Here is a 288,358-nt window from a genome sequence, read left to right on the forward strand (position 1 = left end):
TTGCAGAAGCTCTGTATGTTGCATCATCTGTAGCTCCTTCAACTCCTCAGTTGAGAGTTCCTCCTCATGTTCCTCAATGAGCTTGTTTACGTCACCCTAATCTACCTCCAGACCCATCAACTTTCCGAGGGACACAATCTCCTCCAATGCTTCTACCTCAGTCTTGGTCTCTGGTTCAAATCCTTCGAAGTCCCTGTCTGCAACAACATCAGGCCATAACTTTTTCCATGCCGAGTTCGAGGTTCTTCTTGTAACCTCTTGCCATGCCAAGTCAATAATGCATAAACATATCATGATGTTGTAATGATCTTTCCAAAACTCTTGAAGGGTTAGAATTGTATTCTCAGTCACCTCAAAGCAGTGGTGGAACAAGTGCTTTGTGTAAAGCTTTTTAAAGTTGAAAATGACCTGCTGATCCATAGGTTGCAAGATTGAAGTTGTGTTGGGTGGGAGGTAGAGGACTTTCACAAATTTGAACTAATTGAGAATGTCATTTCAAGACCAGGTGGGTGGGCTGAAACCTTATCAAGGATTAGTAATGCTTTCATTGGGAGTTTATTTTCTTGAAGATATTTCTTCACTGCAGGAACAAAGACGAGATTTACCCATTCCATAAGAAACTGCCATGTAACCCATGCCATAACATTGATGTGCCACATAACCTGCAGTTTTTCTTTAAGAGTCTTGTGAGTCTTAAAGGCTCAAGGATTTTCGTAATGATACACTAGCAGTGGCTTTACTTTATAGTCATTGCTAACATTTGCACACAATGCAAGGGTCAGACGGTCCTTCATGGGTTTATGGCCTAGCAGCTTCTTTGCCTCTGCAGTGATGAAAGTTCTCCAGGGAATTTTTTTCCAAAACAATCCTATTTTGTCACAGTTGAACACTTTTTGGGGGATGTAGCCTTCCTTTGTGATAAATGCAGCAAAACATGTGATGTACTCCTGAGCTACCTTAACGTCAGCACTCGCAGCTTCACTTCTGAATATTAATTTTATAATCTGCCACATTGCCAAATTTATTTATCAGGTCTAGTAGTTCTGACTGAGACTTTAGGGTTTTCTATGTACAGTATCATGTCATCAGCAAATAATTATAGTTTTACTTTTTCTTTTCCAATTTGGATGCCTTTTATCTCTTCTTCTTGTCTGATTGCTGTGGCTAGGATTTCCAGAACTATGTTGAATAAGAGTGGTGAAAGGGGGCACCCCTTTCTTGTTCCAGATCTTACAGTGATTGCTTTTAATTTTTGCCCTTGACTACGATGTTGGCTGTGGGTTTGTCATAAATGGCTTTAATCATGTAGAGGTATGTTGCCTGTATTCCCACTTTGCTGAGAGTTTTGATCATAAATGGGTGCTGGATTTTATCAAATACTTTTTCTGCATCTATTAATATTATCATGTGATTTTTATCCTGTCTTTCGTTTATGTGATGAGTCACATTTATTGATTAGCAAATATTGTACCAGCCTTGCCTCCCCAGAATAAATCCCACTTGATCATAATGTAATATTTTTCTCATGTATTGCTTGATCTGGTTTGCTAATATTTTGTTGAGAATTTTAGTATCTACGTTCATCAGGGATATTGCCTATAGTTTTCTTTCTTTGTAGTGTCTTTATCTTATTTTGGAATGAGGATTATGCTTGCTTCATAAAAGGAGCTAGGAAGTCTTCCCTTCTCTTAAATTTTTTGAAATAGCTTGAGGATAGGTGTTAGTTCTTCTTTGAATATTTGTTAAAAGTCACCTGTGAAGCCATCTGGTCCAGGACTTTTGTTTGCTGGGAGATTTTTGATAACTCTTTCAATTTCATTTGTTGTAATCAGTCTGTTTAGGTTTTCTGAATCTTCCAGGGTAAGTTTTGGAAGATTATGTTTTTTCTAGGAATTTGTCCATCTTGCCTAGGTTATCCAATTTTTTGGTATACAAATCTTCATAGTATATTCTTACAGTCCTTTGTATTTCTGCGGTGTCAGTTATTCTCCACTTTCATTTCTAATTTTACTTATTTGAGTCCTCTCTCTTTTCTACTTGATGAGTCTGATTATACGTTCATGAATCTTGTTTACCTTTTCAAAGAACCAGCTCTTGGTTTCATTGATCTTCTGTATTGTTTTTTTAGCCTCTATGTCATTTATTTCCACTCTGAACTTTATTATTTCATTCCTTCTACTTCCTCTGGCTTTATTTGTTGTTCTTTTTCTAGTTCTTTTAGATGCAGGGTTAAGTTTTTATTTGAGCTTTTTCTAGTTTCTAAAGGTATGCCTGTAATGCTATGAACTTCCCTCTCAGGACTGCTTGTGCTGTGTTCCATAAATTTTGAGTTGTTATATGTTCATTTTCATTTGTTTAAAGGAAATTTTTTATTTCTCTGCTATCTCATTGTTTAACTCATTTATTATTTAATAGCATGTTATTTGGCCTCCAAGTGTTTGACTGACTGTTTTTCAGTTTTTCTATTGTAGTTGATTTCTAGTTTCATGTAAGTGATCAGAGAAGGTGCTTGATATGATTTCAATCTTCTTAAATTTATTGAGACTCGTTTAGTTTCCTATCATTTTTTTACATGTGGTATATCTTACAGAATGTACCATGAGCACTTGAAAAGCATGTATATTCTGCTTTTTGGGGTGAAAGGTTCTGAAGATATCTATTAAATCCCGTTGATCTAGTGCATAATTTAAGGCAACAGTTTCTTTTTTAATATTCTGTCTGGAGGATCTATCCACTAATGTTAGTGGGGTATTAAAACCCCTTACTATTATAGTATTGCTGTTGATCTCACCCTTTATGTTCATGAAAATCTGCTTTATATATTCAGGTGCTCCTATGTTAAGTGCATAGATATTTACAATGATTATATCCTCCTGTTGAATTGTTCCCTTTATCATTATGTAGTGACCTTCATTATCTCTTACTATATAGCCTTTGTTTTAAAGTCAATTTTGTCAGATATAAGTATTGCTACCCAAGCTTTTTTTTAACTAATGGTTTTTATTTTTAAAGACTTTATTTATTCATTTTAGAGAGGAGAGAGAGAGAGAAGGGAGGAGCAGAAAGCTTCAACTCCCATATGTGCCTTGACCAGGCAAGCCCAGGGTTTTGAACTGGCAACCTCTGCATTCCAGGTCAATGTTTTATCCACTGTGCCACCACAGGTCAGGCCAAGCTTTTTTTTTTTTCATTTCTATTTGCATGAAATACTTTTTTTCCATCCCTTCACTTTTAGTCTATGTGTGTCTTTTGTTCTGAGTTGGGTCTCTTGTAGACAGTATATGTATAAGTCCTTTTCTCTTATCCATGCAGCTACAGTATGTCTTTGTATCAGAGTATTTAATCCACTTACATTTAATATTATTGATATGCAGTTGTTTATTGCCATTTTATTCTTTAAATCTACAATCCTTTTATCGATTTTTTTTCCTTCACTCTTTTTATAGCAGGCCCTATAACATTTCTTGCAGTACTGATTTGGTTGTAATGAATTCCTTGAGTTTTGTTTTTGTTTGGGGGGGAGCTTGTCCTGGAAGCTTTTTATTTCTCCTTCAATTTTAAATGATAGCATTGCTGAATAAAGAAGTCTTGGTTTTAGGTTCTTGCTTTGCATATCTCTGAATATTTTTTGCCAATCCCTTCTGGCTTCAAGTATTTCTGTTGAGAAGTTGAATGTCATCCTTATGGGGGCTCCTCTGTAGGTAATTAACTGCTTTTCTCTTGCAGCTTTTAGTATTCTCTTTTTGTCTCTTAACTTTGGCACTTTAATTATGATGTGTCTTGGTGTAGGCCTTGGGTTTCTCTTTAATGAGACAATCTGTGCTTCTTGAATTTGTGTGACATTTTTCTTTATTAATTTTGAAAAGTTTTCATCTATGAATTCTTCAAACAGGTTTTCTACTCCTTGTTCGTTCTTTTCTTTTTCAGGAACCCCTATGATACATATGTTGTATCTCTTCATGTTGTCACAGAGCTCTCTTAGAGTTTCCTCAGATTTTTTGAACCTCTTTTCTTTTTCCTTCTATGCTTCTGTGCTTTCTTTTTTCTTGTCCTCTAAATCGTTGATTCGATCCTCTGCTTCATCCAGCCTGCTGTTAATTCCTTCTAGTATAGTCTTCATTTCTGATATTGTATTTGTCATTTCTGATTGGTTCTTTTTTATGATTTCAATGACTTTTTTGATGCTTTCTATCTCCTTATTTAGGTGCTCATTATGTCCACCCATTGTTGCTCTAAGATCCTTGAGCATCCTAAAAATCATTATTTTAAACTCTGTATCTGGTAGTTTAGTTACTTTCATCTCATTCAGTTCTTCTTCTGAGGATTTCTCTTGTTGATTCTTTTAGGTTGCATTTCTCTGAATATTTTGTCTGTGTATTAGGTAGCACTGTCTGACTTTGAAATTTTTGTGTGATCTTTATGAAGAAGATAGGCTCAATAGTATTATCCTCTAGGCCACTTGTTTTTCTTGTTCTAGGAATGCTTCTTCAGAGTACTATTTTCTTTCATGTTGTATGTTGTATGTAAGTATTAGATGCAGTTGGTCCTTTCATGGGTTTGGTTATCCTTTCAGGTTGGCTGGCTCTAAGGGTCAACCTTTATCATGTGTATTACACTCTGTGCAATGTCTGTTCTTCTGGACATATTTATTCTCCACAATGTCTTGTGCCTGTTAGACTCCACCTTTGGATATGTTGCTTGTGTAGGTAGTTGAGTCTAGGTTTGGTGCTGACTGCCACCCACTACCAGTAGTGTTGGCTCTAGTTCATCTTGGGTTGGTGTCAGCTGTTGTTTGTAACCCGCTGTGGGCTACCAGTCTGCAGCTATTGTGCTTTTTGCTGTTTGTGTCTGCATTTTCTGTGTCTGTGTACTATGGGAGGGGCCAAACTTTGTATAAGGATCATTCCTCCTGCTTAGAGATGACATCAGCTCAGTAAAAGCTCCAAGCTCCGTAAGATTTGTCTCTACTTTTCAGCTGCTCCTCTTCCTCTAGCAGCTGCCTGGTTTTCCCACAGAGTCTTTCATAGTAAGACTGTAGTGTGGGCTCAGACTGACCTCACCCAACCAACCCCTCTACAGGTTGTACACTTGGTGGGTTAGAGCAGCTGAGGTTGTGAATACAACATTTTTGGGAGCTCCTACTTCCGGGGTCTCTTTGTGAGGAGCTCAGGACAAGGAATGAAGCCTCTACTCCAGAGTTTGATCTCTTAGCCACTGCTGGATACTAAAATTTTATTTCTCCCCAACAAGATGAGCAGCAGGTTCAGACCGAGTGTGGCTGGCAGCCCCCTCTGCAGAAGTTCTTTCGGCTGGTGAGACCCTGGTCTCAGGGAGGAAGACTGAGTGAGTCCTCTCCTGGGGATTACTGTGCCCCTCCTGAAGGCGGCTAAGACCCTCGACCAGATCCAACAAGAGATTCACAGGGACACACACGTTAAATGTTCACTCTCCAAGCTTCTCTCTCTTCTCTCTGTGGAATCTAGCCTAGCAGGACAGAATATCCAGCGCCCCGGCTGGCTGACTGTGAAGCTCTCCTATATCCAATGCATATGAGCCATTGTGCTGGTGCTGATCACAGCAAGTGGAACTCGCCTCAGCTGGGCCAGGTGTGCCGAGCTTTTCCTTAGGATACCACTCTAGCAAGGGTTTTTAGGTCCTGAACTGATGTACTCTGCAGCTGGCCCCTGGATGTGCCAGCCCTGGGCCTCCCTGGCAGGAACCCTACACAGCCCAGTGGGAAACACTGCCCGTGACTGGCCCTCAGCAACCTTCTTGGAGCTACAAGCAATCCAGAGTTTGTGGCTGCCTCTGCTGGGCCCAGGTGCACATGGAAATACCAAGCTGCACTCTTAGACTGGCTTTTACCCACACTGGGCCTGGGGAAAGGTCCGTTCTAATGGCCAAGTTTCCCTTGAGTCCTGCTTTCTGCAACCTCTGTCTGCTGGCTGTTTGTTGAGCTCAGCCACTGAAAAAAACCTCTGCTGAAGTCTAAAGCCTGCAGCAATTCAGGGATTAGGAAGGGTGATGGGTGTGTCTCTGCCCCTCAACCCCAGGTGTCAGTCTATCTAGACTTTTTTCACAGACCCCAGGGTGTGGCCCCAGGAGTCTGGTGGGTGTGGCCTCTGAGACCCAGAAGTGTGGTCTGCCTGCACTTTGGACAGTTTCTACTGACTCTCCTGTGATGTGGAAGCATCAGTCATAGACTCGGGTGATTGTGGGGGAAGCTCCAGTCTCAACATGATGTGCCCCCTGCTTCCTGGCCTCTCAGAACGACCCATCGCCATGACGGTTAAGAGAGACTCCCAAGGGTGGAGCAGCTGCTTTTCCCCAGGCTGATGCCACTCAGAGGGGATGCTCTGCCCAAGAAAGATGGCGACTGCAGTACTGAAGAATGATTCAGCACAGGGGTTCCGGTGACCGTCCCCCACAGTGTCTTTCCCTGGGCCTCCAACTTTACATTCTCCTCCCACAACTCCAGTCCTTTTAGCTCTCCACCACCAAAGTCCCAGGTAAGTGGCTGTAAATGAGGTTTTCTGTGCAGGCTCTTTAAGATGGAGTCTGTGTCCAAGAGGTGTGTGTGTCTCTCTCTCACAGACAGAAACCCGGCTCTTTTCACAGGTAAAAGCTGTCTGGGCACCTCTTCTAGGTTCTGGGGCTCTAGACTGGGGCTCTGGGCCTGGGGCTGAGCACCCACACCTCTCAGGGCAACCCACCCTGTGGTGAGAGTCCCTCTGGACCCTCAGCTGCCACTCAGTCCTAAGAGTGGAGCAGCCATTTCTGCATCTCCACCCTTCCTACCAGTCATGGTGTGGCTTCTTCTGTGATCCTTGGTTATAGACTTCTCTTAGTTTAGTCCAGAGTTAGTTTTCTAAGATGATTGTTCTTAAATTAAGTTGTAATCCAATTTGGTCCTGGGATGTGGCAATTAGAAAGTCCGCCTACTCATCGCCATCTTTGTTCTGATCCATTCTTTTCGATTAGCTAATCTGCTGCTGATTCTACCAATATATTTTTCATTTTAGTTATTGTATTCTTCACGTCTGCTTGGTACTTTATTATACTTTCTAATTCTTTATTGAGTTCTTCGTAAGTTCCTCTAGTCCACTCAAGTTTTACAGGCATTTACTTAGGTTTATTTTTTTCTGGAGGTTTTTCTTGTTCCTTCATTTGAGAGATATTCCTTTGTCTTTTTCTTTTTATTTCTATATTTATTTGTATGGATTAAACAAAATACTATCTCTCCTAGTCTTAAAACAGTGGCCATATGTAGACACATCTTCTGTGTGTAGACTGTGTGTGCCAGGTGGTTTTAGCAGGCTGTAGGAGCCAAGCAAGTAATTGAGGCATCTGGGGCACTGGCCTTCCAACCTGGACTGGCTCTTGGTGCAGAGGCCAGTTGCATGTAGTAATGCCCCATTGATCCTGCTTGCTCTCTTTGTTCGGGCTGATGTGAGCTCAAATGTGTATCTAAGAACATGTTGCAGAGACATTGCAGGTTGGCCAGAGCCTCTGGATAGAGCCCCTTCCCACCTTATGAAGGTCAAAGAGCACATAAATAATGGCACTCGTGACACCTCTGACCCCAGTGACGTGTTGAAGTCTCTGGAGACCTCTCATAACTTCCAGTCTTTCCTCTCCCATCTATCTTGTTTGTTGTACAGAAAGTGGTTTGTGTAGAAGTGACTTATTGGTAGACTTTATGTGCCAGGTAGTTTAGGGAAGCTGGTTGGAGCCAGGTAGGCACTTAAGGTGCCTTGGTCACTAGCTTGCTGGGCCAAGAGCATTTGGTAATGCCCCATTGCTCCTGCTTGCTCCCCTTGTTCCAAGGCAAAAGACTCTGGGCAGTGTGGCTGGGAAAGTGCTGTGGTGATCTTCCAGGCAGACCAAAGTGCCGGAATAGAGCTCACAGCCACCTTACAGAAGTGGTAGGGAATGTAAATGATGGCACTCAACCCTCTTCCAGTGGGGAGTTCCTGCAGCTCCCAGAGGGCTCTAGCCTTCTCTATTATGTCTCTTTCTCTTGTTTGTTGTTCAGAAGCTGTTCATTCAGCTCTCAATTGCCTCACAGGAGTAATTGGTCTCTATATACATGTATATTTGAGTTTGCTCATCCTCCTGCACTGCCACCATCTTGGACCCCTGCCCAAGAATAATTATCTGTGTTTGTACATACTTATTTATTTTATAAAACTATAAAACTATGCATGGAAAAGATACATGCCAACTTTAGAACTGATTTTGCCTCTAGGTTGGGAAGAAGGAACTGCATAAGGAAGGAAGTTCAAAAGGACATAGAAGATGTTTTTTGTTAATATTGAATCAAATATAGCAAAATGTCAGCATTTGTTAAAACAATCTCTTCTCTATTTTTACTATATCTTTGAAACATTTTACAATTTGGAAAAGTTAAGAAACTCCAAATCCTGAGTCCTATAAACATCTCTGGTGCAGTTTTATTCTTGGACACTACAATTCCTGGGATGCCTTTCCTTCCTCCCCAGCAGCAGTCTCTCATCCACACCAGCCTGGGCCCACCGTCCCGTCCCTCCGCCCCCTTCTCCCCCTGCAGTGCCATAAGCACTCGTCTCGTCCTTTGCTGGTGAGACATGGCCTCAGCATTGTTCCTTACCTTCTCTCCCAGATGGATTGGAGGATGGGGGGGTCAGGATAGGAGCTTCAAAATAAGTGAAAATAAACACACAGAAGGAATGAGGAAAACCATGATGTCCTGTTTGCTAATTTTATTTTCTTCCATTTCATAAAGGTAACATAGAATCTCTCTGGTGACAGTAGCTAAAGGAATCAGTTGTTGAAACACATTCCTTTAAAACTAAGACACCATCATATAGAATATTCTCTAATTCACTATATTAGGAGAACATATACCCAATTCATAGCATTTAAATTATACAACTTTATTAAGTAGGATTTGGGGAAGTCAGTAACAATCACAAATCAAAGTGGTTGAAAACCAAATAAGAAAAAATTTGGCCCTGGCTGGTTGGCTCAGCGGTAGAGCGTCGGCCTGGCGTGCGGGGGACCCGGGTTCGATTCCCGGCCAGGGCACATAGGAGAAGTGCCCATTTGCTTCTCCACCCCCCCCTCCTTCCTCTCTGTCTCTCCCTTCCCCTCCCGCAGCCAAGGCTCCATTGGAGCAGAGATGGCCCGGGCGCTGGGGATGGCTCCTTGGCCTCTGCCCCAGGCGCTAGAGTGGCTCTGGTCGCTGCAGAGCAACGCCCCGGAGGGGCAGAGCATCGCCCCCTGGTGGGCAGAGCGTCGCCCCTGGTGGGCGTGCTGGGTGGATCCCGGTCGGGCGCATGCGGGAGTCTGTCTGACTGTCTCTCCCCGTTTCCAGCTTCAGAAAAATACAAAAAAGAAAAAAGAAAAAAAAAAAGAAAAAATTTAATTTACCTATTTGAGAATCCAGAATCAGTGGATTCTAGGCAAAGTGCAATCAATAATTAGCTTCCTTTCTTCACCATTCTCTTAGCACTCTCTACTCTTTCCTGTGCATGAGCTTTCTCCTCAGGAGGACTTCTCTAGTGATAATTAATATGACTGCAATTAACAGACAAATCTTTCTTAGCACTTTGAACATGAAAGAGAAGAAAACCTTGCCCCTACCCATAATATAAAAGTTTTTCCTTAAGAGCTTCAAAGAGCTTTATTAGGTTATATTGACACCATTGGACATAGGCTGCCATGTGCTGACTGGCATAAGATTCACTTGCTGAACCAATTACTGATGAGCAGGATGAGAATGAATGCTCAGGCAGGCTTCACATCTAGGCTTTAGAATTGAAAACAGTTTCTCCTCAATCTCTTAGTGTGGAAGAGGGGTATGTTCTAAAGCATAAAAAAGGAGGGGGTTCTTGTAGAAGGAGGGAGGGAAAAATGAATTTTGGGTAGCCAGTCAATGTGTTCGTTATTGATTGGAAGGGCTAGATGATGAAAAAAATAAATAAAAAGAATACTCTAAAGACTTATCCTTGCTGGCCTGTCAGAAACCCATTCTTACCAAACTAGATTCTTGCAGAGGGAAAACAAAGATTTGTATAAGGTCTTTCTGAAGTGCTATATTAAGCTCATGCAGCCTGGCCCATACTCAACAATGGTTCTTAGAATCAAAGGCCAAATTCATACCCTTTGTGCTTCTATAACACTGCATTGCTGATTAGCATATGAATGTTGCCATGGTAATTATGATGTTGTATATTGTATGCTGTCATTTTAGAACAGGATCTAGAAAAATGAAGGTTCTGGGATAAGAAAACAAAGGCTTCTTGGTAATAAGACCAAATGGAATTAACATTTGGGCACCAAAACTATAAGAAACCATTACAAATTGAGAAGACCTGTATTTTAAAGGGGCATTATTAAACTTCACCAAAATGAGACTATACTTTATTTATAGTTTGTCCTTCCAAAGGGTTCTGTGGTAGGCTTTGACCATGAAACTCATATAAAATAGGGCAATTAAAAATAATTAGAAAAGAGAAGGAGGGAAAGATTAAGCTACATAGTAGAGAGTAAGTGAGAGAGAAAGCACAGTGGAAACTTTAGGTCTGAACAGGTGGTGGCACAGTGGATTGAGCATCGACCTGAACACTGGGACCCAGGTTTGAAACCCGCAGGTTGCTGACTTGAGCACAGGCTCACCAGTTTGGGAGCGGGGTTGCTGGCTTGAGCTGGGATTATAGACCTGACTCCATGGTTGCTGACTTGAAGCCCAAGGTCGCTGGCTTGAGCATACAGTCATGGGCTCAGCTGGAGCCCCCACTATGGTCAAGGCACATACGAGAAAGCAATCAATGAACAGCTAAGGTGTCACAACTATGAGTTGATGCTTCTCATTTCTCTCTCTTCCTGTCTGTCCCTGTCTATCCCTCTCTCTCTCTCTTGTTAAAAAAAAAAAGAAACTTGAGGACAGAGCCTCCATTTTTCTTAACTTATAGACTGTAAGAAAATCTGCTAAATTCTGGTATAGTTTCTTGGCCTCAATCTTACTAAATTTCTCTCAGTGGTGTCTGTTCTGCTATATAGACAACGTATTTAGTGTTTTTACACTAACATTTTGTTCCCAAGATGTAAAATTCTTTTTAGTAAATACAGTATTTATCATCTGTCTGAGAATATTGGTTGTACTTCTGAAGTCTAATTTCCTTGGTATATATTATTTTCTTTGTTGAGTTTTGTGCTTTTGACTCCTAGTTGTGGCTTCCCTCCATTGTTGGGTGTTATTTGCTTTTATATTCATTTTAAGATTAAAATTTCCTTGTTGTTACCCTGCTGTATTTATTTTACAACTTGCTTGTAGGAGAAGCAGGACAGGATTCTGAGTTTAGGAGATATTTTAGCTTTTGTATATTAAGTATAAAGGAGATAGTGGGACAACTTTTGGGTAGGCAGTGTTAGTACCTAATAATGATCTGGGTCCCTTTTCTCTGGGTGTTACTAACTTGAAGATTTTGCCCCGTGTCTCCAATTTAAATACCTTTACAGTCTGCTCTGGAAAAGTTATCTCTTTTGTTCTCTGCCTAACCCACTGAGTGAGAGGTTATATGCAGAAGTCAAAACTATAGTTATTGTCAATCACCTTAAAATCCCATGTAGTGCGGGTATCAAATTTTGCTTGTTTGGTGCACCCTTGCAGCTCTTCTTACTTTTCAACAATAATCTCCATCATATACTCTAATTGTGGACTCATTTTTCAACCAAACACTGCCTCTCTTCTTTCAAGAATCATCATAATTGCTGGTCCATAGTGCACACTATTTCTTATGTTCTAGTGGGATTATAGATTTAGTAAATATCTTTGAAATTATTTTCCGGATTTGAGGCAATAAGAGGAAGCTGAAGCAGGTACTCATTCTGCCATTTTGAAATCAAAGTCTTTATTCTCAATTTTTTTCACTGTGACATAAGAACAAATGCAGAATTAAATAGTTTTGGAAATTTTGTTTTGCAAACATACTATTTTTATGAGAATCAGAGAAATGTCCCTTTCCCCCTCCATTTCTACTTTCATCATCTGTGATTCATCACAACGAGACTTATGGTAGGCTAGGTAATGTTAAAGAACAGAGCTTGAAAGTATGTAACACAGCTAGAATCTCTTTAGATGGTAGATGGGCTTTTCAGGGATGATGTGGTCCCCTCCCCAGACTGATGGCAAAAGTTGTCACAGCCCATGGATCTAGACTCTTAGAGGATTTGCTTTTATTCCTTTGGGGCATCAAGACCACTGAACTTTGGAACTAGGGAGGCTATAAAGAACCTTACAACAACTCAGCAAAACATATCTTATCCTTTTCAGCATGTTAGGAAACTGAGACTCAGTGAGGTTAAATCATTCAAACTGTAATTACAGAGCTACTTACAGAGTCAAATGTTGACCCTGCTGGCCCAAGCTCTTTCTTGCTAAGTCAAGCGGCCTTTATTCAACATTGTACTTATTGCAGCATATTTTACATTGGCTTCAGCTCAGCGTGATGATACTCCCTTCTCTAACTTCTGCTGTATTGACTCTCTAATTCCCCCCCCCCAAAAGAGATCTGTTCATCGTATGAAGTTGCACCATATGAAATTGCTCTTTTATAGTCTAAAAAATGGTCCAATATTGACAATTTGATATAGCTCAATCTAATATATTGTCTAATTGTGTAATACTGTAGAGAAATTTAAATTTTATTTATTAAATTTATTGGTGTAAAATTAGTTAATGACATTATATAAATGTCAGGTGCACCGTATGTCTGTGTACTTTATTATGCACTCACCACCACAGTCACTCTCCTTCTGTAATATTTTCTTTGGCTCCTTTTACTCTCTTCATCCTCTCCCTACCCTTCTTCCCCTCTGATAGCCATGATTCTGTCTGTATTTATAAATTTGGGGTTTTGTTTATTGCTTCTTTGTTATTCCTCATGTGAGTGAAAGCATATGGTTCTTATCATTTTTCATCTGACTTATTCAATTTAGCATGATACGCTAAGGTTCAACCATGTTGTCACAAATAGCAGTGTTTCATCTCTTTGCGACTGAGTAGTATTCCATTTGTGTGTGTACCAAGTCTTCTTTACCAATTATCTGTCTAAGGACACCTGGGTTGTAAATAATGCTACAACGAACATAAGGGTACATATATCTTTACCATAAAATGTTTTAAAATTTTCTGGGTAATACCCAGAAGAGGGATTGCTGGTAGCTCTATTCTTCATATTTTGAGGAACCTCCACACTGTTCTCCTTAGTGGTTATGCCAATTTACCTTGCAGGATACAAAAGTTTCCTTTTCTCCATATCTTCTCCAAAACTTACTTCTTGTCTTATTGATAATAGCCATTCTAACCATTATGAGGTAGCATCTCATTGTGGTCTTTTTTTGCTTTTCTTTTACAGCTAATGATGTTGAGTATTTTTTCATAAATCTCTTGGCCATCTATATGTATGTCTTTCTTGGCAAAGTATCTATGCAGGTCCTCTGCTCATTTTTTAACAGGATCGTGTGTATTTTTGTTGAGTTCTTTATATATTTTAGGTATTAGCCCCTTATCAGAGCTATATTTTGCAAATATTCTCCCCTTAAGCTGTCTTTTTGTTTTGAGTTTTTGTTGTCGTCCAGATGCATTTTGGTTTGATATAGTCCCATTCATTTATTTTTGTTTGTGTTTCTCTTGCCTGTGGTCAAGTTCACAAAGATCCCACTGAGACAAAGGTCCATAAGTTTAGAGTCTATGTTTTCTTCTATGTATCTTACTGTTTCTGGCCTTTAAAATTTTTTTTCTCTATTTATTGATTTGAGAGACACAGAGAGAGAAACATCAATTTGTTGTTTCACTTATTTATGTATTCATTGGTTGATTGTTGTATGTGCACAAACCTGCAAGCTTGGCATATTTGTTCGATGCTCCAATCAACTGAGTTATCCAGCCAGGGCCGTTTCTAGTCTTATATCCAAGTCTTTAAACATTTTTGAGTTAATATTTGTATATAGTGTAAGATAGCAGTCTAGTTTTATATTTCACATGTACTTTCCAGTTTTACCGCCCCTAGTTATTGAAGAAGCTTCTCTTTATCATATGTTCTTGGCTCCTTTTGTTGAAAATTAGTTGTTGATGTATATGTGGGGTTTTTTCTGGGCTCTCAATTGTTTCATTGGTCTGTGTGTCTGTTTTTCTGCTAATAACATACTGTTATGATTAATGTATATAGCTTGGTAGTACAGTTTGAAGTCAAGGCATGTGATATACCGTCAGCTTTGTTCTTATTTCTCAAGATTGCTTTGGCTATTCAGGGTATTGTGATTTGGTGCAAATTTGAGGATTTTTCTGTTCTATTTCTGTGAGAAATCCATTGGTATTTTGATAGGAATTGCATGAACTCTATATATTGCTTTAAATAATATGATCATTTTAATAATCTTAATTCTTCTAACCCATGAACACAGAATATCTTTCTATTGCTTTATTTCTTCTTCAGTTTCTTACACCAATGTCTTGAAGTTTTCAGGGCACAGGTCTTTCACCTCTTTTGTTAAGTTTATTCCTAGGGGTTTTATTCTGTTTGTTGCAATTGTAAGTATATTTTGTTATTAGTATATAGGAATGCAACAGATCTTTGTATATTGATTTTGTATCCTCCAACATGGTTGTATTTGTTGATTCTAACTGTGTGTGTGTGTGTGTGTGTGTGTGAGAGAGAGAGAGAGAGAGAGAGAGAGAGAGCTCTAAGATTTTCTATATATAAAATCATGTCATCTGCAAATAGTGACAGTTTTACTTCTCCATTCCTAATTTAGATGCCTTTCATTTCTTTCTCTTGACTAATTGTCTGGCTAGGGATTCCAGGACCAGTGGCAAAAGTGGGCATCCTAGTCTTGTTTCTCATCTTAGAGGAAAAGTGTTAGGCTTTTTAGCATTGATTATGATTTAAGTCAAGGGTTTGTCATATATGGTTTTTATTATGCTGAAGTTCTTTCCTTCTATACCCATTCTATTGAGGTTTTTTAAAAAAATCATAAATGAATGTTATATCAAATGCTTTTTCTGCATCTATTGATGCAATATGATTTTTATCTTTTATTTTGTTAATGAGATGCATCACATTGATTGATTTGAGGATGTTGAAACATCTGCTCATCCCTGGAATGAACCACACCTGATTGTGATGTATGATCTTATTTCTAAATTGTTGTATTTGATTTGCTAGTAATTTGTTTAGGAATTTTGCATCTATGTTCATCAAAGATATTGGTCTGTAATTACCTTTTTTTGAGTGTTGCCTTTGACCAGTTTTGTTATCAGGGTAATGATGGCTTCATAAAATGAGTTAGGAACTATTCCTTCTTTCCCAACATTCTGGAAGAGTTTGAGAAAATATGGTATTAAATCTTCAAATGTTTGGTAGAATTCACCAGTGAATCCATCTGGTCCTGGACTTTGTGTGTGTGAGTGTGTGTGTGTATGTGTGTGTGTTTGTGAATGTGTGTGTGTGCGTGTGTGTGTGTGTGTGAGGCCTTTGATTAGTAGTTTGATTTCCTTATTCATGAATGCTCTATTTGGGTTTTTCCACTTCATGATTCAGATGAGGAAGGCTGTTATACTTCTAAGAATTTGTCCATTACTTCTAGGTGTATAGCCATTCATAAATTCCTTGTATAATCCTATGTATTTCTGTGGTATCTGTTGTAACTTTTCCTCTTACATTTCTTATTTATTTGAGTAGATACCTTTCCCACTAGTGAGTCTAGCCAGAGGTGTGTCAATTTTATCTTTTCAAAGAACAAGCTTTGTTTCTTTTTTTTCTATTGTCTTTTTTTCTTTCTGTATCAATTGTTTCCATTCTGATTTTTAATCATTTCCTTTCTTTTACTGACTTTGGGCTTTGTTTGTTCTTCTAATTCTTTAAAGTGCAAAATTAGATAACTTAGAATTTTTCTTGTTTCTTGAGGTAGGCCTGTAAAAATATAAAATTACTTCTTAATACCTCTATACTGTATCTCAAAAGTTTTAAGAATGTTGTTTTTTTTTTTTTTAAAAAAAGAATGTTGTGTTTTTAGAGTTATTTGTTCCTTTCATTTGATCTCTTATTTTAAAAACTTGTTCTTAAAATTTTTATTGTTTTTATTGTGATTTTGGTTAATAAAATTATATAGGTTTCAAGTATATAATTCTATAATTCATCATCTGTGTATTGTATTGTATGTTCACCACCCAAAGTCAAGTCTTCTTCTCTCAACATTTATCCCTCCATACCCTCTTTTCCCTCCCTCTACCCTCCTTTCCCTCTGGAAATTAACATGCTGTTGTCTGTGTCTATGAATTTTTTTATTAATCCCTTCACTTTTTTTACACAGCACCCCAAACACTGCCCCTGAGAGCTGCCAGTCTATTCTCTATCTGTGAGTCTGTTTATTTTATTTATTTTGTTCATCAGAGTCCTCATATGAGTGAAATCAGGTGGCATTCTTCTTTCTCTGATTGGCTTATTTCACTTAGGAAATACTCTCCAGGTCCATCTATACTACTGCAAAAGGTAAAATTTCCTTCTTTTTTATGGCCAAGTAGTATTCCATTGTGTAAATGTACCATAGATTTTTTTTATCCACTCATCTACTGAGGGGCACTTGGGCTGCTACCAAATCTCGGCTTTTGTAAATGAGCTGCACCAAACATAGGGGTTCATATGTGCTTTCAAATTTGTTTTTCAGGTTTTTTTTTTTTTTTTTTTTTTTGGATATTCTCCCAGGAATGGAATTGCTGGGCCATAAGGCAGTTTCATTTTTAATTTTTTGAGGAAAATCATACTGTTTTCCATAGTGGCTGCACCAATATACATTCCCATCAACAGGGCATGAGAGTTCCCTTTTCTTGTTTATTTGTTTGTTTGTTTGCTGATATGTTGATGACAACCATTCTGACAGATGAGAGGTGATCTCATTTTGGTTTTAATTTGCATTTCTCTGATTAGTGACATTGAGCATCTTTTCATATGTCTATAGGACATCTGTGTGTCCTCTTTAGAGAAGTGTTTATTCGTGTCCTTTGCCTTTTTTTAAGTTGGATTGTTTGTTCTTTTGGTGGTGTTTTATAAGTTCTTTATAAAGTTTGGATATTCACCCCTTATCAGATGTATCAGCAAATATCTTCTCTAATTCAGTGGGTTATATTCATTTTGTTGATGGTTTTTATTGTTGCAAAAACATTTTAGTTTGATGCTGTCCCATTCTATTTTTTCTTTTATTTTCCTTGCCCAAGGAGATATATCAGAAAAACAGTATTGCTATGAGGAATGTTTGAGATTTTACTGCCTATGTTTTCCTTAAGATTTTTATGGTTTTAAGTATTACATTTTAGTCTTTAATGCATTTTCAATATATTATTTTGTATGGTGTACTAAAGTAGTCTAGTGGGGTTTTTTCTTGGGGGGGGGGATGCACCAGCTGTCCAATTTTCCCAACAACATTTATTGAATAGACTGTCTCTAACCCATTGTATGTTCTTGCCTCCTAGTCAAATATTAATTGCCCATAAAGGTGTGGGTTTATTTCTGGTCTTTTTATTTTCTTCCATTGATCTATATGTCTGTTTTTATGCCAGTACCATGCTATTTTGATTATTATGGCCTTGTAGTAGAGCCTGATAATCAGGTATCATAATTCCTCCAATTTTTTTTTTTTCAAGAAGGCTGTGGCTATTCAGGGTCTTTTGTGGTCACTGAAAGTCTCTGATGGTACTTAAGTTTTATGAGGTGGGTTCTCAAATTATCACCAGGTAGGGGTGAGTGGTATTCACCACATTGATATAGGTTCAAACTTAATACCAATGCTGGGTCTGAGACCTCTCAACAAACGTCCCAGAGTATACCAAGTCTAGTTTCCCCCATTGGGTGCCCACAGACCTTTGTTGTGGGGTGGGGTCTCAGAGTCATCAGGGTACTCGTCAAAGATTTTCAAGCCAAATTGACCAAGATTTGGCCATGTGAAAGGAACACTCTACACTAATTGAGTTTGTGAGGGAAACATGGCCTCTGTCACAGTGCAGCACAACTCAGTCTGTCCTAGATTCTGCTGGGAACCTGAGTTCATCAGGATGAGACCACTGGGAGTTTGAAGGGTAGGGTGTTCTTTAGCCCCTTGGGTGGCACTAGTGATCTCCTATATGGGAGAGGGCACATCTGGTCAGGTTCACAGGAAAGTGGGGGGAATGCCCCAAAGCCATACAACTCAATCACTGACACCCCCATTTCCTCCCAGACCTTTACACCCTGGCCCAGGCACATGACTCCTCAACAGGGGAGGAGCTCTGTAAAAAGGAGCAACAAGTTGTCCAGAGGCTGTTGCATTTCCCCAAGCAGATGCTATTAGGAAGTCAGTGCTCCACCCAAGAAAGATGGCATCTGTGGTATGAGATAATGTCTCAGCACAGGGATCCTGGCAGCTGTCCCTTCAGCTCTTCTCCAGAGTGACAAACTCCAGTTTCTTCTCACTCAACTCTAGTCTACTCTACCCTCCCTCACCAAAGCCCAGTATGAGTGGCTGCAAGTGAGATTTTGTGTGTTAGCCTTTTAAGAGGGCACCTGTGTCTCTGGTAGGCTTTCCTCTCCCTGCTAAATAATATCCCGAGATTTTCATAGTCAGATGTTATGTGGGCACCTCCTCCTGGCTCTGGTGCTCTGTGCTGGGGATCCCAGCATGTGCTTGAGACTGCAGGCTCTTCACGGGGAATATCTGCAGCTGAGCTATCCCTCTGGGATTTAAGCCACTGCCTATGGGAGTAAGGCCAGCCCTTTCTGTGTTTATGCCTGTGTCTCCACCCTTCCAACCGGTCTCAATGTGGCTTCTTTAAATCCTTGGTTATAAGATTTTCATTCAGCTAGTCTTCAGTTGTTCAATCAGGTTGATTGTTCTATATTTTAGTTGTAACTCCAGTTTGACCCTGGGAGGTTAGTGTAGCATCCAAATACTCTGCCACCATCTTGGATCATTTCTTGATCTCTTATTCTTTTACCCAGTAGTTGTTCAATAGCATGTTGTTTAATTTCCATACATTTGTGGGTTATTTTATTTTTAGCTTTCTTCCTGTAGTTAATTTACAGTTTCATATCATAGTGGTTGGAAAATGTTTTGTATAATTTCAATTTTATTGAAGTTATGGAGGCTAGTTTTGTGCCCTGACATATGGTCTATCCTTGAGAATGTTCAGTATGCACTTGAAGACTGTATTATGTTGTTTTAGGATGAAAAGCTCTATAAATATCAATTGTCATTTGGTCTAATGTGTATTTAACACCAATATTTCCTTATTTTCTTACTGTCTGGATGAAATATCCATTGTTGTGAGTAGGGTATTCAGGTTCTCCCAGATTGGATGCATATATATTGTGTAATGTATTCTTGAGGAACTGTCCCCTCTATCATTATAAAATGTGTCTTTGTCTTCTATTTTTTATCTTAATCTATTTTGTCTCTTATACATACTGCTGTGTGTGCTTCTCAGTGGATGCCATTTGCTTGGGATATCATCCACCCCTTCTTTCTGAGCCCAAAATTGGAGCTGAGATGCATCTCCTGCAGGAAACATATGATTAGTTAGAGGTTTTTAATCCTTCCCACAACTATGTGCATTTTGATTGGTGAGTTAAATCCATTTACATTTATGGTGATTACTGATATATAAGGAATTACTATAGCATTTTATCTTTTGTTTTCTGTATGCTTTGTATTTCTATTGTTTCTTTCCCTTGTGATTCTATTCTAGTTTGGCTGTTTTCTATTATTTTTTCTCCATTGTTTTCTTTATGTTTTGAGTCTCGGCTCTGGATATTTGTGTGTGTGTGTGTGGTTACCATTTGGTTTGTGTAAAATATGTCATACATACAATAGTCCTTTTCTAATGATTGTCTCTTTTTTTGAAGATTTTTAAAATTTTTATTCAATTTATTGGGGTGACATTGGTTAATAAGATCATATAGGTTTCAAGTGTACATTTTTATGATACATGATTTTTATATTGCTTTGTGTGCCCACCACACAAAGTCAAATCATTTCACATTACCATATATTTGGCTCCCTTTACCCCCCACTACCCGTTTCTCTCTGGTAATCACGTTACTGTTGTCTGTGTCTATAAGTTTCAGTTTTACATCCAACGTATGAGTGAAAATCTGTGGTTCTTAGCTTTTTCTGATTGACTTATTTCACTTAGCTTAATATTCTCAAGGTCCCTCCATATTGTTGCAAATAGCAGTATCTCATCATTTCTTATGGCTGAGTAGTATTCTGTAGTATATATGTACCACACCTTATTTATCCAGTCCTCTATTGAAGGGCACTTTGTTTGTCTCCATGTCTTGGCCAACATGAATAACACTGCAGTAAACATAGGGGTGTGTATATCTTTGCAAATAAATGTTTTTGAGTTTGGGGGGTAGATACCCAGAAGAGAGATTGCTGGATCATATAGTAACTTTGTTTTATATTTAAGAAAATAAGTCATCTGTATTACCATCATCATCATACAGGAACATTATGATATTTAGTGATTATCGGAAATCTCATTTAGAAAAAAAAAAAAATCTGAAGAAAAAAATACTGTGAGATTAAATAATTTATTACCAGTGCTAGGATGAACACATATACTTGATACTCAATTTTATGTGGAACTTTAAAAAAATAGTTTTAATACAGTATCAAAATTTACACAAGTATTCTGTCAAAAGACCAGTGTTCCTTGTATTATCTTCTGCAGGCACAAAAACTTATTTTAAATGTCTTCAGAGTGTAGGAATACAACAATTTAAGAATGAAAGTTTTTCTAACAAGAGAGATGTAAATATAGCAAGCAATTTTCTTTTAGAGTAGTTATATTTTAAAAATATAAAAAAATAGGCTTAAATGGTAACCCAATTACAGTAATTTGAGAGACTCTTCTATAGTAAAGTAACTTAAAATTTTTTCTGAAAGCAGAGGACTGGTTTTTCATCACCATAACATTTTTAAAAACTATAATAAACTTCCTTCACCAATAATAATTAATAAACTGTGTGATGAGCTCGTTTCAAAACAAATTTGCTATGAATCAAATATGAATAATTGAGAAGAAATCTGAATACAGGGAATTGTTGCATTCCTAAGTGTATTATCTTAAACTACAGTAAAAACTTAGCATTCTGTCACAGGCCTCTTGCACATTCATACAGGAAACTATCGTTGCATTTGAATAAACACAAAATACCTATCATAGCATTTCCAATACACACAGTCTAATATTATATATACCAAAATAAGAGATAAACTAAGCAAAGCTAGCACACCTCTTTTTCAAACCTCAAGCAATCTGAACAAAGCTTTTAGCTCAATAATGATGGGCATGCGCCAGTTTCATAAAACATCAGAGAGCTGCTGTGGACAAAGAAAGCTATTCATAAATGCAGTGCAATATTTTAAAGTTTACATGAAGTTTGTTAAATATAACAGCATGTCTAGAAACTAAATTGTAGAAATTGACATCTCACAGCTGAGAACACAGAAAAAGTATGTTTGCTTGTTCTTTAATTGAAGTTGTTAATATTAACATTAATGGCTATACTGAATGAACACAGAGGTTGGCATGTCCCCAAGATGTGTCTTCGTCAAGATGAAAAGAAAAGATATTTTGATCATTTGAAATAAACAGTATTCTATGATGAGCACTCTATAAAAATCTTGCTACAAGCTGATAAGGAGAATTTATATGGTATTTTAGCACCTCAAAAGTCGTAACAAAATCCAGAAACCTAATCTTACTTTGCTTCTAAATTATGCATTAGGAACTAGTATTTTGTTCACTAAAATATAAGAAAGAGGTGCTCAACTATCCAATTTGGGAAGCTGGAAGACACCTCTTCTTATCTTCAATACAACATGGTAGAAAACTCCCACCATTAAATGCAATGAGTCAACTCTATCAAAATCACCAAGCTACTGCACTCCTCCAACCATGTGTGTTTCCCAACTATAACCTTAGATCTAAGGAGTCAAAAACGTTTTATTTCTACTGAAAATATTGGTACCAAAATGGTGATTTTTAAAGTTACTTTTTTTGAAATTGACTACTGTAGACATCAAAGCGAGAGACATAAAATACAGCTTTAGTTATACTAAAGGATTTTAGAGGGAAAATATGTGCAATGTACAGTCACTCCACGTTACTCCATGAGTTCAGGTTTGTGGAAATCCACTCTTCTTTTATTCCGTTATCTTTTTCTGGCAGTGGTGATCTCAGGTTTGAAAGAGTGTGCTCACATTGGTCCTTTGTACTGGTTTCCAGACAAATGCTGCCTAATTCCAGGACACGAACCTGCAGCATCTCCAAGTTTCCTCCACACAACCTTAAAAAAAAAAAGGCATCTTAGTTGTCCTGTTCCACAAAGATGTGTATTTTTTAAGGGGAATCTATGAGAGAGGCAAAGAGAAATGTGAGGACAAGAGACAAAATATCCACATGAATGAGCTCAAACACAAACAAAATAAAATGTGGTGCAAGCTTTTAAGTCACAGAACTACTGGGTTGATGGGGCCACTAGCCTTTGTTAGAAACCAGGGTCAGAATTAAAGGGTGATGTGTCACCTTCCTCTAGTTACATGAGTGGTGCTCAACTCTTGCTGCGCACTATGCACTTGGAGAACTCTGAACCAGTGACTGCCACCTCGGAGACTGACTGCACTGGTAGAGGTGAGGTGCAGGCATCTGTATTTTTTTAAAAGCTCCCAATGTGACTCTAATGCTTGGCCTGAATTAAGAACTCCTAAGCAAAATCATTCTGGTTCCTATATTAAACTTTTTAATCCACTAAGGAAAATGAAGAAGCCTTGATCCTGAGCTATTTAAATCCTGAGCTAATAGATTTAGGGCCACTAGTAAATTTCTCCACTTTTTCCTGCAGAGTTGGGGCTTCAGTCATAAATCTTAGCTACCAAACAGTGTGATCGCTCAGCTCATCAAAACAAAGCATCCAAATGCTGGGAAAAGGTAAGAATAAATTCAAGAATCCCTGAACCAGATACAATGTTAAAAAACTGGGCCGTTTTAGAGAGACAATGGTAAAGATAAGATTACAAATAATATAACTATAAAGTAAAACTAATGAATTCACCAAAATATACCAATATATAAATATTAACATTATTGAAAAACACAAGTACACCCCCACATATGATATAATAACAGTCATAACTCTCCTAAAAGCATATGCCACTATAAAGATTATGTTCGATTAATTCCACAAAATTTTTACATGGCTATATCGAATACAAAACCAGTTGGTTTCTTAATTATTCATGACCTGTGTTTCTTCTTTCATTTAAATAGAGTAGATCCTCCAGAGAAACACAAGAATACAGAGTTCTGTTTACTTTCATTTGCAAGCCAATACAATTATTGGTCTCTGTTTTAGCAGACATTATGTGGCAGTAATGTCCTGTCATATTTGGAAAGATGGTCCTTTGTAATTATGGTCCTCAACTATTTGGAAAGGAATGTCATAGCAATGGATGGCTCAAGCTGTACACAAGGGAATTAGGAGAGTCTCATTTCTTAATAAATTGACTGTAAAAACGTACAAACGAATCTGGAAGACAAGGTAGCATCCCTTTCTAGCCCTTAAATTGTAAGTATAATTATACCTACCCAGCATGCTTTAAATTTCTGGATTAGAAGCAGAGGACAAACTCAAGACCTCAAAGAATCTTAGACACACAGCATTAGATGGTTACAACTCAAAATGCAACCTCTCTTCAGGTACTCAAGTGTAGACTGCACTAGCCTATGTGGAGAAAAGAAACACAGAGCAGGCAGAACTGAAATAAGCGAGAAGGCCAAGGTGGTCAGAGAGCAGTGACCTGTTCACTAAGACAGCGGAACTGAACTGGCTGTTGTCTGAGACTGCGGCCTAGATGACCAAGTACTTCAGCTGTTGTCAGGGAATTTATAAGAGTCAGAGAAATCTAAGAGAGAAACATTAATCGAAAAAGATAGTTACTGTTTCTTAGGGGGCAATATATTTATTTATTTCTGTGGCAGACACAGTTTGAGAAGAGAATAAAGCATTTTATGCTTACTAATCACCATGATATGCTGCGAACAACAGTCTTTCATTGTATGGATGTCAACAACTCATCTTCAGGAAGGCAGCTGGAAACGGGAGGCACAACTTCTGGTAAGGTCTAGCTGAGTCTGATAACTGATCTAATGTTCAGAGAAAGCCCTCTGAACATTTCTGTGACATTATTATAAAAGCACATGGTTCCTCTAATAGATTTCATAATCTTAGCTAATTTTCAAAATTATTTGCTTTGTGTTCTCAATGTTCATATAATTGTTAATGGTGATGCAAATATTGTAAATCAAAACTTTTTTGCTCTTTTAAGTAGTTCCCAAATATGTAAGTGTTAATTGTTAGATTTGGGCTGGCTTGTATTTTTTCCCCAAATTATGGGCATCAAAGACAAAAATGGAAAAGGAAAAAGACTTCTAGAGAATGTTCAAAGGAGGGCAAGCTTTGACTTCAAGGAAATATCTTTGTAGGGAGAAACAACAATACTAGTGCACATGGCCTTTGGAAGCATTTTTGAAAATATAGGCGAGCAAAAAAGATCAATACAAACTAATCAAGATGCAATCCATTAGTAGATCGCTCCTCTGATTAAGAAACAAATTTTCTAATGTCTAAAAATCTTTCATCTAAAATTGTAAAAAGAGGCAAGGAAAGAAACAATGCTGGCATTCTTTACAGAATTTCTGGCACTCAACACAATGGAGATGTGAGTTACATTGCTTGTCATTCTTGAGGAAAGAAATAGAAGTCCCCAGATTTACCACTCTTGGGGAAGGGGAGAGAGCTAGTTCTCAGACAGTGTCCTCCTGTTAATTTACCTGTTCATGAGAGAACAATTTGAGTAATTAACAAATTTTGGATCTTAATTTATTCAAACATACAATGTGAGTGTGGGGTTCTCACCCCTTCGTTCCTATCCACATTGTCCAGGGGCTGGGGTGAAACCCAGATATCTGCATTGTGAAGGAGCTCTACATGCTACTCTGGAGAACACTGGGGGATGGCCTCTGTGCTCCCTCTGGTTCTACAGTCCTAATCTCCATACTGTCTCATTCCATAGTCAATAGAGGAGAAGAACAGGCATTCCTGGGTATGTGGCTCAAAGTCTTAAATTTCTGAGGGAAGAAAACTTTAAGGACGGGTTGAAAACTACGGAAGGTGAACAGTGATGCATTTGGGAAGTCATGCCATCTAAAACTAATGACCTTGAGAAAACAGACAAAACACACATGCAGCCAAGAATAAAAATGATTTGGAAAAGGTTGCAAAAGAAAAACAGCCACAACACAAACAAGCATGAGACTCAAACTCTCTCCCCAGCATGTATAAAATGCCCACAGGACTTGGTAACATTTACTGGATTCCAAGAAGACCTCAAAGAGATGGATAAGTGTCTGAGAATATCTGGTCGTAATAGCCTAACGGTTAAGGGTATTTCTGAGCAGTTTGGATATCCTAATGAACAAAGCATATAAGGATGAAAGTAAAATATATACAAAGCCAATTCAAATGAGCAATTAGTATAATCTGCCATGATATTTGGCTTTTAACAAATGTGTTCCTCTACAATATTCTATTTAGCTTTTTTATAATCTTCACAATTACATTCTTGATTAAAGGATACATCCATGAATATTACTGAAATAATTAAAATTTAGTTGTGGATTAATAATCAAATTCAAACCACATAATGATCAGATAGAATATTTACGAGAACAGCATGCTAGTTTTTTTTTTTTACTGTGTTCCTCTACGACTTCATAGATAGATTTATGTGTCTATCTCCTGTTACTATGTTCTGAGCGTGAGCCAACCACTGAAAGGTAAAGTTACTACTTTGTATGACATGAAGCACACCTATCACATGCATGAAGAACCAACAAATACTATATTACCTACTAAGATGGTGATATTTTCCCCAAGTATAGTTACAAATAAATCCAGGAAGTCTGTTTTCTTTATCACAGGTTTTTAAATACTGATTTTCAAGGAACTTCTTTAAAGTGTGAAACAGAAACCCATTTACTTTATCAACATTAGTAACACATTTTTGATAATAAATTTATTATTTAGACACTTTCATAATTCTGGAATATATTGGCTGATTTTTGCTTACCTGAATGTAACATGAGAATGTTAATTAAACTGCAATAAAATATACTAAAGATAAAAACAAGGGGAGTTGATTTTATTTTCATATAAATGAGGCACTTGACCAGCATTTTTAAAAATAGGTATTCATAAAGCAGTAACTAAGCTATGATAAGGCTTTCAACACAGAATACACAACAAAGCACAGTAAACTTACATTGCACATTTCTCTGACTATAGCTTTTTCTGTCTCACTAAGGTCATGTTCATACTCTTTACCCTGTTGACGATCTATAGTTTCCTGAACATCCAAGACCTGGATTTGTTGAAAAAAAAAAAGCAAATTTCACATGGAAAAAGAAAAAACTTGTTAGTTATAGAATAAAACCATCAAGGAGCTCCACTTTGTAAAACCTTTAGTCTTCTCCATGTCTGCATATCAGAGTGGATATATTTAGGGCAAAGTCTTTTAAAATAGTTTATTGATGGGAAATCAATCTGGAATCAATTCTACTGGATTTCAAATGGCCATTAAAAGCAAATTCTTATATCACTAAGAGTCCACTGAATTCATTACTGTCTAAAATAATTAGATGCATTTAGTTAATTGGGTCATTAAGATAACCTGACTATGTCAACAATTTAGAGAGAGTCAATAATTCTTGCCCCATTATAAAAATAAGCAATATAATTATACACCAGACAGTCCAAATGATATACAGACATGGCCTATAGAAACGATGACTAAAAAAGGTGATAGTGATGATGAAACTGGTCAGAATCCAGGAATATGTACATAAGAACTTTTGGTAACATTAATACTAATGACCGCACAGTTCTTGCCTGGGCATTCTTAGTGGCTAGGAAAGAAATATGGACACGGTCCTTTGATATTAGCAATGAGAAAAAATGATTCCTTATAGTGAAAATATTTGAGCAACATTTTAAGTATCTGGGGATGAGATGCTTTTAAACAATTTTAGATTCCATTTTTCTAAATTACTGCTAAATAGATAAAAATTGTTTAAAATATCTGAAGTTTTACTATCACGGCTTTCCTGTAGTACAAAACTTAGGCTTTGAGTGCTGTCATTTTACTCTGTCAGTTTATAAACCAAAGCATTAATGTAGCATACAAAATAATGCTTCTCCTAAAAGCTCCTGTAGAATCCACCCTAACATGGCTAAACTCCTTTTTCTGTTGTCCTCATGGTCAATGCTGATGACCAAACCTAAACGTATCACCTGAGAATTAGCACCAGTGAACAGCTGAACCAAAATAAATGACTTAAGCATGAATTGAGACCTTCGTGTCAAATTCATATATACTGAGACTACATTGATATTTAGTAGAGTTCAATCCTGCAATAAATAATCTAACTCACAAACTACTCCCTGGTTAACTCAAAACTTCTAGCCATTGTTACTGTGTAGATATTACTTCGTTACCTTAGGAAAAGACAGTAGTGAATGAAAGTCAAACCCTTTTACTCAATTCAGATTAGAGTCAGTTCATACTCTTTTTATATGTAGAGGAAATTATTGATTAGGTTCGGTGAATATTCATAGGGAACTTGAACACTTGGAATAAGCTCACTTACTTACAAATTCAATTTATAATGCACCTCAGAGAAGTGTGCTTCAAATCAGTTAATTTCTACTAAATGACATGAAGCTCCGATTAATAGTTATCATGAATTTTAAAACAAGAAAAATGTGGTGTTATTTTAAGTGGGTTCATTTCTCACACTGACTTCAAACATTTCCCCCAACCATGACCAAAGAATTATAAATCCTAGAGAATTAAAAAAAAAATCTATCAGAAGATAAACTGAGCCATTGTTCTAATTATTCCTTTCAGAACAGAAAAATATTATGATATAAATCTAGTTTGTTGGCTTTTAAAAACAAAACATGTTGGCCTGACCAGGCGGTGGTGCAGTGGGAATAGAGCATCAGACTGGGATGCGGAAGACCCAGGTTCGAGACCCCGAGGTCGCCAGCTTGAGCGTGGGCTCATCTGTTTTGAGCAAAGCTCACCAGCTTGAGCCCAAGGTCGCGGGATTGAGCAAGGAGTACTCGGTCTGCTGAAGGCCCCCAGTCAAGGCACATATGAGAAAGCAATCAATGAACAACTAAGGTGTTGCAATGCACAATGAAAAACTAATGATTGATGCTTCTCATATCTCTGTCCCTGTCTGTCTGTCCCTGTCTATCCCTCTCTCTCTGACTCTCTTTTTCTGACTCTGTAAAAAAAAAAGAAAAGAAAAAAAAACCCATGTTGAGTGGCTCCATTTCTTTTTTATATTGAGATACTCTTGGACGCACTTCCCACAGGCTATGTTTGCACATATTCCTGTTTCAGACAAAGGTAACTCATGGAAGCAAACACATTCTATATGTAGGAGCATCCAGTTATCCAATAAATATACTTCAGTTGCTCAGTATTACCCATCTGCAAAGTGAGGACATTTATATGTTCTGATTATAACATATCTTCCTCTCTAGAGATAAAATTATATATGAAAATTAGGGAATGAATTCAGAAAAAGTGGAAGAGCTCTTCTTTGCCTGCCTCTTCCTTTCAGGCCAGACTGACAGTTGCACTCAGAAATTTGGGAAAGACAGCAATGCGACCCACTGTGCTGATCTGACTCAAACTGCACTTGTCATTTAATAAGGCAACAGGCTGAATCAGCTTTCACTTTGAAAAGTAGGACAATGCATTGCTTTGAGAGCATGTGCAGACACTAATACTACAGGACTGAAGCCACACTCTTATTTTCTAAAATGCTTTCCAGAAAGGGAGGGCCTGCTCTATGCTAACATAACAGCACTTTTAACATGCTGTTCACGTCAAGCACCACTCAAATGCTATTGCCGAGAGCAAGTGTTCCTCAGTTGATAAACCAGCCCCCACCAGGGGGAGGCAGCACCCCTCATTCTGCTGTGCCTTCCCATGAATTCCTCTCAGCTACTCTCTTTGTGAGTTATCTCTACCAAGACAGGAGAGGCCAAGTGCATTGCCACTGGTCACCAGCATGGTTCTGCTACCTTCTCTCATCAGCAATCAGTTTATGCTTGGGAGAAGCAAATGCATTTCATCTGAGCAAAATATAATGAGGGAGCTAAATCTTCTGCTAAAACTATATCATCCCCAAATCAAATAAGTATTTTGAATTTCTCATTTACTTATTTGCTTTATGCATGTCATGGAAAGTGTGGCCCACTCCAAAAGAATGCATCTTCATGCTGTAAATAAAATATTCCGAATCCAAATCAGTTTTAGAAACATTGTGAAATTCATGTGTCAGGTGCAGAACTGGAACACTCGACCTAATTTATGGCTCAGAAGGTTTCATCAAGGCTACATGTTAGGGATTATAGATAATTTGAAGACAGCATTTCATACTTGGAAACTAATAAAACTTCAAGAAACTGTCTTAATTTTAAGATGATTTTTTATTTGCCTGCATTTGTTTCTATTCTTAACTATTTATATTGAATATTTATTACTTTTACTTATGGTTCTTAATAATTCTTATTGGAAAGCTCATTATTGGCAAAGAAAATTAAATGATAAATTTTAGCCACATCTCTTTTGAAGTCATTGCAGAATTTGAAGTAAAAGCCAAGAATAAAATAGCTTTATGAGCAAGACCGTATCTATTGTCTAATATTCTATAAAGGAACATTAACTAGAGTTTAAAGACCTAATTTCTATTTAGTAGAAGATAGAGTAGATTTTTGTTTCTATATTTTAGTAAGTTGCACGATGTACTTCAATTGCATCAAAAAATAAAAATATGGCATCCTTCCTTATTTTGGCCAACTATTAACCCCCCTGTATTTGAAGACATCCATGCTACAAACATTGCACATAAAATACCCATAACAATATTTTACACATATGAATATACATGCACATCAGACTTCAACTTAATGCAGATAATGAATCACATTACTCAAAATAAAATGATAACACTAGAGATTCAACCATAAGTACTCAAACCCACTGTTAGTTGAAAAATATTAAAATCATACTTCAAAAATTAAGATAAAGTTACACCATTAGGAGTCAAAAAAAAAACAACCAAACCCAAAGTATATATGGTTAAAACAAGACTATGAGGACTATTAGACTACAGCAAACAAACTATAACACAACTGAATTTCTTGATAAATGGTTGTACACAGTTGGTTACCTTAAGAGAATGTACCACGGGTTCAGGCTGCTGAGAAGGTGTGGTATGTCCACTGAAGCTAGCTGGAGAGCTGGGTGAACTGTTATTCCCATCAGCCCCTGAGGACAACCTAAAAGAACCCTTAGTAGAAAATCAACAACTTTGTTATTAAAACAAAAGTCGTTTATAACTGCATCGAAGTCATTCAATTTCACTGCCCAATGAGAATTAGCCATTTAGTTAAGCTTTTTTCCAAGTCTGTCCTACCACACTATCAACCTGTTAATTGGAATGCATTTGCTGCTTGACCAGTAAGAAAAGTTAACCAAGAACCATCTCTATCTATGTATGTCCAGATGTCATTTCTGATTTACTAGAGAGAGCAATGACCCCTAAGGAATGGCCATTAAAATTTTCAAGAATGATTTTTGAAACTTAAAGATACTCATGGGTAGGGAATTTGCGAGTCACTCCACAGGTGAGTTACACATGCTCATTCAGCAGGACAAATGCCATCTTCCATATGTCTCAGAAAATGCAGGCACATCACATTCTGGCACTTGAGAAAGTCTCTCTCTTACAAAACACTTCTATGAGGGGAGACCTATCGTGGAATATATTCCAAAGAGATTTAACCAAATTCAGCATTTTCTTTAAGAAAAAAAATTGTCTTATTTTCTGGTCTTTTTAAAAATGAAAACAGATCAGAAATGACATATTTGTAGTTTAGTGACTGCAACTTGGTTGCCAAGGAAATTTGATGGGACAGTCACAGTCACCAGTATAGGAACTGGGAAAAAATGACGTCTTCTTTTTAGGGACTGCTTGGAGAAAGACTAAGGGATCAGGAAGGAAGAAAAGAGCAGCAGTTATCTACCCTCTCACAAAAAGCAGTCTAATGGGAATTTCCAAACCTTTTTTTTATGGTGATCATTACACTCAGAGGGCCTGAGAGGTTTTAATTTCTATCCATCAACAAACCTATAGTTGTTTTGTTTTGTTTTCATGCTTAATAGACCAAGAACTGCTCCATTTATCTTGATCCTGTGAACCTAACCCCCTGAGAAGGAGCATCATGTGTGGATTCGGGAAGGGAAGAAATAACTGGTTTGTACATTTATTCTCCTGCTTTTGTAGGAGAGCTGAGTGCAGCAACAGTTTTAGGTATGGATTTTCTGCAGACCATGCTAGTTTTTAAAGGAACTGTATTGTTTTAAAGAAATCAATTTGTACAGAAATCACTATACATGCGATTCGAAATATCTTTTCTCCTCTTCTTGCTGTCACTTCTTACGTCCTTGAAGGCTATCCTAGCCCCCTCACAAGCCAGCAGAGGCATATGCCTTCCGTTGCTCAGAGTTATGGAAACAAATCAGGTCCTACTCTGACCCACACTAGATAACAGGGAGAAGCAACCATAGGAGATGACATTCAGGTGACCTTTCCAGCTTCTGTCCTTCATTGTTACTAATGATTAAGTTAATAGCAGATGATAACACAGGACAACCAATTACAATAGCCCCAACCCCCTCTGGAAAAAAAATATATATAAGATTTGTTTTCCTGTATTTGTAAGCCAGAGCAAATCAGATATAATAGTACCTGATGCAAATAATAAAAGAGAAACTACTTGAAGTTGGAAAAATACCTACTCCCTTCCTTCAACCCAACATCAAATTTTGAACATTCTCTATCTCTGTAGAGATCAAATGTTTTCAAACAAAGGAATTATAAAGGAAGCTCTTCTTCCATGCATAGCTCTAGTCCTCTACTACAGTGGTCCCCAACCCCCCGGGGCCGTGGACCGGTACCGGTCCGTGGGCCATTTGGTACCAGTCTGCAGAGAAAGAATAAATAACTTACATTATTTCCATTTTATTTATATTTAAGTCTGAACGATGTTTTATTTTTTAAAAATGACCAGATTCCCTCTGTTACATCCGTCTAAGCCTCACTTTTGATGCTTGTCTCGGTCACGTGATACATTTATCCGTCCCACCCTAAAGGCCGGTCCGTGAAAATATTTTCTGACATTAAACCGGTCCGTGGCCCCAAAAGGGTTGGGGACCACTGCCCTACTATTCTCTTTCCCTGCTACGTCGACCTCTGTGAACTCCTGTGGAAAGGCTTCTCAGGTGACTCAGAGTCCATCCCAGCCTCTCATTTAGGACCCAGTACTGCCGTTGTGTCTTGCTTCCAACTGACGAGCTGACATGCAGGCAACAGTCCTTCCCCCCTGAGCTACCCTCCTTCCAGTCCTTCCTTTCAACCCCTTTTTTGCCCATCCCTTCTGTTTCAAAGGTTCCCTTCCCAGACCTAGCAAAATGGGAATGGGACCTCTATTTTTCAGGGCATTTCTAAAATCAATGATTAGTAGCTTTCTTAAACCAAATCCTTTGGATAATTCAGTATTGTTTAGAGTTAAGGGGAATTCTGTTCTACCTTATCTATTTAGGAAATAAATATTCATTTATTAAAGAAGTTTCCTTAAAAATAATAATTATAGAATAATAATAATAATAAAGGCTACACTAGGAACTACATAGTACAGGAAAACTTATAATTTAAGGATTAAAGTTCTATTCAAGTTTACTTTGTGAATGGTAGACTAATAATCACCAGAAAGATTTAGATACATGGTTAATGTGGTTTCTGTGATGTTTAAAAGTATGGTAACCTAATACCTGGTTAGGTTGTCTGATAACAGGTGCTAATAGTTTTCTAGACTGTAATAGTATCAGGCACCTCATGTTATTACATCACATTTATGTTATAAGATAAAAGGTTAGTTTCTATGTGTTTAGTAGAGTCAGACCAATGCTTTGAAAAATTTCTAGGTTCAATCGAAGAAAACTTTCTAGGTTTGACCAAGGTATGTTTTACATACTCTGACTTGACTGAGGTATGTTTAAAATGTGCTACCCTGACCAGGCGGTGGCGCAGTGGATAGAGCGTCGGACTGGGATGCAGAGGACTCAGGTTCGAGACCCCGAGGTTGCTAGCTTGAGTGTAGGCTCATCTGGTTTGAGCAAAAACTCACCAGCTTGGACCCAAGGTCGCTGGATTGAGCAAGGGGTTACTCAGTCTGTTGAAAGCCCGCAGTCAAGGCATATATGAAAAAGCAATCAATGAACAACTAAGGTGTCACAATGAGCAACAAAAAACTAATGATTGATGTGTCTCATCTCTCCATTCCTGTCTGTCTGTCCCTATCTATCCCTCTCTCTGACTCTCTGTCTCTGTAAAAAACAAACAAACAAATAAATAAACAAACAAATAAATAAATAAATAAATAAATAAAATGTGCTACTGAGTGAATCAAATGATTTTAAACACTCTTAAAATTTATTGCAATAAGGTTAAGCCCATTTATTTAAATTGTAACTTGGCTTACTCAGAGACAAGGAATTTAAAAAGGGGACACTCTGAATGAAATAGGATATATGACTTCCCACTTCAGGGTGGTTTGTTTTCAAGTAGAGTGTGATCTCTAGCATATCACCATCTCTTGGGTCAGCAGTCCATTTGAGAGGGCAAGGAATAATTTTCTGGGCTGGTCAAGAGACATCTAATGGCGTCCAACAATTCATGTTCATAGCCACTGACCTTTGACACTCCTCTTCATGAAAGGTGCAGGCTATCTTTGTTGTTCAGTGTTTGGGGTTACTCAACTTCCACCCGCAGTTTCAGGGGGGAAAAACAACCCTAGAGATGACTGTTTAGGAGCGGAAAGGCTCTACTCCCAACTTCTCTCCCCAGATTTAGACACACAGCAACTCTCTTTCATGTACACAGACTTATTCTCTACCCCCCAGGCTAGCTTTTCCTCCAGCATCAGAAGCCCTCTGGTTACGCACAAGCAAATGCAGCAGCTGACTGGTCTTCACTCACCGGGAAAGTGGTCAGGCATCGTCCTATTCCTCGGCACCCTTGCCACCACTGCAAGACCCGCCGGGCTCGGGGCCCCCAGCCTTTCTCCATATTTGAGCTGTTTCTAGTTGGAGGTTGCCTTCTATTCTGGGTGGCCTTATATTTGGAACAATATAGTACAATCACTCAGAAAAATGCTGTTTCCCAAGTCTCAAGAAAGTAGATAGAACAAGAAGCTTAATGAAATGAACCACAATGACCACAATGGCAACCTGTCACATGCACCTGTAACTTGGGAAAAATTAAAAATAAACTGAAGTCTGTGTATTAGGACTCATACAATTTTTTTACAGTTTTTGGCAAAGTTGTAACTAATCCTCAAATTATCAAGAAGTGGTAGATGATAATGCTAAAATTAAAAAAATTAAGCTACTTAGACAACTTTATTTTGTGGGTTTTACTTGTGAGAAATAGAAAAGTGCTATAAACATTTAAAGCAAAATAACTTCAGAATTTAACAGAAATTATTCAAGATGCACTTAGGAGCACGATGCCCTTTTGTTAAGGACCAAGTTGGGTGGATATATTCAACAACACAAAAACTGACACTTCATCAAATTCTCAACAAAGTTTCTGCACATTTAAAACTCTACAGGGTGGGGCAAAAGTAGGTTTGCAGTTGTTCATATGAAAAATACAGTAATTAATAAATACTCCAAGAATAAACTATATCATGTACTCACAACTGTGAACCTACTTTTGCCCTGCCCTGTGTGCATGAGTTAAGAGATCTATATTGCATCACAGTAACTGTTTTACATGGGACATATACATCGTTACCAAAATGTCTATTAATCAAGTTAATCCCCAAATTTCTGTACTAGTTGCAACTTGAGATATCACATAACTAAAATAAAAATACAAAAAAAAATTCCCCTAAATTTCGGTTTCCTTCCATGACTAACCTGTAACATTAAAATGATCAGAACCAGAACCAAAATGAACTTATTTGAATATAGTTTCCTCTTCCTGCCACCTTTCACTAAGACCTTTAGCAAAGAATGCTATGTCCTAAGGAATGACAAGAATTTTTAAAATACGAAAAATTCACAGAACAGTCCCCAGATTCCTGTTTCTACATATTTAATTTTAGGAGACAAAAAATGAGAACATAATTTTTTAGTTCTCCTCAGTCCATTCCCCAAGAAGTATGCGCTCTACTCTGAACAGTGGTCTGGCTTTAACTCTCCTCTAACTGTTGGAGACTAAATATAATAAATGCCTTACGTAAAAATGAGGAACAGTGATGATCAGCAGTTGTTACAAAACTCTTTTCTGAATCTATGAAATCAGTACCAGTTATCTAGGAAATGTCACACATTCCTCCATATAACAGAAAAGTTTACATTTGCACTTGGACCATAATGATCATTTCATCATAGCAACACTGATTTGAACATTGCTTTGTTGTAATCACTTCATGTGTCAGTGTTTAATTTATTTCCACTATCAAAAGAATTATATCCAGTAATTTATGATTGATGGCTTAAAATTCACCTCCTTCCCAATCAGCATTGTTTGATTTCTGAGATGATCCTTAGGAGTAATGAAATATTTTTTACAAATGAGTTCTATCTTCAGGATTTGGTGCTCTCCACGACTTCCACATCTTTCCGATCTTATGTTTTCCGGATTCAACAACTGGGTAAAGCATATAAGAACCCCTATTGTCATTCTTCCTTAACGTGTATTGAGATTAAATCCCAATGCCTCTCCACTGTATCAAAATGTATCCTAACCATGAGATCCAAAGTAATATCTATTACCATTTGGAAGCAGCTGGGAAGAGCAGCCATTTCGTTACTATGTAGACAATGTACAGTATCATCCTACTTTCTGAAAAGAGGTAAAATATGAAATAACAGATATGCTTTTTCAGGATCTTTTAAAAGCTTCTTTTTAAATATTATAGATAAATTGTATATAGTATATCAATGTCATCAGAGGGGTCAGTATACATGGGCCAGTTTTTTGTGAAAGAATAAACTACTTCATGATAGAAGGGATATTCTTTCAGATTCAGGATTATTGACTTTCTACTTATGTTGGTAATGTGGGTTTTTGTTTTTTAATCTTGTTCTTGGAAAAGTGTGTTCTGGACTGGCCATCATTTTTTACCTTCAAGTAAACTGTATCTGAATGTATTTATATACTAATAAAGACTTAGCTCTTTGCTGGCTCTATAATTGTCAATCACACTATATTCTGAAGACAGCTTCATAAATTATACTAAGTCTCCTGGAATTCGGTGCTTGGAATTATGGCTGACAACTTTGGAGCTTAAAATGGCTGATACCAAGAGTCTCGCCATCAATTGAGAGAACAATTCTAGACAACCTTAAGAATGTTACTTTCTTTTTTCTGAGTAATTCCATTTTACTTAGCTCTGTATTCTGAAACTTTTCAAAATTCTACATTTATGAAAAAGGATACCTAAATAACCCTCCCATTCCAATAGAAATCTGAGTACTCAGCCACTTTATATACAGGTATGTCAAGTAATCCACAAAGTATTATAGATACCCTGACAGTTCATCCTAAATGCCAATAGCAAAGTAACGCTCCTCTGCATCAAGATTGTGTGGGAGGTAAGTTACAGGTTACTCACTAGGAGGTAAATACTCCTTATAAAACTCCTGCATTCTACTGCTGTAAGCAAACAGCCTGGAGCAGGAAACAAAAGTATCCCTTCATACCACTGAAGAAAATAAGTATGTTGTTGCTGCCCTCTCTCTTATCACATTGTATCTAGAAAATCTTCTTTGAAAAGTGAGGTTTAGAACATTATCTAGCATTGTCTTGAAAATAACTGACTTCTTAAGAATTAAGAAAAAAATGAAGCCATTCATTTTTTTTAAAGATTATCTAAACAAAAAGAAAGTATATCACTTATAGCCTCACAGAGTAAAACAATTACAATTCACAATAGGAGTTTTAAGGGAACTGACGAAGCTATTGTAAATAAGTTGTCTTCTTGCTCTTTTATGTATATATTGCTATTTTAGTAACATTATTTTAATTAACGTTTTGGAAGTGTCCATTCTTTTGCCTTATGGCAGTACACATTAAAAAATCTTTAACAAGAATAACAATACTGTGTTATATTTTATTATATAAAATAGAGGCTTCCTGTTTAGATATAGATCAGCCATAGTGCACTTGTAAGAAACTTTAGAGCTCAGCCATCTTATCTATTATAGGAAGCCAGCTATGGAAGTCTGAAAATTGATCAGCTAAAGTGGTTTCCTGTTAGTTAAAGATGTTTAATTTTTTATGAGTCCTGAAGGAGGTCAAACTATCCTACCTCATCAGAACTCATACCTACTTTAAGGGAGGACGAATTCAGTCTTTTCTTATTATAGGGCAAGAGCAGATGGTTTGCTTAATCTCATCAGGAAAATAATATTTTTGTTCAATTTTAGTCTTCATTCTGACATTTTGCAGAATTGCAATACCACACAAATCAAAGCTCAAGGAAGAAGAGACTTTAAAGGTCAGCTTGACAAACTTCTTCCAAAAGATTCCTGTGAATGGGCTGAGAAATACTAAGAGACTCTGCTTTGCTCAAATAGAGATTATTAGTTGATTGTATTGAAAGAAAAATTTTTTTTATTTAACTAAAGAATATATTCAATACTGACTTAAACATTAATTTCCTGGATTTATAGCTATTCATTCATTATTCACTTAATAAATATTTGCTAAGCACCTACCAGAAGTTATACCCACGCCGTGAGAGGTACGTATTCATTCCAATGTTTGTTGAGAGAAAAGCACAGTAAGTTCAGCTCATTGACTCTAGGATCACAAGGCCTGTGTTCGGATTCTTGATATAAGGCTAAGAAACTGCATGACTTCTCTGTGCCTCAGTTTCCTCACATATAAAATATGAGTAATAATGGTACAATCATACCTCACTCTATGAGCTTGGTTACTTATAAAAGAGCTCTTAAAACAGTGTCTGGCCCACATTCAGCACCTATAACAGCCGGTTTCTGCCTTTTTCATATCATGGCATATATCAGCTCATTGCTAAAATACTGTAGCATGCCAAAAAATATTGTTTTTTGTCAATCTGACAAAAAATGGGTATAATTTTTATTTATTTGAAATGTATTGTTGTGTTGGCTGTTGTCACTTTTTATTTGACCATCTAAGGGGAAAGAGATCAGTGTCCCTGACTAAACAGTCAAGTATAGCGTGTCTGAAAAATTCTTGTGGCACACCGGTTGAAAATCGCTGCTCTGTATTTGCTGTCATCATGAATGTTTTGCTTTGCTTGTCAACACATTTTACAACTTGTTTGTCACTTATTTTCAGAATTTAGTATTTAGAGCAGTTCTCAACTCAGGGTGATTTGGCTCTCCATGGGGGACGTTTGGTAGCTGTCAACACTGGGCAGTTTCTACAGACTTCTACTGGGGAGACGGGCCACGGTCCTGCCACACGTCTGACCATGTGCAGGATAGTCCACACAGCGAAGAATTAGCCAGTCCCAAATGTCAACAGTGCTCAAGCTGAGAAAGCCTGATTTAAAGAAAAAACTATTTTGGAAAACTGCAAAGCCAAATTTCTGTTGACAGCTCCATAGCAGATTTTGCATACGAGGACAAATTGCCCGCATGATTGAGTTCGTAATGGTTTTAAAGAAAACTAAGCTTCAGCCCTCAAGTGGTCTAGTATAAAGACATTCTAATTCTACCCCTAAAAAGGAAATTACTCTTTCTAACAAAAGGAATAGAATTAAAACTACCCAAAACATCCTACCACAACAATGCTAGCAGAATCAGAATGCAGAGTGGCCAGGTCCAGGGCAGTGGTCCAAAGAACAGACTGCTCGCAGAGCAGAGAATCAGCACGTTGCAGCATCTTGAAAACCAACACAACAATCCCACTGAGTATAAAATTGGCCGAAGGTGGTTTGTGGAAATTATAAGAGAAAATAAAGCATTCTTTGCAACACAACAGGTAAAGATTCTGCTCTTACCTTCGAGCAGACACACTAGGGAAGAATAAAATTGCCAGGATATAGAAATGAGGGCCCTGGTGCATGAAACAACACCCCAGTGTAGGTGAGAACATGGTGTGGTGTGCAGGGGCAAACCAGAAAGACAAGAAATCTGGATCAGAGCAAGGACCATTCTTCCTTCATACATGGCTCAGGACAATAGTCTGTTTACATGTTTGCCTCCTCAGCAGGGGGAAGAGACTCTGGATGGCATGTCTTAGTCATAATATCACTCACTTATTAAGCTCCTGTTGCATGTTAGGACTCTTAAGTGCTGTCAAGTAAAAGATTATGAAGCCTAGCTAATACGAACTCCCACTAGGTGTTAATGCCCACCAAGATGCTAACTCTTGGCCTGGTGCTATTCTCAGTAATTCACACTACATAATGTTTTTTTCTTCTTTTTGTTTGGGTCCTAGAGGTCTCCTCCTGTTCCTTCATCCTGCACCTTCTGGAACTTCAAAAAGATCCAGGGGGTCCTGGGGAAAAGGAGGATGGTTGGAATGACCCAGAGACCTGGGAGGATCTGAAGAGAAGTGTATTAATATCAGTATATTAATGGCTGACCCAGAAGGACTGGTGCACACCAGCTGACCCCCAGCGCCATGTGGAATGGATTTTCTCCATTCCCGGCACAGCACTGTGGGTGACAGTCTGTGCCTGTAATAACATCCCAAGGGTTCTGAAACGTGGGATTTTACAAAGTAGCCTAAGGAATATGTTTAGAATTATGGACAGCTCAATTTGAAATACTAGATGAGTCATGCTATAAATGAAATACAATCGGGCTCCAGCTAAATACAGTAATTTTATCAAGAGACTAGTCTATTTCCTCTTCTTTCTTCTCTTTTGGTTTGGGTTCAGTGAGCCTTGTCTGGATCTAATTCTTTTCTTGTCCCATACCAGTGTGATCCAAGATGTCACGCTCTTAATTCTGGTTCCTTATTCATTCATATTCATATTCTTTTTCTCATCCTGGAATAGGTATCTAAAAAATTTGCTTTGCTCATGGCTCTGCTGGTGAATAACTCATAAACATGCGAAGTTCTCATTTTTTAACAGATGAGTGTAATTACGTTGACCACTCACCTTACGTGAGCTGACGAGACTCTTATTCATAGCTCAGCTTTAAGCCCTAGCACATTCTGCAGTAGTATTATATTAATATATCGTGGAGCTCCTCGGGGTCATTGCACCTTTATTATCTCTGTAACCCCAATCCTGGCACCCTATCTGCACATAGCAACACAGCACCTGCTCAATAAACTTAATATATTAATGGATTCTCAAAATCAATGAGTGACACTGGTACTTTTCCTCTGTCATCTCAAACACAGCTGTGTCAATGCTTTACTTGGGTGCCGTGCATGTGGTAATTAGTAGGTCCTCCCCTATTTGTCAAGTAACTTGAGCAAACATCTAGAGCGCTAAACGGCCTAGCATAAGTGAAACTCATGTTCTTGTGATGATCCATATTTGGCAAGCCTACCAAATTTAAACACACACTAAATTCCCACCATATTTCTTCTCTCAGTAGTCAGTTACTATTACTCTAGCAAAATAAATCTATCCTGAAAATCTTGAGTCACTTCATTCGATTTCTAAAGCTACAGTAAAGCTCAGATATGTTAAAACAAGGACTGAACCAAACACTAGGGATGGTAGCCAACCAAAAGTAGAAGAGACTTTATCCTTGGGACATCCAAAGTATACGCGGATTCCCATCAAAATCATTACATAATGGCAAACAAGTTGTGAAAATGTTATAGTAAACAAAATCAAATTAATATAAAATATAAAAAGGAACCTAAGAGTGATTTAGGTGTAACCAGTTTATGCCCTTTTGAGATAACTCCCTATGTTTTAACTGCATGCCAATACATGTGTGAATTAATGTGATTAACTAACTATATCTTACGTAAAACCTCACTATGTAAGGCTCAATTACTAAGGTGTAACGGGTTTACTCCCTTTTCTGATAACTCCATCTGTCAACCTTATCAAGCCCACGTGTGACTTATGTTAGAAGTGTGATCATGTAACTCTATTACGTGACAAGTGGCCAAACCAGATATAAGAAGCTGGGGTGAAGATCAAGTCGGTCTCCTGAGAATCCAACACAGACCCACGTCGCCCAGCATGACCACTTGACAACTGCTGCAAAGCACTCTGCCCCTCCGAGCAAGTTCATGGGGGGCCCCACTGAAGTGAAGACCTAGACTTAGCCGGCCACTCATCTTAACTGTGAGTGAATTCAAGTCTATGGTACTGAGCTTGCTATGAGTGTCTCTGCCTATTTACCTGACTCCTAATTACTTTCATTTTACATTGTGAACTACCTAACAAACCCAGCTATAACTGAATTATAACTGATTAAATAGTTTACCAAGACAGAAAATAAAAATTATCAAAAGGGGTATTATTTTCAACTTCATTAAGTGTAGGCCAAGCTATAAGAATCTAGGTGTCCCCACTCACTCATTTATTATATTGAATGATGCCTAAGATAGAAGTCTGTGGAGTCACAGTAGAGGTGGTAAGAAACTTAAATCCAGGATACCTGGATATTAGACACTTGTCTTGTTCAGGGAAACAAAAGTTCAGAGGGACATAAGCCTAGAACGTGAGGGACAAGAATAGCAGAACTGAGGCTGATGGGAAAGGCAGGAGGCAGATCACAGAGACTCAGCTACACCACATCAAGGCGTGCATACTGGGGCATGAGCTGTGACAACAGCTGGTTTATGTTTGATAGATTATTCTAGTAATGTGGAGAGTGATCTGACTGGGACAAGACTAGCTGGGATGAAGTACAATTAAAATATTGATATTAACAGAGAAGTTCAAGAGAAAAACGATTATTTGTTGCCTACCCTGGACAATACCAGAAGGAATAAAAAGAATATTGATAGATTAAAAGACAGGACCCCTATGAGCCCTAATGTTTATTTGAATGTAGGCAATGAGGTTGCACAAGGAATCCAGCATGCTCCAAGCTTCCTGGCTGGCTACCAGCTAAATGGTCCTGCCATTAGCCAGGACAGGAAGTGCCAGGGAAAGAAATACATCTCACTCAGATTTTAAAATCAAGATCAAAGAGGAAATTAACAATTCATAAAGCCCTAAACCATCTTTCTCACAGTTACCCATACAAATGGGTTTCTTTTAACATGTAAAATAAAAGAGTTTGCAAAATATTTAAACTGGAACGATTTTAAATTCATCCCACAATGAAAATATCTGATTGAACAATATAATATTCTTGGAAGGAAAGTAATTTTGAAATATCTGTGACTTCAGGTGAAACTTGAAGATATATATAGTTCCCAGAAAAAAAAATAATAAATGAAAGTAATTACAGGGATTAGCCTTTTTATAAGAATTAGAGAGGGCAAACCCCAGGAAGAAAAGAGTATCTTGAAAAGGTTAAGACAGCAATGGCCCTGAATCTCTGTAGCCACAGTGACAGCAGACAGAATAACAATGAAGCCTGGTCATCTAAAGCTGTTACCAATAGGTAGGAAATGTGGACAATTAGAGTTACGCACATTCTATTTCTAGGTAATGAGTTTCTGTGCTTAATTCTTGTCTTTTATTAACCATACAACTCCCAGTGAAGAACACTGAAATTTGTAGGGAAAAAAAAAAAGAGAATGGTGTATTTAAGTGGTTTAACAATCAGGTTGACATTCAGTAGTGAAAGTATACCACATACCTGAATACTTTTAGGTCTCGAGCTATAAAATAGGGGGGGGGGTGAGGGGTACATAAGTAAAACTAAGAGGGCACAAAACGGAATTGCCCATGAAGAACTAACTGAATTGCCTGTGTAGACGGAAAAGCAAAAAAGTCACACTAATAAACATTGCACTCGGATTGCAGAGCAGAGCCAATTAATGCTTGTGTTAAATACCTCAGCACAGCCTCAGAGCCCAGGGGAAGACGGGCACAGAGCGAGAGTCCCAGGGACGAAGCAGCCAGTTAAGATAAATACTTGTGGAATTGACTAAGAAATGCTATGCGGTGAAGCTGTGTTTGCTGCCCCGGCTTTAGCAAAAGCAGAGGTCTTAGATTTCATCAGGAGTCTGTCAGCACTAAACAGGAAGGTCAAGGTAAGAGAGAGGTGGACGGAGCAACAGGCTGCTCCCTCAGGGCAGCTGCCTTTCCAGCGGACAGTGAACAGTACAAAGAAGTACAGCTGCTGGTGAGACTGCACTCCTCACCCCGCCGTTTGTAGGAAACTCTGTCTTGGAGCACTCACAGTGATCCTACACTTCAGAGTTTACAAAAACACGAGTGGCCGACATGATCTGGGCAGTGCAGCCTCTGCATACGTGGTAGCAAGAAGATCACCCGTGGGAGGGCTGTGAACTCCCATTAATGGGAGCACTGTCAGAGCACACAAGGAAGCATCATGAAAGCGTGCGCTCGAGGTCACAGCAGCTGTTACTAGAAAAGAGAAAATAAGTGATTTGAAAGTATGCTCACTTGTGCCCTATCTCCAAATAATTTATAGTGAGAAACAAGATTTTTGGATTTGAACTTCTATATGCTTATAATAGTACATAATGTTCAAAAAGGTAACCCATCAGAGTTAAAACAAAAGAAAGTGTAAAACGACTTTTAGTATAGAAAATAAGTTCAAAAATCATCCATAAAATCCAGGAGATTAAAAATGCTCTGTGGGCCTCCCTTTCCATCTGTACTGCACTCCTTCCCCTCTTCCCTGTCTTTAATCTCAGAGTATCCCGGGACACAGCCCACAGGTGTCTTTTTCTCAACACTCTTACAGGAAGTCCTAATTCAGGCCCATAGCAATTTATTCTTCCAAATTTTTATGTCCAACCCTCCCCCCAAGTTCCAGATGTATATATCTAACTCTGTATGTGACCCCCTCCTCGAAGATGTCCAGCATCTCAAATGAACCATGCCCAAAACACAGCTGGATTGCGTGGAACCTCCAAACCTGTTCCTCCCAGTTTTCCTCATCTCCGTAGACAGCACCACCAATCACACAGTTGCTTAGATCAAAACCAACTATTTCCAATAGGGAATCATTGTTGAATCTGTCCAGTGCTGCCACACAGAACCACCCCCCGGGCTCCCGTCCACTGCATGTCCATGGGGATGGTTCCTCTAGTCTAGGGTTGTCAGTGCCCAGCCTAAGAAACCACTCAAGGTCTCTTTCCCTTCTATTCTACAGCCTGTGTGTTATAGAGCACTCTCTGCTCCGCTTCAAAATACACTGTGAAGCCAACGCCGCTCCTCACCGTCTCCGCCCTACTGCTTCGTTCAAGCCACCATCAGCCCTCTTAGACTACCACACTGGCTCCCTGACGTGTGTCCCCATGCCACACTCTCTCCCTGCCTCTGTCTTCTCTACCCAACACTGACAGTGACCTTCTGAAAATGTTAATAGATGATATCACAACCTTGCTCAATTCCTCCGATGGCTTTCCAGCATTTCAGACCTAAATCCAAACACTTGATCTTGGTCAACAAAGCTGCCAGGGTCTGTGTGCTGCCCATCTCTGACTTCATCTCCTGTTACTCTCTATCTCACTCCCAGTTCAGCCACACTAGCCTTCTTGCTCCTCTCTCCTCAGATGTGACTAGTCTCTTCCTACCTGCAGCTCTGTCCTTGCTCTCCTTGATTCCTGCAATACAGCCAGGTGCCTTCCTCCTTCAGGTCCCCTCCGATGTCCCTTCCTCAGAGGGACCTTTCTATCTCCATGGAAAATACCTGCCACCTCTGTCACTCTCCAATGCCATACACAGCTTTTGCTTTCTTCACAGGTATTATCACTCCCAGATATTATATATTTTTGTTTTTTAAAATAATGATACACCTACTAAAATGTAAGCTGCATAAATTTCTTATTCAAGGCTGTATACCTATTGTCCAAAATTGCACCTGTACACACAGACACCAGAAAGTATTTGAGGACTAAAATATTGAATGAATGGCCAAGACATCTTCCTCCTGTGACCTGAGGAAATCTCATTCCATATCTGTTAAGGATTGTTCTGCTTCTACTAATCACTACACTAATCACTTCCCATTGAACTGATATCCCAGTACCACTCTGATGATAAATGTAAATCTTTTTCATTTCAAATACCAAGGTCACTTCTTTTGTCTAGCCTAGATTCTGTGGATAAAAGATAGAATAAATAACTGAAATTTAAAGTAGTTTTACTTAATCCCTCCACACACACTTTGACCACTGATGTCACAAGCCAAGTCTTCCTGGTTGAAAATCTTTATTTTTCTAAAGTTTCTGGGTGAAGGACTAAGAGTAATAAAAGGGCCAACATTCTGAGAGCATTACCCAAGTAAAGGATCTGGCTAAACTTTAAAATGTACTGCTAAAGTTTTCTGAAAAGTTGACCAAGAAATTTTGAAAAGTGATACCGTAAAGCTTTAGGAAAGGTAAATTTTAAAAAAGAAATTTCTTAAGAATCAGAATTTTTGGCCCTGGCCAGTTGGCTCAGTGGTAAAGCATCAGCCAGGCATGTGGAAGTCTGGTTTGATTCCCGGTCAGGGCACACAGGAAAAGTGACCACCACTTCTCCAACCCCCCTTCCTCCCTCTTTATCTCTCTTGCTCTATCCCCCTCCTGCAGCCATGGCTCAAATGATTTGAGAAAAGTTGGCCCTGGTGCTGAAGATGGTTCCATGGCCTCATCTCTGATGCTAAAATAGCTCAGTTGCCGAGCAACAGAGCAGCAGCTGAGATGGGCAGAACATCACCCTTAGGATAAGTGCCCATCTGCTTTTCCATCCTTTCCCCTCTCTTTTCTTTCTTTCTGTCTCTCTCTTTCCTTCCTTCCCACAGCCAAGTCTCCATTGCAGCAAAGTTGGCCCTGGCGCTGAGGATAGCTCCATGGCCTCCACTTCAGGCACTAGAATGGCTCTGGTTGCAATGGAACAACGCCCCAGATGGGCAGAGCATCGACCCTTGGTGGGCATGCCAAGTGGATCCCAGTCAGGCGCATGCAGGAGTCTGTCTTTCTGCTTCCCTGCTTCTCACTTCAGAAAAATTAAAAAAAAAAAAAAAAAAAGTAAAAAATGACCCAGACACTAATGAGCTCCATAAACTCCCCACTGCCTGACCCCTCAGCAAGTCAAATGTTCTCAGTGCTAAAATGGAGAGGCCTATCAATTAGCTTCATGTGGTGGCTGTGAAGGGTGACTAATCAGCCCGATCGCAAGGCACTCTGAACACTTTAATTGCTATAGAGAGGCTTGATAATTGCTAGTTTGCTACCAGTCACCATCTAAGCACTGTGAATATAGATATTTGGCTTTTTTAAGCTCTCTTCCACCCCTGGACTCTTCTGATGTCAATCAGTTCTAGTGACAAAGACAAAAAGTCAAGTGAGGATCCTTCTCACTTTTCTATCGGTCTTATCCTGACCCACAGGAAACATGCTGGACGCAGGAGCCTTTGTTCCCCTGTTCTTTCCGAACCACCTGGCAGACTAGGCTTTTCCTTTCCCTTCCCCATGCACATACATTATAATTAAAAACCACATATTTGACACATTTCATTGCAAGAAGAATATTACTATGAAGGGTCTTAAAAACACAGACTTCACTTAACTCTTACCGGTCATTTCCCAATTTCTTATTCTTTCAAGAACTGCCCTCAATTTAAAGGAAAAGTGTGATTAATTGACTTCTGACCTCCTCCTAGCCGGAAATAGGTTTTCTCATTCATTGATAAACGTGAATTTAGAATTTCACTTGTCTTTGAAGGACTGTAGAGAAATTCACTTTCTTTCCAAGCCATCAGCCTTGTGGTCTCTGTTTCAGAAACAAGCCCGCCCTGTGTTATCTTCCTTGAAATCTCTCTAAGACATGCAAGAATTCTCAGGTCACAAACACAATATAATCAGTCACTCACTCAAGTACAGTTTAGTAACCATACGTATGTTTCTTCAGAAAAGCACAAATTTCCGAGTACCACAACAATTGTCTTTCCTGCATAGGCGGACTTGCCTTTTCGAGACAAATACAGGCATCTTCCTCTCCTGTGAGTTTTCATCCCAAAGCTAAGTGGTGTGTTAGGAAAGGACCCCTCTGCCCCTCGTGCAAGGACTCCTCTCGTTCCATCACAGTACATTTCAAAGCCCAGATACTGACAACTGAAGAGAGCTTTGGGATGATAGGACAAACGAGAAAAAGAAAAAAATACTTAATGAAAAAAAGTATTTGTGTATAATAAATTTTTTATGTGCAAATGAAAAGTTATGTAACAGTATGAGAGACCCACAATTAAAAAAAAAAAACTACAACATTAAAAAATAACCCAAATGGATTGGTAAATTATCAATATTTTAGTGTGGGGCGGGGGTCAGCAAACTACTTGCACAGCCCCTTTCACCTGTAGTGTAAATAAAGTTTTATTAAAACACAGCCACACACATTCACATAGATCTCCTCTGTGGCTGTTCTCAAATGTTCTGGTGCTACAGTTGCTGGCATGAGTAGCTGCAACACATCATATGGTTCACAAGTTTGAAAATACTGTATTTATGCCCTGGCAGGATAGCTTGGTTGGTTAGAGCATCATTCTAAAGAATAGAGGTTGCCAGTTCGAGCCCCGGTCAGGGCACATACAGGAACAGCTCGATGTTCCTGTCTCTCTCTCTCTCTCTAAAATCAATAAAATAAACACTAAAAAAAATTAAAGAAAATATTTACTATCTGGCCTCTTACTAAAATAGTCCCCGCCCCTGATAGAGAGAATGAGAAGGCCACTGCAAACTGCAACAGTCTGGGAAGATTCTGGAGAAGTAAGCAAGGGGCTTAAAGGTAAGCGCTAAGTAGACAAATATTCTCCATGTAATCATTTACCCAGGGGCTAGAAATGTCCTTAAGACTGATAAAAGATGAGATGTTCCCATGCTGCAAAAATCATTAGCGCAATGATATCTCGCAGTGAATAGCCAAACAGATGGACTAGAAACTAAACTGAATCTCTTGGCTAATCCCAAGTTCAGATCCCAAAGATCCCACACCAGAGGCTTGTTTTGGATGGGGTGGTCTTTTCATAGCTACCTTGCTTCTACTAGAGAGAAAACACCTGTCACATGACAGATTTCAGCGCAAAAAAAAATCCCCCAAAACCCACAAAAAACTAGACCAGTTATAACAAAAGCTGTACCCAAACTTTGCCTCTGGCCACTAGGGGACATTCTCTCACCTACAAAACAGAGATAACCCAGGGGCCAGGCTCCCAACAGCCAGGATTTCAGCTCATACTCAGGTTGCAGTTAGTGTTTGTGACAAAAACAAATGTTCATCATTTAAAAGAAAAAAAAGCATATAAAAATAAAAGAATTGGACACTATCCTTTCCATGAGCGACAAAGTCTCTCCTTGCATCCTGAAGATTTAAGACTAGATTCCCGGCCAGGGCACACAGGAGAAGCGCCCATCTGCTTCTCCACCCTCCCCCTCTCCTTCCTCTCTGTCTCTCTCTTCCCCTCCCGCAGCCATTGGAGCAAAGTTTGCCCAGGCACTGAGGATGGCTCCATGGCCTCTGCCTCAGGCGTTAGAATGGCTCTGATTGCGGCAGAGCAACGCCCCAAGATGGGCAGAGCATCGCCCCCTGGTGGGCATGCCGGGTGGATCCTGGTCGGGCGCATGCAGGAGCCTGTCTGACTGCCTCCCTGTTTCTGGCTTCGGAAAAATACAAAAAAACAAAAACAAAAACAAAACAAAAAACAGATTTAAGACTAAACACTTAAAACAAGTAGGATTGATACCTTCAAACAAAATTTCCATAAATGATACATCTAAAATAAAAAGCATACCTTCATTAGGCAAAAAGTATTAAAAATCAATGTTGATACTATTCTCAACACTTTGTACTGGTTTAAAGACCAATTCATCTTATTTATTCCTAAAGTCCTATTTATGTCTTAGAATTACTATGACATCCATTTCTAGCACTGGGAAACCTCCCAGAACTGAAAGATGCCTTAACACATTTGCATGACTAATTTTGAAGAACTTTGTCAATATCACGATCCTGAGCAGGGTCCTTATTATAAGTGAAAAGCACTGGAGGGTCACTGCCCAAATAGTCACATGAGCCAGCTTCTTCACAAGTCACCATTTAGAGCAGTGGTAGTCAACCTGGTCCCTACCGCCCACTAGTGGGCATTCCATCTTTCATGGTGGGTGGTAGCGGAGCAACCAAAGTATAAATAAAAAGATAGATTTAACTATAGTAAGTTGTTTTATAAAGATTTATTCTGCCAAACTGAGTGAAAATCCGACATAAAGTACTTGGTAAGTAATTATTATTATATGCTTTAACTTGCTGTAACTCTGCTTTATAAATTTTATAAAGTAAAGTTACTTCCCTGCTTTATAAATCACCATTACTGTGGAACCGGTGGGTGGTTAGAAAATTTTACTACTAACAGAGATACAAAAGTGGGCGGTAGGTATAAAAAGGTTGACTACCCCTGATTTAGAGGACTCAGTCTCAAGTAGAAATCCAAAGTCCTTTACAATGGCAAAGAACGTGAGCTGCCATCACCAACCATCTTACCATTTGTAGAACTTATTGACAAAGCAGGTCAGTTTTGCAGAGTAAGGAACCATGTATTGAAATAGGAGTGGAGTTGGAACAGGAGATGAAAAGTGAATAAGGATGGTCTCAAAAGAAAATAACCAAATTCAAAATGCAACATTGCTAAAGCCCCCTTTGTCTCAAAGTCGTTGTCAGAAAGATGTCACCCAAATTCTAAGTGTAGTTTCTGCTAACTTTCGGCACTCAATCGAAGTCTGGCACTCAAGCACATAAAGGCCCATCAGCATTTCCATACAATTATTTGTAATCAAATTTACTGGAATTGAGATTTGATTCTGGGTGTGTATTTTCCGCTTTTCTTTTATGAGATTTCTTTAGCTGAGGATATTAAATGTCCTGGCATATGAAAGCATTTAAATTTAAAAATCCCTCGTTTTGGTGTTATCCTGCCTTGAGTGTCAAAACAGCTGATATATGTTGGCTATTAACAGCCTCCTTGTTAGAGCCAGCTTTCATATAAGTCCAGGGTAGCTCCCATCTTCCCTGGGTTTATTATTTGTTATCTGTCAAACATTAGAACTTCTGCTTCACATGTTGCTCTGTTGCAAGTGAGAGGCATTTTAGGTGAAGAAAAGACAGTACCAATCCCTCTATTTGCTCAACTGCATTTGAGTCAGATTTACATTTCTTCTGTGAGACTTATATTTCTATGTTTAATCTTTTTTCTAATATAACTGCTAAAAACAATAGCTAGATCAGAGATTTTCAGCTTTTTATCTGATGGCACTTATAAACTAATTACTAAAATTCTGTGGCACACCCAAAAATAGATTCTTTGCTGATCTGACAAAAAGGTGTAATTTTGATTGATTTAAAAAAATAAGACCTGACCTGTGGTGGCGCAGTGGATGTAGTATTGACCTGGAATGCTGAGGTCACCGGTTCAAAACCCTGGGCTTGCCTGGTCAAGGCACATTTGAGAGTTGATGCTTCCTGCCCCCCCCCCCGCCGTTCTCTCTCTCTATCTCTCTTTCTCCCCTCTCTCTCTAATAAAAATAAATAAATAAATAAAAAACCCCAAAATAAATAATAGCAGTAATTACTTAGCCTTTTTGCTCCAAAGTAACTTTTTTTAAAAAATGAGGTGCCTATACTTGTATATAAGGATTTCTGGTACCAAGTATTAACCAATGAGACACAACCTTATTATGTGATATGACCAATAAGATGCAACACTATTATATAACCTATATATTTTATGGTTCAACACAGGGCAGCCACACTGGTTGGCTATGGTTATGTTGGCTGTTGTTATTTTTTTTATTTGACTATTTAAGAGAAAAGAGGTCAGTGTCCCTGACTCATTAGCCAGGTACTGCATGTTTTAAAATTTTGTGCAGCACACTGGTTGAAAATCGCTGAGCTAAATGAATAAAATGACTAAAATAATAATTAGTCCAAGAGTTTTAAGTGAGCAGGTTAGTTACCCATTTATTCTTTTCTTTCTCTCTCTCTTTTTTTAAATGATAGGTCAAGAGTTGCTTATACTCCATGAACCACCTATATTATGGAAGTTCCAGACATCTCAGAGAGGACAAAAGTTCTGAAAGAGGTCTTGCTATCATTTCCATGCCTTGACTGAACACCCCTAAAATCACAAATATCTGAAGCACTGAGAAATGTGAGGACAAGTTCTCCCAAAGGGAAGAATTAGACCAGGCAAATACACTTGAATCGAGGATAATGGAGTATTTCCAAAAGGGAGGGACAATCTTTTTGAATTGACTGTCTCTTTACTGACAGTAACCCTTTCTCCCCATCTCCATTTCTGGGCTTTACACTAGAACCCTGTGGGCCTGGAACAAGGTAGAACCGAAGCAAGACTTGGGAATGTCTCATCCCAGAGAAGGCTGGGAGGCACTGGGGCCAGATATCACTGCAGCAGCTGGTCAACAGGCCAAGTCAGGACCAGACTTAGAGGGACATGGGACAACCTATATAGTTGGGAGGGGGCAGCTCTCAGAGGTAAGTGCACAGGGGCTGAGAGAACGGACTCCATCTCTGCTTCACCAGTCTGCACCGGTGTGGCCCAGTAAACACCATCTGCTGCTACTTTCAGTGCTGCCACGTTTACAGATGGGGCTGGGTTGTTTATCAAAACACCGCACTGCTTACTGATGTAGAAATGACTTTGTAGAATTTCTAGAATAAACTCATAAATAAACCCTAAATCTTCTCTTACTAAGGATGATTTAGCTAGCCACTAAAGGGCCCTAAGTCATAAAACAAGTGAGGCAAAGCCTGTAATTTATTCATGTGCTCTTTCTTCCTACAGCGTCTCCACATCTACTTTAATAGCTTCTGAGGGTAACATGCTACCAGGTGATACAGGCTCAACGGCATGCAGTCTGAAAGATATTATAAAGTTCCCTATAAACTATAAAAGCAACTCTGGTCATTGTCTTATACTATACCTTCTAAAATGCCTCTTTTCTTCTCTACATCAACCACAACATCTAAGAAAAGGCCAGCCCACTTATTGCTGGCTGTTATTTAAGATGCTTCAGTCTATAGAGTGAATCCAATAAATCAGATATCCTTTGAAAAGATATTTTCTTCTTCTGCGCATTATGAGTAAAGCAGACTGATTCATACGCAGATGCTCTTTTGTTATTCTCAGTCTAACCACACTCCCAAATCTCATGTATGTTATCTTATGTCCTTTATTTTTTTCACAGTAATTTATTTTGGCTTATCTCTGACTGGAATTACTGGAAAATATATTTTAAAATAAAGACTATTAATTATAGAGGAAAGGTAACATTCTAACATTTCTTATATTGTTTTTTTCTCACAATTAAAATTTTTTTCTCTCTAAAATGCCATGTCTCTATTTATTATATAAAGTCCTTCAAAATATCTTTACATGTCATTTTAAAAAATGTTTACATTAGCATTTGTACTCAGGAGAAGATATCCTAAGTTCGAGTGATCTATAACTATGATTTGTATCAACTTTTAAAAAACATTTTCTTATCAAATAACACCTAGTGAACAACGTTATATATCTATATATACATACATATATATCTATATAAATACATATCTATATATATCTATATATCAATATATAGATATATACAGATATGTATTTTCCCCCTTTTTATTTAGTGAGAGGGGCAGAGGCAGACTCCCACATGTGCCCAGACCAGGATCCACCCAGTAAGTCCACTAGGGGATGATGCTCTGCCCATCTGCGGCACTGCTCCATTGTAACAGGAGCTATTCTAGCACCTGAGGCAGAGGCCATGGAGCCATCCTCAGCCCCTGGGCCAGCTTTGCTCCAATTGAGCCATGACTGCGGGAGGGGAGAAGAGAGAGAGATAAAGAAGTAAGAGGGGAGAAGTGAAGAAGCAGATGGGCACTTCTCCTGTGTACCCTGACCTGGAATCAAAACCCAGGACTTCCACACACTGGGCCAATGCTCTACAACTGAGACAACTGGCCAGGGACTATATTTTTTAAAAGTAATAAGACTTTATAATTTTGGGTTCTCTTTGAAATAATTGTGTTTACAAACAGGATTTAAGTTCAGGATGCTTGTAGTCTACCACAGAGACCATGGCAGAGTGAAGAGCGCCACACTTCCTGGGCAGTGATGATGTTCTAGCCACACTTCCTGTGAGCCCCTCTCTGCCGCTGGCTAGAACCAGCTCACCCTTCACCACTTCTCTCTATCCATTCTTCAATAAAGATGCCGTCATTCTAGGACCCGGTCACTTTTCATGGGTAGAATACATGGACCCAAGCTTTCCTTTATTCCTGGGCTCAGAATGTTCAGGGCTGGAAAGAACCACACCTACCAATAAAGGAACAGAGGACTTTCTACCTCGCCAAAGGAGAAAGCCATGAGAATGTATGACACTCATTTTATTTCACAGTGAGTATAAGAAAATCTAGGGCCTTTATGTTCATTACACATTTTATATAATAAATTTAGAGTACTACACATTCTCTCTCAAAATACACAAAGGCTAACACTGCTTAGACGAGTATGTGAGTTCCCCTATCTACATATTTGATGTGATCTGAGTCTCAGGCATATATACCCATTACTATATGCAATTTAAAGAAATTTAATAGCTATCTGATGAAATTTTATTAACATTAGAACACAGTGTGGTATAAAGCTGTAGGGTTAAGGAATTTTATATCAAAATAAAAAGGGGTTTTGTATGGACATTACATATAAACACAAACTTTCTCTGATCAAAAGTCATGGACCCTGGTCGATTGGTTCAGTGATAGAGCATTGGCCCAGGGTGTGGATGTCCCGGATTCGATTCCCAGTCAAGGCACACAGGAGAAGCAACCATCTATTTCTCTACTCCTCTGCCTCCCCTTCTCTCTCTCTCTCTCCTCCTCCTGCAGCCATGGCTCTATTGGTTCAAGCGCATCATCCCAGACGCTGAGAATGGCTTAGAGGAGCCTCCACCTCAGGTGCTAAAAATAGCTCAGTTGCAAGTATGGCTCCAGATGAGCAGAGCATCGCCCCCTACTGGGCTTACTGGGTGGATCCCAGTCGGGGCACATGCAGGAGTCTATTTCTCTATCTCCCCTCCTCTCACAAGGAAAACAAGATTTACAGAACTGAGCAGAACTTCCACATCAGGGTGTACAAGCTGCAAAAGTCAGAGGTATCATCCTGGTCTGGCAGCTAATTAGACCATTCAGTGTCTGTTCTAGCATTTTCACAGGGCCTCCTTTAATCACTGGATTACTAACAGAATCCAAAGTCACTGCTGACTTTGTCTCAGCTTTCTAAAAATGACAGTTTAGTTTGCTTACTTCTCAGAAGATGATAGCTTTGAAACTATAATTTAGTAAAGTCTCAAATCACTTAGAAATTTATTTAAACTGTCTTATTTTGTCAAAGACTATAACTATTAGTTTATATAACATTTATTATCTATAGTCTATTTTTATGTAGGCAGTATTTTTATGTAGTGCCTATATTAATTACATTTATATTTGTCTACTTTATATTTAAAGGATATAGGTAACTATCAATTATCAAGAGGCACCAACTTAAGTTTTGTATGTGTTACAAGCATCTTCACTTTGCTCAGGCTACAGCACAGACAGAAACTGTAAGTCCCTGTAAATGAAAAATGCCTCAGCGCCACGGCAGGAAAGGTGGGAAGTGAAATGAAGAGGACAGCATGGTGAGTCTCCGATAACCGCAGGCACAGAGGCCTGACCTCGTCAGGACACGGGGTAAGTGAGGCTGTGTAACTCCACATGTCTCCGGGCTGCAACACGCCCAGTTTCCTCAGGTCCTGCTTTTATGCTATCTATATTTCAATAGAATTTATATTGAATTAATCCCCACAGCAAACACTACCCAATATTTTCCACTTTCTCTGAGCCTGTTTCCTTATTTTAACTTTTTTTTTTACATTTTTTATTTTATTTTGGATTTAAAAAAAAAGAAATAAAAGGAGAGTCAAAAACCATTTTGACAAGGCAACATTAATTTCTTAGTTCCATCTCAAAATTGTCCTAAATGTTCCTCCATATTGCTTCTCATTCATATATCAGAGATTCTAGTTGACGTTACTACAAAGAAAATCTTGATGCTGAGAGTCCCATTAATTTTTTTGTGACAAATTCTTCCAAAGACAGATAACAAAAATGGTATTTTTACAGCTACCACACATTAAAAAAAAAATTTTTTTTAATATTCCCTAGTGAGAGAATTACTAACAGTGTCAATATAAAAAGACAACAGAGTTAAATATGAATAATTAATACCATAGTCCCTAATAATTGAGCACTTTTTAAATTTAGTATTTCTATTAATAAGTTTATTAAGTGGCATAGCTATATTTTCTATTGCATTGCCATTTTGCTTATCTTCTCTCATTAGAATGAAGATTTCTTCTCATGTATCAGAGATTATCAAACAAGAACCCGCAAGCATGATGATAATCAGACAAATGTTGTGCATCTCCTCACTTTGAGAGCCTTCCACATTGCTCCACATTTTTCCTATGAATTTTACTCTCTTTGATCTTTTCTCTGATAGACTTTACCTTCCCCCTTAATCCAGTATCCATTTATCTATGTTCTCCAGTGTAACGTTTTCCCCGAATGGAACTTTATTTTCCATATCCATTTGTCTCTCTCCTTCCAGTACACCCACACCATTTGTGTGGCTCCCATCTGTCCTCTGAAAACTCTATTGCACTCTACATACAAGCCTTTTTTCTTTTCCTTAATTATGTTAACTATGGTGATTGAGAGAAAATGGTAATCCACAAGCACTAGTCCTCTGGTGGAGTCCATTTTCTCCCAAATATGACTCTAGCAGCAGCCAACCCTTAATGGGTTTCACCTTTTCCTCCAATCAGCGGCACACAGAGTCTACTCAGGTGGTGCAACACAGAGTTTCTGCCCGTGAAAAATAATTTTTTGCTCATGTCACTCCTCAGGAGTATCAAGAATGGTAATTTCCACGCACGTAACAATTAAGGACCAACACCACTTGCTTTGAGCACCCTGGAAAGCATTGCCCTGTTCCTGCTTTTTGTGCAACAGTTACTGATATATTTTTTAGAGCAATTCAAGCCCTATAAGAAGTCGTGTATTTGTGGCCCTAGAAGACAAAAATAACTCGCAAAACAAAGTAAGAAAAATGTGAAAAGAAGAGGAACGACCGTAAGTATCTCCATAGCAAAAAAAAAAAGAGCACGTGAGGGAGACGCACCGGTCAGAAAGTACCTTCCCTCTGCCCAGGGCACGGGTCATCTGCAGGCAGCGTGGGGAGCTCCCCGGAGCCACCACCCAGGGCCCGAGGCTGTCGCCATGGAAGTGGAAAGGGCAGTTTCTTTAGCTCCTGTGCACCCTCTTCAGCACTTCCGGCAACAGGGACAGGTCCTTTTCCTTTGCTCAGAAACTGCTCTGGAAACGGCCCTGCCTCTTTCCCAAGGCACTGAAAGACTGCATTGTGAGGCGACATTGTCCCCAAATTACACAAGAGGGAGATTTTTCATTCCCACTACTAAAATTAGACTCCTATTTGTGTACTCGCATAACAGGAATAGAAACACTTGCTGGAAGGCCCCTCAGTGGTGCTCCTAGTTGCCATGGCTCTCAGACCCATTTGCTGAGCCCACAGCTCCCAGGCACGCATGCGACCCCAGGTGGGCAGGTCAGGGCACCTTTAAGGATTCTGGAAACCTCTCTAAATGTCAGTCTCAGGAGGACAGTGGTTTGCTTTGGAAAGGTTCTCTGGGGCACATAGGAGATACAGAGTGCTTTCCAAACAGATGTTAGTGCCAGAACATGGGATGAAGGGAACAGATATGCCAGTAGGGGTTTTAACAAATGTAAAGTTAATTGACTTTGGCACGAGCTCCATGAATGATGCAAAATATAAACTCGACATAGAATAGGTGACAAGAGTTTTAAAAAATAGTTTTTAGCTCACTGTTATGTCTGAATAGTGACTGATGTCTTCAAAGGGTGGTATTGTCTATAATAAAATCATCAGAAACGCATTTTGTATTACCCCCTGTGAGATATTTCCTAGTTGAATACAGTTTATTGCAGATATAGTACATTACTATATGGACTGAGTTAAATTAAAAATCTTGTGACCATCAAGAAAAGGACAACGGAATGAGAGATCTAAGCAAAGTTTTTGAATTTGGGTTAAAATATCTAATTTCATGGGTATATACCTTGAAAATGACTACTATAACTCTCTGGTCCCCACCCACCCCTAACTCCAACTCACTCTGAACAGAAAGGCCCTCTCTGACCATATTCTGTTAAGTACAAATGTTTCATGTAGATGAGAGTATATGTGTTTGGACAATAAAACTTTATGATTTTTTTTTGACCAGGGGGTAAAGTTTTCTAAAGCATTTTTAAAATGTGTCAGAGAGAAGATTCTATAAAATATGTCTTTTAAAATTTATAATGGATATTATGGCTTTAAGAAAAGTAGAGTATTTCCTTTAAAGCAGAAATAGAATAAATGTCTAAGAAACCTTAGGTGGCTAAGCAGATACCATGTTAACTTTTAAGATAAGTGTTAAAAAAAAGAATTTGACAATAAGATAAAAATAATTTGGCAGCTTAATTACACTGAATTCCAATAATGGTGTGTCATGATTAAAGGAGGCACTGTGTGTGCTAAAGAGAACACACAACAGGCCTACACCTTGGCCTGCATCTGCTCTTGATCAGCTGTCTGACTGGGACTACACTACTAACCTCTGTGAACCTGCTATGCCTTTATTTAAAGAGGGGATTGTCCAATGTCATATGGAAGGTTCTATTCAACTTTGAAAATCCCTTTATAGCCACAGAGTTTGTGTTTCTGTGTAATAGGTATGTTCCTTTTAAATTTGACATAAAACTCCTTACAATAATTTTATACCATATTGGATCTTTTATTTTATGAATTCTTACTTATGTCATTGTGGGTAACTCTACCCCACTGAATTTAAAAGTCAGTAAAATTTCATTGATGGCAGCTTCATTTATTTAAATAATATTTTCATTTAGTGTTTAGATCACATTAAATATGTACAGAAAAGAGCTCATAGACCAGTCTAAGCAGTTTTAGCATTATGTGTATTATGAAAGGTTAGATTCAATCCTTTGAAATATTTTTAAATGTAATCTGTAAAAAATGTGTACATTCATTTATGTGTTCAAGAAAGAATACCCTAAGTTCAGGTGATTGTTAAGGATCATTTGTACCAACTTTCAAAAAGTACGTTCAGGGTTCATTTGTGTTGTCACAGAGTGCAGGATTTCCTACTTTTTGAAGGCTGGTTAATATTCCATTGTATGATTATACCATATTCATTTTTGTTTGTCTTATTAAGTGAAAGCAGGGAGGCACAGACAGATTCCTGCATGCTCCCGGACCGGGAGCCACCTGGCAAGCTCACTAAGGGGTAATGCTCTGCTTGTCTGGGCCGCTGCAACCAAGCCATTTTAGTGTTTGAGGTGAGGCCATGGAGCCATCCTGAGCACCAGAGCCAACTTTGCTTGAACCATTTTGAGCCATGACTACGGGAGGGGAAGCAAGAATAAAAGGAGAGGGGGAAGGCTGGAGAAGCAGATGGGCACCTCTCCTGTGTACTCTGACTGGAAATAGAACCCAGGACATCCACACGCTGGGTCGATGCTCTATTATGAAGTCATGCAGCCAAGGCCATATTTTCTTTATCAATTCATCTGTGGACCTTTAGGTTGCTTTCCCATCCTGGCTCTAGTGAATAGTACTGCAGTGAACAGAGGAGTGCTAATATCTCTTTGAATCCTGATTTTAATTCTTTTGGGTAAATATCCAGAAGTAATTAGTAACATGTCAAGTGATATAAGGACAAATATTACATGATTCCACTTATATGAGATATCTAAAATAGTCCAACTCATAGAAGGAAAGAATAGAATAGTGGCTGCCAGGGGGTGGAGGGAGATGGGTAGTTGATAATTAATGAGCATAAAATTTCAGTTATGCAAGCTGAATAAGTCCTCAAGACCTGATGTACAACATCAAACCTATAGAAAATAATACTGCATCGTATACCTAAAAAAATCTTTTTCAGAGGGTAGATTTTATAATGTCTTGCTATCAAAATTAAAAATAATAAAATAAAAACACATTTCCTTCTCAAATAATACCTAGCAAATACTACTGCAATTTCTGAAAATGAGACTGTTCTAACTTTAGGACACCTCTGATTACTGTGTTCACAGACTGGATTTAAAGTATAGCGCCGTGGTCCCGGTAGGACACACTAGAGACCACAGCAGAGTGAAGAGCTCTGTGCTCACTGGGTGGTGACCTGCCACGGTGTTTGTACTGATACTCCATCCACACTTCCTGTGGGCTCCTCCCTGCCACTGGATAGAACCAACTCAGTCTTCACTGCATTTTTCTATCTGTTCTTGAATAAAAACCCTTCATTCTAGACTTGGTAATTTTGCATGGGTATAAGACTGGACCTAAACTTTATTTACACTTAGGCCTACAAAATTTAAGAGCTGGGAGGAACCTTATCATTTATAAATTAAGAAATGGAAGACTTTGCACCAAACCAGAGAGAAACCCACATACACTCACTTCGCTTACTTTAAAATATGTATCGCTGAGGAAAAGTTGTGACTTCCTGTTCATTATATGCAATTTTATATAAAAAATAAAAACGAGCATTAAGGAGACTTCTTGCTCCAGGAAAATGCTTTACATGAGTAGTCTAAACTACTTCATCAGCAAAGAGACTGGACCCTGCCACAGAATATATCTGGTACATTTGTAATTCCGGTTGCCAACAATCTTCTTATTCCCATTTGTCCAAAGACAAGGGGACATATTTTTTAAAAAAAATCAGGAATAAAAAGGATGCCTTCTAATCAAGGCACAGAAAACAAGCTCTTACAACTGAAAATCAAGTGTTCAGAATTGAGATTAATTTATACAGTGATGTTAGCTTGTTGTATTGAACTGACCTTGCAAATCAGCTAACATTATGCACTCAGGAATAGTTTCTGCAGGGAAATCTCATAATTATTTGTAATAGTCCCAGTGACATCTAAGAAGAAACTGCATATCTTGTTTGTTTTTCAGCCCAAGTCTCAGCCTTCCACAAGGATTCTCTTTACATGATTCTCACTATCTACGTTCATTTCAGTTGTGTTTATACAAGTAGTTGCAACTGATGGCCTATCATATCTATCTTTGCTGTAAATGAAGGTTTCACTCTCAAATACAGAAACTTAATGGAAATACTGTTTCTGAACTGAGATCTACTGTATTCTTTGCATCTATCCAATAGCATATTTTAAACAATGGATTTTCTTTACATTAAAGTAATTTGGACACATAAATAGCTATTTAATTCTAAAATGTTTTTCCATTTTAACATCTCTGAAACCAGCAAGAATCTGACATGAAATAACCGACATCCTTTTTACTTCTTAATGGCACATATGATAATGGGCCATCCCACCTCAGTAACACCATAGACTCAATAGAACATGATCTTTCCTAGCCATTTCTTTTGCAGAAAAGATAATAATCTTCTTTGATAGAAAACAGCAATGCATTAAAAAACATATGCTTGAACACTTTATATCTTCAGGAGTTTTTCAATCTCTTCTACTCTTAACTATGTAATCCTATGTTATTAAGTATACACACACACATCAAGTATAGTTGAGGACTCCTCCGATTTCCCTTCAAATCTCTAACACTTTTGCAGATTTTAAAAAATCAATTTTGTAACCATTTTCACATTTGCAGTTCCTCTTTCTCAGTACGGAAGGACACAGGCTAGTATTTCAATGTTGATGTGAGCCCCAATTCCCACTCAGAGGAAAACGAAGAAAGACCTTTGTTTTCTTTCTTTTCATTTACATTCCCTGTTGCCTCTGAAATGGTATAACCATATATAATGTTCACAATAAAGTAATCTTATATTTTAGTTTCTGGAACAGAGAAGGAGGTTTTCATCAAGGGTCCTAGCATAGTCATACTATGAATCCAATATAAAAGGAAAAATGTCTTTTAAAAATTAAAAGCACAGAAGAGCAAAGAAAAAACTCTACATAATACATTATTTCAGGATATAAGTAATCCCTTCTGTTATCATGAGTGTTAACATATCATATGTACAGTTTGAGAAGGGAGATAAGTAGATTCGTTTCATTTAATCTCATAATTTCTAGCCAGATGGTTGGCCAGTGGAAGAAAGAGAAAGGCATTCTTACACACAGTACCTGAGAGCCCAAATCATCATTAATGACCAAAAGTAGTTTAAAAACAAAAGATTTAAAAACACCTAACGTGTCTTCCCAAAGCATACTTGCACTAATGTTTCTGATTCTCTTCCTGCATTATAACCAGTCTTTGTATTTTCATTTAAACTTCTGTGTACCAGCTATTTGAGTTTTAATTTTCCCTTAGTCACTTATGAAATAGAAATAATCACCAAAATGTAGAAAGAACATTAGCGACTAAATGCTTAAAAAGCTCATTTTTATAAATTATTAAAATACATTACTGTCTACATGTCTGTAAAGGAAACCAGCCTAGAATCGGTAGGTTTGTTGAACTCTTCAACAGAACATTCCCCAGAACCAGTGCCTCAAAGGACCAACATCATCTTCACCAAGATATCAACCCACGGAAATAGTTTTATAAGTAAAATGTATGGCAAGACATTAAATCCCAGAAGAAGTGCACTTTACATTCACCAGGGAAATGAAATGAAGCCCCAAAGTAAAAACTGTCAATTACTGTTATCATTTTGTTGCACTGAAAGAGTTCAATTACATCACAAAGAACTTTAGAATGTACTAATTTAATTAAAATATGAAATCCTCAAACTACCTGCAGCTTTCCCCATCTTACAAATTAGCAAAATTTTTATTTAAATACAAGTCCCTCCTCTGTATTCACCCACTCCATGCATAATGCATGTTAGCACTATCAAAGTACTTTGTACTTCTCTTCATTACTCACTTTCCTTCTCCCTTCAAACATCACTTTACATTCTTATTAAAGACATCTGCATCCTTTGTTATCACACTTGAGAATCTGGATAATATGATGGCTATTATGGAAAGTAATCACACTCCACATTGATGAATGGCCATTTACAAAATGATTTCTATTATTTAAAAGAGAAAATGTAATTGAGACTTAAAATTCCAAATAAAACGCTACAACTCCAATGACACTGACTAGCTATGAGCTTCTGGAAGTCACCCACCTGGGGCAGCATGCGATTCTCTTCCTCCAGCTGTCTTACTCTTGCCTCCAGCTGCCTAACATAGGACAAGGTTGATTCTAAAATTAAAAAGAAAGAACTCACATTATACACACAGGTCTTGTTTGGTGGATATTTCTGGCTTGACTTATTCAAATCAGGTTGTGACTACTAAGTCTGTTATTTAGAAAGAAAAAAAAAAAAGACTTCTCCCCAGAAAAACAATAACAGAAGATATTGAAACTATAAGCAGTCTGAACAATTGTACAATGTTAAGGATAATCAGAGAAATTTATAGGCGGTAAGACTGTGGGCTTTTGTGTACCCTGTAGCCCTCAGAACATTAGACATCTTGAAGACAGCCATTTCCTCTTTTCTGCTGATTTTATGCATTTTGAGATTTCAGTGAGCTTGCCCACACATAGGCTTTTTTTTTATTTTTGGAATGTTAATTATAACCAAAAGAAATTACAAGGTCATTTTAAAAATAGAAAAAAATATTTCCAATATCCAGCTCCCTTCATTTTCCCAATAAATATTTCAAATGTTAAAACCACTTTGTTCTTGTTTTAATTTCTTCACAGGCTCAGGTGAGTTTATAGCTTTATATCAGAAAAGAAGTTTCATTTTGAAGAACAATCTGACAGTCATTATTTTTCATTAAAGTGAAAAATTTTCAGCACATCATATAGCAACATAGCTGCAATCCATTACCCAAGAACAAACATTTCAGGTCTAGTAAAATGCATGTAACAATCCAGAACACATCTCCACAGTTAGTGTTATAGCCAAGATCCTCCTCAGCACCTGGCCAGCCTCAGTGCATTGAAGAAGCGTTTGGAGTCCCTAACAATCTGAACTTAGGATGAATATTGATGCAAATTAATATCTTATCTGAAATTTATCATGGAAACTCTACTTTATGATTTTTAATGGCAATTGGTTGTAAGGCCTCAATTCTATATTTGTGACCTCCAAATCAATATTTTCTTTCTTTCCTTTTTTTTAGAGAAAGAGGGACAGACAGGGATAGGCAGACAGAAAGGGAGAGAGATGAGACGTATCAACTCATAGTTTGGCACCTTAGTTGTTCTTTGCTTGTTTTCTCCTATTTGCCTTGACCGGGGGGCTTCAGCCAAGCCAGTGACCCTTTGCTCAAGCCAGTGACCTTTGGGCTTAAGCCAGTGACCATGGAGTCATTTCTATGATCCCACACTCAAGCTTGCAACCCTGTGTTCAAGCTGGTGTGCCCACACGCAAGCCAGATGAGCCTGTGCTCAAACCAGTGAGCTCAAGGTTTTGAACCTGGGTCTTCAGCATCCCAGGCCAACGCTCTATCCACTGCGCCACCACTTGGTCAAGCCAAATAAATATGTTCTTAAAATACATAAGACATCCGCCAGTCCTTAATTCACAAGTGCAAGGTCTGAGCTCATTCCCTACCCGTTTACAACAGCTCATCTTCACAGATGTTTGTAGAAAGCCCTTATCCCTAACATTAACACAACCACCGACAGATCTGATACCAGTGGAGAGGACAGCCTTGAGCATTCTTCATACAAGATTGATACACAAGGGGAAGGAAGCTGAAGACATTTGCTAGAAATATGCTTTCACTTTTTAGCTCAATGAAACGTTAAAAGTTTGCTTTATGGATTCTTCCAAATGTAAAAAAATAAAAAGTATAAGGCATAAATGAATAACAAACATTGATTTCATGAATCTGCTTGACTCTAGCAAATGAATAAGTAATTTTCAGATCATCAAAATGTGAATGTAGATTGCGTGATTTATAATATTGCAAGTCCCAGTTTCTACTCTGGAAAAACAGCCGCTTGAGAAGGGCCATACAAGAGAAAAGTTGTTCAGAAATATTCTAAAATATTTAAAACATGAACAAATGCATTTCTTGTCTCCTTTGTTCACAATTTACAACTTATTGTTATCGTCCCTATACTACACTATCCCTGAGGCTGCAATACTTAAAGTAGCTGAAATGATTCTATACAGAGTAATTCAGGTGACATTTGAAAAATGCCACTAAGTGGATTTTAATTGTGTAACTATCTCAGTCACTTTAATCTATTTCTCTTTTTAAAAATCATTGCTGTTTACATATTTGATGTGATGCTTTTATTAAGTTTCTATATACTTACATTTCAAAAGTTATGTCAGTACAAAATGAGGAGGTAAATTCTTGAATGTGGAAAAAATTTCCTTCTCCAATTTTTAATGTCAAATTACAGTAGATGAAGTTCAAAGCTTTGTTTCAAAGCATTCACTACAAACACAAGCAAATATAGGAAAAGCTAGGAAATATTTCAGACAGGCAAAATAATAAAATAAATAGCTTTATGGTGAAGACAAAGCTAAGGAGAATTTTGTGTTCATTCATTCAACAAATATTTATTGTGTCACTAATTACCGTCAGGCACTGCTCCAGAGTTGGGATGAAAAGATGACCAGTTGTGGAAGTCTTAGGTTTCTCAGAGGACAAATTCCACTGTATGATTATATGCCCATATGCTATGTTCAAGAGGGTCCTGTTGTTCCAGGCTCAGACCTAATTCTCTGATCCAATTATTACTTAAAAATGAAGGGATAGAACAAATGGGAAAACTTCTAGGGGAAGGACAGGAAGAATAGGTGATCTGCACACATAAATAAGAGATTTAGTGCTATAAGTTGTTATTATCATCAAACAACTGATTACATAATTCAGTAATGGGAGTGGAATAAGCAAACATTTTTCTGAAATATGCTGTACAATCATCACTGAGTCCCCAAGTCCCTTTATGAAGAGCCACTGAGGAAACTACTAAATCCTTTGACTGTGAAGTGAGAGAAAAGCAAGTATTTATTGTGTTAATCCTTTAGAATTTCAAGGCTTACTTGTTATTGCACCATAGGCTAGCTAAGCCTAACTACTAGTACATCAGAAAATATGTAGACATTTGTAAATATGACAAGATAAAGTGTAAGAAAGTCTGTACTTTCAAAATACAGTGGTACCTTGAGGTACAAATTTAATTTGTTCTGTAACAGAGCTCATAAGTCAGTCAACTCATATATCAAACTGCCGATACTGGACCCATGCACCAATGTGCCAACTAGTGGCAGCTTTCTGAATCACAACTCATATCTCGAAATTTCGCTCGGATCTGGAACAAAAATACGGACCGAGTTGTAGCTCGTATCTTTAAAAAAAAAAAAAAATTTGTGTGTGTTGGTCTGTTCGTATCTCAAGGTACCACTGTGTACATATCATAATTAGCATTTCTGTCATAGCTGATCATTCTATAAAATAAAATAATATAAAATAAAATAAAAACAGATTAAAATCTTGTGTATAAGAAAGAAAAGGAGCCCCTTCTGTGTCAGAGGAACAATTGGGCCATGCCTTCTATACCCCATCCCCCATGCTGCTGCCTCCTTCTTCCTTACTTCAGGGACATGTCACAATGTCCCAAATTTATAAATATTAAAACTAAAATTCAGAAGACGGCTATGAACGGGCTAAACAATTAGAGTTAGGCTGAATTTTGACTTTCATTTTGTATGTGTGTGACAGTGACCCAAGCTTTCCCCAAACCTCCAGGTTAACCTGGGGCAGACTTGAAATTGGTGTCAACTATAGACAGCTGGTCTTCCTCTGCACCCAGGGAACATAGAGTATGGTTGTGCATGGGCCTAAGAGAAGTGTCTGACAAAAACTGACGTTCTTTCTATTTATACAGTGATACATGTGCACTTGCTTACACTCAACTATGTTAGAATATACTATGATTGGAGTTGATCGTTATGTTTATACCACTGGCTGACTGCTGTTAAAATTGAGATTTCAGAATGCCATTTTGGCTTTCAGAGCTCTGAGAATGAGGATCAAGTATCCCCACAAAATAACAGCCAAATACTAAGTTATACTCTACAAAGATATAGAGTTTGTTAAAGAATGAATCTATCTTCAAGAAGGATATTACCAATTGGGGGAAGAGAAGGCAAAAAAAAAAAATTAAGACAATAAGGTGATACAGATATTCAGTACTGAATCACGTGAAACAGAAGTACAGGAAGAGAGCAATATCAGCCATAGAGCTTTAGAAGGAGAAACCTAAGCTTAATGGATCAACAGCAGTTTGACAGCCAGAGAGATGCACATGGAGCCATAGAATGGACAAGGGCCAGAAGCCAGGAGTCTTCCTATTGTAAACAAGGAGAGAAAGGAAAACACTGGGGAGAAAAAGGAGGAAAGGCCAAGGTGCTTCCCATAATCATGATCTGAGAAACCAACTTCAAGACACAGTTACACAGAGAGTGAATTTAATCTCCCCAAAAGTTATTTTATTACTCTTTCCACCTGGGGAAATCTATAGACATCTACACATTAGAAAAGCAAGATTAATCAAACAATACCCATGGGAAAATCCAACCACATTCTCAAGATGTTCTTTGGGTCAATCTTGTGCATATTCTCAATGCAGAAACCATTTCTTTCCAATTGCCTCACTTTTCTTTTGAACCTACATGTAAAAATCCACAGCACCTCTTGCAATAAAACAAATGTAAGTAAGAAACAGTCATAAGATTTCCACTAAATTCACGGATTCTAAATGATTCCAATTTTAGAACTGAAATGCACTTTCGAGGTTTTCTAAGCCAACCTGTCCTCAATCCCGATTCATTTGGCAAATGAGAGAATAAAGCCCAGAAGGTAGTGAACTTGGACTAACACTTAGGATCAGTCAAATATATTAAAAAGATTTTGTTTAACTGCTGGGGCATCCAAGTGATTCCCTTCTCAGATCTTCTAACCATCAATATGTCAAACTTCTTACATAGTTAAATCCAAAGTTCCCCCTTTTTCTTCCTGATTTAAGATATTCTGGATGGCTATTTACAATAGCTTGATATTTTCCTTAGGCAAATATCCTGGACTCGATTTCATTTCAGTTTACTTGAAATGACCATTCAGTCATACAAAGTAGCTCAACTCTTTCCTCTGCTCATTTGAAAATACTCTGATTAAAATACTAAATCCTTTTATCTCACCTTGGTTATTAAAGCAGCGTTTCTCTCCATAAGTAAACACGCATCCTTAAAAATCACTCATGAAGGACTCTGATTGTCGTGCATAAAGGATATATTGTTAGTAGTTGCAGCTGTCTAAGGTTTTTCAGACTTCTGGGTGGTTTTGATAAGATGAAGTCCTATCTTGTCGCCAAAATTTCAGGGGAGAAAGTAAAATCTGGTAATGGCCCATTCCCAGATAAATTATAGCATTTGGAAGAGTGTACAGAAAGAAAATAATTTGGAAACTATAGCAACCAGGGTTTTATAGATGCAAGCTCTTCTGTGGCGATGAGTTAGTCTCCCTTGGCCAGAGGGAATCCAACGGCACTGACTTCAAATCCGGAGGCCCTCTCTTCAATAAACCCCAAATTCTAAAGACAGTGATTGTATTAGTCCCAAATTAATCCCACCATCCACAGGCTTTTACACATTTCTTAGGAAATTACTTCAGAATTATATTTCAGAAATGATTACCACTCTGACTAAATGTGTCCCTCTTCTTTCCTCAGGCAAGCAAAGGTTAGCTTCCTGCTCGGAATTTATATTAGCTCCAGAAGCAGAAGTGATTACATTTCTCACTATAATTTGATACTATTTTTATATAAAAAAAATCTTGCTGGGATCAGCATTTTCAGATTTGCCTGGATATTTAACCCAGACTCTTTTATTGACAGAGAATGAGTCAGTTTTCGCTCCAGTCTACTATCTATGAAACTGATACTACTTTTCTCAAACCCCTTTTCATGCCTTCCTGAAAGAAGGATAAGGTAGTTATTTAATATCCCATTTCTCCCATGTAGTGACCTGTTCATGGCTCTTCACTGATCTCTGCTTCTCTTACCTGTAGGTCTCTGCCCACACCTTCTCCTGGACAAACAAGCCCTTCTGCCTAGCCCAATACTTCATATTCCTCTCTGCATGGTATGAAAAGTAGCTCTCTAACAATTATTGATAGAATATCCAAAGATTGAAAAATATGAAGATGTACTTCATGTTATTAAAAGTGTTCAGAGGAAGATCAATGAGATTCTGCCAAGATTTGAACCTGTGTATGCTGTTGGGCTGGTCCCTTTAACTAATTCTCAAGATCAATAATTTCACAATTTTCATTCTTCCCACTCTATGGATTTCTTTCAGTTTTCTTTCTTCTCAACTCATTTGCCAGTAAATCAGATATTGAGTGACTTATGATTTCTTTTTACTTACTTGGGTTATTTATTTTTGTGTCTTTATTTTTTTAACAACAATTTGATTTACTTTGATATCAAGACTTCTTCACTTAGTAGTGATTACCTACTGTGTGCTAGACGCTGTTCTAGATACTGGGATATAGCAGCAAGCAAGGTCTGTGCCCTGATGGAGTTTCCTTCCGTTGGAGAAGACAGACAATGAAAAGCAAGTAGGACACTTTGTGAAGGTAGTATGTACAATAAAGACAACCACTCAGAGTACTGGCCTAGAGAGATTTGGGGAAGTACAGCTACATGAGGAAGCATGGCCTGGGAGGAGCTCTCTGAGGACCAAGGTCTGAAAATGAGCCCACTATGCAAAAACACCAGAGAAGAGAGTTCCAGGCAGAAGAACAGGCGAGTGCACAGGCACTGGCTGGGAAGACTCACTCGTATCCTAGAATCCAGTTGAGAACTTAAAAAAAAAAAAAGTCTTTTCTCTTAGGATGGTTATTTTGACAGCAGCAGGAGACATCAGCTGGAGACAGGGATGTTTGTCTTATCACCTTCCAACACTAATTAAGTTTTTGAAACCTTATGCTTTTTTGGCTGTTATACTCTTAGACTATTATATTAGTCTTTCCTTGTAACAAAAACCTTCGTCTGTTTGGCCGCACTCCCTCACACTCCCCACTTTCTATCCACTGGGAAATCCTGTTGACACTCCCTCCAAAATATCCTGGGAATCCAGCCTTGCAGTCCTCTCTTACCAGGTGCCTCTGCTTCTATTCCTGCTTCCACCCCCAAGTCTATTTTCATTCACAGTCTATTCCAAACCCACAGCAGCCACGGTTTTCATTCTAAACAGTGAGTCCAAACATCGTTCTGCATGCAAAACCCTGCAGGAGCTTACTGCTCTGTACCTCGTAAGAGCCAACATCCTTAAAAAATCCAATGAGCTCCCCATGATGTGGCCACCTGGTGTCTCTCCAACGCTGTGCCATCATCCCCTCGGTTCCAGCCATGCAGCCTCCTTCCAGCTCCTACACACCCAGACATGCTCTAGCTTCCCGAATGCTCTTCCCCCAAGTAGCTGCTTGGCTGACTTCCTCATCTCCCACAAGTCTTTGTTCAAATGTCAGCTTCTCAATGAGACTCACCAAGTCCACCTCCTTGAATCCTGCAACCCCAACCCGCGCCCCTCCCCAACCTGTACACGTGATTCTCCTTTAGCCTGTGGTCCTTATTTTCTTCAAAATACTCTTATCATTTGATATCATTGTTTACATGTTATGTTTATTGTGTAAGATGTCTCTCCCCATCAGAATGGAAACTCCACAGGGTGAGGCGCTTTATCTGTTGTGTTCAGTGATGTACTCCAAAAGCCTAAAATAGTGTTTGGCACAATAGAAAATTTATTGGTGGAATAAGTCAACCAATAAATCAGTTTATGTAGATGGTGCCCTGAAAGGAAATTATTTCCTAGCAGCGGTGTTTTCAATCACTACAGGCAGAACAGATCTGTATTTAAATGGAGCCTAATATCAGTGCTGGTATGCCATTTGGAAAACATTTCTTGGAACTCTGAACTCACATGAATACTTTAGGGAGGTCCTCAAATTATGTCAGATTTAATCAATGGTAGACAATTTCAATAAGAAATCTGAAATGTGCTTTCACCGAGCTCCAAAAACTGTGTGTGTGTATGTATGTGTGTGGTTGTGAAGGAAGAGAAGGAGGAGCCAATAGAACGGGATGTACGAAGACAAAAAGAAGAGAGACAACGCAGTTGTGGGGGATGAGCAAAATCTGGACTGTTTCTACCACTAATAGCTTGCAATATAAAGGCCTTTCAGCTGGCTATCTGCTCAATAAGGTTTCCTTTTGGTTACAAACGTCCATTGGGAGGAATGTTAATTTCACTGAGACAGTCCGTCCAGCCACTCCCTGCAAGGGGTGCGCAGAGGGCCAGGAGAAGGCATCCCTGTGGCACACTGCGCAGGCGTCAAAAGGCCCTGAGTGAAGGGCTCCGAGATATGGACCGGCCGCCTAGGAGGATGGCGGGAAGTGCTCCAATTCAAAACGGGTCACGATTCTTTATGAAGAGAAAAAGAAATTTGTCATTTCAAATCAAAAGGGAAAACAGAGCAATGTGCTGTTCTGTTTATTAAAATTAAATCTAATTAAATCTAATCTAATTAAAATTAGAACGAAGGCTAGAAATACTGACTCATTTTTCAAGAAGGCTTTGACAGAAACACGAGAGTGCTATTCCCATAGCCATGCCAGTGCTATACTTTTTCAAACAGTCCAGATTTATTTTCATTTATTATCTTCTAGAAAAGAGTAAACAGTGAAATGGACACCAAAGTCTGATGATTTGCATAAAAATCAATTCGGAAGTCAGAAAACAAAAAATATCAGGGGCAGTGTCCTAATTTCTGTATTAAAAAATCAACACCATAAATTTGTTTAAGTCTCTCTTCTTCCCAAATGAAAGTGTTTTTAGAATGGAAAAATATGGCATTTTGTGGCATATTTGCTATCATTCACCTGCACTTATTCCTTGGAATTGGCACCATTTCTCTAAGTTAGAGATTCCACCTAACAAGGCAACTCCTTCCTGAAGGCCAGGGCACAGTAACGTGGGCTAGGTGTTCGCTATCCTATTGTTGAAGAAATGAATGAACCAATGTCCTCATCTCTCTGTCCCCAACTGCTCTGGCTGCTGCTCAAAGTGATGTCCTCCCAGGGCAATCAGAAGCAGTTAACTCAAAATGTAGTCAGGTTTTCACCTAGAAAGTACACCACCACAAGCAATCTAAAGTGAAGTCTGGTGCACAGGAACTTTTTGTGCCCTAAAATTGCCTTCACTTCTACTATTTCCTTTGAAGCATCTGCCCTGAAAAGGAGGTAAAGGTAAATAGCAATAAATTGGACTAACGGACTGGGAACTACATGAAAAATATTTCAAACTCTAAATAGCTGTTTAGCATGAGTACCACTTTAACAGCTATTTAAGGTTAAAATGTCTTTTCAATGTTACGTTGCTGCTGTTGTCATTTCCCAGAGAAAATAACTGCCTTTGCAATGCCAGAGGATAAAAATTGATGTCATTTTAACAAATGTAACAATTTTCTCAAATGTATGTGGTCCCTTTATAATTGCATCTGTCCATATTGTCAATGAATGCACAAGGAAATAAATCTGTAAAAACAAATTTCCAAGAGAAGAAAACTTATAAAAATGTATTTTTCAGGCCCTGGCCAGTTGGCTCAGTGGTAGAGCGTAGGCCCTGCATGTTGATGTCCCAGGTTTAATTCCCAGTCAGGGCACACAGGTGAAGTAACCATCTGCTTCTCCACTCCTCTCCCTTCTCTCTCTTTTTCTCTCTCTTCCTCTGCTCCTCCCTCCCCCTCCTCCCACAGCCACGACTCAATTGGCTCGAATGAGTTGGCCTTGGGCACACTAAGGATGGCTCCATGGCTTCCACCTCAGGTGCTAAAAAATATGACTCTGGTTGCAATGGAGCAATGGCCTCAGATGAGTAAGAGCATCACCCCCTAGTGGACTTGCTGGGTGGATCCCAGTCGGGGCAATGTGGGAGTCTGTCTCTCTGCCTCCCCTCTCCTCCTCACTAAAAAAAAAAGTCTTTTCTCTTAGGATGGTTATTTTGAAGTTTTATGTAGAGTTAGATATTTGTAAAAGTCTACATATAGTTACTTTTTACTGTCATATATCTCAGTAAAATAAAAGTAATTTTTATCAAATTATATAACAAAGCATCATTAGTTTAGACTGTCAATTGGGAATTCATAAAAATGTCATTGAACTTAGCCTATAGATACTGCCCACACTGACTATGAAACAAGAGTTGGCCAAACAAACTCACAGTGTAATAGTTAAGAAGTAGTTTCCAACCTAAGAAAAGCAAAGTTTTCACAATGTTTTAGCATTATCTATCCACACAAAGTAATGAGGATAGATAATGGGCAAATCTAGTTACTTAAGAGAAACAAAATGGGAAAGACCATATTATGGAACATTTTTTTTGTATGTTCACTATTTGGGTATATTTTCATCAATTACTTTGGAATCGCAGTCACTTAACATATATCTCTACTGAGCACTCACTATGTGCTAGACACTTGTTCTGTGCCACAGATACCCCACTGAAAACAGATGAAAAGGGAGGGCTCCACTACTCAAGGAAATTCTAGTCAGGGAGAAATACAGACACACACACACAGACTCTACATAAATAAGCACACTCTTTCCCTGTTTGCTAAGGGAGTAGAACTTTAATGTTTTAAGACACAAGAAAAAATAAATATGTGAAGTAATGGATATGTTAATTACCTAGATGGGGGAATAGTAGATACATAAAGGCAAATCAAAAAATTAAAGTTAGCCTGACCAGGCAGTGGTGCAGTGGATAGAGAGTCGGACTCAGATGCGGAGGGCCCAGGTTCAAGACCCCGAGGTCGCCAGCTTGAGCGCGAGCTCATCTGGTTTGAGCAAGGCTCACCAACTTGGACCCAAGGTCACTGGCTCGAGCAAGGGGTCACTCGGTCTGCTGTCGCCCCACAGTCAAGGCACATATGAGAAATCAATCAATAAACAACTAAGGAACCACAACAAAGAATTGATGTTTCTCATCTCTCTCCCTTCCTGCCTGTCTGTCCCTATCTGTCCCTCTCTCTGTCTCTCTCACAAGAAAAAAAAAGGAATATTAGTTGATGCTATTGTTAAAAACAAATTACTAAATGCTTGCCAAAATCAAGGAGTCAAAAAACTATGAAAGCACTACTTAACCTAAGGATTTTATTTGATGATGGTATTCTAACTAAACTTAAGATATCAAGGTTTTTCCTGCCATTAGTAAAACTGATATGGGAAATATATCTCAAAAGTCCCAGTAAATACAGCCAACACAGAGCCACATGAACGTGTTTACGCTGTTTTTCCTGCCCTTTGGTTTTAGAGATATTTTACAATAGTGCAGCAGGGACAACATTTTCTGGCCAGGAAAATTTCTGTTGACTTTGAAGTTCATTAGGGGTACATCTAGATTCACAAGTATTCGATCATTTTGTCTTCACAAAACAGTTACTAGGCAACAAAAGACTAATCGATTTGGTCAAGCAAGTAAATCAGATGACACAAATAATGGCTAATAACTTTAACCAGATTTATCATGTTTCAAGCCCTTTGCTAAAAGGGCATATGCATTTTTCACATGCCTTAATGCATTTAATCCTCACTACAAAACTAAGAAGCAGATATTATTGTCAACATCTTAGAGATGAAAGACTGAGGGCTAGAAATGCTGAGGAACTCCTCAAAGTCACAAAGCTAGTAGAGTTCAATTCTGGCACTCAACCTGAGGTCTGCCCCAGAAAAGCCCACCGTTTGCAGCATTATGAATACTTCTCACTGCTAGAGAACATAGACCCTATGTCAAAGTGAAGGTCATAGCAAGGAATTATCAAAGAAATTGAACAGCACCAGCAGTCTGAGTGACTTCAATTCTCTTCCTTTATTATAGTGGAACACTGTGCCATCATTCAATTGATGCATTTGTCTACAGAACGAAAACTGTATTTTTTCTAAGATGCAAGTAACTACATAATTTCTCCAGTTGTATGGTGGTGACTTCGAGTAAACAAGATTCAGCCATAGTGAAAAGAGCTAGTTTAAGAGCAACGAGCCACCACACCATCCCAATCCAAGTGCGTGGATAAGCTAAGTCAATAGTGGGCTCAATAAATGCAGATGGCTTTTCACAGCACAACCTTTGGAAAGTTCACCAACTTCTCATAATTCAAGTGTCAGAAATCTACAAGCTTAGAAGAAAATGTTGGACAAAGACAAAAGAATTTCTTCTGGCTTGTAAATGTCCAATTTCAGTTTTCAAAGCAGCTTCCTTCCTGAGTCTCTCCTGGGTTCCCTTCTGAACAGCTGTGGGACCAACTTAAATGTTCACTTTGCTTAATTTAGTGCCATGGCCATCAATGCTGCCAACATTCTTTCTGGTGATAACAGAAGAGAATTGGATGCATGGAGTCCAACAAAAGTAATCACAGGCATTTGGAGAGAATATTATATATCTCAAATTAAATATCTCAGCATAGTGTATTTAGAGTAATCACCCTTGTCCACAAAATCCTATGGACTCTGAAAGTATCTATCAATATTTCTAATACATGAGAAACTGGAGTGGATACAATGAACTTCTATGCCTAAAATAATGGTAATCTTCAAATAACAGTTTTCTGGTGCTATAAGGCCTGAAATTATACATGCAGCAATCAAAGGGATATTTTAAATTCATTGTGTCCATACAATAAACCTATTCCATTCTGTCCCGCTTACACTAATTTGTGGAATGATTATGTATTACCCTAAAAATTTTATGTGCTCTATTCTAAAATAGCCTTCTTAAATCAATTATTTTTATTCACCCTCACAAAATACAAGAGTGCTTTTTTAACTTTCAAAGCAGATAGAATTGAAAATCTTTTAAGTTTTCATTTGAGTTACCTCCTGTCAGTGCTTAGTCATTCTGTTTAGGGAAATCCTTGGATTATAAATAGGGAATGTATAAATCAAGAAGTAAAAGGAGTCAAATAAACTGTGAAACCCTAAAACAGACTCTGAACTCCATGTTCCTTAAAGAAGGCACTGCATTTTATTCATCTTCATAACCCCAGGTCTGGCTCCAATATTAAATCTCAAGTAGTTGTTCAACTAAGGTGAAGCCTCTTCAGCATAAAAATAACAACTATGTGTATTTGAAGAGTTAAAAATGTCCCTAAAAAGTTCAAGTCTATGAGTGCTGAAAGAAACCGTGAATATATAGCTGCAAATAAAGTAAGAAGTACAATTAAGATTATAATAAAAGCATTGCTCTTTAGCACAAACTATGATTTAAAAATAATAGTATGCTCAGTCCCAAAAGGCTTGAGTGAGGCATTCTAGTGAAATAATTAAATGATGTGTTTGCACATTTGGGCAAATCCCAGTCTAGTGAGCTATCTTAGGGCATGGTGGGAGGAGGGAGGCTGGTTAAAGAGGTAACTCCTGTCTGTGGACTGTATTCCTTCAATTAATAATTAATGCTCTTCTGGGAGTGCACAGCTGTAGGGGCACCGTGATTCATTAAAGAGAATTATGAGCCTATTTTCTACCTGAGAATACATAGTTATGTAAGAACTTAAAACAGTGAAAGAAAGTGAAAAACTTGCTAACAGAATTGCTTATACCAACACCCTTCTGTGTTTGCACCCACAACTCAACCAGGGCTTCTGTTCGAGGCTGCTGGCTTAGCAGGGTTACTGAGAAAGGGCTTCGCCAAACATCATATTAGACCCAGGAATGGTACAAGATGAATAGCTTCTAATTTGCAGCCTATCCTTAAGAAGGACCCAGGAACATTTAATTGAAATAAAACAACAGGTCTGTGGCCCGTGTAAACTCAAATCCACAGAAAACAATGGACACCTCTGACATTTACAAATATGTATATCTTCAAATAATGACTGTGTTAAACAACTGATCTGTAGATAGATCTTCTTAGTCTAACTCACTACTCACTTGAATTTATTTTCCTGTTGTCTGTATGGAGGTTACTGAGAAGTCAACCTTCAAGAGACACCGACTCCTCTTATCTATCATTTTTATAAACCTAAGAATTTAGCTCCTAATATACATAGAGAAAAATGAATTACTTCACATAATAATTATGAAAACAGTGCTCCTTTATTCTGTGTAAATAAGATTAAATCAGTCTTTTTTTTTATAGAGGCCTAGAAAAGAACTTGCTTTGTGATCACCACCACCCTTGCATATTTGATATATTTATAGAAAGGAAAAATAAAAAGTGAGAAGCTCAGTCAAGTCCTTGACAGCAGCTCAGAGAAGGCTCTATCCCAGGATGGGAGTCCAGAACTTTCCCAAACCCACACCATGAGGTACAGCCTGACATGTTCTTCTGCTGACTCTGGTCTGAACAGCAAGCAGATGGTGCAATAGATCCAAAATCAACTTCAACTCTAAACCTGGAGTTCTAGCCTATCTCCCTCATCATGGTTGGGTTTGGCCTCCGTTTTTTACACATTCAGAAGCTTAGCTCTGTCTTGCTGTTCAGTGTCTCAGCACCTGGTGTCAGTGCTCGCTGCCCAGTCACTTTGTGTGGGGGGTCCGATGAATGCCCTGCCCAATTCCAGGATGTTTCACAGGGCGCTTGGGTCCTCTGCACACCATCATAATGGTATCAGCTGTGCCCACTGTTTCTTAATTTACTCTATTGCCTCTTTCATGTATTTTATCCCACTTTTATTGCCTAAATGTGCATGCAATATTTATTTCAAGACCACATTTACCAAGAGTTAATGTATTGTTTTAAACATCTGATCTCTTCATTTTAATTTTATTTAGACAATTAATTTTAACAGGGTGACATTAATCAATTAGAGTACATAGATTCAGAGAAAACATCTCCAGATCATTTTGACATTTGATTATGTTGCACACCCATCACCCAAAGTCAAATTGTCTTCCATCACCTTCTATCTGGTTTTCTTTGTGCCCCTCCCCTCCCTCCACCCTCTCCCTCTCCTCCCTTCCCCTCCCCCTGGTAACCACCACACTCTTGTCCATATCCATGAGTCTCAATTTTGTGTCCCACCTATGTGTGGAATCATACAGTTCTTAGTTTTTTCTGATTTACTTATTTCACTCAGTACAATGTTATCAAGGTCCATCCATGCTGTCATAAATGATCCTATGTCATCATTTCTTATGGCTGAGAACATCTGATCTCTTAAAAGTTACTCTTAAATAAAAACTTAACCTTTAAAAATATAGGAATGTATGCTTTTACATTATACATTTTTATGTATTGTTTTTACAGTTAAAACAGAGTCTGTCTAATCCAGTCTTAGGATATTCTTTCTTGGACAAAGCATTCTGGCATAGGGCCAGGAGACAGCCTAACTCATCCCAACCTGCTGTGCTATTGAGAACATGCACACTGTGTAGGCTTTTAATTTGCTCTGACAATCTAGGACCAAGCATCGTTCCTGTTAATTTGCTTTTACTAACTTTAACTAGAAATCTTCCAGACAGTTCCAACTTCTTCCTGACCGTGCCCTATCTGTGCAGCAGCCCTCTGAAGACATTCACCTGGGATTTGGGATAGACCAACAGTTATGAGCATGTGTGCTAGAGCCAGACTGCCAGAGTTTAACCCCTGGCTCTAACCCTACTCTGTGGCTTTGAGCAAGTTATTAAACTCCTGGGTCTCCATTTCCTCATTTGTAAAATGGTTCATAACAGTGCCTACCTCACAAGTGGAAAATTAAATGAATTACTATGTGTAAGGCACCAAGCACAATTCCTGCACATAGTAAGCCCTGCCTATTATTACCTGCCTGCCTCCCTTCTGGTGCTAAATGTGGTTTTGATTTCACCACCAGCCCGTCTCTGGCCCTCTCCAGTGGAGGAGACTGCATGCTTTGCTCTGCCTCCTACTCCAGCTCCAGGATGGCAGACAGGCCTCTGCTCAGCGTTTGTGTATCTTCCAACCCACCGAGTCTCCACAGTCCTCAGGCGGGCTTCCTGCCGTAGTGCTTCATGGGCCATGGGTCCCAGCCATCCACACTAACACCGCAGGTCACGGGGCCCTGCAGTGAGTGTACCCTGACTACCGCACGAGCACGGAATCTCAGCAGAGACCAGATGACTAAAAATGGATTAAAAGATTCAAAGGAAAGTCAATGCCTGTGTTTGGAAGCAGCACCACCTAAATGTGCCTAAAATTTGTTTCATTGGTGTTAATGACTAGTTGCACTCTGGCCATTAATAAACACTGAGTTTAAGCCAAACCAAAGGTCACTTAAAAACAGTATGTTTGTTTATTCAACAAATATTTAAATGTCCCAGATATTGAAACATAATGGAGAATAAACAATAGATAAGAAACAAGAACATAAACACATGAGATTATTTCAAATGTATTAAGGGGGATGAGGCATGACTGGATGGTCAGGAAAGGACTCTGGGGAAACTGGCAATTAAATTGATTAATATTAAATAAACTAGAGACTGCCTGGTTAGAGGGTGAGCCTTCTAGACAGAATTGGCAGCACATGCAAAGGCCCTGTGATGGAGAAGAGCATAGTATTTTTTTTTAACAGAGAACACAGAAAGAAGAGTGTTAAGCATCAACTTTATGTCTGTCTCAAACCAGCTTGGAGATTAGGGCCATGTTATCCCTTTCAGCTCTAAAATTCTATAAATCTTCACAGGAAGTGATATATCAACAGGCACAGGTAAGGCAGATTTACTTGGTTATAGCCCTCTGGACTGACTATTCAAAAGTGCCAGAGAAAGGCCCTGCAGCAGAGGACACACATTGCAGGCATTGGCCTTCATTACAAGAATAAAAAAGATGGATTGAATTTTAGAAACTTTGTGGTGATCTGGTTAATCGAAGAAAGAATAACGTGGTCATGGATAATGCCCCATCCTTATGTCGAAAGGACTGCAGGACTTGAGGATGGAGATGGGGTTGATGAAGTGGGAAATGGAGATTACATAGCAACAGGCAAACAAATCCATGAACGACCTGGAGTTTAAAATATTATTTTAATTTCTTTTTTAAAACTGAGATGGAGAGTTTAATGTTTAAACTCCAAGGCTGTTCGAGAGCATCAGTCAAACTACTATGCAGGGGACTTTGAAGCAGACACCCTTTTCAAGTACCTTCTGAGGAACTAATTTCAATTATGGATACAACTCCAATATTCTTAAATATTTCAGTAAAACTTCCTCTTAATGAGGAATGAGACCGTCTCAGGACACAGGAACTGGGTTCCCAGGCTAAGTATTTAATTTCTCCCATATCTTTGCAAGTCAAAATGGCCTGAGTTCAAAATAATATTTATAAAAATGGTATACTTTTTAATTTGGAAAAAAGACTTGGGGAAACACTACATCTATCAATGGCAGCCTAGAGATTTTGGACTGCTACATACTGGCTGGTGCAGGTATGCTCCTTAATACAAAAGGTAAACCTCCAAGTAATGTGCAATTTATTTTGTGAAAATATCTGTACAAATAAACCGCTCAAGTGGTTGGCTTAGAAACCATAGCAAATGTATATATTAGCAACTATATATTTTAATTAAAGTTTGCTTCTTGAAAGGAAAATCTTAACTAATTGGTATTTCCAATTCTTACTTGGCTTAGGTATGGGAAATACAGGTTCTTAACAACAGGAAAAACAATAATCTTCCACTTTACCATCTTCCATTTACTAAATGCATCTCTTATAACATCAGATAGCCTGAGTTAATTCTCCAGTAGATGAAGCTAAAATTCATTCTGTGAATAGAAAGTCCACTTGAACACAAAACAGAAGAAAATTATGACAGTTTAGGAGTGTTTATCCCAACATTAATATGATACACACACACATTTTTAAAATTTTTGATAACTATCATTAATACTTTCAATTTACTGAATGTCAGCGACATCTGTTTACCATAGGAAAGTGACAGTTTGCCATTTTGTGAAGAACTGCCTGAAACAGAAGTGGAAACCTTTAATCACACATTTACTCAACAAAATTTATGGGCCATCAACCATGTGTCTGTACTGGAAAAAAAATCCTAACAGTATATTTACCATAGTAAGAACATCCCCTAACTATGCACTTTCTGGATACCTTTATCCTCACCATCGTATCCTCACTGTTCAACAGATAGTCTGGGTGGGAAAATTCACGAATGTTTTGCTGGATCCCAAGTCAAGTACTAGGATTGCCTCTACACCTGCACACCAGCTCAAGGCTTCAAAAGAATTAACCAGTTAGCTTCACCAATAGTCTGCCAACTTTTGTAGATAACAAAGTCAAAACCAAAACTCAGGTGAACCACTGAATCGATATTTCTATTCACTCACTGGGACAAAGGCTCTCTGTGACTTTGTGGACAAAGTCAAAAGCAGAACTAAAATTCTGAGGTTTTTGTTTAAATATATGAGAGAGAAAAAAAAATCCAAACTGGGAATATATCAATTTTGTCCCTGATATTCAAGAACAAGTTATAACAGAACCATATAAGTGTCCATATAACAAATATAGAGTCCTGGAAAGATTAATGGCAAAAAAAACTATTCAAACCAAATCTGGCACTGAGGCAGTACTTAGGATGATTCCAAATGAAAACTACCAACATTTTATTTGAAATTTATAATCTCATTAGCAGTCAACCAATTCAGATCTCTAAATTCTTTTAATAAATATGTCTCAGAAATGTGTGACAGCATTATTTTTATTGCCATTAACAATACACTCCCTTGCCACCACTCTATCAGGTCCCAGGTGTCCCAGCTCCAAGTCCACTGTGGAGCTGACTTCTAGCTGGTCTGCACACTCCCAGGAACTGAGGAAGTTCCAACTTCAAACTCAGCAGGGGAGCAGGGATGCTGGGATTCCTTATTCTTTCAGTCTGTAGTTACTCTATTTACACACACTCCTTCCCGCAGGTCCTGCACATTCGCTTGCCACCTCCAAGAGGGAGTTCTCATCATCCAGGGTACAAAACAGACTGCCAGCCACGTACCAGGGTTCCTGAAGTATTTTATTTGAGGAGGTTTCATGTGCTTATGCTTTTACCCATCTAAACATTGTCCCTTTTCTTTGCAAAAATCTACAAACCTCAACTATCTTTCCACGGCTGTTCTCAAGTCCTTTCATCTCTGCAGAGCCTCCTTTGGCTGAGTTAGCTTATAATGGTCCCTCCCATCTCTGACTTCATCCTTTACTTTCCTTTAACTCAAAGAAACACTATGGAGAGTAATGCTGGATTCCCTTCTACTGTATCCATATGGTGGTCTTACCTCCCCAGTTGTATATGTTTCTTGAGGGCAAGTAGCTTGCCTGATACTTGACAGTGTCTGGTTAGACACATGGTATAAACTACACAAGTACTTGATACTTGCATAAATATTTTTAGTCTTAAAAGTCATTACCATAACTAGATTCAGTCACTAAAAAAAAAAAAGTCACATTTACCTCCACCAAGTTTATTTTATGAAATTTTGCCATACCCAAAAGGCTTCTGGGGAAAAAAAAGGCAAGCTGTTCTTGTTATTTATGCAAAATGCAGTCTGATAAAACAATTAGTGTTTCTTCCTACTCTTGATTACAAAATGTTTAAACAGATTGTATTTAAGGAATTACCTCAGCCAACCCCATGGGAGGTAGGGTGGGTGGGCAGGATTCCAAAAGTTTATTTGTAAATTGGTTGTTTGGAAAGAGGAAACACTTTCTCAGTGACAGAAATAAAGCTCTCCTTGGGGGCTGGTTTCCAGGAGCTGCCACAGACGAAGGGAGAGGCTGGAGGGAGGCAGGGACACTGGTCAGGGGACAGAGCCTATCCGGGAGGCTGGCCTTACCCCCAACACCACAGCGCTGGGACGGTAAGAACAATTATAGGCACTCTCCACCCCTCTTCTGAGTCGCCATCTGGGAATCAGGGTCCAATGCTCTAGTGCCAGGGGACAGGAAGTCCCAAACAGCAGCAGAGTCTCCACTATAATGTCCAAGAGAAAAGAGAGGAGGAAATACCAAGTTAAACTTGAAGAGAATGGACCCAACTGGACAGACCATCAACGGCCTCATCAATGAATGGCAGACGCACTTGAGAGAATGCGCAAACAGCAGGCACCTAGAAGCCCCTGAGCCCAGCCCTTCTCATTGTGTGTGCTTCCAAACTCTGGGTTCCCCGACCTGGGGAAAACAGCCCTGTTAGGCTTGCTAACATGTTTACCAGCTACAAGCATTTTGTGCAATTAGTGCAAGAGCATGTGATAGGATATAAGTGCTTCCCCTCAGGCGGATTAGATAAGATCGCCTGCCACTGAGAGGTGGGTTGGTTTCCTGATTCCTTGCCCTCCACTGCGAAAGCAAGTTTTTCTTTCCCTTTGTATTTTTTCTTTTTCTTCCTTCTTTTGGCTTGTCTGTCTATGTGAGCCTCCAACAAACTGGAATGACACACCACCCTCCGGCTCCACAGTTCCAGTTTACCGCCTGCCCGAATCCGGTGCAAACCTGCCTGGCCTCAGCCACCACCTTACACCCCGCCAAGGTGAAAAGCTGCTCTCGAAAACGGACCTTCCATGGTCAATCAGTTTACGAACCATTCGACCAAGTAAAATCAATCATAGGTCATCACTGGCCTTGGATTTAATAATGAACACTGCAAATCTTGGCAATGTTGGAGGAAAGATACACTATTTAGCAGTTCCAAAACTATTTTAAAACAGAATGCTTTTTGTGAAGGACGACACTGTGCAGGTCATAGGTTGGAAAATGTGTATCAACGCATCCTTTGAATTTTACAGTTGAAGAAACAGGCCTAAAGAAGCAGAATAATTCATGAAGAGAGCAGGGTGAAGGTGTGGAGGAGAAGGCACGAAAACTCCGAGTTTTCCTGCTCCAGGTCAGTATGCCTTCTCCTACAGTCCCACACAGCTTCCAACAACAGCTCCAACCCCAGGTTCGATTCTGTCAGGCAGCTGGGCTCCAGCCTCACGGTCTCTCCTCAGGATCGCGTGGCTCCACCTTCCCCTCCCCCCATGGCCACATGCCCAAGCTCATTCAAGACTTCCCTTGACTCCTGCCCCTAATCTACTCTACTTAATACAAAATTCAATTTCAACTGCCAGCTCACTGTGATCTCTGCGGATTACCTGCCACCAGAATCCCCATCACATGGCTGATCACCAGCCAAAACACACCTGTTGCTCTGAATGGGCCTATTCAATGCTAATTACTGCCTGCAGCAACACCATCTCCTGACACCATACTCTTCCTCCACAGGCCCAGTACTGACTACATACATGACTGGAATTCCCCCTAGCCTCTGCTGGACCCAACCAAAGTCCCTGCTTGCCTGTACATACCTGGTACTCATGCCCCATCCCTGTTCCTCTACCGCCTACTTAGCTGTTTGTTGCCACAGGCAACATCTTGTACCAGAGCTGGAAGGGCAACCTTCTGCCATAGCAAGTATCCATGGCAACCAGATGGGGCCAACAAATAGAATTAAAGTCCACAGATAATTCCCCAAAGTTAGCTTAGCCAACAGATGATTTCTCAGAGCAGTGAACATTTGGCAAGCGGAGTATACACGGCTCCAATCCTCTTTGTTGCACTATGGTCTGCTGGGCAATGACATGGCTTACAGTGAGAGCCTGGGCAGGAGAGGCAGCAGCCTGGCCCTGCGTGGATGAGAGGAAAATGCTGCCTAGGAAATGAATCAAACAAGGGCAGGATGCACCTCAGGACGGCAGTCATCCCTGTTCCCGCTTCAGAGCCAACTAAACTTACCGAGCGCCTACAATGTGCCAGGACTATAAGGAACACGAGGAAACACAACACACATGAGGTTTGTACAGGCTAGTTGGGAAAATAAAGGTGAAATGTATAGAGATAAATATTGTTTAAATGACTATTAAGGTAAAAATAGAAGAAAAGAGTTATCACAAATAGCCACACTATTATTGCCAACTGGATTGTATAAACAATAACAGCCATGGATGTTGAGAGCGATAATGTGACAGTTCCTCATCTATAAACATAATAAAAGATGTTCAGGATGCCAAGGGCCATCAGATCATCTGGCTCATCCATCCTTCCATAAAATGAGCATGTTGAGACCTGGCCTGTGGGAGATTAAATTAGATAGTGTATCCCAAAATTTCTGGAAGCATACAGAGCTCCACAAACATAGTTACAATGCTTTTGTATTTCAGGATTAAAACCCAGATGAACAACTGTCTGTTTCGTACAAAACCCAGAAATATGACTTCAAATCAGTTTCAGGACTTGTGAATATTTTCAGATTTCCAAAATTAGAGATGAATGCAGTTAGCACAGAGTAGGCACTCAATAAATGTCAAATAAATGAATGTTACCATGAAAAGTCAGTACAGATATTGTGTCCTTTTTGTCAAGTTAAAAATCTTTAAAATTACTTTATTAACTGGACAATCATAAAGCAAACCATGCTTTCTCACTGAGGCCGTGCAGTTATCGGGTGTTTGTTTCTGCCCAAGGATTCAGTATGACAGCTATCACAGATAAGATCTACAATGTCATAAAAGAAAAAGAAAATAATCATAAATCTTTATAATCTTGTGAAGTACTAAAGTTATTCTTCAAACCCTATAATACGAGCATGCTGCATGGTATGCATTGATTATGCAAATGGCCCTAATGCATTATACATGGTGGATCTACATCACAAAATACAACCCTATTGTATTATAAATTCAAACCCAGACTTCTGTGGTAACTATAATAGTAAATATTTAATTAAAAATGATTTTTTTTGCTTTTTTTTTTAGCACTGTCTCCAGGTGTTCAAACACAGTCCAAGAAATTCTGATTTCACTCCCATTTTCTGCTGATAAATGTTTCATAATAAACAGGCATTCTAAATCATTCCACCAACTGAGAGCTGCTAATTCAAGGAAAAGGTGCTTGGTAGATGTTTACTATTGATTACAGTGATGGTGGTGTTTCTACACCTCAAAAATAAGTCTGTAGGTCACCATTAGCACAATGTTTCTCCTCTTCATTGTCTCCTACCACTGCTTCAAAGATAGAAAAAGAGATGTGCAACATTATACGGAAATGGTTCCACCAGGAAGCAAGTGACATTGACCCTCCTTACCTACAGCATTCTTCAACTTATCTGAACGTCTGAATAAAGCAGCGCATTCACATCCCCTATGGTTTGCTTTAAACCAGGGGTCTCAAACTCAACTCAGCATGTGGGCCGCAGAGCAAGATCACAGCCTTTCGGCGGGCCGCACTAGGTCTACAAAAGGCAACTGTTACGCAACACTTTTCTCACTGCAGTTGAAAACAAAAAAAAAATCAGTACAACAAGCACAATCGTACATGCAGTTTACTCAGTGTCACAAAACGACCAGAAACTGTAGTTTGCATCACAACTGCTGTTAACTAAGCTAATATCTAGCTAGGATGCTAGAGAAATGAAAAATACAAGTAGGCCCCTAGGCTTACTTAATTTTATCCAAAATATTTTGAACTTCGTGGATTAGTCTGCGGGCCACACAAAATTGTTCGGCGGGCCGCATGCGGCCCGCGGGCTGCGAGTTTGAGACCCCTGCTTTAAACTGTGGATTTCGCCTCAGTAGGTCTTAGCTGGGCTGGCCCTCTCAGAATAAGGTATTAGAGCACCAGGGATACTTGAGTTCCTGCTCTACCCTTACCCGCCATGATGCCCCATACCAGAGCAAGGCCCCGCCCTGCCCTGTACTAGCCGTGTGGCCCTGAGCAAGTCACACAGCCCACTGAGCTGGTTTTACATCTACACAAGGGAAATCCTACTGCTATATTTTTGGAATTACTGTAAAGGTAAACCGAACTCACATGAAAACTCTTAGTACGGTGCCTGACACAGAGTCTCATAAAATGTTCGTTACCTTCCCTTTATCACAAAGTCATTAAAAACAACCATAACCATGATTAACAGTCCATTAGTTTGAGCTTTTAGAAACAGTCTCTAAAGGACTCTCACCAGAAGTGCTAAAAGCCAGCAGAAGCCAAAATCCTATGTTTAAGCACTGATGGAAATTGTCAAACAGAGACAGGCGCTGAGACCTGGGGAATGGGTGAGTAAGGGTGGGGGGAAAACAGGGACCATGAGAGGAAGGTGACCCCAATGACTGACTCTGGAGCTTGGGCTGAAATTCTAGAAATCTTTAAATGCTTAACCTTATCTCCAGCTTAAAAATATTTAAATTATTAAGAGTGTCACATAAATTTTGAATCTAGCAAAATCACTCATTCTGAATTTTTAATCCGTCAAGCTAAACTAAGCAAAATATCTTCCTAACATAGTAACAGCTGGGAAAAGAAAAATGTAGCCCACTTCAGACAACCTCACTGAATCTGGCAGTACCCCACTACATCATCTCATCCACAAGGCTGGGTGCTGCCTCTTGCTCGCGGCTGTAACTCAGCACCCAGCCTGGGCCGGCCCACAGTATGGGTTCAGTGAATACCTGGTGCCTAACCAAGTGGCAAACATGCTTGCTTGAAATGTTAGCATACCTGGCAGATCTCCAGCTAGAGCTAAGAACAGTATGGACCATGCTATGGATTGAATGCTAATGTTTTCTCAAATCCCTAAGGTGAAGCTTAACACCTACAGTGTGATGATAACTGGAGGTGGGTCTTGGGGAGGTAATTAGGTGTTAAGGGTGAGGCCCTCATGAATACAATTAGTGCCCTTATAAGAAAGAAACAAGAGAGATGGGATCTCTCTCTCTCTCTCTCTCTCTCTCTCTCTCTCTCTCTCTCTACCATGTAAGGTTCCAGAGACAAGGCAGAGGGCCCTCACCAGAACCTGATTATGCTGGCAGCCTGAGCTATGACTTCCAGTCTCCAGAACAGTAATAATGAAGTTATTTAAGCCACCTAGTCTATGATATTTTTGTTATAGCAGCCAGAGCTAAGACAGACCATGACATGTGGTTACTAAATGCAATAAACATATAGTAAGTAAAGCATTCTAATTGTGTCTTTCGATAACGAGTTAAAATTTGAATTTTCTCATAAAACATTTTCAATCAAACTCAAAAATGGCTGTTTAGGAAGCCAGAACTTCTTGTTGTTCTGTAAGTCTCATAGAAGTTATTGCATAGGGGGAGAGGACACGATCTTCCTGTTCACATTCATTGTTGTAGCCATATCATTTAGCATGACTCTACATCTGGCAAGTATTTTTGTGTGTGTGTCTGTGACAGACACAGAGAGAGCAATAGATAGGGACAAACAGACAGGAAGGGAGAGAGATGAGAAGCATCAATTTTTTGCTGTGCTCTTTAGTTATTCACTGATCGCATTCTCATATGTGCCTTGACCAGGGGGCTACAGCAGAGTAAGTGATCCCTTGCTCAAGGCAATGACCTTAGCGCTTAAGCCAGTGACCCTGTGCTTCAAGCCAATGACCTTTGGGCTCAAGCCAGTGACCCCATGCTCAAGTTGGTGAGCCTGCATTCAAGCCGATGAGCCAGTGCTTAAGCCAGTGACCTCAGGGTTTCAAACCTGGGTTCTCTGCAACCCAGTCCAATGCTCTATCCACTGCACCACCACTTCGTCAGGCTTCACCTGGCAAGTATTTAAATACCATCTTTTATGAAGGAATTGAAAGGAGGAAGACAACACAGGACAGAATGAAATCTCTTCTTGGAACAAGTTTATAGTTCAATTGAAAAAAAAAGTGTCAATCTTCAAATTGTCATTTTTGGTACCTAATGTCATTGTTTGGAAATAGGAATACTTGATTTTTAAGTCAGCAATGCTGATTATGGAATCAGAAGTAGTTATGCTGAATTAAATTCAGCAATTAATCAAAGCCAGTGTGCCTGCTTGTAAATATCAATATTGAATTTTAAGCATATAAACTAGTCAATCAATTAAAACTGAGACCATGACTTTAATCAGTGAACGTTGAGACATAATTTGCTGAATTCTACAAGTAATGACATGTAAGTCATTGTTGAAGCCAGATAAAAGGTGAACTGATGCACAATACAATACTTGAAAAGTTGAGTTGAGCAAACATTGATTCGAACTGAGCAGTGCCACACTGTGAGTGGTTAGGGGCACTCCACTAATAGGGGTAGGTTTTTACAGTGAAGATCTGAAAGCAAAGCAGAGAAATTATTTCAGTGCTTACAGCTGAAATGGTTACCTTATTTGGGGAAGTCAATTGGCTATTTGTGATTGGCTGTTCTTCAGTTTCACTTTCTTGGGTAAGAGTGGGTTGACTCTGGCTTAGGTTTTGGTCAGCTTCCATAGGCAACCAAGGCATCAGAGCCACCGGGGTCTAATGGCCTCCTTGTTTAACTACTTTAACAAGCCTGACGCTGCTGCCTTTGAGGCAGATATACAAATCACAGCATTTTTTAGAGTCGTTAATCTACTGGCTGTGCCCTTACCTTTGTAATGAATCTAGCAGTAGAGGTTGTGTACTACAAAGAGGACTCCCCCAGCTGCAAACACAGAGCACTACATGTTAGTGTTTAAAAACACAGAAACTACCCTGGCCAGTTGGCTCAGTGGTAGCGCGTCAGCCCAGCATGTCGAAGTCTTGGGTTTAATTCCCAGTCAGGGCACACAGGAGAAGCGACCATCCACTTCTCCACCCCTTCCCCCTACTTCTCTCTCTCTCTTCCCCTTCCACAGCCATGGCTCAAATGGTTCAAGCAAAGTTTGCTCCGGGCACTGAAGATGGCTCCATGGCCTTGGCCTCAGGTGCTAAAATATCTCAGTTGCCAAGCAACAGAGCTGCAGCCCAGCCAGGCAGAGTATCATCACCTGGTAGGGGCTTGCCAGGTGGATCCCAGTTGGAGCGCACGAGGGAGTCTGTCTCTGCCTCCCCACCTCTCGCTTAATAAAAATAAATAAGTAAATAAATAAACAAACAAACAGAAACTAGAGCCTCTCCAAGTTCAAGTCCAAACTCCCCTACATATGAGCTGTGTGAGGTAGGATAGATTACTTGATTTCTCTGTACTTCAGTAAAACAGGAATAATAACACCCATCTCAGATACTTGTTGGAAGATCAAAATAAGTTAATATCGACTAAATACTTAAAACAGTATCTGCTAAACTAACTGTTCAGTAAATGTTAGCCATTACTAATAAACATATGTATTCATGTCCATTCCTTAAAGTGACAGTGTGTCAACTGCATTATGTCTTCAAAGTAGTCATGACAACCATTATTACGCTATATTTTTATTTTCCTAATAATCTTGAGGAGTCTTCCATGGATAATTAAAACAAACATTAAAATTTTTTTGAACATTTAGAAAATAAGCATATTTTAAGGAAGTTCACTGACATCAGACAGTTATTTTAAAAAATTGAAGATATGTTTGCTCTCTTGACATTTCTGAGTGCACAATACATTAATTTGGTGGCCTAACAGGTCTTCTCATAATTTCAATTTCCTATTCTGTCATCAGCACAGATGCAAATAAAACCAGAGAGTGTTATTTCACCTCATAATTAAGTCTATTCGGCCGGGTAAACTCTCTCATGAATGCTCCGGTCCTGGAGGAAATTGTTGATGCCACTACACAGGAGTCAAACCTGCGTGCACAGCCTATTCCTCAGATTTAACATTCCATTCGGACCCCACTGTCAGTGCCATTCCTCAGCGTGAGCATGAGAGTGTATCAAAAGCAATTATTTGAAATGTTGGTTCTGTGAATTTTTCTTAAGTTCAGAAAGCCCAGAAAACATATGCTATACTCAATTAGAAGCAGAGAATCAATGGTGGACTTCATGTCAGTGGCATTAATCGTGGGATGGGATGGTATTTCGGATAACTCATCTTATTTCCTAATGAGAATGCACTTAGGACAGCCCAGTTCACAGCAGTGCAGAGAACCATCGCAATATTTACCTAATTGAAATAGCTTATGTAAATGCTTTCATTTGATAAAAATTGCTAGGACATAGAGTTGGAAGATCTACTCTTTCCTCTTTTCATTTAGATCTTTATCTCTCTCACAACTTCTCCTAGATTTACTTGATATGATAAATTTCCTCAGATAGCATCAGTTCCCAAAAATGTCCTTGTAGACTTAGCTGCTAAGCAACCTTTATTAGGAGAGTCACATCTACCAACATATTGCTCGTCCATTAATGAAGCCAGAACATAACAGTCCAAACCATTCTTTATACTTATCAAGTAATTGCTCCTTGCAGTCAACAGAGACGGTTTTAAACTTTTATAAATATAGTAATTTTCTTCTTTCAATAAAAAAGAATAGCCTGGTAGTTTCTCATCTGCAGCATAAATACAGCAGCCATTCTTCAGAGAAGAAAAGTAATGGCTCGGCTCCTATGAAGACAAACTTCTCATTCTCCCAAGTTTTTGCTCACAGCAGTTACCACCCTTAGAATGCCTTTCCTGTGCGGTGCCATTCAACTGCTTGTCCTTCCATGTTCAATGTCAGAGTCAAGTTCTTTCCTACATGCGACAGTCCTTGCTGATACTCCTCCATTTCTCTATCCCGCAAATACTTATTAAGCACATAGTCTGTGTCAGGTCTTGAGCCAAAAATTGAGGGTGCAACACAGAGAAAAATGACAATCGATACCCACCTGGGTTGCCCGAGTCTAGTATTATGCCTTTTGGACTATTTTTAATTTGAACCACAAAATCATGCATATTCTTTCATTTAAACATTATATAATAATTACTAACTATGTCCCAGGACTTCGGGGATCTAAAGTATAGAAGAGACAGAACCCTCCGCCTTATGCAGCTTACTCTGAGTGCAGCACAGGGGATAAACAGCCAAGTGTACAAAGAACTATGGTGCAATAAGAAGTTTGTAAGAGATAATGGTATAGTCTAATATAAAAACACAGAGAAGGACGCTTTCTTCCTGGGTTGAAGAGGAGGCTGGAGACGCCTCCACAGCGGTAATGCACAGACAAGGGCTGGGAGGCCCTGTATCTTAATGTGAGAGTGATGGCACAGAGACACAGGGGAGCAAACCAGGGCCAGGGAGGTGGCAGAGAGGCCAGGCAGGCAGGCAAAGGCCAGGCGATGGAAAACCCCTGCGTACCTTCACCTTCTCCTTTGGCCAGGGCAGTGGAGCCACTGAAAAGTAACACATGGACAAAGACTAGACCAGATTTGCATTATAGGAGAACAGGGAGATAACAGGTTAAGAAACTAGTACAACAGTTAAAAAGACAGTATAATTCTATAAGTAGTTGATGGGGAGGAAGAGAAATTAAAGGAATCCTCAGAGAACTAATGAAAATCAGGACAGAGTCCACATGAGGGCTACAGGAGGGGGTGCTGCATGTGAGACCTGTCTGCCCATCAACACTACAATTCCTTCGTGGTGGCTGCCATGTTTCAAACTCCTTTTGTATCACAGTGAGTACCTCCTGCAGTATATATACAACATATAGGAAGGGGCTTTAACACAATTTAGTCAGATGAGCATTTTAGGAAGAAAAAAAAAAAAGAACAGCAAAACATGTAATTTTACCTGTTTTGAGCTATCCACAAGAAAACAAAAGAACTAAGATATGGTGAAAGAGAAATGAGAAAAGTCCAGGCTACTAATAGATAGTGAACAATATTACTTCCAAATGGTTGAAATGTTTTTAATGGGAAAAATGACTCCCTGGGAAGTTTAAACTTCATGCCTTCGTTTCGGCCCCAGAATGCATATGTCAAAAATGTTACTATAAGCTTTTTGGGACCTGTAGAGTATAAGCCTATATGTGTCCCAAGTGCCTTACCATGGAAGTTACTGAGTGAAAAAGGAAAGGTTTCTGTGACACTGCAATTATCAGAAGTAAAGTCAGTTAGAAATTTCTGCACCCCCTCAGTTCATCCACTTTGCTGTTGTCAGCAAGTCCTACATCAGCATGTCCTGCAAGTGAGATACTGTGATCAGCATCTCAGGAGACAGACGGTACACAGGAGAAAGTCACTCAAGGGAGATGAAGGCCCACTGAATGCTCACATTCACACTTTATTCCATCCTACAGAGCCCCCAACAATCTTAAGTAAGTTACCAATCAGTTCTGCCTTTCTGTGTTGGTGTTTGTTTTCTTTTCCTCTCTAAAATGGGGACGGAAATAATGCTTACTTCTTAGGGGTAAATATAAGGATTAAATAAAGAACTATGTGTAAAGGGTTTAGAAAGCCACAAGTGTTCACTATTTCCTGTTATTCTTTTTTAATGATGAACCAGAATCCTATGGCAAAGTCCAAGGAAAGTTCCAAGTCTCTGTATTTTGTGAGAAATCTCTAACTGGTGACCAAATCATCACTGTTGCAAGCAGCCTACAGGCTTTTTATGCTTGTAGGGAATGTCCCTGGAGTTCCAGAAAGGAAATCAGCAGGTCCATTCAAAGGAGACATGGTGCACAGAGAGGACAAGACCTGCCCTGGGGATCAGAAAGCTTGGCCTGCCTCCTGCTGAGCACATGGCCTAACTTCTCCCCACTCACGTTCTCAGCTTAAATGCTCTCAAGTAACCAATGGTTGGGAACCTATGGTTCGCGAGCCAGATGTGGCTCTTTTGATGGCTGCATCTGGCTCACAGACAAATCTTTAATAAAAAATGTCATAACGTTAAAAATATAAAACATTCTCATGTATTACAATTCATTCATTTCCTACCGCTCATGTTTATCGTTGTGGGTGGCTGGAGCCAATCACAGCTGTCCTCCGGGACAACACCAAATTTTTACTGGATAATGCGTAACGTACACAGGTCGTTGTATGGCTCTCACAGAATTACATTTTAAAATATGTGGTGTTTATGGCTCTCTCATCTAAAAAGTTTCCCAACCCCTGCTCTAAACAAAGCCGGTCAACTTTTCCAACCAGCCCTACAATGCCCCGCCCCTCTGATAGCTGTCAGTCTGCTCTCTATATAAATCTGTTTTCTATTGTGTTTGTTTACTTTGTTCATTAGATTCCACCTATGAGTGCAATCGCATGGTGCTTGTCTTTCCTGAACACAAAATACAATATACAGATGATGCATTATAGAATTATACATCCAAAATCTCTATCATTTTATTAACTAATGTCACCCCAATATATTCAACTAAAAAATAGTCTGTACGAAGATAAAAGAAAAAAAAAAGCCTGTTGACTTCATCTGTCTCCCAAGGTTCATATGAACATCAAATGAGAAGAAAAATAAATTCAATTTCCTAAGACCTTGTTCTCAATTCTCATGCTAGGTTGGCAGTAGAGAAGGGGATAAAAGGCAGGCTCAGAACAGCCAACCCAGCATCCAGAAATAAGCATAATAAAGCACATGCACCCAGTGAATCTGACTTAGATGTTTATAAAATGAGCTTTATGCTGAAATTACTCTATTAGTCTAAGACGAGGTTCATGCCAGAAAACATTAGAAACAAAGATGTCATTATATTGGAAAGATGATATCTGGACATACTAATCTCTCTCCAGATCTCTTTGTACTAAGCAAATAGTACAAAACCAAATATATTTCTCCCAAGCAGTGTTCCTCCTGTAATCTTGTGTTTAGTTTCTCTGGCCCAAACTTCTGGGGGCCAGACCTACTTCATTTTCTGACAAGTGGGATACAGGAAGGGAACCGATACGGGCCTAAGTATTCCATGTTATTCTTAGTGGTCTTACAACCCAGTCTCATGCCCCACAAGCTCAAAGCCAGTTTCCCTCCAGAGCCTCTCATTCTCTCTGGCGTCATCTTGCCTATCCAAGCATCTTCTTCTACTGCCCTGGATATAATAAAGCCTTTGATCTGACTAACAAATCTAAACTCCACTTTTTGTTTAAGCCATTGTTTGTGCATAAATTATCTCCTACCTCAACACAGGAAAATTCGAATTCCACATTGTCTATAAAGTCTTGCTCAATATGCCAAACGCCATCTTGTGTCCTTCCGCTCTTTTACTTCCTGTTCTTTTCGTGTTAATCACATATTGTCCAAGTAGTGACTCAGCCTGCTATCCCCTGTGCGTCAGAATCAAAGGTGGCGGGCTGGATTTGTCTAAAATAGAGATTCCTATTCTCTAGCCTCAAGAAGTTCCCATTGGAAAGGTGTGGCCAAAGAAATTACATTTGAACCAGCCCCCTAGGCCAGTGGTTTTCAACCTTTTTACACTTGGGGATCAGTGACAACAGAATTACTTCAGGGACTGCCAAGGCAGAAATCACCCTGAGCATAAGCAAATTCAACTAAGATCATTGGGTCTATAATCTTCACACAACATCAGGGAGGTTAACTCTTTCATGGACCGGCATGAAATATCTAGTGGACCGATCCGCAGACCAGCGGTTGAAAAAAACTGATGTGTGATATTTATTTACCCCTTAATGGTCTTATGATCTAGATATCAAAATTAAAACCCACCAATCTGTTTCCCATAGGAGGACCATAAACTCTCTTTATACCCCTAATATCTGATGCTCTGTCTTGATAACTTGTCCAACAAACCAATTCCTTCAGGGCTGGGACATATGGCGTCCTTTCTTTGAATCACAGTCACCTGGGGCATGGTCTGCCTGGATCTATACTCTCTTTCTAAATGCTGGTCACTCCTCAGGCCACTACTAGGACACACCTTTATGGTGACCCAGTGCCTCTTACCTGTCACCATTCTCGCCAGACACTGTACTCGTTTCTTACACTAGAACAGGGCCTACAGAACGTGACAAAAGTCAAGTCTCTTGTCCAGCTGCTCACCTCCTTCAGTTTTTCCCAACCTGGCTGAGTTAACTCTTGTAGTTCGCATTATGCCATTTGAGTCACTGTACCTGAGACCTCTAAGAAATTTGTCCTCTTTGTACTCATATTTGAAATGAATCACTGCAGCTCTTGAGTTAGTAGCCCCACATCAAATGGACTAACACAGCTGTAGAAAGCAATGGGGATGGAGACTAGAAGCATCAGCTGGTTTCCTGAAGACAGTGGCAGGGAGTCAGAGGTAACATTATTTCAGGAATCTAGCTTACCGGTAGTCTATCCTTTTGCTTATAATGATCTGTCCCTCACCTTACCCAGCTTCCTGGTTCAGGACAAGTGTTCACTGGCTATTGTCCTTTCTAATCTACACAGCCACGGGAATTTCCTCGTCTGAGTCGGACGGGCTGTAGCTGACCACCCTCCAGGCCTAGCATCTTCTTTCTCATGTTCACGCTGCTCATCTAATGACCAGCCAACCTGCCAGGAAATCTGTTTCCAGTGGCCAAGCTAGGAAACAAAAGACGTCTGGGCTCCAGAACAGAGTACAGACTTGGGATTCCAAAGAGAGATTATGAATTTTAATTCTCACTTGCAGCACGGATGCACCCAGGCAAGAACATTAGAAAACACTAATCAAGGAAGAAATCAGCAGGGGGCATCAGTGCAGTGGATCAGTGACAGCACTCTAAACTTAGCACAGCCAAGGCTAATAGCCTCCTTATAGCCTCTCCTCCCATTAAAGATGCCCTGGAAACAAGCTACCCAAGAATATTGCTGCAGTTATCACAGTTAGCAAATTGGCAGGCAATATCCTCTAAGTGTACCAGGACAAGAGCGGAGGATTTCCTGTGCACCCTTTACCAGATGGAATACAGTTATAAGAGGGGTAAGAGCGGAGGTACGAGCAATAAATAATGCATAGGAACGACAGGTACAGGAAGATTTCTTTGGCCTGGTCAAGCTAATGCACACCGAAGCCTGGCATTGGCTGTATCAGTGGTTCTCAACCTGTGGGTCGCGACCCCGGCGGGGTCACCTAAAGCCATCGGAAAATACATAATGCATATGAGGTATTTACATTCCAAATCATAACTGTAGCAAAATTACAGTTATGAAGTAGCCACCAAAATTATTTTTTGGTTTGAGGTCACCGCAACATGAGGAACTGTATTGCGGGGTCACGGCATTAGAAAGGTTGAGAACCACTGGGCTGTACTGTGACTAGATCTGCCCGCTGTGTGTTCAAAATGGTAATGGGGAGGGCAGAGTCAACAAAGAACCTGTACCTTTGAGCCAGTCCTTAGCCTCCCTCCAGCTGTTCTATCCACTCTGCACTGCAACCCCCTCCCAGGTCTCTCCCTTCCAGAATTTCAAAATTTGGCTAATTAATAAAATCACAGCATTTTAAAGGCCACAAAAGACAAATGGAACCAATGTGTATGGTTAAATACCTGCTCTGTTATGTTAGTCAGACTCCAAATATACAACCTTACAAACCTTATTTGCAATTAAATTACATGCTTCTCCTAATTTAGAACTGTTCTCTATTCTTTAAATTAGTGATGTCACCGTAAATCATTCAGGTGACCTTCTCTACTCCAGCTGTCCTAGAAAAACTTGAAGAAAATTTGAAACTAGAAAAGGGAAAGGAGGCTTAAAAGATTCCCTAAACTCATCATATTGTCAGGGAATGTATGATACCACATATATTAGAAAGATTTTCCTTAGGAATTTCTAAATTAAAAGTCCAGCTGAGCCCTAAAACAGAATCAGTATTACCATGTTCCTTGAACCAAATGTGGAATAAGGCCTTCTTTTCTCCACAATGCAGTCCGTCAGGTCGTTGAAAGGTGGACCCTCCTGCACTAGGTCCCTTCCAGACCTAAAATCCATGATGCTTCTGAAGGGGACCAGAGGTCTGCCACCCTGAAGCTGCTTTATGGAATATTGGTTTTAAGATTCAGAGGGAGCCTTACATTAGCATAGCTAGTTGTTAATAAAGGAGGGAGGAGAGGGGATCAGACATTATTCGGCCTGGTGAACCAGGAGCTGAATTGGACAATAAGCCTGCTTCATTACAGCTTCAGACATCGTCAGGGGCATTCTCTCTCCAGAGTTGCCACACGGCCTCTGACCACGGGCTGGTGTAGCGCCAGCCGGAGTGCAGTTGGGAACAAACTATACTAGCCAATGGGGACACAGACATGGACTGAACCATAGCACAAAATTAATGGACACTGCCCTTCTCCTGGGTCTGAAGAAGACAAAACTGGAATGTTTCCATGGCAGGAAGGACATACATGAGACACTGGAAACCTAGAGGCAGCCTTCTATTTCCACCAAAAAAAAAAAAACCCACCGCGTCATAACTTTTCTTATGTGGGTTCCTGGAATGCTTTCCTCGGAACTTCGTGAAAAAACACCATTTCCACCAGCATCATTCTGACCTTCCTCCCTTTCCTGCCCAAGAGGTTCAGACAGAGAAACCTACTTCAGGAAGGAGATCTAAGGGTGTTCACCTTAGTCCATTGGTTTCCAACTGCTGGCCCACAGACATTGTATGAAGATTATCAGGGTGGTCAACTCTTTCATGGACCAGCCTTAGCCTAATTTGAATTAAGTACGGCAAACGGCTTCAAACAGTGGTCTGTGACCTAGACACCTGCTGTGTCCCACTGCTTCTGAGTAGCAGAGCAAGAATTTGTCTGTCCTGTGTGTGTATTCCACTCTGCCGCTACTATTCATAAATCACCCACTCTCACTTCTGAAATCTAAGGTCCCATTTCCTGCCCCCTTTTCTCTTTTGTCCACAGTGTCTTAAGTGCCCAGTGTTGCCTCACTGCCTTTGGAAATGTCATCCTTATGTGAATTCCCGGCGCACATGTATTAAAACTTGATTTTCTCCTATTAGTCTGTCTCTATTTATTTGATTATTAGCCCAGCCTAGAATAATTTAGAAAGTGGGAAGAAAAGTATTAATATTTTTTTAGCCCCTACACCTCCTAGGCAATGCAGGTGTCTGTCTAGAACTTATTTGCACACCAGAACTCTCACTTCTGCAATTAGCTCTGTAGCAAACTCAGAGGACTGGGGACCATTTCAGTCTTGCCTCGTCTGTCCCCTGCTGTCATTCCTCAGCCAGCACTACTTGGTCAGCTTCCAATTACCCCAAAATACCTCCTTGCCACAAGTTGCCATTCAGCTAGTGCATTCACAAACAAGGCATCATTTCTGGATATAACATCAGTTTCTGAAGGTTCCATGGTTATGCCGGAGGCTCTGGTACCCAAGGCATGGCCTTGTAAATCTCTTCTGCTGTCTGTGTGGGATGGCACAGTCTGGGAATCACAGCTAAAAACTTTCCCAGACATGAATATATTGCTGAGAGCAGATCAGAGTATCTCCAACATGGAACAGGTTGGAAGGTACACTGTATTACCATTTCACAGCCCCTTTTTTATAGCCCTAAACACTGCCAGTGGTTGATGCCAAGCTTCAGCTAACCATCTGTCAAGTGTCATCCAGTGTAGCCAAATGGCTGAAGGAGAATAAAGCCCTGGACTCAGTTCTGTGCACCAGTATCCAAGGTCCCCAAACCATCGCAAGCAGCAAGTTCTGACACTCACCTGGATTCAGTAAGCAAATACTTCCCCTGCTGCCCTATGCTTTTGGAATTGACTAACAATAGGGCATACTCTTGTCCTTGGGGAACCTCACGTTCAACACAGGAAACCTGCCAATAAGGGGCCAATGCGGAGCCACTTTCCATGGTCCTGCATTGTGATTCCACTAGAAAAGTACAGTGTCACCACTGAGTCACCTAACTCTGGCTTATTAAGTAACAGCATCACAAATGCCCCAACTCTTGGCTCTAAAACAATCATATATACATGCTTTGGGAACAGAAAAATAGATGTATGTCACAGAGTACAAAGGCTGAGGTGCAAACCCTAAGAGAAGTGAGTGGTTTCTAGACATGGAGCTAGAAGAGGGGCTCCCCTCTCTGTTGTCCTGTGTTTCCTGTTTCCTGGACTCCTGCATACTGTCTTCCACTTAACATACCACTGAGAACCCATTTCAATGAAGCAGCCTCCCCAGGCTTGCTCCTCATTTCCCCATCACTTTAGTAACACTGGGAAAAGCATCTGTAACGTGCTTACAGATATATGCCTCACCTCTCAACAAATAAGTATTTCCTCTGAGTAATCCCAGCAAATAAGAAAATCCCACTGAGAGTGCACTCCAGAAAAAGCAATGCTTGCAAAACATTACGTGCTCATTTTTCAGAATGCAAAATGAAGTGACTAACTCCTGATATACAATAAAAATGATTAAATGCAAACACTACCGAGCCTCTGTAATAAATATTTCATACATTAATATGTTTTCAAAAGTCTTATTTCATTTTTATCGTTTTTCCATGTGGCATTATTTCATTTTGGTACATGCAGTGAAATAATCGTCCGTGAAAAAACATAGGCATTTTTGGCCCATTTTAAATAAGCAAGTGGATAATTATTATGCTATTAATTTGGTATGTAAATTGTTTAAATTGCTAACTCTTTCCTACTTCCATAAGTAGAGATGGTTCATTCCTTCTCAAGGAATATGGAAAATGTCCCTCCACAGTAAACTGCTTCCTCCCTCATGACCAAGTTACATAATCTAGGTGCTCTGTCCTATGAGTCATTTACAAAACAAGCCCTAACACTTCGATGAAAAGCAGTCAGTACACTGGCTTCTTAGTGCTCCTTCAACATCAAAATCCACCAAAATGCCCTTCCCTGGTCCAGAAACTAACACTTTGCTTTAGGAGCAATCCCTGCTGGGGACCACTTGCACACCTCCAGGCAGCAAGGACAGGGTCGCCAGTGCCAGCAGTGCCGCCTTCTCCTGTCCAGGCTCAGCTGTGCCTCAACAGCCTCTTCTCGTTTGCACCGGCTGATTATGGAGAAGAGGAAAGAAACTACTGTGTTCCAGAGACTGGTCAGTAGACATGTTAACAATTTCGAAGTTATTTCATAACGCCCAAACACAGTTCAACAAAAAGAAATCCTTCTCTAAACTATTAATGACACTGTGGGATAAACCTTTTTCAAAAGCGCTATCATGGGAGCCAAAGAGGCGCACGTGGCCATTAGACACACATCTGGAAGCTTCTATTAAGTGGGAAATATGGAGGAGGGGAATAAAGAGAGGCGGTGAAAGCTGCACCCGGGAGACTCCGCCGGGTGTTGGGGTTCCTGACGACGTCATTAGACGGAGGAAAGGAAAACTCCTGCCTGTCCATTTCGCATTGTAAATACTGGCTTTTTTTTTATTTTCAGGGCTGCTTGCCTCCCCTTCTCCTTATCGTGTATGTAAGAATGATGTCAATACTTTACAGGCCTCATTGGAAAGCAGTAGAAATCCCTGTCTACTAGAGGAGCAGAATCCTGCTACAGAAATCCCGTGGCCAGCGGCACAGGGGCAGTGACACTGCGGCTTAACACTTCGCCTCTCACCAGGCCCCTGCCTGAAGCCAAAAGCTGGAGAGCTGTGGGAGGGCGAGGGCCTCCTCCTGACAGGCACAGGCTTCTCACTCTTCCCATTCTGTCACCCAGAGACTTTCCTGACACTAGATAATGAGGCGAAAGCTCATGGGAGAAAGTTGTTACACAGATTCTACCTTCTTAATTTGGATAGAAATGACCTGGAACAAGAGTGAGTGGCAGCAGAAACCTGCACTCCCAGAGAGAGGGGCCACTTCTCTTTATTGGAGCCAAGCACTTGCCACCCACTCCGACTGCCAGTCCTCTGAGGATCCTCAAGTGGACTCCAGCACCTTCTTTCAGAAAGAGGTCAGCCTCCTTTCCATTAACCATGCGTAGGCTGAGTTTCTACATTGGGAAAAGTGAAAAGCTATCAGCATGCTGTTAATCAGAGCTGCGCTTCTGTCCTGGCCCATGCACGAAACGTGGCCATGTCTAAAGAGACCAACCACGCAGCTCCAGGGCCCTCATCTGCTCTTACCTGCACTGCTACCTCCCCTACACCTCCTGGACCGCTTCTGTTCTCTTAGAGCCATTCTCCACGGCGCAGTCACATTGATCCTTCTGAAAAGCAAAATGATTACATTCTCTTCCTCACCTACAGTCTTTCCACAGCATCCTGGTGTTTTCTTCGGCATCCGGGGTCTTTTAAGACCCGGGTCCTGCCTATCTCCCATGTGTCCTCAGATGCTTTCCTCATCCCAGCCATGCCAAGCTGTCTGGAACCCCTGATCTCTCCTGATTACTTCCCCTAAATGCTACTCTGATGTCCAATATGGCCTTTTCCTAGTATTTTTGCCTGAGTTATTCCAACTCCTCTCCCTGAACTGAGAGCAGGAGTCAGCACCTCTCAGAAACCTAGCAGAGCTAAGTGCTACTTTCATTCATCTGTTGTTTCCTAAAAAGAAAGTACTTAGGGGCAACTCCTTAGGAGACTTCTGACAGTCTAGAGCAGGGGTCCCCAAACTTTTTACACAGGGGGCCAGTTCACTGTCCCTCAGACCGTTGGAAGGCCGGACTATAAAAAAAACTATGAACAAATCCCTATGCACACTGCACATATCTTATTTTAAAGTAAAAAAACAAAACGGGAACAAATACAATATTTAAAATAAAGAACAAATAAATTTAAATCAACAAACTGACCAGTATTTCAATGGTAACTACGGGCCTGCTTTTGGCTAATGAGATGGTCAATGACCTCCTCTCACTGACCACCAATGAAAGAAGTGCCCCTTCCAGAAGTGCGGTGGGGGCCGGAAAAATGGCCTCAGGGGGCCGCATGTGGCCCGCGGGCCATAGTTTGGGGACCCCTGGTCTAGAGCCTCATCTTTCATCATGTCAGCGTTCTCCATGCTGAACAGGGTGCCTTGTACATAGCAGGTGCTTAAAAAATGTTAGGTGAAAGAATGAATAAATGACTGAACCAGTGAAAATATGACTCTGTCAAAACTTTCTTCCAGAAAATTATAAAATGTATTATATCAGTGGTTCTCAACCTGTGGGTTGCAACCCCGGCGGGGTCACCTAAAGCCATCGGAAAATACATAATGCATATCAGGTATTTACATTCCGAATCATAACTGTAGCAAAATTACAGTTATGAAGTAGCCACCAAAATTATTTTTTGGTTTGGGGTCACTGCAACATGAGGAACTGTATTGCAGGGTCACGGCATTAGAAAGGTTGAGAACCACTGTATTATATGAAGCAATCATCATATAGTAAGTCAAATTTTGAGTAACTATCCTATGACTTTGAGTAAGTTATATAATTTTTTTAATGTTTCTGACTCCTGTGTCAAATGGAGAGGTTGGTTAAATAATCTCTGAAGAACCGTTTTCAGCTCTCAAGTTCTTTGCTGCTATGATACTATGTTAATACAGAATCAAGAAGAACCTGGCTTGATTTAAAGCAAGTGAGATCTAGTTGGTCATAAGAAAGAACCTCTTAAAAAGGAAGAAAATGAAAAACATTTGGGGATTTTTCTTCCTAGAGTTTTCAGGAGAAAGGCAAACTTTGGCCTTAAAATGGTTTAATCACACCCCAAAATAAGGGGCCATGCAAGACGTTTTTTCAATTTTACCTTCTTTTCTACTTCCTACTGATGAGAATACAGATTTTAAAGGTACCGGTAGAAATTCCCCATTAGGGAAGACCAGGGGAAAGTTTATCAAAGAACTTTCAGGTTGACACCAGAATCGAAAGTCACTCAAGACATAAAGACATGTCAAAATGGGTGGACTTGGGGTCTTTGACCTTGTCACTCAGCATCTGAGAACTTGTCTGCCCTTGTCAGGTCTGGAGACTGAGTTCTCTGCTCCATGGGCTGTGTAATAATGCTGAGATCCTGGGTCCTCAGAAATTACTACAAGGTGAGTACAAAGTTAATTACTAAAGCAGATGATGCTTCCCTAAGTGATCACTAGTTGCATTCGCAATCCAGATGCATATCAACCTTCCAGGTAAAACACACTTGCCAAACATAAAACTACCCTATGTCATTCTAACCAATCATCCTCACAAAGCAGAGGACCAAAACCCAGAAAGAAAAAAAAAAACTGCGGAAGAAAAAATTCCTAGGTCTTCAACCTTGTCACCCAACCTAGAATTATTCCTGGGAATAATTCTATTTATATTCACAATTTATAATAGGTAAAAAAGAAAAATGAATGAGTTTCTAAATTTACCTACTAGGAATATACGGAGAAAAAAAAATGCCCTGTACAATATCTGTTTCATATAGTGTGAACATATTTCAAAGTTATTAATCTGAACCAAATTTAAACAAGACACTTATAGAGGATGAGAAAACATCATAAGGCATAAGAAACTAATTTTTATTTTTTTTTTCTAATTAGCAAAACTAGATTTATAAAACACACTAGAACAAAAGGACACACTTACTCAGAAGGTTAACAATGAACTTCTGCCTCCTGTTTCCCAGAAATGAGATCTAACTCTTTGTTTGCTACAAGGTAAATTGTGTCCTCCAAAATTCCTGTTGAAGCCCTAAACCTTAATGTGATGGTATGTGGAGATGGGGCCTTTCGGACATACACGTTTAGATGAGGTCGCAAACATGGTTCCTCATGGACACCAGAGGGCTTGCTTCATTTCTCTCTCTTCCCCTCCCCTCACAGAATGCACACACGCACCAAGGCCACCTGAGCCCCAGAGGCAAGGCAGCTGTCTATAACCAAAGGAGAGAGCTCTCACCAGATACCTGACCCGGCTGGCACCCTGACCTTGGAGGTCCTGTCTCCAGAAATGTGAGAAAGAAATTCCTGTTGTTTAAGTTACCCAGGTTATGCTTAATACATAGGTTATGCATAACAGGTTGCAATGGTTAACTTCATATCAATTTGGCTAGGTTATGGCACCCAGATGTTTGATCAAACAGTAGTCTAGATATTTCTGTGTAGGTATTTGTGGATATGATCAATATTTACAATCAGTAGACTTCAAGAAAAGCGGATTACCCTCCATAATGTGGATCCAGTTGAAGGCCCTAAGAACAAAGGTTGTGGTTTCCTGAAAAACAAGTATTTCTGCCTTCAGACTACAACACAGAAATTGCCTGGATTTCCAGTCCTACATACTTTACACTTTCCACTTCTCCCCAGTTGTTCCCTAAAATAAATATCTCTATTTCTTTCTCCTTACTCCTTATCTCTGTGTACACACACGCACGCACGCGCGCGCGCACACACACACACACACACACACACTATTTGGTTCTGTTTCTCTTTAGAACCCTGTATTGTTCTTTGCTATCAAATTAGGAAATTACATGCCTACTTAAGAAGGAGATGCTAATCATACACAATTCCCAAAATGTTGTCAATTTCCAATCACTAAGATAAATCATCAAACCATTCTGGATCCTACTCCTAATTAGTATAACGAACAGATCAAATCCACCAATTTGGATTGACACACACATATGTATACATTTACCTGCCAAGATTTTAATAATTCCTTCAGTGGAATGAAAACAGGTGAGCTATACTTGACAGGTTATTTCTGCACAAAATGAAATCTGACACTCACTTAGGCTGACAGTGCCATTACTGTGAGAGAGCCTTTAGCAACAGAGACTCTCAACAGCAGTCCATCTGACAGATGTGCATATCCCATGTTGAGTATAAAATAAAAATCACCAGTAATGCTAACGTGGAAGAAAAATATAACAGTGCTGGTTTGGGTAATGGATCATCTGAACTAATGCAAGAAAATGAAAGGGTGGTAACACCATCCATACCAGAGTCAGCCTAACATTTGCATATCCTAACTTAAAATAAAAATGACTTTCTTTCCCAGTACAGTACTTTTTTAGTGAAGGGGGTGGTGGGTGTTAACGAGAAGAGTGAGACAGCGTCATTAAACACAAGGAGATTTTAAATCACATGCTTAAATCACGAGAGCTGAATGTAACCCCAGGGGTTGGAGTTGCTGGTGAGGGAAAGTGCCTACTCTGACTCTAGAGAGCTCTCTTAGTGAGGAATTTGATGAATCTTTAATACGTATTAGCAAAGGCAGATTTACTGTGGTGATAATGAAGTTTAAGCTTTAGGGTTCTCACTTGCACGGGCCTCTTCCAAGGACTTGGGAGGAGCGTTAGCAGTATGTTCACACAGACTTAACATTTTCGTACATTTTGCAAAAGTGAGATCTATTACCACTACCATTAAGATTGCTTACTCCTCGGCCCTGGCCAGACAGTTCAGTGGATAGAGCATCATCACAGCATGCTAAGGTTGCAGGTTCAATCCCTGGTCAGGGCACATATAAGAAGCAATTAATGAGTGCACAACTAAATGGAACAACTAAGTAGAACAATGAATTGATGCTTCTCTCTCTCTTTCTCTCCCCTTTCACCTCCTTTTCTTGCAAATCAATGAAAAAAACTTAAAAAAAAAAGATTGCTTCCTTCTACTCCAAAATTTTCTTCTTTTTTATTTTTTAATTATTCTTATTTATTTATTCATTTTAGAGAAGAGAGAGAGAGAGAGAGAGAGAGAGAGAGAGAGAGAGAAGGGGGAAGGAGCAGGAATCATCAATTCCCATATGTGCCTTGACCAGGCAAGCCCAGGGTTTCGAACCAGCGACCTCAGCATTCCAGGTCGATGCTTGATCCACTGCGCCACCACAGTCAGGTTTTTCTTCTTTTTATATCCTGTTAAATACAGACTCCTGCTTGGTGTGTGGTAACATCTATAGGCATTTTGGAGCCCAGCTAAGAGTGCATTTTGTTGGGATTTAACAGTATACATTTACATGCTCCCATGTAAGATAACTTACTGCTAACGGACCTAGTGAAAAAAATGTCTTCCAGAAACACTCCTGCCACACGTTGTCCCAATTCTTTTGTGTCATGACCCAGAGATGCAGGCCCAGAGATTGCAAAGAAAGCATGGCCCACACTGCCCAGCACCAGAAGGGACGGGGTGGGCAAGGAGAAAACAAGGCTTGAAATAAATGTTCACAACCTAAAATCAGTCTATGGAAAAACCTTCCAAATGTTATGGAAAGTTATTTACAGTGAGAGAAACTTGATTGAGTTTCCCTAATCTGACAGAGCTGGTTAAAAAAAAAAAAAATATATATATATATATATATATATATATATATATATATATATATATAATTATATATATAACATTATTAATAAACTCTAAAATTTGTCTAAGTTAGCAATAAAAACTAAAGTTCAATCAACCTCAATAGAGGAAAGATAATTCTCTTTCTAAGCTCTTTGTAGAAAATATTACAAAAATTATTGTTGTGTGAAGTAATAAAAGACTCTGCAGCCAAGATACAAAGAATGGAAGCAATTTCATTAAAATGTTACATAATTTTTCTGCATAGATGATAATGGTAGTATTTGTCATTTTTTTTAAAAAAAACAAAACTATAATTTGTTGTAATTTCTTCTTTTTCATTCTAAATATCCCATCTGTACCTCATCTTTTGTTTTCCTTTAAGAGGTCCTCCAAATTTTATGTTTCAGGCCCCACAAAACCTGGATCTGCTTCTGTGTCTTAGATCTTTGTCTTCAAACATTCCACAGGATAATTAAATATCATTCCTGATACACACGTGAAAACCCCCAAAACTTAGAAACTTAACTTAGTGTTAACCTGAATAGCACATGTAAATCTCCCAAAAACGTTGAATACATTAACTTGATATATAGTAAAAGCATAATTTGATCTAAGATTTCTTTAAATTGTATATAACACTTCAAGGGCATCATTAACCATCATGTGGAAGTCTCAAAATAGAATGAGATTTATCCTTGAAATAGATTTTTAGAAAAATTGTTGACGTAGGCTTTATGAGCTTACCAAACTTCACACCAAACATCACCAGCTCTAACACTACTACCTACTTAGCCTGTTTCTCTAAATTCTGTCCAAGGAGAAATTCCTGGCATTTCTAAATCCTGGTAGTTAGATTTTGTCTACTGAGGCTTATATTGTCACTGAAATTCTAGTGGGGGCTGAATGGACAGTTCAAAATAGTTCTCAATTACACCAAATATCACCCGCCAGTGTTGTTAGTGAAATATGGGTCTGTTTGGTTGTCTTCGAGATTAACTATGTAAAACATAACCAGTTTTATGCTCCATGGGGGCTAAGAACACTCAATAAATCTGCTCAAAAGCCCCCTGAGCTCACCCTGGGCGCCAATGTGCCTGAGCCATGCTGGCGTCTCACGTTTGTCCCATCTGGTCCCGCTCAGAATGAACGTGCGGGTCTGTGCGCTGTAATATATACACCAATTACCTTTTTGAAGAAGAGTCAAAAACTGTGTGGGAAAAAAAATAGTTAAAATAATTGAAGTGTGCACCATAGGTAAAAAGGCAATGAGCACTTGAAACAGTATCATTCCCAATAGGTTTAATTAATCTTTTCACGGATCTGAGGTTTTGCTTAAAAAAAAAAAAAAAAGTCAGAACTAGCAGTAGCAGTGGTTAAAGAGATCTGCCCAAGGAGCTGGCTTGATTTCTAGTTCTGTAGCCTTGGCTCAGGCTGGTGAGAACTGGCAGGAAAGTGGGGTCTGAGGGGGTGGAGGAGGAGGAGTTCATCTCTATTTTTAGGGCTGGCGAAATTGTTCCATTTTAGAACAGCATCTACTTCTCTGTTGGAAATACCACAAACCAAGCCTACGAACATATTTCATTGTCCATAATTGCATACTACACTATCTCTACATTCCATATTAAGGAAAATAATAAGGCCATCCTCATGTGTGCAAGCACTGGGGGACCCACAAATAGAAAACCTTCAACGCTCTTGTTCTCAGCTACTCACTTTTTACTTAAAGCAAACAATACTCTAGCCTCCCTTAACGTTAATAGTCTCAGTCCTATTCTTCATATAACAGCAGAGAATTCTTAATTAACTGCTAATGCATCTTAAACACCCTCATTTATACCACTTGCTAATTGTCTTTCGTACTGAGGAGGACATAACGAAGGGTCGGGCTACAAGTAGGTGACAACAGCAGCCAGAGAGGCACAGGGGAAGACAAGCTTGAATAACAACAGGAATCAGGAAGCTGCTTAACCCACTTAGACTCCCAGTAAAAATTACACAGTCATGTACATTTCAAGGTTTTCTTCATTTTATAGACATTCTGGTTAATCTTTATTGGTAGCTGTGTTAATAGAATTGTTGTCCACAGAAGAGACTACTCTAGTAACTTGGTTCAAAGACAGGCAACTTTGACACTTGCCTGGAAAGATAGCATCAGAAGGGCAACTTTTCTTTCTATAGCTCGTCCTTCTTTTATTTCAATAATTCTTTTCTCTTTTTTTCCCTCTTTCTACTTCTTAAGGCTCGAGAGTGCTAGTAGTGTCCATGAGCAATGCCCGTCCCTCCCCTCCCCAGTCTGTTCATTAAGTCTTAGTGGTTTGTGCTATGGAGAAAAATGAAGTGAAGGGGAAGAGGTAATGCTACGACCAGGAGATTATTCTTGTGTTACTTTACATAGGCAAGTTCAGGAAGGCCTCCTTAAAGAGGTGACATTTTGCCAGAGATCTCAATCAGGGCCCAAACCAGGGAAAGTACCTGATGATGGTAGAGAGGGAACAGCACATGCAAAGGCCCTGAGGCTAAAGCATACTGAGTATGACTGAAGAGACAGAATGCAAGGTCAGCCTGGTGAGGTGTAAGAGGTAAAGTGCATTGGAAGGTGAGGTCAGAGAGAAGGCCGGGGATTGCCTTTTTTTTTTATAAATTTTTATTAATTTTAATAGGGTGACATCAATAAATCAAGATACATATGTTCAAAGAAAACATGTCCAGGTTATCTTGTCAATCAATTATGTTGCATACCCATCACCCAAAGTCAGACTGTCCTCCGTCACCTTCTATCTAGTTTTCTTTGTGCCCCTCCCCCTCCCCTTACACCCCCCCCCCCCCCCCCCCCCCCCCCGTAACCACCACACTCTTGTCCATGTCTCTTAGTCTTGTTTTCATGTCCCACCAATGTATGGAATCATGCAGTTCTTAGTTTTTTTCTGATTTACTTATTTCACTCCGTATAATGTTATCAAGATCCCACCATGTTGTTGTAAATGATCCGATGTCATCATTTCTTATGGCTGAGTAGTATTCCATAATGTATATGTACCACATCTTCTTTATCCAGTCATCTATTGAAGGGCTTTTGGGTTGTTTCCATGTCTTGGCCACTGTGAACCTTTTCAGTCCTATGGAAACTGCTGTTTCCATACTGTAAGAAGGGAAGCAGTTAGGAGGGTTACAAACAGATGAACAGACATGTGATACCGTGACAGGACCACTCTTGGTGAGTGTTCAAAGAAGAGCAGATACTCAAGAGCAATAATGTGTGCAGGGAGACCAGTTTGGAAGCCACTGCAATAACCCAGGAGGAAATGATGGTGATTTAGACCAGAGGGCTCACAGGGTAGGGAAGGTGGACATGGGTTCTGGATGTTTTGAAAGCAAAGCCACCTGGTCTGTGGTGGCACAGTGAATAAAGCGTCAACCTGGAATGCTGTCACCATTTCAAAACCCCAGGCTTGCCCAATCAAGGCACATATGGGAGTTGATTCTTCCTGATCTTCCCCTTCTCTCTCTCTGTCTCCCTCCCCCACCCTCTTTCTCCATCCTCTCTAAAATGAAGGAAGGGGAAAAGAAAGGAAGAGAGGGAGGGAGGGAGGGAGGGAGGGAGGGAGGGAGAGATGGGAGGAAGGAAGGGAGAGAGAGAGAAAGAAAGAAAGGCAGACAGAATTCACTAGTACTTTGGATATGAAATTCAAAGAAAGATAGATACGAGAGAGTCAAGGGTGACTCCTAGACTCCTAGTTCAGAAAACAGAAAAGATGGCTTCACTATCTACAAAGACTGGTCAGGTAACCAAATGAGCAGGTTTTGGAGGGAAGGGAATATTAATCATTTGGTTTTGGACATGTTAATTTTGAAAACCCATTGGATATTCAAGAAGAAATATCAAATAGGCAGTTAGATGAAGAATCTGGAGTCTGATGCAAGGTTAAAAGTTGAGCACATATGGAGATGCTATAAAGACAGTGTGAATGCCACGAGGCTAGATAAAATCACAGGGAATGAATGGGAATAGAAAAGGGAAGAGGGTCAAGTATGCAACCCTGGGCAGCCCAATTCAGTTTGTACATTGGGGAAAATGAAAAGAAACCAGGAAAGGGAGCTGTGAAGGAGTCCCTCATAATTCACTCCATTTGCCCCATTGTAAAAGGAGAATGAGTCAGGTCTCAGTTCCCAAGAGGCATGCTCTCTCCAGGTGTCCCCAAACTACAGCCCGCAGGCTGCATGCGGCCCCCTGAGGCCATTTATCCATACCCCGCAGCACTTCTGGAAGGGGCATCTCTTTCATTGGTGGTCACTGAGAGGAGCACTGTATGTGGCGGCCCTCCAACAGTCTGAGGGACAGTGAACTGGCCCCCTGTGTAAAAAGTTTGGGGACCCCAAGGCTGCTAATGAGGCTACAGGCCCACTTATCTCTCATTCTGACACACACTCCTCCTATATACACGACGTACATGCCCACATTCTCCAGGATACACACTCATGCACATCCTCATATGTAGGCTGTACATCCAAAGATGAGTCCAGTATATAGCTGGAGTGCACACATAGGAGAACACACTTGGGGTGGCACCGGCCAGGGCTCCAGGGAGTCCTGAGCTAACCTGGAGTATCACTCCTCTCACCAGAGAAGTCAGGCACAATGAGGGAGGGAATGGGAAGCTCACTGTGGCTTTCAAGGTTCCGTCAGGATTCAATTACAGAGAATGATTTCCCAAAGGCAACAAAACCCAAAAAGTAAATTATTCTACCTATCTCTAAACTTTCAAGTGTTAAAGAATTTATTTCTCAATCAAGTTGTAGCACTTACAGAAACTAACAGTATGAAAAGAAGCTCTATTTGCCTGACCAGATGGTGGCACAGTGGATAGAGCATCGGACTGGGATGCGGAAGGACCCAGGTTCGAGACCCAGGATAGCCAGCTTGAGCATGGGCTCATCTGGCTTGAGCAAAAAAGCTCACCAGCTTGGACCCAAGGTCACTGGATCGAGCAGGGGATTACTCAGTCTGCTGAAGGCCCGCGGTCATGGCACATACGAGAAAGCAATCAATGAACAACTACGGTGTCGCAACGAAAAACTGATGATTGATGCTTCTCATCTCTCTCCGTTCCTGTCTGTCTGTCCCTATCTATCCCTCTATCTGACTCTCTCTGTCCCTGTAAAAAAAAAAAAAGAAAGAAAAAAAAAAAAGAAAGAAAAGAAGCTCTATTTTAAGTGTGCACAGGTGTGTAAGACAAAGAACTCCAGGCTAGCAACATCCCTTATGCCCTCAGGACCTAAGCCCCTCCCCCCCCCATGGGTGCTGGGCTCTCTGTAGCTCTACTGCAGGGCATTTCTACAAGATGTCACAGCGCCCGGGAAAGCTCACGTGTTGCACACTCTAAGCACTTCGACTGGCTTTGTGCTGCTTGCAGTATTTCTAGTGCTATTCTGAACTAAGTATTCATTCAGTCCCTGCTGGTCTCTTTGTTAATCAACACTTTAAGTGGTCTTGAAAAAAATGTTCTCTGAGGCACCTCTTATTTTCCAAGTAATGTAATTCAAGCTGTAGTTATACTTTGCCAAAGGAATGGAGTGAGCCAATCAGGGCAGAAATGGGCAGACCAAATGGCTTGTTTAGAGACACATGGCTAAGTACTTACATTTTCTCTTTGTGAGCCACATGCCAGCATCATGTGGACGTTCTCTGTGCCTGAAACTTGCCTGTGATGACTCTACTGGAAAGCACAGTACTGAGAAGCAGAAGACAGCAACGCCCTGCCTTAACTTTACTTTGAATGTGAAGTCTGGTCCTGCTGCTGTCTCTCACAAACACAAGTGGCAGGACTTACCAGACACCACAGAGAGTTTAATGAACCTTGGTAATGTGTGGATTGTTTACTGATGGCCACCATTGGAATGAGCCTCTCCCAGCGAGGTGAAGAAAGCTCCCAAATACCTGGGGGCACCAGAGTTACACCAGTCTACCCAGCAGTACCTAACTGCCCAATCCTAGCCTCTCAGCCAGGAAAACCCTCAGAAATCAAGGAAGAGGGGTGAAAAGCCACTTCTGTATTAGAGAGAGAGAAAGATTTCTAGCAATTAGTTACAGAAAAGATAAAACAAGTCTTTAAGAGCAAACATTATTATTCTATTTGAAATATACTGCTCACAAAAATTAGGGAATATTTCAAAATGAAGATGAAGGTATGAAATATCCCCTAATTTTTGAGAGCAGTATAAATCCCCAGAATATCTGATGTACTCCTATTCATAATTTCTTTTAAAAATCCAAAACCAACATTAAGTTAGTTGTGCATAACACACTCTTCAGTTATCCAAACCTCAATCAAGAATAAAGTAAAAAAATAATAAAATTTTGTCTCATTTGTGAGAACACGAATGGACCTTTGTGTGATTTACTTCCCATCACACAAAGGGAAATAAATCAAACTGGGAAAGAGAAATACCATATAATCTCACTTCTATGTGCAATCCAAGAACAAACAGACACAAACAAACTCACAGATACATAGAAGAGATCAGTGGTTGTGAGAAGCGGGGGTAGAGAGTTGGCAAAACAGGTGAAGGGAGTCAAATGGTACAAATTTCCCATTATAAAACAAGTTATAGAAAAATAATGTACAGCATGAATGATATTTAATAATACTGTAGTGCACATTTGAACGTTGCAAGAGGATAGATCTTAAAAGTTTGCATCACAAAAAGAAATATTCCATAATTATGCATGGGGATCATTTAGCAATATATACAAATACCAAATCATTATGTTATATACCTGAAACATACTGTTGGATGTTAATTATACATTAATAATAAATTTTTTAAGTGGAAAGAAGAATTTTTTTTTTAATTTTTATTTTTTTATTTTATTTTATTTATTCATTTTAGAAAGGAGAGAGAGGAGAGAGAGAGAGAGAGAAGGGGAGAGGAGCAGGAAGCATCAACTCCCATATGTGCCTTGACCAGGCAAACCCAGGGTTTCGAACCGGCGACCTCAGCATTTCCAGGTCAACGCTTTATCCACTGCGCCACCACAGGTCAGGCGGAAAGAAGAATTTTTTAAAAGGTGACAAAAATATTAAAACTTTTCAAAAGGTGACAAAAATATTAAAAGTAAAGTCAATTTTACATTGACTTTAAGGACAGGTCATAGGCTCACTAAATTTGCAATAAGTCAGCAAAGTGCAATACTAACAACAAAAAGACTTAAGTAAAGAATCAGTTTAACATATAAAAGGGGTAATTCTACAGCTATAGGAGACTGGTCCACACCTCCTCCAACCCTCTCAAATTTCTTCTACAATTCTATTCCTCACATATGAAATTTCACCATTCGAGTAAAACTGGGTTCATGCAGCTGTCTCTTCTTATCTTCAAAACCCTTAACAAATCATCTGGCAGATGTTCACTAAGTATATACTGAGTGAATATATGGTTAATTGGTCTCATTAGCTCTCTCCTAATTGCCAGAAGAGTTCAGACAATAGATGCTAAAAAGGCATTAAGGGTGAAGCGCCAGCACATGGCTTGGGCTGGGTTGGGCTGGGCCTCTGGGCAATTGAGAGCTACAGTAGGGGTAAGAAGCATCATAAAAGGGCATGTGAAGAGGCTCCAAAAATTCATTTCACCTACAACACAATTTGCCTCAAGTCACTAGTTCTGTTTCTCCTTTTCAAATAGCAAATTTATAGCTAACTGATTCTCATTTAACCAGAGGGGAAGTCCTTGAGAACAGGGGCCCTGCCGCACACTGTACTTTACGTGTATTTGATACTCACTCAGAAAACGTTGGGTAAACTGAACTAAGATGGGGCAGAGATGGTATGAATATAACTCACGTGATCCCACTGGGGTGCAATGCAAGCACAATTTAGACTGGCTTAGATGAGTGGAGTCTTAGCAATATGAATTTGATTAATTGATGTATAAACATTCAAAATGGCAGCAGAGCTGTGCTAGAGTCACTTTGGATGCTGCAGAACATGCACACAGCATCCATAAAGGACGGAACGAGGACAAGAACAGCTGAGTTTATAAACTACCAATCTTGCAGCCTTATTTCTCTGTGCAAGGAGCAGAGTTTCAGTGCTAGCCCAAGAATAGTACCATATATCAGCATAACACTACGGTTTTCAAAGGGCTACCACAGCTTTCTTCACAATGTCCCTGAGGAAGGAGTTTTCATTATTCTCATTTAAGAGATGAGAACACTCTGCCTGACTAGGCAGTGGTGCAGTGGATAAAGAGGGATGATGTAAACTCAGAGTTCAATGCCTATTTGTCAAACTGGGATGAAGAGGACCCAGGTTCAAAACCCCGAGGTCACCAGCTTGAGTGCAGGCTCATCTGGTTTGAGCAAGGCTCACCAGCTGAGCCCAAGGTCGCTGGCTTGAGCAAGGGGTCACTCGGTCTGCTGTAGCCCCCTGGTCAGGGCACATATGAGAAAGCAATCAATAAACAACTAAGGTGCCGCAACGAAGAACTGATGCTTCGCATCTCTCTCCCTTTCTATCTGTCCCTCTCTCTGATTCTATCTGTCACAAAAAAAGAAAAGAGAGAGAGAGAGAGAGAGAGAGAGAGAGAGAAACACTCTATTTCCAAGACCCCTTACAAGTTTCCCAAATCACTCAGGACAAGACTGATCTAAAATGTAAACTCAGAATTCAATGCCTATTCAGGGCTGAACAATTTCATCACTAAATCAGATTGTTTTCATCTTCTAAAAAAAGAAAAAAAAAAACTAAACTAAATTTGCACAAGATGTTTTTTTGTAACACCAATGCACATTTCAAAAATTATATAAGTTTTTGTGAAGGCAAGACCTATGAGAAAAAGGTCTAATAAGCAAAGGTTAAATGCCTTAGAACCACAATACAGAGACTATTCAGGCTAAATAAGATCTTTAGCCAACAAATTGAATCATTAGAAATGTTGCTTGTTGTTTTTTTTTTTGTATTTTTCCAAAGTGGAAACAGGGAGAGACAGTCAGACAGACTCCCGCATGCGCCCGACCGGGATCCACGCAGCACGCCCACCAGGGGCGACGCTCTGCCCACCAGGGGGCGATGCTCTGCCCCCCCTGGGGGGTCGCTCTGCCGTGACCAGAGCCACTCTAGCGCCTGGGGCAGAGGCCAAGGAGCCATCCCCAGCGCCCGGGCCATCCTTGCTCCAATGGAGCCTTGGCTGCGGGAGGGGAAGAGAAAGACAGAGAGGAAAGAGGGGGGGGTGGAGAAGCAAATGGGCGCCTCTCCTATGTGCCCTGGCCGGGAATCGAACTCGGGTCCCCCGCACGCCAGGCTGATGCTCTACCACTGAGCCAACCGGCCAGGGCCTGTTGTTTTTTTTTTTAATGACACTTTTATATGTCCAATGACCTTTCCATTTTACTAAAATGATACTCTGGACAACTTTGACACACATACTTCCAGAGCTAGTGGAGCTCAGGCCAACTTCAGGCCACCTCGCCCCCAAAAGGCAGTGACACTTAGGGAGGAGATGAGATGACTCGGTCATAAACGCAACATACTCACTAACACAGCCGTCCCACTCACCAGGCTGAACGACAGAGCCCCACCACATCAGAGCAGCTCAAGAGAAGGGCACAGATGTATTGTGTCCATGTCAGGCTGGGATTGAATAGATTGGTTCCACTGAAGTTTTATTTCAAGCATGAGTTCTCACATCAGGGGCAGTGGCAAATATCTTCTTTAAAAGAGCATTGATAAAAGGAAAGATTCTTGTGATTCTCTGTCAGAATTTACCTTCACCTGCTCCCACCCGGATTCTAGATTCTAGCGGAAATCCCTTGGAAAGCCAGTCTCTTCTCCAGCAGGAGGCCGCATGTTGTGGCAGGGAGAGCATGAGGTACTGATCATCTTTTGTTTGCTGCCCTGTCCATTTTCCCTTATTTATTTGGGGGGGGGGGGGTTCCATACTATCTTCCAAAGTTCACGATGCATGCTGATGTTCACACTGGCATTTCTCTGCTTTCTATCAGTCTTCCTGTTCTCTGACCCTCTGCTTTCCTTCACATCACACTTCTCTTGTCTCAAATGCTCATTTGGTTGCTAACCTGCCACTTTAAATTCCCCAACTCAATATGAACATTTGAGTAGGTTTGGCCAAGGGAGTAGTAGTAAGATCTCAGCAACATAGATTTTTAAGGAAGCAGACCCACGTGGGCTTGGTGGAGATGATGCAGCGGTCAGACTGGCCCCCACAGTGAGCAATGGGAAGGTCAGTGTTCAGTGTCCAACGACACAAGGAGAAGCCAGACCTGTACCACCATCAGTATCTGAAGAGGACCAATTTGGCAAGAAGGACAAAGTAGCTTCATAGTTTTTAGTCCATTAAAGCCAGGACTACAACCAATGGCTAGGTTTCTAGTCCTTGGAGAACAGACTATAGACCTGGTAAGGTGACAGAGGGCCAGCCACACAGGCAGAATGTCAGGCAGTACCAAGCTAAGCGGGAGCACGACACAGAAATTGAAGCAGGTTCCTGGAAGGAGTCTGTAGACGCTGAAGAGACTGAGTGAAGGCTGCAGCTACACGCCATCCACAGGCCAGGATTTACCACATCCATCTCAGACATGGGAGTGCAGAGCAGAATAATCCACCTCCACCAGCCTGGGAGCGCACAGTGTGCACATCTCTGCCCTGCTTAGGATGGTCAGGGTCCTGCCTTTCCTATTTCTGTTGATAAAAAGAATGTCAGCATCTTATCATTATCTTCAGCCCTTTTTTCTCCCCCCCATCAGTAACTAATATTTTAAAAATGTGACATCTATAGCATCTTTAGTATCTTCTTCATGTCAATTCAGAGAACAACTCTCCTTGTTTACATCTTTACAATTTCTTACTTAGATCATCACAGTGGCCTCCTAACTCATCTGCCTGCCTCCGGTATCTCTCTAATCCAGCTATACACAACTGATTAAACTTCTTAAATATGTCTATTTTACTCCTCTACTCAAGAAAATACCAACTCCTCACTCAGGCATCTAAGAGACTCCAAATTATACCCAAATCTACCAGAGTCCCTGTTCTTTCTCCTGTGACCTCTATGTCCCTCCCCCTAGCCTCTGCCAGAAAGCACGGCTACGTACACTTCACCTTTTCCCACCCCGTGTTTCCTCCCACTGCTTCCGCCCTTCATGTGCCCTCACCCCCACTCCCTCTTCACTATCCCACCATCATTTGGATTCACCTTAAGATTTAGGGTTCACTTTAGATAGTGGCTCCTTCATAAAATCTTTCCTAATTGAAACATTACTTTTCTATCTTGCCCTCCTCTAGCACTCTGGGTCTCATTTGTGTCATCCATACCTTCTGGGTTGCATTTTTATTTATGCCTTGTCACCATCTCTCCTATACACACATATATGATAATATGATACTATAAGCTCTCTTAAGAATTGAGTCTTAAATCTATGCTTCCAGTACATACTGTAATGCCTTGAGCATGGAAGGTACTCATTAAATGTTCTGCAAACTGAATAAAAGCAGACCAAGGTCTATCATGTGGTGACTTCCAAGGGCATGGGTTATTCGAGTTATTCTGCATTTTACGGTATTGGAAGGGCACTAGGCAGACTTCAATTAACGTTCCCCCTATGGACGAACTCTCTTTTTCCTTCTCAAACATTTTTGACATGTTGAATTTGTTTGAGATTACTATCAGTTATTTTTAACTCTCAAGCACCAAAATAAAAAATAAATGGTATTCATCCTGCAACATTTATGAGTCTGGGGTTTTTTTTGTTGTTGTTTTTTAAACAACGGGTGTCTGATTTTTAAAAAAATGTTTTCAGTTGAGTCTGCACTGCTATTCACTCATCTAGCAACTTCTGAAATCATGGGGAGCTTACCAAATGTGTGTGGCAGTCTTCACACCGTCTAGGCACTGTGCCAGAGGGTCCATACTCCTCAGGCTGGCAAGGGACTCAAATCCAGCCAAACAATACTCAGTCACCTGGGTGGCTCTTGAACCAGGATATAAACAACCTGCCCTACTTTGAATGTCCAAAGTGAGCACTGAAGACCTAATCCTCTAAAAAAAATATCTGACTTAATTCTGTAAATGAATTCTGATGGGTGTAATTCATTCCCTCCTTATGCATGAGTTATTTTTAGTCAACCACTTTATAATTGAATTTTCTTTAGGCAATTCACAGCTAAGCTGACTGACAGGTTTTAAACTGATAATACTGATCAATAGGCCACCAAGGACACACTGTGCCCACTTAATAAATAGTAATAATAAGTAGGTGCCTGACATCTAAAAGAGAGTCTTGTTAATTAATTCTCATACACAGTCCTACAGGTACCTTGACTCTGCTTTAAAAGATCTGTAGACAATTACACCCAGCAGGTTGGTTCTATGTTCCCATAAAAAGCCAGCACAATAATAAAGACAATTATTCAAAATGCAACATTTACTATTGGTTTTAGTTTCCCAAAAATAGCCCTTTCACAGGGTCCTCAGTACGTGGTCCACCATCAAGATATATTTGAATTCTTATTTAGTCCTACCATGTCATTTATTGTACATTTCAGGATTATGAATGGGAAAACTATAAAGCTCTTGATTCTATATATGCTATGTACATCTTTTCATTTCTCCTGGCAACTCCCCCATCACCTCAACTATTTCTCCATATTTTCAAATTCTCCTGCCATCTATTGCTCTTATCTCTAGGAAGAAAGGCCACCTCCTCGTCACCAGAGCTAACTCAGGCTCAGCTAACTCTGTACTCAGGCTGCTGGTCTCCTCTGAAGCCTCTTCCTCCTCTTTTTTTCCTTCCTGTTTTCCTTTTCTCTTTCTCTACGTAATCCCTAGTCTAGGCCTATCATCATGATCAGGATTTATTGATCCTGACCCTTGGCTTTAATAATCTTCCATGATTCCATCTTTCTCCTTCCTACAAGATCATCAATGACCTCCTCAATTCCCTGACCCAAAGACCTGGTCTCATTCTCCATCCTCTTTGACATCGACAGCATTTGACAGTTATTGGCCTCAACTTCCTTCTGCATTGCCATTACCCATTATCCTCTGATTGATTTTCAGTCTCTTTGGATGACTATTGTTTCTCCTGGTGCCAGCTGCATGGAGATGTGCCCCAAGGTACAATTTTCACCATCTTTTCTGTCTGTTTTAGTCCCACCTGTCACTCCTACTTGTACTTCTGCCAAGATATCATCTCCAACTCTTGCTTCTCCTGCAAGGTCTAGATCTGCATTTCCAACTGTCTACTGGACCATCTCCTAACTATTGTAATACACCAGACTAAACATGACCTCAACCAGACTAATCTCTTCTCCCCCTAAAAGCTTCTATTACTTACTTAGCCTTGGGAATAATACCTTAATTCTATATTCACCCAGATGCTAAAGGCCACCTCTTTCTCCTTGACTCCTTCCTCCACCCACATATTGTCAGCCACCAAAATATTCTGAGACATCATTTGCATGGACACTGATATGCTTTACTCCTTTGACATAATGATAAACATTACTACAGTGAATGTTATTATCACAGAAAACAGTACCCTCTCGTCCTTTCACAATCAGGTGGTGCCATGCCATCAGTCTGGCTAATGGGCCAGGAGCAGAAGTATGTTATGCCTAGATGGGAATAGGGAAAAGCAAGGATGGGAACTCCATGTGTACTCTTCCCATGCTGCAGCATCCTGCAGTGCTCCAGAAGGGGCAGCCTCCATCATCGGGCTCCCTCGGCATCTATGAAGAACAGAATCTGCACCAAGACACATCATTCATGCAGGGAAAGGAAGAAACAAACATCTGTCATGCTAATTTCTACGCACATCACCTCGCTTGCTTTGTCTCTCAGCTCTTCAGATTTCCTATTGGACAATGCTCTTCTCACCACCCTCTCTCGTCCCAGTGATGCTATTCTTCTTGCAACTGAATCATGGCCTCCCCAGAAAGCCTTTTCTGATGTCTCTAGCTCCAATGCCTATCTATATGCTCCCATAACACTGTATGGTACACATCACTGTTATTGTTGATTAATTAATGTATGCCTATTCCACTAGCCTATAAGCTCCATGAGAGCAGGAACACCATGCTGGTTTTAGCTCACCGAAACCCAATGTACAGCACAGCATTAAGATATTAATAAGCACTTGTGAACTGAGTCAGTGCTGCTCATCTCTGTATCTACAGCGTCTAACACACTGTTTAGTACAATATTTGGCTTTTAATGTGAGTTAATTAATCAACAGGGCACTCTCATACACAACAGACGTTGGAATAAATATTTGTTTACCTCTATTCGACTTGTTTCAGGGCAATATATATATTCTTATCCTTGACATCACTGTGATCGCCACCCCCCCCCCCCAGACACTGGGAGACAGCATCAATACGTCTCTGCTTTAGTTTCACCTGTCACTTCTATTTGTACTTTTTCTCAAAACACTGTCTCCAACCCTCACTTCTCCTACAAGCTCCAGTTCTGTATTTCCAACTGTGCACTGGACATCTCCTAACTAATACCCCAGAATAAATATAAAATAAAAGCTGCCCAGGATCACCAAAGGACTGGTGGGCCACTCAAGTTTTACTAAGGGTGCTTTAGGAGCTGCAAGCAGTAGGTAGGTATTAATCCTTTCATATTCATCAAATTCAACAGCCCTCATAATTCATTAAAATACCTGTACAACTACTCCAGCTAACTCCCACTTTCTTTTTTTTTCTTTTCTTTTCTTTTCTTTTTTTTATTTTTTTATTTTTCTGAAGTTGGAAATGGGGAGGCAGTCAGACAGACTCCTGCATGCGCCTGACCAAGATCCACCTGGCATGCCCACCAGGGGGTGATGCTCTGCCCATCTGGGGTGTTGCTCTGTTGCAATCAGGGCCATTCTAGCACCTGAGGCAGAGGCCAAGGAGCCATCCTCAGTGCCCGGGCCAACTTTGCTCCAATGGAGCCTTGGCTGCGGGAGGGGAAGAGAGAGACAGAAAGGAAGGAGAGGGGGAGGGGTGGAGAAGCAAATGGGCGCTTCTTCTGTGTGCCCTGGCCGGGAATCGAACCCGGGACTTCCACACGCCAGGCCGACGCTCTACCACTGAACCAACCAGCCAGGGCCTCTTCAGTCCATTCTTTACCCTGCACTTGGGGTGATCTCTTTGTGAAACACACTTGATGCCCCTCCCTCCAACTCCACTGCTTTTCGAATGAAATAAAACTCTGTACAATGGTCCACAAGACGTAGCACTATCTGGCTTCACCTTCCTCTCTGGCCTCGCCATATTCAGGGACCCTCTCTTCCTATCTTCTTTCAGTTTCTCAAATGCTTCCTGATCCCTCCTGTCACAGGGCCCTTTACCCGGACACCCTCATCAATCTTCACTTTAAATCCTATCCTACTCATCCATCCTGTAGCTCTCCACTCAAACACTTCCTCAAAGAAGCCTTCCCTGCCTTCGCATTTGAGCCAGTCTCCTAACCAACTGGCCGCGTTAGGAGTTGCGATGGTAGTTGATCCCTCAGTAGGGAGTAGGAACCTGAAGCGGGCACGAGGTGGTGCTGCTGGGTGCTGAAGGTTAGATTCCTGATCTGGTACTAGCTACACAGGAGTGTCAAGCTTGAGAAAATTCATCAAGCTGTATACTGACGATCTGTGCACTTCTCTAAGTGTACCTTATACTTCAATAAAAAGCTTTTTAAAAATACCCAGAGTATCCTGATCATCACCTATATCTCCTTTTTTATATGATGCATTTTCACAGCTGCAATTTTATATCATTAGATTAATGTCTAACATTCTCCCATTAGATGCTAAGTTCCATGGGAGCAGGCTAGGTTTGCTCACTAATAACCCTGCAATGCCTGGACTCAAGAAATATTAGATGATTTAGCCATTGAAACTCTGGTGGGCTGAATTGCACAGAAAATAAAAGAGGAGATCAAATTGAGCGGCACAGGCAACCTGACAGCAGAACTACCCATTGTGCACGTTCTATTCTCCCAGGTCCCTCTTACCCTGGTGCTCTTTGTCCTAGAGAGACCAGGACCCGTCACTCAGGAAGGCCGAGTAAAAGAATCAAGACAGGTATCAAAGAAAGGAGGGAAGCAGAGGCATCCCAGTGATCGGAACAGGGGCATGAGGAGGCAGCGCAGGCCAAGAGGAAGACGGGCTGGCAGGGAGACAGCACACGGCGGCCAGTACCCACAGGGATGTTAAGCTGAGAGGAGGGTACAGCTTGCTGAAAACAACAGAGAAAGAAAACGAAACTGTGGAACCCACTAAACTTAAGCAACCAGTGCCAAAATGTAGAGCAACCAAATGGCAAAGCCACCATGCCCAGCAGCAAATCCAGATGAAACCCAACATTTTCCAAACAACCCTTACTGTTCCCTTCTGCCGGCCCAAGGTTTGCAAAGACTACAGCGACTTGTTGAATAAATATTCACTGAGCATCTAATATGCGCCAGGAAATGGGCAGACCTGGGCTGACAACGCATTTGCTACCTACCAGGAGGAAGCAGTGCCACCTCAAGGCAGGTGAGGTGATTCGGGGAAGTCTAAGGCACCCATGCCCTTCACTTCCCCGAGTCCACCAACACGGTGCAGCAGCCTCACAGGCTCCAGGGCTGTGCCGGGGCGACCTGGTGAGACACACGGCACCGGTCACATCGGGGGAGGAAGGATGCTGGGCGCAAACCATCTAAAAAGAAAAATAAAACACAGAAGGGAGATAACAAAAGCGGAAAGATAACAAATAAAAAGAAATTATAGTGAAAAACAAAATGGAAGAGAAGAAAAATCATTTTGGGAATTTGGCAAGAAAGGAAAAAAGAGAGATGACATTTTCAGTCAGAGACCTCGGCACCTAAAATCTTTCAAATACACTTCCAATGTTCCTCTACTGGTTTAACAGGCTGTCTCTGGCAATGTCACTGAAAGAACAGACACCTAATTGTTTATTAACCAAATGCTTCCATTTTTATAGATTTTTAAAAATTAAACATACATTAGAAACAAATCATATTATACATTTCTCCTTATACATTCACTTCTGAAAACTAAGAAAAAAAAAACCTTAACATCTCTACCCAATGCTTCTCAGGAGACCTGGAACCCTCGGCCTTCAGCCTAACTGTCCTGGTCCTGAACTTACCCATCCCTCCCAATTCTCCGCTGCTCAGCGGGCGGCCCTGTCAACTGCGTTTGTACCAGGAACCTCAGGAGGGCTCTTGTCTCTGCCTTTTACCTAGGCAGCTGGATGTCACCTCTTTCTTTTTTTTTTTTTTTTTTTTTTTTGGTGACAGAGACAGAGAGAGTCAGAGAGAGGAACAGATATGGACAGACAGATAGGAGGGGAGAGAGATGAGAAGCATCAATTCTTTGTTGTGGCACCTTAGGTGTTCATTGATTGCTTTCTCATATGTGCCTTAACTGGGGGGGGGGGGGGCTACAGCAGACCGAGTGACCCCTTGCTCAAACCAGTGACCTTGGGCTCAAGTTGGTGAGCTTTGCTCAAACCAGATGAGCCCACACTCAAGTTGGCGACCTCAGGGTCTCAAACCTGGTCCTCTGTGTCCCAGTCTGACACTCTATCCACTGCACCTGGTCAGGCAGTATCACCTCATTCTTGAGACACACTGCATGCGATACCTTTCTCAACTAGGTTCCAAAGAGAAAGTTTCCTTTGTTTTTCAACTTCATGCTAAACATTTTCCAAAGGTTGCACATACACCGGCCTCAGTGCATGGAAATAATTATAAAAATCCACTGCAGTCTCTATGCCTATTACAAAATGGGGTCCAGGGGACATTTCTATGCTGATGCTCAGAAGAGCATTCGAACTTAAAATCTCACTATAGTTTAAGTGGGCATCCCAAAAATCAAACAAGTACTATGCCCTTAAATGTATTAACATTTGTTTCCAGAGGCTTCCAGCTGTCCCATAAAGCTCCTCCCATCTCCTTCACTACCATGATAAACCTAGTCCTTGCCTGCACACTGAAGACAAGCATAACCTGTGGACACACAGACTGCCCCATCTGCCCTTCCCTCCTGCTGGCCGCTGACGGCACCCTCCACTTCAAGATCCCCAAAAGCAGACAACTCAGAGAGTGAGGCAATGAGTCATTCAAATATCGCTAGAGCCAGGCCTGGCAATGTTACAGAAAGTTATATTTTAATGAGACAAGAAAAACGCTGAACCTTTAGAACGTTTGTCAGAGGAAGGGGCATCTGAAGGACACAAATGCCCCAGGGCCCAGGTGTGTGTAGACTTAGAGGGATAACTACACACCAGGGCTACTCAAGGTCACAAATTTGCAAGCTACACAAACATCCAGACATGGGAAAACCAGCCCTCCACAAACATGCTGTCTTTTACTATGAAGGCAAAGCAAACTGATGCAGGCTTCTTCTAAAAGGTTCAGAGAAAACTGATAAGAAACAAAGCCAAGTGAAAGATACTGTATATGCAGGGGTAAGTGACCTACATACAGCTGCTGACCAGTGCCCCAGTGACCTTGAGGCTGCCCCAGGGTACCTTCTGAAGTTGCTCTTCAGCGGAGGATTCACAGAGGGCCAGGGAGCAAGATTTTTCCTGTGCCCCTCCAGAGCCACTCTGCCCTCCCCAACCCTGCTCTGTGCCTCAGAAGGTCGCATGACCTTGGCTTCCCTGCCTCCCAGCTCCTGCCTGGACTCAACCAATAGGAGGCCCTGGCAAGACATGGACATAAAGAAAACAGTGTTCTCTCAGTGCCAGGCTGTGGTTTGGCAGTATGTACCTTCCAGTGCCAAAGGCAGAGCTCATGTCTGCTGCCCATCACCATGGTGGTAGCCATCTCCTCCCTGTGTCCCATGGTGGCACCCATCTCTTCCCCTCATCTACGTGGGTGGCAGCAATGGGTTCTCCCGGCCGCTGTCTCACCCCCCACGCCAGGCTCAGTCACTGAGCTGCCTCTGCAGGATACTAGGCAGAGGGAAGAAAGAGAGGTCCTAGTATTTATTGCCCTGACTCCTCCGTCCAGGGTCACCTTGGGATGATCAGTTACTCCCCTGACTGAAGGTTAAAGTTCCAGCCACGAGCTTTGCAGAGTCCCACCTGTTCTTACAGGGCCCTGACTGATACTGCCACCCACCTGATACAATCTTCAGGACAACTAGTCGCTTAGTGGGTTTTGGCGTCCGACTCACTGATATGAATTTTGATTTTGCCAGTCATTATCTACATGACTCGGGATTAGTGACCTGCCCTTTTCAAGCTTCCACACCAGGGGGATCCTAATGGAATCCAGCTCAGAGTGGTTGTCATGACAATTAAGTCATGTACGTGACATTTCGCTCAGACCCTGCCATGCAAAAGCTCTTGATAAATGTCATTATTATTACCATCGCTATTATCTGCAATGATCTCTCCCTGGCTCTTCCCTCAGAGACTGCTCCTATGGTCTGGAATCCTCACTCTGTGATGAGGCTCTGCACAGCTGGAAGCCACTCAGTAAAACAGAAATACCTTGGCAGTCTATAGAAAATGTCCACCTTCTGTTCAATTTTGCTGTGAATCTAAAACTGCTCTAAAAAAACAGAAATATCTCAAGTAGATATTACGCATTCAGCATCTATGATCACTTATCACTGACCAGGAATCCAGCCGGAAGTAACCAGCACATGGACCTGGGTAGGCAGGACTGAATGGAGTGCCACACTGGGAGCCTTGGGATGCCAGAGCCTTTTAGTGGAAATTGAGGCCTTGAGGGACAGGCCAGCCACAAGACAGAGATGCTGGCACTGAAGGGAGGTAGCAAGCACTGATGGGGCTCAGGGAATGCTGCCCCCAAATATGCCATATTGATTATTTTGAGTGAGTTACCTGAGAAATAGCTGGTGCAGAAAGAACAGTCTGATCTCCTTTGTTCCCACAAAAACAGGAGCTAGATGCCCAACAGGAAGGTACCTGCCCTATACCAGGACAGAAAGGATCCTTATCACTGCAGATGGGGAACTCAAGGCCAAAAAAAGCTGGATCAGCAGATTTTGTTACTTCTTCATTCATTTGCTATCCCAAGTTAAAACCCCATTAATTTGTCAGAACTTCACAAGTAATTGTATTTTTGGTCTAAAAGGTATAAAAGCTGCCTGCACTGGTTACTATTTGAGCCTCATATATCTAGGGTTCCACATACATACAAAATTAAATTTGATTATTTTTTTTCCTGCTGGCATCTTATGTTAATTTAATTATCAATATTAGGCAGTGAAAATGAACCTAGAAGGTTTAAAGAAAATTTTTCCTCCCATGGCGCCAAGGGCCTATGTCACCTGCTTCCCTACTTTCCTGAGAGCATCCCGAGTGTACTGGTCCATCCTGGCACCAGATCAGGGGCCAAGGTTGTCCCCAACACAGAAGTCACTAAGGCTGGAGACCTGAGCAAGGGAGCCCATTGCAGGACCAGCCATGCCCAGAAGTGGCCCTTCACCCTAAGTCTCTCATCCTTCCCACAAGGTGGCAGGGCGTTCTCCCTCCAAAGCCGATGTTTCTGTGGACTATTTGGAGAGTAGAAGCATTTATCACAGTGATATATCCTGACTTCCAGAAATTGAGACATCTAGAAACAGCCTTTCTGAGTAATATCACTTATGTCCCCTGTCGCTTTCTGAAATGATCCAGTGAGAGAAAAAGATAAAGTTGCTGTAACTTTCTGCCAAGGAGTGAAGCATGAGTACACCTGACAGGTCTCCCTGCTTCCCAGCAGGAGAGGAGAGTTTCTGAAGAACTCTTGACTTCTTCTCTAAGTGGCTTGTACCTGTCTCAATAGCTTCTGATCTCAGCAAAACATTAGTCCCAATTCCAGTATCTCCAGATGTTCCACTTACTTATTAAATTAATGTATCCCTTCCTTTCTCCTGTGATCCAAAGCAGAGAATTGAATAACTGTATTAGGAAGGAAAACATATCTTTTATTTGCAGTGTCCTTCATATCCTCTATGTCTTTGTGTTTACATTCTTAATGGTCTAGTCTTTTCCATTTCATACTTTTATCAAAGGAAACAGTTATCAATTGCCATCAAAACCAGACACAGTTTGCAGATACCGAAACAAAACACTTCACATTTAAACAAGGTGGCTTCAAGGACATTATTTCCCTTTGTGAGCTCCTGCTGCATTAAAAGCCTAAATATTCTCAGTGAGAAAAAAAAGCAGGGCGACACTCCACTTACTCTGATATTGTAGAGAAACACCCTTTAAGAGTAGCAGGTATGATCTACGCAAGGCACAATTACAGAAGTAAAAGGTATCTTCCAAATTCCCTTCCATTTCCTTTCAGGAATAAAAAATGTACATGTCATATTCTATGTCTGTAATATTCAGATAAATATTAAAATTATCTTAAATTTCTCAATACTCATTATTACTGGATACCAATGGATTATTGTTACTCTTCCCAAGTAACATATTTTTCATTGCTATCCAATGTCAGAGACCCCCAGTACCCACCCAAGTAAGGGATCATAACAGATAGGAAAAGACCTGGGAATCCACTGTATTCTACTCATCTTCAAATTGTCCCACATTAGAAAGTCACCCTCTTCACACACTGAGGCTAGTCTTGGTTTCTGGGAAGAACCTATACTATGGCATAATCATGTTTCAAGAAAGCATCATTTAGTATGCAGCATATTTGACTCCTAATAAAAGTATAGAGTGAAATTTCACTGAGTTTTCATAGAAAAATGTTTAAAATTATAGTAATCACAAGTCCTTCATACATACTTGGATTGCAAGGTGACTGAAATGAATTGTTCTTTCTCAAATAAGTATATTCTACAACCATGAAGTTAGTAAGAAGTGAGAGGTCTTAAAGCCATCAACCTTCAAAAAAGAGAACAGAACAGACAAAAATCCAACATGTTTTAGGTTCTTTGTTTGTTTTTAATTGCAACAAAAGAAATCAATGTGTGCAAATCTAAGCTAACTCTCCCATTGTGTTCTGAGTTCCCTCCTCCCCTTAGGTGATCCCCCCTTTCCTTCATAACTTACATGGACTCACCATCTTTCCAAGAAGTTGTTTATAAAACAAGAGCAGACTCTGTCCTTCTTTCTCTTTTTTTATTTTTGATGTTGCTTTTTTATTATTCTTTTTTCAATTACATTTCGCATTGAATGTTACTTTGTATTAGTTTAAGGTGTCCAGCACAATGGTTAGACAGTCACAATCGTTACAAAGTGTTTCCCAAAGTAAAAGTTACCCATCTGGCATCCATCAGTCTGTTCTCTGTATCTGTGAGTCCATTCCTATTTTTTTAGTTTAGAAAATTAAATTTAACAGGTTACATTGATCAACAAGAGTACACAGATTTTGGGTAAATATCTCCACATCCTTTGGACAGTCGATTATGTTGTATATCTATCACCCAAAGTCAAATCATCCTCCATCACCTTATATTTGTTTCTCTTTATACCCTTCCCCCCGGCCCCTTCATTTTCTGAAGTTTTATTGTTGTTATATATGAAAGCAATAGACTTATGTATATTAATTTTGTATCCTGCGACCTTACTGTATTCGTTTATTGTTTCTACTAGTCTTTCTGTGGAGTGTTAGGGTTTTATATACATGTGATCATGTCATCCTCAAAAAGTGAAACCTTTACGTCTTCTTTTCTGATATGAATGCCTTTTACTTCTTTCTCTTGTCTGATTGCTCTGGCTAGAACTTCCAGCACTATGCTGAATAAGGATGGAGAGAGTAGGCAGCCTTGTCTTGCTCTTGATTCTGGAGAAAAAGCTTTCAGTTTTCCATCATTCAGTATGATATTAGCTTATGGTTTGTCATATATGGCCTTTATTATGTTGAGTTACTTTCCTTCTCTACCCATTTTATTGAGTGTTTTAAACATAAGAGGATGTTGTATCTTATCAAATGCCTTCTCTGTGTCTATTGATAGGATCATATGATTTTTGTTCTTTGTTTTGTTGATATGGTATATTACGTTAATCAATTTCTGTATGTTGAACAATCCTTGTGCTCATGGGATGAATTGCACTTGATTATGACGTACTATTTTTTAATGTGTTGTTGTATTCAATTTGCTAGTATTTTCTTTAGGATTTTTGCATCTGTATTAATTAGAGATATTGGTCTGTAGTTTTCTTTTTTTGTATTGTCCTTACCAGGATTTTGTTTATATGAGTCCTATCTCTTTATTCCTTAGTGAGTCTGACCAGGGGTTTGTCAATTTCATTTATCTTTTCAAAGAACCAGCTCTTTGATTTAATTTTTTTCTATAGTTTTTTTTGTTCTCTATTTAACTTTTTTCTGCTCTAATTTTACTATTTCCTTTCTTCTGCTAGTTTTGGGCTGCCTTTGTTCTTCTTTTTCTAGTTCCTTAAGATGTGATATTAGATTGTTTACTTGGGCTCTCTCTTATTTCTTGATATAAGCCTGTAATGATATGAACTTCCCTCTTATTGCTGCTTTTTCTGCATCTCAGATATGTCATTTTGTCATTTTCATTTGTCTATATATATCTTTTGATCTCTGCTTTTATTTCTTCTTTGACCCAGTCATGTTTTAGGAGTATGTTGTTTAATTTCCACACTTTTGTGAATTTCTTTACTTCTTTTTTGCAGTTGAATTCTAATTTCAAAGCCTTATGGTCAGAGAATATGCTTGGTATAATTTCAATCTTCCTGAATTTGTTGATGTTAGTTTTGTGGCCCAACATATGGACTATTCTTGATAATGTTCCATGTACACTGAAGAAAAATGTATACTCTGAAGTTCTGGGATGAAATGTCCTATAGATGTCTACTATACCCATTTGTTTTAGTGTTTTTTTTAAAGCTTATATTTCTTCATTTATTTTCTGTTTGGATGAATGATCTAAACCTGTCAATGGTGTGTTGAGATCTCCATGTATGGTTGTGTTTTTGTCTGTTTTTATTTTTACATCAGTTAGTAGATGTCTTAAAATATTTTGTTGCTCCCTGGTTTGCTGCATATATATTAAAAAGTATTATGTCTTCTTGATACAATGTAGCCTTTATCATTATGAAATGACCATTTTTGTCTCTGATTACCTTTGTTGTCTTGTAGTCAGCATTGTTAAATACAAGTATGGCTACACCTGCTTTTCTTTGGATATTATTGGCTGGGAGAATCATTTTCCAACCTTTCACTTTGAATCTACTTTTGTTTTTTTCAGCTTAGATGTGTCTCTTGAAGGCAGTATATAGATGGGTTTTGCTTTTTGATCCAATCTGCTACTCTGTGTCTCTTTACTGATGAGTTCAATCCCTTAACATTTAGAGTAATTATTGACACTTGAGAATTTCTCATAACCATTTTATATATGGTATTGCTTTCTGATAGCTCTGTGTCTCCTTTGGTTCTTCTCTTTTGTTTTTTTGTCAGTTGTTTTTGTTTGGTGGTATTCCATACTTCTTTCCCCTGTTTCTCTTTTTTTAAGCTACATGTTTCAGTAACAGCATTTTCATGAGTGGTTACCATTAGTTTATTAAAAGAAATATTGTCATATTTACAAGAGTCCATTATCTTGTGAGTGCTTCCATACTCCATCTTCCTTTGCTACTGCTGATCTTTATCCTCTCCCTATTCTTTTCTTTTTTTTTGTTGTCACAGATTACCCGTTTTTATTGTGATCTTGTTGGAACTTTTAATTGTAATTTTGTTTTGTTTTGTTCTTTATATCTGGTCAAATAACCCCCTTTAGTATCTCTTGCAGTGAGGTTTGCTGGTGATAAATTCTCTCAGCATCTCTATGTCTATAAACATTTTTATTTCTCCTTCATTCATATTAGAAGGATAACTTTGATGGATACAGTTTTCTCAGCTGTTAATTCCTCTCTTTCAGTATTTTAAATGTTTGGGTTTACTCTCTTCTGGCCTGTAGGGTTTTTGCTGAGAAATCTGATGTAACCTAATGGGCTTTCCTTTATACGTTATATTCTTCTTTTCCCTAGCTGCCTTGAGGATTCTTTCTTTGTTACTGATTTCTGATCATTTCATTACAATGTGCCTTGAAGTAGGTCTGTTTGGATTGAGGTAATTCCATGTTGTTTGCTTCTTGGGTTTGAGGCTCTAACTCTTTCCACAAGCTTGGGAAGGTTTCATCAATTATTTAAGTAGGCTCTCCATTCCCTTTTCCTTCTTCTTCTTCTGATATACCCATTATTCTTATATTGCTCTTTCTGATGAAGTCAGACAATTCTTATAAGGCTCCCTCATTTTTTGAAATTCATGAGTCTCTCTCTTCTCTCTGTAGTATCTCTAGTTGAATGTCTTTGATGTCACTGGTTCTCTCCTTTATCTGGCCTGTTCTATTAGCTAAGCATGCTACCTCATTTTTCAGCCCAGGTATTGAGTTCTTCACCTCTGTTTGGTTCTTCTTTATAATTTTAATCTCCTTGGTGAAGTACTTTTTGTTCATTAGTTTGTTTTTTGAGCTCATTAAATTGCCTGTCAGTGTTTTCTTGTACCTCATTGAATATTTTTAGAACTTCAATTCTGAATTCTGTCATTTAACTCCAAGGTTTCCATGCAATTGAGATTCTTTACTGGAAATTTTTTATTATCTATCTGAACTAAATCTCTGTCTTGTGTATCCATGATATTTTATTTCTTCTTCCTTGATGGCATTTGAGAGTGGTATTGTTAAGAACTCTATCAACAGACAACTAAATAGTGAAAATTAAAACAAAAAATACAGTAATAAAATAAAAATTCTAAAAATTATTAAGTAGAAAAAACTATAGAAAACAAAGAACAAGAACTGAGAAATGAAAAAAGAGAAAAAATTAAGTCAGAAACAAATAAAACACCACAAAAAATAAGAGAAAAATAATTTGAAGAAAAGTAAAGTTCATATGAGAAAAGGAAAAGGAAAGAGAAAGAAAGAGTAAAAGAAAAAGTATCAAAAATGAAACCCTCACAAAAAATAAGAATAAAAAATATAAAAACTATGGATACTGAAATTCAAATGAGAAAAAGAAAGAAGAAAAAGGAAAGAAGAAAAAAAATGAGAGGAGGAAAAAACTTTTTTTTTTTTACCATTTTGAGAGGTTACTTTTTTCTCTTTTCAGTAGGTGTCACTGTACAATAAGTTTTGGCTCTGTGAGATTCTTGGGCGGAGTTCCACTGAGGCATTGCTGTTGTAATGATGTAGACAGGGCTGCAGTCATGTTGTTGGGTGGGGCTTGTTTTTAGGCTTTTACAGTTTCAGCTTTACAGCTTTACGTTTTATGGCTCTAGCAATGGTGGTCTCAGGTTTCTGGGAGCTCCTTGCCACATCCCAACAGACCAGGGGATCAAACATAGGGCACCTCCACCTCACAGGAAAGAGCAGTACCATAGAATCAGCTGTGGGGGATCTGCCACTAGCCATTCTTTATACGACCAGGGGAGGAAAGCAGGATCTGGAAGGCTGGGGTTGGGGGCCAAACTTTGGTCTTCTCTGTTACTGCATAAAGTAAAGACTGCAGGAGAGCTGGGGCTGTGCGTTGTGAGCCTATGGTGCTTAAGTGCCTCATACACCAAACTCCACAGGCTAAACATGGCACAGACTGCGCACACTTCAGCGCTGAGCAGACAAAACTGCACGACCTAAGGGTACACAGATCAAGGGAGCACTATAAGTTGTGCACATGCTCAGCACAGATGATCACAAGTGGAGCCCAGCAATATAGGCAGACCCAGGAACTGGGCCGTGTCTCTGTTCTTGGTTGTGCCACCTTAATTCAGCTCCTGACCCTCTTCCCTTGAGTCTCTCCTGCTCTCCTGGCTCCAAAACAAAACCAAAGCTAAATGTGCTTCCCTTCTCAGATCAGCAAGGAAAGAGAAAAATTCGGTCCTCCAGCTTCTCTCCTTTCCAGAGTCAACCGCAAAAGCATTTTATTTTCTCCCCCCGCTTTCAACCCATCACACCTTCAGTCCCTTCAGGGCATGGATCTTTCAAGTGTGGCTGCAAGCCCAGATGAGGTTTTTTCTCTGTATTATAGTTGTTCAATTTGTTGAAATTTCAAGGGGGAAAATCAGGAGTATCTCTCACACCACTATTTCTCTGATGTCACTCTTGTCCTTTCTCAAATGTCATTACTTAAGATTTCAAAGGTGGATACAGTTTAAAAAGAGGAAAACACATACACTAGGGAAGTTTCTGGGCAATAGCAATTTACTCCACCCTCAAGATAAGTTACTGGCTTTCCAGTAACTCATATGGATTACCTAAAACCAAGTGAAGCAATGATCCTCAATGGCTACCCAATGTCAATGCAATGATTTGCTTTCAAATGTCATTTGATATCACATACTTCCATCATCTCTCCTCATAGCTCAATGTTCACTAAACTATGTTAAAAATTATAGAAAATATTCCAATGCAAAACCTTTTCCTCTCAAGACAGCCTGAACATCAAGTTGAATCTAAATATACAAATGAATATTATCCATGATCAAGTGAGATTTATTTCAGGAATACTATGTTGGTTCAACATTTGAAAAAAATCAGTGTAATAAACCTTATTAAAGAATAAAGATCAAACCACATCTTTAAAAAATCCAATAGCCTTCCATAATAAAAACTCAAACTAAAAGAAAATTTCCTCAGACTAAAGGGAGGTATCTGTGAAAAACCCATACCTAACATTATACTTAGTAGTTGAACTCTGACATTTTCCCTCTAAAATTAGGACAAATAGAAAATAAAGATGTCCCCTCTCACTACTGCCATTTAACACTTTAGCTAGGGAAGCTAGGCAAAAAAATAAAAAGCATACAGACTATAAAGGAAGAAGTAAAACTATTTATCTTGTCAAAGGACATAATTTTGTATATTGAAAATCCCAAGGAATCCAGAAATAAACTATTAGGACTAGTAAATTCAGAAAGTTTGCAGGATACAAAAATCAATTGTATTTCTATGCACTAGCAATGAACAATCCAAAAATAAAATTTTTAAAAATTATATTTCTAAAGGCATCAAAAAGAATAAAAACTTGACAATAGCTAACAAAATAAGTGCAAAACATGGACACTGAAAAAATATAAAATATTATTTAGATCTATTTTTTACTTCTTTAAACAAATGGAAAAATATCACATGTACAATCAAGACACTTCATGTTAAAATGGCAATACTAACCTACAGGTTCAGCACAATCCCTTTCAACATCCCAGGTGGCTTCTTTGCAGGAGTTGATAAGTTGATTAAAAATATATATATATAAATTCAAGGGATCCAGAATAACCAAAATAATCTTGAAAAAAGAATTGAAAGATTCAAACTTCCCAATTTCAAGACTTACTACCAAGATTTAATAATCAAGATCATGTGTTACTGGTATAAAAACAAACATATCTATGGAATAAAACTAAGAGTACAGAAATAAACTATCACATTTATGGTCAACTCATTTTCGATTGGATATCCGCATGCAAAAGAATGAAGCTGAAACTTTACAGCCTCACACCATACACAAATAATAATTCAAAATGAGTCGAAGACCTAAATGTAAGAGGTAAAACTAATCTCTATGAAGAAAACACAGGCATAAAACTTTAAGACTACAGCTTAGACAGTAATTTCCTGGCAATGACCCCAAAAGCACAAATAATCAAACTAAAAAAATAAAATAAAATAAACTTGATTTTATCAAAATTAAAATTTTATTATACTTAAAAGGACATTATCAAGAAAGTGAAAAGAGAAGCCACAGAATGAGAAAAAGTATTTGCAAGTGTTATATATCTGATAAACAACTTTGTCTAAATTATAGAAAGAACTCATGACTCAAAAAATAAAAAGACAACTCAGTAAAAAGTGAGTAAAGGATTTGATTAAAAATGTATTCACTTTCGAATTATGGGTATTTCTTACAATCTTTAAAGTCAAGATATTATTAAAGCATACCCAGCAAATATTTTAAGGTCAATTTAAAAAAAAAAAAATTTAAAGGGGGAATCACATCCTGGATCTCCTACGGGTATACCATATCATGCTTTTTACTTAAAAAAATTTAAATTTCTTTTGAATGCTGATGAACAGGAGATGCCAAATCTTCTTCTCCTTCAAACTTCTACCTTCTTTTATTTGATCCAGCTAATAACACTGTTTTGTCTTTTTCCAAATAGCTCCAGATATACGGAAAAGGTTTTGATAGGTTGATAGGGATCCTCAAACCCCTCAGCGAGATCTTCTGAGCATGGCTTTTAAGGTACCAAGAGGCAGAAAAAGCCCAATAGAGATCAGGTGAACTACCAGCTTTTAGGATATGCCCTTAAAGGCTCCAATGCCCCAAAGGGGTCTCATAGAAATCCATCTGGGTCCTGCTTCAATAGTGAAAAGGAAAGTCATTGAGCTAAAGCCTGCCAGGCTTACAGGCCTTTGCTGTGAGGAAAAAGGGACACTGGAAGGTAGGCTTCCCCCTCACTCCTCTATGGGAGGGTTCAGTCTCTTCCAGCCCTGCTCCAGCCACCTATGACCTAACCTTGCCCAGAATGCTGGGGTTTGTCACTGAAGGCTGAAGGTGCCCAGGGCCGTTGGCCCCATCTACAACACTGTGGATGAGCCTAAGGTATTTCTTCCAAGAAGCAGGTAAACTGATCTCATTTGCACAAGGGCCACTTAACTATGTCTTGCCTGAATAGTCAGGTTTTTTATTCTTCCCTCAAAGATCTCTGTTGTGGGTGTTGATAGTCCTATTTTCTGCTGCTTTGTTTAATATATAGTGTTACCTTTATTCCTTGCACCTCAATGCCCCACTCATATTTCAGGCTGGGACCTACTCCTAATTTAGAGCTCTCTCTCCCCCTTTTGCCAACTTCTACTGTGAATTTACCTTTGCCACCCAGCTTAGTGTATCCCAAGGTTCTCTTAACCATGCCACAGTTGCAGAGCTCCAGGGAAAAGCACCCTGGTCTCATCTCTCCAGGCAGAGGAGAACAGAGGCTCCATCTCCACACATGCTGCAGATGGCTTTTCCAGTCTACCTGAATCATTACCAGCTAGAAGTAGCGGTCATTGGGACTTGGATGTGAACTGCAAAGTATAGAATTGCGATAATAATTTCAGTGCCATGCGGACTTTTACTGGATGTGGACCTTTTCTGGACTCCTGCTCCTTGTGATAGGTCCTAATGGACTGAACTGGGGTTGGGTTGCATTCACAGGAATTTGGAATGGTGTTGGTGCCAACTTGGACTTGGTGAACATGTTAAGGACACTACTCTTTTATGGATTCTTGTTGTATTGGCCAAGAGTTTGCTTAAAGGCTTTAATCACTGTAAAAAATATATATATAGAATACTGGATAAGGAAGATGTGGCACATATACACTATGGTATACTACTCAGCCATAGAAATGATGACATCAGATGATTTACAACAAAATGGTGGGATCTTCATAACATTATATGGAGTGAAATAAGTAAATAAGAAAAAACCAAGAACTGCATGATTCCATTTATTAGTGGACATAAAAATGAGTCTAAGAGACATGGACAAGAGTGTGGTGGTTATGGGTGGGGAAGGAGGGAGAGGGGAAAGGGGAGGGGGAGGGGCACAAAGAAAACTAGATAGAAGGTGACGGAGGACAATCTGACTTTGGGTGATGGGTATGTAACATAATTGAATGACAAGATAACCTGGACATGTTTTCTTTGAATATATGTACCCTAATTTATTGATGTCACCCATTAAAATTAATAAAAATTTATTTATAAAAAATGTATTCAAATAATAAATGCAAATGATCAATAAGAAATGAAAAGAGGTTTATTAGTCATTACAGAAATGAAAATAAAAACTACAATAAATATTTACACCTACTAGGTTGGCAATAAGCCAAAAGACAAGCAATAGCAAATGTTAGCAAGAATATAGAGAAATTGGAACCCTCATATATTGCTAGTGGGAATGTAAAATGCAGCAGCCTTTTGGAGAACAGTTTGGCAGTTCTTCAAAAAGTTAAACAGAGTCACCATATGGCACAGTAATTCTAATCCCCAAAGAATACAAAACATATGTCTACACAAACATTTGTACACAAATATTCACAGTGGTATTAGTCATCAACCAAAAAATGAAACAACATAAATGTCCATCAATTGATAAATGGATAAATAAAATATGGCACATCCATACAATGAACTATTACTCAGCTGTAAAAAAGGACTGAAGCACTGACATATACTACAACATGAATGAACCTTGAAGACATTATCCTAAGTAAAAATGCAGACACAAAATGTCACATAGTTGATTTCATTTGTATAAAATGTCCAGAATTAGCCAATTCATAGGCACAGAGTGTGTAAGTGGTTGCTAGGGATTGTAATAGGAGGAAATGGGGAGCAACTGCTAATGGGTATGATGTTTCTTTTGGGAGTGATGAAAATGTTCTGGGATTAGATAGTGTTGATGATGCGTAATTTTGTAAATTCACTTAAAACCATCAAATAATACACTTTAAATGTATGAATTTTATAGTATGTGAATTATATAATTTTTTAAATTTGAACTTTATTGGTATGCAGATATTAAGAATATGCAAATTTTGGTAAAAAAAAAACAATCAAGCAATCCTATTAAAAATTTACCATGCAACAGAAATGACAAGCTGAATAAATTACCAAATTATCATGAACCTTAAAAGGGTCATTCCAGATTCAAAGATGGCGATGAAGTAGGCAGACATGCCAACTGCCACATCCCTGGACCAAAGTGGATTACAACTTAATTTAAGAACAATCATCTTGAAAAACCAACTTTGGACTAAATGAAGAGGAGTGTATAACCAAAGATCACAGAAGAAGCCACACTGAGACTGGTAAGAAGGATGGAGATGCGGAAAGGGCTCCCCCACTCCCAGGAGCGATTGGCAGCCCAGAGGGACTCATGGCAGGGTGGGTCGTCCTGAGAGGTGTGGGTCCTCAGCCCCAGTCCCAGAGACCCAACCTAGAGCCCCAGAGCCTAGAAGAAGCACCCACATAGCATTTAGCTGTGAAAAGAGCTGGGTTTCTGTATAGAAAAAAGAGACAAAATTCTCAGAGATGCAGGCTCCATCTTAAAGGGCCTGCACAGAAAACGTTGTTCACAGCCACTTACCCAGGGCTCCAGTGAGGGAGAGCTGAGAGGACTGGAGTTGTGTGAGGAGAGTGTAAAGTTGGAGGCCCAGGGAGAGACACTGTGGGGGATGGCCACCAAAACCCCTGTGCTAAGTCATTCTCCAGTACTGCAGTCACCATCTTTCTTGGGTGGAGCAGTCTCCTCTGAGTGGCATCAGCCTGGGGAGAAGCAACTGCTCCACCCACGAGAGTATCCCCTAATCCAGTCACGGGTCATGCTAAGAAGCCAGGAGGCAGGGGTGCATCAGTGATTCAGTTTTCTGGTGTTTAGGCCGGAGCTTCCCTCCACCCCAACACTCCTGACTCTAAGACTGATAATTCCACCTCACAGGTGACTCAGTAGAAACTGTCCAGAGTGCAGGCAGACCACACCTCTGAGTTTTAGAGGCCACACCCACCAGACTCCTGGGGCCACACCCTACTAAGGTCTGTAAAAAAACTCTGGACAGACTAACACCTGGGCCGGGGATGGATCCACACCCTCTATCTTTCATAATCCCTGAACTGCTGCATGCTCCTGACTCTAGCAGAGGTTTTTCAGTGGCCGAGCCCAACAAGCAGTCAGCAAGCAGACAGAGGATGCAGGAGGCAGGAGTCTGGGAACCTTGGTCTTTTGAACAGACCTCCTCCAGGACCACTATGGATAAAAGCCAGCCTAAGTATGTAGCTTGGTGTTTCCATGTGCACCTGAGCCCAGCAGAGGCAGCCACAAACTCTGGACTGCTTGTAGCTCCAAAAAGGTTGCTAAGGTCCAGTCACAGGCAGTGTCTCCCACTGGTCTGAGCCAGATTCCCTCCAGGGAGGACCAGGGATGGCAATGGTTCAGGAGAGCACTGGGTTCAGGACCTAACAACCCTTGCTAGAGTGGTATCCAAAGGAAGCACTCCTCACCCCTGGCCCAGCTGAGGTGAATTTCACTCTCTGTGATCAGCACCAGCACAGCGGCTCATGTGCATTGTATAGGGTGGAGTTTCACAGTCTTCCAGCCTGGGCACTGGATATCCTGCCCTGCTGGGCTAGATTCTACTGGGGGAAGGGAGAGAGACTTGGAGCATGGACACTTAAAGTGTGGTTCCCTGTGAACCTATTGTTGGATCTCACTGCGGGACTTAGCCACTTTCTGCGGGGACACAGTCAGACCCAGGAAAGGACTCTCTCAGTCTTCTCCCCTTAGACCAGGGTGTCATCAGCTGTAAGAACTTATGCAGAGGGGACTGTCAGCCCCACTTTGACCTGCATCTGCTGCTCACCTTGTTGGTGAGAAATAAAATTTGAGTACACAGTAATGGCTGAGGGATTTGGCTCTGGAGTAGGGGCCATATTTCCCATACCAAGCTGCTGACAGAGACCCCTGAAATAGGGAGTCCCACTAATGTTGTATTCCAAACCTCAGCATCCCCAAACCAACAACCTTGCAACTTGAAGAGGGATAGGTTGGGTGAAGTCTGGGCCCACACTACAGTCTTTCTACAGAAGATTCTGTGGGAAGACCAGGCAGCTGCAAGAGGAGGTGGAGCAGCTGAAAAGTGGAGGCAAATCTTACTAAGCTTCAGGCTTTTATAAAGCTGCTGTCATCTCTAAGCAGGAGAAAGCTGATCCTATACACAGGTTGGTCCCTCCCACAGTACCCAGGTACAGAAAACAATGACACAAACAGCAAAAAGAGCAGTAGCTGCAGACAAGTAGCCCACAGAGAGTTACAAACCAGAGTTGACATCAATCCAAGAAGAGCTAGAACCAACACAACTGATAGTGGGTGGCAGACAGCACCAACCCTAGACTCAACTAGCTACACAAGCAGCCCAAAGGAATCTAGCAGGCATCAGACACTGTGAAGAATAAATACACCTAACAACACAAACATTGCACAGTGTGTCATACACATGATTACAGTTGACCTTCACAGCTAGCCAGCCTAAAGGAATAACTGTACTCACAAAAGGTCCAATTCAATATTCACAGACAACAAGAGGGAAAATAGTACCTTCAAGAAGCATTCCTAGAACAAGGAAAACAGCTGGCCTGGAGGTCAGTACCAACAAGCCCATCTTCCTGATAAAAACACCACAAAAAAGTTCAAAGTCAGACAGCGTTACCTAATACACAGACAAAATGAGCAGAGAAATGTGTCCAAATGAATCAACAAGAGAAATCCCCAGAAACAGAACTGAACAAAATGGAAGTAACCAAACTACCAGATGCTGAGTTTAAAATAATGATTTTTAGAATTCACAAGAATCTTAGAGCAACAATGAATGGTCATAATGAACACTTAAATAAAGAGATAAAAAGCATCAAAAAGGACATTGAAATCATAAAAAAGAACCAGTGAGAAATGACAAATACAATGTCAGAAATAAAGGCAGCACTAGAAGAAATCAACAGCAGGCTAGATAAGCAGAGGATTGAATCAGCGATTTAGAAGACAAGAAAAACATAAGCACAGAAGTAGAGCAGCAAAACAAAAAGAGGCTCAAAAAGACTAAGAAAACTCTAAGGGACCACTGTGACAACATGAAGAGAAACAACATTCACATTATAGGGGTTCCTGAAGGAGAAGAGAACAAACAAGAGATAGAGAACCTGTGTGAAGAAATCATAGCTGAAAATTTCCCTAAATTGATGAAGAAAAAAGTTCTTCATCACAAGTTCAAGAAGCACAGAGAGTCCCATTAAAGAGGAACCCAAGGAGACCTACACCAAGACACATCATAATTGAAATGCCAAAGTTAAGAGACAAAGAAAGAATACAAAAGGCTGCAAGAGTAAAGCAGTTAATTACCTACAGAGGAGCCCTCATTAGGATGACATTCGACTTCTCAACAGAAACACTTGAGGCCAGAAATGATTGGCAAGAAATATTCAAAGTGATGCAAAGCCAGAACCTACAACCAAGACTTCTTTATCCAGTAAGGCTATCATTTAACATCAAAGAAGAAATAAAAAGCTTCCAGGAAAAAAAACCCTCAAAAAATTCATTACAAGCAAAACAGTACTGCAAGAAATGTTAAGGGGCCTGCTATAAAAAGAACTAAGAAAAATAAATTTTAAAAAAGAGGATTGTAGATTTAAAGGATAAAATGGCAATAAACAACTACATATAAATAATAACCTTAAATGTAAGTGGATTAAATGTTCCAATCAAAAGACATAGTATAGCTGCATAGATAAGAAAAAAGGACCCATACAAATACTGCCTAAAAGAGACCCACCTCAGAACAAAAGATACACATAGACTAAAAGTGAAGGAATGGAAAAAAGTATTTCACGCAAATGGAAATGAAAAAAAAAGAAAGCTGGGGTAGCAATACTTATATCTGACAAAATTGACTTTCAAATAAAGGCTATAGTAAGGAATAATAAAAGTCACTAAATAATGATAAAGGGAAGAATCCAACAGGAGGATATAACCATTGTAAATATCTATGTGCCTAATATAAGAGCACCTGAATATATAAAGCATATTTTGATGGACATAAAGAGCAAGATCAATAGCAAGACTATAATAGTAGGGGATTTTAATACCCCACTAACATCAGTAGATATATCCTCCAGGAAGAATATTAACAAAGAAACAGTGGCCTTAAATTATGCACTAGATCAACTGGATTTAATAGATATCTTCAGAATCTTTCATCCCAAAGCAGCAGAATATACATTCTTTTCAAGTGCTCATGGTACATTCTCTAGAATAGACCACATGTTAGGAAACAAAACGAGTCTCAATAAACTTAAGAAGACTGAAATCATATCAAGCATCTTCTCTGATCACAATGACATGAAATTAGAAATCAACTACAATAGAAAAACTGAAAACATTCAAACACTTGGAGGCTAAATAGCATGTTATTAAATAACAAATGGGTTAACAACAAGATCAAGAAAGAAATAAAATATTTCCTTGATAAATGAAAATTAACATACAACAACTCAAAATTAATGGGATATAGCAAAAGTAGTCCTGAGAGGGAAGTTCATAGCTTTACAGACATACCTTAAGAAGCAAGAAAAAACTCAATTAAACAACTTAACTCTGAATCTAAAAGAACTAGAAAAAGAACAACATATAAAGACAGAGGAAGTAGTAGAAGGAAGGAAATAATAAAGATCAGAGAGGAAATAAATAGCATAGAAGCTAAAAAAAAATACAAAAGATGAATGAAACCAAGAACTGGTTCTTTGAAAAGGTAAACAAGATTGATGAACCCTTAATCAGACTCATGAAGAAAGAGAGAGAGAGAGGACTCAAATAAATAAAATTAGAAATGAAAATGGAGAAATAACTGACACTGCAGAAATACAAGGGATTGTTTAAAAATACTATGAAGATCTATATGCCAAAAATCTCGACAACCTAGGTAAAATGGATAAATTCCTAGAAACAAAATCTTCCAAAACTCAATCTGGCAGAATCAGAAAACCTAAGCAGACCAATTACAACAAGTGAAATTGAAACAGTTATCAAAAAACTCCCAGCAAACTAAAGTCCTGGACCGGCCGGCTTCACAGGCAAATTTTACCAAACATTCAAAGAAAAACTAACACCTATCCTTCTCAAACTATTTCAAAAAATTCAAGAGGAGGGCAGACTTTCAAGCTCTTTTTATGAGGCAAGCATAGTCCTCATTTCAATCCAGGTAAAGACATTACAAAAAAAGAAAAGTATTGGCCAATATCTCTGATGAACTTAGATGTTAAAATTCTCAACAAAATATTAGCAAACTGGATCAAGCAATACATGAGAAAAATCATACATCATGATCAAGTGGGTTTTATTCTGGGGAGGCACACTGGTAAATATTTGAAAATCAATAAATGTGATTCATCACATAAACAAAAGGAAAGATAAAAATCACATGATATTATCAACAAATGCAGAAAAAGCATTTGATAAAATCCAGCACCCATTTATGATCAAAACTTTCAGCAAAGTGGGAATACAGGGAACATACCTCAACATAATAAAGGCTTTCTATGACAAACTCACTGCCAACATCATACTCATTAGGCAAAAATTAAAAGCAATCCTCTTAAGATCAGGAACAAAGCAGGGGTGCCCTCTTTCACCACTCTTATTCAACATAGTTCTGAAAGCCCTAGCCACAGCAATCAGACAAGAAAAAGAAATAAAAGGTATCCAAATTGGAAAAAAAGAAGTAAAACTATCATTATTTGCTGATGACAAGATATTGTACATAGAAAACCCTAAAGTTTCAGTCAAAAAACTACTAGACCTGATAAATAAATTCAGCATGGTGGTATAAAATTAATATTCAGAAATTAGTGGCATTTTTATGCACCAACAATAAAGTGTCTGAAAGAGATATTAAGAAAACAATCCCTTTCACTATTGCAACAAAAAATATAAAGTACCTAGGAGTAAATTTAACCAAGGAGGTAAAAGACTTGTACTTGAAAAATTATAAAATACTGATAAAAGAAATCAAGGAAGATACAAACAAGTGGAAGCATATACCATGTTCATGGATAGGAAGAATAAACATCATTAAAATGTCTATATTGTCAAAACAATCTATAAATTCAATGCCATTGCAATTAAAATACCAATGGCACACTTCAAAGATATAGAACAAATATTCCAAAACTGTATATGGAACCAAAAAAGAACATGGATAGCCTCCACAATCTTGAAAATGAAGAATAAAGTGGGAAGAATCACAATTTCCTATATCAGATTATACTACAAGGCCATTGTACTCAAAACAGCTTGGTACTGGCATAAGAACAGGCATATATATCAATGGAACAGAACAGAGAACCCAGAAATAAACCCATGCCTTATGGTCAATCAATATTTGACAAAAGTAAAAGCATACAATGGAGTAAAGACAGTCTCTTTAATAAATGGTGCTGGGAAAATTGGACAGGTACATGCAAAAGAATGAAACTAGACCACCAACTTACACCATTCACAAAAATAAACTCAAAATGGATAAAAACTTAAATGTAAGTCACAAAACCATAAATATCTTGGAAGAAAACATAGGCAGTAAACTCTCTGATATCTCTCATAGCAATATTTTTGCCGATTTATCTCCATAGGCAAGGGAAATAAAGGACAGGATAAATAAATGGGGCTATATCAAACTAAAAAGCTTTTGCACAGCAAAAGACACCATGAACAAAACAAAATGGCAAACCACACAATAGGAGAGCATATTCACCAATACTTCTGATAAGGGGTTAATAACCATAATTTAGAAAGAACTTTTAAAACTCAACACTAGGAAGGTAAACAATCCAAATTAAAAATGGGCAAAATAACTGAATAGATGCTTCTCCAAAGAGGACATACAGATTGCCATAGGCATATGAAAAAATGTTAAACATCACTAATCTTCAGAAAAATGCAAATTAAAACCACAATGAGATATCACTTCACACCTGTCAGAATGGCTCTCATTAACAAAACAACACACAATAAGTGCTGACGAGGGTGTGGAGAAAAGGTGGTCGGAATGCAGACTGGTGCAGCCTCTGTGGAGAACTGTATGGAGTTTTCTCAAAAAATTGAAAACGAAACTGCCTTTTGACTCAGCTATCCCAATTTTAGTAATATATCCTAAGAATATGAAATCACTGATTCAAAAGTAGATATTCACCCCCATGTTTGTTGCAGCACTGTTTACAATAGTCAAGATCTGGAAATAGCCGAAGTGTCCATCAGTAGACTAGTAGGTTAAAAAGCTGTGGTACATATACACAATGGAATACCACAAAGCCATGAAAAAGAAGGAAATTTTACCTTCTGTGACAGTATGGATGGACCTGGAGATTATTGTGCTAAGTGAAATAAACCAGGCAGAGAAAGACAAATATCATATGACCTTACTTATATGTGGAATCTAATGAACAAAGTGAACTGAGGAATGGAATAGAGGCAGAGGTGGAGTCACAGGGAGCAGAGGGACAGCAGTCAGAGGGAAGGCGGATGGGGGAATGGGATCAAAGAAGGTAAAGGGATTAGTGAAATTATATATACATAACACATAGATACAGATAACAGGACAGCAAATCTCAAAGGGAAGGGGGGAGGTAGTTAGGGGGAAAGGGGGTATAAATAGAGACACGGGGTGGGGGATTAGAGTGTTATATTCAGTGGGACACTTGAATCCATGTAAACACAATAAATTAAAATTAATAAATGTTTAAAAAACATAAAAGAATAAAAACATGAATTTAAGAAAAATGGGGGAAGGACCTGAACAGATACTTCTCCCAAGAGGACATAACAAATGGCCAACATATATATGAAAAGATGCTCATCTTCACTAGCTATTCGAGAAATGCAAATCAAAACTACAATGAGATACCACCTCACACCTGTTAGATTGGCTACTATCATCAACAAGGTAATAACAAGTATTGGAAAGGCTGTAGAAAAAAAGGAACCCTCATTCATTGCTGGTAGGAATGCAAATTGATACAAGGTATAGTGGTTTCTCAAAAAATTAAGAATAGAACTACCATATGACCCAGCAATCCCTCTACTGGGTATATACGCAAAAATTTGAAAACACTGGTATGTAAAGACTCATGCACCCCCATGTTCATCGCAGCATTATTCACAGTGGGCAAGACATGGAAACAACTAATGTGTCCCTCGATAGAGGATTGGATAAAGAAGATGTGGTACATATATACAGTAAATACTACTCAGCCATACGATGACATACTGACATGTATGACAAAATGGATGAACCTTGAGAACATTATACTGAGTGAAATAAGTAAATCAGAACAAGTTAAGAACTGTATGATTTCACACATAAGTGAGATATAAAACAGACTCATGTAGATAGATAAAAGTGAATTGATTACCAGAGGGAAAGGGTAGTGGGGAAGGGAGATGAAGAGGCATGAAGTGAAGGGTGTACAGGGGGACAAATATAAGGTGACAGAAAATGAATGACTTTTGATGATGTGTATATAACATAATCAACCGTTCATATGCTATAGGTTTACCTGAAACTTATGTACTCTTATTGATCAATGTTACTGTGTTAAAGTTAATTTTCTAAATAAAATTTTAAAATTTAAAAAAAAATGTGTCATTTCAGAAGTCTTGCAAGGGAACTGTCCAACAAATTATTCTATCTATTGCCAGAAGCTGTCATTGATTGGTCAGGACAGTGTGTTTGCTGAATGAGGCCAGACCATACCCTTTCCAAAACGCAAAACCTGGGAATAATCTTTAGCTTGGTCTAAAGGCTCAAATCCGCCTGACCTGTGGTGGAGCAGTGGATAAAGCATTAACCTGGAATGCTGAGGTCGCCGGTTCAAAATCCTGCACTTGTTTGGTCTAAGGCACATATGGAAGTTGATGCTTCCCGCTTTCCTCCCCCTTTCTCTATCTCTCTCTCTCACTCTCTCTCTCTCCTCTCTAAAATGAATATATTAAGAAAAAATTAAAGGCTTAAACTCAGTAACTGTTGATAAGTGCCCTTAGTAAAGCAAAAATCACAGGAAAATTATTGTTAATGAATCTTCAGTGTAAAAATGAATGCTGTCAATTTATTTTTCAAGTGACTGATGTGCATCCGGGTACTTCAGAGCTGGTTTACAAGGCTAAAGACCCTAAACTGCCGTGTAATCGGAAATAAAATGAAATTGGTTATCTTTCAGCAACATGTAGTTTCCTACAAAGTTATTTGGAAGAGGAAATAGGAAGGAACAAGTTAGATAAAACCTACAGAGAGCAATGTGCCAACCAGTATAAGGCTTTCATCAGCCTGGCTTCACAAGCTCATCACTTTATACCATTTCTCTTGTGGGCTCATCACCCAGAGTTTACTCTCTCCTGATCACTTTTAAACAACAACAACAACAACAAATAGTATGATATGTACCATGAGTATGAGGACATTTATCTTTTTCTGACCTAAACAAGACTGTCTGGCTGTCTGTGCAGACTCCACAGTCACATAGGACCCTGACATATGGCTCAACAAAAAGACAGTGAAACATCTCATTAGGGAACTAGCATAGTCCTCTCTTCAACGTGTTCAATTTCAGTGCACTTTGCAGAGAAAACCTGTCTCTCTCTTTCCAAGCTTCTTTGCATTTATTTTCAGGTGCCAAGAAAATTCTTCAGTATAAGGGTCCATTTTGCTCTTAGATAAGTACCAAACATTTGAGTATGATGGTCCATCTCATGGGTAAAACATAAAATACAAAGCAAGACTGAAGTAGTTAAATAACCTTTTAGCAAGCACCCATTTCAGAGCCACACAAACAAGGTTACACATGTACATGGTGCCCATCGAATGGGTCAATCCTCCGTGACAAGGGCTGGTTTTATGTGGACTGGGCCCATCATTTGAGTTTTATCAGTCTTGCACAGTTACTAATTAAATGGTCTAGTATGAAGAAAATGATCAATTCTTTGAGGGGAAAACAAATCTGTAATTATGTGAACAAATTGCACAAGTTGGACACTGCAAGTAACCAAGTAGTCCCCAAAAGACAAAACCTCCAAATAATTTTCAAAGATATTTTTATATCCTAAATGGTGTTATTTGTACACTGTTCAAAGAACCAAAATATGAGCTACTCAGACTATGCCAGAAATGAGTCACAATTAACGAGCCCTATTTTTAACAAAAGAATAGATAGATGATCTATTATGTTTGTATATTTACAATGAGAAAGTTGAATGCTTAGTGCTACTTTTATATGAAGCTGCTACCTCATGGCAGCACGGCACCGTGGAAAGAGCGGAGAGGAACCAGAAAGTCAGGCAGTCATGAGTTCAAAGGCCCACTCTGCCAACACCGGACTGTGGATAAACTTAAAAAAGTCACTTTACCTCTTCAAACCTGAGCTTTCAACTCTAAAATAGATATCCACCTACCTTTTTAAGTTTCCATGTGGATGCAACAAGAAAATACATATGTCATGTATATGTCAGCTTGTGGCACTAGAAAGCAATCACTTCCTATTAGACCACCCACAGTGGAGACCTAACTTCCATTTCTTCATTTAAAAAAGAAATGATGCTTTATTAAGCATTCTACTATAGCAGAATTTGGTGTTTTTATTATTATTCAGTGGTTAGAGGGAGTCAATCACAGTAAAGAGTTCCAGCCAATGAGGAGACTCGAGTTTGAATCTTAGCTCTACTCAGACTGGTAAGTAGATATGGATTGAGTTTCTTAACATCAAATTCTGAAACTCAAGACTTTCCTGTCTTTAAAATAGAGATGAAACACAACTTTATGTTTAAGACACTCAATAGAATGGGTATAGAAGGAAAATATCTCAACATGATAAAGGTCATATATGATAAACCATCAGCCAACATCATATTAAATGGCATAAAACTGAAGGCTTTCCCCCTTAAATCAGGACCAAGACAGGGTTGTCCACTCTCTCCACTCTTATTTAACATGGTGCTAGAAGTTCTAGTCAGAGCAATCAGGCAAGATACAGAAATAAAAGGCATCCATATGGGAAAAGAAGTAAAGTTATCACTTTTTGCAGATGATATGATCCTATACATCGAAAACCCCAAAGACTCCACAAAAAGACTACTAGAAACAATAAGCCAATACAGTAAGGTCGCAGGATACAAAATGAACATACAAAAGTCCATAGCCTTTCTATATGCCAACAACGAAACATTGGAAAATGAACTCAAAAAAATAATCCCCTTCATGATTGCAACAACAAAAGTAAAATACCTAGGAATAAACATAACAAAGAATGTAAAGGACTTATATAACAAAAACTACAAAGCATTGTTAAGGAAAATCGAAAAAGATACAATGAGATGGAAAAATATTCCTTGTCCTTGAATAGGAAGAATAAATATAATCAAAATGGCCATATTACCCGAAGCGATATACAAATTTAATGCAATTCCCATCAAAATTCCAATAACATTTTTTAAAGAAATGGAACAAAAAATCATCAGATTTATATGGAACTATAAAAAACCCTGAATAGCCAAAGCAATCCTAAAGAAAAAGAATGAAGCTGGGGGCATTACAATACCTGACTTCAAACTATATTATAGAGCCACGACAATCAAAACAGCATGGTATTGGCAGAAAAAATAGACACTCAGACCAATGGAATAGAATAGAAAGTCCAGAAATAAAACCACATATATATGGTCAAATAATTTTTGATAAAGGGGCCAACAATACACAATGGAGAAGAGAAAGCCTCTTCAACAAATGGTGCTGGGAAAACTGAAAAGCTACATGCAAAAGAATGAAACTCAACTACAGTTTGTCCCCTTGTACTAAAATTAATTCAAAATGGATCAAAGAGCTAAATATAAGACCTGAAACAATAAAGTACATAGAAGAAGACATAGGTACTCAACTCATGGACCTTGGTTTTAAAGAGCATTCTGTGAATTTGACTCCAAAGGCAAGGGAAGTGAAGGCAAAAATAAATGAATGGGACTACATCAGACTAAGAAGTTTTTGCTCAGCAAGAGAAACTTGTCAACAAAATAAACAGACAGCTAACTAAATGGGAAATAATATTTTCAAACAATAGCTCAGCTAAGGGCCTAATATCCAAAATATACAAAGAACTCATAAAACTCAACAACAAACAAACAAACAATCCAATAAAAAAATGGGAATAGGACATAAACAGACACTTCTCCCAGGAAGAAATACAAATGACCAACAAATATATGAAAAGATGCTCATCTTCATTAGTTATTAGAGAAATGCAAATCAAAACTGCAATGAGATACCACCTCACACCTCTTAGATTATTATCAACAAGAGAGGTAATAGCAAATGTTGGAGAGGCTGTGGAGAAAAAGGAACCCTCATTCACTGTTGGTGGGAATGTATAGTAGTATAGCCATTATGGAAGAAAGTATGGTGGTTCCTCAAAAAACTGAAAACCTTATGACCCAGCAATCCCTCTACTGGGTATATACCCCAAAAACTCAAAAACTTTGATACGTAAAGACAAATGCAGCCCCATGTTCATTGCAGCATTGTTCACAGTGCCAAGACATGGAAACAACCAAAAAGCCCTTCAATAGATGATTGGATAAAGAAGATGTGGCACATATACACTATGGAATACTACTCAGCCATAAGAAATGATGATATCAGATCATTTACAACAAAATGGTGGGATCTTGATAACATTATACAGAGTAAAATAAGTAAATCAGAAAAAACTGAGAACTGCATTATTCCATACGTAGGTGGGACATAAAAATGAGACTAAGAGACATGGACAAGAGTGTGGTGGTTACAGGGGGGGTGGGGGGAGGAGAGGGAGGGAGAGGAGAAGGGGAAGGGGAAGGGGGAGGGGCACAAAGAAAACTAGATAGAAGGTGACGGAGGACAATCTGACTTTGGGTGATGGGTATGCAACATAATTAAATGACAAGATAACCTGGACATGTTTTCTTTGAACATATGTACCCCGATTTATTGATGTCACCCCATTAAAATTAATAATTTTTTTTAAAGTACAAAAAATAAAATAGAGATGAGACATTCATGGCAACTGCATAACAAAGTGCTTGATATACACTTAATGATTATTATCACTTATAAGATTTCTATGGATTTTTTTCTACTAAATTCCTTGAGGTATAAATCTGCTGAATCCCCATCAAGTTACACAACAGCAAGCAACACTGGGACAGAAACACCTGCAGACCACCTGCTCTCTGCCTCCTACAACCAACCTTCCCAGCCCAATGAGCTCGACCTGCTTGGTACGTGAATTATAACTCTAAAGAGAACAAGCATGAGGAACTAATTGTGGATTATATGCACTAAGTCACATCAGGAACCTGAGGAAAACACCAGCTCTGGCACAGTGCACAGCCACGTCTAAGGGAGTGGTTCACACCAGGCAAGATCTGAGGTTAGCCCTCTTAGCAAGGCAATCAGATTCCAACACAAAAGAAATGCTGACATAAGCACCATTTAGAAATGCCCCTTTGCAAAAAAAGCAGCATTTTGCATGGATTAGCAGCAAACTAAAGAACATTTTGATGAGACATGTAAATAAGTTCATAGGAAAGCTGGGCAAGACAGAAAGCATACAATAAAATCAACATTCTTGCAGGTGAGAAGCCTTGGTGTCAGGTCCCTAAAAGACAATCTAGGGCCTTTTGGGTAATTCCACATCTTTCATTCTTTCAGGCATAAAAACAAAAGAGAATGGCGGGGACACCAAAAGCCTGAGGAATTTGCACAAATACGACGCCGAAATGCTGAAGTAGCCATTTACAGAGAGAAACAGATTCACTGGGGAGACCTGGGTTCTCTGCATTCCACCACTCGGCAAGTGGGATGCTTATTTTTTTCTCACCTGCCCTGTGTCACCACCCCTTGTTCCAACACTGCACAGGACATTTTTAGATTCTGAAACCGAATGTGTAAAATGCAGTGGAGAGTCAAAAAACAATTAAAATCACTTTCTCATGAAAGGTCAAGCAGTCTGAGGTCTCACTGGTTAGCTGCTCTACCTCTTCCCTCTACACTACAGTAAATCTTCCCCCCTCTCTCATGATCATCTGAACCCAACTTTCAACTCAAGTCCGTGAACGATTACAGAAGTCAGATTCGGATCATACCTTATTATTTCCCCTGCTCTCCCACCTTCCCCAAGTCTCTCCACACTTGGTTCTACCAGGCACTTGATTACATCACTTCTCTGCTCAATCACAGACAACAGGGTCCTCCAGCCCCACAGCTCCCTAATATCCGTCCTATTAGCTGAGAGTGCTTCATTATTTCCAGTGCTTATAATGACCCTGGGAGGCAGTTACTGTTCTGTTATTATTGCTATTTTCCCCAATATTATTTAAACTCTGTATTTGACCAGATGTATATTTTCAATACCATCCCCTGCATTTGGTTTGAACCCCAACCAACATGAACTCAGTTTCCTATTTGTACCTTTTAGTTCTTCCACTTTGGTTCTTCCTTGTGGCTTTCCCTCCAACAGGAATGCTCTCCTATTTACCACGCACCCCCTTTTTAAAGCTGGGCTCAAACACACCTCTCCTCCATAATGCCTTCTCATTCCTCTTATATATAATATTTTCTTTCATATCACCAATTTTTTTTTGTACCACCTTTATGGAACTTCCATTTGATTTTGTAATCTCTCTATCCACTGCTGGACCATCCATTTTTTTAAGAAACTGAACATCATGACATCAGTGCCTGTGCTTGGCATTAAATGCACACAACATACTTGCTCAAGGTGTATCTCATCAATAAATACAAACTTTGAGAAAAAAATCTAACCACTTTTTGTATCTTATGAATTCTCCTTCTCTCATTGATTAGTTTGTCTTTTCTCAATCTACCTTTTTCATTCTTGTGTAAAAACCAATACAAAAATAAGCCTCCTGGCCCTGGCTGGTTGGCTCAGTGGTAGAGTCGGCCCAGCGTGTAGATGTCCTGGGTTCGATTCCAGGTCAGGGCACACAGGAGAAGCAACCATCTGCTTCTCCACCCTCCTCCTCCCGCTTCTCTCTCTCTTCCTCTCTCTCTCCCTCTCTCTCTCTCTCTCCTCCCCTCCCCTCCCACAGCCACGGCTCGATTGGCTTGAGCACACTAACCCCAGGCACTGAGAATAGCTCTGCGGAGCCTCCCTGATGGGTGCTAAAAATAGCTTGGTTGCCAGTATGACCCCGAAATGAACAGAGCATCAGCCCCAGATGGGGGCTGCTGGGTAGAACCTGATTAGGGCACATGCGGTAGTCCGTCTCTCTAACTCCCCTTCTCTCACTTGGAAAAAAAGGGAAAAAAATAAGCCTCTTATACTATATTATTTTTCAAAGTACATCTAATGATGGTTAATCAAGGTTCCAGTTGGTTCTACAGTAAATGGAACTTGACAAGAAATTAAGGGGAGAATTTATGCATAAAACTCCCTGTGCCTACTCTATTAACTATTCCAAGTAATGAGATTATCCACATTTTTATTTAGACAAGCTTGCAGATTAGGAGTAATAAATTAGTATTTAGCTCTGTACTTTACCTGTGTCGTGGCACACCCTGCAAGATGGCATTTCACATAATTCACTGAAGGTATTTTTAGCTTATTTCTAGGTCTCCATGGGATTTTAATGGAAATTAATGATCCCAAAACCTTACGTCTGTTTTGATTTGTTTCAGATTTTAGTAAACTGTTTTTTCACAACCTGAAATCAACTAATTTATACTCAGGCTTATAGGTACATGGAAACATCTACTAAGCTATTTTTAACAGCAGAGATGTTAAAAATCTGTTCAGCTTCTCATAATGTGGCAATTATTATTCAAATAATTAAAACATAGTGTCTTCCCTAAGTCAGTAAACAGGCAGGACAAGAAAAGAATGTGTAAACACTCCAGTGAAGGAAAATGAATCAAGGGGTCAGAAAAATTAGATCAATTCTGAATCTCTTTAAGAAAGGTCTAAGCTGGCTCTGGAGAACATGCATATTTGAAAGGGAAATGAAACCCAGAGAGGAGAGAAAGGTAAATAATAAATAATGAATGACTAAAATGAACAGGCAAATTTGAGAAAAAAGACTGAGGAGTTACAAGAAGCATTAAACACAAGAGAAAATGAAAACCTGTGGAGGTTTTGTTTTTTGTTTTTTTAATATCAGAAAAATACCTGGAGCCAAGACATTTTTAAGTGATAAAGTCTGTAGCTAGAAATAGAAAGCAAAGCAAGCTCAGAGTGGGGCTACATTTAATTCAAAAGCTATTTACTGAGGTTCTACTAAGGGCAAGATACCATGTTAAGAGTTGCCGAGACCACAAAGACAAAAGAAAGACCCTGCCCTCCAGAAGCCCAGGGAAGTGAGTAAAACAAAGCTGACACTGCATTTGAAAACCAAGAGAGATGGCAGATAGAGATGAGTGTCAGGAGAGAAGATGAAGGAAAAGAGGAAGCTTCCTAGTGCAAAAAGTGATTCATTATTTTTATGCATACTAGTCTCATTCATGAAGGAAAAAAGAGTTCAGTAGCCACACACACACACACACAGAGACATCACAAAGAAACACCTTATATGAAAAGCAAGAACTAGACTTTTCCATTTTAATAGGGTAAGGCTAGGAAGAAAGAATTTAGAAAACAAAGGGAGGACCAGAATAAGCACCCTATATATATAATAGTTAACTATAGGGAAAAGACTTCCTTTTTAAATGCTATGAATAGTCGCATAAAATGAAAGATGTTCTCTCTAGCCTCTTAATGAGAAAGCATTTTTCAGGTACTAGGCCACTGTGCCTTTAGTGCAAATTTTATCCCTCAAGACCTTAGCTCAAAAGTTTGAAAATAATGCTTGAAAAACAACTCAGCCCCTGGTACACTTCTAATCTGATGATGCAACAGTCCTTATTTCCCATTTTTTTTAACCTAAGAGGTAAATGGGATCGTTTTCCATGCAGACTGCATGCCAGGATTCAACAAAATGGGGTCAACTCCAGCGGGCACCAGTAAGAGAATGTGGTGAGGACCACATTGTCAGGGCCCTCCCTCAAGGCGGGTCCAGGAGCTGCACAGGAGGCCTTAGTGGCCAGGCCATTCTCAGGTTTACAAAGAGCCTAGGAGAACTCCAGTGACAGCCCGAGAGCAGGGATCAGCAAACAATGGCCCCCCGGCTGGATTCAGCCCACTGCCTATTTTTGTACAGCCCACAAGCTAACGATGAGCTTTATGTTTTTAAGTGGTTAAAAAGAAAGTTTTGAAAACACTTTTTGATGTGAAAATTATATAAAATTCAAATGTCCAAGTCTCCATAAAGTTTTATTTGAACACAATTCACATCCACTTTTTTACATATTGTCCACGGTTTCTTTGGCACTATAACAGCAGAGCTGAGTAGCTATGACAGAGACCTTGGCCCAGAGACCCATCCTAAATATTTACTATCCAGTGTCTTTACAGAAATGTTGGCTGACTCCTGCTTCCGAGTGCCAGGATTCCTCAACACAAATGTTCAGCATGAATTCCCCCTGCTGTTTTTCAAACGGTGAGACAAGAAAGCTGTCTGATCTCCCTAATACGGAACAGACTCCATCATCAGAAAAACAGAGTTCCAGTCTTGGCCCCTCTGTCACCAGCTACGAAATAGGCCAAGTGATTTAACTTATAAGAGCCTCAATTTCCTTGCCTGTCCACACCAATTAGTCAGCAATCAGGAACTGGACAGGCTGCTGGGGACCTGGCCCTGCCTTCCTAGCTCACACACAAGTTTTTCTTCTTTCATGAGGACGTTTTTGCGATGTCCAATTTGTACAACAGGAAAGGCAATGGTCGTTCAGTGGCACAAAAGACAAATGCTGAACTACAAATCAATAGTTTTGTTGACAGCAGTCATTCTTAATACCTTTTGTAATCACTAATCCCTTTACATATACTCATGTATTCATTCATTCAGCAATTAACTGAGCTCTCGTGATGTGCTGGGCACATTATATGCATGATGGGGACAGAGCTCTAAACTAATTTCTGTGAGGGAATCAAACAACAAATACAAACGTGCATCCTTATTTACATTCATATATGTATCTCAAGTACATACATATCTCAAATATATATATGGAGGCAGAATCAATGGAACAGATATGGAAGGTGAGGAAATGCAAGAAATCAAACATAAGTAAGTAGATTTTCAGCTTGAGAAACTGGTCCTCTTTTCTAAGATTAGCAATTCCATGGGAGAAGCAACTATGGGGAAGAAATCCAAAGTCCATTTGGGGCAGGTATCAGATACTAATTAGTCACAGGGGAGATGACGTCAGAGTAAAGGCGGGGTAGGAAGCGATACCGATAAATCTCCCCCAAAACTCAACAAGATCTTCAACCAGAAACAGAAAAACCTATACTTGGATCCTCCAGATGCTTCGCAATACACTCAAAGGTAGGGTCGAGTGAAAAATTGGCTAAATATATAACCAAACCCCGAAGGAAATAGGGAGTAAGAAATGCTCCGCCTTCCTCACTAACCTAAACAGGGCGGCTTTCTCTGGTAACTGTGAATATAGAAACTGAGGCGGGCAAAGGGGGTGAATAGATCCAGGCCGCAGCACAAACGGCCGAACCAGGCTGTGGCACGGAGATCCAAGCCGAGGAAAAACCGATCCTGTGGCAACCCGGGCAATACAGCTAACACTCGCGCCAAACCCAAACAAAGAAAGACAAGCGGGGCAGCCATTTTACCCTGGTCAGTGCGCAGTTAGTGGGCGAGAGATTTCTTCCTAAGCCCCGGAAGTGGGTGCCCGTGTTACCCCACAGAGAGGCAGAGTCAGAGGCCTTTCTGTGGGCCGAAAGCAGAATCTCTGGGCAGCCCCAGCGCTCTGGGAAAGCCGCGCACGGGAGGGAGCGAGAACTAATTCCAACGGCGGAAATTTTCCGTGCTGGTGGGGGTTTCACTCAGAGGGAAACGCGGCCGGCCTCATATCCTGGTCTACGTGCGCAGACAGTGAATGAGAGATTCCTCCGAGTGCCTCGGCAGTGCGCGCCCGTGTTATCGCACAGAGGGGCAGAGTCAGGGGCCTTTGTGTGGGCCAAAGCGGAATCTCGGACCGCCCCAGCACCTTGCAAAAGCTGCGCACGGGGACGGAGCGAGACTCAATGCCAACGCTGCAACTTTTCCCTGCGGTTGGGGGTTTCACTCAGAGCGTGAGACTGCTGGCCGGATATCCTGGTCTGTGCGCACAGACAGTGAATGAGAGTTTCCTCCAAGCGCCCCGGAAGTGGGTGCCCGCCCGTGTTACCGGACAGAGTGGCAGAGCCAGAGGTCTTTGAGTGGGCGGAAAGCCCGCCTGATTATGCTAGCAGCTCTGACTGACTGAGCCTTACCCAGAGCCCTGTGCTGAGTGGAAATAGAGTGGGGAGTTGCCAGCTCTTTGAGCCTCTTACTATCCAGGCAGAGGCAGCAGCAACCCCATAGCTGGATTATCAGGCTACTAATTGAGGAAGGAAAGACTAGGAGAAAGGCTCCAGGAACACAGACTCTCTCACTGTCAGAGCCTATAAATGCTAATGAGCCTCGACTGCCAATGAGACTAAAGCACAATACATGACATTGCCATAGAGACTTATCAACTGCAAACCTCTACCTGAGCGTGCCAAAGGGGCAGAACCCGGGGCACAGAGTCACCGACCAGGAAGAGGGAGAGAAAAGAAAAAGCAAGAAGATAACCTCTCAAAATCAAGAATAATCTGCAGACTCTATAACCTATCCCATTTTATTATATTTGTTCATTTGTTTCTCTTATCTTCATTCTTGATACTTTTTTTCCTCCTCCAATTTGACCGATTAACTCTCTGCCGGTCTTACTCTCTCCTCTCCTTGAACTACACTACCCATAAGTGTTACATCTCCCATTATCTTTTCTCTCCTCTTCCTTTCTGTCTATGAGGGTTGCACTCCAAAACCCTTAACTCTCTCTCTCTCTCTCCTCTTTTTTCTTCTTTTAGTGGTTCCCTCTTTTTTTCTCTCTCTCTTTCTTTGCTCCCTCTATATTAGTTTCTTCCTTTCTCCTTTACATCTCCTCTCATTCAAACCTCAATAACAAACAAATTAACTTATCTGGGACTCAAACTTATGTTTGTGGCATTTTGGGGGGGTTTTACTTCACCTTTTTAACTCACTAGCAGTGCTCCCATCCCTGGCTCCCCATTTTATCTAGTTCTTGTTCCACTAAATACAATAGTAATTTTTTAATTTGTCCCCCCACTTTTCTGTTTTCCTCTTATTCCTCTCATCATAACTCTTAGACAACCAACACCTAAAAGCAAATCATTTTATTCTTGACCCAAATTTTTTCCTTATTTGCTTTTTGTGGGTCCATACCCTCTTTTTTTTTCTTTTTTCTTTTTTTTTCTTTTTTTTTTGCCCCTTTATTACTTTTCCCCAATTCAGGCCCTCCATCACAGGCATTGTTTGTTATAATTCACAGTTCACCACAAGATTTTCTCAAGAAAGAGGGGAGAGGAGAGGAGAGGAAAAAAGGAGGGGAGGAATAATTTCCTTTTTTAAAAATTTTTATTTTATTTTATTTTTCTTTATTTCATTATTAATTTTTTTTAAAATAAAACAACTCTTCGATTTTTTATTTTTTATTATTTTTTTATATTTCTTTAAACTTTTTATTCTTTATTAGATCTCATTAATACTATCAACAAAACCACCCTCAGATGCCATTAAGGAAGAGAAAATTGAATATCATGGATACAAAGGAAAGAGAGGTAACACAGCTAGATGAGGAAAAATCTATGGAGAAAAAATTTAATATATTGGAAACCTTGGAGCTAAATGACAGAGAATTCAAGATAGAAATCCTAAAAATCCTCCGAGATATACAAGAAAACACAGAAAGGCAATTTAGGGAGCTCAGAAAACAACTCAATGAACACAAAGAATATATGTCCAAGGAAATTGAAACTATAAAAACAAATCAAACAGAGATGAAAAACTCAATTCACGAGCTGAAAAACGAAGTAACAAGCTTAGCTAATAAAACAGGTCAGATAGAAGAGAGGATTAGTGAAACAGAAGACAAGCAACTTGAGGCACAACAGAGAGAAGAAGAAAGAGACTCAAAAATTTGAAAAAATGAGATAGCCCTACAAGAATTATCTGACTCCATCAAAAAGAATAACATAAGAATAATAGGTATATCAGAGGGAGAAGAGAGAGAAAATGGAATGGAGAACATACTCAAACAAATAATAGATGAGAACTTCCCAAGCCTGTGGAAAGAACTAAAGCCTCAAGTTCAAGAAGCAAACAGAACTCTCAGTTTTCTTAACCCCAACAAACCTACTCCAAGGCACATCATAATGAAATTGGCACAAACCAACAGCAAAGAAAAAATTCTCAAGGCAGCCAGGGAAAAAAAGAATACAACATATAAAGGAAGGCCCATTAGATTATCATCAGATTTCTCAGCAGAAACTCTACAAGCTAGAAGAGAGTGGACCCCAATATTTAAAGTCCTGAAAGAGAGGAACTTTCAGCCACGAATACTATACCCATCAAAGCTATCCTTCAAATATGAAGGAGAAATAAAAACATTCACAGATACAGAAAAGATGAGGGAATTTATCATCAGAAAACCCCACTACAGGAATTACTAAAGGGGGTTCTCCAATCAGATACAAAGAACAAAAAAAAACAGAGCCACAAGTAAAAGCTCCAAGAAGAACACAATAAAACCAAATTTAAACTGTGACAACAACAAAAAGAAAGAGCAGGAGAAGATGGAGATTAACAGTAGCAAAGGACGATGGAGTGCAAAAGTACTCACAAAATAGTTCACTACAATGAACAGGGTAGGGACCCTTTTCATTACTCAAAGGTAACCACCATTGAAAAAAACACCACAGAAGCACATGAGATAAAAAAGATAGCAACAGAGGACAGATGTATGGAATACAACCAAATAAAAACAAAAGATAGAAAAACGAAAGAGAAGGATCAAACAAGACACAAAACTAACAGAAAGCAAGATATAAATTGGCAATAGGGAACTCACAAGTATCAATAATTACACTAAATGTAAACGGATTAAACTCACCAATAAAAAGGCACAGAGTAGCAGAATGGATTAAAAAAGAAAATTCAACTGTATGCTGCCTATAGGAAACTCATCTAAGTAACAAGGATAAAAAAAAATTTAAAGTGAAAGGCTGGAAAACAATACTCCAAGCAAATAACATCCAAAAACAAAGCAGGTATAGCAATACTCATATCTGACAATGCTGACTACAAGACAGCAAAAGTACTCAGAGACAAAAATGGCCATTTCATAATGGCTAAGGGGACACTGAATCAAGAAGACATAACAATTCTTAATATATATGCACCAAACCAAGGAGCACCAAAATATATAAAACAGCTACTTATTGATCTTAAAACAAAAACTAACAAAAATACAATCATACTTGGAGACCTCAATACACTGCTGACGGCTCTAGATCGGTCATCCAAACAGAGAATCAACAAAGACATAGTGGCCTTAAACAAAACACTAGAGCACCTGGTTATGATAGACATCTACAGGACATTTCATCCCAAAGTGACTGAGTATACATTTTTCTCCAGTGTACATGGATCATTCTCAAGAAATGACCATATGTTGGGCCACAAAAACAACATCAGCAAATTCAGAAAAATCGAAGTTGTACCAAGCATATTTTCTGATCATAAAGCCTTGAAACTAGAATTCAACTGCAAAAAAGAGAAAAAAAATCCCACAAAAATGTGGAAACTAAACAACATACTTTTAAAAAATGAATGGGTCAAAGAAGAAATAAGCGCAGAGATCAAAATATATATACAGACTAATGAAAATGGCAATACGACATATCAGAATCTATGGGATGCAGCAAAAGCAGTGATAAGAGGGAAGTTCATATCACTTCAGGCCTATATGAACAAACAAGAGAGAGCCCAAGTGAACCACTTAACTTACCACCTTAAGGAACTAGAAAAAGAAGAACAAAGACAACCCAAAACCAGCCGAAGAAAGGAGATAATAAAAATCAGAGTAGATATAAATGAATTAGAGAACAGAAAAACTATAGAAAAAAATTAATAGAACAAGGAGCTGGTTCTTTGAAAAGATCAACAAAATTGACAAACCCTTGGCAAGACTTACCAAGGAAAAAAGAGAAAGAACTCATATAAACAAAATCCAAAATGAAAGAGGAGAAATCACCACGGACACCGTAGATATACAAAGATTTATTGTAGAATACTATGAAAAACTTTATGCCACTAAATTCAACAACCTAGAAGAAATGGATAAATTCCTAGAACAATACAACCTTCCTAGACTGAGTCAAGAAGAAGCAGAAAGCCTAAACAGACCTATCAGTAGAGAAGAAATAAAAAAAACCATTAAAAACCTCCCCAAAAATAAAAGTCCAGGCCCTGACGGCTATACCAGCGAATTTTATCAAACATTCAAAGAAGACTTGGTTCCTATTCTACTCAAAGTCTTCCAAAAAATTGAAGAAGAAGCAATACTTCCAAACACATTTTATGAGGCAAACATAACCCTCATACCAAAACCAGGCAAGGATGGCACAAAAAAAGAAAACTACAGACCAATATCTCTAATGAATACAGAGGCTAAAATACTAAACAAAATACTAGCAAATCGAATACAACAACATATTAAAAAAATAATACATCATGATCAAGTGGGATTCATCCCAGAATCTCAAGGATGGTTCAACATATGTAAAACGGTTAACGTAATACACCATATCAACAAAACAAAGAACAAAAACCACATGATCTTATCAATAGACGCAGAAAAGGCTTTTGATAAAATACAACACAATTTTATGTTTAAGACTCTCAACAAAATGGGTATAGAAGGAAAATATCTCAACATGATAAAGGCCATATATGATAAACCATCAGCTAACATCATATTAAATGGCACTAAACTGAAGGCTTTCCCCCTTAAATCAGGAACAAGACAGGGTTGTCCACTCTCTCCACTCTTATTTAATGTGGTACTAGAGGTTCTAGCCAGAGCAATCAGACAAGACAAAGAAATAAAAGGCATCCATATCGGAAAAGAAGAAGTAAAGGTATCACTTTTTGCAGATGATATGATCCTATACATCGAAAACCCCAAAGAATCCACAAAAAGACTACTAGAAACAATAAGCCAATACATTAAGGTCGCAGGATACAAAATTAACAAACAGAAGTCAATAGCCTTTCTATATGCCAACAATGAAACAACTGAGAAGGAACTCAAAAGAATAATCCCCTTCACGATTGCAACAAAAAAAATAAAATACTTAGGAATAAACATAACAAAGAATGTAAAGGACTTATATAATGAAAACTATAAACCATTGTTAAGGGAAATCGAAAAAGATATAATGAGATGGAAGAATATACCTTGTTCTTGGCTAGGAAGAATAAATATAATCAAGATGGCTATATTACCCAAAGCAATATACAAATTTAATGCAATTCCCATCAAACTTCCAATGATGTTTTTTAAAGAAATAGAGCAAAAAATCATCAGATTTATATGGAACTATAAAAAACCCCGAATAGCCAAAGCAATCCTAAAGAAAAAGAATGAAGCTGGGGGCATTACAATACCTGACTTCAAACTCTATTATAGGGCCACGACAATCAAAACAGCATGGTATTGGCAGAAAAATAGACACTCAGACCAATGGAACAGAATAGAAAGTCCAGAAATAAAACCACATATATATAGTCAAATAATTTTTGATAAAGGGGCCAACAAAGACGTCACGGAAATGGCGCCGTGAGCAGCGCGTCCGACAGATCTCCCCAAAATCACAACAAATTTATCAACTAGAAACAGGAAAATTTATCTTCGGAGCATTACGGAGTTCCACACAAACTGAAAGCGAAAGGACTGTTATCACTTGAATCTGAGAGACGAGGCTATGGAGGAAGCTACCGCAGGGACGTTCATTCAAGCCGCGAGGAAGTGCGCCTAGGGTGAGTCAGCCCGCACTCGGGAGCCGCGAGCCGCCGCCGCGAGCCGCCACCGCGAGCCGCCGCCGTGAGCAGCGCCCGGTTCGGTTGCAGAGCGAGCACCGCCGCCGCGAGCAGCCGCCGCGAGCAGCCGCGAGCAGCGCCCGGTTCGGTTGCAGAGCGAGCACCGCCCACACTCGGGAGCGGCGAGCAGCCGCTGGCGCGCGCCCGGTCTGGTTGCAGACCGAGCACCGCTAACGTTCCCAGCGGCCCGCGCACGGGGAGCGGGAGAGGCCCCAGGGCGGTATTCCCTACTTGGGAGATTCTCTCCGTGGGCGGGGCACCTCACCCAGCCACTCAAGCTAACAATCAAGCGTTGGGGGAGGGGCGCACGCAGGCAGCCTGAAATACCTTCGGGAGCACAGCTGCGACCCAATTACTAAAATTAACTTAACCCCTGAAATCTGCGCACCCTCGGTTCTAATTGATAAGATCTCTCTCAGTTCACCGACCCAAGACAAGAGGCGTGATATTTTTTAGTGCCTCTCGCTAAAGGGGCGGGGGCAACTTCTGATTGATAGAGCCTCCATATTCAGGGATAAACGCTAGCAAGAAGGACTTGGCAGATAATAAGATCTATACTACACTAGTCGCAAGCAGAGACTAGTGCCTCTTCTACCCAGCCAAAACAGGCTACAAAGTGTGGAAAGCCTGGGTTGAGAGGTCCAACTGAATGCTAGGTGCTGAACAGTCACCTTGACAACAATTGACTCCCACCCCCGCCTGATTACACTGGAGACCCTGACTGCCAGAGCCTTACCCAAAGCCTTGCACTGAGTGGGGATAGAGTGGGGATTTCCCATCTCTTTGAGCCTCTTACTCCCCAGGCAGAAGCAGTTGCAGCCTTATAGCTGGATCACCAGGCTGCTAATTCAGGAAGGGGGGAATAGGAGAGAGACTCCAGGAAAGCAAACTCTCTCATCATTGGACCCTGCAAACGCCAACAAGCCTTGACTACCAGCAAGACTAAAGCCATTTATATGACATTGCCATAGAATCCCATCAACTGCAAATCCCTACCTAAGTGTGACACAGGGGCAGAGCCTGGGGTACAGAGTCACCGACCAGGAAGAGGGAGAGAAAAGAAAAAGGAAGAAGTTAACATCTCAAAATCAAGAAAAATCCACAGACTTTACAACTTGTTCCACTAATTTTTTTGTTGTTGTTGTTGTTGTTGTTGTTGTTTGTTTCTTCTATCTTATTGCCATTATTTCCTCCACTCGGTCCTTCTATTCTCTGCCCATCTTATGCTTCCCTTTTATTGAACTACACTACCCATAAGTGTTACATTTTATTTCTCTTCTTCATCCTCACCCTCCTTTGGGGTTATACTCCAGGACACTTAACTCTCACTCTCTCCTATTTTGTTTTTGTTTTTTTTTTTTGCTTTGTTTTGTTTTTTTCTCTTCCTTTTTTATTTCTTCCTTCATTTTTCTCTTTTTCTTATTTTTTCCTTTCTATTCGTTTTTTCTTTTCTCGTCTTACTTTCCTCCCATTTAATCCTCAATCACGAACAAATTAGTTAATTTGGGACTCAAGGCTTTTTTTGGCTTTATTTTTCTTTTTCGCTTTTGTTTTTGTTTTTTTCTTGTTTGTTTATTTTTGTGGCATTTTGGGTCCTCCCAACCCAAGGTCTCCATTGTATTTGGTCTTCGCTCCACTTAATACAACAGATTTTTACTTATTATTTTTATTTTTTTTCTTCTTTATTATTCCTTTTTTTGTCCTTTTTTCTGGTTCCCTCTTATCCCTCTCATTATATCTCTTAGTTGACCATCACCCGCAGGCAGATAATCTCATGCTTGTCTAAGATTTTCTTCCTTTTTTTTTTTTTTTCTTTTTTTTTTTTTTTTCATTTAGTAGGTCCCTACTCCCCTTTTTTTTTTTTGCTCCTTGAACTCTTCACCGCAAACCAGGCCCTCCATTATAGGCACGATATTTCCCTGAGAATGGGAGAGGAGGGAAGGAGAAGAAATAAAAAAAGGGGGAAATAATAAATTATTACGGCTTTTTTTGTGGGGTGTTTTAACCCTTTTTTTTTTTTTTACTTTTTACTCTTTATTAATTCTAATTAGTGCTATCAACAAGACCACCCTCAGATGCCAATAAGAAAGAGGAAATCGAATATTATGGATACAAAAGAAAGAGAGGTAATACAAATAGATGTGGAAAAATCTATGGAGAAAAGACTTAACATATTGGAAGCCTTGGAGCTAAATGACAGAGAATTTAAAATAGAAATCTTAAAAATACTCAGAGATATACAAGAAAACACAGAAAGGCAATATAGGGAGATCAGAAAACAACTGAATGAACATAAAGAATATATTACCAAGGAAATTGAAACTATAAAAACAAATCAAACAGAAATGAAAAACTCAATTCACGAGCTGAAAAACGAGGTAACAAGCTTAGCTAGCAGAACAACCCAGATTGAAGATAGGATTAGTGAAATAGAAGACAAACAACTTGAGGCACAACAGAGAGAAGAAGAAAGAGACTCAAAAATAATAAAAAACGAGAAAGCCCTACAGGAATTATCTGACTCCATCAGAAAGAATAACATAAGAATAACAGGTATATCAGAGGGAGAAGAGAAAGAAAATGGAATGGAGAATATACTCAAACAAATAATAGACGAGAACTTCCCAAGCCTGTGGAAAGAACTAAAGCCTCAAATTCAAGAAGCAAACAGAACACCGAGTTTTCTTATCCCCAACAAACCCACTCCAAGGCATATCATAATAAAGATGACACAAACCAATGACAAAGAAAAAATTCTCAAGGCAGCCAGGGAAGAGTACAACATATAAAGGAAGGCCTATTAGATTATCATCAGATTTCTCAGCAGAAACTCTACAAGCTAGAAGAGAGTGGACCCCAATATTTAAAGCCCTGAAAGAGAGGAACTTTCAGCCAAGAATACTATACCCATCAAAGCTATCCTTCAAGTATGAAGGAGATATAAAAACATTCACAAATACAGAAAAGATGAGAGAATTTATCACCAGAAAGCCCCCACTCCAGGAAATACTAAAGGGGGTTTTCCAACCAGATTCAAAGAACAAAAGAAAACAACACCACAAGTAACAGCTCCACCAAGAACACAATAAAACCAAACTTAAACTGTGACAACAAAGGAAAAAAAGGGGGGGAGAGAATGGAGATTAACAGTAGCAAAGGACGATGAAGTGCAGAAATACTTATAAGATAGGGTACTACAATGAATATGGTAGGTACCCTTTTCATTACTTAATGGTAACCACCCTAGAAAAAACCACCACAAAAACACATGACTTAAAAAAGGTAGCAACAGAGGAAAGAAGTATGGAACACAAACAAACAGAAACAAATGATAGAAAAACAAAAGAGAAGAATCAAACTAGATACAAAACTAACAGAAAGCAATTTATAAAATGGCAGTAGGGAACCCACAAGTGTCAATAATTACACTAAATGTAAATGGATTAAACTTACCAATAAAAAGACACAGAGTAGCAGAATGGATTAAAAAAGAAAATCCAACTATATGCTGCCTACAAGAAACACATCTAAGCAACAAGGATAAAAACAAATTCAAAGTGAAAGGCTGGAAAACAATACTCCAAGCAAACAACACCCAAAAAAAAGCAGGTGTAGCAATACTCATATCTGATAATGCTGATTACAAGACAGAAAAAGTACTCAGAGACAAAAATGGTCACTTCATAATGATTAAGGGGACACTGAATCAAGAAGACATAACAATCCTTAATATATATGCACCAAACCAAGGAGCACCAAAATATATAAGACAGCTACTTATTGACCTTAAAACAAAAACTAACAAAAATACAATCATACTTGGAGACCTCAATACTCCGCTGACGGCTCTAGATCGGTCATCCAAACAGAGAATCAATAAAGATATAGTGGCCTTAAACGAAATACTAGAACACCTGGATATGATAGACATCTACAGGACACTTCATCCCAAAGTGACAGAGTATACATTTTTCTCTAGTGTACATGGAACATTCTCAAGAATTGACCATATGTTGGGCCACAAAGACAATATAAGCAAATTTAGAAAAATTGAAATTGTACCAAGCATATTTTCTGATCATAAAGCCTTGAAACTAGAATTCAACTGCAAAAAAGAGAAAAAAAATCCCACAAAAATGTGGAAACTAAACAACATACTTCTAAAAAATGAATGGGTCAAAGAAGAAATAAGCGCAGAGATCAAAAGATATATACAGACAAATGAAAATGAAAATACGACATATCAGAATCTCTGGGATGCAGCAAAAGCAGTAATAAGAAGAAAGTTCATACCACTTCAGGCCTATATGAACAAACAAGAGAGAGCCGAAGTAAACCACTTAACTTCACACCTTAAGGAACTAGAAAAAGAAGAACAAAGACAATCCAAAACCAGCCGAAGAAAGGAGATAATAAAAATCAGAGCAGAAATAAATGAAATAGAGAACAGAAAAACTATAGAAAAAATCAATAAAACAAGGAGCTGGTTCTTTGAAAAGATCAACAAAATTGACAAACCCTTGGCAAGACTCACCAAGGAAAAAAGGCACAGGACTCAAATAAATAAAATCCAAAATGAAAGAGGAGAGATCACCACAGACATCATAGATATACAAAGAATTATTGTAGAATACTATGAAAAATTATATGCCACCAAATACAACAATTTAGAAGAAATGGATAAATTCCTAGAACAATACAACCTTCCTAGACTGAGTCATGAAGAAGCAGAAAGCCTAAACAGACCAATCAGCAGGGAGGAAATAGAAAAAACTATTAAAAACCTCCCCAAAAATAAAAGTCCAGGCCCAGACGGTTATACTAGTGAATTCTATCAAACATTCAAAGAAGACTTGATTCCTATTCTACTCAAAGTCTTCCAAAAAATTGAAGAAGAAGCAATACTTCCAAACACATTTTATGAGGCCAACATAACCCTCATACCAAAACCTGGCAAGGATGGCACAAAGAAAGAAAACTACAGACCAATATCTCTAATGAATACAGATGCTAAAATTCTAAACAAAATACTGGCAAACCGAATACAACAACATATTAAAAAAATAATACATCATGATCAAGTGGGATTCATCCCAGAATCTCAAGGATGGTTCAACATACGCAAAACGGTTAACGTAATACACCATATCAACAAAACAAAGAACAAAAACCACATGATCTTATCAATAGATGCAGAAAAGGCTTTTGATAAAATACAACACAATTTTATGTTTAAGACTCTCAACAAAATGGGTATAGAAGGAAAATATCTCAACATGATAAAGGCCATATATGATAAACCATCAGGCAACATCATTTTAAACGGCATAAAACAGGACTTTCTACCTTAAATCAGGAACAAGACAGGGTTGTCCACTATCTCCACTCTTATTTAACGTGGTGCTAGAAGTTCTGGCCAGAGCAATCAGACAAGACAAAGAAATAAAAGGCATCCATATCGGAAAAGAAGAAGTAAAGGTATCACTTTTTGCTGATGATATGATCCTATACATCGAAAACCCGAAGGACTCCACAAAAAGATTATTAGAAACAATAAACCAATACAGTAAGGTCGCAGGATACAAAATTAACATACAGAAGTCCATAGCCTTTCTCTATGCCAACAATGAAATATTAGAAAACGAACTCAAAAAAATAATCCCCTTCACGATTGCAACAAAAAAAATAAAATACCTAGGAATAAACATAACAAAAAATGTTAAGGACCTATATAATGAAAATTACAAAGCATTGTTAAGGGAAATCGAAAAAGATACAATGAGATGGAAAAATATTCCTTGTTCTTGGATAGGAAGAATAAATATAATCAAAATGGCCATATTACCCAAAGCAATATACAAATTTAATGCAATTCCCATCAAAATCCCTATGAGATTTTTTAAAGAAATGGAACAAAAAATCATCAGATTTATATGGAACTATAAAAAACCCCGAATAGCCAAAACAATCCTAAGGAAAAAGAATGAAGCTGGGGGCATTACAATACCTGACTTTAAACTATATTATAGGGCCACAATAATCAAAACAGCATGGTATTGGCAGAAAAATAGACACTCAGACCAATGGAACAGAATAGAAAGCCCAGAAATAAAACCACATATATATGGTCAAATAATCTTTGATAAAGGGGCCAACAACACACAATGGAGAAAAGAAAGCCTCTTCAACAAATGGTGTTGGGAAAACTGGAAAGCCACATGCAAAAGAATGAAACTCGACTACAGCCTGTCCCCGTGTACTAAAATTAATTCAAAATGGATCAAAGACCTAAATATAAGACCTGAAACAATAAAGTACATAGAAGAAGACATAGGTACTAAAATCATGGACCTGGGTTTTAAAGAACATTTTATGAACTTGACTCCAATGGCAAGAGAAGTGAAGGCAAAGATAAATGAATGGGACTACATCAGAATAAAAAGTTTTTGCTCAGCAAGAGAAACTGATATCAAAATAAACAGACAGCCAACTAAATGGGAAATGATATTTTCAAACAACAGCTCAGATAAGGGCCTAATTTCCAAAATTTACAAAGAACTCATAAAACTCAACAACAAACAAACAAACAATCCAATAAAAAAATGGGAAGAGGACATGAATAGACACTTCTCCCAGGAAGAGATACAAATGGCCAACAGATATATGAAAAGATGCTCAGCTTCATTAGTTATTAGGGAAATGCAAATCAAAACTACAATGAGATACCACCTCACCCCTGTTAGATTAGCTATTATCAACAAGACGGGTAATAGCAAATGTTGGAGAGGCTGTGGAGAAAAAGGAACCCTCATTCACTGTTGGTGGGACTGTAAAGTAGTACAACCATTATGGAGGAAAGTATGGTGGTTCCTCAAAAAACTGCAAATAGAACTACCTTATGACCCAGCAATCCCTCTACTGGGTATATACCCCAAAACCTCAGAAACATTGATACGTGAAGACACATGTAGCCCCATGTTCATTGCAGCACTGTTCACAGTGGCCAAGACATGGAAACAACCAAAAAGCCCTTCAATAGAAGACTGGATAAAGAAGATGTGGCACATATACACTATGGAATACTACTCAGCCATAAGAAATGATGACATCAGATCATTTACAGCAAAATGTTGGGATCTTGATAACATTATAAGGAGTGAAATAAGTAAATCAGAAAAAAACAAGAACTACATGATTCCATACATTGGTGGAACATAAAAATGAGACTAAGAGACATGGACAAGTGTGTGGTGGTTACCAGGGGTGGGGGGAGGGAGGACAGGGGGAGAGTTAGGGGGAGGGGGAGGGGCACAGAGAACTAGATAGAGGGTGGCGAAGGGCAATCTGACTTTGGGCGAGGGGTATGCAACATAATTTAATGACAAAATAACCTAGACATGTTTTCTTTGAATATATGTACCCTGATTTATTAATGTCATCCCATTACCATTAATAAAAATTTATTTAAAAAAAAAAAAAAAAGGGGCCAACAACACACAATGGAGAAAAGAAAACCTCTTCAATAAATGGTGCTGGGAAAACTGGAAAGCCACATGCAAAAGAATGAAACTGGACTACAGTCTCTCCCCCTGTACAAAAATTAACTCAAAATGGATCAAAGATCTAAACATAAGACCTGAAACAATTAAGTACATAGAAGAAGACATAGGTACTCAACTCATGGACCTGGGTTTTAAAGAGCATTTTATGAATTTGACTCCACAGGCAAGAGAAGTGAAGGCAAAAATTAATGAATGGGACTACATCAGACTAAGAAGTTTTTGCTCAGCAAGAGAAACTGATAACAAAATAAACAGAAAGCCAACTAAATGGGAAATGGTATTTTCAAACAACAGCTCAGATAAGGGCCTAATATCCAAAATATACAAAGAACTCATAAAACTCAACAACAAACAAACAAACAATCCAATAAAAAAATGGGAAGAGGATATGAATAGACACTTCTCCCAGGAAGAAATACAAATGGCCAACAGATATATGAAAAGATGCTCATCTTCTTTAGCTATTAGAGAAATGCAAATCAAAACAGCAATGAGATACCACCTCACACCTGTTCAATTAGCTATTATTAGCAAGACAGGTAATAGCAAATGTTGGAGAGTCTGTGGAGAAAAAGGAACCTTCATACACTGTTGGTGGGAATGTAAAGTAGTACAACCATTATGGAAGAAAGTATGGTGGTTCCTCAAAAAACTGAAAATAGAACTACCTTATGACCCAGCAATCCCTCTACTGGGTATATATCCCAAAAACTCAGAAACATTGATACGTAAAGACACATGCAGCCCCATGTTTATTGCAGCATTGTTCACAGTGGCCAGGACATGGAAACAACCAAAAATCCCATCAATAGATGACTGGATAAAGAAGATGTGGCACATATACACTATGGAATACTACTCAGCCATAAGAAATGATGACATCGGAACATTTACAGCAAAATGGTGGGATCTTGATAACATGATATGAAGCGAAATAAGTAAATCAGAAAAAACCAGGAACTGCATTATTCCATACGTAGGTGGGACATAAAAGTGAAACTAAGAGACATTGATAAGAGTGTGGTGGTTACAGGGGGGAGGGGGGAAAGGGAGAGGGAAAGGGGGTGGGGAGGGGCACAAAGAAAACAAGATAGAAGGTGATAGAGGACAATCTGACTTTGGGTGGTGGGTATGCAACATAATTGAACGACAAGATAACCTGGACTTGTTATCTTTGAATATATGTATCCTGATTTATTTATGTCACCTCATTAAAAAAATAAAATTATTAAAAAAAATAAAAATAAATAAATAAATAAAGTCACAGGACCAGAAGAAATTACCTCCATATACATGCAGAAAGAAGTGTACAGGAGAACGCCCTGGGGCCCTCCAACACTGAGAGGTCAAGCAGAGGAATGAGGACAGGTCTAAGAGACAGAACACCAAAGATGTAGGCAAGGGGAATGTGATGTCAGAAAGCCACGAGATAAATATTAAAGGAGAAAATGGCATTCATGTCCAGTGCTGCTGAGCAGTCATAGAACAGTGTCCTCTGGAACCACCACCCAGAGGTGACAGGTGACTCTAATGGAGCCACCTCAGTGAGGTCGTGGGAACTGAAGAACTCCTGGGAGTAGGATAAGAAGAATGAATGTGAAGTGAAGAAGTGAAAAACATGATTAAATATCTCTGATGAAGGTAAGAACCTCTGTCCCAGACCAGAGAAATGCACACTGACACATGAAGTATCCAGTATTAGGGGGGTTACATGGCAGACTTCTCTAAAGCCACAACTCCCGTGGAAAAGCCTTGGTCTACAGTGGGACCCCACTGGTGAGGCCACCTTCCTTCTCCCGCTGAAACCAAGGCCACTGCATCCACAGACAATTCCAGTTATTTGTGAGGTCTCCAGTCTTCCCCATGAAGCTCTTTTCCTTTACAATGTGTCCCTTTTTCATTAAATGGAATCATCCAGATTCAGGAGAAAACCATTTGAGCAGTAGATGCAGGCTGACTCAGGTTGTTTCATCAACTTCTCCAAGAGACACATTAGACTGAGAGGCCAGACAGGAGCCACGGTCCCTGGGAGGCTGTTTCAGGGTTCAAATACCTTATCCTGATACCTAACTCACTTTTCTCCTCCCCTCTCAGGCTGGGAAGATTATGTTTAGTATATGGTGTTCTACCTAATTGAGACACTATTTTTCCAATCCTGCCAGAAGAGACTCTAGTGTCATGCCAAATGAATGAGCAGTTAGGGTATCACACCACCAGATCCTAAAAAGCCATAGGTTGGAAAAGATAAGGTAGGGTTGAAGACCTAACTTTTTCTATCGTTTGCCTCTAAACCCCTGCTTTGATTGGCTGTTGCCCTTTCCTATAAGGGAAAGAGACAAAATTGTGTATGACAAATTTACTGAATTTCTTATAGAAACCCTGGGATATAAGTAACAGATAAGCAGGGCTTGTCTGGATTATGCTTTGCAACTCACTTAACACCTAAGCAGAATATCAGTAGATAATAGATGATAGATAGATAGATAGATAGATAGATAGATAGATAGATAGATAGATGATAGATAGAAGGAATATCCGAACCGGAAACAGTTCATCTTCGCCCCTATTTCCGCTGACATTCCTCCGCCGGCACACACTCTGTCCTGTCAGAAAGCCAGGACCACTGCTAGGGCCAAGAAGCGAGTGCTGAGTGACAGCCAAGGTCCATCGACTTTAGAGGCTCACGTTTCAGCAGATTGTAGAAGACAATAAACAAGTAAAAATAAACAAATAGATCAGAAATTTTCAAATGGGGATGATTCTTTGAAAAAAATTCACAAGGATCAAAAGCAGAGCGCCTTTCCTGCACAGGGTGGGTGCTCAGAGGACGGCCCTTTCAGAAGAGGAGCACACGAGCTGAGACCCGAGTGACAAGGCGGTGCCAGCCACGGGACCGCTGAGGAAGACACTTCATTTATGGTTTTAAAATGGCGTTGCCAACACCAAACTTAAAACCACTGGAAAATAATCTAGGTTTTGCAGTTTAGTAACAGTATTTCTTTTTTTTTTTTTTTTTTTTTTAAGAAGGAGATTCTTTTTTTTTTTTTTTGTATTTTTCTGAAGCTGGAAACGGGGAGACAGACTCCCGCATGCGCCCAACCGGGACCCACCCAGCACGCCCACCAGGGGCGATGCTCTGCCCACCAGGGGGCGATGCTCTGCCGCGACCAGAGCCACTCTAGCGCCTGGGGCAGAGGCCAAGGAGCCATCCCCAGCGCCTGGGCCATCCTTGCTCCAATGGAGCCTTGGCTGTGGGAGGGGAAGAGAGAGACAGAGAGGAAGGGGGGGGGGGGTGGAGAAGCAAATGGGCACTTCTCCTATGTGCCCTGGCCGGAATCGAACCCAGGTCCCCCGCACGCCAGGCCGACGCTTTACCGCTGAGCCAACCGGCCAGGGCCAGTAACAGTATTTCTAATAGCAGGGAAATAAACATGAACTCCTGGGATTGCCTATAAAAAGGAATGAGTCATTGCTTCTTTTATGATGTTTTCAATGACTAATTGTAAGAGTAGAGAGCACAGGAAAATAACAACTGCTATACGTTTACTGCCTGTGTCCGGAATTACATCATCTGCCCTAGGTATTTACTCTTAAAATAAATCTATGTTCCTTAATTATTAGTCATGAGACACTTATATCATAAGCAAGCAGAGAAGGGTTGAGTTTGATTAGTCTAAATAATCCTGAAAAATTTCATCCAGCTTCAGTAAAATTTTTGAAACGTAGTAAATGAAACTAAACACCAGATACAAAAGAAAACGTTGAATACGCTGGGCTCAACGTTGCCAAACACCTTGCTAAATTTCACTTGCTGATTCTAATAGTGATACTGTACAGCTTTTTTTTAATTGTCTCAGCAATATCTACTCAAGCATAATTTTACTGACAACATTAATATCTGTATCAACCTCACCAGAATTCTCTAACAACAAAGAAACAAATTCTTCTACTGTAATCTCAGTCAAAATTCATATGCAATTTGCTGCTAAAGCAAAGTTAGCTCAAGGTGAAAGTCACCGATTCCCAGGGGACTGATTTACCTCTGCATCAGAGAAAAGATAAAGACAATCTAGGCAGGCACTTTAAGCTCAATTTGTATAATATATTGTTCCGAAAAATTGAGCACTTTTTATATTTCATCTAGAAAAATATTTAGACATAGATTTGGTTGTAACTGTGCTTCAACATGGTTCTTGTATTTAAAACAAACAAACAAAAAATTGACAGTCACATAAAGTAAAAACCAGAGGTCCATGACAGCAGCAATGTGCTGTCCCTGTTTCTCTTTCTCCTACCTTCCTCTCCTTCTCCTCTCTTTTACTTTTTTCTCCTTTTCTCTATACTTCAGGCTTGCCACCAATACCCCTTATAAAACTTTTCAGAACTAGTCTGAAATAACTGGCAATCACTGACCCATAGCTTTTGCCACTATTACTAGTTACAATGTTAATAATCTTACCTAAAAACAAAACAACAATAAAAAAGCTTCTTTAAGATCTTCTCTTTACACCTAGTGAAAACATTACACATACAAAAAATTCAGCCAATCACAATGAGGAAATAAAATGAATGCAAAATATATATTTACAACATAAGTCTGTCTTGTTCTTGTAGGATTAAGCCCCTTATAAACTAATATTAGAAGAATTTTATAAACCACTGGATATGAAATGACAAATACCCCCAAATATCCCCCTGAAATTTCCAAACAAATGGGGTAAGTCCCAACTCTGCTGGTAAATGTATCAGTGTCATAGCAAACCCAGACTATGGTAGGGAAATCCTGTCTTTGGCAGGGTTTTGCATAAAAAGGAGACCCCTAAACAGGGAGGAGAAGTTCAGGATTTCCAGAAATCTTTGCAGTCGTCATAGGTGTCCAGTTCTCTTTAGTGCAGTTGTGCAATGAGGAAGCCTTAAGCGACAGTTCATTATTTAAGCTTATTAGTCCAATGCAAATATAGTTGAGAAGGTGGATAACAGCTTCTCTGAACTGGATTCTGAATCTTAATTAATATGGTCAAATAGAGTGGAATTGAGGAAATAAAAGGAGGAGGGAGAAGATGATATGTTAGCTCTTACGTTACTGCCTTTAAGCACCAATACCAATAATGAAAGCAAACGTACTGTACACTGACTGTGTGCCAGGTAGTGAGCTGAATCATTTAATTCTAAGAACAACCTTATAAGGTGGCTACTACCATTATTACCTTCAGTTTACAGAAAGGGAACTGGAGCATACAAAAGTTAAAATTTTTGTTTATATCACAGAGCATGTAGCAGAGCCAAAAAGTAATATGGCTTCACAAAGGAAGTTCTTAGTTACACAATTATTCCTTGATGCTCAAAGGGGGAACCTTATACCTCAACTCCATTCTGTGTGATGTCTTTGAAAAAAACCATCTAAATCTCTCAGCAACGCAGTCACTTCTAGGACGCTAAAATAGGACGGACCTACCTTACAAGTCACAGTGAAAGCTCACACAGAAGGATGAGTACTGCATGAAAAGCAATGGCGTCCACAGGCTTGTTTTCCACAATTCTTGAAGTTGAGGCGAGCATACCTCAAAAAGAGCAATCAGACCATCAACACATCTCATAACACGCCCAGAGGAGGAGGTAGGGCACTGACAACGACTTTTTCTGACAGGAAAAAGAGGTTAGATTAACACATAGTCACCCTAAATACACAACTATTGACATATACCAAGACACCAAGAAGATGGACAGGTCCTGATGTGTCAGACAATGGTATGGTTAATTCCAGGAAGGTTTCCTGGAGAAAGAAGACATGTGAGCTGCAATTTTTTAGAGAGAGACAATGAAAATAAAATAATATATAAATATTCCTTCATACATATGAATGGGGAGACGGTAAATCTTCAAATCATGAGCCCAGATTCCAGCCAGAGTAGCTATACAGCTCACGGAAACAGAAAACCAATTCCTGCTTAAAACATTTCTCAGAAGACAAATACAAGCAATGTATCGATGCCATGGTCTGTTTTCTTCTTTTTCCAGGCTATATTTCCACACACACACACACATATACACACAATCATTTTAATAAAAATTGAATAAAACCCTGAATTATTTTTTAAATCTGAAAACATTATCGCTTTCTTTCTGTTACCAAGCAACACACTTTTGCTATGATACGATCTGAGACTTTGATCAACATTCTCAGTTGTATAGAAAAAATATAGAAACAGGATATCTTAGTAACAAAATAAACTTTTTAGAAATAAAAGAAAGAAATAAGACTCATATGAAATAATTTGATTTCTAGACTGAACACAGCAAGCCCTGGATTCCTCAATTTCAGAAAACTCAGGGTACAGAGCTAACGCTAAAGGAAGGTTCTGCGCACCTACTCAAATTGCTGCAACCATGTAAAATCATAGCAATGCCAATCATACCACATCACCCATAATTATGCATTTTCAGTTATGGAATCATTTTTGTTAGCTTTTGCACCGTTAAGTGCTAGAATTTGCCTTTTGAAATGACTCAGGATGCATCCCCATCAGTTAAGCATTCATGTAACAAAGAGAAAGCCACCAATACTTAGGTACAAAACTCCAAAACTGCACACCCAGCCCATCTTCATAGCCTCCTACTTGAGCTAGGAAGTCAGATATCAAAACTGGGGGGCCCTGGCCGGTTTGATCAGTGGTAGAGCGTCGGCCTGGCATTCAGGAGTCCTGGGTTTGATTCCCGGCCAGGGCACACAGGAGAAGCGCCCATCTGCTTCTCCCCCCCTCCCCCTCTCCTTCCTCTCTGTCTCTCTCTTCCACTCCCGCAGCCAAGGCTCCATTGGAACAAAGATGGCCCGGGCGCTGAGGATGACTCTGTGGCCTCTGCCTCAGGCGCTAGAATGGCTCTGGTTGCAACAGAGCAACGCCCCAGATAGGCAGAGCATCGCCCCCTGGTGGGCATGCCAGGTGGATCCCGATCGGGCGCTTGCGGGAGTCTGTCTGACTGCCTCCCCGTTTCCAGCTTCAGAAAAAATGCAAAAAAAGAAAAACAACAACAACAAAAAAACTGGGGGCAGACATTTTAGAAAGACTTTGAGGGTGCAACTAGCATAGTAGATGAATTCTGTTTGGTCGTTTAATCCTATGAAGCCAACAGGGGGAGTAGGAGGACTGGGGAATGGTTTCCATGAGTAGATTTGGGAGATGCAATGAAGATGCAAGAGTTCAACAAAACAGAAGAGAGACAATTCATGATACCAAAGTTAACACACACCAAATACAATGAAGTGGATTGAGGTTAAAAAGATCAAATTGGCAGTGGGGGGAGGGGAGAGACACAAAGAAAACCAGATAGAAGGTGAAGGAAGACAATATGACTTTGGGTGATGGGTATGCAACATAATCAAATGTCAAAATAACCTGGAGATGTTTTCTCTGAACATATGTACCCTGACTGATCAATGTCACCCCATTAAAATTAATAAAATTTTTTTAAAAAGATCACATTGGGAAAATATGATTTATAAGATTTCATGAATGAAAGATCATGAACATTTAGTTGAATGCAGATTTAATATCATATAAAGTATGACATAGTCGCTTAAAAACATTTTTAAAATGACTGCATGCTTGCTAAATTCTGTGCACTGAGCCAAGTGCTATCAATCTGTGTAATGGGCATCCATTCAGCTGACATGTCCTGAGCACATGCTACAGTCTCCAGGCACTGTTCTAAGAACTGGGTAACTGATGATAAGCCAAGCAAAACTGATTAAGTTCCTGCCCTCGTGGAATTCACAGTCAGCTCCCAGGCTTCTATCATCTTTATTTCACAGATAAGAAAATTAAGGCACATTTAAGTAACTTCCCCACAGAGTTAGTTATGAAGTGGCAGGCCTAGAATTTTAATTCAGATCTGTTTGACTTCAATGCCTACAGTCTTAACCACAGTTCACTGCATATGCCCCAACTTGGGAGGTAGTAATTCTATTATATTTTGTAATGACAATTCACCTGTAAGTCTGTATTTGGTTCTATGTGACTCATTTTAAGAGAGGCACTGAGTTCCTCTAATCTAAATGCATTCTGGTTTGTTAGTCATGATATGAATTATCTGGAAAATAGAAAATATAATATATGGGGAATAGTCTCCAGATTGTTTAACCAGTAGAGAAGATTTATGTGTCCATGTGATAAGCAGCTTTATATAACAAAAGGGTTTTTATGTAGAAAAGCATGAGATTTATTCTATAAAGCCTTAAAACAAGAGTAGAACCAAAGAGAATATAATGGGAGAAGGGTAGCAAGGAAGCTAATTTCAGTTCAACAAAAAGAGGAGATTTTTCTGAAACAAAGTCTGTCCCAAATTGATTTTGGTACCTTTAAAACAACCTCAGGTCCCAGGAACTAACGTTCCTCAAATGGGGACTGGCCAATGAGCCACCGACTGCAATACGAATGATATGCATACTGATCTGGAGGTTGAATCAAATCCTTTCTAAAAACCCATCCACATTAATATCCTGTCATTCCAGAAGAATGATAAGAGATTATTCTCTGACACATACAAACATGTAAAATCGAGGTAACTGGACCTATTTCTGTATATAGAAAGGAAAAAGTTCTACTTTTATTTTTAATTTTCTTTTTAAATTATGTTAACTACATAAATAAGAAAGGTTTACTCAATTAGGTGCCAATCTATCTTTAACAACTCCCATTAACACTTGCTGAAAAACCCAAAACAACGAAATCCCGCCAAGAAATAGCAGGAGTGGGCTGAAGCTAACCCAAGCACTAGACATCTAAGATGAGTTGCTAAATATAAATGAATATTCAAAACTCTGAATTCTGTACCAAGAAATCTGATCTGAAAGGCTTCCAATTCTGACAATATATTTAATCCTATATCAGGACCAACAGCGCATACTGTGCATTTCAGTCTAAGTGAACTACACTCCCTGGAGTTGTTCAGTGCACAATGTGCCAGGCTGTACGCCCCAACTAGCCTCTCCTCCATAAACCAAGAGAACACGACTGAGCCTCCTCCAGTTGGAACAGACACACTGAGTTCCATTTCCACTGAGTTCCAAATTCTCACAAGCTCAATTTACCCTTTCACTGACACATTTATAAGACTGGCTAACACAGTGATCAAATTAATGATCCTGATCTCGCTCACCCTGCTCCAAGTAAATAACCCAAGCAAGCAGCTTGTCCGGTTATGATCAAAACAAACACACACACACACACACACACACACACACACACAAACAGTAATAATTTATTTTTAAAAGTTTCCACTACTGTTCTGACCATGGAAAGTTTACAAAAGATGAACATTTTATTTTTTTCAGCCACTCCTTGACTTGCAGTTAAGGTGCTATTAATGCAAAATTGCTTGAGGTTTCCCTTCTTCTCACCCCAGAAGATCATCTGCAGAGAGCAGAGGCCACAGCTGCTGGGAGGGAGACAGCCATGGTGACAAAGTCGGCAACAGTCACAGAAGGGAATGAAAAAGGATGCCGGCCAAGTCCAACAAAATAGGTTCAGATGGTACGATCTCATATGTGGAAAATTCTAAAGAATTCATTAAAATATCAGAATTTATAAAGGGATTCAGTAAGATTGCAGAATATAGTCAGCACAACAGAAATCAATTATATTGTCATGCATTAGCAATGAACAATCGAAAATGAAATTAAAAAGACAATTTCATTTACAAAGGCATCTAAAAGAACAAGACATATATAAAGAAATTTAACAACCGAAGTCTAAGTCTGTGCACTGAAAACTACAAAACAGTGAAAACACGTATGGTGGCTACCCCAGGAAAAGGGGGTGCAAGGGCTGTGAAAGGTAGGGAGGTCGAGTGTGTAGTAGCGGAAGGAGATATGACTCTGGGTGGTAAGCACACAATGCAGTAAACAGATGATGCATTACAGAATCGTACACTTGAAATCTGTATAGTTTTATGAACACCACCCCAATAAACTTAATTTAAAAAAAGAAATTAAAGATGTAAATAAATGAAAGACATTCATGTAAATAAATCAAAGTCCCAATATTATGCTGGCAATGTGCGTCAAGTTGATGGACAGATTCAATGTAATCCCTATCGTAATCTCAGCTGCCTTTATTGCTAAAATTGACAAACTGATACTAAAATACATATGGCAATTCCAAGACCCAGAATAACCAAAATAATCTTGAAAAGAACCAAATTTGAAAGATTCACATTTCTGATTTCAAAACTTACTACACAGCTACAGCAATCAGACAGTATGGTCTGGCATAAGGACAGACACAGATCAATGGAAGAGAAGTGAGAGTCAGAAATAAACCCTTAGTTTTATGGACAATAATTTTGACATGGTTCCCAAATGCAAAGCTTTGACTTCAGACTCCCCTACCTTACACCATATACAAAAACAAACACAAAATGTATCACAGATTTAAATGTAAAAGCTAAAACTACACACCTCTTGAGGAAAAAAAACATAAATGTAAACTTTCATGACATTGGATTAAGCAGTTGCTATAACATTAAAAGCATAAGCAACAAAAAAATATAAATTGGAGTTTGTTGACATTAACGACTTTTTTTTTTTTGCTTCAAAGAACACTATCAAGAAAGTAAAGATGACCTATAGAATTGGGGGAAGTTGTAGAACTTATATAGATGGTTCACAACCCAATAATAAAGACAAACCAAATTTTAAAATGGGAAAAAGCTTTGAACAGACATTTCTCCAAAGGAAATATTCAAATAGTCAATAAGCACATAAAAACAAGTTCATCATTAGACATCAAGGAAAACAAAAACAGTAAAATACTATTTCATACCCACTGGCATGGGGATTGACTATTAAATATAAGTTCACTTTGGGGGGTAATGATAATATTCTAAAATTGTATGTAGTGATAGTTGTACAACTGTGAATGTACCAAAAACCACTGACCTGCACACTTTAAATGGGTGAATCTTATGCTATGTGAATTATATCTTAAAGACATGAAAGAAAGGAAGAAGAAAGCTATCAGAGGGAAATGAAAGGGAAGAGAAAAAGGGAGCGAGGGGGTGGGAGGGAGAGAAAAAAGGAGGGAAAGAAGGAGAGACATCTAGACAGTTGAAGTGGATTCTAGAAGATTATCTAGGGAAGTGGGAAGACTCATCTCATCACACCTTCCTTAAATCCCTGATATGGCTGACCTTCCAGACATATGTATGGCCAGACTCTGAGGCAGCACCAAAGTGCTCAGATAATACAGTGGGAGCGAGCACTTTTAGCTGATCAGATACAGAAGTCCTATTTAAACTTCTTTAGGCTACTGGCTGAGACTATCAGATTGTAACTAAACTTGAGCATTATCAGAATTTGTTTTTATTCTTTGATATAAAGCAGTTTTCTTTTTTAATGGTTATTATTGCATCAGGGGTGGAAACAATGATTCCTATGTATATGTTCAGTGGACGAGATTGAGACAGAACTATTGAGGGTCATTTGTTTTTCAGGACTCTGAAGAGCAATGGTTGACAAACTATGGCCCATGGGCCAAATTCAACCTCCTACCTGTATCTGTAAATAAAGCTTTATTGTAACAGAGCCCCATTCATTTACATATTGTCTATGATTGCTTATGTGCACAGTTGAATAATTATGACTATGGACTAGCTATGGAAAAAGTTTGATTCCTGCTCTAGAGCAATATGAATAATTTGACTTTTTAAACAAAAAACTTATACATTCAAATTAACACTCTCATCTTCAAAGTATCCACCTCATTAGATAATGTGTATTTATTTTAGTGATGCTACCATTGCTCAAAGCTTTTTTGAAACTCCTCTTTGGGGCTGTCTTTAAAACCTGAAATGCAAACTTTTTAATATCCTAGCAATAGAAAACCAAGCCACTTCCAAGTAGGTAGGTATTTGGACTCAAGTTGGCAAATCAAGATGGATAAAACTAACACTGGCTTAAAATCAGACACAATTCAGCTGGAATCACCACAAAGATTCTAATTTGCCTTCAGAAGCAATTTCAAACGAGTTCCAAAAATGATTTTTGAGTAGAGACAGCATCTTTGGAATAATTGTTATACCTCCTACTGTCATTATTTTGAAAAAGAAAGCTCATTTTGATGTATAAATTTGGATATATTGGTTAAATCTGTCTCTTTCCTACCCAGTCACATCTCATATTGTGCTTAGGATAGATTTATTATCAACAGGTGGGAAAATGTGTCTGATGTGCTCCTAAAAATTATGTGCCAGGAGAACAGATTTACAAAACATTAACTCTCCATGGTTCAATTATCCTTGAGGCTCCATAATAGCTGAAGGGTTTGCACATCTCCTTCCCTGACTCAGTCCAGAAATTCATTCTTCTATAAATGAGATGTGTTCCAGCCCAGTGGTTCTAACAGTAAATACACCATTTTGCATGGTTGCATATAAATGGGGGTGGGGCTCTGTATTAAAGATGCTTCCCAAGTCTTTTGCCTAGGAGACAGCATAACTGGAGTTATTCCATTATTTTCAAAAGCTGGGAATAATTTTGAAAAGATAAATATAGAGAAAGACCATTCCTCAGAGTATACTGTAATGCTCACAAAAACCAATGCAAAATGTATTACCTAGATTTTCTAGGCTTGCTTTCTTCTTTAAAGTGAGACATTAAAAACATTTAAAACACTTAGGAGTGAGAAATCTGTAATCTAGCAAAATCCTTCTAAAATTTTATGATTGTTTCAATGCCCATCTCTAATTTGACAGCAATTTTCATCAAGCAACTTGCCTTTACTGACTCTATAGCATTTTATTTACTTTTCAAAGAAAAGTAACTCATTTTGCAGTCATAGTTCAACAATTTATGCACTATTTCATTAAATTTCAAAATTACAGTAATAAGAGCAACTGACATTAACAGGTTTGGAAATATACACGGCTAACTCCTGGTAAGCCACCAATTCAACTAGTGAGAGAAGAGCACAAGCTTACCAAAGAATATGCTTCTAGCTGCAAGTGTGATGGGCACCAGTGAATGGTCTACAGTGAAATGTGGAAGCATCAGTGAGTCTGCCAAGCAGGTTACTTGGAAGTTGCGTTAAGTGCCTACTGACTACATGTGATGCCCAACTTCTTGGTGGGACAGAAATGCCTTGGCATTTGATAGTTTAAAATGCCAAAAGAAACCTTGCACATGGGCTGATTCTACTCTTGAGTGGCCATCTCAGAGCCTCAACCCATCACAGACATTTCTATGAAACAATCTGTGGCTCATCTCTTATTCATAATATTGGTGTACCAGGAAATGGAGTCAGAAAAGCAAAGAACCACAGAAAACATCAACACTATTAGGACATTAAATGAGATGTTTTCATGAAATGGAAATTTGTTTTGAAAGGAATTGAAGATGCACTCAAATCTCACAGGCCGAAGGTCAGAGATGGTGGGGGAAAGGGGTGGTGAAGGCTTTGGTGGGAATGGAGAAGTCATGTAAAGAGCCAATCAGGAGAACCTACCTCGTAGGCCACCTGCGTATTCCTTTCATTCTAGATTCATGGAAAAAGTTATTACATGCTATTTTCAGTAGTCAGGAAACAAAAGAAGAGGTCATCAATGAAGATCAACTTTTATTGCTATTTTGTTAGGTAAAGCCAGTCTTACTTAGCTTTTAGACAATCCATTTGTGGTTTGTTCTATCACTGAGCATACTGACATTCTGAAGAGCGATCTTCCAGGATGCCACTTAGCTACTGAGAAAAAATGATGAAATATAAGCTGCCTTCTCAGAAATGTCTGACCTGCTAAACTGTCTGCAATGAAAAGAATATTAAAGTGATCGAGTTTCTGGAAAACAAAGCACCACTGAGAGAAGGGGAGAATGAGAGAGAGAAAGAGAGAGAGGGAAGAAATAGTGTCCTAGTTTATCCTTCAAAATTAATTTGTCTTTCTTCAGAATCATTATTATAAAGGTGAGTTGTCTTCCAAAGCTTGGTGATAGCTTATAGACTGGCTATAAATAATAATATTTTATTTTCTGATATGTCAACAGTTTAGTATTTTGTCTTCATGTTACACAAGCTTGACTTTACTTTTTTTAATCCCTAAAATATTTATTCAGCATATTGAGAATATCTGATTACCAGCCTTTTAAGGAAATAATTATGGTGGGCAATGGAGTTTAAGATTCAATACAAATGGAATAAAAAGAGATTAAAGGAGAAAATATTTGTTTTTATATGACAAATAGACTTATATGAGAAAGGATCTCCCAAGAATCCTAGCATTTCAGAATTCCCTAAATAATGTCTTAACTTCAGAACACTATGCTTTTATATATACTCTTCCTATACTCTTATGGCCTTCCTCTTATTTATCTAGCAAATGCCAGAGACTTTAAATCTTTAGAAACAACCTCCATGAAGTATTTCTTACCCACATGGTTGATGGCTCCCTACTCCTTGCTCCCACAGACCACCACACTTACCTCCGACATTTATCATGCTACATATTGTTTCTGATGGTCACCTCAACTATATTTCACCCCAGGAAGAAAGGGCCCAATTCTTATGCTAAGTTCTATCTATCCCAGGATCAAGCATTAAGCCTGAAATATTATAAATATTGAAAAATATATATATTTAGAAAAGGATGAAATAGAAAAAAATGAAACGGAAAAGGTTTGCTAACAGGGGGCTAATATAAAGATAAGATACTGTTTGAATGGAGTGAAAGATATTACGCAGACACTTTCCTGGGTAACGGTGTTATACACAAGGATCTGAGAGCGCAGGGGACACTAACCAGCCAGGTGTGAAGCTAAAGACTGGGGAGTGGATCATGCTAAGAAGTGGGGTAAGAGGCATTCCACACAGAGGAAAGCAGCAAATCCCTACCCCACAAGCACTGAATAGTTGGAAAGGCAAGAGGTGGCACTTGGGAAAGACTCTAGGAACAGTCTGTTAGGCAGCAGAATGAAGCAGGGGGCTGGACCCTTAAAAATAGGTGTGTTATATTGTATGTAAATGACACCTCGAATACAGATGATTTTAAAATGAATGAGTATTTTGTTTTAGTGTCCCAAGGTTGTCCTCTAACATTGTACTGATTCATGTTTTCATATTTCTAATAGATCTTTTCTCCACAGTTATTCCACAGAGACCTGAGTCCGGAAGAGAATATATTATTCATCTTTGTGTTACTCATCTTTACCTCCCATAAAATCTAAGACGGCAATGCACTTTATAGGCACTCTATGCTATTGTTTTCAGCAGTGGATCTCATGGGCCAGAACAAATAAATATCTATGTATGTGCACATGCATGCATATATACATGCACACTGTATACATAAACTCGGTGTAAAGGCAAACAACAGTCTAAATAAAACTCAACAAAAGGCACCCCTGCATGACCAATACCTCTTTAGTATATTAATGCTCATGATCATCCTAGTTAATGTAGTAAAAAATGGAGGAAGGGCAAGCTGAATTCAGAGCTGACAGTTTGGGAAACAACATCTCAGACTAAACCTGTAAATAATAAATAACTAGCATACCCTTACAGATAGAAGGATTTCCTCAGTTCAGTAATATATTTAGGTCTACCTTCCCTTCCCTTATGCTTCTGGTCCTCCATAAACCTCATAAGAAGTGAAGTATTAATGATTTAAGAAATTAAACATTGTCTCCAAAAACTTTAATATTAATATTCAAATAACTATGACCACAGGACACTTGGCCCATTTCCTCTTGCCCAGCCTCTTCAACATGTCGATGTTATAGAGAAGAGAAGAAGGGAAAAAAAGGTGGGGACTATGCTAAAAACTTAAGGGACATGATAAGTAGAGGCTAAAACTGGACTGGGTAGAATCCCAACTGGACAAAAAGTTCTAAAGGATATTTTGAAGACAACTGTTAAAACTTTAATACAAATCAGGTTAATAGGTAAAATACAAATTTACTGACATGAAAAGCTGGTGATAATTAACTGGAAAAACAGCAAGTTACAAAATAGTACGTAGAGTATGATTTTTTTGTTTATGAAACATACGTACACAGTAATGGGTACAAAAAATGTACAGTGTTGATATCTCTGGTGGTAGGAAGAGACTGATTTCATTTTCTTATATTTTCTAATTTTCTACAATGTATACTTATTGCTATTGCAATAATAGTTATTTTTGATTTAACAAAATAGGGAATTACTTAGCTTACTTCTTTAACAAATACAGTTTTGCTTTAAAACAGTGTAGATTACTTTGGTAAGACTATAGTACCCATTTTCAAGTTTGTTTTTAAACTCTCTTTTCTCACAAATAGAAGATATTTTAGCACTGTGTCCACAGTCACCGGTACAATATATTTGCTGAAATTACCTAAAAGCATTTTGACTGAGGAAAATTTTATGCTTAAGTTTATTCTTATTTTTGGTTGCTTTTGTTTTGGTTTCTGAGCAAGATTTTTTTCACACAAGATGTTGTATTAGACAAGATGCCATATGTCTCCAAACCTCAGCAGGAACAACTCAGAGTCTGTAAAACAAACTTAATGACGCTTTCTCATAAATTGACTTCCCAATGATCCTTAAAATATACACATATTTTAAGAAACTAATAATCAGGCAAACCTAATTAGGTGAGAGATAATTATGACTAACAAAAAAGGTTGGCAAGTATCACATACTGAGATGTATATTTGGATATCTATCATGATTTTCATGTACAATTAATATAATAACTGTACATCATATGCTTTCAGACTTGGATAATTAACATAACTACATTAAGCTTTTAGAAAAAAACATCATGAGTATTTAGCTTTTATTCCTTATAGAAAAAACATAGTATTCCATTCCAGATGTTTCTACCCTTGAGGAGAAAACGCCTCACAAATGCTGTCTCTCCTTACGTGAACACATGTGCAAAGATAGTGAAATGATTATCCACTTAATTTATCTTTCTAACACCAAACATTTGTGTATTTTACAGCACCATAAAGATATGTGATGACTTCCAGTTAAAAATGACTAAGCAAAAAAAAAAATGACTAAGCAAAGGAATTCTTCTCCTGCAAAATAACCCAAAAATTAAATATAGTAGAAAATTCTTTGGAACAAGGACACCATGACAACTTCACAATGCAAACTATAGAGCTCACTTAAACAATGGAGGGTAATTTTAGTACCTGTACCTCCTCATCATTAGCAGAAAAAAGGTTTCCCTAAAAGCTCAAGTTCAAAGTAGGCCCCCCGGGACAGGTCAGGCCAAAAACTATGGCAACCTGTGGGAGCAGTGTCCACAGGGACGTGAAGGGGGATGGTTGTGGGGAATGTCCTGGAAGCAATAAGGATACAGAACAAGACACAGAATGTCCTGGGAGATGTAGCTACAACAGAAACCCTTATGAAGCATTGCACTGCTCTTACCTCTGACCTCACCTTGGAGGAGGAAGACGCCACAGGAAAAGCAGCCAGGCCAGGAAAACAGACAGGCAGTCTCTGACTACAGTGACTTTGCTGGGAACCACATCGCCTGGGAAAGGCTAAATTCTAAGATAAGGCAACGCACAGGGCAAAGAAAATACCCTACTTGGTGAGAGGACTTTGGAAACAGAGCCAAAGCTGAAACCTCAGACTATCCCACTTTACATTCCCCTCGCCCCACAAACAACAGATGAAGGACATAAAAAGACAAGCACCATGACACAGAGGACATTTTCAGGTAAGAACTTAAAAAAAAATAAGATGGTGGGGTCCAGATTTTTTTTTCTTAATGAAAATATTACTGAGGTGAAAAACATTAGGAGGAAAAACAGATGGGATGACTACATCTGAAAATCACAGGATTAGTCACTAAAAAGGGGGTGAGGAGAAAGACAACAGGCATGTAATTGGTGTTCTGGAAGAAAAGGATTAAGGCAAAAAAGATGCTAAAAATACAATAGGCCTCACTGGTAGTCAGAAAGGTACAAATTAACACCTAAATTAAATACAAGGTTACACCTTTCAAACTGACAAAAGTTCTCAGTCATACAAAGAGCAGTTACTAGTGAGCATATGCAGCAATAAGGAGGTTCATCTGCTGGTGGGAACGAGCTGAGAATATTCACCCTAGAACACAGACACAGCCTGCCACTCAGCAAGTCTCCCCAAAGTATACACCAGCAATGTACACATGCTGACATATAAAAATATTCATGACAGCTTTTTTGTTAATAATTGCCAAACCCAGTCACACACTCAGCTTATCAGTAGTAGAATGGATACATAGGTTGTGAACTACTTATGCAGGGGACAGCCACACAGCAGGGGCCAGCAAACCCCACCTGTGAAGTACCGGAGAGTAGCCACGGTCTGCTTTGAGAGCCTACAATCTCCGTTGCCAACTGCTCAACTCCGCCACATGGAAGCAAAAAGGCAGCCATGGGCCCCCCCCAAACAAATGAGTGTGGCTGGGCTCCAGTTAAACTTACATACGGACAATGAAATCTAAACGTCATAATTCTTACATCACAAAATTACTGTCTTTAGATCTTCTCAATCATTTAAAAATATAAAAATCACTTTCAGCTTGCAAGGCATACAACCAGGCAGCCAGCTAGACATGGCCGGCAGGCCCGAGTTTCTTCAAACATAAGATTTTTAAAAGTGAGCAAGTTCAAAAAGAACATACACTAAAGAAAAATCATATGATCGCATCTATCTTAAAAAAGCAATTAACCCAACCCAACACCCATCCTGGATAAAACTCATACTAAACTAGGCATAGGGGAAGAATTTCCTCAACTTGATAAAGAATATCTACAAAAAGCCTCCTGCTAATGTCGTGTTGGGTCATTTTCTCCTAAGATCCAGAACAAGGCAAGAATGTCCTCTCTCACCATTTCCAATTACTATTATACCAGAAGTTCTAGCTAGGAAGATCAGAAAAGGATCTAAGTATACAAACTGGAAAGTAAGAAATAACACTGTCTTTGCTTGCAGATGACATGACTATAAGGTAGAAAATGGATAAGGGGGCGGGAAAGCACCTCCTGGAACTAATAAGCAAGTGTAGCAAAGGTTGCTCGATAAGAGGCTAATACAGAAAAGTATACTGCTTTCCTATACCCCAGAAATGAACAACTGGAATGTGAAATTTAAAAACAAAACCATTTACAATGAATGGAGACATATTCTGTGTTTATGGACTGGAAGATTTAGCATTGTTAATACATCAATTCTTTCCAACCTGTTCTATAGAGTCAATGTCAATCCCAATCAAAGTCCCAGAAAGCTGTTTTATGGATATCAACTGATTCTAAAGTTTGTGTAAAAAGATAAACAGACCCACATAAACACAGTCAACTGATCTTTGACGAAGAAGCAAAGGTACACAGAGAAAGAATGATGCTTCCGACATATGGTGTTGCCCATATACAAAAGAAAAGAAACATTAACTGACAGACTTTGAACTTACACATTTCACAAAAATTAACTCAGAATGTATCATAAACATAAAGGTCAAACATAAGAGTAAAAAAACTCCTAGAAGAGAACATAAGAGAAAATCTAGGTGACCTTGAATTTTACCATGAATTTTTAGATGCACCCCCAAAGACAATTCGTAAGAGAAAAGACTGGTAAGTTAGAATTCACTGTAACTAAAACATTCTGCTGTGCAAAAGACACTGTTAAGAGAATGAAAAGACAAGCCACAGACTGGGAGAAAATATTTGCAAAACATGTATTTGATGTAGGATTTGTAACCAAAAATATACAAAGAACTCTTAAAACTTCAAAAAAATTCAAAATTACCCAATTTTAAAATGGGTGAATGATGTGAACTGATATCTGACCAAAAACAGATACCTAAGTGGCAAATAAATAAATAAATAAAAGATGGTCAACATCATTTCTTATTACAAAATACACGCAGTATGAGCTCAAGTAAACTAGATTATATCATTTCAGGAAATGAATGCTGGTGGCAACACTATTAAAAAAGAAAAAGAGAAAAGGGAAAGTGTGAGTCTCAGTGCCAGAATATGGACCCCACCAAAGGAAAGGGGGAGGTCCTGATGAGGATAACAGGGAATTTTTAGAAAGGCAGTTACAATTTGTGTGCTTTATAAATAAATTCTTAGAACTGTACAATCCACTTTATTTCCATTTTCTCTATGTTATGTCACAGTAAGACTGTTAAATATCTTAAACATAATATAAAATAATTTCCTTAAACTAAAAAGTGACCACATCAATAGGGCCCAATCCATCCCAGGAAGAACAATTCTGAAGCATCAACATCTAGACAGACACAGGGGAAGTTTGCTGACAATTTTCTAGGTAGAAAAAGCAAGTCACATTCATGAGAGGAAAAAGTCAGATTGGCCTCATATTTCTCCCTCAACAAAAGGGGGATGGGGAGATATTTATCCCAGTTTGTAAACAATTTCAGTCCATATTCATCTCTATTATGCACGGGGAGATGTGGAGAACATTCAGAAGTCTGAATGGTGTTTTATTTCTGGATGATACTATTAGGGCTCTGCATGGCTAGTAGTCGCCGCCATTGTGGCCATGCAGGTGCAGGTTATCATTGGACTTGGGCAGACGGTAGAGAAATAGTGGAGCCAAAAAATGGTGGACCATTCCTTTATTCAAGTTTCGATGAGCTAACACACAGGGAAAACACTTCCCTTTAACTCAGAGCTCACAAAGCTACAGACACATTATCCGGTTCCACAACCAGGGAACCAGTCCCAAAGCCCCTAACCTCTGGTTCACCAGCTTCTCCTTCAGCACTCTGCCTTCTCTCTGCTCTCACTCTGCAAAAAATGGCTTCTCTCTCCTCCAGCACACATTAGCAAGACAATGGCCTTTCCCAAGCAGGAAGGTAATTTGCAATTTCATAGATCACATACCTGGAGCTGCCCAGTGCCGTTTCTTTTTTTTTTCCCTATATTATTAATTTTAATGGGGTGACATTGATTAATTAGGGAACATAGATTCAGAGAAAACATCTCCAGGTTATTTTGACATTTGATTATGTTGTATACCCATCACCCAAAGTCAAATTGTCTTCCGTCACCTTCTATTTGGTTTTTTGTGCCCCTCCCCTCCCAACACCCCCTCCCTTCCCCTACTCCCCCCCCCCCCGTAACCACCACACTCTTGTTCATGTCCCTGAGTCTCATTTTTATGTCCCACCTATGTATAGAATCATATAGTTCTTAGTTTTTTCTGATTTACTTATTTCACTCCGTATAATGTTATCAGGGTTCATCATGTTGTAAATGATCCGATGTCATCATTTCTTATGGCTGAGTAGTATTCCATAGTATCTATGTACCACATCTTCTTTACCCAATCATCTATTGAAGGGCTTTTTGGTTGTTTCCATGTCTTGGCCACTGTGAACAATGCCCAGTGCCATTTCTTAACACTAAAAGTGAGCAACTAAAAAAATAAAGTTTACAAACTCATTTGCCCAATAGGCTTTTTTTTTTTTTGTCTTTATTCTTTCTAATTCTGGGTTGCTTAAAATTTTTATTATGATCATGTGTCATTTTTACAAAAACAATGAAATCATTATTCTTAAGAGGTGAGAGTGAGGGAGAGGTTCAAACTACCAGTGTTTGAATTAAGGTCTGCCTTTGACCAGTAAATGAATACAATGCTTGACCAGGATTTATTTATACTTGCTCTTCCTTCCCTATTTTTTTTTCTTTAATTGAACTATCTTCAGCTTATCTTGGATACTAGCTTCTATCTAGGTAATAAATACAGTAGTTTGTCCAGCAAGATGAAAGAAAATTCAACCACTGGGTAATTAACACCCAGGTAAAGGTTTTCACTTATATAACCACTTATCCTCACCTACAATTTCCAAGAAGGATGGCAATTGGTGGAAAATCCTAATAATTCATCTTAGACATTTACGCAGCACTTACTATGAGCAGCTATCAATCTGTGTGCTTTATGTACATTGACTCCCCTAATGTTCACAAAATCTCCATAATGTAAAATTTTTTACCATCCTCTTCCTATAAATAAATAAGAAGCTGAGGCCCAAAGAGGTTCTGTAAGTTGTCAAAGGCCATTCATGTAGCAAGTGGAGAAGCCAAGACTGAAAACACTGTCTGGCCCCAGAGCACATACTCTTTGCATGTTGTATGTACTAATGTCAACTTTTTCCCAAGGAGATTGTGCTTAACTGTGTAGTCGTACTTTAGTAGAGTGCTCAGATCACCATCTACTATCAAACAAGGCCAGTCCCCAGGGCCAGGCCAGCTTTATCGAACACCTGGCACTGCCTCTCAACCTTCCATCCATCTGCCATGTCCTGTCACTGATGGGGTACCTTCTCCCCAAAATTCCAATTCACTTCCACTTCCTATTGCCCTCTCCCAACCAGCCACCCATGATCAGGTCACATTTATGAGGACAGACTATTTATGGTTGTTCTATTTTCAGTTATTAGGGAGAAAAGAAAAATCACTTCAACAGCAACTTTTCTGTACTTGAAATAAATATTCTTTAATATCCAGTCATTAAAAGTGCATTAATCTATTTTCAAGAGGTTCCTAGAGTGCATAATAATGAAAATTTTAAGAGGCAGCTCAATATGTGTTTGGCCTAGATCCTAGAGTGTGGGTATTCAAACAAAAGTCATCTACTTCCCCTCTTCCTCCAGACTCTGAGAAAAAGGCAATTCCTAGAAGAACGCCTTTTGTTTGACACACAGGTAATTTTACCTACAGCTCCTGGAAACACAAAGAATCTGCTGCCAATCACAGGAAAATCTAAAAAGATTGTGGATCCTGAATGCTACGGTACTGCCTCGGTGCCTGAGTCATCTGAGCTTGTATCCACAAGGTGGGAATGAAATACAGGTAAATGTGATGTATTGACTTAATAGCCTAAAGCAGGCAACAGGGACCAGAACTAAGCAGTGAGCTTAATACTGTGACATTCCGGACACGCTCAAAGCACATTCCTGTGCTTATTTCTTCTTTCATAAACAACAGTGACTGAAATAATTCGTTTGAAAGCTGTCAGTTGATAAAAGTGTACAGCTCTGACCTAAAACTGTAGATCAGTGGAGAGCTCTTCATCTCTCACTGATTCTATGATGTTATACCCTCTTTACATGTAGTCACTGACAACGGGTTTGCAGTATGAGATTTACTAGCTTCTAAATTGCTGAGATTAAAATGACAAAGTAAGGAGCTAGGAGATGAAGGAGATGGCTAGCCAATGGTCAAACAAATACAAAATTAGGTGCACTATTATTTCTCCTCCAGAGGAAGGAAGGGCTCTAAGATTTATCAACTGCCACTATTACCTGCTACCTACATTTTATAAATAAAGTGAGACTGAGAAGTGGAGTAAGCTGACGCCAAGGACGTGAAACTTATGAAGAAGCTAGAACTAGAGTTTACAGAGTGTGTCTGGTTCCAAGCTCATGATCCATCCACTGAACCAGGATACTTCCAACAATTTATGTGGAAATTAGGGCTGCTCACTAAGGGAACAAAGAAATGTGTCTCAAGTGCAGGTAAATACAGAGCAAGTTTTTTCTTGGCATTTGCCAGGGGCAGCTAGATTTAATACTTACTACTTTTGCAATATATACAAATAAAGCATCAGGATATAATGATTTCAGAAAAAGATCTTTCATTGCTTTCTTCCCAGATGTTTATTCCCAGATATTCCCTTCCAGTGTGGAAAGCACAGATAATGATGCCTCCCCCTTGCTGAACATGAACCTGGGATAGAGTCCTCATCTCTCCCATGACAAGTAATCTCTGAACACTGCTGTTCAGCAAGAGCAATTTGGGGATGGAATCTCTGGTGGGCGTCAATCAGTCATTCTGCAAATACTTACCCAGAGCCCTACTTACATGCCAGGCAGTGATACAAAGAAGCAAAAGAGGGTTTCTTCCCTCAAGAAATCTGAATTGGAATTTGGAAGACTGGTGGTAAACAAATAATTATCTTGGAAAAATGCTCTAGGCTGTTACACAAACCTAACAATGAGACACTGGACACAAAATGGGAAAGAAAGAACACCAGGGAAGGCTGCCAGGATACGGCCAGCCTAGGATACGACCAGCCTAGGATACGGCCAGGCACACCAGGCAAAGTACTCAGAAGCAAGTTATAACCAGAAGAACCGAGGGTGGGGATGTACTGCAGGGAAGAGAACAATGTGAGCATGAGGTCAAACGCTAAACTGGGTCCAGATCCCATACAACCTGCTAAGCCATTTATAAAAGAAGACAGCTTCATCCAGGGGCACAGATATGCCATCATCAGCTTGTTAGCAGAGAATTAACATGAGCTGATGGAGATTTAGGAAGATCACTCTAAACAGTTTAACATGGGGAGATGTTAGAAATAAGGGGACCATTCAGGTAAATGGCCTACTACCAGAAGTCCCAATTATGAGGATAAGAAGACTCCAGCTTCCCAAATTTGTCTTCCAGTTGAGGCCCCAGACACTTGAGTAAAAACAAACCATCCCCACTACGCCTTGTCCAAACTCCTGACCCACAGAATCCATGAGCATAATGAAAGGGTAGTTATCTCTAACACTAAGTGCCAAGATTATTTGTTGCACAACAATAAAAAACTGGATTCCTCCACTAAATAGGCAGCCACTGCACTGTTGTCCAGTTGACTGCTGCCATGTGGGGCTGCAGACCCAGTGTCAGAAGACCCTCCCATTTACCAAAAGAAGCCAGAAATTTAGCTTTGTATGTGACCTTTCCAATTGTTAGAGCACTATGTGGGCCAAATGAAACATGAGTGTGATGACCAGTCTGCAGCTCCTCACGTGGTATGTAGACTCCTTGGGACAAAGGCATGTGCCCTTGGTGACAGCCACTTTCAGAAAGCACACAGCAGCGATTCAGACTGCCATGTCATTGCCACTCCACACCACACCAGCTTTGTTTTTGCTTTTTCTTAGACCACATCAGACAAGAGTCAGCTCTAGTTAAGGCTAAGGAAATCCCCCCAAAAATACTCCTAAAAACACTCTAGGATTTGCTTTAGATTTAAAGTGCCAGTGGATTTTAATGTCCATATTCTAATACCTCAATGCTGTGTGATGACAACAGAAGTCAAGGGCGAGTTTGGAAGCCACAAATATGAGCTCAAATGTCATGCCTGGGGTCCATGACCTATGAAGCATAGGAACTCAGTATGGCATGAAGGGTGAACACAGAGCTTAGTATATAATTGGTCAATAAGAGAAATTGATGGATGGGTAAACAACCAGCTCAGCAGATGACCTGTTTGATTTTCCTTTACATTGTACTTTGGCACCTTGACACAAACAAGATAAAACAAATACACACACACACACACACACACACAAATACTAACCTAGGTTCACTTAGGTCTTAAACTAATAAAAATTGTTAAGTCTCTAAAAAAGAAATGACCAATTCTCTTAAGTCAGTGGTTCTAAATCTTTCTAATGCCGTGGCCCCGCAATACAGTTCCTCATGTTGCGGTGACCCCAAACCAAAAAATAATTTTGGTGGCTACTTCATAACTGTAATTTTGCTACAGTTATGATTCAGGAATGTAAATACCTGATATGCATTATGTATTTTCCGATGGCTTTAGGCGACCCCACCGGGGTCGCGACCCACAGGTTGAGAACCGCTGTCTTAAGTCTTTATACCTGATAGAGACCACCCAGTGTAACTAGTTCATTATAATACACCATAGAATAAAAGCAGTGCCAAAATTAAAAGCTCAGAAAGGTCATTCTTATTTAAACTACTAAGCAGAAAGGTTTGTATACAACATTTGGTTCTGAAAGAAAACAAAAACAAAACAGACTCCTATTTGCATCTCTAATTTTTACCAAATATCACCCAAGCCTATATTAATCTTCTTGTAGGTGACAAGGGTTTTGTTTGTCTGCTCGCTTTAATTTTCTTAATCAGGAACAGAGAAAAAAGACACATGAGACTACACAATGTAAGTCACACTCATGTTTAGTTTCAAACAGGTTGCATTCAACAACTTAGCGTTCTGTTTACTTTCTATGAAATCCCTGTACCACAGCCATCTGCAAAAATGAGCTGTTATCAGATGAAGACTGAATATTAAAGATGATTTGGATATGAACTCACACAGCAAGTTGAAATCTACCACCATCTGTGTTCTGCTCAGAAGGCCTTCAGAGAAGGATGGCTCACAATGGCCAGGAGAGTCCCTCCTTTCCTTTCTGCCTGAGTTAGACCACAGGCCTGTGTGCACAAGAAAGTCCCTGCAGCAGGTGAACAACACTGCTGCCTCTTGTCTGGGTTATAAATAGGGGATTCTGAGGTTTGACATGGGATATCAAAGGAAAGTCTGGTTTCTTCAGCATTCATAAGTGGATACTCAAGACCATGAAGTGCCAAGAGTTCATAAGAAAATGGGAGGAAATATCCTGAAACGAAAAGGCAAGACCTCTAGTTCTCCTGATAATGCTCCCTTCTCTCCCAGCTTTGTTTTATCGCATGTACAGGGTGAGCCTGAAGGCGGAGAACGAGGTAGAAGCTTGAAACATTACCATGTCGAAGCCTATAAAACCACTGTGAACGTCTCTCTCCCGGAGTTAGGCTGGGCTCAAGGCAGTTTAGTTGGACAAGTGGCTCACCGCGTGCCCAATAAATTCTAAGATTCCACTCAATCAAACCAGGCTCTTCTCCATCTAGTTAACCCAGGATTCCAGGAGCCATGACTTCAGGGGAAAAAAGAATCTTGTGTTGCTGTAATATTTACAACTGCTTCAAAATACTCTGCTACAGCGGAAATACATCTTTGGTGAGTTAAAACTATTATTGGTAAAAGAGAAGGCATTTTGCAGGTGTCTGAGTATGTAAGAGCATGTGAGAAAGAGAAAGAGAAGACCTACAATAAAATTTCATTTTATAAAAAAAAAATTAGCAGGTCCTGGCCAGGTTACTGGTTTGATCCCTGGTTCAGGGCACACAGGTGAAGCAACCAGTGAGTGCACAACCAAGTGGAACATGGATTGATGCTTCTCTCTTTTTCCCTTTACCAACTCCCCCCCCCCCCATAAAGAAAGGAGAGGGGGAGTTTCAAACAGGACAGAGTGCTGGTTTAGAGCATTCAAGGATAAAACATTTCAGTTATATTTCAATAGAAAAATGTTACTTTCTATTAAAAAAAACCATTAAAAATTACCAGCACCTCAACAGCTATACGTAGAGGTTAGCAAAAGCTTGGTTTCCTTTAAAGAATTTACATTTTGTGTCCTCTCCAGCCCCAGAAGGCAACACAAAATAAAGAACAGATGGTGGAAACCAAGTAGGAGAAACTGCAGGTGAACATTATCCAAGATGCACCAATTTAAATGTCTACCTCTGGAAAATAAATTCCCCGTGCCTAAAAATTAACTTCATTGTATGTTTTCATAACATGCTCCTCATCACAGCTGAAACCAAGTACACATGCTCAGTGACAAGAATCAAAAAATTGGCCCTGGCCGGTTGGCTCAGTGGTAGAGTGTCGGCCTGGCGTGCAGGAGTTCCGGGTTTAATTCCCGGCCAGGGCACACAGGAGTAGCGCCCATCTGCTTCTCCATCCTTCCCCCTCTCCTTCCTCTCTGTCTCTCTCTTCCCCTCCCACAGCCAAGGCTCCATTGGAGCAAAGTTGGCCAGGGCGCTGAGGATGGCTCCATGGCTTCTGCCTCAGGCTCTAGAATGGCCCTGGTTGCAACAGAGCAATGCCCCAGATGGGCAGAGCATCGCCCCCTGGTGGGCATGCCAGGTGGATCCCGGTTGTGTGCATGCGGGAGTCTGTCTGACTGCCTCCCCGTTTCTAACTTCAGAAAAATACAAAAAAAAAAAAAAAGAATCAAAAAATTGTGTCACCTGAGAACATGCCTTTACTGGCTTAAAATCCAGCTCATATATCCAAAATGTTTGCTTCCTTTGATGTCTCCAGGTCAGAGCAGAGGTTTTCGACTCTGTAAAGTGTCCCTTTTGTGCAAGTAAAAGCTTCAGCAGAAGTGTGAACAATCAGCTAAATCAGGACTGCCCAGTTCAAGGGTACCTGTTGTCAGGGTACAGGGGTGGCAGTCTGCCGACTTCCCTTCTTCACCTCCTTTCCTCCGTGGAGGCTCCATGGACCCTTTGGGCTCAATGGAGCACAGTATGAAAACTATCTGAGATTAATATACAACACCATAGGCAAAAATTACATCAAAACACTAAAGTGAAAAAGCATCAAAATAGCCTGACAAGGCGGTGGCGCAGTGGATAGAGCATCTGACTGGGACCTGAAGGACCCAGGTTTGAAACCCCAAGGTCTCTGGCTTTAACGTGGGCTCATCTGGTTTGAGCAAGGCTCACCAGTTTGAGCCCAAGGTCACTTGCTTGAGCAAGGCGTCACTTGGTCAGCTGTAGCCTCCTCATCAAGGCACATATGAGAAAGCAATTAATGAACAACTAAGGTGCTACTATGAAGAACTGATGTTTCTCATCTCTCTCTGTTCCTGTCTGTCCCTATCTGTCCCTATCTGTCTCTGTCTCTGTCACAAAAATAAATAAATATAAAAAGCATCAAAATAAATAAAATGTAAAGGCTAAATTCGGTTAATTTTATTACACTAAACCAACCAAAGAGCCAACAGGTTCCAAAATTATTTTTATTCTTTTATTGTTTTAACAGAATTAGTTCATTGGTTTTCACTTAGCATTATATTTCTGCTTTCCAAGCAACTAGACCATATTTTCCCTAAAACCCATGACTCTTCATTACTGACTCAGAAGACATTAGTCAAACGATATTAGTCAGAAGATGGATTTTCTTATCTCATGACCCTCATTGTAAAACCTCCCCCAGTAAAGAAGAATAGTAATTCAGCATAACCTTTGGTAGAAGAAATAAAATAATTGAAGATGATTACATGATGGCATAAATCTGAGTACATAAAGTCCTCCAGCACTGATCACTGTACAACCTCCGAGTTCAGGAAGCCTTAAGGAATGAAAAAGAAACTATTAGAATTAAATTTAGTTATAAAATTCCAACAAGAGATTTTTTTTTTCTTCCAATGCTAAAAACAAGTTTTCCTGGTCCTTTTAGTTTAATCACGAGGTCTAAAGCACGGAGAACATTTTACATTTCTTGCCATGAGACACTGATGTTGCCATGAGGAAAACACCCATGGTTGACATTTCACACCCTACATAATCTAGCCTCTATCCACTTCCCCAAATTGACTGCCACACCCTAACAAAGACCTCAGGCCTACTCATGTCCTTATTGTTCCTTCAACACCATTGGCTCATTTCTACCTCTGGGCCATCTCTCCTAGACATCCTCACCCCTCTTGCCAAGCTCACCAAATCCAATCACGCCCCAGGACTCAACCTCACAACACCTCTCCTTTGAGCACCCATCCCTACCACTGCCTCGTGGGACCCATCTTCCAGGCCCATGGTACCAACAGCTCATTCTGTCCAATGGATTCTGAATTGTAGACCTTCAGTTATTTATCTTCTCCCATCAGACCATGAACTCCTAGCCTGCAGGGCCTGTGACTCACACTTCTTCATCTCCATGTCTATCACCGTGCTGCAGCCACATGGGATTCACAATAAATGTCTGATGAATAATTCAGTGTGTCTGTATATGTATTATTCTCCATAATCTCACATATACACATGGAACAGTGTAGAAATTTATAGAAAGTAGGTGAAATGTGAGCAATATTTGGTTTTCTCCTACCTCCCACACCCACGCCACGCTTCCTCTTAACCGTTTATGTTTGTTTTACTATGTTGTTTATCTCAGAACAAACTCTGATTAGCCTGTAATTTGTTGTAATAAATTCTATTATCCCTGACACTGTTTTGAATGCGAGGCTGCCTGACGAGTCAAGGAAATGATTTATAATGAAATTGCAATAGATTTTGCCCTTCCCCTCACTGAATGTTACCCTCCCAATTTCATTGAAGAATATTACTCCGAACTTGTTCAAACACCAGCTGTAAAGAAATAGGATTAAAGTACCAAAGAAAGAAGAGAATGTCTGGTCTTCTACCCAAAGGATATAGAGAAAGACCACCAAAACCTGGTAGAACGCGACATAACGAAAGCACATGCAGAGCCTACTGCCACTGCCTCGTGATTGGCTGACTCTCCTCCAGACCTTAGCTGTCAGCCATGACTCTCCCATCTAGTACACAGATGGCAAAGGGACTTGCAAGCATCCCGTCTACAGCAGAGTATAAAGTGAACTGCTTCACCATGATTTCCAGAGCACTATCCCACAAAGCAACATAGGAAAATACAGAAAGAGTCTTCACAGAATGCACAAGTTTCATACAAAGCCAGCCCATTGGCAGTCTTCCCTCTGAGGTCTGCCCAAGCAGAACAAACCCAACATCAGTCTGACTTTAGGACTCTACAAATCCCGTCAGCACCACTGTAGCCTTATTAGCTTTCTGTCCACCAACCATGGGGTGCTCCGACTCATCAGTGTGGCCACTTCCAAGGGAACTGAGTTCACTCTGACATTGCTAGAGCTGCTGCAACCTTAACAAGCTCTCTCCAAGGTACAGTGGTGCAGAGAGAAATTAGCCAATGATTCAGGTGGAGCCATGCATCATGAACTTTCCACCTAAGCACAGAATCCCTCTTGAATAATATGTTCACTGTTCCCTGCTAGGAGCCCAAGCCCAGCTGCACAGCCTTCGAAGGATGTTGGGTGGGGCTGCATGCATGGAGAAGAGCCCCCCTGTCTAAGCTGGTCAGATGCTCCCAAAGCTGATGAATCACCTTTCTTCTTGTCCTGGTGAGAGGAGGAGTAAGAAACTTGTAGCACTGCATGGGCTGTGATTCCCAGCTCCTATCAGTCTGTCCAGACTCCACCCAAGTGAAACTGTGTTCACACTGCAGATCCTGTTCCCCCAACATACCGACCTGTGTCAGACCAGATTTTCTACGACAGCCAAGGTAAATATGAAGTTCCAAAACATGTTGAACACTAGAAATGCATCTTGTATGGCACTGTTGAATCTGAACCCTAGGCTATATGTTAACATTATTATTCCAAAAAAAAATGTTTAATGGAAACACAGTAAGATAAGATAATGTTGCCAGCTGTTTCTTTGGGGAGAAAGGCTGCCTCTAAGTAAATATATGTATTTTCTGTGTTATATGTTTAAATGATCTTTTATAAAATGATGGTGTTAGTAGATAAAGATTATTTTTATTATTTTACTATCTATACCTCACAAAGGTAAAAAGTTGGCAATTTTAGGTTTATTCCCAGGTTTTATAGATCTAGCTATAAAATCCAAATTCTGGGACTACTGACTTTTCTCTATTTCAAGTTCTTACTTGAGGATCCATTCTTTTGCCCACAGAAGGTGTCAGCATGCTAAGAAAGAGGCAAAGTCAATTCTATATCCAAATCTCCTGCTGGGCAGTGTGTCAGGATGCCTTTTTAGAAGTAAGTGCAAACTTGACCCCAAAGGCAAAGGAAATAGAAGCAAAAATAAGTGAATGGGACTACATCAAACTAAAAAGCTTTTGCAGAACAAAAGAAACCATGAACAAAACAAAGAGGCAACCAACTGAATGTGAGATGTTTGCAAAGAATACCTCCAACTGGGAATTAATATCCAAAATATGTGACAAACTCATATAACTCAGCAATAACAAAAAACCTGATTAAAAAATAGGCAGAAGACCTGAACAAACACTTTTCCAAGGAAGACATAGATGAAAAATGCTCAACATAACTAGATATAAAGACAGTGCAAATCAAAACCGCAAAAAGATACCACCTTATACCTATTAGGATGATTTTTTTTATTAATTTTAATGGGGTGACATTGATAAATCAGGGTACATATGTTCAGAGAAAACATCTCCAGGTTATTTTGACATTTTATTACATTACATACCCCTCACCCAAAGTCAAATTGTCTTCCATCACCTTCCATCTGGTTTTCTTTGTGCCCCTCCCCTCTCCTCACCCCTTTAGGATGATAATTACCAAAAAGACATGAAATGTGTTGGAGATGGAGAGGATGTGGAGAAAAGGGAACCCTTGTGTGCTGCTGGGGGGAATAAAAATTACTGCACCTACTGTGGAAAAACAGTATAAAGTTTCTTCAAAAAACTGAACAGAGTTACCATATGACCCAACATTTCCTTTTCTGGATATCTACCCCAAATACTTGAAAACCCTCACTCATAAAGTCATACATACTCCTATGTTCATCAAAGTATTATTTACAATAGCCAAGACATGGAAAGAACCCAAGTGTCCTTTGATGGGTGACTGGATAAAGAAGACGTGGTACATATATACAATGGAATTCTTCTCAACCATAAAAAAAGATAAAATATCATATATTATGCTAATTGAGTAAGTCAGATGGAAAAGGACAAGAACCAGGTAATTTCACTCATATACAAGATATAAAACAAAAATCACGTGTACAAACAAAACAAAAAAAAACAAACTCAAATACAGACAACAAAGGGTGGCTACCAGAGAAGGAGAGAATGGGGAGAGAATTTGGAGGGTAAAGGGGATTAAATGCAGGTTGATAGACTTCAGGCGGTGAGCACAGAATGAATTACTACTATATAGATGTTATAAAATTGTACACCTAAAATTTGTTATGAACCAATGTTACACCAACAAATAAAAATGTAAGTTAGTTCATCATACTATTTTTAACTCCATGAAAGATTTAAATTATTTTAAAATATATTTTAAATACTTATCACTTTTATTCACAATTAAAATAGAATTTGGCTGATGGAGAGTTATAAAATTGTTTCATTACTTTACAGCCATAAATAAAGTTTGGATGCCATATGCCAATTTAAGGATGGGTATCTTCATATTTCTTTAACATACGGGTGAAATTCCACAGGTATCTACAACATAACTAGATATGCTTTGTGAATGGGTCTCCTAGTACCAGCCTAGCTGTTTTATAAATGAATGCTTATTGTACAGGTTGGCTGTATGGACTCTGGCAAGAATAATGTTTCCATCAAAGACAGATTTATGTGGTAAGACCAATAAACCCCAGTGTGGGCAACTTTGAGATCGCTATAGGAAAAAGACAAAGAAATTAAGGGTGAAAGCCATGTGGCACAAGGTTATAGGGCAAGAAGGACTGAAGTATTGGTCTCCATTTTAAGTGCCAAAGGGATACTCTAAAAATAAGCAATATTCAAGCCTGTTCTTCCGCAGATTTTGAGAAACCTGATTCCAAAGAGTTTCTCATGAAAGTCACTATATTGGGGGAGCTATGCATGGCAAACCACTGGGTAATGTTTATTTCTAGACCTCTGATTGATCATAATTGTAAGTGTGCTCTCTACCAAAGTACCCTCACATGAAAAATAAGCAGCTTAATTGGGCCAACCCCCCATCCTCCCAGCTCCACAGCCAGGACAATTCTGGTTGGCTCCCGTTAACAATGATGAGGACAATCCACGTAAGACAGAGCCTTTGAAATTCTTCATGGCACTGTTCCTCTCACACTGCCTTTGTCTGCTATTCTCATTCTCTCTTTCTCACTCTAAATTGACACTTAGCTCCCTTTCCTGTTAGTTGTGACTAATCCATCATCTGCAGATCTGACTAATGACTTGCCTTTCAGGGTCCTATTATCCTGTTTGGGTGAATGGTGAGTTGGCACTTTCTGTCTAGGGAAATAGAAGAGATGCTGCATTAATAAGCATGGTTAATTTGAATTTTCAAGAGTGGTTCAGCAGATGAGGCTGCTTTGAACAGAAATCTGCAACTCAGGTATTCTGACCTTTTAAATGCCATCAAAAGTGTAATGCAAGTATACTTCTGCCTATAGTAGCATAAATCAGAATAACTGGCTTAATTAGTTTTGTTTGCAGTAAGCTGAGTTATTAAAAACCACAACTCCATGAGAGCAGTTGGTGTTGCCATCTGGCCCATCCCTTTGCTCCTGGTCTCTTTCCCTTCTGTTTCTTGCCGCCCAGAAGCTGACACTTGTCCAGACACACAGCATTTAGGCTGCTAATTCAAGTGGACGTGTGAGGACAGGACGACAGTCAGTCCACTTTCACAAGAACGTTTGCCCAGAAGTGTGGCCTCGGGGTGGGGAAGAGTCGTGTGAGAGGAAATGAGCAGTAAGGTTGTTAGTCTCTTAGGCTAGGGGCAAGAGTATTTCTACCAACAGTTCTGTGAACTGTGTGCACCCTCCCCCACACACACACATCTGACCTAATCAAAGGTTTCTAGATCTGAGCTCACCTCCTAAGTCACCAAGTCTTCTGAGACATGGTCTATTGATGTTCTTCTTGTCCCACTCTCACCATGCAGGTCTCTGGTTTTCTGGAATTTCCAATAGGAAAGGGGGATGAATGGGTCTCAATTCCACATAGGTTCTTTATAAACATTATCCCTACTTCGAGTGGCCGCAAGGTCTCTAGAGGATGAAATGTCATCTATATAAAACTGATCCATGCCCAGAGAGTCAGCTTGATTCTGGTCCTCTACTAACTTGGCAACTGGCCGTAGGTAATCCATTGAATTTCTTTAAAAGTCAATATTCGCATTCAGAAAATGGGAAAGTTGAATTGGATAAAATGTAGAATGTTTTACAGATTTACGTTCTACAGTTCTGTGACTTCCTGAACTAAATACACCACAGGGTCCTCTTTCTATTCTTTAGCATTAAAATCCATTCTCAGATGAACTAATATACACGCATGCATGCATGTCGGTGTGTGTATGTGTATATCCACATACACATAAATATTCACCACTAATTGGTTTCTTTTCCACTGATAAAACACACACACTGCGTTCCAAATGCAATTCACACCTTTCATCATTTCTGAACCAGTAAGCAATTATAGACACTCAGGGAGCAGGGAGCTGGAAGCTGTAGCTACACATAACCCTGATCGGGGATTTCCCCTGAAATCCAAAAGACCCCTCCAATGTTGAAAGAAGAACAGGAAGACCTTTCGGTTACCTTTACAATCAAATCTAGAAGACAAAAATCTTAGTTTAAAGCAGTGATAATGACACCTGGCAAGAAAAGCCAATTCGTTTAGCGGCACAGACCACCTTTGATTTCTTAGTCATCCATGTTAACCAAAACATTTTATCCCTCAACCTTCGCAGCAGGCATAAATTGTACTATATTTCGTTTGCAAGATGATTTTTAAATGTAAGAATTCGTAGTCTTTTATGTAGCTGAAAAGAAAAGTTAAAAGTCATTCGATATCTTCAAATTCAATCATTTAAAGTTTTAATAAACACTAAATACTGTGTGTGTGGGAAGAAAGCTCAAATAATTAAACGGCCCTCTTTGAGCAATCACTGACCCAACCTTTGTGTCTAACATACTCTATCTCATAGAAAATCCTACAAAGGATCTCTGGCTGATTGGCTCAGTGGTACAGCGTCAGCCTGGCATGTGGATAACCCAGGTTCAATTTCCGGTCAAGGCACACAGGAGAAGTGACTATCTGTTTCTCCACCTATCCCCCCTCTCCCTTCTTTCTGTATCTCTTCCCTTCCTGCAGCCATGGTTTGGTTGGTGCAAGTTGGCACCAGGTTCTGAGGATAGCTCTATGGCCTTTCCTCAGGCACTAAAATAGCTCAATTGCTGAGCAACAGAGCAATGGCCCAAGATGAGCAGAGCATTGCCTGGTAGGATCTCAGTTGGGGCGCATGCGAGAGTCTGTCTCTCAGCCTCCCTGCTTCTCACTTAAGAAAAAGAAAAAAAGAAAGAAAAGCCTATAAAGGCCTAAATAACTGAGGATATGAAGGGGGGGAAAAGTAATAAATATTATTCCTGAAGTTTTTATCTGGTAATTAAATGTGTTCCTACTTTCAATACATGCACAGGATCAAGTCCCAAGACTTGCTGTATATACCCTTCCATAATGATTCAAGTACAGAAGCTCTATAATACATAACTCTTTGTTACATGAAAACAGTAAATGATTCAACTGGGTGTGAAAAACCCAGTTATTGCCTTTTATCTTAGGGAGGACAAACTGGCATTGCCTTTATAAGGACGAGAATGCAGCCTGCTGTTTCTCTGCCATTTCCCCTTTTCATAACACCTCTTCTGCCACTCTGTGGCTTAAGGACCCTCTGTCTCAGAAAGAGCAGCCACTCTTTCCACTGGAAACTCTTGGATAGCACTCTAAAAAGGAGGCAATTTATGTCAAGTGCAGCTGTAATTTGAACCTCTCTCTTTTGCAGATTAGATAGAGACTCTTATAACTCAGAGCTGAGATTTCATATCTGTATTCTCAAGTGTCCCATGCCCTGTTCTTGATAGTGAATCTCAAATTTCCTATAAATCTTGAAAATCGGCCCATTTCAGAACTTGAAACTCTTGTTAGTATTTCCCAGAGTCAAATTCAAAATAAATTATTTTTTTCTCGTGCACAATGCTCATACTGAATAATATGATTTAAAGTGCTATTAATGGTAGTCTGGCTGTGCCACAATACCCAATAAGCAAATATTTCTCAATTCTTCTAGATACCTCAATTATTTTACGCATAGTCAAGACTCCAAAAAATAAGAAAAAATGAACCTTAGGAAGCCGAAATACTTACAGGTGCATGGCACATGGGCCATGCACTAAATTTCATGCACTGTATTCATATAAGGATACTTCAAGGCCCTTTACTCTTATTTTAAACATCTCTAATCAGTGTGACTATTCACTCTCCCAACATACGACCAGCCATTAGCAACAGCGGAAAAGATTGTAGAAACAACAATATGAGAAAAGAAGTTAAAGCCAGGCCAGCTGAGGGCAGCGAGGAATACTGCTAACAGTAGGCTGGTAGTTGAAGTGATGGAAAATCTATTATTTTTAAAAGTAAATATTGGGGGGAAAAAAGGATAGCCACATGGGGCCATTTAATGTAGGAACTCACAGTTCTATCTAGTATTAGAGCCCCTGGGGTCTCTCAGCATCAGAAGTGGCTAACATTTGAAAAGTTTTACAGCCTAAGGTCACTGGTCTAAGCATACAGTGGTCCAATGGCACTACACAAGTACAAACTTACTGTTTTGTAGGTTTTTTTAACATCAGCAAAATCTGGATTCACATTTATTTCTGACCAATGGAGCTTAACAGAGATCCCGACACCAATGCATCCAGAATCATCTAGCATTACAATGAGTAAATGTATAGCTTACAGCAAATCACTGTGTGTGCACTCATTTGACACTTATGAAGTTATCTAATAAAATGGAATACTTGCCATAACTTTTCATTTCCCCCATGCTTCATTCTAAATTATTTCAGTTAAAAAGATAAATGCATCACTAATCCAATAATATTTGTTTTACTGTATCTTCTGGAAAGCTGCAGTAAATCCAAAAATACAAACATCTAATTGATTTCGATTGGCTCTAAATGACATGATCATAATCAGCTGAAAGGGATACTTGGCTGACTTCACAGCAGCAACTAGCTTATGTGACTGGATACATTCAAACATTTGTTTGACTAAACAGTCAGCTAATTGAATGTTTGACATTGTTACAATGTCCCCGTGCAATATTAAAGTTATTAAAATATACATGTACACACACATATACAGACATACAGATTATAGATACAGAAAATCTCCTTTGGAGAAAGATGGAAAGGATCTCGTAATTTAAGGAAAGTTTATAGTTTTATGCTATTATTTCAAGTAGAGTTGAAAACCTTACATTCTACTAAAAAATACTTTTCTTAACCATCTCTCTTTTACAATAATACTTTGCCTCTCGGATATATAGTTTAAAAAATTGTAAAATATTCCCAATAGTAAGTTTTGTCATTAAATAAAAATGTATTATAATGTATTTATTCTTATGATGAATGCAATGTGTACACACAAGTATGGTACAATAACTAATTCCATTTTTCAAAACTTCTCAAATTGATGTCCTATCAAAGTGGATATAAGGCTACCAAATTACTGCATTGAAGTTTGAAGATCAAAAACTGCTATCTAGTTCTTTAACCATCTCCATGTCAGTTAACACAATAGGAAATATACTCAGAGGTCCTCAATTAACGTCAGTTCTGGTATACTGTACACGCTGAAATTTTTCTCCCAAGAGACATTCAATTTCTATTGTCCAAATTTACTAGTAAGCAACATTATGGCTTTTTCTAGGCAAAACAGAAGATTTGTGAGAGCGATTATTCATGCTACACTGCACTATTACTTTAAGTTACAGACAACTTTGCTTCATAAAATCATCCTGGGCTTCTCCACACCTGCTTCTTACCCCTCCATAAATGAGTCCATTTTGTGTTATCAGCATTTTTGTTCACTCATTAATAACCTCAGCAGAGATTAAGGAGCAGTTTTAAAATCCAGAGTAAAACTAGCAGATGTGGTGGCGCAGTGGATAAAGCGTCGACCTGGAAATGCTGAGGTCGCCGGTTCGAAACCCTGGGCTTGCCTGGTCAAGGCACATATGGGAGTTGATGCTTCCAGCTCCTCCCCCCTTCTCTCTCTCTGTCTCTCTCTCCTCTCTCTCTCTCCTCTCTAAAATGAATAAATAAAATAAAAAATAAATAAAAAAAATCCAGAGTAAAATCTATAAGTGGGAGACTTGAAGAGTGGTATTCTCTCATGGGAAAAATGCTTCAGCAGGCCAGTGCTGCGTGCTCTACATGCAACAATGGTGTCAACTGTAAATGGGCCCAAAACTCATGTTCTTTTTCCCTCTTGATGTGAAGTCTTTCAAAAGTAATCTTGAACTATTCATAGGCCAGTTTCCCCAAATTAACCTAACACCAGCCCAAAACTCAAAATTTCAAAGCATACCCCTTCCCCCAAAATGCATTATCAGATAACCTTGGTCTGGGTTGAGAGGGGTGACATTTCACAGTACCTGCTGGGGTCAGTCCTTCTCAGTCCTGGAGGTCAGTTCAGCAAAGGAAGGGAAAAGTGAACCTTCCTCTTCCCAGGAAGCTTGGGTGTTTGAGAGCGGCACTCATACCAACCTGTCTCATACAACACTTGCTCACCCGCCAAAGGGTTTCACTGGGTCTGCTCACTGGAATCACCGGGAAAGCTCTCTTTGCAACGTGCCCAGGCCCAGTGCCAGAGCTACTCAATTTGCATTTGAGTGTGGGGCCCGGGCACTAGTATTTTTTCAAAGCTACCACACTGATTTTAATCTGCAGCCAAACTGAAAAACACTGCTCCAAAGCAGTGGATCTGAACCAAGGGCAGTTCTGCCCACTCCCTGGGAACATGTGGCCAGGGCTGGAGAGCTTTTTAATTAGTCATAACTGGGGGTGCCTTGTGGATAAAGCTCAGGATGCTGCTTAACCTCCTAAAACACACAAGACAACCCCCTCCTAACAAAGAATTCCGTGGTCCCAAATGTGAACAGTGCTGCTGCCGAGAAATCCTGCTCTAGAGAAAGAGCTAGTGGGAGAAACAGCCTGCACTTTCTATCTCTGGAGGAACGCTCACAAAAGAAGAAAAGAGGCAGTGAGAAGCTCTCAGGAGGAAGGCTTGCAACCCTGGCACTCCATCCCATGAGGCCAAACGTAGTTCTCAATGGACTTTGTCTAACACAAGTGAACAATGTCCTCATGTGTGCTCTCATTGGCTAGGTGGTGCTGAAGGGCATGAAGCTATTGTTCCCTGGAACATACTCTCAAATGTCAAATTAAGGATAATTGAGCAATGTGTTGAGAAGAAAGACAGTAAACAATAAAATAAGGAGAAATGTTTCTCCTATGTGTTTTTTTCTCAGTTGCTGATAACCAGAAATATGTTCCTCTAGAATTAAAATAAAACCATTTGCAATTATTTTTTGACCGGATTCATAATGTCCCTTGGGTGGACTACTTGTAAAGAAGGGCCTGATGATCAGTTTCATTTGTCTGGAAGGTTAACAATAAAACAGAGCTGTTATTGCTGCAAGAACCTGATTCATCTGTGACACGCATGACCTGTGCTAAAAAAGTTTTCTGTTAAAAAGCAAAGATCTTCCAGCTGATATCTGGAAGCAAAACCCCTTGGTCTCATTGTGGAAGGGAACACTTTCAGCTAGCAAAGTTCAATCAGCCTCGGATTTCAATGGAATCCGGTAAACGAATTCCCCATTCTCACAGAGGTTATCAATGTGTGGACATTTATAGCTAGAAGTGGCTATTCAGTTACTTAATTTACAAATCTGGAATACAGCAAGTAACTTAAATGAATAGACAAATGCCTTATGTCTAGATGTGATAAGTTTTGAATCACCTTTCTCTTTGCAAATGGAACTCTACAAATTGAAAAGAAATAGTTGAATAATAACTTCTAAACAAGTTACTATGAATATGTGAGCATTTTGTTCAATAAACAGGAGTTTTTGTTTGTTTGTTTTGTTATTGCTTTTGTTGCTATTTAATCAGCTACTAATTTTTACCATTGTCCCATAATATTTTTCACTCCATAAAACACACCTGACCATAAGACACACCTATGGTTTTAATGAGGAAAATAAGAAAAAAAAAATACCCAGAACCAAATTTATTAAAATATTTAATAAAATACCATATTTTTTGCTCCATAAGATGCACTCCCCCCCCCCCACCAAAAGTGGAGGGGAAAATGCCCGTGCATCTTATGAAGCGAAAAATATGGCACTTTCTCTTAGAAATATCTAAGAGAGGAAAACATGCCTAAAATTCATCTTTGCATCCAGTTAGAAATTAAGTCAATTGTTTTAACCAAAGGAAACTCTCAGAGGTCAAGTTAATCAACTACTTAATCCACTGAGTTTGTAACTGAAGACACAAGAAAATCGAAAGTTGCTCAAGGCACAGCAATTGTTTTCACTGATGTTCCCTCATTGTGTGCACGTGTATCTTCTTGGAGGGCATGTCACTTACACATAGGACAATATCCTACCATCTCTGTTTCATTGTCCCATAATGCAGTGGTCCCCAATCCTCGGGCCGTGGACCGGTACCGGTCCGTGGGCCATTTGGTACCGGTCCGCAGAGAAAGAATCAATAACTTACATTATTTCCATTTTATTTATATTTAAGTCTGAACAATGTTTTATTTTTAAAACGACCAGATTCCTTTGTTACATCCATCTAAGACTCACTCTTGATGGTTGTCTCATAAGTTTGACAATTAAATTTTAAAATACCACAGTTTTTATGCCGGTCACATAATTTTATTTTGTGCATTTATCTGTCTCACCCTAAAGGCCGTTCCGTGAAAATATTTTCTGACATTAAACTGGTCCGTGGCCCAAAAATGGTTGGGGACCACTGCCATAATGCACACACTTTCACTTGCTTACATCAGCTTTTGTTTATATAATAATAACATGCAAGTGTTTATCCAAAACACTCGTCTCACACACCAACCCTAAACAGAATGACTCTGTACGTGACACTGAAAAATTGCATTTTGAGGTTAAACTTTCTTCTGGTTCCTGTCTGTTTACAATCCAATGACTCAGCCAAAATGTCTGGGGATTTGCAAGTAAAAAATATCATGTCTTATCATCCATATCAAAAATTAATTTGTAACAGCAGTATTAGTATATTAGTACGTGCTACCAACGCCCAAGTTTATAGGCTAATGTTCCATGAACATTGTGCCTCGCCACTTCATTTTCTAATTAGTTACTGAAATAAAAACATAATGCAAATGTAGTATAAATATACCTTGGTGAAGATATCACTATCAAAAGAAGGTTTGTCACTTTAGAATGAGAAAAGTAAATGCAAAAGTTAAATATAGTAGCATTCTAAATGATGCATCAAATTTTCAACTAAATAAAATAGTTAAATATTAAAAAACATTTGCCTAACCCACTAAGTTTATCTAAGTTCAAGCAATAATAAGTCAGAATGTAATATTATCCTTATCTAAAGACATAACTTACTTTATGCCAGGCATTGTTGAAAAGTTGCACCTAAAATCTTTTCTTGTAAGCTATATCGCACATTGATTAAAACAAGTTCCTTATTTTTAAAGTCATTTTGTAGAATTGGTTAGTAAGTTAACCACCTGCCCCTAAGTCTTTTTTTTTTTTTTTTTTTTTTGGTTCAAGGTACTATTAAAAAAGTGCACACCATTTACTTCTCATGTTCCACAAAAAGTAATCAAGAAATGGAAAAGTCATTAACTTCACCTTCCTGTAAACCCATTACTCTCTGAAGACGAGCTTCATGGCAAAAACCCATGTCTGGTAGTAATACAACCAACATATCTTTCTAAATGACTTTCCTCCCTGTGAGAACTGCGCAGACATGCCGCCCACAGCAGTCAGGGCAGCCCTCTGCCTCTCCTGGAAAGAGTGAACGAAGGTGCAATGCCTCAGCCAGCCAGGAGGTCTCAACACAACAGGTGTGGTGAATGGGCTTCCTCTGCCTCCACCTCCCAGTACAACCAATCATCCCATTTTCCCCACCCTTCCCAGTCCCACTTGCACTAAAAAGAGCAATGAAGCCAAGCTTCAGGAGTCAGTTTTCAGTACTATAAGAAAAGGATTAGGATGAAATGGAATCCAACAGGTAAACCCCCAAGTACAATATTGAAAATTCACCCTATTGCGTCACTGCTAAAATTGGAAGCGACCACTGCTCAAAGCTGACTGCACATTGACTCCTGAGCAGCTTTCAAAGAAAGTAAAAAACCTCAGATAATTTGAATAAAAAAAATTCCACAGTTTATAAAACCAATCATTTTAGTTTCAACTCAACCATAAGTAACATAAAGGAATTCTGAGGGGTTTTGGTTTGTTTTTCAAAGAAATGATTTTTTTTTCCCTCTCAAGTTCAAAGAGGTTTCAGAACCAAGATGCAGAAAATTAAACCTCTTCCAAAAGATTTAATAACTTGGGTTTAGAGTCACTTCAGCAAATGCAGTGGATATTATGCCTTGGAAACCAAAGGAGTATCCAAACACATCTGTACATTTTTTTAAAAGGGACATTTAAACAACCGAAAAGAGATTTCTCTTCAGAATATGTTTCAGGGAGTTTGTTGGAAGGGTTGGGTGGGTTTTGAATGAGTAGTGAACGGAATCATTTCATGCATTTTAGGTGCAAAGTAAAGTTACAGATTCATGCTAAGGCCCCTAACACCATGAAAAAAAATCTTCAAGATCAAGTAAGGTGTATTTGTAGGCATTCAGGGAACCCAGCATCAAACCTATTTAGGGACAACAAATCTCCTTTTTAATGATGTTACTGTTTTTCATAATATTTCTTTCTGCACATAAACTAGTCACTGGATTCAAAAAACCTTTTGGTCACCTGTTCCACCAGTGAGCCCAGAAGGAAACTGCACACCACTAGAAAATGCTCAAGTTCGAGATGGAAGAGACTTAGATTGGTTCTGGTTTTATCTTCAGTACCCATAAATCTCGCCTTGACTACTCAGGGTCCCGTGGAATTATTGTTTCTCCCCCTCCCCCTAGTCCAAGCTCACTTGACTGATAACTGTATAAACTATAACCAAATGAGGGGAAGAAGCACATCATGATTTGGGGGCAAATGTCTGCCCCTCCCCCAGCCCACCCCTTCCTCAGGGCCTGCGCTTTCTAATACGGTAGGAACGCCCCTTCTCCTTCAGAACTTGACTGAGTTCCCCAGCCAACGCGGTTGCCCAGCACATACTGACCCACCGTTCATGCCACTGTAGACATTGCGGTGATGGGGCGACGCTTCCTCCTGCGCCTGCCGTCGGAGGGTGCCCTCCCTGCTGCCTCCGCCGCCGCCTCCGCCTCCTCCGCCCACGTGTTTGTCAGGGCTCCCCCCATAATGCTGTTTGAGGTGCTCAGGGCTGGTGCCCCTGGCTCTGGGGAGATGCTCCAGGCTCCCGCCGAGGGCATGTTTCTGAAGGTGCTCGGGGCTGCCTCCGCTGTGCCTGGAGTGCTCGGGGCTGCCCCCGGGTCTGTGCTTCTGGAAGTGTTCCGGGCTCCCGCTCAGCACGTGCTTGGGCAGCGTTTCAGGGCTGCTCCCTGGGTGCGGGTGCCGCTGCTGCTCGGGGCTGCCCTTGCACAAGGGCTTGTGGTGCTCGGGGCTGGGTCCTTTGAGTGTTTTGGGGTGATCCGGGGTTCCGGAGGCCCTGGGTTTCTGTAGATGCTCTGGGCTGGTGCTCCTGTGCTTGGCGTGCTCCGGGCTGCCCTCGGCCCGGGCCTTCTGCAGGTGCTCAGGGCTGCCACCGCTCGCATGGTGCTTGTGGTGGTCGGGGCTGTCGGTGCTGCCCGTGCTGGAGGTGCTGCTGCCGTCACCCACGTCCCGCACGTAGGGCGCGGTGGAGGCGGTGAGCTGGCACAGGCTGGCCTGGCTGTCGATGGAGCAGCGGCTGCCCGCGCAGCCCGCGCCCTTCTCCTCGTCCAGCAGCACGCACAGCTCCTTGAGCTCCATGTTCTCCTTCACCACCTCCTCCTGCTTCACCTCCAGCTCCTTCAGCTTCTGCAGGTATAAGGCCACTTCCTTGTGCATCACCCCAGCCGTGAAGCGGCCCAGTCTCTGCCACTCCCGGGACACCCTCTTGCCTTTCTGCCGGTCGTCATCCAGGAAACAGCACAGGTCCCTCAGCTCCTGGTTGTCCTCCTGGAGTTTCTGGTTGATATCCTGCAGGGAGAGATACAACCGGTCAATGGAGGCGCACAGATGAGGCTTCATCAGGCTCAGGCTTCCCCGGAAGGAGGGAGCCAAGAATGGGTGACTTCTCGGTATTGTTACCGGAGGAGCTGAGAGGGTGGGAGGGCGCTTCGGGTTCATAGCTATCCATAAAAATGAAAATGAAGCTCTGGCAGGTTGGCTCAGTGGTAGAGCGTCGGCCTGGCATGCGGGGGGACCCGGGTTCAATTCCCGGCCAGGGCACATAGGAGAAGCGCCCATTTGCTTCTCTACCCCCCCCCTACTTCCTCTCTGTCTCTCTCTTCCCCTCCCGCAGCCAAGGCTCCATTGGAGCAAAGATGGCCCAGGCGCTGGGGATGGCTCCTTAGCCTCTGCCCCAGGCGCTAGAGTGGCTATGGTCGCCCCTGGTGGGTGTGCCGGGTGGATCCCGGTCGGGCGCAAGAGGGAGTCTGTCTGTCTCTCCCTGTTTCCAGCTTCAGAAAAAAAAAAAAAAAAAAAAAAAATGAAAATGATAGGCAGTGGTTATGCTCCTTGCCTAATGTTTTATGAGTGTTAGCCCATCTAATGTTCACCAAAACATTTAGGGGATAATGATTTTGATGGTTCTTTTGCAGAAGGGAAAAGACCTCGCGAAGTTTGTCTTGTCCAAGGTCATCCATTCAGTATTTAGGAAGCAGCCTGTTAATTAACTGGAAATCACTAAAAAAAACCAAAAAACAAAAAAAAACCTCCCCTGTACCACCTTCAGAAAAGAAAAATGGCTGCTTGTGACTTGTGAAATACTTAAAAGTTCTGGGGCAACAGGCCCGTCATCAGTACAAAAAAGCACTGCCCAGGTCTCAGCCCACGACAGGGAATAAGCAGCCCAGCTCCCCTGGAGGGAGCAGCACAATTGCCCTCTAGTGGCCTTTCTGTCCTGCATCCAGCCCCCACATACTGCGCCCTCCACATCCCCGGGGAATCTCACATGAAATGCAGCAATGCTGAGTGAGTTCTTGGGTGACATTCAAACTCTCCTCCCCAAACTACACCTCAGCAAATGCCAGCTCCACCCACCCCGTTGCTCTTTATAAGAACCTGCACTTATACCTGGAGTCCCCTTCTCCCTTGCCTCCCTTTCTGAGCCAAACTTGTCTTCTGAAATAGAACTCCAAAACTTATCACTCCTATGCTTAAAAACCCTTAATAGCTCCTCAGTGCCCTTAGGATAAAGTGCAGACTCCTCAAGTCTCACAAGGCCCCCAAGCCTCAGGCCCAACTACTTCTCCAACACGAATGCTGAGTCATTAGTTCATTCACAGATATTTAGTAAGCATCCATGACGTGCCAGGTACCAGTCCAGATGCCAGGGATATACCAGTGGATGCAGCAAAGGCCTTGACACCCCACAGCTTTTATTCTGGTGGAAAGACTGGCAAAAAGCAAATACAGAAGCTAATGTCATGTAGTGAAAAGTGCTGGGAAGAAAACTAAAGCAGGAAGGCACCTCTGCAGAGAGGGAAAGCATTTCAACAAAGCCCTGAGTGAAAGGAAGGAGCAAACAGTAGAGATCCCAGGCAGAGAAAGGTCACGTAGAAAAGCCCTGAGACAAATGTGGCTCAAGTTGCAGCGAGCAGCGAGGCCAGCACGCTGAAAGTGAGGTGAGCAAAGAGGGCGGAGCTGGGAAAGAGGTCTGACAGGGATCAGGGGCCAAGTCATGCAGAGCTGTGTCGACCACGGAAGGACTTTGGATTGTTGGCGAGCAGAGGATAGATAATATGCCCCATCATATGATTCATTTTGTAAGAAATCAGCATAGTTTTCTATGAAAAATAGACTGGCTGTGGGAGGGGTGGAGAGAAAGAAGGGAGACAGCACTAGGTGGAAGCCCGGAGACCAGCTAGGAGGCTACCAGGCTAGTCCACGTAGAGGGAGATGAAAGTGGCTTGGACCCATGGCAGTGTGGAGAAGCTGAAAATATCCCCTTCCCATCATGCACGGAGCCTCAGCAACACTGGCCTGTTTCTGGGCCTCAAGGGACAAGCCTTTCTGCTATTTCACTTGGAATGCTTTCTCCCAGCCTTCTACACGAACTTCAGGTCTTACTTTGTTACTTCCTCATAGAAGCCACCCATGACCACTGCCCCTAACCCACAGGAAGTCCCCGTCTATGCTTTACCATCACCCTTAGACTCTTCCTCTGTTGCACTTATTGTAATTTGTAATCACATATGGTTGAGTGACATGGTTGAGCGTGGCTATTTGTCATGTCTCCATCCTCATTAGACTAGCCATGAGAATGGAGAAACCTCCCCACCCCCGCCAACCACCATCCATCTATTCTGTTCACCTCTGTGTATCCTGAACACTGAAACTCTACCATGGATACCTGAAACCAAGGAATTATAAAAATTCATTGAGAAATACCCATTTATTCTCTATTCACACATATGAAAGGGGTGACTGTTTCTTTTCATGATTTTATTTTTATTCATTTTAAAAATGTGAGAGAAAGAGAGAGAGAAAGGTGGGAGGAACAGAAAGGATCAACTCCCATATGTGCCTTAAGCAGGCAAGCCTGGGGTTTCGAACCAGCAACCTCAGTGTTTCAGGTCGACGCTTTATCCACTATGCCACCAGAAGTCAGGCTGGGGTGACTGTTTCTTTAAGCACCATGGTTTGGTGGGGATGAAATAGGAGCAGCTACCTAAGATTTCCCCTGCTTGGCAAACCTGGAAACCTCTGGTCTGGTGACTCCGTCATCCAATGCAGAACTAGAGGTACGCAGAGAGGAGATATAATTCTTGTCAACTCAGGTTGAGTCCAACACATCCCCTGCTATTGACTAGAGAAATAAACTAGAAAACATCTGCCAACCACACCCTGCACCTCCTAACAGTCATGAGGTCAAAGGTGGAAGCCATTTTCCAAGGCCTGAGGGGGAAGAGCATCTGAGTAGCATAATGTTCAACTCCAATGCTAGCGCTTGGCATCACCAACACCTCTGTTTCCTTGTCTCTAATGCCCATCTATTCCTTTTGTTTCTCATTGCCACTTTCTGACCTGAGGCCTGGCATTTCCAAAAGCCTCTCGCCTCACCCAGCCTCCCTGTCTTGGCCTGCCTCTGCCCCTTGGTCCATCCCATTCCCTCACCTAGTCCAATCCGACCTCTCTTTGGCCAGAATGACCTCTAAAACCACTCCCTGCAGGTTATGTCTCTCCTGCAAATCAACCCACATGACCTCCCCTTTGCCAGGGAACATGACAAAACCCTTGACCAGGCTGAAAAGGCTCTCTCCTGTCTTTGCCTCCTTAGTTTCCTCTGTCAGCTAATTTTGACCCTGATTTGTCTAGTTTTCCAACTAGAAAATACTATCTTCTACCTAAAATGGACTTATTAGAGGGGAGAGTCCTTTGAGAAGACTCCCCTTGCAAGAGGCGGATTTAACAACTGGTGCACCGGGCATGCGCCCTAGGCCCTGACTTCTGAAGGGCCCCACTAAACCCCAACTTTACACTATTTTCTAATGTAAAGGGCTCAATATTTTCTTCTGAGCCTGGGCCCTCAACTGACCTTAATCCACCCTTGCCCTTTGCCCTAAAACCACACCTGGAGTATAGCGACCCCAGGCATGAATTAATTAGTTAATGTAAGTAATTTTCCCACTCTGCTTACTGCCTGCAAGACACACTAGCTAGAGCACTCATTGGGCATCACTTTGTTCCCTTCTCTAATTCAGCTATCTTAGCTTCTGGAAGGCAAAGTCCACCCCAATGCCCTTCCTTGCCTATGTGACTGACGCCTCTGGCATGGTGCTTTGCACACAGCGAACACATAATATGTATTTAAGGATTGACCAACCCTTTAAAGCCTGAGGCCTGTGGTCCAAACAGGATACAGCTCTAGATTCTGAGGAATGATTTCTTATTGTTTGCATACAGCAGTCTGCGGGAATAAGAGAACTATGCCTTGACACGGATGCTTCAGGGGAAACCAGCAGCTGTGGATATTTTTAGAAGATAATGCTAAACAAAATTAATCTAGGTTTAAAAATTATTCCCCATTTAGTTCAATCCTGTCATTTCATAGCAAGTTTAAGTCATGTTCTTCTACATCTAACTAAATTTCCATCTGAAAAGGTTTCTCTCTGCCTATCCTACAATCATTCCTGATTTCTCCAGAACTGGGAAGTAATCAGGACTCGGGCTACTGAGGGCTTCAAGGAGCTAATGCCCTTTCCAAATGGAGTGAAATACACCCTCCTCAGAATTCCAGCTTGGCGTTAAAGGGATGGGTGCTGGTTCCTCCTCTTTCCTTCATCACAGCTCCGTCTTCCTTACTTTCCAATTCTGAGCCATTTCCTTTGCCTTCAGTTCACAGCTAAGCAACCAGCTTGATGACAACCTTGTGAGCCGGCTTCTTCAAATCAGCCACATTAAGACGGGCTTTCTTTTATAGAACACTAAGTGTCCTTTTAACATTGCCACAAGCGACCCAATGTTACCCTTCTGTTTAAAGTGGACTTTGAAAAGATTAAACCACCTCATAGCATACAACCCAAAATTTTATTCATAAGATTCTCAAGTACTGTTATCTATAATTAAAGAATTGCTTTGTTATTTTTCATCATTGCACGAAGGGAAAATGGTCTGTTGGGGATAAAGTAGGAGAATTAATGTGCTGCACAGATCCAGTTCCCCCAAATTTATCCCCATCTCCTAAAATTTCAGGTCAGAGCAGCCTGAGCGTTGGAATGTGGTCAGCAACATACAGACATGGTTCTCAGGAATCCAGTTCCTTTAAAACATCAGAACTCTAATCTCCTCTCTCCACCCCTTTCAGGTCCACACATTCTAACCACAGAATGTCAACTAGCCAAAAGAAAAGAAAGTCAGTCCATTTTGAACATTTATATCTATATGACCTTGGAAGCTACTTAACCTCACGTTTCTTCACCCGTTTCATTTAATCCTCATCAAACCTCATGTGGAATCAATACCCCTAGTCGGCACATGAGAAACTGAAGCTCTGGAGGTTAACAGTTTGCCCAAGCCACCCAAATTGTCAGACTCCAAATCCTTCGCCTTCCCACTGCCGTACACTGCACTGTCTCCTAAGTGTTTAAACACAAACAAGTCAGCCCTGGCCGGTTGGCTCAGTGGTAGAGCGTCGGCCTGGCGTGCAGAAGTCCCAGGTTCGATTCCCGGCCAGGGCACACAAGAGAGGCGCCCATCTGCTTCTCCACCCCTCCCCCTCTCCTTCCTCTCTGTCTCTTTCTTCCCCTCCCGCAGCAGAGGCTCCACTGGAGCAAAAGATGGCCCGGGCGCTGGGGATGGCTCCTTGGCCTCTGCCCCAGGCGCTAGAGTGGCTCTGGTCGCGACAGAGCGACGCCCCGGAGGGGCAGAGCATCGCCCCCTGGTAGGCAGAGCGTCACCCCCTGGTGGGCGTGCCGGGTGGATCCCAGTCGGGCGCATGCGGGAGTCTGTCTGACTGTCTCTCCCCGTTTCCAGCTTCAGAAAAATACAAAAATACAAAAAAAATACAAATAAATAAACACAAACAAGTCAGCAACTGGCTGGACAGAGTCCCAGGCCCCTCAAAGGAAAAGAACTGCTCCCATCTCTCCATGTGTACAGCTACACTACCATCAACTAAGCTTAAAAATATTTAAATCCACTTTCAAAGACAGATCACAAAGGGCATTTTTAAAAAGTGTTATGGGCTTACTTACCCTAACTTTATAGTCCTCAGCTGAGAATTCCAAACCATCAGAGGCAAAGAAGAAAGAAACAAAGCAAGAAAGAAAGAGAAAGAGGGAAGGAAGGAAGGGAGGGAGGGAGGGAGGGAGGGAGGGAGGGAGGGAAGGAGGGAGGGGAAAGGAAGGGAAAGGAAAGGAAGGAAGGAGAGAGAGAGAGAAAGGAAAGAAAGAAAGAGAAAGAGAGAGAGAGAGAGAGAGAGAAAGAAAGAAAGAAAGAAAGAAAGAAAGAAAGAAAGAAAGAAAGAAAGAAAGAAAGAAAGAAAGAAAGAGAAGGAAAGAAAGAAAGAAAAAGAAAGGAAAAAAAGAAAGGAAGGAAGGGAGTGAGGGAGGGAGGGAGGGAGGGAGGGAGGGAGGGAGGGAGGGAGGGAGGGAGGAAGGAAGGAAGGAAGGAAGGAAGGAAGGAAGGAAGGAAGGAAGGAAGGAAGGAAGGAAGGAAGGAAGGAAGGAAAGAAGGAAGGAAGAAAATCCCTTCCAGAATTACTCAGCCAACTGCATTTATTGGTCACTATGGTGTCCAGGAAAGCTTTGTGTTGAGATGATGAAGAAAAGAAAGAAAACAGAGCTCTCAGCAGGGTTTTAGTACAGCCCCCACCCCCCAAGAGGTGGGTTAGAGGCCTTGGAGATAGTACATTTCCCACTGTGCAGGGATGAGAGCAAGAAGAGTACCAGCTGTGTCAGAAAGTAACCAGACCTCATCATTTATGAATTTGATAAAGAGGTGGGCTGGAAGTCTTTTAATGTCGGGTCACAAACTAAACCACCAGGAGACTCCCTTATTTTGGAGTGTGACCACCCTTAACTGGCCTAACAGGTATTTCTCTAAATGAGGCTAGTGGAATGAAAACCAGGCCTGCCCTGGGCGGATGGCTCAATTGGTTAGAACATCGTCCCAAAGCGCAGAGGTTGCTGGTTCAATCCCCGGTCAGGGCACATATAGGAAACAGATCAAAGTTCCTGTCTCTATCTCTGAATCTCTCTCTCTCCCTTCCTCTCTTTCTAAAATCAACAAAATAAGCATTAAAAAAAAATAAAAGACAAAGCCCCCTCACCACTCAGACATAGACCCAAACAATCAGTCAATCCACACAAGCTAAAAGAACTTCCAAGTATTTCTGAGCGATTATTTCAATGTTCCATATTAGTAATTGACTAATTAATTTAAAACTCTTCCAAGTCACATTATAGTTCAAACCATGACAGAAGAATAAATTGGAAGATTACAACCTATACTTTCTGCTCAACTTCACCTGAGACACCCAGTTCCTGGAGATATGTCTTCTCTGGTGAGAATCAGTTTTTTACAGTCAGGTCCAGGGTTAAGCCTCCCCCGTCATTATCATAACTTATTGTCACAATCCCCTAGGAGAGGTTTATTTCTTTTTAAATCATTTTTTATTTTTCAATTACAGTTGACATACATTATATTAGTTTCAGGTGTACACCCAGTGGTTAGACTCTATATAACTTACTAAGTGATCATCCCAATAAACCTCATACCCACCTGGCACCATACATAGTCATTAGAATATTAGTGGCTATATTTCCCATGCTGTACTTTACATCCCCATGACACTTCTGTAACTATCAATTGGTACTTCTTCATCCCTTCACCTTTTTCACCCAGCCCCTCCACCCCCTTCCCATCTGGCAACCATCAAAATGACCTCTGCATCTGAGTCTGTTTCTGTCCTGCTTGTTCATTTACTTTTAGATTTAACTGTTAATAGACATATATTAATTGCCATTTTATTGTTCATATTTTTCTCCTTCTCCTCCTCCTTCTTCTTCCCCTTCCCTTTCCCCTTCTCCTTTTTTCTCCTCCACCTCCTCCTCCTCAAGAAGATCCTTTACCTTTCACGTAATACTGATTTGGTGGTGATGAACTCCTTGAGTTTGTTCTGTCTAGGATGCTCTTTAGATACCCTTCAATTCTCAATAATAGCTTTGTTGGGTAGAGTAATTTTGGTTGTAGGTCCTTGCTTTTCATCACTGAATAAATATTTCTTGCCAGTCCCTTCTGGCCTGCAAAACTGTTGAGATGGAGGTGCCTTTGTACTAACTGCTTTTCTCTTGCTGCTTTTAAGATTCTCTCTTTGGGTCCTGGCCGGTTTGCTCAGTGGTAGAGCATTGGCCCAAAGTGTGGCTGTCCCGGGTTGGATTCCCAGTCAGGGCACACTAGAGAAGCTCCATCTGCTTCTCCACCCCTCCCCTTCTCCTTCTCTCTCTCTCTCTCTCTCTCTCTCTCCCTTCCCCTGCTGCAGACATGGCTCAATTGGAGCGAGTCAGCCACGGGCGCTGAGGAAGGCTCCATGGCCTCCACCTCAGGAGCTAAGAAGAGCTCGGTTGCTGAGCAATAGCGCAACATACCAGATGGGCAGAGCATCGCCCCCTAGTGGGCTTGCCAGGTGGATCCTGGTTGGGGCGCATATGGAATCTGTCTTTCTGCCCCACTCCACTCATGAATAAAACAATGAAGATTCTCTCTTTGTCTTTAACCTTTTGCATTTTAATTACAATGGGTATTGATGTGGGCCTCTTGGGGTTCATCTTGTTTGAGACTCTCTGTGCTTTATGAACTTGTATGTCTATTTTCTTCATCAGGTTAGGGAAGTTTTCTGTCATTATTTTCTTAAATACATTTTCAATTTCTTGCTCTCTCTCCTCTCTTCTGGGCACCCCCATGGTGCAAGTGTTAGTACACCTGAAGTTGTCACAGAGGCTCCTTACACTATCCTCATTTTTTTAATTATCTTTTCTTTCTGATGTTCTGATTGGGTGTTTTTTGCTTCCTTAGACTCCAAATCATCATTTTGATTCTTGACTTCATTTACTCTGTTAATTCCTGGGAATTACTATTCATTTCAGTTAGTGTATCTTTTATTTCTGATTGGTTCTCTTTAATGGTTTCCATGTCCTATTTTATGTTGTTGAAATTCTAAGTTCATCTAATCTTCTCCAAAGTTCATTGCATATCCTTACAACCAGTGTTTTGAACTCTGAATCCAGTAGATTGCTTGTCTCCATTTTATTTAGTTCTTTTTTCTGGAGCTTCGTTCTGTTCTGTCATTTGGGACATACTTATTTGTCTCCTCATTTGAGTAGCCTTCCTCTGTCTGTTTCTATGTATTAGGTAGAACTGCTACATCTTCCCGTCTTGGCGGAGTAGCTCTGTGTAGTAGATGTCCTGTAGGGTCCAGTGGCTCAGACTCTCCATTCACCTGAGCTGGGTACTCCAGGTGTGCTCCCCTGTGTGGGCTGTGTACACCCTCCTGTTGTATTTGAGCTATGATTGCTGTTGGCACTTCAATGGGGGTAGAGTTTTCTCCCAGGAAGATCAGCTGCAACAACTGGCTGTGACCACCATGGAAGACCAGCTGTGCAGGGGACACTACACGGAGTAGAACTCCAGCAGGGCTCTGGTATCCACTAGGTCTGCCCCTTGCGTGTGTCCCTTGTGGAAGTGGTTGAAGTGCTCTGATGTGGTCTGAAGCTGTCTACTATGGTCACTGGTTCTGGGATCTCCAAGGAGGTTCAGGTCAAGGTCAGCCACTGCCTGGTTTCTTTCCAGAGCCACCTGGCATGAGCTACAAAGCATCTGCAGATGGCTGCTACTTGTGCTGGGCTTGGAGGTGCCCAGAGGAGGCCAGCTGTGAACCAAGGCTGGCTGCTGGTAGTGCTGGGCCTGAGGCCACTTAGCAAGAGATTTGAGCATGCTGTGCCAAATGCTGTTTGCTTGAGAGATTTTAGAAAAGTCTGAAGCATAAGCTAAGACAGGCCATTCATATGAAAAAGCCAAGGGTCTCAGCTTGAGTGGGCCCAAAAGTTGATGGCTTAGGGTATCAGGACATCACTAGGGTAGGGCAAATAGTGATAGCCAGGCTGATGGACACTTAGATATGGGGCCTGCCTGCAGGCTCTATGAGGGAATGGCTCAGAAAAAGAACAAGGGCCTCTGCAGCACTTCTGTCTGGGAGAAAGCTGTCCTCCCTCCCCCACCCAGCTTTCTCCTTGATGCCTTTTTTATAGAGCGGCTGCTTCTTTCTATCCTTAGTTGTAGAACTTAATGGTTGTTCTGTAGTTCAGTCTTATTTTTGATGTCTGGAGATGGTTATTATCATTGTATTTTATTGATGAGTAAAATGAGGCTCTGTCAAATTAATTACCCAAGCTCACCCACCTGACATATGAAGATTCTAGATACAAACCCACCTCTGAGATGATCTTCCCACTGCACTAGCCTGTCTAATCCCACAAGAGTCTGGTACTTAATAAATACTACATTAGCAATGAATTAAACCAAAGGAAAGAGTAAACCTTGGGATTTTTCTGATTGAGGGATCTTCTTAACTTCATCCTCTCTAGAGACAATATGACAGTCAGTTGGGGACTCAGGGGATGGCCATTTCCATCTGGACTGGGCCCAGCACCCAGGTGAGCTTCTGACATTCTGTTTCTCCCACTCTTCTTAGCCCCAGAATCCCAGAGCTGGAGCGCGAACTGTCTAGAACCTGAGAAGTGGGTGGGAGTCGAAAGGGGACAAGAACAGCATGTGCCTGCGGGAATTTGCTCCCTAAGGTCCCTGCCGTGATTGCGTTTGTCTCTGGCTTCCTATAAACAAAAGCCGAACAATGAGAGGAAGGAATACCAGGAGACACCAGCGCAAGCAGGGAGGAGAGGAAGTTTGTGGTGCACAGGGCGGTTCCTGGCCACCGGTGAGCTGCAGCCTGTCGGGCAAGCAACACTGCTGGAGCAGAGCTTTCCAAGGAGAAAAGAAAGTCGGGGGGCGGGGGGCGGTGTTTTTCTTTTTCTTTTCTTTTTTCTAGTAGCAAAGCTGGAGAGCTGGCTCAAAAAAGCAAGCATCACTGACTGACACTGGGACAACCCTTTCAAAAGCCTGTGCCTCCCTTACTGAGTCCTTTAGCTGCTCCCCCGATGCTAGATTGAATGAAAATCAAACTGGGGGGGCAGGCAACCCCACATGACGCCATCTGAATGCAGGGAGAAGGAAAGCACAGGAGCAGGTAGAAAACGTGAAGGCAGAGCTTAAGCTCTTCAGCACAGAGCGATACATGCCAGCTCCGAAGGTGGCGTCCGCGGTTTCTCCCCGGCCTCCCCTCCAGACCCTATGCCCGGCATTGGCACCCTGTCCTCACCCTCTGGCCGCTGGAGAAGTCGTGGCGCCAGAGCAGCCTGTGTGTATTCCCGATCCGCAAGGGGAGATGCCTGGACTCGCTCCCTTGCTGGCCTTGTCCCCTACCGCTGTGTAACGCAGCACTGTAACCCAAAGCACTGATTTTCCCGGCTCCCTGGGAAATTAACGCTCCCGCGTGCCCATCACCTTCCAGCCCTTCAGTATTCAAGGCTCCCGCTCCTTCCGCCACAGGGAACCCAAGAGGGAGCTCGACGCTGGGCCTCCCAGATGGAGAAAAGGAGGGAACCAAAAGCCTCCAAAGTTTGGAAAAGTTTCCAAAGGGCAGAGGATGAGGAACAGGGGGTGCTGATCTGGAGACGGGGAAGATCACCTGTTGACGGAGGGAGGGAAAGTTAGTTTGGCCCCACCTCCCCGGGGCTCCCGGCTGCCCTCCCCCTCCCCCCGCTCACCTTGAGCCCGCGGATCTCGCCGAGGTGCAGCTGCAGGCGGCGGTTCACCTCGCGGATGAGGTTGCTGTGGTCCAGCATCGCGCTCACCTTCTCGGCCTCCGCGCGCCGCAGGCTGCGGATCAGGTCCTCCTTGCTCCACTGCAGCAGCTCCTCGTCTGACACTTTGGACAGGTCCTCCACGGCCGCGGATGGGCCAGGAGAAGCTGGGGGACAACTTTCTGCCGCCGCAGCTCCGCTTCCGGGCGCCTTCGACATGATATCCGCGCGGTGGCAGGTGCGAGTGGGTGGAAGAGGCAAAGCGGCACCCAAAGAAGCGGACGCGGTGGGGCCGCCTCCGCCCACACCCCTGTGCGCTCCGGCGAGTCAGCGGCACCGCCCGGGGGTCGCTGGGTTGGGGCAACAAGGGTCGCGCTGGGCGGCCATCCTACCTCGCCATCCCTGCGCGCGCGCCCGCGCACCCCCAGGGCCGGGCAGCCGCCCGCGCGCCGCTGCCGAGGCGCGTCCCAACTCCGCGCAAGTCCATGTTGAAGGGCGCCGAGGAGCTGGCGCCGCCGTGGGAGACCTCGGGGACCGGCGGGGGTCCAGAGGGGGCGCCAGCGGGGCCGCACCCCGGTTTCCCTGCCCTCTACTCCGCCCTAGTTTGAGACTGTCGGCCCCCACACTGTGTCACGCGCGCGCGCGGGCTTTCCTTCCCCTTGCCCCGTTGCAGCGCACGGCTTCTCCCCTCTCCTAGTCGTGCAAGGACGCGCCGGACCCCGCGGCGCCTCCAGGGCTGCTCCTGCGACGTCGCCGCTGCTGCCCGAAGGCTTGGCGCGGCCCCCCGGCGGCTGCGCTCCTCCTGTCGCCTTCGCTGCGCCCGCCGTCGCTCCTAGGAGGCTTGGGGTTGCCTTGGATTTTTTGCAGAGTCGAGCCCGGGGATAATGGGGTGGGAGGGATGGTGGCCGGCGGCGGGGGGGGGGGGGGGGGGCGTAGGCTGGACCAGCAGAAGGAGGAGCCTGAAGCCCCGGCCGCCCGCAGCCAGCCGTACCTTCCGCGCCGGCCGGACGCAGCCGCCGCTCAACAGCCTCCGGGGCTCGGGAGGCGCGCCCCCAACTATACCGCGGGGAAGGTCGGGGGTGCGGCTCCTTCCACGCTGAGACGCGGATGGGGCGGGAAGAGGGAGAAGTGTGCGGAACTTTGAGAGGCTCGCGAGCGCCACCGTGTGGCCAGAGAAGCTTTCTCCTCCATATACCAGGTTGGTCACCAGGCAGGACAAACAGCGACCAATAGGAGAGAAGCTTGGAATTTGGAAGAATTGGAATTTAGGAAAAGATGAATAACAGGACCTGAGGGGTAACCGTCTGTTTGTAGTTTGCAGGATGAAAGAAGAAACTAGTCGGGGAGAAAGGGGATGGGGGTGATACTGGGATGGGAACGTTTAAAAAAAATCCTAATTCTCTGAAAAGGGGAGAGAGGCTTCAGGGCACTGCTCTTCAGGGACTGCCCAACCCAGGCCTTTGTCTCTTCTAAAAACCCACCACTTTTCTAAGAAGCTTCAAGGGAAGGAACTGGGTCTCTCAAATTTTTATATGAAAAACCTCAAAGTCTTAAGGGAAAAATAAATGCCTTCATTTCCTACTTCCCGAGACCTGGATTTTAAAGTTAGGTCACCTCCCCTCTGAGTAAAGCATGGCCCCTTAGGCAAGGTAAAATGCCAGCCAAGGAAATTTCCATTTTCCTCTGTGCTGCAGGCTGCCCGTCGTTACTGGCTCGGCTTTTTATGATGTTAATTTCTGAAAGGAGGTGCCCTGTGTCCCTGGATTCTCTTTGGGCTACCAGAGCCCCTTCCACCCTCCCCGTTGTATCGTCTTGTGAAGTTGCATGGAATCATCTCTGAGCTTAAAATGCATTTTGCCCTAAGAGCTGGATGCATCTGATCCTGGGCATTCAAGCGTCTCCAAACTACTGCTGGCGGGCCGCATGCGGCCACCTGAGGCCATTTATCCGGCCCCCGCCGCACTTCCGGAAGGGGCACCTCTTTCATTGGTGGTCAGTGAGAGGAGCACTGTGGCGGCCCTCCAACGGTCTGAGGGACAGTGAACTGGCCCCCTGTGTAAAAAGTTTGGGGACTCCTGAAGGTGAATGTTGTCCTCTCCATAGTGGAGGGGAAGCCAGGAAACTGCAAGAATTGGCCCCCGTGGAGCGTCGTGAAACCAGCCTGCGGAGGGAGTTGTCTGCACATGGATGAGGGAGGATTTAAATTAATCTCTCCACCAGCTAGTCAGCGTGTATCCCCTGACACAGAGATGATCAGTTGGGAACTTCAGTGACCTGGCTTCCTGGAGCGCAAGGAAAGGTCCTCTGACCTAAATAGCCTTCAAGTTCCCCTCAGCCTGACTAAACTTTAGACAGGTTTCTTCCTGGCTATAGGTCCCTAACCACCCTTTTCTTAGAGCATTTACCTTAGAAAACTTGGCATTGTAAATTATTTCTCTGCTCTCAGGTGGTCAATCCTCCAACCTCTCACCCGTGTTTCCACCCAGGAATGATTCTCAAGAACGGAGAAGCCATCCCTTTGAAATGGAACCATCAAGGGAGATAGGGCCACTATATCCCAGTCTGTCTGGGAGGGCAGAAGCTTAACTTCAATCAGTGAGGATTAGCAAACACCGTTGGCCTAAACACATTTACCAACACGTCCCAGTCCCAAAGTCCTCCAGTACTTCCCCAGTAAGTACCTTGTCTCAGGGCCTAAGAACCCTCCTGCCTTTTTTTTATGTCAGTGGAGTTAAATTCAGTCTCTCTCTGTCCCATTGCAATCATCTTGAATAAAGTATTCCTTTCTTGTTTAACTGTGTCCAGTGTGATATTCTTAGACACCTCCCTTTCTTTCATGTACACAGAAGGGTCTCCTCAACACAGTTCCTAAGACCACTTTTGACACAAGAAGGGAAACTATACATCAGAAAAAATTTGAGTCCTGTCTCTGTCACTTGTTAGTTTTCCTCTTTGAACAAATCATCTAACCTCAGGCAGCTACTGAGATAATGTACATTCAGTACTTTATCAAGTTACCTGCAGAAATGCAGCTTTATCATTGTTGATATTACATTTGGGCAGTCCCTTATCTGGGAGTAGCCATCTCTATATCTGTTTCTTTTTTTCCCCTCCATTACAGGTTTATTGTTCAAGAGTCCTATTCTAAAACAAAACAATCAGCCCCCTTTGCTGCTAACTCTCTCAGATGAGTTAACACCTCAGTAGGTATTATAAGGCAGATAGAGGTCTGAAAGAAGGACTTGGACTTGTGTTGGGAGGACAAGGAAGAAAGAAACTGAAGAAAATTGTGTCTGCTAATTGATATACACTAGCAGCTGATTACTGTTGGGCTAGATCCCCTTAATGTTTGAAGGGGACCAAAAGTCTTGCCTTTTGAGATACTGATTTGAAGCTGTTTATTAAGAAACAAAAGGCTCATTGAAAAGAAAAAAAAAACACTCAAAGAACCTTTGACCCTCCCCCTTCCTTGCCCAAGAGATTCAGGTAGAAAAACTGGGTTGTTCTCTTTAGCCTAATTTGAATTATAGGAGGGCTTTAGGCAGGAGGCCTGTCAGCTGGTTAACTCCCGCGTCCATTGTTTCTGAATGGCAGAGCAAGAATTTGTCTGCCAGGTATGGTCCACTCTTCCTCATCTACCTGTAAACAGCCCACTCTCACTTCTGAAATTTAGGACCCCATTCCTACCCTTTTCTCCTTTATCCAAAATGTCATATATACTAAGTGTAGCCTCACTGCCTTTGATTTTTCTCCTGTTAAACTGTCTGGTAATTTGATTATTAGCCCAGCCTGAAGAACTTAAAAGGTGAGAGGAAAAATATTACTTATTTTAGTTCCCTCAGTTTCTAGTTTTGGTCATTGATCAGGATAATTATCAAATGAATAATGTCTGTTTATGTTGGTAAGGTAATTATACTGACAGGAACTTCACTTAGCTATTAAAAACAGACAAAAACTGTCACTTAAAAGAGGGCATTTATTTTCCCTCACATAACTGATCTTCTAAAGAGGACCCTTGAGAGCTAGTATGCTGTCTTTATGATGTAAGCAAAAGCTTAGGCTCCTTTTCTCTGCTCAACCTTCCTTAGCATAGTTGCCTCCTGGCCACAAAACAGCTGCTGCAGCTCTAGGCCATCTATCTACACTGAAGGCAGGAGAAAGATAGAAGCAAATGGAAAAACAAAACAAAACACATGCCCCTTTGAAAAGTTTTCTGGTAATACAATCTCGTGAATCTCACTTATATCCAGGGTTTGCCATATGACCACCTCCCAGCTGCAGAGGAAGCTAGAAAAAATAATTTTTAATAAAGCACATTACTGCCACAAGTAAAATCAGAGTTGTTTTAATAAAGATAAGAAAACTGATATAGGACAGGCAACTGACCATTTTGTATGCAAACCTTAACAGTGACTCTGTGCATACAATAACTGGAGGTATCTAAAAACCAGCCATAGATAACTGTAAGTCATTAAATCCTGGTGGTTTCATCTCGGTCGTTGTTTTAAAATAACTGTCCCGTTGCAGCCAACCCAGATTCTCACTAGGTCTCACTTGACCCTCCAGCATTGATAGGGTATCGATATAGTATACAATTAATAGCATATAATCAATATATATGATTACTAAGTGCATCACACGTAACCTATTTCCTAGGTTGTCTTCAGCAAACCCCACCCAGGAATGCAGAACTACTAAAGCAGGATGTTCCCATACCCCTGAGGAGAAGCCTGGCACCCAACAAGCAATAAAGACCATGATTAGATTGAGACGCCATGGAGAAGAAATTACGATCCTGGGAACCGGCCCTCCTGCGTGGTGACTCTTACAATGCTGGGAACCAGCTGTCCTACTTTATGTCTAACTGCATGCCCCCTCCCATGGTACTAACCTCACCTGAAGAACCATATACCCAGTCTTCGCAACTGAGATTATAAGGCAGGCTTTGGGCTAGGATATGCCACCTGTCTTCTCAAGATGCTGGCAGTCTTAATTAATGATGCCTGTTTGCCTCTCAAACCAAGTCTCTGCTTATTGGCTATTGTGGTGATAGGTGGCCCAAACCCTGGACCACTTGTAGTCCGGTAGCAGCATCACTACTCTCAAATCTCCTTTCCACACAACTATCCAAATGATTTCTCTAAAAAAAAAGTAAAATAAAACAAGTCAAACCCAGCCACTTCACCTCTAAGGGAGAATCATTGCTCATAATTCTTCACAAACTCCCCGGTATAATTCATACCACTCTGGTGTGTGGACCTTGCAGTAGGTCCCACTAAGGGGCAGAATGTGTCTCCCCTAATGGCACTGTGCTCGGCCACAGGACTTGTGCTTTGCTAATGGAATGTGGGTGTATCTGAGGGTGTATCCCTTCTCTGATGAGGCCTCCAGAGACATCTGTCCATCTGCTCACCCTCCTGTGCACACCACTGGGAGAAGAGCTAACCGTGGGTAGCTGCAGCTCCATCAGCCTGAGCTCCACACAGGGTCATCCCAGGCAACCTGAAGACCCTGCACCCTAAAGTATAACCACCCTCCCCTCAGACTGACAGATCTGTGTGTGAGAATATGTGGTTTTGTTTAAGCCACTGAGTTTGGGAGATATTTATTGTGCATTATTGCAGTAGTTAGCAGATACAGCTCCCCTCCCTAAATCCCTTCAGTGGTATGTCAGTATCTCACTGCAGAGCAAAAAAAAAAAAAGTTGCGGCCCTGGCCAGTTGGCTCAGTGGTAGAGCGTCGGCCTGGCGTGCGGAAGTCCCGGGTTCGATTCCCGGCCAGGGCACACAGGAGAGGCGCCCATCTGCTTCTCCACCCCTCCCCCTCTCCTTCCTCTCTGTCTCTCTCTTCCCCTCCCGCAGCCAAGGCTCCATTGGAGCAAAAGATGGCCCGGGCACTGGGGATGGCTCCTTGGCCTCTGCCCCAGGCGCTAGAGTGGCTCTGGTCGCGACAGAGCGACGCCCCGGATGGGCAGAGCGTCGCCCCCTGGTGGGCGTGCCGGGTGGATCCCGGTCGGGCGCATGCGGGAGTCTGTCTGACTGCCTCCCCGTTTCCAGCTTCAGAAAAGAAAAAAAAAGTTGCATTTCTTAACAGAGCACATAAGATGAGCACAGTCTGGCCCTTGCCTATTCTTCCAGCTTCACCTCCCACCATACCTTGCCTCATATTTCATACTTTTCCACTGCCAAGCTGCCCATTACTCCCTGTTGGCACTCTCCATACCTCTGTGCCATACTGACGCTATTGTCTCATGCATGGAATGCTCCCCTACCTCTTCCCCTGGATAGTTCCCACTGATCTCTCCATGTGCACCATCTCCTCCAGGTCCCCGGCATCAGCTCGCACTTTTCCAGTGCAGGCCGAGGTGAGTATTCCCCTCCACTCCCACAACCTCCAGGACATACCTCTGGCTCAGCACTTAGAATATTGAGCCTGACCAGGTGGTGGTGCAGTGGATAGAGCATCAATCTGGGATGCTGAGGACCCAGGTTTGAAACCCCAAGGTTGCTGGCTTGAGGGCAGACTCATTTGGCTTGAGCATGGGCTCACCAGCTTTAGTCCAGGGTCACCGGCTTGAGTGTGGGATCATAGACATGATGCCATGGTCACTGGCTTAAAGCCCAAGGTCACTGGCTTGAGCCAAAAGTTGCTGGCTTGAGCAAGGGGTCAATGGTTTGACTGGAGCCCCCCTATCAATGCACATATAAGAAACCCATCAATGAACAACTAAAGTGCTGCAACTACCAACTGATGCTTCTCATCTCTCTCCCTTTCTGTCTGTTTGTCTCTCTCTCCCTTGCTGAAAAACAAAACAAAACAAAAACAGAATATTGAAGTAAAATAAATTATAAGTAGAGGCTCAGACAAACCCAGCCCAATCCCACAGAAAGTTTGGCTCCAGCTGGAAATTAATATTCTCTCTTTTCTATTTTCTCCAACTCTACAGATCTCCATCATCCCCTACAGAATTTCCTTGGTGCAGTAGAGATGCTGTTGAGGACATTGCTGAATATATGCCACAATGCCTTACTAGGACCCTGCAGTCTAACCCATGTGGTTTCTTGACAACTCAAGTTTTATTCTTACAGACACTGTGAATTATGCAATTGGTTGTGTATTTCCATTTACACTGTCTGCTGGGAAGTCAGATCTAAACTTGTGACCCACATTCAGCTACTTAGACAAGACTTAAAGAATATAATTTGTTGACTAATCTGACTTCTATTTTTTTATTTAGAAATTTCCCCCTCTCAATTTTTCTTTTTTTAACCTTGTTCTGCATGTATCTTTGTAAGTTGCTTAATACATATATGTATACACATTATATATATACATATATATGCACAGTATATATACACATATGTGTATATATATACACACACACGTGTGTATGTATATGTACACAGCTGACCCTTGAGTAATACGGAGGTGAAGGATGCCAGCTCCCCCCACCCTACATAACTGAAAATCTCCGTTACCTTGACACCTCAAAACCTTTACTCATATCCTACTGTTGTTAACCAGAAGCAACATAAACAGTGAAGGAACACGTATTTTATATATTGTATTTATTATATACTGTCCTCTAACAATAAAGTAGAAAATGGTATTGAGAAAATCATAAGGCCCTGGCTGGATAGCTTGGTTGGTTAGAAGCACAGAAGTTGCCAGTTCAATCCCCAGTCAGGGCACAAACAGGAACGGATAGATGTTCCTGTCTCTGTCCTGCTCTTTCCCTTCCTCTCTCTAAAATCAATAAAATAAACATTTAAAAAAATAAAAGAAAATTATAAGGAAAAGAAAATACATTTATGGTACTGTACATGTTTACTGGGGAAAAAATTACATATAAGTGGGCCTGTGTGTTCAAACCTACGGTCAACTGTGTGTATATATGCAACACACACACACAACACACAGACAGAGAGCATAAGAGAGAAGAAAGGAAGAGACAAGAGGAGAACGGAGGTCTTACGTCCAGTCATAGACCCTATAATGTGTACTCTCTCAGTAACTTTGATAGGTTCTCCCTCTACTAGCCTCTATCCTCCATGGAGACGATGACTACTTCCTAAGCTAGAGTTAGCACTCAGTAAAGAAAGGAGGGAGTCCTGGCTGGTTGGCTCAGTGGTAGAGTGTCGTCCTGGCGTGCAGAAGTCCCGGGTTTGATTCCCGGCCAGGGCACACAGGAGAAGCGCCCATCTGCTTCTCCACCCCTCCCCCTCTCCTACCTCTCTGTCTCTCTCTTCCCCTCCCGCAGTGAGGCTCCATTGGAGCAAGGATGGCCCGGGCGCTGGGGATGGCTCTGTGGCCTCTGCCCCAGGCGCTAGAGTGGCTCTGGTTGCAACAGAGCGACGCCCCGGAGGGGCAGAGCATCGCCCCCTGGTGGGCAGAGCATCACCCCTGGTGGGCGTGCCGGGTGGATCCCGGTGGGGCACATGCGGGAGTCTGTCTGACTGTCTCTCCCCGTTTCCAGCTTCAGAAAAAAAAAAAAAGAAAAGAAAGAAAGGAGGGAAGGGGTAGGACAAGCTGGCTAGAGGCTTCCTTTAGATTTTTTTTGTGTGTGTGTCTTTCTTATTTGGAATGTCTTACCACCCACAACACATATGCAAGACCTCTTTCTTTAAAATATATTAATTAGTGTGTAGTATGCTGTTTGAGAAGTCAGAAGAATGTTGCTTAGTTTAGAAAAAAGTTCAAAATTGTTTTAAAGTGGTATAATATAATATTTTAATAAGTTAGCCTCAAATTGCTACACAATGCACTCAGGCGTTGGGTTTAATCGCTGATGATGCCAGACATAAGTAATCACATGGCATGGAAAAGACTGAGGGTCACCTCATTGCATCTGTGCTGTGGCAAGTAACACAAGCAGCAACTGAAATGCCCTATCTTGTTCCACCCATGAGCCAATTTTCTGGGTAAGACTTCAGAACTGAACAGATGTGCACTGGACTTTAACTTTGTTACCGAATTCTGAGTCCAGCTCCAGAGAACACACTGGAGTGTGGAGCTGGGAATAGCTGGGAACCCCTGGAGTAACAGGAACCTCTGGAGGTGGAAGGTCTTACTGATGGGTCCTTTAAAGCAGTGGTCCTCAACCTTTTTTGGACCACAGACCAGATTAATGTCAGAAAATATTTTCAGGGACCGGCCTTTAGGGTGGGACGGATAAAAGTATCACGTGACCGAGAAGAAGCGTCAAGAGTGAGTCTTAGACGAATGTAACAGTGGGAATCTGGTCATTTTTAAAAAATAAAACATCGTTCAGACTTAAATAGAAATAAAATGGAAATAATGAAAGTTATTTATTCTTTCTCTGCGGACCGGTACCAAATGGCCCACGAACTGGTACCAGTCCGCGGCCCGGGGGTTGGGGCCGCTGCTCTAAAGCACGCTTCCATTGTAAGCCGCTGTGGAATGCTTTGCCTTGATCCAGCCCCTTAAATAGAACATTTAAGAGCTTGCTGGCCTTTGCTGTATTTCGTTCTGCCAAGTATTATGACAGAAACTGCCGAGGAAGGGTTCATCCTAACTGCCAATAGCACGCAAAGGTAAGAGAGAGGTTCAGCCAACCTGCTCCCCAGACGTTGAGATCCCAGGTGTCTTCTGGCTCATGGATACAGCTGCTGTGGGAATAGCGTTAGCCATGACTCTGTGGGTAATGCTATTTCCACTATTGATCTTCTTCCAGGTATTTACTCCGGAGATTCTTAACCTTGGATGTATATTGTACTCATCTGGAGAGTTTAAGACACACTGATGCTTGGGCCTTTCCCTAGAAACTTCTGACTTAATAAGTCTGGAGTGAATTATGCACATTGGGGCTTTTAAAAACTTCCCCACATGATTCTGCTGTGCAGTAGTTTGAAAATCACTATTATAATGGTGTAGAACACTGTCCACTAGAAACAAAGTAAAAGGTGCAATTTTAATTTTTCTAGTTTAGTTACATTTCAAAAGTAAAAGAAACAGGTGGTACTGACTTTAATAATATATTTTATAATATATTTCAACAGGTAATTAACAAAAATTATTAATAAGGTGCTTTCCATTTTTGGTAGTAAGTTTCAAAGTCTAGCATGTGTTACACTTATAGCACATCTCAATTCAGACAAGCCACATTTTGGGTGCTCAATGACCACATGGGACTGGTGGCTACCGTATTGAACATCACAGCTGTATGTGAATGGGGAAGGGAGTGGAAGAATGAGGGTGGCACCTGAATAATGACTTTCCAGAAGATAGCCACATGCTAACTCCTGGGATCTGTGAATATTACCTTATTTGGCAATGAGGACTTTGCAGATGTGGTTGCATTAAGGATCATAAGATAAAACAATCATTCTATCTTGTCCCCATGGGACTTAAATGCAATCGCATCTAGTTTTGTAAGGAGGGAGGCAGAGAGAGATGCCACGGACAATGTAATCACAGAGGCAATGTAATCACAGAGGCACGGATTGGATTGAGGAGGCCACAAGTAAAGGAATGCTGGAAGAGCCAAGGAACAAATGCTTCTTAGAGCCTTTGGAGGAAACACAGCCCTTCCAACACCTTGATTAGTCCCACATAACGCATTTCAGATCTCTGGCCTCCTATGAGAAAATAAATTTATGTTGATTTAAGCCACTAAATTTGTAGCCATAATAGATAACTAATACAGCACTATTTACAACAAAGCACTTTTTTTTGTATTGTTGTAGTTCTCACAGTCTCTTTTCTTTTATAGCTAGTTGTACACCTATTGATATTTTCTTTGTGCAGGACAGGGACCTGTGCTATTCATCGGTGAACCTCCGCGCCCGGCAAGTGTTTGTTGTAGGAGTACAGCAACAGTTGTTCGGGTGCATCTGAAGCTCAGCCTGTCGGGTGGCAGCTTCTGGCGTGAACTCAGGAAAAGCATCAAAGGAAGCACACCCCCTAAGGAGGTGGCTGCATGGGAAAGGGACAGATCACAAACATCCCAGAAGTCCACTGGAAAGCTCGCCTGCCCTGGTCACTTGAAGTGTCTTTAATAAGCCGTAACCCCAGGAGTTAAAGAAGAAAGTGCTAAAAGCCGGGACTACCTAACAGGTCTGAGCTGTGAGGGGAACTCCGGTGGCAGTGGCCCACCCCAGACCCCGTGCAAACCCACTCCCACAGGCTCTGGAAGTTTTTGGTCCCTTTGCTAAGCGGCCTGACATAGTTAAGAGTATCACAAGTGAAAATGCCTGTTCACACATTTGCTCATTAAGATTACTTTTCGCCTAACACAAAAATCAGCTGCCCTGAGGAAGTACAAGTTTGATTAGGAAGACTGCTTTTCAGCAGACGGTCTCCTAGCAGCATTAATATCACCTGGGATTTTGGCTTATAATATGCCCCATTTAATTAAAACTGATAAATGACAGAGCAAAAGCTGAGGTACACTCCTTGTCTTTCAGAATGGGACCTTCCAAAGCACCATAGTTACATTGTGACTGGACATGGGCAAGGCATGTGATCTGACTGAACCAACCATGGGACAGGCATTCTCAACCATTTTACGGACAAGGAGTCCGACTGCGGCTGAGGCCAGACTCACACAGTGGACATGGGGTGTCGTCCTGACGATCACCTTCACCAGCAGAAACAGGCAGGCTGAGGACTCTGCAGGGGGCTCTCAGGCCCCCAGCCTCCCAGGCAGCTTTCAAGGAGTAGCATAAGGGTCTTCAGTGGTGCGTTCAGTGAGATCCAGGCTTTTGACATTAGTAGTAGAGAAAGCAGGCTCTGAGGTGACAGAAAGGGAGTCTTTTGCCTTTGCCACCTGGGAAAGAATCTCCAATTTCAGATTAATTAGCAAGGAAGGGGGTAGTAAATTGTTTCTTTGGCTTGTCTGGTAGTAGCTATAGAAGTTGCTAAAGCAAGCTCTCTCTCATGGGGACAGTCACAGATAATGCCGTCTGTCTAAGCACCACTGTGCTGCTGGGTGACTCCTACGCCTTCAAGCCGGAGCCTCAGGGTCCTGGCCCAGAGTCACCATCACTAATCAGGTCATCTAAAGGACCTAGTCCTTCACTGTGAATTCACAACCTTGTTTCCTTCAGAACACTTACCATTTGCAATTATTTCCATTTTGTTTACTTTCCCCTTTCAGCCAGGAAAGGTAGGTTGGGAGGAGCTGTGTTTATGTTATGTTTCTAAAAGTAACTCTTTTCGTGACTGAATAAATTGAAGGTGTTAAATATTTGCTCATCAGCACAGCAAGCCCCTACCCACTCTGTGCTTTGTAACAACACAAATCCCCCCACCCCAGGAATGCTGATTCAATTGGTTTGGAGTGAGACACCTGGAAATGTGTATTTGAAGGCTGCTTCTTGATTGATTCTGATGTGATCAGTCAGTAGAACAGCATGTGGGACCCTTGTGCCTGCCTCCCTCACACAATTTTTATTTGTTCCCTTTGCAGTGAGAGTCATGGCAACAACCTAATTTATGCATTAATGTGTGGGTCTTTGGGAAGCCTGAGAGTATCCTGTGAATCCCTATTTGCGTATCCATGATGAGCCATAAATAAGATCCTAGGGCTAACATCTCCTCCTATATACCATATATTAACATTCCTCAGTGAGAGAGAGAGAGAGAGAGAGAGAGACCACCACAGTCCTAGGGGAAATATGTAAGGTAGTTGTAGAATTCCACTTTCTGGAAGACTCATTCCAAGTTCCTTGGAACTTGAAAGTGGCAGCTTTGGGGGGGGGGGGGGGTTGTAAAAGAACCAGCCGTTAGGCCGCCACAGGTTGGCCTGATGAACTCACAGCAGGCTTGAATGATAGGAGACCAATCTTAAATACTCTTCTAGCAACAGATAGGGAAGGAGATGGGAAATGGCAACAAGAGGGAATAGAGGACCAGTCCCACAGTGGTGGCATCAAACGAAAGAGAGGAAAGGAATGGAGGTCTTGAGAAATTACCTTCACTCGGGGCGTTCACTGTTCATACTGTGGTTTGTGGACCAGCACAGCCTCTGCCTCAGCCAAGACCTTGTCAAAAATTCAGGATCTCTGTCCCCAGCCCAGAACTACTGAATGGGAATCTGCCTTTTGACAAGATCTCCAGTTGCCTAATAAGAACATCCAAGTGTGAAAAGCATTGACCTAAAGCAATGGCAAATAAAGGTTTGGTAAAAAGAGGAAATTTCTGAAAATTTATGAATTATTGATCTTGGAGGAAATTCCTCTGTGGATTTATTGAAGCCTCAGTCATATCTAAGGATAGAGTGACTAGGGAAACAGTACTCATCGCTCTTTTATTTCTGAATGTTTCTTCTTCTTAAGGAGGATGTAAGCTCACAGGGTGCAGCCTTGTGAACTAGAACAGGAGTTTTGGTAAGCAAGAACATCAGGTAAAGAAAATTCTGAAGGGTTGACTGAGATCTGCTTCTTCTACATTCTCCTAAACATTCGTGGCCTAGAACTTCAGCTAACCCTCCTAGGAGGATGTGTGAATATAAAGATTACAAAATTTTCCTGACCAGCTGTGGCGCAATGGGTACATGTTGACCTTGGACACTGAGGATCCAGGTCCGAAAACCCTGAGGTTGCCATCTTGAGTGCTTGTCACTGGTTTCAGTGTGGGATCACAGACATGACCTCTGGTTGCTAGCTTGAGTCCAGAGGTCGCTGACTTGAGCTCAAGGTTGCTGGCTTGAGCAAGGGGTCACTGGCTCAGCTGTAGCCCCCTAGTCAAGGCAGATATGAGAAGCAATCAATGAACAACTAAAGTGCCGCAACTACAAGTTGATGCTTCTCATCTCTCTCCCTTCCTGTCTCTGTCTCTCTCTCTGTTTCTGTCTCTTTCCCTCTGTCTCTCTCTTGCTCACTCAATAAAAATAAAATAAAATATCACAAAACTTTAGAAAATGATTTAGAAATTTGTTATTAATAATCATAAATACATAATCATAAGTCTGTTATAAATAATCATTAAGATGTGATCTTTCCAGAGCTAGAGCTATGGATGATTGTGTTGCTTTAATCTGCATTAAATGCCCCAGAGGAAAGGTTATGTAAAAGTGTAAGAAATCATGAAACCAATTTGGGTCGCAGCTGAAAACAAAATAAAAATAAAACACTGGTTCTCTGGTTCACTGACTTTCATCTTCTCCCTGGGGCACAAAGAACTCTCAAGTGCGCCATAACACTACTGCTACTCTTTCACTGCCCTGCTGGGGGTGAGCAGCAACCATGATTCTTATTTTGAGGACAGCATGTCAGGTGTTGCAAATATTATCTTACATTTACCCTCTATGGCAGTGAGCTGTGTGATACCACCGTGTCCTGATTTTGCGCAGCCTGAGAATTTTTATAGAAAATTGATGAACAAAATAGTCCTGAAATACGTGTGTGTGTGCACACACATTTGAGTATGCATGGGTTCTTGCCTTTACAGCACTTAGAAGAGACTATGGACAGTGAGAGTGCTGAACTGAATTAAAGTATATAACTACAACCCAAATAAACATGGTCATTTTCACAGGGGGGAAAAAACAGTCTGCACCAGCTGGCTTCTCCAGCATCTGTTCTTTAAGGAAATTATGCTCCTGATCATACTATTGTACTTTTTCTAAGAAATGAAAGGCTTAGGGAGCATGAACTAATGTTCTGTGTTCTGTCAGGGCCTATGAGAAAGGTTGAAAAGAATTCAGGAGCCCAGTCAGAAGCTCAGCTAGAGAACAAACCTGACCGCTAACCCCTACTCAGCCACAGGGATATCCAAGTAGCCCTTCGCAGGTCTGCTCCCGTGCTCTAAAACAAAAATGATAAGCATCACGTCGGCCTAGCGTGCGGAGGACCCGGGTTCGATTCCCGGCCAGGGCACACAGGAGAAGCGCCCATTTGCTTCTCCACCCCTCCACCGCGCTTTCCTCTCTGTCTCTCTCTTCCCCTCCCGCAGCCAAGGCTCCATTGGAGCAAAGATGGCCCGGGCGCTGGGGATGGCTCTGTGGCCTCTGCCTCAGGCGCTAGAGTGGCTCTGGTCGCAACATGGCGACGCCCAGGATGGGCAGAGCATCGCCCCCTGGTGGGCAGAGCATCGCCCCCTGGTGGGCAGAGCGTCGCCCCTGGTGGGCGTGCCGGGTGGATCCCGGTCGGGCGCATGCGGGAGTCTGTCTGACTGTCTCTCCCTGTTTCCAGCTTCAGAAAAATGAAAGAAAAAAAAAAATTAAAAAAAAAAATGATAAGCATCAGTCACATCTCTTTGTATTAAAGCAGTGAAGGGAATATGTTTTAAAAAATACACATTGCCCCACCAAAATACAAAGTTTGAGTATTTTTTCCGGATAGCTCTCATGGCTGTTTTACTATATCTCTCTCCAGACAGTAAAGATACTGTATTCTCAATATTCACTAGGAGTTTAACAGAGAAACTAAAGCCCTTAATTGTTTCCATCCATCCAGAGTTGTAAAATCACCCATCTTGTAAGATGCATGCTGAGACAAGGAGTTTTAAACTACAAACTCTATGCTACACGGGAGTGGAGGGGGACATCATTTTTCAAATTATATGTATCAGCCCCTTTCCCACCTCTTCACACCTAACTCTACACCCACTGCCAGAACCTTGGCTAGTCCAGAGGGAAACTTTCTGTGAATGCCAGAGCCTTGGCTAGTCCAGAGGGAAACTTTCTGTGAATTAGCAGAAGGTACCTTGACCCTGGGTAGTGCCTAAGTAGTGTGTTAGTGTATCTCTTTAGAAGGAATTATCTCACAGAGTTAGGGAGGCTGAGAAGTCCCAAGATCTACAGTCCATAAGCTTAGAAACCCAAAAGAATCAACGGTGTAGCTCCAGTCTGAGTCCCAGAACTGAGAACCAGGAGAGCTGATGGTGTAAGTTCCAGTCTGACTCCAAAGGCAGAAGACCAGTGTCCCAAGTGGAAGCCAGTCAGGCAGAGAACAAATTCTACCTTACTTGTTTTTTTTGTTTATTCAGGTCTTCAATTGATTGGATGAAGCCCACCCACTTTGGGGAGGGCAATCTGCTTTCCTCAGTCCACTGATTCAAGTCATAATATCATCGAGAAACTCACTCATAGACACCCAGGATAACGTATGGACAAATATCTAGGCACCCCATGGTCCAGTCAAGTTGACACATAAAATTAACCATCACAAGTAGGTGCATCATAACCCACAAGCTGCATTCCAACCCCCATTTGTCCCACAGCTGGGTACCCTAATGTAGAACAGACAACACAGCACACACAGTAGCCCTGCCCACCATGTGCACAACTGATCTAAGTAATGGCCTCTTCTCATCTCCAGAACCAAGGACCGTGGAGTCTTGCCTTTGGCTCCCTCAATCCCACTCTGGTTTCTGGCCTGATCATGGCTTTGGGCTCCTTATACTATTGCAACAAAGAGTATTTCACAGTTTGTTCAAATGAAAACTCCTTTTAATTTTTTTGCTTGGGGCTATTCAGACAAGCATCTGAGCTGTGGGATGTACGTGGGTCAAGGGTCCAATGCTGAACTCTTCCTTTCAGTGGGAGAGACACAGGTTCCTCCTGGCCAGGCATGTCAGGTCTGTGCCCCACATTCAGTTTCTTCTCAGTGAGGAACAAGAGAATAGAGAAAATAAAAAATAAAGAACAGCAGAAGCAGCTCAAAAAACAAAATAAGTTCACAAAGTAAGGACTTATGTAAACGAGCGGGGAGATAAACAGGAATAACAACTGATGAAGCATTCGGTGAGTTCTGAGCCCACAAATGACACTTGTGCAGAACTGGAGCATATGGAGTGAATCACTGTTTACCAGCCATGGACAGGGTGCTGTCAAGCTCAACTCACATGCCACAGTTAGGACTGGAACGTATGGCACCTGCTATAGGGCTGACTTCAGTCCCTTCAAAAAGGAGAGGGGTGGCATCTAAAATCCCTCCATATATGGTTCATGCATACAATATATAAATGTTTCATGAAGCAAACGGTTAGAATACACAGCAGTTCCAAGTGAGTAAAAAAGAAAAGAAACGTGTTTAGATGTTGTTGGCTAAGAAACATAAACAGAGCAACCAGGGAAAGCTGGGGAATATAGTTCTTGCTATGGTAACAGACTTAGAAACCAAACAGGACTCTAATGTGGAAATGCAATTTTTTTATGCTGGAAGAATAAGCCTTGCCTTCAAATATATCTTCAGTGTTCATCCCTGAGATCTGAAAACATAGATATAAATCCCAAACTCAAGGAGGCAGAAGCTTTGAGGATGCTGGTTTTGGGTGATTTTTCACACAAAAGGTGTGAAAATCTGACATTTTGACTGCCAAATGGAGAGCTCTCATGTGGAAATGTATTTGCTGCTAGATCAATAGCTAGTCTTGTAGAAACTCAGTGTAATCATAGTGATTGGGAAACCCAATTCCAGGCCAGCCTGTCCAACAGAAATCATGGTCCAGGCTCCCAAATACCCTTAGTAGTTGAGTCTCCACTTAGAGAACCTGGACCTCCATCTCCTAGGTTAAGAATGTCATCATCTCTGTCATTCTCACCAGTATAGTCCCCTTGCCAACATACCCTGGTGAAATCTCCCTTCTTCAGCACTTACATGTTCAATGAGCATCTCAGAATTAACCTGTCCAAACCCAAACTCCTGATAGTCTCCCAAAGGTGCTTTTCCTGCAGACTTCCCCATCTCAACAAGTAGCAACTTCCAGTTACACATGCCAAACACCATCGAGGCATCTTTGATGTTTTCTCTCATACCCCTCATCTAATGATCTATAATTCTATTGGCTCTGCCTTCAGAATATACCCAGAATTTGACTCCCTCGTCCCATTTCTACTGTTATCACCCTAATTCAAGCCACCTCTTTCCCACTATCTGGATTATGGCTACAGCCTCTTAACTGCACACCCTGCCTTTTCCTTTTGCTACCCTTTGGCCTAGTCTCAATGTAGGTTATAAATATAGATCAGCTCATGTTACTCTAATATGCAAAACTGTCCAATGACCCCTACATCACTCCAAGTGAAAGCCAAAGTCCTTACAATGCTTTAAGACCTTACACAATTGTTCTCCCCCCCTCCAGACAGCTGTGTGGCCTTACCTCTGTTCCTTTCTCCTCTGTTCACTATGCTGAAGCCACAATGACACGCTCTCCCTTCAATATACCAAACTCAGTCCTTCCTTAAGGCCTTTGCACTCGCTGCTCCCTCGGTTCAGAATCCTCCTGTCCTAGGTGCCTGGGCTCCCTCGCTTCCTTCAGGCTCTCGGGTCTCAACTTAAACCTCTCCATAAGGCCTTCCTGGACCCATTACTTAACATGTAACCCCCTCTCCACCACTTCTAACCCCTGCCCCACAGTATGGACAGGCAGAACTGTGGTGGAATGGGAGGTCTCTCTCCATCACAGTCCCAAGACTACCTAATGTTTTGCCATCGTGTAGCTGCACAATCTGGAACATGTGACCTGAGTTGCCAGAGAAGGGAAAGAGAGCTCCAAGGCGGCACACTAGCTCCCACACACCTGGGCATATAAATGGTGGATACCAATTTCATGCACATTCCATTAGTTCCAACTAGTCCGTTTCACCTAACTGAAAAAGGACTAGGAAGTGTACTAGTCTTCTTTTTTCATGCTGTATTATCTTTAAGTACAAAGACTCTTCCCATCACATCAACTAGAGCTCATTTTTCCCACTGCTCTGTTTGGCTGCCAGCCTCTCCTCTCTCTTTAGCAATGGTGGGGCAGACACCCTTTCCATAGGAATAAAAACCCATGGTTTGTTGCCTTTGCTAATAACAAAAATAGTGGAGAGCTGGGTGGCAAAGCTATTGCCATTGGCATCTTTCACATGAACTACATCAAAAGAACTGGGTTGTCTCTTTCTGTTGGTGGTCAAATCCATTCTTCCGAGGTAAGCACCTCTGGTGACCATTCACAGTTTACCAGTGACAAACTTGATAAAATCAGTAGTTTTGCCGGTCTCCTTATTAATCTGGTGTTGTTCACCTTGATGAGGGGATCAGGGTAACAGATGGTGCGAGCATGCTGGGCTGCCAGATGAGAGATTTCTTTTGCTCCCACAAAGACCATCTCACTTTGCCCAACTTTTACTTGGACTTCCATGGGTGGGATACAACAAACAGCAAAGCAACCGTTGGTGTCATAGAACAGACTGAAATTCTCCCTAGTCTTGTCAATGGTGATGACATCCATAAAACCAGTAGGGTGCGTTATATCATCCTTAATTAACCGCTGCATGCAGATCTTCTTTAGTTCATCTCCTGTTAGGGCATACTTAAGTCTGTTCCTTAGGAAGATGATGAAAGGGAGACAAGCTCTCAACTTCGTGGGGACTGGTCAATGAAGGAAGAGGAAACACACTGGTCAGCTTATCCAGCATCCCATGCTTTGGAGCTTCTACATGCTTCAGGTACTTCTTGCGGAATGACTGCATCATTTCCATGTTACTCATTAAAGAGAAAGTCATTTTCAGATAGGACTATGGATAAACCAAATTTCCTCTATAATTTTCTAGACCTTAACCAAGATTTCTTTAAACATTTTATGAAGGTTCTGTTTGTGATTAAAATCAAGGGAATCTAGTTTATCATCAATGTGGGTGTTCTACCATTTGTCATGTCTGGACAGAAGAGAAATGACAAGGCATAATGATCCGTTTGAGGCTAAGAGTTATAGTAAAACCCAGGCTGGCTTTTACTTTAATAATAAAGAATAAATGTTATTTACATTTCTTCTTATTCTAAACTATAAAGCCCTGGAGGGTAGAGAGATAACCAAGAGCTGGATGGGGTAAAAATCAAAACACTGTTATAGTTACTATTTTTCTAGAGGTAATAGCTAGTTCTGGTATGCTATTACTTCAATAATTGAATCTTCTTGGCAGGGGTGGGGAAGAGGGCGATAAAAAAACCCTCACACACAACAAAACAAGCCTGGATCCAGATTTAAATTTTACTGACAGCAAATGTTACCTTAAGAAATTATATGTTTTAAAGTTTCAGTGTAATGGATACGGCCATAAAAATAAATGTGATATTTTCAGTCTATTAAGCACACACAATACAAAAAAATAGGCATGTTGTTGGTAGAGGGATAGAGGCATATTTCAAGGCAAAATGTTTGCAGTCTAACATCACTTGGAAGATAGTATTTTTTGATGGTTAGTTATTATTTTAAGGTGTCACTAAAATTAATAAAAGTATGTAATTTTTTTGTTAAATATGTATTTGCAAACCCATCTACCACCTGTTACTTTGAACTATATTGGCTTCTTTGATGTAATTTTTAAAATTGAATTATGTAGATTACTTAAATTATAGTGAACAATCTATAAGATCAAATATACTTAAAACTAATAAATGCAGTTAATGTAAAAAACATTAAGATATTAATCTTAATATTTTGCTCCTTTTAAAATGATCAACTTGTCTCAATCTATAACTCCTATGATAAGCTCTTCTCCAAACAGAAGACATAAGCCTATATTTTATACTCCATATTGCTATATATGAACTGAGTGCATCTTCCCAAAATTTATATGTTGAAGCCGTAACTCCCTATGTGGCGGTATTTAAAAGAGGGGCCCTCCAAGAAAGTACTTAAGTTTAAAAGAGGTTATAAGGCTGGCACTCTAATTTCACAGGGCCTTATCATGCTCTCTCTTCCCTCCTCAAGAACACGAAAATGAGGTCAGATGCATACAAAAGGCAGTTGCCTATAAACCAGAAAGAAAGCCTTTACAAGAACTAAACTGGCCAGAACCTTGATCTTGGACATATAGCCCTCAGTGTAAGAAAATAAAGTTCTGTTGTTTAAGCCATCCAGTCTATGATATTTTGTTATTGCAGCACAAACATATTAATACATCATTATTTTGTATAATTTACATACTTGGTATATAGTTTGCACCAAACAAATTTGTTGCTTAGGGCATTAATTCAGTGGTGGGATTCAGCCAATTTGCATCAGTTCAGTAGAATTGATACCTAATTTTTTTGCTGAGTCCAGTGAACCAGTTGTTAAAATGGTGCTTGTAATCAGGGTTCTCTCTAAGGTGGGTGGGTGTCCAATGTGAAAATCACAGATTTGCATTCCTTACTCTTCTTTAATGTTCATCTGCACAATAGTGTATTCTAAGCACCCATAGTAATGTTCATTCTGTCCATAGGTGAAAAAAATTTGGTGGAACTATGCTGGTAATATTTATCTATTCATTTCATACAGCTCATTATACCTTTGATAAAATACTATATTTTAATTCTCTCATGTTTGTTACTTCAGTCACTTTTTTCTAATATATCAAACACAATGACTATTAGTTTAGTCAGCCTACCTCTAAAGTAATGGGGTCCTATTCCTACAGTGGAAAGATGGTTAAAAAATCACACAGCCGATATTGCTTGGATAAAAGTGAGGAAAATTGCAAGTGAGGACATAAATCAAGAAGCAATATGGAAATTATCTTAAATAACAGTTTTATTGTTTTTTGTCAGGTATTATTTAATGTATTTTTATGAATATTTTAAACTTTTTCTTATAATCTAGTTTTGTGTACCTTTTTATTATTCTTATTTAAATATTAAATTCATGAAATAATAAAACTACCTTTCCAATATATCTTTTTTTTTAACTTAAAATGGTCATTAGGACAGAAAACTGGTTGTTAAATTATTTGAATCCCACCACTGTATTAATTGATTAGATTCTACTACATAGAAGCTTTTTCTACTACCTAGATTTTGAATTCATTCTGCAAATTGGGGATTATAAATATGTGGCACTCATGTTACCACTCTTCATTCCTAAATAATGAATTACGAATTCTTTCTTAATGAATCTAGACCATATTTCATATTCCTTGTCAGCAATCTAAGATACCACCATTAATTAATAGAGGCAGGCATTTAAATTGGAATTTACTTACCATTCGTATATTATACTATAAATTCATTGAGTGCAAGCCTATAACCCTTGATATGGCAAAAGCTCTGTAAATACTCACTGAATTAAATAAACTTCATTCTGAGTATAAACCTTCTATAATGAAAGTTCCCTACACAAAAGCCTTGGGTCTTGCGTCAAGATAAACCTGTCTTGATTGTATACAAATGCATGGGAATGACAGCATCATGTGTACTTTTAACATTGACTGAATTTTCATCAAGTATGAATAATGAATCAGAATAATGATCAGAATAATAATTCAATACAATAATGCATAATTCACAATAACAAATGGTGTATTATGCATCATTATGTATGAAGTTCAATCTGTAAGACTCAAGAACACAAAGGAGTGGGGAAACTCTGCCTTTTGTCTTGAGGAACTTCCCATCTACTTGAAATATTAGACTCTTGCACATGATAATTTCACTCACGATAGCAGCAGAATGTGACAAGTGCCCCTGCCAAGTAAATGGTTTTGATAATAGGAGCAGAAGTGTTCAGAGAAAGGAGGGGAAATTTTTTCTTTAAAGCTAAAGGGAAATGAGATAGATGAACCAACTCCTACAAAGTTTATTCTTCCTCTATTTTCTCATGACAAGCTCCCCTGTGGTCTTGGGGTTGATTTATTGGACTAGCTTCAGGATAGTTGCATATTCCCCCAAAGAGGTGCCTTCTCTCTACACTGCCCTGCCTGATCATATGCAAAGTGGATGGACGAGAATGATTTTCTAAATCCTTGAATACCCTGGGAGATGTCAACGTCCTTTCCTTTGCTGACTCAGTATCCCGTGGTCAAAGTCTTGCCATCCTGATTCAAGATGTTTAATAGCAATAGCAACTTACAGCAACAGAAAAGATGATAAAAAGTAACAAATTAGTTGTTTTGCTACTCTCAGACTGGCACCTCTTAAGGTTATACCTAACTTACTGAGCTACGTCAGGAGAGCAGACTTTAAATCTTTAACTAAAAAAGAATTTGGCCTTCTAGACTAACGGTAGTGAATCACATTATCCTTAAAATTACCAAGAAACCAGCCTATTACTCATCACATGATAAGCAATAAGCAAATCAGTGGTACATTTAGCTGATGCAAACACTTATTAGCATTTAATTACAGAGAGTTTCTGAATCATTCTGGGAGTCGGCTAGAAATTTTTTTAAGTGGAAACTAGATGAAGAAGACTAAGTATTGAGCTTCCCATGCATAAAGATTCAAACTATCTTTTAAGATCCAAGTGACATACCAAATGACAGCCTGGAGTTTTCAGAGTAGTTCAATAAAGTAGACACTAAGAATTGTGTCCCAAATTACTTTTCCTTGGCAGTCACCCAGGTTTTTTATAGAATGAAATAAACTAAAAGAAATAACCCAGGCTCCATGCTGGGTGCCATAAAGAAGTATCGCCCATTTTCCTCTAAATTAAAAACAAAACAAAACAAAAACCAGAGTCTTATTTTCAAGATGTAGAACCTACCTTCAACCCCATTGCCCCAGGACATCTGACTCTCCGGAGAGGAGGAACCCCGAATCTGGTTGATGAAGCACATCTTTAGAAGAATGAGGGTTAACGTGACTTCATTTTTGAGAAGGACTGGGAATTGGTAGAGCTTTCCTGGTGTAAACAGAAGAAATGTTTCTATTACCAAGTTAATCACTTTCTCCAGGTGTAAACAAACCACTGCAACAGCACTAAAGCCAGAATTATTTCAAAAGGGAAGAAGGAAGGACTGAAGGTTACATCCCTTTATTCTTATTTTTGAGCAGGTAAATAAGCACAGGACCCTTCCTGGTCCCCTCCATCCCCTACCTCCCCAGCCCCACAGTGGACAGAGGGGCTGCAGGAGTGTGTTCAGTTCTCCACACCAGCTCGCTCTCCCGTCACCTGCTCAGTTGGAGAAACCATTATGTAAGTGATTTTCTGACTCTTCTCAAAAGAGAAATCCCTAAAGGAATCCCCAACAGGTGAAGTGTTATTTGGCTGGAGTCCCAGGGATGAGAGGGAGGAAGCCAAAGTAAAGAAGAGCAAGAAAATCAACATTATTGATCTCCTCATAAATGCCAGACATGTTATATTCTATTTCATTCCAGCAATCAGACATGAGACACTGGATTTAGACCTAGATTTGAGTTCCAGCTCTGCCACTTACTAGCTATATTACTTGAATATCTCTGAAAGTCAGTAGTTTTACCTGTAAAGTGGGAGTAGCTAATAGTAATAATCTTTAGGTTTTAAAAAAAAAATTATCTGAGGTCATGCTTGTAAAATACTTAATGTAATAAATGGTAGGAATAATTTATGAAATATTAGCTCTATTTTATACATGAAGTATGTGAATCCAAAGGATACGTAACTCTCCCAACCAAATGATACCCAGAAGATGGCATGTTTCCTCCTGACATGATGCTTGACTAGTTCAAAACATTACACAAGAATGCATATGTTTTTTAAAGGCACATGCATTTTCTATGCATTCAGGAATCACTCATTAAATTCCTTTTATAATAGTGTGGAGCAATTATCCTTGAAAGTGACTTTCAGATCCTGCAAGTGAGCCCCTGCCCCAGGCCATCCTAGTGATCAGAATGAGACCTCAGCAAGCTGAGGGTTCCAGGGAACTCTTTCCTGCCAAACCAGGCTCCCCCCTTGCCTTCTTCTACCTCTCTTTTGGATGGGTTTCCTTGTACTTTTTCTCCAAACTTCTGGCCTGCACTTCAGCAGCAGCACCCCTACCCTACTCCTGAAGGGATTCTTGTCCATGGAGCTTGTGATAGAGACAAAATTCTCACTAAATGTTATATTAGCTCTCCTACATTTCCTGACCCCTTTAAATTTACAGAACCATCTGACTAGTTCTAGCCAATAAAATGTGAGCAGAAGTGACATGCATCACCTTTGAACTGAGGCCGTGAAAAGCCCATGCCAGATTCTCCAGTCTCATTTCTCCTGCTGTAGAGTATAAAGTCTCCATCACCTGGATGATGCAGATACTAAAATAGCAGTGCCTTGATTAGTTTGAATTCCTGAGTGACTGCGTGGAACAGATTATCACATCATACCACACTGGATACTTTGTATAAGAGTTAAACTTTCATCTTGTTAAAATGCTGATTTGAGGCTGTGTTATTACAGCACAATCTAGCATATTCTAATTTATACAAAATTCAGACCCTGTCAGTAAGTTAGTACTGGGTTTCTTGGTCTTGGCTGCCTCTCCAAGGCTCCCAGACTGGCTCTCATTTTGCTTTATTGACCCTAGCACGCTCTTCAGCAAGTGTAGAACCTGAAGTACTAGTCTCTACCCAAAAGTTAATTATCTGAATCTCTTCTTCCCTTTTCTCCCCAAGTTCTAACTCAACCCTGAGGAGGCCAGGGGCTGACCCAGCTAGAGACTGATTAAACCACCGGGATAGAAAATGAAGCACGGAGTTTTTAAGTAAAGTAGGGAGAGTCACTAGGATTAGGCAGATGAGATAAAGAGTTGGCATCCCAGAGATCAGGAGAAAGTGCTCAGAGTCGGGAGTAAAGTGCTTCAAGATGGAAAGATGAGGCCAAAAGGGAAGTGAGTCATGATCAAAAGTAGGATGGTCCTGGGCAGTTTATTCCCTCTCACAACATTTCATAACATTTAGTGTATATGGTTCACCTCTACTGGGTCAGCGGGTGAGCCTGCAGAGGTAACTCTGGCTAGCTTCAAGGATCAGGTGTCTACTAGCACAGATGCACTGACCACCCTATGCTAGGTGATCTGTTAATCCTACAATGTGTATTTGTGCACTGGGAAACTTGGTTTATTCCATGCCCCTGGGTGCAGGGTTCCTCCCCCTCCCCAAATGCAGCAATTCATACATCGCTCATCAGTGGGCTCCAACCCAGCATGTGCAATAACTTGTTTCATATTCTAGAAGTTTACAGTCTGACTCACTTATGTAATTTCTTCAGAATGAGCACAGAGCTAATTGAGGAACTTAATGACTAATTTCTCAAGTCAAACAAGATGTGTTCACATTACCTTTTGACATTTCAGTTTGTGACCAGATTGTATGATTTGACTATGAAAGCAATTATCACACCTTATACCCCAACAACATTAAAAATCAATGTGGAGTGAAAAAGTTAATTAAGATTATGAAATATTAATTATCATTTTTGATATTTTCATTTAAAAAATCTATCCTTCCTTCATTTGCTCTATATTCAAAGCCAAACTGTAAATGATGTATCTCTGAATTTACAAGGCTATAACCAGTGGTATTTACAAGATAAATCTTCAAATCACACACTGAATATTCTATGAGAAGCAGCACGTTGCCTAGTAGCTTCTCTATTATTGATATCCTGTGTACCTTGAGAGATTGTAAATCTTTGCATTTAGACCAAATTAAGTTTGCAATTAAATGTAAAGGTTTTTTTTTAATCTTGGTATTTCACACCTCGGAAAGTAATGAGAGAATTTATTGTTACCAATGAGCTTTCTAAAATGATGCATTTTAAACCAAGCCAAATACTTTTACCATGAAAGAACACTGAGTTCACTTCTAGAATGACTCCCACATCACTAAATTCCACCTTGCTATATTTGAGAACAGATTCCAGTATTAATTCTGTTACCTTTCAAAAACTGCTTTTTCACTTTGTGCATATGGGACTTCATATATCTTATTCATGTTCTGCCAATGTAATACTGCTCATTTCCTACTGAAACTGAGGAAGGCAAGAGTTTATGAAAATGTATAAATTTATAATCCACAATTTTGAGATACCTTCTAATTATAAACCCCTTTCTTCCACACAAAGTTGATGCTGTTAGAACTTGTGAAAGTTGGTTCAGTTTAATTTTATTGGCTTTTCAGATCACATAAAAGTTTCACTTGATGTTCCTAGTACATGGGATAGTCAGTATACTACCTAACAGGCCAGGCAACTTGAAACGGGGTAAGCTTACCAGAGATGATGCTCCCTGCCCCAGATTACACAGTCAGAGCAGATTCTACTTCTCTTAGGAGAAACTTCTGAGGGCCCTAATCCTAGAAGGGGAGGTGTGTGCATCCTAGAATCAGTTAAAGAAGCCACTAAAAGAGTAAGTATGGTCTATTGTCCAGGACCCTAGAGCAGGCATTGTCACCTCAACACTCCAGTGACTGCTTACAACGAATGCCAAAACCAGTGGGAGCACACTTGGCTTCTTTCAGAGCACTCTGAGAGAGCTGGGGAGTTAACGTCTCCAGGAGAGGCTCCCAACCAATGGCCAATGGGGTTTGGTGGTAGGTGCCATTTTATTTGACTCTTACCTGGGATAACTCTGAAGCATGTTCTATCCTACCTCGTAGGTCCCCCCAGGAGGATTGAGCTTCAGTTGCCCATGAAAACTGATATGTTATTCTTTTTTTAAATTATTGTTTCAATTACAGTTGACATTTAATATTACGTTAATTGCAGGTGGTTAGACATTTATACAATTTATGAAGTAATTCACCCAATAAGTCTAGTACCCACCTGGCACCATACATAGTGATTACAATATTAGGACTATATTCCCTATGCTGTACTTTACATACCTGTGACTATTTTGTAACTGCCAATTTGTACTTCTTTTTTTTTTAATTATTTTTTTTTTTTGTATTTTTTCAAAGTTAGAAGCAGGAAAGCAGTCAGACTCCCACATGTGCCCCACGGGGATCCACCCAGCATGCCCACTAGGAGGCGATGCTCTGCTCATCTAAGGCATTGCTCCATTGCAACCAGAGCCATTCTAGCACCTGAGGCAGAGGCCATGAAGCCGTCCTTAGTGCCCAGGCCAACTTTTGATGCAATGGAGTCTTGGCTGTGAGAGGGGAAGAGAGAGACAGAGAGGAAGGAGAAGAGTGGAGAAGCAGATGGGTGCGTCTCTTGTGTGCCCTGATTGGGAATCGAACCTGGGACTTCCACTCGCCAGGCTGATGCTCTACCACTGATCCAACTGGCCAGGGCCCAATTTGTACTTCTCAATCCCTCCCCTTTTTCACCCAGCCCCTCTCCCCCTTCCCACTTGGCAACCATTAGTTTGTTCTATGTGTGAATCTGTTTGTTGGTTTACTTTGTTTTCTATATTCCTCCCATTTTACATCTCAACTCCTGTTGATACTTCCTAAATCACCTCCTAAATAAACTATTTACAGTTGAACCCTGGCCTAAGAGTCTACTTTTTTTAGGAATCCAAAGACAATCCTTTGTACTTTTGACAGTTCAGAAGGAAAAACCCTCTGACTCCAAGTGATACATACCTAGACAGAGGGGTGATAAACAAATGAATCACCTCTGATCTTGACTCTTGGTTGCTGCAGAAGTCCCTGATGGTAGTTTGCATGCAAACATGAATAAGAAGACTTCCAGCTTTGGAGTTCAAGCATGGGCAGTGTGGCCAAAGTTAGCCCAGGGAAGTGGGATAATACCTCCCCCTACTCTACACGATTTGCATCAGCAAAGGACCAACAACTGTGAGCAGGCAGTGCTGCACTGAACTTTGATAAGCAACATCATTTGGTGATGGGAAGCATCAGCTGTTGTGGTTACTGGACCCAGTGACAATCTACTTAGATGCAGTAGTTGATGCAAAAAATTGCCCTGGACTGTGGAAGCTCCTAGAGCTGTGCTATCCAGTATGGTAGCCACTAGCTATATGTGACATTAAGTTTGAATCTAAATTAATTGACATTAAATAAGATAGATGTTGTTTGTGTGCACTAGTCTCAAGTCAAGTGCTCAATAATCACGATAGATCATGGTAAAATGTTCTATTGGACGATGCCTCTGTAGAGTTATTGGGTAGGTCAGGAGGAGGAGAAGTCTCAAGGAAGAAAGACATACTAAACTCCTGCCAGTAAGGGATCTAATGTACAGCATCATGACTATAGTTGACAATATGGTGTTATAAATTTGAAGGCTGTAAAGAGAGTAAATCTTAAATGTCCTCACTACAAAAAAAAGGAAGTTGTTCTGTGAAGTGATGGAGGCATTAGATAATAGTAGGATGGTAGTCATTTTGCAAAATGTAAGTGTATCAAATCAACATGTTGTACAGCTTAAATTTACACAATGGCATATGTCAACTATATCTCAAAAAAAGCTGAAAAAAGGATAGGAGATATTAAGGTAGTCATTTAAAAATAAAAATATGTGCCTGTATCAGTACCCCAAGTTTATGAACAGTTCATGTTAGTTACAGAATTACAAGAGTTACAGAATTACAGAATGGCTGTAAGAGAGTTTAGAAATTAGATGGGCAAACTTCCTGACCTAACATTATACAAGCTAACATAAAAATAAGGAGAGTGTATCTGTGGCTACTGGGAGAAATAATGTATAAATGTAAAGAGCACTATAATATTCCTGTTATAAATGAAAAAGGCAGAGATTAATTTTAGCTGAGGTTTCATGGAGGAGGTGGAATCTTCAGTAAGTCTTGAAGTATATGTAGGATTTCAGTAGGTGAAGAAGCAAGGGGAGGCACCCAGTTCGAGAGAGGTAAGAAAGCAGAAGCCATGTTCAGTGAAGGTTTATTAGTCAGATTGTCTCTGTAGTGGACAATAAAGATGTAGTGGACAATAAAGAACCAAGAGTCAAATGGGTCTCCCCCCTGGCACAAGGCCAGAACTCTTTCTGGGGAGACAGTCCTCAGACCTTTTCCCCCATTTATTCCTCTTTAGCCAACCTACTGTTAATGCTACAAAAAGTGATTTCTCATTACAACACCCTCCTCGAGTGTTGAATGATCTGTGCTCTCAGAATCAGCCCCTGTCTAAAATTCTGCAGGTCTTGAGGCTAATTCTGATGAACTATATGAAGGTGGTGCCTCCACTTCTCCGTTCATACTGAAGAGTAGATTGCTGTTTTGATAGTGTGATTTTACAAGAGTACTGTCTCCTGAGGCCTTGTCCTGATCCCTGCTCCAAAACCTCATGAAATGGCACATGAAAGAAACCCAACTCTAAGTAGCTTAAGCGGATGGGATATGTTGGTAGCATTCTGAGATCTCTGAGTTTCAAAGAGAAAGCTGTTTCCCAACCTATGAGCAGAACAGGGAAGGCCGCGCTGGAGATATTGGACAAAAACGGAGACTTGCACATCACCTGGACTTCCCTTACCACCGTCAGTCACCCCCTTTTTGTGCTGTGCTCTCTGGGGGCTCTTTGTCATCTGTCTGCAGACAAGCTCTGTCTCCCAGCTGTAGACATGGCACCAGTGCTACAAACTTGCACCCACGTGGTTCTGACACCAGAGAGGGGCAGCTCCCATTGAGTAACTCACAAGGAAGAACTCATGAGCCATCCCTGGCCCTGTCACAGCCGCCAGGAAACTGTGGACATCTAAAATGATGACAGTCCTCATTTAGACCACATGACTAGGGTTGAGGGAAGAAAAGTAGTTTCCTTCAAAAGAAGGGGCAGAAAGAGAAAGAGATAACTCGGCTCAGACACAACCTCTAGGAAAAATTGTGGTCAGCCACGCCTCTTGGAATATGGGGCAGAGGGAGTGGGAGTTTGCAAAAGGGTCCCCTGTGCCAGGTCTCAGTGAGCCAGGTGGTCCAAGGTGTAGAAGAGGCCTGACGTTAGCCAAACCATGTCCTTCTTCTGCTCAACTCCGCTCATACAGTCCTGAGGCTGCAGTGAAGAATACAGGACAATTGCCCCCAATGTGCCAAACCCACCTAAAATCCACAGCACAGAACTTTGTAAGAACCATGCTGCCTTCCAGAGCAAGCCATGATTCCTCTCTTATATTCCTCTCCTCTTATATTTTTCAGGTGAGCTTTGCAACTTTCACTAAACAATTTTTTTAGGATTCCAATAATAAACAAATGTAAAATGCATTAGTGTGACAGATGACAATGTACTTTAAGACACAAATAAGCTAACACTAAGAGTGACCCCTACATGAGAAATGCATTCCAGCTGACAGCCTTCTTGGTGGGAGACAGGCATCCAAACCACATGAAGCATCCAGTGAGGGCTGCTCACTGCATCCAGCCAGAGGTGTGGCTGACCTCCCGGGGCCCCTGCCCTGGTTTGCCACATTCACTCAAACACAAACATATCCCTGCCGAGAGGATCAAACTTTCCAAGCCCTTTGGAGAAGAATATTTTTCAGCTGAAACTTCAGCTTCTGGAGGGTGCTCATCAAAGGGAAAAGGGGACAGTCATTTCACAGCCCCCTTGTGGGCCTGATCAGACAGATCGTCTGTCTCCCCCTTCAAATAGAGACCAGGACCCCGCACACGGATTGCTCACAACTGATATTAACCTGGAATACCATTTCAAAGTGCCAACTGCTGCATATTCTCATGTCGACCAGACTCAATTTAAAATTTGACATAAACTGTGTAGAAACGAAAAGCAAATGCATAATTTGCCCCTAAAACCAGCTTTTCTTCCCGACTTCAGTAAAATTCTGGAAAAAAAAAATTCGCACTATATCCCAGGCTTTAAACCCCATCTCCATATGCCCTCTGTCTCAGCCCCCGCACTGAGGCAAAGCCTAGCGGTTCTCCGCCCCGGGCCCTTCCTGGACTGTCCTTTCTGCTCATGTCCACTGGCACATCTTAGTGTCTGATGGCCTGAGAGCCAAATCTGACCTGCAGCCTTTTTTTGGTGTATAAAGTTTTACTGGGACAGAGCCAAGCTCGTACATTTCTGCTCCAGCTGTGGGTGCTTTCACACTACAAGAGCAAGACGGAGAGGTTGAGACAGACACCGGCTCTCATTGCCTAAAATACTGACAATCAGGCTGTTTACAAAAAATGTTTGCCAGCTCCTGCCTTAAAATATGCAGCAGGTCTACCCAGCCCTAATTTCTTTTCAGTTATTTCTACATTTTAAAACATACCCTAGTCAAAACCCTGTACTAAATTACCAGTGGATCTTATACTCACTCACACACACACACCCTATTTAAATCTTGTAAGAAGCTTCCCATAGCACTTAGATAATTCCCAATACTATGTTTTACATGGTTGGGTGAGGCTTACCTCTCCAACTTTCATTGCCTCCCTCCTCATTCACCACACTCCAGCCTCCCTGGCTTTCCTCATTTCGTGCATGCACCAAGCACTTCCCACTCCAGGGCCTTTGCAACTACTATTCCCTTTGCCTGCGACACTCTTCCCCACCCACTGGACACTCTTCCCCACCCACTGGACACTCCTCCCCACCCACTGGACACTCTTCCCCACCCACTGGATACTCCTCCCCACCCACTGGACACTCCTCCCCACCCACTGGACACTCTTTCCCACCCACTGGACACTCCTCCCCACCCACTGGACACTCTTCTCCACCCACTGGACACTCCTCCCCACCCACTGGACACTCTTCCCCACCCACTGGACACTCCTCCCCACCCACTGGACACTCTTCCCCACCCACTGGACACTCTTCCCCACCCACTGGACACTCCTCCCCACCCACTGGACACTCTTCCCCACCCACTGGACACTCTTCCCCACCCACTGGACACTCCTCCCCACCCACTGGACACTCTTCCCCACCCACTGGACACTCTCCCCCACCCACTGGACACTCCTCCCCACCCACTGGACACGCTTCCCCACCCACTGGACACTCCTCCCCACCCACTGGACACTCCTCCCCACCCACTGGACACTCTTCCCCACCCACTGGACACTCCTCCCCACCCACTGGACACTCTTCCTCACCCACTGGACACTCCTCCCCACCCACTGGACACTCTTCCCCACCCACTGGACACTCCTCCCCACCCACTGGACACTCTTCCCCACCCACTGGACACTCCTCCCCACCCACTGGACACTCTCCCCCACCCACTGGACACTCTTCCCCACCCACTGGACACTCCTCCCCACCCACTGGACACTCTTCCCCACCCACTGGACACTCTCCCCCACCCACTGGACACTCTTCCCCACCCACTGGACACTCCTCCCCACCCACTGGACACTCTTCCCCACCCACTGGACACTCCTCCCCACCCACTGGACACTCCTCCCCACCCACTGGACACTCTTCCCCACCCACTGGACACTCCTCCCCACCCACTGGACACTCTTCCCCACCCACTGGACACTCTCCCCCACCCACTGGACACTCTTCCCCACCCACTGGACACTCCTCCCCACCCACTGGACACTCTTCCCCACCCACTGGCGTCTGGAAAGCACTTCTCAGCCTCAGCCCTTTGCCTCAGCGTCTCCCCCTCAGAGACAAGTCCACCTTTCCTGACGCAGCTTTCTTTCACTCTGTTCTCTCCTAGCACTCTGTTCTTTTCATTCAGAGGGAGAAATCAAGCGTTGGTGTGTTTGCTTACTGTCTGTCTCATTATTCTTAAAAGCTCTAGGGGGCCAAGTATTGTGTTCATTTTATTTATCACTCCACATCTAGCACCTGTCAAATAGTAGGCACTTGAATTATATTCTTACAGATGAACAATCTTCCCTTTATTATCAAATAACATTCATTCTTTGGCTTGGAACAGTCTGTCTCAATTGTATTTTCCAGTTCTAGTTGTATGTCTCATCGCAGGTAAACTGAGATAATCATCATTTCTCATGTACACACTGAACTTTTGCTCTTCTAAATACTTTCTTGTCCTTCCATGCATGGGTGGAAAACAGGGTTAGAAAACGCAAAGGGGAGAATATTATAAAAAAATAATGGAAGAAAATTTCCCCAAACTTAGAAAGTGTGCTGCAAAATGCCTGTCAGTGTGAGCTTCATAACCTGAGGATTCTGGAAGAGAGTAGAGTGGTTCCTTCAGAGTTCTAAGGAAAATTCAGCCCAACATGTAATTCTGTGCTTAGCAAAATCACTAGTCAAATGTGAGGGGTGGCTTGACCTGTGGTGGCACAGTGGATAAAGCGTCAACCTGGAAATGCTGAGGTTGCTGGTTCAAAACCCTGGCTTCCCGGGTCAAGGCACATATGGGAGTTGATGCTTCCTGCTTCTCTCTCTCTCTCTCTCTCTCTCTCTCTCTCTCTCTCTCTGTGTGTGTGTGTCTTCCCTCTCTATAATAAATAAATAAAATCTTTTAAAAAAACGTGAGGGGTGGATTTAGACCAAAAAGAGAAAGTTGTGCAATTTTAAAAATTGGGATTAGGCCTGACCTGTGGTGGCGCAGTGGATAAAGCGACGACCTGGAACTCTGAGATTGCCGGTTCGAAACCCTGGGCTTGCCTGGTCAAGGCACATATGGGAGTTGATGCTTCCTGCTCCTCCCACTTCTTTCTTTCTCTCTCTCTCTATCTCTCTCTCTCTCTCCTCTCTGAAAAATTAGTAAAGTCCTTTAAAAAAAATAAAATAAAATAAACAAAAAAAATTTTTTTTTAAAAAATAAATAAATAAAAAATAAAATAAAAAATTGGGATTCAACACCAGAGAGCAGCAAGTACAATTCCCAGGATGACGGTGAAGGGAGCCCCTGGGTGACAGCGGCTGCAGGCCTGGGGAGCGGCCCCGACCCATGGGGACAAGGGGACATGGAGAGTTAGGAAATGTCTGTCTCCATGGTGAGAGGAGGTGAGGGGGAGGGGAGGAAGAGATTCCTCGCCTGATAGAGAGTTTTCAGCCTGCAGGAATTTAGGGATGAAAAGGGAAAGGGGACAACCATTTCAGGCTCCCTCTGGGCCAGATCAGACAACCCGTCTCCCCATTCAAATGGAGGCAGGGAACACACACAGGGGTCCAGTTTACAGAGCCCTAGGGAAAACTAAAGTTTCAACAGGAAGAGAAGAGGGAATTTAAAGGTACATAATAACGATTGGTGAGTCCTTCCAAGTCACCTGGTAAATTATATTCCTCTTCCCTAGGCAAGTTTAGAGCAACTTGATGAATGAAACTAAGAAATTTAGATGAAGGACAAAATATATCACCTTTTCTTTCTTTGCAGTAAAGGCTTATTTGGCTAAGGCTGTTTAGTCGTGAGAGCCAAATGGGCTTTGTACCCCAGAACTGGGCAGATTTCCCCACCGGCCAGGGCAGCGCTCCAGGGGAGGCTCGCTCCTTGGTAACAGAGCTTGCACCCTGGCAGAAGGAGAAAGGGCTGACCCAAATTTACCACCCAGATTAACCCGCTCCTCCTTCCCTCCTGAGAAGCGAATGAACAGATCAGTAATGGGGCAGAGAGAACACAGAAACGTGCAAGGAAAATCTCACCTCATAGAAGAAAACATTAGGAGCAGGAACAGCCTTCCCGCCTGACTTAACAATACCAATGTGAAGAGTGATTTCACCAGAAATTATAATACAGCAATGTAGGAAGAGTCAGGAAACGCAACTATTTATGACAGTGGTGACAGAAGAGAGCTAAATCCCCAGCCTCAGAACAGAAATTCAATACATAGCCTTAAAACAGAAAGTCAAAAAATGACAGTAAAGCATATTGCGTGGCAGTAAGTAACCAAGGAAATAGCTAAAAGAAGCTGTAAGAACTGGACGAGGCAGACCAGGGCAGAAAGGTCTGGGGTGGAGACAAGGAGCAGACAACTCTTGCCCTTTCCATATGAAGACTTGTTTGTGCTGCTGTTGGACTTTCAAGACTTCGGGTTAGGTTGAATCATATAAAATTGCCCATTTTTGACCATTTATGGCCTAAAAAATAAAAAAAAGAAAGCTTGGCAACTCCATGTGTTCATATGGTTCAACCTAAACTTGTAACAGAAATTTAGTTTTAAAAATATTTTTCATATATATATATATTTATTTTTATTTTTATTTTTTTCTGAAGTGAGAAGCAGGGAGGCAGAGAGACAGACTCCCCCACATATGCCTGACCCGGATCCACCCGGCATGCTCCCAGGGGGCGACGCTCAGCCCCTCTGGGGCATTGCTCCACTGCAACTGAAACCATTCTAGCGCCTAAGGTGGAGGCCATGGAGCTGTCCTCAGCACCTAGGCCAACTTTGCTCCAAGGAGCCTTGGCTGTGGAAGGGGAAGAGAGAGAGAGAAAGGAGAGGGGGAAGGGTGGAGAAGCAGATGGGTACTTCTGTGTGTCCTGGCCAGGAATCGAACCCAGGACTTCCACATGCTGGGCTGATGCTCTACCGCTGAGCCAGCCAGCCAGGGCTAGAAATATTTTTAATGAAAGGAAAAGAAATGCAATCCCCAGGCAACTCCTCTGCCCTTTCTCTCCCACCTGGTTTGTGGACCCCTCCTTACCTGTGCTAACGCGCTTTTACCTATATGGAGTTTCCCCAACCTGGAAATCCTCCCTGGCCTTGTCTTCCCCTTCACTGTGTGACAACTTTGAGAGGAGTGGTCTATTTATCAGGGGGTCCTGCGCAGCAGCAGCAGGCCCAGAGTGTGACCAGTCTTTTCTACATGACATTGCCTGTGCTAACAACCCTGGCTGAGTGCTTGGATTGGGCACTTCCTTCCCAAGGTATTTATAATAACCCTTTAGTAGTCTGTTTCAGGATTTTACCCAGAATCATATCAAGCTTACTACTTTGAAGTTTGTGGAATCTACTATAGTCTCCTTTTTTTATAAGGGGGATAAAAAATAAATTTAAAAACAGAAAACCCATTTTCCTATCCTTGGGTCTCCAGCTGCTCGCCACGATCCACATTCCCCATTTGCAAGTTCTCTCCGAAGCTGAGGTGTTATTAGTCTGCGCCAGGAGACCGGACCTCCCTCAGATGCTCGGCTGGGTGAGCAATTGAGTAGCTTAGCTCTCAGGCTGCAGATTGGAGGGCCAGGGTATGAACTGTGCTCCTTCTCTTCCTCTGATTACGTGAAACTTAAAAACAAATAGCTCCATCTCTCTAAGTTTGAAAATCCTAATATCTAAATGAGATAGTGCTTAAAACCATAGAGTTATTGTACAAATTAATGAGGTGATGCAAGTCATTGAATTCAAGAAGCCTTCAAATGTGTCACTGTTACTACCTGACATGGGTTTCCTCCCATCTGGACTTCCATTTCCCCTTCATCGATGTTTGTTCTGAGCTTTTCAACCCAAAGATCATTCCTTGTTGCCGAAAATGAAGGTGAACAGAGGTTGAAGAGCTCTGATTCTCCTCTGTGACTAGTAGGCACACAAGAATCCTTCCAAGGAGCAGGCCTGGTCCTTCCCCTACTTCTTGTGGGACTCTATGCTTGAATATAGTTTTATGGGTTTTCTTCCCTGAGCATTTCTTACAGGCTCATGGGAATTAAAGCCCATCTGGCTCCCAGCATTCATTTCTATCTTCTATAGATGTTCTTTTGAAATCAGCACTCATCAGAGAGCTCCTGTTGTAGGAACCCTGGTTCCCTAAGCCCCCATGTAATTACCCCTCACTGGGTGGATTTGCATTTGCATAGACGCACCAGCGCTTGCTTTGACAGCTCCCTGACCTTCCCTCCAAGCACCTACTTCTCTCTGAACTCTTAAGGCATGGGCTTTGCCTCAGCAGGCCCAGCTTTCCTCCCGGGATCTCACTGCCTTGGGGAAGCCAGGGATGCTGTGATCACTTCTCACTCCTCATCCCCCTCTCTTGGATAGAATTAGAGTTAAAGCCACAATTCTGCGGGTTACTTTTAAAATTAACAGGAAAACAACAGATAATCAGAAAAACCCTAGTTGTGTGGAGGTCGTGGAGACATCTAATGCTAAAGAGGAGCACCAGTTTCTACTGAAGCAAGCAACTCTAGTGATGTGACTTTCTACCAGTCTGTAGCCAGCAAGAGAAATGACGGCTTGGGCCCCGGATAACTTCTTCCGAGTCAGAACCATACTAGTGACAAGAGGACACAAGTCCTCTGCCAATACCTAGCTGGGCAGCATGGATGCAGCCCTCTCCTCTCTGAGCCTATTTCTCAGCTGCAACATGAGGGTGTCGAATGATCTCAAAAGTCTCATCGGCATGAAAGTTTTAGGGTTCTAAGTATAGACTGAAGGTTTCTCATGATATCTAATGTTTGGCCTAATGTCAAAACAAAATAAAGTAGATAAAAGTGAACTGGTTAAAAAGGAGAGAGGGGAGGGGAGTAAAAAGGGACAAATATATGCCCCACATAGGTGGGATACAAAACTGAGGCTCATGGACACAGATAAAGGTAAAGTGGTTACCAGGCGATAAGGGGCCGGGGGAGGGGAGCAAAGAGGGACAAACGTACAGTGACAGAGAATGATCTGACTTTGAGTGATGAGCACGCAACACAATCAACAGTTCAAATGCTCTAGAGATGTTCGCCTGAGACCTACGTACTGCTATTGATCAATGTCACCCCATTAAATTTAATTTCTAAATAAAAATATTTTATCAAAATGGCATATTAAAATTCAAATAAAATTTTCGAGTAAGCAAAATATAAGCTTCACATCTCTTTTCATGTTTTTTTCCTTTTATATATTCACCAAGTACACTTTTCCTAAGGATCCATTCCTTTGCAGTGAGACCCCTGAAGTCTGCTTTTAACCTATTGTTCTATTTCCCCAGTAGATGGCACTCTGTTACAACTTTCAATTACTACCTTCTGCCTACAAAGTACAGAAGGCAGTCCAGAAAATAAACATAAAGACAATGTGGGCAGCATCTGTTCAGCAAACACAGATAAATAAGAGAAACTTTATATTAATCATGCACCTAAAAATCCATTGGTTTTTCTAAATTTTAAACAATTAGCTTCTACATGTAAATTGTCTACATGTAAAGTAATTAGAGTGTCTTGATATGGACACGTCAGACATGTATGTTAGAGTTGAGTGAAACCCTTCAAAATTGTGAAACGTTGAGATTGTAGGTGGTCTAAATGATGCTGCCCATTGCTGTTTTAAGAACATTTAGAAAATCATTTTCTGGATAATACTGCCAGGATAGACTTCTTGCCTACATGGGATAAAACGATTTTGGTGCCTCCTTTTTGACAATCCCTCCCCCATAACATTATCTTCCTGCATAATCCTCACATTCAAAAATTGTTTGGGACTTTTTTTCTTCTTGAAAAGGCCATTTCCAAATAGTCCACGCAATAGCGTAGCGGAGGGGGAGGGGCGGGGACAAGGGGGTCTATCATGGCCCGGGCGCCACTCGCAGAGGAGCGCCAAATGGTCTACAAGACAAACAAAAGCGTAGTAGAAGGGGAGGGGCCGCCAATACGGTGTCATGCCTCGGGCGCCAGTTATGTTCGCTACGCCACTGATTCCACAGTCAATTAAATTTGACCACTTTTAATTATTTTGGAAAGAATAGAAATCAGCGATGCATTACAATATTTTCAGCCCATGTGCTCTGCCCCCCGACTGGATGTTTTTGCCATGGTGGGTAGAGCATGGCCGATCTTGTAGGGAGATTTATTCTTGTATATTGGCGAGCCAAGGAGTAATAAGTGAGGTGGGAAAGGTCTCTAACATTGGGAAACACGAGCCTTTACAAGTTCGAATTCACCTTCTGAAAATGGTAAGATGAGCAAAGATCTCACCAGCCTCAGGTCTTAAAGAACCAGACCCCACTTCAATCCTGGAAATGAAATAGGAACCCCAGTTCTATCCACATAGATCTTACCAGTGTCGGTCTTGCTGCTAGAACCATCCCTTGTCTTTACTTGAATACATTCTTGTTCTCTTATTGGGACACCCTGAATTTTAGATTATACTCTAAAACCACACACTTGAAGATCACTTGCGTGATCTTCTAGACTTTTAGTTACATAACCATTAAGTTTCCTAGTTGCTTAATCCAGTCTAAATTGGGTTTTCTGTGACTTGTTCCTTCAGCTCCCTCTGGTGGTCAAAGCCTCACCCACAGGCCACAGAACAAATGAGCTCTGAAGCTTAGCTGGTTTATGGTCCCAGTTTAGGGGCCTAAGGACCTGATGGTACAGGTTTCATAGGCGGAGAAACTATGCCATCTGGGTATCAGGTTAGGGTTCTGTGGGCCAGCCCTCACTGACTCTGAATGACTTTCATTTTAACCTTCAATATGTTTTCTCCACAGCCTGCAAATCTGTCATGGGAACTTGTAAATAAGGATGATAATAATTCTATCAGCAGCCTATATATCTACTGTTTCTACAGTACTATTTAAGTTTTTCTTTTCCCTAATAGTTGTTGAGTGTTACTATGTGATGTTCCCTGTTCTAAGCACTTCTTTTATATTAGTTTACTGAATCCTTAAATCAGTCCTGCAAGGTTGGTATGATTATTATCTCCATTATTTTTTTTTTAAAGAAAAAAGATTATCTCTGCTCTGGCTGGATAGCTTAGTTAATAGAGTGTCAGGCAGAGAACAAACGTTGCTGGCTCGATCCCAGGTCGGGGCAAATACAGAAACAGTCTCTCTCTCCCTGTTGCTCTCTAAAATCAATCAATCATTTTTTTTTTTAAAGAAAAGATTGTCATACATCATCTCATGTGCAACAAGCCAGAGAGAACAACATATATTCATCTCTCTGATTCATCCACACAAGTCTGTGATTCAGATGAGCGGCTGAGTCCCTAACGAGGCATCAGGCTTGTAGCGGTGGCCCAGGCAGGTCTTGCTGCAGGAGCTTTGGAGCCCAAGGAGAGGTGTTTTGGCTTCTGGGGGATGCTATTACCAAACTTCCCTCAGAAATGTCAAACCAGGACTTTTAGGAGGTTAATCAGTAACACATGGGTAAGGGCCAGCCTCCAAACAGACTTAGAAACAGAGAAGAGAAAGGATCTAAATAGCACATGACATGTGAGATGGGCCAGCGCTGTGATCTTCCAATAAAAGAGACAACTGTCCTAGTCTGTCTGGAATTGTGGAGTTTCCCAGCATGTGAAACTTTCAGTGCAAACATCAGGAAGTTTCCAGAAAAATTAGGATGAGTCACTCCATCTTCCAAAGAAATTCAGTTCTACTTTGAACTGCCAGAGACTCCAGGGCTCACAAAACTCATACTTTCATTGATTTCCACCTCCCTCCAACACTATAACAGGGACAGAGCCTATGCATCAAGCCCCCTGTCACTTTCTAGGGGCTTTCCCAGTTGGTTTTAGTACAAAGAAAGGGAAACCCTGCTTCATGCAAACAGTTGCAAACTTGTGAAACTTATTACTTCTAAAAATAGAAGTAACAGAAAATACTATCTGTTAAGTTTGGGAGTGAAGGCCTGACCAGGTGGTGGTGCAGTGGATAGAGCAGACTGGGATGCGGAGGACCCAGGTACAAGACCTCAAGGTTGCCAGTTTGAGCACAGGCTCATCTGGTTTGAGCAAAAGCTCCCCAGCTTGGAACCAAGGTCGCTGGCTCAAGTAAGGGGTTACTCGGTCTGCTGAAGGCCCATGGTAAAGGCACATTATGAGAAAGCAATCAATGAACAACTAAGGTGTTGCAACAAAAAACTGATGATTGATGCTTCTCATCTCTCTCTGTTCCTGTCTGTCTGTCCCTATCTATCCCTCTCTCTGAATCTCGCTGTCTCTGTAAAAAAAAAAAAAAAAAAAAAAAAAGGAGTTCAGAACATGCTACCCAAAATATGGCACTTTGGCATATTGATTATTTTGAGTTAAAAGCACTTAATAAACAGTAGATGCAAGAAAGGAGATAAAATTCCCATGTGAAAGGTGCCTTCCCTGTACCAGGAGGAAGAAACATTCTTATCACTGGAGTTGTGAAGTCAGGGTTGAAAGAAATCTGTATACACATACCTTGGTAAAGTAACATCTTCCTCTAGTATTCCCATATATTTTAGTTACTTTTCCACTATTCCCACTCTTTTTTCAACTTAGCATTGATGTACTTTGGCTTAGTCCCTTCTATGGGTCCTCTTCTTCTTCATTAATAAAATTCATATTCGTATGTTTTTCTCCCATTAATCTGTCTATGTCAGTCCAAGCCGGAGACCCTAGAAGAGTGGAGGAAATTTTTACTTCCTTTATAAGCGAACTACGGAAATTTAGATCTCTAAAAGATTGAGAACATTAAAATGTGCATAAGGAAAGGAAGTGATATCACTCTTTGAATGTCCCTCTGGCCTCTGTTAGCCAATAAAATGGCCAAGGTGGATTAGAGGTCTGAGTCAGTGTAGCAACTCTATGTACAGCAATGCTTATGGATGGTCGGGGGAGAAAACAATGAACAAATAACCTTGACTGAAATAAAAATATAACTGAAAGACTATTTTTAAAATAAAACCAATTTGATAGAGCCAAGTGATTTTATTTACCTTTTTTTTTCATTTCCATATTTAAAATACTCACAAGAGTCAAGAAAGAAGATAATTCCAGTCCCTAACTTTATAATCTCCTTCTTATACTTTGTTAGACATCAAATGACAAGACTCCCTGAGTGGATAGGCACATAAAATCCTATAGGAGAAGAGACCTCCCAAGGACCTGCCTCCTAGAGAGCCATCCCTGGTTGTTTGGTAAACCCTGCCACCCAAGTCCCACCTGCTACAGTTTCAGACAGTTGTCCTGAACCCTGAGCTTGCCATACTTTTGTTTTTTTAGATTTTATTTATTTATTTTAGAGAGAGGAGAGAGAGAGAGAGAGAGAGAGAGAGAGAGAAGGGGAAGGAGCAGGAAGCATCAGCTTCTATACATGTCTTGACCAGGCAAGCCTAGGGTTTTGAACCGGTGACCTCAGCATTCCAGGTCTATGCTTTGTTTGCTGTGCCACCACAGGCCAGGCCAGCTTGCCATACTTAAATCCATCTTCTCCTAACTCTTGACTTTTGGCTCTCAACTCTGCATTTAAGCTCTGGTTTTAGACCCTGTAGACATAATGTTTAAACATCTTCTTTAATCATCAAGAGTTTAGCTACACAATTTGTTTGGCCTGAACTTGGATTCCTGGGGTCCTCCATGGAATCTCATTTTAAAAATCACAGCCTTAAGCCTTGACACTTCAGACCCTAATCCACTATCCAGTTACTTAGCTGTAATACCAGCCTTTCCTACAGGAGTCAGTCAACTCCATGTGCCTCAGTATTTTCAGATTAAAACCAAAGTAATCACTGCTCATCTCTTAAAGTATTTGGACTCCTCAGAAACAACTTCAGAAACCCACGAGGAAGAGTATTATGCACCTAAAAGCATCTTTCTACACAACATTACCCTTGACTATGTTTAAAAATAGGCCCCATTATTTCCAACATAAAAAAAATAAATAAAAAAGACAATGCTGACCCATGTGAGCAAAACAATTAGAAGGATGTAAATAAATATTTTGAACTATTAAAAAGAAAGGTACTGTCTAAAACTGATTTCCAGACTTGATTTGTATTCATGTCTCCAGGCTAAAACCAATCAGTAGTATAGCATTAGGAAACCTCCAATAAACCCCATTTAATACAATAAAATTATGACCCTCATTATTACTCCAAAGGAGAAGACACACGAAGTGGAGACATCACTGCCTCTGGAAAATTGCTAAGCAGAAATAGTAACAATGACCCAGGCAATTCCAGATTGCTAATGAAACCTTGTCTCTGCTCAGCACTTTCTTCAGAAGTATCTGAGTCACCCCTTTGGTACCCTGGAGGTCTGCCTTTGGACAAGTTCTGATTCCCAGGTTCAGACATGATGCCTGGTGAGAAGGATCCCCATCCAAGCAATAAGACAAGCTTTCTGATTAAACGCCCTTTGTATCTTCCAGTGTCTCTTTCATTTGCTCTGCCTCCCTTATATCTCTCTGGGATAAAATTCATTCAATCTTTTAAAAATAAAACACACCTGCTTAATCCTGACACAAAGAAACTTCCACTACCCTAGCTCTTTTCATAGCCACGTGACCTACTAATGCGGAACAAGCAGAGATTGAACAGAAATCTCTCCCGACCCTTGCTTTATCCATTTAACACATTTGAACCTATGATGATCTCAGCCGTCCTGTGCCTGATGACTAAATGAGTTTGAGACAGTGATTGTCAAATGCTGGAAAAGGAATGATTTATGCTAAAGATATTTTTGGTCTTTGATAAACCCAGCTTCAGAGGGAATAAAAGAAGTCGTATCTGTATCAGTATTGTGACAACAGGCAGTGTCTAACAATGGGACTTACCCGCCTACAATTTAGTCAGTCTATTCACTAACTGAATGCATTGGGTTTCTATCTTCGCATTCACCTTTTGCTCTTGGATAGGTGATCCTGCAGATTTTTATTTGCATTTATTTCAGCTGCAACATTTATCCCATTCCCTGCTATCCTAACCTGAGACCTTATTGAAGCTGCCACTAGGAACCATGGAAATAAGAGATCGCCTCAGTCAAGACCGGAGCCCAGCCCACCGCTCAGATGAGGTCCGCTCCAGCCCGGCCCCTCTCTCAGAAACGGCAACTCAGAAATTTTCCAGTTACCCACAGAGAAAACTCATTTCCTGCCTGTAATCTGATTACCACTCTCTCACTTGAGATTGTAAACTGGTTTCATAATACTGCACTCGCGGGGGAGGGGTGCTGGAGAAGAAAGATAAAACCGATTTTTAATTGTTTTAACATGCACGGGGGAGCGGGCACAAGCCAGAACTGAAACACGTCAAACTGTAAGCTTTAGAATACCAATCACATTTAAACACTGAATTCTGGTGGCTACAGATTTGCCTGTTTTATCACAGGGATAATTTCATCAACTCTCCAGATCTGAAAGACTGGCATGGATCGCGACACTAAGAGACGGTGACTTTTTGTATGATTGCTTCACTGGATCTTCTGCTGCCCCGGGAGCTGTCCCTCGTGGGTCCAGGAACAGCAGCACTGTTTTCCAGGCTGCACGCTCCTCTAAGCCCCATGGCTCTCTGGGATCAGTCCTGTCCCGGGCGGCACTGACAGAACGCCCTTCAGCCGGTCCACCCTCCAGCTCCCCTGTGGTACATTCCTCTCCCCACTCCCCACCCTAAATGTTGCTCACAGCCCCAAACACTGACTCCTACTAGGTTTTTCTGAAAACACGTTAGCTGGGTCTTTGGAAATGGAGATGGAAGCAAACTGCCTCCAAGAGTTTGGATACCTAGGAGGAGGGAATTCAAAGGACACACGTTTACATCACAGGGCAACGGAGGGAAATGGTTTTTATCTTGTCTCCCTCTCTTTCCTGTTCTGTCCTCCTGTCTCCCGTCAGGTGTCCGTTGCCCTCCAGCTGCCTCCACAGCTCTGCAGCCCCTCTAATGTCGTTTGCTTCCCTATGCAAAAGGCCCTGTTCTTTTCTCTTCCTCCAACAACCATGCTTCGAACAACCATCTGCAAGAATCATGCAGTGATCAAGCTGTGTGACTCTCAGCTACAAGAGACAGAAACTCAACTCACACTTAAGCCATGAAGGGAATGTACAAGGGCAAACTAACTCCGGGAATAGATGGACCCAGGGATTCAGACAACGTCTTCTGAAATCTATTGCTATTTCTAAGCTCTGCACTATCGGTCTGGGCTTCCTTTGAAGGTGCTGCCTCTCTATTGGAGCAAGAACTACCAATAGCCTTAGATTTACTCCACTCTGACAGCTAGTCCCAATTATTTCAATAAAATTCCTAGGTGGGCTCTGATGGGCCTAGCTTAATTATGCACCATCTCTGAACCCTTTACCATGTCTGGGTGGATGAGACAGTACAGAAGGGCCAGAAGACACTGGGAAGTGTGGGGATGTAGATGCTGTCTTGTTCCCGCTGGCTCAGGCGCGACTGTTTGACTCCCTGTTTGGGCATCAGTTTACTGCCTCCCAAAGCTTCCCTGCTAATCAAAGGCGAGATGTGACATGGTCTAACACTGCAATGCTGCCACAAAACTGCTGTTCTCATCGTGAGTCATATGGAATGTCCAGGTGCTTGTTAAAAATGCAGATTCCTGGGCTCTACTTCAGACCTATTGAATCAGAATTGTAGAAGAACGAGACCTTACTAGTTTAACAAAGGCCCAGGTCATTCTTTTTTTTTTTTAATTTTTATTGATTTTAATTTATTTTATTTACACATAGATTTAAGTGTCCCCCGTGTTCCCCTCGACCTCTCCCTTGCCTCCCTCCCCTCAACGTCTTCCCCCCTTCCTGTCCTGTTCTCTCTAACGCTGTGTTATGTATATATAATTTCACTACTCTCTTTCCCTTCTCTGATCCCATAAAAGGCCCAGGTCATTCTTCCATACTCTGAAGTTTCAGGTCCACTGCCCAGATCTCAGGGGCTGGGATATGGCCACCACACTAGGCATCTGATCCCCTCCTTCCTCGGGCTCCGTGCGAACTCAGTGGCATCCGCTCCACAGAGAGGGTGTGCGGCCCGGGACAAACCTCATAAGCATGCCTGGAGGGCCCGAGGGTGAGGCCTGGAGATGGAGGTCCATAACTGCTTGTCAGAGAAAGGAAGTCTGGAATAAATATAGGAAGCCAACATGCTGTCATAAAGGGGGTTGGGGCTGGAGAAGCAAAAAGCAAGCTATGAAAGGGCTGCATGGACAAAAGTAGACAAAGTCTGGCTGAATTCCAAAGAAACAGGGCAACACCTGGCTGGGTTTTGTTCTGTCTTTTTGAACTTGTGCTGACCGGCTGTAGGAGCTCCTGGAGATTGCAGAAGCATAACAAATCTGTTGGAGAGATGACAGGAGAACAGCAGACACAGGCAGAAAGAATGGTTTTCTCCTTTCTTTCCCCCTCCCCCCCAAAGTACAAGCTACACCACAGGTCACTGTGAACACGCAAGCTGCTCTGTGGGCTCAGGAGGACAGCGCCCAGCACGCCACACGGGAACACGAGGACATGCATTCCGCTCTCTCAGTCAGTCCGTGCTGTCGCCTCTTCTAGGACCTGGAACAGCAGAACATGCTTGAGAGGAAATGGAGTTTCTCTTTCAAAGCTAAACAGGCAGCCACACGGAACCCTGTCCCTCCTTCCTCTTCCGTCACATAAAGCACATGGCTAAGACAGGGGGCTGTGGGGTTGAACGGGCCTGGGGTGAGATCTTGGATCTGTTGGTCCCACACTGGGCCGGTTATGTCCCTTTCAAAGCTAAGGGTTTACAAGTGTTTCCATCTGTAATGGGGCAAATGACGACAGTGCCTGCCTCAGTAGGATTGCTACAAAGATTCCATGAAGAAATGACGGGGCTGTCCCGAGCACTGAGCTTCATCTACATCTAGATTTATCTTGTAATTTTTTTTATTATATGCTGCGGGCCTCCAGCAAGGCCCTTCCAGTTCACGTAGCAGATGGAACTCAAAACCTTTCTAGATAGTCAGCAGTTATTGAACTGAAGGACTATGAGAAGAGGAAGAACCGGAGGGAGGTGAAATGCAGGAACATTTGCGATATAAGTTAAGGAGAGCATGGATTTATTTAAAAGGAACTTGAGTGGCTTTCACACTAGTTTATGGAGACAGAGGGGTTTCTGATTTGTTCCACTGCAACCTGTAACACAGAGTAAAAAAAGAAAAACAGCAACACATCAACCAATTTTCCTAATAAACAGGAAAAATACATACAGAATGAAAGGATGAACACTGTAAGAAATAGAGCTAGGAATCAAAACCAGTTTCCCAACAGGCACTCACACTTCCTTAAAGGGGACAGGTTCCCTAATGTCATCAGGTCTGCTCTCCACTCGGTCTCAGCCTCACTCTGCCTCTTCTCCCGGTCCTGCCAATCCCCTTGCCTTCTGGCTTGTGGTTCTGCGAGTTTACTGCACCTCAGACTCAGCTGGAGGGCTTGTTAAAACAGCAATTTCTGGGTCCAGCCACAGAGATTCAGGGGCTCAGGGATGGAGCTTGAGAATTTGCATCTTTCACAAGTTCCCAATGATACCGCTGCAGCTGAGGGCGGGGTCTCATTGTGAAGAGCGCTGGCCTAACTGCACCCCTTTCGAGTCACTTGAACCTCTTCGTGCTGCAGGGGCCTCAATTACCAATTGAGAATAAGAACACCTACTTGATAGGGTTCTTGTGAGGGTTAAATTAGTTACTCCTCATAAAGTGCTTGGAACACCTTCTGGAATTGACGAAGCCCTCAATAAATGTGGTCCAAACAAGCCATAATCCACAGAGGGGTCTGCAATAGGATGCCCTCTGCGGTCTTTGCTATAAAAGTTCTTGCTTTGCAGAACTCAAGTGGTATCTCCAAATAGGTTCTTTTCTCTTCCTTGCTGTAGTCAACACATCCTTTTCAACTATATTAAAAATAATACCTACAACTTATTGGGTACCACTGCGTGCTGAGAATATGGAGCACTGACCAGGCCTTCTCTGTCCCCTTCGCAACCTCCCTGTATGCAGGGCTATCATCTCACTTTTGTAATTAAGGAAAACAGGCTTCAAGAAAACTTAAATATCTTTTTTTTCTTCTTTTCCAAGGGAGAGGTGGGGAGATAATCAGACTCCAATACATTCCCCGATCAGAATCCACCCAGCAACCCTCATTTGGGACTGATGCTCTGCCCATCTGGGGCCATACTTGCAACCAAGCTATTTTTAGCTCCTGAGGCAGAGGCTCCACAGAGCCATCCCTAGCGCCCAGGGCCGATACGCTCAAACCATTCAATCCATGGCTGAGGGAGAGGAAAAGAGAGAGAAGGAGAGGAGAGGTGAGAGGTGGAAAAGCAGATGGTCGCTTCTCTTGTGTGCCCGGACCTGGAATCGAACCCGGGATATCCACAAGCCATGCCGATGCTCTACCACTGAGCCAACCAGCCAGGGCCGAGAACGCAAATATCTTAAGTGTCTTGCTCATTGTCTCATAAGCTCGAAGTGGCAAAACTGGGATTTGGACCTCATGAGCCCATTTGTTGGCAGAGGCTATGCCCTTCACCACCCAGGACATTGCAAATAAGTTTCATCATCCAGTTATCCCATCTGCTAACAGCTGCCTAGGGCATAGAATTCTGAGGCATGAATATCCTGACTCAAGGAAAGAGATTGCTGGAATTGATTAGAAATGTCTAGCTGCCATGCAAGCTAGAGACGGGGGGTGTCAAAAGATAGATCAGATATTTGCTTTTCCTGCACTTTGCTATGGCAACACAGATGGTGGTAAAGGTTTCCTAATTTTATTGAAGATTATATTTAAATACACACAAATCAGGTGAAAGCTCCCAGGAGTTGCTAATGATTTCAGATCTGCAGTCCAGCTCCCCTGCTCACTGTAATTTAATTTGAATGGTATTTCAGTGCACACCAATGAAGGCAAATAGTTGTATGACTAAGCCACATCTATAGATAATCCCAAACCATTTTTCTTTGGTTTTAGAGTTTCAGCGGGGATACAGTGCTTTAAAATTGTCAATAGACCATCTGATATAATTGATAGATATTTGAGCAAGTTTCTGGACAGTATATAAGGATTTAAAGAGGAACGAGATCTTCAGGTAAAACTTGATAAAACAAAGCTTTAACTTTCTGAAAGTGACTCCTGATTGTGTAAAGGTATTTTCCACTTCCCTTAAGCCCATGGTTCTCAAACATCAATGCATGGAAAAGTGACATTATGAAATTTATTTAAAAAGTAGATTTCTAGTTCCCTGCCTCATCCAGATTGTCGGGGTAGGAGCCAGGTAATCTGTACTTCAAACAGGACCAGAAGGTCTAGGACCATACCTGGGAAGTCCTGCCTTAAACGATGCCACAGAACAGCAATGCCCCATTTTTTTCAGTATGAGGAAACCGTTTCTACTCAAATTATTACTCAGACATCACTTGGTAATAATTGAGAAAATGCAGAATGGCAAAAGACAAACAAACAAAACCTGTAATTCATTTTGTAATGATTATAGATAAATGAGTTTTCTTTACCACAGTAATGTGTATTATAAATATCTGAAAAGGAATAGGAACTCTGTGTGAGAGATAGTCTATATTCAATGCTCAGTGCACACATAGATTTAAAATCTTTTGCAGCTATCTCTGCAAACCTTTCATCCACCCTTTCCACAATCCTGCTTGCCCACCCTGCCTGGAGAGGTCCACAGACCAAGTCAGGAACCACTGACTACAATTTTGATTCCTGCTTACTCTTTAGCACATTTGTCACTTGGCATGCAGATGGGCCATCACTCACCTGAGTGGGAGGGGAGAAGAAAAGTCACATTCACCAGGGCCTTAGATGACAGAAGAGGATCCAAATTAGCAGCTTTCCATACACACTTTCATTAAAAGCAGAAATCCAATTTCTTCTCCCATCGTCTGCACCAGCGAAGGAGAAATGCAAATTTAATGAATAAATTCTCATTTTACTATAAAATCAAATATCTCCATGTCATATCTCCATTCTAGTTTTTATGCTTTATGTGGCTAACACCCACATTTGTAAATAATATTGAACAACAACAAAAAGAAAGGTGTTTGGCATCTACTGTGAACAAAACACTATGCTGAGTAGCATAAAGAACCCTTAAAAATCAGCTTGGGTTGAATACCAGGGATTCTCATCATTAAAGAGGCAATCATTTGGATATTTTTTGGTTGGTACCTATTCTGTTTGCTAAATTCAAATCTCTTATCAAGTTTCGAAAACTGAGAAACAAGAAGGCAGGACTGTCCTTCCTTAATAAACAGGTTACTGGTTGAAAGAGACGTGGTTTAAATAAGATTATGATCTCAGTTGCCTTTTGCTTTCATCTCACATTCAAATTCACTTGGGTTCCCTGAGAAATCCTGAGAAGATATTGGGAGATACTGGTCTCCAGTTAAAAATTCACAGAGAAAATCTATAAAGCACGTGGACAAGGAAAACACAATGTATATATGTATAAGACAAAGGAAAAAGACACCACAACGATTAACAACAAAGAAGTGTTTGCCTAGTGTCACTGTTCAGCCTAGCACTGAAGGACTGGCTTGACATTACAGCATGTTTGTTTGATATCGTCATAAAGGGTAACAAAGAGGACTTGCTCTGTGGTAAAAGCCCAAACTTAATAACACAAGGACAAAAGCACTCAGAAAGCTGGCTTAATCGACTCAGTCCTGATAGTTTTTGGCTAGGTATGCTTGGATTTAAAACCATCAGGCACATAGATGATTGAGCTGTAGTTCATTAAGAAAGCTTGGAGGGTGATGAGAAAGGAGAAAATGAGAACTGCTTCATTGGGAGAATTTTTTTTAATGCTATTTGTCTTCATGACACCAAGGAGAAGCACAAGGAGATTCAGCGGGTACATTTAGTTTGCAATGACCTTTCACCTCTGCTGATCTCTGACCTGGCTGTTTCAATCACACAGACACAGAAGCTGGGAGGCTCGACAGGGAGGTGTTTTAGGAGACAGTTTTTTGTTTTGTTTTGTTTGTTTTTTTGCAGTGCGGTGGATAAACAAGAAGTCGAGAGGAAAATCTCTCCAGCAAGACAAATGGCCTCTGTGGTTTAGCTGACAAAGGGTTAACAGGGTATCAGGTCCAGTTTCCTGCTCAGCAGTTTAATTGCTGCGGGCCAAGGAAACATTTGAGGGAGAAATGGCTGTTACCAAAGACCTCATTTTTCAAAGACCTGTCAGAAAGCTAGTTCTGAATGGGTCTGATACAGAAACAAGGAATGGGGTCTGCTTCCCAAGTGAAAGATGGGCCCCTGTTGACTTGTCCTCAGAAGGAATTCTCTAGTCACTGGTTATCATGGTCCTTCCATTTGTTAATAGATTGTTTCCCAGGAGAGGTATACTGCTAAGAGGGCTGAGGGCTGGCGGGGTGGGGGTGTATATGATTTTACAGCAGGATTCCCCAAACTGAGCAAGTGTCAGAATCACCAGGAGGGCTTGATTCAACAGACCTGGTGTAGCCCAGAGTCTGCATTCTAACAGTTCCTACGTGGTGCTACTGCTGGTGGTCGTAGGACCACTGTTCTAAAATACACTTCCCAGTCTTCTTTCTGCCTTAATAATTACTCTCTCTCTCTCTCTCTCTCTCTCTCTCTCACACACACACACACACACACACACACACACACACACACACAGACACACACACACCAGCATAGAAAATATTGCATATTATGTCATAAAATATCAATTATTATTACTATTGTTATTATTAATGGCTACTTTGAGTAGAAACTGTGCCCTAGCATTAATTTTCCAAGGTATTATTGTCTGTTTTACCAATTAAGGCCTGATCCAGACCTAATCTCACTCCTAAACTCATGCTTTTCACTACTTTAATACTCCCTTAACAAGTAATAAAACATGAGTCAAGCCTGCCCTGTGGTAGCGCAATGGGTAAAAGCATCGACCTGGAATGCTGAAGTCGCCGGTTCAAAACCCTGGACTTGCATGGTTAAGGCACATATGAGAGTTGATGCTTCCTGCTTCTTCCCCCCCCCCATGTCTCTCTCTCTCTCTCTGTCTCTCTTTCTCTCTCTCTGTCTTCTCTCTCTAAAATGAATAAATAAAATCTAAAAAAAAAGTTGATAAAAAATTTTTAAAAAATGAGTCAAAATTAACCAACCTATAAGTACATTTACTCAATATTCTTCTATATTCTTTTTTTTTTTTTTTTTTCATTTTTCTGAAGCTGGAAACGGGGAGAGACAGTCAGACAGACTCCCGCATGCGCCCGACCGGGATCCACCCGGCACGCCCACCAGGGGCGGCGCTCTGCCCCCCAGGGGGGGATGCTCTGCCCATCCTGGGTGTCGCCATATTGCGACCAGAGCCACTCTAGCGCCTGAAGCAGAGGCCACAGAGCCATGCCCAGCGCCCGGGCCATCTTTGCTCCAATGGAGCCTTGGCTGCGGGAGGGGAAGAGAGAGACAGAGAGGAAAGTGCGGCGGAGGGGTGGAGAAGCAAATGGGCGCTTCTCCTATGTGCCCTGGCCGGGAATCGAACCTGGGTCCTCTGCACGCTAGGCCGACGCTCTACCGCTGAGCCAACCGGCCAGGGCTCTTCTATATTCTAATAGAAGATATTCTAACTCTAAGTGGAAGAATATAAACTTTCTTTCTCCTTATGTAACTGAGAGCCAAAAGAAGGAATATCTAAAGAATATTGCAAAATCAACCAGCCAATGACCATGTACTGAGTTCTTCCCAGTGCTTGAGGACCACAGGACAAGTCAGCTTCCTGAACCAAGACACCTGAAACAACAAGGAAGTAATCTAAGGTAAGGGTATATATCACAGATTATTCTTTTCTTTTGTGAGTGCAAAAGATAATGTGGCACCCAAACAATGCGTTGAGCAGTGGTTTTCAAGCTTCACCTGGAGGGCTTGCTGAAGTGCACATGGCTGCCTCCCAGTTTCTGATTTAGCGGGACTGGTGTCAAGCCCAAGAGTTTGCATTTCTAAGAATTCCTCAAGCAATGCTTTAAGCTACTGTTCCAGGGACCACGCTTGAAGAACCATTGTTTTAGAAAAAACCTTCCTGATTCTGACCTATCTTTATTCATTGATTCAGCAGTGCCTGCTATGTGTGAAGCTTCTTTCTAGCACTGAGGATGAAGCTGTAACCCAAGCAGACACGATCTCTGCCCTCACAGAGCTCACTATCTAGGAGGAAACACTGACCAAAAATAATAAATCTATCATGTATGAAGAAAATAAAAGTGGGCAGATGGAGGGATTCTATTTTAGCAGTGTGTTCACCTCTCTGAGGAGATAATACCCATCAGAGCAGAAACTTAAAAAGTGATGGAGCAAGGCAGTGTGGATATCTAGGTGAGGGGAGTTCCAAAGAGGAAGTGCAAAGGCCCTGAGGTAGAATGTGCTCAGTGTATGTGCAAACAAAGGAGACTAGTGGCAGAAGGGAAGTGTGCAAGATAGAGAATGGGAGGAGAGGAGATTCAGATTTGACAAGAATCTGCATTTTAAAAAAAAACAAGAGAGTCTAAATCACATCCAGGTTTGGAAATGACTTCTCAAGTGCACTTATTGCTAAAGCTCATCCAGCTTTCCTCAATTCTCATCAATACTATTTTGGTACATGGTCTGAGTATAGACACATCTCTGGAGAAGGAACAAAAAATGCATCCTCAATAGGGTAAGGCTTATTGACCATGCCCAGGGACTCTGTTTTCCATGGTTTCCATTAAAAGAACTCTTTTCTCTCTCATAAACAAGAGCCTGAGCCAACCTTATATACTGAGTGTGGAAATGGAGGAAAGGGGCTGAATTCAAAGAGGAAGGACAGGGGGCAAAGGAGGGGAAAATGACTAGGAATGGGGATTTAGAGAAAAAAAAGAACTTTCATGACAATGTGTCTGATTTTACACACCTATGTGAATCAAATAAAAGTGTGTGTGTGTGTGTGTGTGTGTGTGTGTGTGTGTGTGTGTGTGTGCTGGAATGAGGGTAAGATAATAAGACTTGGGAAAAAGGTCATGGCTATACACAAACAGGTGACAAATGAAGCCCCAAATTAAATAAATTTCATGAAGAAGCGAATGTGAGGGGTGGAGGAGGAAAGGCCGTGGTTAAGCCCTGGTGGGAGAGACTAGCAGGGGTAAAGGAAGGTGCACAGGATCAACAGCAGAGTACAGGGCAGGGCACAGCCCACCAGCCTCTTACGCCAAAGTACGGCTTCCGACAGTGCTGCAGCCAGCACAGAACAGCAAAGGTCAGTTCTCCTGCCCTTCAAGATTACAGATGTGCAACCAGCTGGCTTTGGAAAAGGGATCTCCAATTATGCAGAACACTTTATCCCATAAATAAGTCAGACTCAATTATTTTATATCAAAACAATATCTTAGCTTTTAACGAGCACAACTGCCAATACCCAGAGTCACACATTATAAATCACTATTTGCTCCTTCCTACACTTTCTAATTTCATGCTAAGGAGACAGGGCTGAATGGGGTCATTAATCTGAATTAGAAATACCATGACCTGCTCTGACGCTGCTTGCTAACACTGTGTGGCAGAGCTGGATCTGTGGGAGTTTTATTTTCCATACAGTTCCGAGGAAGAGGTGGAGTGGGGGGAGATGCTGAGCTAGTTTCAACGTTTAAGCCCTTTTTAATTCTGCACACCATTCGGGTACCTCCCATTGGGCTTTGATATCATTGTTATTATTTCAGTGCCTTTACTGACACTGTGGTCAAATGACAAGCTTTGTTTAGCCTTTGCCTGGAACTCTAGAAGGCTCACCTGAGCAGCCTAAAATAATGTTCCCCTTTATAAGAGAAAGGGGTCTTCTGGATGAAGTGACCCCCTTATATTTTTCTGGCTGAAGCGACATAACTCATAGGTGCCTCACTGGTGATGCCATGGAGGGACGGATCTGAGTGGAGCAAGAGCATCTGCAAGGCAGTCAGCTGAGTGCGTCTTTCTTACTTCTGCTGCTGGCCTCAGAGGAAATACAATGAACGTCTTGGGAAACCTAACTGCAAAGCCATCAATTACAGCTTTCCAATATTTATTTTACTCACACCAACTACTTATTGTGTGGGCTGGGAGAATGCACCGACAGAAAACTCAAGTTTATTCATTTACCTTCTTTACGATCCTGGTAAGAATTTTGATGCAATTGCTGAGGCTAACAGGAGTCAGGGTTATCTGAAGATTCAGAGGTACACCAGCCTTGTTCTCCCCACTCCACTCAAACACAGGCACAGATTATAGCAAATACCTACTGAACACCTTTGGTCAAAAGATGCCTTTCTTGACTTACTCCATCCTGCTCTGATCCCTGATTGGTCACAGTCGTTACTATGTATATTACTAATGGAAATGCACTAGAAATAAATGTGGGTTCCAAAAGGGTTAGAGAAGGCCCTGGCCGGTTGGCTCAGTGGTAGAGCATCAGTCTGGTGTGTGGAAGTACCTGGTTTGATTCTCAGCCAGGGCACACAGGAGAAGCGCCCATATGCTTCTTCACCCTTCCCCTCTCCTTTTTCCTCTGTCTCTCTCTTCTACTCACACAGCCAAGGCTCCATTGGAGCAAAGTTGGCCCGGGCACTGAGGATGGCTCCATGGCCTCTGCCTCAGGTGCTAGAATGGCTCTGTTTTCAAGGGAGCAATGGCCCAGATGGGCAGAGCATCGCCCCCTGGTGGGCATGCCAGGTGGATCCCAGTCGGGCACATGTGGGATCTGTCTCTCTGCCTCCCTGCTTCTCACTTCAGAAAAATACAAACAAAACAAAACAGAAAAACAAAAGGGTTGGAGAAATTCCCAATAGACAGATCTGTTAGGATACGTCTGCAGGTGCAGCTTAACTTTCTGAAGTCATCAAGGAAAACATCTCCATTTCCCCAAGTCACACCTAGCAGTCTCTCCCAGACCCAGTAATGCAGACCTAGAGGAACTGTGGGTCTGAGCCAAGGGTCATTCATTTGTCTGTCCCTTCTGCTGGGCCCTGCCACACCATTCCAGAGTTCTGGAAAGCTGGGAGGATGGTTTCCTCAATTTTCTTTATGGATTGTGTTTGAAAAATGTTCCCTCCAACTCATCTCCTAACCCCTGCACTCCCTTTCATGGTCCTGGACAGTTAGGTGGCTGAAACTGTCCCAAATGACACTTTGCTCAGAACCTCTCCAGCTGGCTGGCACCCCACAGCCCCCTGCACGTGCCGCACCTCCTTCTGGGAGACCCAGAGGTGACTGCAGTCAACTAGCTTCAGAGCCTTGGTTGGGCTTCGGGGGATTGTTGCTGCTCTAGGGCTATGGAAAATTTGAGTAATTTTCTGTGATCACAACCTCAGGGTTCCCAGTCAGTGTAATTATAAGTCAATCACTTCTGCTCCAACTTCGGTTCCTCTTCCCTTTGGGCAGATAAAACCATTACCATAGCTCCTTTCTCCCTCGGTCAGACATTTGCACAGGTCATTTACCTCATGTCACATGAATCTTCTCAACTGAATGTTATTGGGGAAAGGGGGCACTTATTTATTTAACTCAGAACAGCAGAAGGCCTATCTGTCATCGATTTCCCCGCCCTCCATGGCCTAGGGTGCCTTCTGTTTTCCTACTCAGGAATAAACCTTCCTGAGGCACAGGCCCAGGGGTCCCCCAGCATGCAGCCCTCAGCCCCCCACAGCCTGACTCGGAGACACCCTGGGTATAATGAGGCCAAAGGAGGCAGCGCTCTCTGCTCGAGGGAAGCTCTGCAGGCAGGACAGGGAGACAGAAGACTACGTGCACTGAGAAATGTGAGGAACCCCTTCCAAACAGGTCCCAAATCTCCCTCATACACTAACTACAGAGACAAGAAAGAAAGAAAACGCCTTTCTGAATTAAGTAAAGCAGTTCCAAATACAGGATGGTCATTTATGAGAGTTAGTTTTGTTGAGCCATAATAGTGGGGGTTGTTGACATTCTCCCAGGACACGCCTTCGTTACCTTTTCCCTCCCTGCTCCGGAGTGATCCCAGTGAACAACCCCACAGAAAGTGTTCAAGCTGAGACTCTTCATGCGGTAGAGGGGTTCCCACTGCGACCTAAACGCAGCCTGCAGAGCTCAAACCTGGGGAAGCGCTCTCCCTAGAATGCCCCTTCCTCTGAAACCTTGTTAAATCCCCCAGTGATGTGCATTTCCTGGTTCCTAGGTTTGCAGGTTCCCTTTTCCAATGGCAAGACTTTGTAGTTGAACTTGGACTCACTGTCCATTCCTGCCCGTGTGGCACATACTTTAGAGGCCTTGTTGCATTTTTAATTAAGTAGTTTAGCTGCTGTCAGCATTCCCACAATCATTTCTCATGCTCCTTCCTTCAGCATTTTACCTGCAGCAGCAATTCCCTAAAGGGGATGTCAATATAGCAGCATAAAGCAGAAGAAGAGCACGGTTGTACTCTGGGGGACCTGGGTTCAAATCCCAAGTCTGCAAAGTATTAGCTGTGTGACCTTGGGCTAATTATTCAATCTCCCTAAATTCTAGTGTCTTCCTGAATAAAATGGGAGTGATATTAGTACCCACTTCATAGAATAGTTGTGGGGATTAACTAAGGTAATGAACTGAAATATTTACCCTGGGTCTAGAGAGCGGCACTACCCAATTCATATAAAAAGGTGGGCCACATATGTAATTTTAAATTGGTTGGTAGCTCATTGAAAGAAAAAGAAACAGATGAACTTTAATTTAATTTTCTCTGGGGAATTAAGGTTGCTCCCCCTGCAATTGCATGGCAGTGGGAAGCCATGGCCAGCTTCCCTGGTGTGATACGGAGATTCCTGTCTTGCTGGGACCTCAGCACTGGGGCTGCAGGCTTGGCCCCTCCTCTTTGGGGTCTCCAGATAGTCCTCTGCCACCATTAACTTCACTCCAAATCCCCATTAAGGCCCTGTTCAAGAGTGGGGTGAGCAATCTGTAGGGGTGTTTGGTGGCCAAACACACTTCTCCAGAGATGTGGAAGGAAAGGAGCAGCTGCAAGAGAAGATTAAGCTCAGCCTCACTCCCGTTGATCAATAAATCAGTCAATCTTTATTGAGCTCCTCTGCCTGCACATGCTCATTAGCCAGCATAGACCCAAGAGTTGCAGCTCTGATTCTGGCATTGGAGGGGGAAGAGAAGTCCTCTAGTCAAAATATTTTCACCTCACAAAGGTCAGTGGTTTTCCTGTAAGGTCTTTAGCTAATTCACACTACGGTGTTAATGACTTATGAGCTTTCACTCTTTCTAAAGGTTCTCTGGCTAAGGGGAAACCTGGGTAGGGACAACCTGAAAGGGTAAAGGATGGAGAAGTAAAAGTGTTCTTTCTTGCCATTTTCCCTAGGGCTTGGCATGCTGGATTTTAATCAAAGTCAGGACAGAAGGTAGGAGCATCGCTCTGGTGACCGTACTACATACTTTCATTCCTCAGCCCTTCCCCTCACCCAATGGGACCTACTGCTGGTTACTCAGACACTCAAGCCTCTTCTTCCTAGTCAGCTTAAAGGGAGTGTCCATCAAATAGAGCTGGGAGACTAAAGCACTTAGTACAGCTCCTGGTTTAAATTAAAATGTAAAACATGGTGGTCACTTTTGTTCATATTTATTTAAACCCAGACTGACCAGAGCTATGACCTTCAAGAAAGGGGACAGATGATGGATCTTCCCTGGCCTTCAGCTACAACAATTCCTGTCATCTAGGCCTCACTGAATGGCCTTTTATGATACTGTTATTTGCAAAATTGTCCAAACATTTTTTATATTTATTTCCATTCATTTTGTGTGTGTGTATGTGTGACAGAGACAGAGAGAAAGACAGAGAGAGGGACAGATAGAGACAGACAGACAGGAAGGGAGAGAGATGAGAAAGGCATCAGTTCTTTGTTGCAGCTCCTTAGTTGTTCATTGATTGCTTTCTCATATGTGCCTTGATGGGGGGGGAGGGACTAGAGCAGAGTGAGTGACCCCTTGCTCAAGCCAGAGACCTTGGGCACCAGCGACTTGAGATTAAGCCAGCAACCTTTGGGCTCAAGCCAGCAACCATGGGGTCATGTCTATGACCCCATGTTCAAGCCAGCAACCACACACTTAAGCTGGTGAGCCCACACTCAAGCTGGCAACCTTGGGGTTTCAAACCTGGGTCCTCTGTGTTCCAGTCCAATACTCTATCCACTGAGCCACTGCCTGGTCAGGCCTCATTCATTTATATATCCTCCTTAGATTACCTCTTAATTGATGAGTCTCACAAGTTTATTGTACTAAAATCACCTCCTTGAAATGACAAAGGCAGCCTTCCCAGCTCAGTGTATTGGGATTTAGTGACTAAAGTACAAATTTTTAAATTTATAATCTTATAGATTCTGCCCATGGTTAGATCTGCTTTTCCCTCTGCAAGCCTACGAGTGTGTCTTCATGCCACAGTCTCACCTACTTCATGTTATTCGCTCTTCATTCAATAAACATGTATGGAGTTCCCTTTAAGTGTTGCTGATAAGGGAAGAACGACAAAGAAAGTTCCTTTCCTCACAGTCATTACATGCTAATAGGCAAAGACATACGAGAAATAGGTAAACAAGCAAATGAGTAAAATAATTTTTGTGTAATGATGTATAAATAAGTGTAATAAAGAAAACAAACAAAAGACTGAGATGGAGACCACTGGAGAGAGGTCATCCACACTGAGGAAGAGACCCTGAGGTCTGAAAGAGGTCAGAGTGAGACCCTGAGACACTGAAGTGTAACTCGGGTGCCTACAACCTAGTGAGCCTGGAGAAGGACAGGGAGTGGGGGGTGAAGGGATAGGCTGGGTCCAGATCACAAAGAGCTTTGTGTCCCCTCAGAAGCAGCCTGAACTTTATTTTACACTTGTTGAGAAGTTGTTGTAAGGTTTTACTCGTGCAGTAACACGATTTGATCTGTGTTTTGAAAGATATCTTTGCCATCAAGTGGAACACAGGTTAGGTTTAGAAAAAAGAAAACAGATTGTAAATTTGGAGACTGTTGTCTTAAATGTGCATGAGAGATGATGGTGGCCAGGACCAGTGAAAAAAGGTAGATAGATTCCAGGCACATTTCCAAATCAGGAGAGAGGTGACAGGATTTGCTGATGGAAGGCTACCCTGGGAGTAGGATAAGGGGGAAAAATTATTGAGGATGGAATAGGTTGAGGGAAAGAATAATCAAGGATAATTTCTGAGTTTCTCTATGAAGTCGTGGGTCAATGTATTAAGGTGTCATTCATGAGATGGGAAAGATACAAAGCAGGGGATAGAGAATCAAGTGTCCTTTTTCAGACACACATTAATTTTGTGATGTCTATCAGGGGTGATGTGTCCAAAGGTAGATGGTTATGTGAGCCTGGAGCTCAGAAACCTGACCAGACATGAATTTGGAAGCTACAGCCTAAAGAGGACCTATTAACTCATGGAGGTCCATCCGCTCACCTCCCTCCTGCCAAACACTTCAGTTCCTCTCCTGGACGCAAAATCCAGTGCTGTTGTATTTGTTAAGCAGCCATCAGGCCTGGGCCCACAGATTTCCTGGTCTGACCAGGGCGTCTTGCTATTACAAGAATATAGTTTACCATATAAACCGTGTCTTTGTATTTTCCTTATAAACATGCTATCATTTCTTTTAGAAAGATATAACTCTGCATTTCTTCCTTTGTACCTAATCTCTGCTAATTAAGTATTTCTCTAGCTTCTGATGCCAAAAATATTGTTGAATGTGGTAGATATTCCTAGTATGTGCCTGTTTAAATTTTAATTTAGAAGTTTCTAATGTATTCATTTTTCTAGTTAACATACCAAGAAGGTATAGGTTAAAGAAAGAATTCTTAATTTTTTTCTATTTAAGTACATGTGCTTAAACAAGCCAGAAGCTAAAATTAGAAATGTTCTCTGACTCCACAAAAAGTACACAAAGTCTCTAAGAGGCCTGGGAACTGAACAGAATGGGAACAGAAACCTAACGAGTCACGATAAGGAAACACTTGATGACCTGGTGTCAGCTCTCTGCGCAGACGCTTGTGTTCATTGGGCTTATGTACCCTTTTACTCTCCTGGTTTCTATCTGGATATTTTTTGGAAATCATAAACATAATATGCTGGTGTCTCAACATAACTGTGGGCTTTTTGTTTCAATTCAATTATGGGAGGATAGTTTTTCACAATCAGAGAAGAAGGAAGCATACTATCAAAACACCCAAAAGAAAAGCAAGCAAACCCTTTAAGAAACATGTCTGAAGGAACTTCTTGACACAAAACACCCTAACAAGAACATTGATTCAATATTGGGTCAAAGATAAAATGATGAGACAAAAGTGTTAAGAAAAAGAAAACTGAAGACCTATGGAAGCAAAATGAAAAACCAAAGCAGTATATTTAAAGAAATAACCAACAGATTAAAAAAGCAAGGAGCTGTATAAATACCACTGATAATCAAATTACTGGTGTAAAATAAAGGCTTGAGAAAAATTAAGGTATATGCATATTTTAAACGGTACAGCAATAAAAAATATATAATTGATATAAAAGACATAGGATAACTGATATTCCTGAAAAAGCTTAATATGTGAAATGGTTATGTTATAAAAATATAACACAAGAAAATTTATCTCAGTTGAAGGAAAATTTTTTAAATTATCTATAGTTGGAAATAACATGTGTTCTGAG

The 288,358-nt window shown here is 40.8% G+C and overlaps 1 protein-coding gene and 1 pseudogene across 3 annotated transcripts; both read right to left on the reverse strand.

Moving 5' to 3' along the window:
• Positions 1 to 20,082: 20,082 nt before the first annotated feature.
• On the reverse strand, positions 20,083 to 227,491 carry CCDC85A (coiled-coil domain containing 85A). 3 transcript variants are annotated; one of them, XM_066378227.1, is made up of 5 exons: positions 226,567 to 227,491; positions 214,264 to 215,218; positions 62,660 to 62,736; positions 30,392 to 30,511; positions 20,083 to 22,370 (listed from the first exon to the last, which is right to left on the reverse strand). In XM_066378227.1, exons 1-5 carry the CDS (start codon positions 226,819 to 226,821, stop codon positions 22,281 to 22,283), a joined length of 1,497 nt encoding a protein of 498 aa, XP_066234324.1. In that variant the 5' UTR covers positions 226,822 to 227,491; the 3' UTR covers positions 20,083 to 22,280. The 3 variants fall into 3 exon arrangements, with proteins under 3 accessions (XP_066234324.1, XP_066234325.1, XP_066234326.1); XM_066378228.1 differs by lacking the exon at positions 30,392 to 30,511; XM_066378229.1 differs by lacking the exons at positions 30,392 to 30,511; positions 62,660 to 62,736.
• A 17,751-nt stretch (positions 227,492 to 245,242) lies between these two features.
• On the reverse strand, positions 245,243 to 246,031 carry LOC136397415 (small ribosomal subunit protein eS4, X isoform-like; annotated as a pseudogene).
• Positions 246,032 to 288,358: the final 42,327 nt, after the last annotated feature.

The sequence above is a fragment of the Saccopteryx leptura genome, chromosome 3 (assembly GCF_036850995.1).
Source record: "Saccopteryx leptura isolate mSacLep1 chromosome 3, mSacLep1_pri_phased_curated, whole genome shotgun sequence".
NCBI classification, from domain to species: Eukaryota; Metazoa; Chordata; class Mammalia; order Chiroptera; family Emballonuridae; genus Saccopteryx; species Saccopteryx leptura.

What these genes read in the sequence shown, in the direction of transcription:
- CCDC85A (XM_066378227.1), bottom strand. Translation starts at nt 226,821, where the DNA reads ATGTCGAAGGCGCCCGGAAGCGGAGCTGCGGCGGCAGAAAGTTGTCCC. An exon ending in GCGAGATCCGCGGGCTCAAG is followed by an intron (nt 215,219 to 226,566) that starts GTGAGCGGGGGG and finishes CTCTCCCTGCAG; the next exon opens with GATATCAACCAGAAACTCCA. An exon ending in CCGTGGTACATTCTCTTAAG is followed by an intron (nt 22,371 to 30,391) that starts GTAACCAACTGT and finishes TTTTTTTTTAAG; the next exon opens with GTTGTGTGGAGGAAACTTGG.